The following is a 279,617-nucleotide window of genomic DNA, read 5'->3' on the forward strand; positions in this document are numbered from 1 at the left end:
AAAACTTGCATTTAATTTCAGGACAAAGTAAAGTACGCCTCTATTCTTATTTATGCCTCTTTGAAAATGGTTAGCAATTTTTTTCCTATAGGAAACATCAATTAGCCAGTTACCCCAAACTATACAAACACAATAAACGAGGCAAGGCAAAATACTTTATCCCTCTTCAAAATAAATCCGGCACACGACGGAAGAGGGATTTCAATGGAACTCCTCTGAATAATACTTTACATATTTATCACTAGACCATATATGCAGTGACCTTAAATTTCTCGCGGGAAACAAAACTACACCTATAGCTCCTAACTGCAAAACTAAATAGATAACTTCTCACTTTGTGATTTCGTCCACCTTGGAATTAAAAACAAAGCTTGGGAAGGTGGTTGTTATGTCCCTGCATTGATTTCACAATTACGTGATCTGAGCTAAACCGAAAGTTGTTTCGAATAATTTACCGTATAAACAGTGTTACACATAGACATAGGCTTACCTCAGGTAGGGTAGGGTCATGACTTTTAGTAGCGATGGATTCTTGGCAACCAAGTTTTCCCACTCGGACTTGTCTATTTTCCCATCTTGATTTGTATCAGCATCCAAGAAAGTCTGGCCACAAGAACAGAATATCAGGTTTAAACTTTTACTTTTGTGATGTCTTCTACAGGAAGCTAAATAAGTCTGCAGCAATTTGGCCTTGTATTTCTTATCATGACATCAGTAACCTAGACTTCTCAGAATATTAGTTTAGAAGTCTTTGACTGCTAATATCTGTATTTTATACTCTTTTGGTCCTTAGTATAAGATCTACTTAACTAATTTGATTAGATTAAGAAAGTTAGGTAAGTTAGTTAATTATAAAAACTATGACATGTTTTTTTTAAAACACTATAATCATCTTCCTTAATATCCTCCCTCTCTTTTCTGCTTGATTATGGTTGAGAGAGTATCTATATAGGTAATTTACAAAAAATTAATAAATATGATAAATAGTCTTATATTTAGGACCAAAACCAATTCAACAATTAGGTCCTATATTAAAGACTGGAAGAGTATTATCTAGGATTTGAACAAAGACAGCTCACCTTATCAAGTATTTTTTCTAATGCATCATCGGCCAACTTCATTTCAGATTCTGAAAGAAGAGCAATTAACATTTGCTTGACCTGGCGCAAATCATCAAATTAAAATGAAGATGTTTCGTGAGATTAGTAGGCACATGTATAGAAAAATAGTTACACTCGAATGAACTGGTGACTGTCAATATCAATCTAGAGACTAAGAATGTCATTGCATACAAAAAATATATTTTGATCTTACCTCTTGGCGCTCAATAAAACCAGTATTCTGCATATCATAAAGCCTAAATGAAACTGCAAGAAAATCCCAAACATTGCCTATCAGTACATCCAAATCACAACATTTGATTGAGGATGATCCACAAATCTATATTTAAGGACTTGATCTTCAACTTACAGTCTATCTTGTCTTCTTGTGATGCTTTAGGGTGGAAGACACTGAGTGATCTAACAAAATCGCCAAAATCAATGGCTCCCTTATTCTTAACATCAAACATATCAAAGATCTGCATTCAGAACGAGTATGATATCAATATAGATCCAACTAATAAAAGGCAAATACATGGAGATACAAGAAGCTGCGTGACACTTTATCAAAACAGAATAAGGATCAGCAATTAGCCAGATATATGTAAATGAAGAAATTCATGAGCACCTAATTATAGATTTCACTTCGGAATGAGAAAAGAGGCTATATTTTCCATTCACAAGTGCAAATGAATAATAACCTGCATATCTTAATTCAACACCTAATGGAGCCAGTCAGCCAAATGCTAGTTGGTTCATAATTATTTTACAGGCTTGAGGTAGGATTAAGATATTGTTGGGGTCTACTTCAGAGGCACATCACGAAATCGCATATTTCTCCATTAACTAGTAGAACTATATATCAATGATTCAAAGAGTGCATTTGAATCTGTCCATAGGCATATACATGCCAGCAGGCAACCATAACTATTGCAGCAATGTTTCTAAGCATGCTAAAGGATGTTATCATACTCGACCAGCAAAGAGATTGTCCTTTCTTTTATTGTTGAAAATCGCCAAGAGAAACTCTTCCTGCAGTGGAAGAAGAATGATAATTACAACATGAAAAGACAGCTCAAAACAGAAAGGGAAACATTTTATAGATCGTTCATGGCAATTAGCATCACAAGTACATGATAACCAATCTCATCTTATGACTCAGAAACTATAGTACACTATAGATTAACCAAAGGATTCAAAGAAGTTAACTGCCAGCAAGTTATGACCAAAATTCTTCTAACAAAATTTGCATGCAAAGGGAATTACCACATCCTCATGATGCTACATACAACACAAACCAGAGAAAACAAAAAGGGATAAAAACAGCCAGAACTAGTAACACAAACTTAATGGACAATCGCGGGAAAAATGCATGTTATCCAGTACCTTGCTGATTAGTCCATCATCAACAACCGAACTGCTGATGCTCTTGAAAAGCTCAAACAGTGCTTCAACCTCACTAACACTGACTGAAAAACCATAAATTGGCACACGAGTTCAAGCAACATAGTTAACATGTATTTTTCACACCACCCGCACATACAGACAGACATTTTATCACATATACACTTCACATCGATGTGGAAAAAGTAAACTTTTTCAATAAAAACAAATGACTTTCAGGCATTACTGTAACATCCTTTAGCTGATGGACAGTTTTATGTGCAAGTGCATGGAAAGAAAGCCTTTAGACAGTGTCACTGTAATCCTTATTCTTCTTGCCAAAAACTCCGTAGTGAGTTTTTAAGTCGAATATTGGAGAGCCCTTCAAAAGTGGGACTTATAATCTTAACAGCTATACTCATCTAATAGACTAGTTATTTGGGGTAAGTTCTCCCTTTAAATTTATGCTCAGAACATCAGTACTTTCATTGAGTGAGGCCAAGATGCAGAGGAGGCAACATGCAAGTTAAACTAAAATAACATGTGATAGGTCATGCCATATCCCACGCTGGGAAGCCTTTCCTCGAGGTGGGGGCTTATAAATGTAACGAGTTTTCATATCTCATGAACTACCCTTTTGGGATAACTCTCTCCTTTAGAACTATACTTGTAACATGAGAAAACTTTAAGGATTGTTAGACCTAATTACTATGATTTCTAAGATTCATTCAGCTAGAAAAAGGGTATATTCACAGCATGCAGCAAAGAAGCCTATTAACTTCAGCCGTTGTAACTCAATAAAACAGTATTAGCAAATCCAATTATAGCATTCAATGATTCAACCAAAAAGCTTTATCGACTTACAGGCTGTCTCTGATGCCAGAACTAAAGGGTCCTCCCCCACAGGTGACCTTCTCTTACGTCCTGCCTTAGAGTAGAAACAGCCCATTTTTGGATGAAGGGCAGGCAGCACAGACTAGCGGGCTTTACCAAAAGAAATAATCAAAAGCAGCTTAGTTTTGTAATGCGAAATTCAAATTCAAACACAAGAACGTGAAATAAATAGTAAATAAATCAGGCTCATGACGGCAAAGAGTCTTACCAAATCGCGATACAAAAAAAGACTTTTAAAACGTCAAACGTAGAAAAGGAAGAAAAGGGAAAACAATGCACGTAAAACTCCACAATTGAATGCAAGAATAAAAATTAATGATTGAGAAAGGATTAGCGAATGTATGAAAGATTAAAGAAGGAGCCTAACATCGGAACAACAAGGAGTAAGAGAAGAAGGGAAAAAATAAAGGTTAAAACCAGTTCTGCATTAAACCGAAATAATAAATATATTAATTAATGCAGATAAAAACTTGGCTTTCAAGTCAGATTTTTTTCCCGTTACCTCAAAAGACCGGCATCACGAAAATTCCCAGATCCTCAAATATTCAAGTTTCAACAGATAAATTTAAAACCTATGAAATCATTCTCTTCTCCTTTCCAGGGCAACCAAAGCAACAAGAACAGCTCAAGAACAAGAAAAAACTAATTAACAAATCGATTGTATAGAAAAAAGACCCGGATAAGTAATCCGCAAAACCAAAAAATACATTTTAATTTTTTTTTCCATCTCCTTCCCTCCTAGGAATTCATTCAGAATGAACCTCAACATGACATATAATTAAATCAAATGCAAGAACGTTTCACGAAAAAGAATTGGAAATATCACACAACGAAAGGCAGCACAATGCGTCCATGCCGTGAGGGGAAGAAGAAACTCACCGGATTTCAGCTGACAATTCCCGATTCGGTTATCCTGACAAAGAAGCCATTGGGCATGGAAATGGAAAGAGATGCGGCAAGAGTAACGCAGAGTTCTTGACAAAGGAGGAATCCTGGTCTTTAGAACTCTGGAGAGATTTCCCCGTTGCTCTTGCCCGAAGGCGCCAGAAGCAGAAACGAAGACGCGAATGAAGCAGCTTGATGCCGCGAAGACGGGATATATGGGCACGTCCGTGAGAATCACGTGCCTTCCAAATTCAACCGACAGAAACTCAGAAAGATGAATATTTGCAGCAGCCTTGGGCTATTGAATGAATTGAATCACCGGATTGTCGTTATCATCATTCAGAATTGAAATTTTCTCTGAAGGGAAATACACATACATATAGATACCCACACACACACATGTATATACACAAACTGAAATTCTCTTTTGCAATTATAATTTAATGGCTTGCGCTTTTCCTCCATTTTCTTAATATCGGCACCTTCATCATGGGCAAAAAATTAAGAAATACTTTAGTTGACCCATTATCCATAACCAGTAATTAATCGACAGGTCACCTAACATTAACATCTTTCCATCTTGGCATATAGCATTATATGTTTTTAATCATATAATAATACAATTTTTGCCCTGATTGCTAACAGTGATATCGTCATTCTGCCAAGCCTTATCCATCTAATAAATCGCAGCAGAATTTGACAAATGCTTATATGGCAATCATATATATAAACTTAATGAGTAGAATTTGTTCTATGTCTAGATAATATTCGTTTCACATACAACCGTGTATATTTAATTTTCTAGACATAAGGATATCAAAATTAACACAACAAACAAAGCTCTACATGAAAATACAATTTGTGTTATGAATTTACGTACAGAATTATGCATAAGCAGATATTGTTGTAAAGCTTGGGTTAACTCAGTATACTGGCTTGTTTGGTGCTTGGTGCTGTTCAAGATAAAACTCTTTTTATGTATTTATTTTGTATTTTGGAGATTATAATTGAAAAAAAAAGAGCTGTTTTTAAAGTATCTTATCTCTATTTTAAGCAAGTACTACCCTCAATCCTTTATATAAGACCTTATTTGATTTTTATTTTAGTCTTAAATATAAGACCCCACTTCATTTTTCTCTCATATTTATGTATTTTTCTCAAAAAAATCCTTCTGATAATAATAGTTCTAACCAATACATTTGATTAGCAAAGATATTTTAGGAAAGACAACATTTATTCATCACAAATAATTAACTTAACTTATTTCTTTAGTCCTCTTAAATTAGTCAACTAACTCTTATAATTAGGATTGGTATTACTGTATTGACTCACATGCAAGTTGGGGTGGATTTGGCGATGACTCCCAGAATAGCTGTCATCGTGTTACAATTGCTGCATGCCACGCAAGTCACTTATTCCGCCATATAAAGCACCCCCTGCCATGTTTGAACACGGATCGCCACCATAACTGAGCATAAAAGGGCCAACGACCGGTGGGACCACGCAAATACAGTTATACGACTGCGACTTTGATCAATCATTAAACGTCTCGTGAATGTTTAATAAAGATATTAAAAATATATTTATAATTTTTTTCTAAGTGGGTCCAACACTGTGAAATATTTTTTAATGCACTTAAAAATATATTTTGATAAATCTGACACCGAGGCAAAGAAAATACTTTAGGGTGCTAAACGCACCCAAAACATATTTTGAGGTACTGAATATAACATAAAATACTTTAAAGTGCTGGACGCATATAAAAAAATACCTTGATCTTTTATTTAATTAAACATATTTATGCTTAATGTTATAGATTATGGAGTCCAAGGTGGGAAAAAGAATTATAAATATAGATGAAATTATTTTAAATTAATATAATATATACTTTAATAATTACTTATTAATATAAGCAATCTATTATGAGTACATGACTTAAGTTACTTCCGTGTTACGGGTTCAGCTAAACTCATAATTTTGGTCGGCAAAAAAATCTCATAATTTTGACAATTTATTCTATCTTTTGTCCTTAATATAAGAGTTAGTTGATTAATTTGAGTAATTAAAAAATCAGTTAAATTAGTTACTTGTAATAAATATGTGTTGTCTTTTTTAAAATACTCTTGCTAATAATCTTATTAGTTAGAACTATCATGTGATGAGACTTTTAACATGTACAATTTTCACAAGAATTATTTTACAAAAATAGATAAATATGAAAAAATATATATTGGGGTCTTATATCTATTATCAAATTAAAAATTAAAATAATTTTTATATTAATGATAGAAGGTAGCATTTTATATCACGAAAATTTGAATGAAGTAATGGGATGGAAACAAGTGGCATTATGGAGAGACATATTTAAAACACAAATACTCCTCCGGTCCTAATTATAAGACCCAATTAACTTATTTGAGGAGATTAAGAAAGTAAGTTAAGTTGGTTATTTATAATAAATAAGTGTTGTCATTCCTAAAATATCCTTGCTAATTAAATATATTAGCTAAAACTATCATTATTAGAAGGATTATCTTGGAAAAAAATACATAAATATAAAAGACAAAATGGATTGGGGTCTTATAATTAGGACCAAATAAAAAGTCAAATGGAGTCTTATAATAAGGACCGGAGGAGTAATTAAAATATCGGGGGGTCGGGTCATAAAAGTCAACCCATGTGCTCAATGTCATGTGAGGGCGGAGGTATTGCAACTAAATGAAAGCCAGGCACCTGCCATGCGCCCATGCCCTTGAAATGGGAAAGAGCAAGCAACGGCCATAAGACAGCCTCAAAGAAAAATGGCACAAAATTACGTGGTATTAGTTAATTAATTTATAAATTACTTTTAATATATTTTATTTAAAAATAATCTTAAATCTTATTAATTATTTTTTTTGCATTGAATTAATTATGCCTTAATTTGCAACTTACTTTTATTTAATATATACATTTTTTTTAAAAATAGTAAAATACACTATAATAAATTATAATAAATAAAAAATAAGAATATATTCATGTTAAAAATTTAATCATACGACTTATAAATATGACTAATAAAATTTTTTATATAAATAGGATAAGAGGAGTTTCAATTAAATAAGCTATTTAGTAGTAAAAAAATAAGCGATGATTTTTCAAAATACTTTTCTCAGCATAACTTATACATTGCCTAAAGATTTTATTATATAATAAATGGTTTCAAATAATCATATAAATAAATAAATCAAATTCTCAATTAATTTTTATATTTTAAATAAGAGAGCGTAATTTTTTTAGGAGTGTAAAAAAATGTTTAAACGGTCAATAAAGAATTTTGGCATTTTACTCATATTTGAGGAAAAAAATTCAATCTGAAAGTTCGAGATATTACTAACATTTTGGATAGACTTAAATGTCATTGTCATGGTTTTTTAATTGGGTTTCAAAGTGTGCTTTTCCTAGATCCCAAGTAAGTGAGTGAGGGGAGGCTGTCCCCGGGGAAGGTTTCACCGAAGTCACGTGCTTTAACGCCTGGCCTTGGCTTTTCACTCTGACTTTTGCCTGAGTAGTGAATACCACCCCCCCCCCCGGGTTATTCTTTTTTCTCTTGCACAAGTTTTCTTCAGAAATAATTCTATTTAATACATTATCGTATATTAAATATAAACATATGTAAATTATTTAGCAAAAATTGGTTTATTCTAATAGATCTAATTTTTTATTGATGGCATACTATTTGTTCTAATTGATTTGTCGCAGTTCACATCTTGTGGATGCAGACATCATAATTTTTTTGCATTTTACCAATTGTTTGGGATTAAAAAAAAAGCAATGATTTAATTATATTATATATTACATAATCTTTTTAAAATACTTATATCTGTTATACCAATTATAAATAACACAAATTTGTTTAAAGAAATTGTTTTTTAATCTCTCTAAATTAGCCAGTTGAGTCTAGATAGATGGCTAGTGTTACCTTCAGTCATTAATATAAAAGCCAGTTTGACTTTTAACTTGATATTAAATATAAAATCATAGTCTACTTTGTCTCTTTTTTTAATCTTTTTTTTCAAAATAGTGCTATCATAGTAGTTGCATATATTAGGAGTTTAATCAAATTGTAGTTTTAACTAATATACATGATTGATAAGTGTATTATAGAAAAAATAACACCTATTTATCACAAAAAATAATTAACTTAACAAACTTTCTTAATATAATCATAAATATAATATTCTAATCCACTTTATCTCTTATATTTATCTATTTTTTTTTAAAGTAATATTCTTATATAATTACACATGTTAAGAATTCTATTAAATAGTAGTTCTAACTAATACATTTGATTAGTAAATATATCCTAAGAAATATAATACATATTTAATATAAACAATTAATTTAACAAATTTTTATACTTTAATCAAATTAATCCATTAGTTTTTATGTTAAAGATTAGAGTTGGGATTGATTTTTTGGGAATATTAAACGGTAAGAGTTGGATTTAGCATAACTTGTCCGCGTCATAATTAAATGCATAGACACGCGTGTGGCATTAAACAAGCCTAGGTTGAATCGAGGCAAAACGACCATATGCGTTCAGCTTGAATCTTCAAAATGGGACCAAGAAGGCAAGAAGGAAGAACAAAGTTAATACAATGCCACGCTCGCGTGCCCCATGCATATCCGGTGGCGTGGCCTCCCCCCCCCCCCCCCCAAAAAAAGTGAAGGGGGCTGGATTAAGAGAGTGGGAGTTTTGATATAAATAAATTTAAATTGTTAAAATTTGATACCATTTATGAGACTTTATTTATAATCTACAAACGAAATTTTATAAATAGGGCCGAGATAATGTTATTTACTAAAAAAGGTGAGGTGAGATTATGAGGAAAAAAAAAAGAGAACATCGCTAACATCACGCGTGATAGGTTATATTTAGGGGGTATTTGGAGTAACCCAAAAGTATTTTTGAAAAGCATTTTTTCATAAATTGAGATAAATTTCTCTATATATTTATTTTATATATAGTAAAAGTATTTTTAAAACTATACTTTTGTTCCAATCTAAACGTCCCTTTAGTTTGGTTTCTTGGATTTTCCCCGGTTGATGGATACAGGTGGTTCAATCTGACTCGTTACGTGGGGACTAAGTAATCCTAGACTTTAGGCATGGGATGGCCATTCCAATTTGTTGATCCCTTAGTCGAAGCCACCGACCTTCTAATAACTGCCCATCTTGACGCAATGAATTATGGCCTCTTATCTTTGACTGGGCTCTCTTTAGGTCATCAGCGCCAAACAAGCAATCAAAGCTGACAAAACGGCATGCTTGGTATGGTATATGGTAGGATGAGAAAGCAAAATGATATGGAGTTTGTTTGTATCTGTGCTCGAAGCATACTTATAAATACTTTCATACACGGTGAGATAAAAAGTTTCTCATATATTTATTTTGAATTTAGTAAATTATAATTAAAAAGCTACTTATAAGCCCGTATAATTATGATGATTTTGTGTTAATTAAATGTAACCTTGAAGATGTAAATTAAACCGATTGAATAATTATTATTCCTAGTGTCGGCAAGAAGAATTTTGTCCTATCAAATTAATTTAAGGCTCTAAATATTAGGTTATATTTGTATACTTTTATTTATAAGTAACTTTAATATATTTTGCTGAAAATAAAAATATTGACTTTTATTATCCTTATATTAAAATTTAATAATTTTTAACTTTACTCTTGTTTAATACACATATTTTTTTATAAAAATATGACATATAAATGCTACTATTTTTTTTCCTTCTCCAATTTATAAACATAAAATTGGAGGAGCATATTGACTGGAAGGAGAATATTCCATAGGACGAAGCATCCAAGCCAATCATTGACCTCATCACGCGAGATTAAATGAATCGGATACTTTGGGTAATCCCCACGTTCCGCCCCTCAAGTCCTGTCCCCCATTTAGTCAAAACAAAAGAAAATGTTGTCCGTTCACTTGTGAATTCCGATTCCGCCCCACACGTCACATGGCTTCTGCTCTTCGTTCTTTGGGCAAATTTATCTTTTTATAATAAATTTGTCCGGTTATGATTTTTTTTTTTAGTTTTCATGGTTTTAGTTTTGTTTCAAATCCGGCTTAGTCCCTCTAAGCCCGTAAATATTTATGATTTTTATTATACTAAAATTTCAAAATTTATGATTTTATAAATAGCTTTTTTAGCTACAGACAAGTATCTTCTTATTACTTACATTATCTGATACTAAATATATATATTTATCCTAACAGCAATTTAAATATCGATTCACCAAGTTATTAAGGGCTAGCTTCTTACGTAAATTTAACCTCATTAGCTGCTTTAGAAAGAGTTATCATAAGAAGACAAGTGATGCCCACTGAACATGTCACAGACAAATGAACAATAGCTCATCAAAGCCTATTGCGAACGGTCTTCTTTGGAGGGGTTGGGTTGGGCCGCGCCTGACATGGCTCATCTAAACACCTTCTTACTGTTTCTTCGGCAATCGGCATTAGCCGAACTATACTAATTTATCCATAATAGTTTTAACCACCTCAACATACTAACAGGATAAATGAAAAAAAATATTTTCAACCATTAAATTTAGGCTAAAATATATATATTTAGACCATTAATTTTATATAAGATTTTAGTTTGCTCTATTAACTTAAAAAAGAAGAAGATATTTTTAGTTCTTTAAATCTAAAATATTAGTCTGCAATTATTTTTGTAATAATCATGATTGTTTCGAAAAATGAATTTAAAATATTAGTATTTGAAAATATTTTTTGATCAATCAAGATTTCTACATCATCATTTTTTATTAACTATGTTAGGATTAAAAGACTAAAGATATATTTTTTAAAGTTAAAAGAATTAAATTAAAATTTTATATAAAATTATATAACTAAAAATATACTTTAGTCTTAGATTTATATAGTAGGAAAAAAGGACTCAAATACTTTATTATTTTTCAAAAAATTAGTTCCTAGATAAGGGTGTTTACGGGCTGAGGTCAGGTTGCAAATCCCCATAACTAATTGGTGGTACGTCGCGTGAAATCCCTTCTCGGGTGAATTTTCAACTGTTGGGCCAGAGAAGTTTGGGTTGACTTGGTATCCAAGAGGACTAGGCGATGCTAGTTTTTTTGACGGAAATTTAGCCCAATAAAAAAATTGTAACAATTTAAGACAAACTTTAAAAACAGGTTTAAATTTGTCCAATATATTCCTCATTAACATTAAGTTTCTCTTCGAAGCCAATTTAACTTGCCCCTTTATATTAAATATATATTACTCCTCCGTTTTCAACATAAAATCTTTTTAACTAATTTGATTATATTAAAAAATTTAGATAAATTAGTTAATTATAAAAAAATGATATGTTTTTTTAAAAATATTATAATCATCTTTCTTAATATCCTTCCTTCTTCACTTACTTGATTATAGTTGAGGGAGTATCTATAGGGATAATTTAGGAAAAATTGATAAATATGAGAAATAGGTTTTATATTTAGGATCAAAATTAAATTAATAATTAGGTCCTATATTAAGGACCGGAGGAGTACTTCTGTATTTAATATAAGAATTTATTTGGTTTTTATTTTGATCCTAAATATAAAATCTTAATTGGTAGTTCTGGCTAATACGTTTAATTAGCAAGGATACTTTAGAAAAAATGATACTTATTTATTATAAATAACTAATTCGATTAGTTTTTTTAGTCTACTCAAATTAGTTAACTAGCTTTTATATTAAGAGCCGGAGGTGGTATAATATTATGACAATAAATAAGTTTAATTTTCAATTAAAATTCAAATATTCAAATTATAAAACTAATAATTATAAAATCATTTTCTTGCACGTATAATAATATGAAACCAATCAGCGATCACAAAAAGTAAGGAAAAAAGAGTATGCTTGTTATTATAAATTAAAATTACTATAAAATAAGTCAATTTAATCCCAAGTAAGCACTTGGTGAAGTGTTTAACTATATTTTCAAAAAGAAATGATTAGAAATAAATTTAATAAAATTAGAATTTTGAAGGCCTTATCCCTTTTTCAAAAAATTATTGCCAATAAATAGTTTCTTTAATTAATTTTCAAATAAAAGGCCGCCATTTGGCGGCTATTGAAGAAGGACTGAAGGAGGCAGAAGACTTTGAAGGCGCCAACGTTTAGACGTAAACAGCGCATCGCCATCGGCATATGGAATCTGGATATTTAGATAATATATTTTATGCTTAATCCAATTAAATTAATATATATTGAGATAACATTTCACTTGCTAGTTGGTTTTAATAGCATTTGCTCAACAATTATTTCCAAAATTCAAATTAATATAAATTAATTCACGTCACATATGTTTTTTTTAAAATCAAAAGGAAACCAAACTATCAATCTTTTTTACCATGGTTTAATCGATAGACTTAAATTAAAATTAAATAATCAAAATATGATATCCACCCGTACATTATTTCGTATAAATTTATTTTAAATTAAAACCAAATTGATACCGACGGAAAATGTCATCGATATAATAATCCGAAACTTGTCAAAATCGTATATTCGGACAGCGAAAACGACCGAGCATGCGCCGTGGAGATACCCACGGGCAGACAATACAGCATTGTAATACGTTGTAGGCACGCGCAGCCACACTGAATCATGAATTTATGAATCGTCTTGCGCGTGTCGCGTACGGGGACGATACCAATCCCTATGATGTTCATTAGTCAGTCTGTGTCATTGCAAGCGACTCTTTGAAGTTAACCCCTGTAGCAAACGTGTTCCTCAATCCTCCCATTCCTATTTGTTTGTCATGGAGAGAAAAAGAAAAAGCTCGCTGCGATTCTGATTCTGCTTATGAGATCTTTTCGCAATTAATTCCTTCGTTGCTTGGGAGTTTGCCCCTAATTTTGTGCGATTCATCTGTTTCTTGTGTAACAATTTTTGTTAGTGTGAGCAGATATTAGCTCCCTCTTCTGCAACAACCTGCTACGTATATTGCATATATTATAACAAGTAACAAGACACAGTACAATCGGCTGGAATATATATATATATATATATATATATATATATATTCTAACTTGTTCTTTACGTTCTAAAGGCGTTTGCTGATTTTCTAAAAGGTGAGTTGGTTGGTACCTGTGTTTTCAGACAACTTTACCTGCTTTTGTAGGGTCTCTTATGATTTGTGGATGCTTTTTACTTTGATCTCTTCTGAGGTTTGCGTATGTTTGTTTATTAAATTAGACTTCTTGTCGGTTTTTATTAACTTTTTCTAGTGTTTAAACTTTATTCTTTCGGTACTCACTGTGTCCTCTGTTCTGGTTTGCTGGTTCTGGGTTTGTCGTTCAGTGTGCGATCTTCGGAGAAACTTGTGACGGCCGACATGGAGGAACGGTATGAGCCACTGAAAGAACTTGGTTCTGGGAATTTCGGAGTGGCCAGGTTGGTGAGAGACAAGATCACGAAGGAACTTGTTGCTGTCAAGTACATAGAAAGAGGGAAAAAGGTAAAATCTTTTGCTTAACTATGTGTAGGCATAAGAGTTCTTGCAGGAGATCAATGCTATTTGTTAAATTTGTCCCTTTGTTTTTCCGCTATCAATGGAGATCAAGTTCATCTCTTCCGGTTATCACCTGGCATCTGGATTATCATACTGTAAGAACTGCATATTCATTCTAAGGTTTCTTTGTTGGGGTTGTAATCCTTGAAAGCTGTGAATTCCCAAAGATTCTCAAGAGCGTCGACTTTGCTTTTATTTTACGCATTTTGAGATTTCAACGTACCACAAGCTAGATTGGTAATTATGAATAGATCGTATTGAATATTGAAAGGTCTGTTCTTTCCGTTAATGGTGTTTCTTATTCCATGTACCTTCTTGATGCGTTGATAATATAATTCTTCCTCCATGTCCTGCCTCAACGAAGCCGCGGCTTTGTTTTTCTTGCTTACTGGTTATGGTTATTTCATACTGAAATGTCTCATTCTGCTGGAGCCACTCTGCATTTTTTGCCTGGAGACCGATCTTTTTTTTTTTTTTTTGGGAAAAAAATTGATATCTTTTACTTCTGATGTTGAAAACTTGGTGGTGGCTGCAAATGCTGATGTCTGATGGTTTTCCCTTTTTGGTAAAACGGGGAAAGAAAGTTCATTTTTTGTTGCTTGCTTTCTCATTCGCCTCGCTTATATTACATCATCGCAATTCACCCTCTGTATATGGGTATCAGAAGCAATCTTTTAAATTATTTTCTTAATGTTTCTTCCTATTGCTTTACTTACCCAGCATCTCTTTCTGAATGTCTGCTGTTTGTACTTTCAGATTGACGAGAAAGTTCAGAGGGAGATCATTAACCACCGATCTTTAAGGCACCCAAATATTATCAAGTTTAGAGAGGTGATGGTTTGGTTTTTTTTATTTTTACTTTTTTTCCTTTTGTACTTAGTACTGTTACTTCTTAAGTTTCAACATGTGGAATCGGACACATTGGACTTAGTGAATATTGAAGCATACAAGTCTCAAATTGCACTCATTGGCTGAAACAAATTTGAGCAGTTTATTAGAAGTATGAATGATACTCAGCAGCATTTTATTATTGTCACTATAATATGCAGAAAAGCCTGAATCTGCTTATGCTCCTCTCTCTCGAAAATATGTGGCGAACCCAGAGAATTATCACGTAGATTTTTGTGCGAATAATGAATGAGAGATCTTGTGCAGGTCTTGCTGACCCCAACTCATTTAGCTATTGTCATGGAGTATGCTGCAGGCGGCGAACTCTTTGAGAGGATATGCAGTGCGGGTCGATTCAGTGAAGACGAGGTCTTAGAATTTATTTAACTTAGCTACTGCAATTAAAAGCTTCCTTGTTCAAATATTTGTGAAATGACTGTTTATCTCGCAGGCAAGATTTTTCTTCCAGCAGCTAATATCTGGAGTTAGCTACTGTCACTCAATGGTAGGTCTGCACCATTTTTTCATCACAAACACTTGTGAGTTTCTTGTAATCTTGTCTGCTTTCTTCTGCAGCAAATTTGTCACAGAGATTTGAAATTGGAGAACACTCTCTTGGATGGCAGTCCAACACCTCGACTGAAAATATGTGACTTCGGTTACTCCAAGGTTGGTGCATTGTAATCTGCAGCTGGAATGCACCTTTTTCTTTCGGACTCTGAATTTTTATTACATTCTTAAAGTTATGATATGTAAATGTAGTCTGCTATACTGCACTCTCAACCGAAATCTACTGTTGGAACACCTGCTTACATTGCTCCGGAGGTTCTGTCCCGAAAGGAATACGATGGAAAGGTATTGTGGGTTGTCTTGGGAAATTGTGTTGAGGAGTCTCTGATTAAGGAAGCCATAGCTTGATGTTTTTTGCAATTTGTTTTAGATTGCGGATGTTTGGTCATGTGGTGTAACGCTTTATGTCATGTTAGTGGGAGGATACCCATTTGAAGATCCTGAAGATCCTAGGAATTTCCGGAAGACAATTGGAGTGAGATCCTGTTATCAACGTCAAAATTTATACTATGTTTCATTCACACTTGTGGATATCTATGACAGGAAACTGAAACACTCTGGTTTGCTCTTATTGGCAGAGAATAATGAGTGTTCAGTACTCCATTCCCGACTATGTACGTGTCTCTGCGGATTGCAGACATCTTCTTTCTCGCATCTTTGTCGCCGACCCCGCCAAAGTATGTACATTTTTCGTATTCTTACCCTGTAATAAGGCAACTAATTTATGTGTCATGCAAGCTAACTATCTGTTGTGACCTTTGTTAAAGAGGATAACGATCCCAGAGATAAAACAACACCCTTGGTTTTTGAAGAACCTGCCTAAAGAGATGAATGAAACAGAGAAAAAAGTCAACGAGGAAGCAGAGAAAGATCATCCGAGCCAGAGTGTTGAAGAAATACTGCGAATCGTACAAGAGGCAAGGATACCGGGGAAAGAATCAAAGGGCGGTGGGCAAGTTGGTGGAGGAGGATCATTGGACGGTGAGGATGATGATGAAGAATCGGAACTTGATGTTAGTGGTGACTATGCTACGACAACATAGTCACGAATATCAGATTGTGCAGTATATTATGTTCGAGTACATATCAAGCCTTGTTCGTAGATTGGGGTTCGTGTTTATTATCTGAATAATGTATTAGATTCCTTACTGTAAAAAGGCTTGATTGTCTGTTCTTTTCACAAACAACAAACCACAAAGCTGCAAAGGTTGTAAATTTTTTTTTTTTGGGGGTCCAAGAAAGGGCTTAACCTTGTTAAGATGGCGTCGGATTTATCATTTATTACCTGCTATCTTGTGGTGTTTACTACAATTACAGAAACGAATGAAGAAAACCAGCTTCAATCCTACTTCCTGATTCCCCCCCCCCTTCATGAATGAGTCAAGATGGTGGAGGGCAAGCTGCAAAGGTTGCAAATTGCTTATTTCTTTTAATGTATATATGAAACAGGAGCTTCGTCTTTGATTCATGTTCATATGGTGTTTATTGGATGAAAAATCTTGTATCGGTCGAGGCTAGTTGGCGGAAGGGAAGACGGAAATAATGATATTCGAAGACTTTTTCAGAAGCTTAATGTTTGAGCCCATAGGTAATAAAACTGAGATAAACATTCTTTCAAAAAGAAAAGACACTTGATAGGAAAGAAGCCTTGGAATGCTTTCGGTTTACGTTTTTGATTATCCAAATCCAAGGGAAACTGTCGGCCCCGTGAAGGAAAGAATCTGCGAGCATAAATAAAGGGTTAAAACAAAAAGAATGATCCGTTAGGTAGCTAACGGTTCGGGATTTTGAACCCGACGTGAATCGAACACGCAACCTTCTGATCTGGAGTCAGACGCGCTACCATTGCGCCACGGATCCGCTGGTGCTCCTAGTCGCATATGCAAAGTTTTTGACATTAAACTTGACGCAAAACTCAAATTAAAAACAGCAGTAAAAAACGGGAAATCTATTAAAATAAAATACACAAACATGATTAAATTTGGAGAGTCAAGTATTTGTATTTCTTATGTTTTATTTAGAAGGTTCAATAATAAAGTCATATGTCTGCTGGTCAAAAAAAAAAAAATAAAGTCATATGTAAAATTAGTTCTTTTAAATAATAAATGTTTTCCTTCTTGGTAAAAAAAATAAATGTTTTATTTGCATACACGTGTTTACTAAAATCTGATCACAAAAATAAAAGTCGCACCTACTCTTTTGGTTAGAAATTTGTTTAGAAAAATTGTGGGAAAAAAAACTCCTATTAAAAACAAGGACCTGAATTTTCCCATTTTTTAAATCCCTCCTCTGTATTTTGACCAAAAAAAAAGATCCCTCCTCTGTAATCCTTTCCTTCCCCTACCAAAAAAAGTGAAGTTAAACATGAAATTCAGCGTCTAGGAAAAATGACACAGGACCCTAATTTGTTTCTTTTGTTGTCAGCACTCGGAAGGGAAAGAATCAGCAATTCTAACCGCCCACCCACACGAGTCTGTACCTTGAATCACTATGACCGCGATCTGTCCCATTCATAGTTGGACTGGCATCACGGAAGAGTCACTGCTCTATTGTATCCTTAATTTGCCGCTTTTGGTGGTCAACGGCCACCATTTCCCAGAATCACCAAAACGCTCAAATCGCTAATCCAATCCTCTTTCTGGGTTTTGCTCTTCCTCTAGTTCTCTAATGGGTCGTAAACCTCACGACCCGGAGCCCACTCTTCCTCGTCGCTTGATCCTCTTTTTGGTTTGCTTGGTTTCGTGCGGTTTGGTCTACGCCTTCGCCTCGGCAGTGCTCACAAACATAGGGACCTCTCCCGTTGCGGAGTTGGTTGGAGATGGCGTGGCAATGGAGAATTCTGTGGAAGGTTATGGGGGATGCTGTAGAGGAATTGAAAATCTGGAGCTATGGGGTGCCGCTGTGAAGTGGGGTTCTGAGTTTAAATTTAATAATTCCGAAGATTGCTGCAACGCTTGTAAATCCATGTGTACTGGGAACGATGGACCGTGTCTCTGTGATTCGTGGGTGTTTTGTGGGAATCGTGAGACTTGCGGATCTAAGTTCGGCGAGGTAAGTGATAGTGAATTTGTTTGGCTAGCTGTTGGATTTTCGCTTGGCTTGATTTTGGATGGGCTTGGTGATGAATCATAGTTGCTGAACTAGATGACTATGACAGATTCTTGTTATACTGGAAATTAATTTCCCTTTAGTGGGAATGACTTCGGAGGAGTATGCATGCAGTATGTCAAGTACAGTATATTTGTTGTTGCGTTTGAAGAAACGATCTATCGTATTCATTCAGTTCCCTGTACTGCCCCCAGAAAATTGCACATTCCTCCGTGTGATTGATGCATAGATCAATCTTAGATGTTTTTTGGATTTTATCTCTCTTTAGATTTTGCTTTAGCCCCATCATATAACCTCATTTTTCCAGTGCTGGTTGAAGAAACAAAAGGACAGCTTGGCTCCCGCACGACAAGAAGCTGGGGGAAAAGTTAGTTGGACTTCCGGTCTCATCTTTGGAAAAGGAGAAGTAAGACAAGAATGTTTACTTTTCTATATCTTATTGTGAATGCATTCATTCATAAATGTTATTTTCCCTTCGTGCGACAAAATTGACTCGATAATTATCGGTTTAATATCCATGGAACTGACAGAAGCTCTAATATTTTCCTTCACATCAAATGTACTGTCTTAAAAAAGCACGCTCAACCAGACAGGGAGCTTTCCAAACATTGGGGGACTAGTTTTCTGCTTGATGGATGTATGGCTTTTAATTGTTACTCGGTATTTTTGTAACCTTGTTTACTTTATTGACCCTTGGGTGTCAATTTGGATTGATACAATTGATGCATTCACGATTGGGTAGTTTAGAGAGGCGCAGGAAGTGGACAAGGGTGGGGGAAGTGGACAAGTGGATTGGGAAAAATCATCCGGTTTTTCACGCTGATCGCTGGAAACATATTGAGGATTAAGGTAAAGGGGGTAAAAGAAAGAGAAAAAAGATGTTGACCTTAAAACAGCTTGTTGGGAATGTTGAACAAACTGGGCTATTATCCGTCCTCTTTCGAAGTGGAATTGACGAGACTATGTGGACCTGAATCTTTCTTTCTTTCTTTTTTTTTTTTTAATTGTTCAGCATATAGAGGTCTTTATACTTGAGATGCCAAGACATCCAGGGCATGATTTGATGGGTCCCCTATTTACTGATCTGAGTAAGACACCGTTTTTTTTTTTTTTTTAATTTTTGCAGGGTATCATTGAATTGGAAACAGAACACGGAGCTCTTCGCGTCAAAGTAAGTGCTCAAGCTTGAGGGAGTTCCAAAATGCTGATGCTTCGATTCTATAGATTTTTTAGCCTTCTTTCTTGTTTTCTGATATGAGTCTGTCATTACCTTCTTCCTTGGAGTATATGCAATGAATTTATAGTGTTTGTTGTTGATCTGTTTTTGCTTATCTAGTCTCTAAATTATAATCTTCTTCCTTTTAATAAGCTTACCTTCAACATAGTTCTGGGAATAAACTCTGAAGCGTCAATTTTTCATGTCTTATTTTTTCATGTGACGCAGCTTTTCCCCGACTGTGCTCCACGCTCAGTGACCTACATTCTAGAGTTGCTGGCTTTGCGCCATTGTGCGGGGTGCCAATTTTACCGTGCAGAAGGCCGAGGCCAATCATGGGATGCAGAAGGAAACCACTTAAAAAATGTAAGATCGAGACAAATCATAGATCTTAACATAGATTGATCTATATTACTTCTGCTATTATCTTGTCTGAAATTCTGAAGCAAATCCTCTGTTTTCGACAGGCTCCTTTTGGTCCTCCTTCTGCATTAATTCAAGGAACCTTGGAAGCACAGGGAAACCCATTTAAGAAAATACCAGTGGAAGACTGTCCAACAATAAGAAGGGGTTCTATTGCTTGGGTTGATGGAGGACCAGAATTCTTCATAAGCCTTGCTAACCATGGGGAGTGGAGAAAAGCATACACAGTTTTTGGTTCTGTTCTTCCAGAAGACATGAGTATAGCCGAGAAAATTGCTGCACTCCCCACAGTTTCTGATGTTTGGAACAATATTAATGTCTCTGTCTTGGAAAAACCCGTTCCCTTGTTGCTACGGAGAATCCGGAAAAGCCCTGCAGATATCGACACCAATGCAAATTCAGATTAGAAATCCATTTTTGCAAATATGGATTTGACAATTTTGGCTTGTAAGTGCATACGTGCTCCATTAACTTCATTTGGGAATTGTAGAGCTTATAAGAAAGGAAATTTAGAGTTCTACTTTCTTCTTTGAGCGAATATACTTCATAATCATATAAATCAGCATGCGTGGGGGTGCATTAGCAGCAGCCGACTAATGAGATACGGACTGTTTCTTTACCGGCGGCTAGGCATATTACCAAAATACAAAGCAAATAAACGAACATTTACTTTGTGAATATTTCCAGTCGTTTAAATGTGTCGTTTTTTAGTTCTGCGTAGCGGAATATTTGCATTGTGTGCACTAATTCCTTATCACATAAAGGTTTAGATCAGGTCTTTCAATGAACAAGAGGACGGAGGAAAACAACAGAATCGAAGCAGTAAAAAAGAAAGATGCTATTTTGCTTGTGACATAAACTTGGATCAAAGAAAGAATACAGAGGAAGAGAAGAGATCCATATGAATAACAGTCCATTTTTTCACTACATAACAGAAGCGTACAGCAAATTTTTATAGACAACGGAACAACATTATCTGAAACCATGCGACTCACCAGAAACTTTTACGCAATTCCAACTTCTATGCTTTATCAGTTTGAAAATAGAACTAAGTACAACGGACAATGGATCCAAAAGCTGAAATCCCTCGGGAATTTCTAAACCAAATACAGAGAATAACTAGGACTAATCACTTTTTAGATCTATTAAAAGGCCTATGAGAACAGAAGTTGCTCATATCACAGATTGCTACAAAAGGAGCCGTCAGAATCCTTAATTACATTATATAACAGATAGAACTGCTGCCACGCTAAGACGGTCAGATGTGGGGCGACTTTGCAGCCAATTCAAGCCATGGCATGGATTCGTTTGACTTATTTGGAACCGCCATGGGGTTGCTTGTTTGATACGGTGCTCTGGCGGCAATCCTACAAGGACAAGAAATGGTATTCACTAGAATCAACGACCTCTTGTACAAAGGGACTGAGGGGTTATGTATGTAAACAGATACACCAAGGATCGGGAAATAATTCTTGATTTTGAGTATCCTTGATTTCTTAAGTGGGCTCACCTGTCCTTTCTCTTCTCCAAGAAACGATGAAGCGAAGCTTTTCTAGCAATCGGAAGGTCTGTAAGGAAAGGAAGTTATGATTAAAAAACGCCTAACAGTGACACAAATCATCCATCCATTAAATATTATAGTGATGGAAAGAAAATTACCACCAACCACAGGTCCAGATGGTGACTGAGGACTCCCTTGAACCAAAGTGTTGCAAATATGAGGAATATTATTTACGTTAGGAGAAACTGGCCTTTGGGAATCTGAAGAAAATCCAGTTGAATTATGAGGAAACGATGGCTGGCTCTGAGGAAAAGCATAAGCAGAGCTGTTGTTCTGTATAGGGGATGATGTTCCTTTGCTGGCAAAGGCCAAGATCTCCATGACTTTTTCAGCAGGAAAATCATCCAACACGAAAACTTGCCCACCATAAAAGATTGTCATCTGCGCAGCTCTAGGCTCCTTAGCGACAGACTTAGGTACACTGTACATCATGATAGTTAAAAATCATCAGAGTCATGAACTAGTACAGTCCTCAGGTCTCTGGAGGAATTGTATGGATCCGTAAAAGGCTCCAAATTGACTTAACACACCTGGAATTTGCCATCTTTGGAATCTCTTCTGAGGAGAGATGCGGAAATAAGTTCATTGTAGAGAAGCTTTGCGGTGTTCTATCGTTCTCCTTGGTAGGGAACAAGTTCATGGTTGTTGCGGACTCACAAGATATCTCAGCTAAATCTGTCAGCGATTTTAAGTTCAGGCAATTCAGGAATTTTGACGATACACAAAAGCCAAATTTTCTCTACTGAAAATATCCGAAATCTTATCGTTTTTTATCTTCCAATTTAATCTTATGGAGTTCAAAAAGTTAAAATTGGGATACAAAGTTATGCCCAGCCTAGGAATGACGAAATTTTAGAAAAAGCCCCAAACATCTTCAGTTTACTACAGTTATGGTAATTTTACTTCACAAAGACCATAAAATTTCGTAACTCGTAATCTAAACAAGTTGTTTCCTAGGAATATAAAAAGAAAAGAAGCTGCAAGCGATACTTTCAAAGAAGACCGTAAGCAAAAGGCCAAAAAATTCAGAAATGATAGGGCGAGCGGGAAAAATAAATTTAATCCATACCACTTCCTTCGACGCCCGAAGTCATATCGCGACTCCAGAGGGAAAAGATCCCCGAGTATTCACTACAAAAATTCCAAGAAAACGTCGATCAGCCGGCAACTTCACCAGCCTCTGGTCGGAAAACTCCAAGTACTGTGATGAATACCGAGAAAACAACGTAATTACAGCCAGAAGAGAAACAAACCAAGGAGCAGCTTCAGAGAATTCTTGAAATGGATGGTTTCGAGGGTGGATCTAGGTCGGTTAGGTTACTTCTATCGATGAAAGAGATGATTGGAGGTTGTCGAGAACCTTGTTTTGCACTCAATGAAGCTATTGAGACGGAGAAAGTGTGGATTGGCATTATATAATTGGGATGGAGGGTGGCAAATTAAAGCACGAGGAATATGTGACTGTTGGAATCGGAGCATGTTTTTTTGCTTCGTCTCCTTTTATGGCACAGTAGGTGAATACTTAAATAAAATTTATTATTCACGTGATTCCGCCACGTGATCTTTGCGTCTCTTTAACGGAAACGTGAAAGGCTGTCGTTCACTTTCTCCACGGCTTTTACCTGATTGCCCTTCTATTATTGAATTTGGATCCGATAACATGATATCCATCTCCGACTCGCTGTTTAAATTTTAACTAATTTTAACGGGTAGTAGATACTCCTTCCATTCCTTATTATAAGAGACATTTAGTGCTTATGGCATGTTCTTATATATAAGAGACATTTAAAAGTTGTCTCTACTTTTTTGTGTTGATTTCCTATTTTACCCATATTTATTGTCTCAAACTCACACTCTCTCTCCTTCCCACTTCTCTTTCTTTTAATAAATTACCATTGTTCTCTCTCCTTATTAATGAGGGTATTTTTGGAAAAAAAAATTATACTTTTTACATATTAATTGTTCTTAACTAATTTTAACTGTTTTTTTTATCAACGTAATTCGGTTATTCGTCTCTTATAATAAAGAACGGAGGGAGTAGTTGTAAGTTGAAAATATTACTCCTTCCTAAATTATTAAGTCCTATTCTTATTTAGAACTGGTTTGATTTTTATTTTAATAGTAAATATAAGATTTTAATTTATTTTATCTCTCATATTTATTTATTTTTTCTAAAACAATCCTTATAATAATAATAATTTTAACCAATATAATTGATTAATAAAGATATTTTAGGAAAGACAACACCTGTTTATTACTAATGAATAACTTGACTAATTTTTCTAATCCACTCAAATTAGTCAACTAGCTCTTATATTAAGGATTGGAAGTAGTATAAGATCTAGATAATTAATTTATAATAAATATTAAGAAGGTAGCAAACAATAAATATTAATAATTAATTAAGTTAGTTTTTTTTAGTATACTCTTTCGATCCTTAATATAAGACCCATTTAACTAATTTGATTGGATTAAGAAAATTAGATGAGTTAGTTAATTATAAAAAATATGACACGTTTTTCCTAAAACACCATAATCATCTTTTTTAATACCCCCTCTCCCTTTTTTATTTGATTATGGTTGAGAGAGTATCCATAGGGGTAATTTAGAAAAAATTGATAAATATGAGAGATGGGAATATTTAGAACCAAAACCAACTCAACAATTGGGTCCTATATTAAAGACTGGAGGAGTATATACCTTGATTTCCTTAAATCACTTTTTTTAATCATGTACATTAAACTATTATTTGATTAGGAGCCATTTAATATGTGTAATTAATAGAGATACTTTAGGTAAAAAATTATAAATTTGAAAAAAAAAAGTAAATTAAGATCTTGTATTTAGTATCAAAATAAAGTTCTTATTTAGTTTTTATATTTAAAACCAGAGGTAGTATAATTTTGTTTTAAATAAAGCACAATACAAACTAACATATATTCATCTTATGCGATAACTATTTGTACTAATTTATGGAAATAATATAAGTACTCCTCTAGTCCTTAATATAGGATCCAATTCTTGAGTTAGTTTTGGTCCTAAATATAAGATCCATTTCTCATATTTATCAATTTTCTCTAAATTACTCCTATAGATACTCCCTCAACCATAATCAAATAAAAAAGGGAGAGGGGGTATTAAAAAAGATGATTATGGTGTTTTAGGAAAAATGTGTCACTTTTCTTATAATTAACTAATTTACCTAATTTTTTTAATCTAATCAAATTAGTTAAATGGGTCTTATATATAGGATCAGAGGAGCATTTTAGAATATGAAGACAACTGATATGCCCCATGTACATTGTAACGGGGGCTCGCAAAAAGAAAGAAAGAAAGTACATTGTAATGGGGTATTTGACTACATTACGGTACTACTTCGGTTCTTAATATAAAAATTAGTTAACCAATTTGAATAGATATAAAAATTAGTTAAGTTAAATACTTATACTATATAGGTGTTGTCTTTCATACAATACTCTTATCAATTGAATATATTACTTAAAACTATTATTACTATAAGGACTGCCTTGAAAAAAATAAATAAATATGAGAGACAAAATAGATAAAGATTTTTTATTTAAAATCAAATTAAAATTCAAACTAAATTTTATATTAAGAATAAAGTTATCTTTATTGATAAAATGCGTTTAAAACAAAATGTGATTCGTGGAGGAGGAGGCCAGAAGAGTAACGGCGCAGGTGGGGGCAGAGTCAAGGAGGAAAGTAGAAGCGCGTGCAGGTGGGGGAGTGAGAGCAGTTCAAGAGAGGAACGTGGCAGAGGCAAGTAGATGCCGTGTCGGGGCTAGTGGGCGTCAAGGATGAGGTGAGATGGACCTCTTTCTTATCTGCCAAATGCGCACGTTGTAATTGTGTATGGAGCATGGCAACGGGTAGCTATGGGTCATTGTTTCTGGTTTGGCAGGACAACGATTTCCCAATGAACGAATGAATAGAGTGAGGAGAAAACAAGGATGAGGGAGTCGTGAGATTCCAAGTAAAGATTATTAGTATGTCTAATAATAAATCACCAGTTGTTATTTTTTTTTAGAATTTATCATTACAAATTGTTTTGTTGTCAATGAAATTTTTTTAATAATTATGTTGATTTCTTAAAATTTCAGTGCAAGTCTCCGACAAGACGGCCATGGCCTTTGAGTAGTACGCAATTAAAACTTTTTTAAATTTTAAAACGTCATTTAGTTACATGCAATTAAAACTTTAAGGGAGTCATTGGACTATATGCAATTCATCTAAATTTTAAGAATTTCACAATTTTTTTCTCAAGAAAGACCTGCTGAAATAATGATTGGAAATTATCCATATATCCAATATATATACCAACTTTGCGTTTTATTTAAGAACAATTATAATAAAATTTGAAAAAAAAGAAAATAATTATCAACAAGTTTTAACAACAAATGAGCGGTTACCACTCACTATTTTGAATCTTGTCATTACAAGTTCCTCTGCTATTATCGTAACTTTGTAGTAATTATATTTACTTAAGACTTCATAACAACTTTCTCTTTTATTTAATATTGATAGGCCCCAAAATTTAATGTTTGAAAACAAAATATTATATTTATAAGCCAACCAATTTTTGCATTTATGAGTTGAGTAGCAATATTTATAAATACTAAATTCTTTAAATTTAAAACGTGTTAATATTATATAAAATTAAAAAACCTATTTATATTTAATTTTCTTGCTTTGCCATCTATCTAATATATGATAATTTTTCTCTTATTTGATGTGGGATTAATATAATCTTTGGTCTTTTAATATTCTCATTTTAGTTTTGATCCTTATAGTTTTAAATTATAGGTTTTGTTTTCTTAAGGGCAAAATGGTATAAATTTTTATTCAATTACAAGGCCCAATATTTTAAATAAAAAAACTAAAGATAAAAAATTATTGTTAGAAATTTAAGAGACAAAAATTAAAATAAGAATAAATTTGAGAAATAAAAATTGTACAAAGTATTGACCTTTTGATACGTCCATCCTTTTTTATTTTAGCTAAAATATACATTTATTCTTTTAATTTTGTACAAAATTTTAATTTGGTCTCATAACTTAAAAAAAAAAAAAACTCTTAGTCCTTTAAGTCTAAATTCTTTTTAAAAAAATAATGAGATTAAGATCTTAAATGTTGATAAAATATTCTCAAATACTAACATATTAAATTTAATTTTTAAAATATCTATGGTTGTTACAAAAAATATCATTGAAGTCTAATAATTTTAGGATCAAAGGAATAAATGTATATTTTTTAAAGTTAAAGAACCAAATTAAAATTTTATAAAAAGTTAAAAGATCAAATATCTATTTTAGTTTTTTATTTTTTATTTTTGAATATTCCAGATTTTGTCGCGCTCTCTCATGGTTTTGCCGCGCAGGTCAAAGCATAACCGCTCAAACCCTTGTTCAGCTCGTCACTGTCCCCTGCAGCAACAGCCTCAAATCAAAGTTGCTCTCTTTATCTACGAGTCTTCTGAACTCGATTTAATCTACGATTACAGTCGAAATTGATGGTTCAATTCCACGAGCATATAATCACAGACCTTCTTGATGATTCCAATGGTGGGCTTGTCATCCTTTCCTCTGGTCTCTCTCTACCCAAGCTCATTGCCTCTCTTCTCCTTCTACACTCTTCTTCTCAAGGAACTCTTCTTATCCTCTCTTCCTCTCCATCTTCCCTCAAATCGAAAATCTTTTTCCACCTCAAAGCTCAGAATCCCCAATTCCAACAAATCCCCTCTGAAATCACTGCCGATCTTCCTGCTCACCACCGCCATTCTCTTTACTCTTCCGGATTAACTTTTTTCATCACACCCAGAATTCTAATTGTGGATCTTTTAACGAACAAATTACCCACATCCAGTATTGCTGGGCTTGTCATCCTGAATGCCCATTCACTCTCTGAAACCTCCACTGAAGCATTTATAGTTAGAATCATCCGGTCTTTTAATCGAGATGCATATATTCGGGCTTTCTCTGATAAGCCTCACGCGATGGTATCTGGGTTTGCTAAGGTGGAGCGAACTATGAAGTGTTTGTACATCCGGAAGTTGCACTTGTGGCCAAGGTTTCAGGTGTATGTTTCGCAGGAACTGGAGAAGGCCCCCCCGGATGTGGTGGATATAAGGGTGCCAATGACTAAATACATGATGGGGATTCAGAAAGCCATCATCGAGGTTATGGATGCATGTCTAAAGGAGATGAGGAAGACTAATAAAGTTGACGTTGAGGATTTGACGGTGGAAAATGGATTGTTCAAGTCGTTCGATGAGATTGTGCGGAGGCAGTTGGATCCAATTTGGCATACTTTGGGGAAGAAGACAAAGCAGCTGGTGTCAGACCTCAAGACGTTGAGGAAATTGTTAGATTATCTTGTAAGGTACATGCATTACTTGCTCTTACCGTCTGCATACGTTATTAATAGTTTTTAGAGGTTTGTGCTATATATTATTGTAATTTTTTCATAAGAAAAAAGAGGCTACATGAAGCATTTTGCGATGCCTGTAATGCCTTCGGTAATCAGTCATTAACAAACATGCGTGAACCCCTTGATTTTCTGGGAATATTGTAATTATAGCAACTCTTGACATTCTTATTAGTTTGTTCTTCTGAATAATATTTTATGAATAGGGAATGATTGAGTGACTTTCTCTGGATAGGTATGATGCAATAACTTTCTTGAGGTATTTGGACACATTGAGAGTGTCAGAAAGCTTTCGATCAGTTTGGATATTTGCAGAGGGGAGCTATAAGATATTTGACTATGCAAAGAAACGTGTTTATCGCCTGGAGAGATCAGATGGTGCGAAATTAAATGAGTCAAATAAGATTGCGAAAAGCAAAAAGAGAAAATGCAAGGGGGATGGCAATGACAGTGAAGAAGGTCAGAAAATATATTGTTTTTGCAGATAAATCTGGCATAAATGTTGATTCTGTTGCGTGACTTACTTAATCATCTTGGTCGAAGAAAATTAACATAAAAAAGGGAAAAGACATGTTGTACACTCCTATGCTTTTTGGATGCCATTCTTTGAGCCTATGTTTGTAATTGCATGTGAAGCAGTTTCGTCAAAGAGTTCAAATACTGGGTTAGCTTTGGAGGAAGTTTTGGAAGAAGCGCCAAAGTGGAAAGTCTTACGTGTGAGTCAGTGAATTCCAATTCTACAAGTCTCAGTGTTATGATTTATTCTTTCAGTAAAACAAAAAATTTCATTAGTGTGCAAGAGGGAGAATATAGTGAGGGAGGAGAGTTAGAATAACTTGTCCTTATAGGAAGGGAACTTGAAAATAAATCTAGCAAAGAAGCTTTCTATGCTCTTTCCATGTTAGCTGGGAAACTTTCTTAAAAACCCCATTAAATTTACCAATTAGAGGCCATAAATACAATTATATCCCATAATGCGAGGACAAAAAAATTCTGTTGAAAATGTGTGCTTTCTATGCATGCTAGATAATAGCATGAATGGAACATTGCCTTAATAGTATCCTTATTAGTTCAAATCCTTTCAAACCTATTATAAACATCTGCTTGAAGGTAGAAGGACAAGCTTTGTATTTACCAAAAAAAAAAAGAGTTATTTTATAAGAAAATAGCTGCCCTACAACACAGGAACCTATAGGCACATGTTCATTTGATACTATTTGGTACAGAAGTTAGCTATGAATTGTTGGCATCACTTCAACTTTCTTCTTCCTCTTTCTGGTATATTTTGAGAATTTGGATGGCTTGACTTGATGAAGTTTTTTGTAGACAGCCGTTGATTATGGTAAGCTTCTGATTGTTTGAGCTGAATTTGATCTGCCCATGTCATATCAGGAGGTTCTTGAGGAGATAGAAGAGGAAAGACGAAAGCAAGGTGTGTCAGGGGAAGATGTTTTGAGTGAAGGTGAAGGTAATGATAATGGAATTGTACTAGTGGCATGTAAAGATGAACGTTCATGCTTGCAGCTTGAAGAATGCATCATCAACAGTCCAGAGAAGGTTTTTCTTACTTCTCTGCATTTGATCTTATAAAGTTTATTCCAAGTGACATTTCCCCCCGCGTTTTCATGTCTTCACTTGGTTGAACATTAATTTTTAGGGATGTAATTTGTATTGGTTTTTTGCTTACCAGCTGTATCCCACATTGGCAAACATGGCCGGATTGGTGCTGCTATAGAGCACTGATGTGTGCAGAAAGGGTAGGAAAGGGGGAGAAACTGAGGGAAATAGGGAGAGAGATAGATAGACGAGAGAGAGTAACTCCATTCGTTAATCTCGTAAGCCTCCTTACAATTAGTCCTAAGCCACCTATACTAACAGTAATCTCTCCTAGTTACCCCCAACCAACTCCTAACTAACCCTCTTATTTATTGTATTTACATATCAAACACATACTTCACCTAGGAAGAATATCGCTTGATAGTTTTATATAGAGTTTGAGGGAAAGCTAAGTGATGTAGAATCATTTTGGTTGACATTGTCTATGACTATTTGTTTTGAAAAGCTAAAACCTAAAGCTGTTAAGTGAAGGCTTGTGATAAGTTATATATTTGTCTCTAGTCCTTTTGCAAGAGTCTTTGGCGCAAAGCTGCAAGCAATTAATTAAGATGTTTATTCCTTGGAAGATCATTTGTTAGTTGTGAAGGGCTGTTAGGCTATATGAATCACTATTATATTTTGTTCATCTGCACTGTGATTTCTTATTTGTTCTGATGATGATGCAATATTCGTCGCAGAATAATGTTGAAAATTAATTGGTATTCTATTTGATTGTTGGATATAGCTTGCTACATAATTCTTTGTTATTATGATTGAAGGTGGCATGTTCAGATTGATTTTTGCAATGCTTTTTCCTCTGGTCCTTGTCATTCTTGGTTGGTAGCATATAAGAATGTAAGAAAACTGATTTGCTCACCCTCTCTTGTGTTTGTGCGTGTGAGTGTGTGAAGGTCATGGCTGAAGAATGGAGGAAGTACTTGCTAAGCAAATTACAGCTGCGGGATGTAGTGCGTCAGAAAAAGAAGCCAAAGGATCCCAAAGGTTTTGGGGTTCTTGATGGAGTTACTCCTATGGCACCTGTACAGAATGCTGAAGCCAGCATTAGCAAGCAGGAACATGATGCACTCTTGGCAGCAGCATCTGGAATAAGAGATCTAGCTGAAAAGGATTGTATGGTTGAAGATCCTCTGGGACTTGACTCTGGTGGACGAAAACGTGGAAAAGGAAAGGGTAAAGTAGGCAGTAAAAATGGGTCGGTTACTGCTGATGGCTCTGGAGTCCATAACAGTAAAAAGGCATCAACAAGTGATAATTTAAGGATTTCTGACTCAAAAAATAATGACCGAATGGAGGAAACTAATCCAGTTGGTGCTGGTGGGACAGCTGTAGACAACTTAGTTCTTCGGAGGCATACTAATGCTAATGCTGCAGGATCCATGAATGCAAAACCATTACCACCTGTTCATTTTTATGCCTTAGAAAGTGATCAGCCAATACTTGATGTATTACAGCCTTCAATAGTTATTGTATACCATCCAGATATGACCTTTGTTAGGGAAATTGAAGTCTACAAATCTGAAAACCCTTCAAAACGGTTGAAAGTCTATTTTCTTTTCTATGAAGATTCTACTGAGGTGCAAAAGTTTGAGGCTAGCATACGCCGGGAGAATGGTGCATTTGAATCTTTAATCAGGCAGAAATCTATGATGATGATTCCAGTTGACCAGGTTTTTCTCGCTCTTATTAAAATGTTCTTTTACTTCTTATGTTCATCACGGTGATTTCCCCTTTTTTGGCTTGGTGCACTTTGCTTGCTGTTTATCAGGATGGTCGTTGTTTGGGATTGAATACTATTGCAGAGGGAGACTTAACGACCTCCCAAAACTCAGTAACAAGAAAAGCAGGTGGGAGAAAGGAGGCTGATAAAGAAACGCAGGTCTGTTGTTTTTATAATTATCTTTTTCATCCATGATATCTGATTCATTTGCTTGCCAGCTAACTTGTATTCTGGGAATTTAACTTTTCAGGTCATAGTGGACATGAGGGAGTTCATGAGCAGCCTTCCTAATGTTCTTCATCAAAAGGGAATGCGCATTATTCCAGTGACCCTAGAAGTTGGTGACTATATTCTCTCACCATTTATTTGTGTGGAAAGAAAAAGCATCCAAGATCTCTTTATGAGCTTCACATCAGGACGTCTTTACCACCAGGTGGAAACAATGGTGCGATATTATAGGATACCAGTACTGTTAATTGAGTTCTCACAGGATAAGAGCTTCTCATTCCAGGTTTGCTGATCACAATTCATCTCTATGTAAGCCGCAATCTAGTGTCCTGTTGTCACAATAGAGTTGCTGGCTAGTCCAAATGCGGAATTCGATGCCTGAGAATGCTTGGCCTTTAATTTATAGCCCAACATAACAGGTCTAGATGGAAAATGTTAGGTCATGCTGATTTCTATGCAAGCCTAATTAAGTATTATAATAATGACCTGGTTTGATTGGGTTGATAAGGAATATATTTTGTTTGTTATCCTTCATAATTATAAATGTTTAAACATGCACCTCTACAACATATAGTACAGCATTTTTGTTATGTTTAACTGTGGATGACTTTAGGTGGTGTTTATTTGTTTTCCAGTCTGCAAGTGATATTGGTGATGATGTGACGCCAAATAGTATCATATCAAAGTTGTCATTGCTTGCTTTACACTTTCCTCGGCTACGAATAATTTGGTCTCGAAGTTTGCATGCTACTGCTGAAATATTCGCATCACTGAAGGCAAATCAAGATGAACCAGATGAAGCAAAGGCAATGAGAGTGGGTGTTCCCTCAGAAGAAGGAATTGTGGAAAATGATGTGAGGTAAGTGGTCACTTCCTTTGAGGTTGAGAGATTAAATCGTGCTTCCGGATCAGGTGTGAAAGTAGAAATAATGGAACTGCAGAACCTGCATATTGGCTCTTGTAGTCTTGTGTTAGCACAAAATTTTGTTGCTTCCTGTTTCGGTCCCTTCCCTGTGAGGGACTTTGAAAAAGGCATTGCCCTAGTGTTTAGGCAAGTGTTCCCAAGTATGGTTCGTAGTATTAAATGTAGTCAATGAGTTTGTGTTGATTGGTTCATCTTACGCCTAGAATTCGAAGTTAAAGGTTAATTACTGTGTGACAGGGCTGAAAATTACAACACGTCTGCTGTGGAGTTTCTGAGAAGACTTCCAGGTGTAACAGACTCAAACTACAGGACCATAATGGAAGGATGTAAGAGTTTGGCTGAGCTTGCTATTCTTCCTGTGGAGAAGCTGGCCGAACTCATGGGTGGTCAAAAAGCTGCTCGCACTCTTAGAGACTTTCTTGATGCTAAATATCCAACCTTGTTGTGAGCTATGTAGATACTTCAATTCTTTTATGATGGGATTATTCATTAGGGCTATTCCATTGGTAATTGTCTCTCATGTTGTACATTAGTCGATTGATTTTTCAGATTCATAGTATCATTTTTATTTTAGAAATGTATTCCCATTGTCTCACTTTGCGTGCAGCGCGTAAATTTTCAGATTAAATAATTTGTGGTTTTTATAAAAAGGTTTAATTTGATTTTAGTCCCTTTAAATGACATGTTGCTCTTCAGTTTTAAAAAAATTGAGGATTGGGGGAGGATGTACCTATGGTGGAAAGTACATCAGATCTTTTTAGATTTTTTAATTTGCAAGCCCTTGCGAGAATAAATTCAACTAGAGTAAGCAAACTATAATTAGTTGAGTTCGTATAGGATACTTACACTAAAATATTTTAAAACACCTTGTAATTAAAGATCGAATTCGGTTGGATGGTAAAAAAAAAGGGGACAAAAATGAAGAACTTCCCTTCCATTATGTAGCTCGTGTTTCGATGGATAGAAAAGCAACTGGATGCAGGCAGAGCTTTGAATACTGTATGGTATGACCGTATGAGAAAAAAGGAAAGAAGAGAAGAAGAAAAATTTTAATAAATTTTATTTAAAAAATTGGAGAAATAAAGTTTTGAAATTTTAATAAAAAAATAATATAAAAAAGTAATAAAAATTAATTAAAATTTTTTAACTCTATTTTTTTTTCATTTTTTTAAATTGGACTTGTTAAAATTTTTCCTTCGTTAGTTCGTTCTCCTCCTCTCATTTTTCCCCGTGCCAAACGGATAGTTAAGAACTTGCAGCGCTCCGTTATCGAATTGCGAGAAAAGACAGTTCTTCCGTATCACTGCCTTTCACTACAAGGGGCGCAAGCCGCGCGCACAGGAGCTCCACGAGACCACGACATCCAGCCTGTTTCGTGTGGCGCTTTGGAAGGAAAGAAAAGCAACTTAGTGTGATAAGTCAGTTTTAAAATTTAAAAACTATTTGTTACAGTTTTTAATCAATCTGATTTATAGATTAAAAACTATTTTTTTAAATATGATAGTAAAAGTACTTAAAACTTACTTATGACTTATGTAAAAACAATTTTTTAGAATTAAAAGATATTTTTGTCTTTATGTCTATATTGTTCTTATACCTTTCTCTATATATTTCTTATACTTCCAAATCAGTTTTTAGTTATTTATTTTTAACATTCTCTTCAGTGAAAATAATTTTTAATAGCTTTTATAAAATTTTTAATTTTTAATATTATTTTTCATTTTATATTTATATAAATTATGCAGAATATGTCATCCAATTAATTATGTAATATTATTTGGTTTAAAAATTTTGATATTAATATGATTTTTAATTTAAATATATTTTATTTATTAAATAAAATTTTTCCTATTATAATAATATAAAATTATTATATTCTGTAAATTTACATTTTTAATCATTTTTCATTATCTAATAAAACTCATACTCAATTTGGTAATCAGACAAACTAAACTTATTTTTATTCAATTATAATCTAAACAACTTTTTACCCAATCTAACTTTTACAAACTAAATTTTATAAAATATAATCTAAACACAATTCACATTACTCGATTTAACTTTTACCTAATCTAATTTTTTAAAAAATCAAATTAATAATAAGCTGTTTTTTCAATCGCTAATCTAAACGGAACTTTTATAGATTCGAACAGATGGAGTATGTTTGTTTAAGATGAAGATGATACCTGCTACTATGGACTTCTGCTAAGCCTTTTTATTATATTAGATGTTTTAAAACTTGTTGAAAAGATGAGAGTTCTTACAATTAATATTTTTGCTAAAAAACTTTTTACATGATAGTTCTTACAATTAATATTTTTGTATAAATGACATGCGAGTTTTTTTTCCCCCTATTTAGAGTAAGGGGCCCACTCTCTAATCACAAAATTTTGATTTTTTAAAAATTATAAAAAATTTCAAAACTATACCATGGTATTCTTATGAGATATTAAAATGTTATTAACATTAGTAAAAATAACAAAAAAGATATTAAAAATTGCAAAATCCCAAATCAGATATTCTTATACAAATGTATTGTTATTTACAAATCAATATTGTCAAAATCTATTAAAATGTTGTAATAAATTATGAGTTGAGATTTTACAATTTTTAAAGTCCTTTTTGGCCCGAGATTAGGCACTGTAAGCGGTATTAGATAGTGGGGTATGAGCAACCCCTTGCTCTTTTTTATTATAAAATTTAACATCTTTATTGGTACAAGTTTTTTGTATTAATATCTATGAAAGAGATATGCATAACTTAATGTATATCTCATGACTCTAATTGATCTGTTGCTAGGGAAAGAAAAGGTTCTAATTTATCCGGCGTGCTAACGCTTATCACTTGTAATGTTTTCCATTATTGGAAATATACGAGGTCTGGAACTCCCCTCCTGTCAGTTCCCATCATATTTTTCATCTTGCCTTGCTCATTTCTTCAAGCTATTCCCATCCCCCCCCCCCCCCACACACACACAACACATCCTTAAAGACAACTACAAAACCCACTTTTCCCATTTCATTTTCACATCAGCACTCAAAATTTGTCCCCTTCATTGCCTTCCTTGTTCCAAAATTCGACCTCAATCGTCTTTCCCACTACTTTGAATTAATCCCTGAAGAGTTTTCCTCGTCGTAGGACAGCGATACAACTAAGTAAGATGAAAATCCATTCTTTTACATTCTGCTCTAGTCAACTAGTTTAGATACACTTCTCTTTTATTTACTTCAGCTAAAGCACTTGCAATTCTACCTTTGATTGTAAAATGTTTGTGCCTGGTTCGTTAGCACCCATCTCAGTCTCTTCTGCTTGATAAGTGGAGTGAACCCCATAGAGCACATAGAAGATTGTAATGAGGCAAGACCATATAGCAAACCGTTGGAAGGAGAGGACTTTCAGTGTTGTCATGAGGAAAATGTTGAGAAAGATGGAGATAGCAGCAGGCCACGGCATGAACGGCACAGACCAGTCAGGTTGGGGAAGATAAGGCACTGTGTACTGGAAGAAGCCTGTGATGGTAAACATGAAGCCACCAAACAGAGGAAGACCCCACCATTGCTGCTTGAACTTCCAAGAAATGGAGAAGCCAAGTGAAGTTGCAGAGAGTAGGAAGAGGAACAAGAGAGTCATAAGTGGCGGGGCATGGCTAATAATTGCGTATCTGCGATATATAAGAGCATTGGCCACCAAGTAGAACACTAACAGAGTGCCTATGCTCACCATCTCAACTATTATGTCCAGCTCCGTGAACAGTGCTATAGATGCTGTGCATAGTCCTAGAGACATCATCACATGGCAAAAAAGAGGTTTCAAATTCCAAAGGAATGAACTTCACCACGAAGGGTTTATTTTCCTTTTGGTAGATTCGCTTACCCAGAAAGAGTGTGGCATTCAATGGAGTGCCAGTTGAAGGGTGCACTTTAGCTAACCAGGATGGGACCAGCCTAGCCCTTCCAAGAACACAAAGGTACCTGGCTTGACCTAGCATGGCTACCAGTAGAGAAGCCACTATTCCCAAACTAGCACCTCCTCCTACAAGGTTGCTTGCCCAGTTCCAACCAATCTTAAGGAAAGCCCCAGAAAATGATGCTTTCTCTGAAATCTGTCAAATCATAGAAACAAGATGCTTTGTCAGCTGCTGAATCCACATCATGCTTAAAAGGGAACTTATGAATGATGGCTAGACCTGGTTGTAAGGAACCATGGCGCACAGTGACAAAGCCATTAGGCAATAAATCACTGTTGTTATAAGAACTGAGCCAATAATGCCGATTGGAAGGCTCTTAGAAGGGTTTTTTATCTCTTCGGCCATGGTTGAAGCTGAGTCATAGCCTATGTAGCTGAAGTAGACGATAGCTGCTCCATCAAGAACACCTCGAACACCAAAAGGAGCTAGTCCTTTTGGACTTACCAGGTTCTCTGCACTTCCATTATAGAAACCAGAGACTATGATGAATCCAAAGAAAATCACATGGAAGACTGTCATAATGAGGTTCAATATGGAGCTTTCTTTGGTACTACAGCCATCAAAAAAAGGAAACTATCATTTTCAAAGTCCATAGATAACATTTTAGGGAAAAATTGTCAGTAACATCATTAATGTCTCGGCTTTCCATGATTAGAAATAAAGAAGAAAAATCCAACAAACACAAAAAAGGATAATATATTAAACTTCAATTCTTTATCCAAGACAAGAGGGAAAAAATAGAAAAGAGGGTAAGAAATAGATCAAACCTATGACACAAGCATAGAGTGAGAAGAAGAACAATAGCCACTGCTGGAAAATCCAACATGTTATAGTCCTTCGGCAATTCATGAACTTCCACTCTCCACACATTTGAATCATTTTTCCCAAACGCATAGCTCAAATACTCTGTAAAATTCCTTGCCACTGCAGCGTTGGATAACACATACTCCATCAGTATGTTTGCCCCAGCAAAATAGCCCACAAATTCTCCTGCAACATCCAAGCAAGACTTTATCATGAGAATGAAGTTAAATTCAAAAGTGGTGGAGGAGAGCAAGAAAAGTCCTCAAGAAAGTTTCATACCAAATGTTAATCTTAAATAACTGAAAGCTCCTCCTGCAACTGGGACTTGAACTGAAAATTCAGTATAACAAAAAGAGGAGAGAAGGGCTGATATTCCGGCTATGATATACGATATGAAGACAGAGGAACCAGAGTGATGGAGCGCCACAGGACCAGTTGTAACGAAGACTCCAACACCAAGCATTCCTCCTACACCAAGAGCTACCAGATCATACCACTTGAGCTTCCTCCTCATGTCTGAACCAGACCTGAGCCTCACTTGGTTGAGTTCTTGGTCTGGGGTCCAAGTGGCAAGCATTCTTGTTCTGAGCCTGTGAGGTGTTTGGGAAAGGGAATGGAAATAGCTCGACACGATTCTCATGCCGTTGTTTGCAGTGTGCATATCATCCATTTTTTTTCTTATGTCTAAGCACTGAGTTTCTTGTCTTGAATAAGGAATGCAGTGGAGGTGTTTAAATACGAAATTGAGAGAGGGAATATTGTTCTATTCCTTTCCTAGGAGTTGATTGGTGGGCCTAGCTAATGTCCCAAATCTCCCTAGCCTTTTTGAAAATACCAGCATGTCCTTTTGTGTTTGTATGTTAACAGTCAAGCGCCCCTTCTCCTCTCACTCTGTCACAGCCACAGAGCTTTGAAGAGACTGATAACTTTTCTTGCTTAAAAAAAGAAAAAGAAAAAAGAAAGAGAGAGAGTGAGAGAGAGAATAATTGCACTGACTTATGGCATGACCAAAAACTACATATTTCCTTAGAAATTAGCTTTGTAAAAGGAATCAGGTTTGGAAGACGGACTTTGACATAATCTTTTGGAAATTTCCCTAATGTGAAACTCTGAAAAGATGTCACAGAATCTAGAAAAGCACCAAAATATTACTTCACTAGGACTCAGGATTAGTTGGACTTGATTCTTGGGCAGAACATCATATTGTGATTGTACGGTTGCCCTTAAATAGTTGAAAGTTCCTGCTAATATATGATATTAATTAGAGAAAGGAATCGGCTGTCAGTTCTTTAATGAGATGGAACTATTCTATTTGAACAACTTGGCAGTCCGAGGATTTTATTTCTTATTCAATACGGTTCAAGAATGTTACTGCAGGTGATGGAACCTTATCTTTAGCTTTAATCATTTCTCACCTTGTTCTCTGGGAAGGTAAGTTATAAGATTAGCAAATATCCTTCAGTAAGTTTTCTTTCAACGCAAAATTTCAGAATTCTAACTTTAATTTGATATCACGTACTTGTCAATCACTGTCTAATTCCCATACTTACGGTCACTTAACTTTATGTTAATTGTGATTTGATCTTGAACCATTTTAATGAAGGAAAAAGGATAGGGGGATGAAAAGGACAAAAAGGAGGATAAAAAAGAGAAAAATGATCATCGTTGATTATTTTCACGGGCTCCTAGCTAGCTTCCTTTACCTTCTGTTCCTTTCTCCTTCAATATATATGTGAGCCCCATGAAATTTGCGATCCAATCATACTTCTCATAATCATCAGATATTAATTTACTTAGGCCTTTAATTATGACACATGACACTGACATTGTGCATATACTGATGGTCCATTTTTCGGTATGACAAACCACAGAAGCCCATAATTTTAAAAAGGAATATTTGTTATTGTTCTATATGAAAAAAATTGCTGATATTTTATATTGATAATTCTAGCATCTGGAATCTATCCACTCCCTTCGCCAATATCTGCAACTTTATCTAGATTTGATTTGATTTGCATGAATGTACCCTCTACTGCCTAGTAAATTTACTGATTAATAGGGTATATGCCTAAGTTATTTACCTGTTACGTATGGAATTCTGAGATAACTTTCAGAGCCTACCCATGGAAATCATACCATAAAATATTGATGTTGCTCTTGAAGTTGGGTCGATTCAACGGGGCATCTATCCAATATGGATTGGAAATACTTTATTTGACTTTCGGTTAAAAAACAAATAATTTCAGTGGGGATCCGTTATGGCAGTTATCGGTTTGGCAAAAGTAGAATTTGTTTTTACATACAGGTTAAACCATTTTATCTTGTGACTTTTTCTTTTTTAATTCGAAAGTATGAGTTGAATACGTGGATCAAACTTGGTCATTTCATGTTCCAAAATGAAATTATGAGGGTCACTAGGTGGACTTTGTATGCTGTAATACAAAATAATGGATAAAGCCAACCTCATTGCCGTGGACATTTAATATTACCTCCGATCTTTAATATAAAAATTAGTTGACTAGTTTGAGAAGATTAAGAAAATCAGTTAAATTAGTTATTTGTAATAAATAGGTATTGTTTTTTCTAAAATATCTTTGCCAATCAAGTGTATTAGCTAAAATTATCATTATTGCAAAGACTGTATTGGGAAAAAATGGATAAATATAAGAAATAAAATCGATTGAAGTCTTAAGACTAAAATAAAAATTAAACGAGCTCTTATATTAAGGATCGAAATAATAACTCAAACCATAAATGACTTCATCATCGAAGCTAGTAGACTACAGCTATCATGTTCACTTTGGGTTGGTTGCTTATGGAAGATGACCTCGAAGAAAAAAAGGTTCCACATCCCAAGAAATCATATCTCCGAATATAAAAAAGAAAAACTTTCAACAGTATAGTACTTGATAGTTGAGATAATTACCCAAAAAACTACTCTTTCAGTTCTTAATATAAGATATATTTAACTAATTTGATTATATTAAGGAAGTTAGGTAAGTTAATTAATTATAAAAAAAGTAACACATTTTTTCTAAAACACTATAATCATCTTTTTTAATACCTCTTCTCTCTCTTCTACTTGATTATGGCTGAGAGAGTATCCATAGGGGTAATTTAGAGAAAATTGATAAATATGAGAAATAGGTCTTATATTTAGGACCAAAACCAACTCAACAATTGAGTCCTATATTAAGAACCGAAGGAGTATTATCCAATGCCGACAAACGTCCACTCATAATGTTCACTGGACGAGAATAATGGTTATTAAGTTCACAAAAAATATAATTCCATGTCATGGTTGTGATGCCATGAGCTCAGCTTGTACCGTAAAACAAATGAATCGAGTCGATTTGATTTCATCCATACATATAAACGTCGGCAATAATGAAAGATTAGTAGCATTATGATGAGCATATCAAAATATGTGTGTGTCGCATATGTTTCTGTGTGTATCCGTTGACTTCTTACACTTTGCATTCTGCAACTTGCTGCAATATGTCACAATCATTTGACTCTTGTTCATGCTTGGCCCCATTTATTTTTCCAAAAGTCTACGTAACAGTTAAGCTGTTAGCTTCAAACAGAGGCACTTAGGCTTCAGGCCCATGCACATATTGTGATATGCAAAACGTTCTACATTAGTCAGAGCAAGTGGAGTTTAAAGTACATGAGAGCAAGTGGTAAGCATAATCACATGATTATATTTAAGTGTGTATATATATTCAACGGCACTAAGACAGTGGAATTTCTGTTGTCTTTTGTAATATGACTGGTGGTGAAGTTGCACTGACAAGGGCGGCAAGGAGCAGTGGGAGCCTCTGCTTTTTAAAATGTCCAAAGTGGGTCATCCAAATTTGCCTTGACCTCATTCCTTGCCTCTCCCTCTAGTGGTTGTGCTGGCCACACAGCCACCTTATACATATAATATTATATATATATATACATATATATATTTGTAAAGCTTTCTTTTGTAAAGAGCCTTCATTCGGTCGTATCAAGTGTGAATGAAAGGTGTTTGTTCTTTTATATATATATATATATATATATATATATATGAGTAAACACGGGGGACAAGAGATATACTTAATAATTAAAACAAGAGACAGACAATAGTGAGAGAGAATCACACACCTCGAGAAAAAGGAAAAGAAAACAAGAATTATAAAATACCAGGAATCAATCAGCATGCCAGGAAAAAATCTGCCTTTTGGTTTCTCCATAGAGCAACTTCTCCAAAAATTAATTTCGTGGTAGGCTTGGAATCGTTAAACATATTTGTTTCTTGGACAAAAACAGAAAACATATTTGTTTTCATTAGTCCTACATAAATACATGCAGAATATGGAAACATAGACATTATGCTATCAGTACTTCATTGCCACAACGTTGTCTTCATTTTCTCTGCCTCTACCAATCACGGTAGTACTAGTGCATGCATATCATTCTATCAGGAGCCTTTTGAATACAAGGGAGTACAATAACTATAATGAGCCATCATAAGGTTTCTGATTACGATAACTACAAGAGGAAAGGCTAGCTTGCACGTCTCTGCAGAACGTGCAAATCTGAAACAGTCCTTTAACTCAATGGGATTGATTTGAGGATTTGCACAAGTTTATCAATATATTTCCACTCCTAATCATTAGGCTCACATCACTAACAAAGCATGGAATAGACACGCTCTTTATGGCGTTATCACATATAAAGATTTTGTGAGATTGCTTCAGCAAAACCCATTGGCTGTAATGGTTTCCAGCTCTATGGCTCTCTCTCAATATCTAAGGAATATATATCTGAAGATGCCCTTCGCATGACACTCACAGTCCGATATTATATATGTAGTGAAATAAAAAGCATTTCTTGGGAAATGATTATGATTTCATGGCCACTTAATATATTATAATGAAAAGCCAAAGTTCAAGGATGAGGAATTGATGAAAAGAAGAATGGAGAGAGACCTCAGCAGGCAATTCTGCAGGGCCCTTAATTCTGTTGTTCCTCTTCATTAAAAATCAGTATAATGGTTCCATTATATCAAACACCATGGCTTGATTAATCTTCTGGGACTATAATAATGACATTTTCAAGGTTTTGAGAGGATGGAATTAGATTTGGTTCTCAAACTGGCCCTCCTCTCCATCAAGAAAATGCCATTGTTTGGGAATGTTAGCACCACAATCTCTAATCCGTATAAAGGAATATTTTCGTCATGGAAGAAGCTAACATCTTTTTCAAATTAATTGATGCAGGAGAGTGGTTTGATTTGCAACGTGTAACTCGGAGATTATTGCAGGAGGTATCCTTTTATAATAGTTGTTCATACTTCAAAGATACGCACACAGTTGCGCCTTCCCTTATATTCTTTACCAGACTCCTCTAAGAAGTTAATCTAGCCAAGAACCTTACATTAGTTTTTCTTTTCTCTTCCTTAATGCTTTTAGCCGGAGCTAATAAATCATTACACTTTTTTTTTGCCAAAAATAAATCATTAAACATACAATCAATATTAATATCAAGTACTTCTCCGGTCCTAAATATAAGACTCTTATTTTTAGGACCGGAGGAGTATAATATCTATAGCAAGTTATACCATCAACAAAATGATTTGTTTCTTACACCTTATGTAATCATATTAAAAAATATGTCGACTTCGAATAGAAAACTCTATAGAATTACTCTATAGAATTACCATTTATCAAACTCACTTTTCTTAAAAACTTGAGCTACCCCATCTAGTACTACATTTACATGGGATACTGGCTAGTTCTTGTCCAAAGATAAAACTAAATTTATATATGCCATTGTACAATGAATTGCTGGATTTTTAATGTGTGAGTATGTCAAAAGAAGTTCCATATTACTAAAAATTGAGAAAATCTTAGTGTGCATTAAGATGTGAGTTTGAGGTAGTAAAATGAGTATGCAAAGGAGTCTTTGGAGCTTTTATGTGCCATTGGGTCATTTTTAATAACCATTTTGACTACCCAAGGTTCACATGTTTTCTGCCTATGAGAGGCAGTGCATGGTGCATGGTTAGAATGCACTGAATTCTGTTCCAGAGCTCTCCTTCTCACTTTCTACTTCTGGGTTCTAGATTTTTATTATCCTTTGTCCTTGTTTTTTTGCAATGAGGGTTCATTTAATCTGAAGAGTGTTGTTGTTTATTACTCCTTCGGTCCTTTTAAAGATTTGACTTTTTATTTGGTCCTAATTATAAGACCCCAATCCATTTTGTCTCTTATATTTATGCATTTTTTTCTAAGATAATCCTTCTAATAATGATAGTTTTGCCAATATACTTAATTAGCAAGGATATTTTAGGAATGACAACACTTATTTATTATAAATAACCAACTTAACTTACTTCCTTAATCTTCTCAAATAAGTCAATTGGGTCTTATAATTAGGACCGGAGGAGTATTATCTTGTGCGGCGAAATAATTTTTAAATCACTGTGTTCGGAGAAGACTGAAACCATGTATAGTGTTTTTTAGGCTGATGTTGAATCTATTATTGTTTCAACTAGGGAAAAACAAAGGTAAAAAGTATATCCATCAATAATAATAATGGCATTATCATGATCCACGAGTGCCACTAAACTGGATAATTTCTCACTCTTTAGTCTTACAAATTCTCAATTGATTGCTTTGACTTTGAGGAGAAAAATCCAAGGCTTTCACACTTAGAAAACCCAATTTTGAAAGCTCTCTATATCACGAAAGCTTTTTCCCCCATCATATCCATGTCGCTTTTGTTTCATAAATTTCCACGCAGTTTGGCAGAGAAAGACACGCACATATTTCTTGATGAATGAGAAAGCTAAGATTACTAATAAAAATAAAGCAATGAAGTAAGTGAACTTCGTTCAATTTGCATTAAGGTACAATCAAAATTTTATCATGGATTTGTTCATCAGTGAAGGTGTCCTTCTCCAAGAAGATTTGGTTTCATTCTGTGTTAGTGATAAGCTGCACATAGCTAACCACAAAAGGGGTCCTTTTCCCAAGATTTGAGTGTAATTAGGGCCATTTATAGTGACTTGCGGAGAGGAACCCAGAAAAAGTTCGATCCAATTATTTGTTAGTGCTGGAATCTCTATCGACAATGACAGCTTCTGCAGCACAAAAATTGGTAATACTTATCCATATCTCTTCTTTTTTCCATCAATACAACTCACGCTACTAACCTAAAAGGGCTGGGTGAGCCATTTATGTGCTGCGCAAAGTATGAGGTAAGTTGTATTGTTCATGATTGACTAATTAATTAGTGAAGCACTTATTTCAATAAATTTTAGACTTGATATATACATTGATGGTTTAGCACAAGATATGAGGTTATATTATAAGCTGTTTTAAAAAATTAATTAATAAAATTATTAAGTAAAAATTATGGATAATTTTATTGTCACAAAAAGAATTCTAGATGCAATGAAGCCGCTGCAGTTTATCATAATTAATGGGTTCGATTTTATGGGGGCGGCTAAAGTTTAAGTCTATTATATATAGGCAATATTGTAATTGTTAAATATCTATATTATGGTGATATAGCCAGTTTTAAAACTTACATAATGAACATACTGTTAAAAACAAGCTTAAGAAAATCAGAGATATTAAAGAAAGGAAAGGCATATAACCTGTGAACAATAAAAATAGAAAAAGCAATGGTCACTGGGAAGAGTCAATGAGAAGGAATTCACTAGAACCGAATTTAGTGACAATGATAAAGAACCAAAGTGGAATGAAAATATGACATTAATTAAAACCCACAAAGGATAACTTCAGAACTTAGTGCAAGTCATTCACAGAAGAAGAGAACCAAAAGCTGAACGACTTTCTAGCGCCAAAGTACTAGTAGATAATGTTTATCCCAATATACCCATTTGAGTAGGCTAGGCATCTTCCCAAATAGATTCGCAAATTGGAAGGAGTGAAGGGAATTGGTCACCGGAGTCTTTCTCTATTCTTTCTTTTTCTCTTCAAACTCAAATTATAGGAGGGGCCAACTTAGATTCATTCACTTGAATTTTTTGGGTGAGCCACGCGGAAGTTCTTGAACCAGATGTTCTGTAGTCTATATTCCAGAGTTTTTCTTTGGCTGCCTTTTATGTAGGCCATAGGGAGATAGATTAGCATTCTTCTGAGGATAATTTCAATTATAATTAACCCAGCAGATAGGGTTAAAGGGATTCCAAATTCAGTGTTATTACAGGCCAAGCACAATTGTCTGTAAGATTATTGGGTCTTTGGAGTCTCTAGTCTACAACGTAGGATCCTAAATTATAGTGGGGAATATCCATCAGAGCTTTTGATAAGGAACAACCTCTGCTTTTCCTGACAACCAATGCCTCCCTGACCTCCAACTTGAAACTAAAAAATTTCACCGAATATGCTTCTCTATTTTCTATCACAGAATACCATTTATTTTAAACAACAAAAAAATCTTTTCTTGACAGATTTTAATGTGAAATTAACAGGCATTTGATCAGATTGGCAAGTTGTTGACAAATTTTTCCCGAATAATTTATAATTTATATTAAAAGAGATAACTATGGTGAAAGAGGAAAGGAAAGAAATGCTCATCCGTTTAAAAATATCCATGGTTTATAATAATGCAAACAGATTTAGTAAACTATATTAAGTAGTTTATATTTTATCGACATCTCATCCCACCTACCCTTATTTATTTTGTTTTGTTTTTTAGGCAAACACTGGTTCCACCTACTTCTATTTTCAAATGGCTCAAAAATAGTTAACGCCTCATTAGAATTCTAAAATTGAAAACAGATTGAGTAATCTAGAAGAACATATTTAGGATGAATATCTAGGCATAGGCATAAACTCTTCATGTAAAAGTAACTGTTTTTCAGCAGAGAATCCAACACGTCTGGACCACAAATAGCCAGAATCTTCTATTTGATTTATTCAGGATTATAATATCCTAGTAATCACGAGCGGCACCCGAGAACTCCTAATATACATGGGATGGCATTTTTAAGCAGGTGGCTAGTATGATACAGCTGACATTCATCGCTGACATGCATCAGCATAATTTACAATGGGTTTCGGTTCACGTCCTTGTAAAGAAGGTACCGTGTCCGACTTTTTCCAAGGGCAGCATACCTGAATAAGTGTCAAATGTATCAGTATTCACTTAAATGTTCACATTGAGGGTTGAGATAAAATGTGCATGTACATATCTCATGTAATATACAGTGCAGCATGTTGGTGTACGTTCAGATATAAAAGAAAGTGTAGTCAAGTAATATACAATACCATTGTGGCACAAATGGGGCCATCCAAATGACATCACCCGCTTGAACTGGGTACCTGTTTACAGGAAAGGTGAACCATAAATATGATGGCCGGTGATAATTTCAATAAGAACATAACATGTAATACTCATTTTCAACATATGAAATGATAACTCTTGATAGGCCATGAATAAGATATTCCATTGTAAGGTCCCAAAAAGATGAAAACAGAAGGGTCAATATTTGTAATGCCATCATTACAAGACAACGTAAAGTCCAAGATCCCAAATTCAGCCCCGACCACACAGGAGGTTCAATAAACACAGTCTAGACTTTGCATACCAGTCACGCACTTACCTATGGAATCGAAGCTTTTATATTTCTAGGATTCCATGTACCATATAGGCTAATTCTTGGAATATCAGGTCTATTTTCTTACCAATTATCACCCAAACGATAAATGCCTTGCCCTTCTAATAACAGCAAACCATGCTGGTTATAATGCACCTCCTGCAAAATGCCGACAATATGGTACATAAGAACTTCGATTTGACATCACAAAATACAAACAGAATTTTGATTCAACAACGAAAAAATTGATACTTGAGATGCTAATAAACAAGGAGTTTTGAAATGCACCCTGAGGGAGTCGCAGGCATATGCTATTGCAGTTCAGTTGAGCTAACCTTTCGTCCATTAAGATATGAATTAATATCTAAGCAAAATATCAATCATGCAAAACCAACTACATCTTGGATGCATGTCTGATGCTTGTTGCCTAGATTATCAATACAACAAAAGATTGAAGATTTAACTGCGAGCATATAACACAGATCTATTACTTTATAAAAATATAGAATGCTGCTCATATCTTGGATGCACCATCAAGGGCGTTTAGTGATAACACCACAAACATATAACATTTTCTCAGAAGTTCAATAAGTGAATATGTAAGCGTAATTTAGCAGCATATTACTAACATAAAATGTCCCGCATTGCTAATGCTGTGGCATGACATGACCAGAAATTATCCATATCAGTGCTTCATGGATTGAAAGGAGTAGAATAATCACCTTCACATTGAGAAATTCTCCGGGTTGAAAATCCATAATCTACAGGCATAAATGAATTATTTATGTTAAGATTTGCATGACAAAATGTTTTGATGACAAGAATAAAAATAACGGATTTAAACAAAAGACAATCTAGAATTTGAACCTAAGCTTACAAGAGAGTAAAGAAGAGATGGATTAGAGCTTACATGGATATTGAAGTCATATGCCAAAGATGATGGAAGAAGCTTCCGCAGTTCAAAAACCTGGTAATGGACACCGAAAAGATGGGAGGGCAAGGGATCGATCATAACAGGAAGTAGAGGGAACGAAAGAGGGAAAGAAGGGGGTTATCTCTCCATTATCCAAACGTTCCAACAAATTGGAGATGAAGTCACTAACTTACCTCGCCTGGAGTTTCAAGAAGTGGCTGCAAATCTGTTGCATTAACAATCAGCTCTGGGACATGGTTTTCCAGAGGAGCATACCTAACATGTAGACAGTTTTGGTAATTGCAGTTATTAGAGTGTTGTCATGGCTGTTAGCATTTGAACGTAAGTAATAAAAATAAGCATGGGATTTAAGAAAACTTGAACACTCATATTTGACCATTTAAGGTCACATGCGGAAGAACCTTGAGAGATAAACTGGGTTCTTGAATCCAGCTCCAGTAAAATTAATTGGTCACTCTCTTTCTCATGTTGCCCGCAAGGATATAAACATATGTTAAAGACAAACAACTAGAAATCAATCAGATAAACGGGTGAAGTACAAAGAACAAACCTTCGCTCAAATACCACAATAGTTGCAGAGGCATCACATTCAATGATATGTTTGTAATTTGGTGGTAAATAGGCATATGTATCCACCTGAAATTTAAAACAGGGCATCAAACTGCTTATAGCTTAGAACAGATAAATAATACCATGATTATCAAATTCATCATGATAAATGACAGATTAACTGTTGGGCAGAAAAGGATTATGACACAACAACTATCATGATTGTGATATACTTCGGTGATTTGAGGTTTTTTTTTTTCCCCTGTGAAATTAATCCTTAAGTTATTCGTGGCGCATCATTCACTGCCGCGCAGGGGCTCATGGTGCCATGGGGCATTGTGCAATGCCTTACATCGGGCAATATTAAAGCATGACATACATTCTATTAATATTTAAAATCGTAAATAACGATAAAAGACAAAAGGAACAAGTAATATCTATGAATAATTTAACACATACATAACTCAATCAATAGTCCAAGTTCCAGGATCCAAATGCATCAAACATGGAAAACCTATATTCAAGATGCGTTCATTGCACCCTATCCAGTGGCATGAGACAGCGTATATAGCACAATGTGGAAAAAACCAAGCAGGACAACTAAATAAAACAGGGCATGGGCATGTGGTAGAGCTATTCTGGCAAAAAACTGAAATGTATCTGTACTAGTAAATAAATTTCTCAAAACTGCTTTAGCCGCTATAGTTTCTTAAAAAACATTCAATGGTTACTTTTACCCTAGATTGAAGCCAAATTAAAATATAACTTTAGATTTTACTAGTTTGAAAATGTACTACCTTCAATATTGAGTTCCCGATTGAGGCAAATAATGGGCTAGATCCCAAAACTAGTAAGCCTAAAAGGGCGCGCATGTGTGCTATTGAGACCAATGAAATCAGGTCACTCATTCTTCAATTACAAGTGTACAACAAATAGCCATGCTATATGGCACATTGCATGTAGTTAAATTTACCAACCATAGCTAGAATAAATACAGTAAGTTAGTAACATCAATCATGTCAGTTTTATCAAAATTAGTTAAAAAATGGACAGAATCTACACAACGGTTAAAAATATCTAACCTTCAGTATGTGGTGATTGCAAGTACCAGTGGTGAGCGTGACTGCACCCCGGAGCACAAAAATGAATCTAGTAGGACAAAACGCACAAGAGTCTCAAATAAATTGCACACATGCTTTTAGCAAAAGTAGCAACCGTCAATTGGGTCCACTATGTCATAGGTAGGGTACAGTTTAGAACTAAACTAGGGGGGCAAAAAAAACCTTTCCACATCATGCAGGGGCAATTCTGACTTTGACTTCTCTGGACAAAAGTAAAACATAAATCAGCACAAGAACATGCCCATATCTAAGTTACATATAAAGAGTACAGGGAAATCTGATGTAACCAAACCTTGCAACTTTGCTAGGTACATTACAAAGTGTGAGCCCATTTCTGGTGCAATTAAATATGCCCCAGATGTATTGATCCTGTCAAAGCAATTGTTGGGCATGAAGACCAGGCTTAATATTTTAAGCAAAAACAAGTGGGGAAAGTGATGCGAATACCAATCAGGTAACGGGCCATATACATGACTTTCTGGTGATATTAGAGCATGATCTCTTTTATAAACGCTGCGAGTGAAACCAGGCAAATCTGGCAAATGATGGAACATTTTAAAGTCAGTTCACATTTACTATGTTTTTCTTCTTTATACTTTTTCCTAAGAAACACGTGAGAAATTTGGACATTGTAGAAAGCTAAAGATCTAAACATGTTTTGAAATGGACTGCTTTCCTTTTTTTTTGGGGGGGGGGGGTTGTCAAGTACAGCAATAGACTCAAGCCTGACATAAACAGTTACAAGGAATTATCTAGGATGTAAACAACATATGCCGAAGGAAGTAGGGATAATCGGTAAAGCAAGCCAACTCAAGATGGGTTTTAGAAAGAACATCTAGTGCTTGACCTCATCGGCCTGAAAAACTATATTTTTTAGTATACTTACATATTTGCATTCACATCACTTGCTTGCAACCATATAAACGTTTACAGATTATAAATTAAGTAAGTATAACATTTAAATAGTCAGTGTATATATATAATTAAAACATTTTGGCGCTGTAAATTCAATATTCCTCTTGAGCTGTGAGAACTCTTTGAAAAGTATTGTATATATATGCAAGGGTGGAGGCTAGTATATAATTAAAGGTTGTAGATGAGTACAAGCAAAAAAATGTAAAATATAGTCAATTACAAAGAAATGTTTGCTTTTCAGATTTGTTCACTGGCTAACAAGCCAGGTTCTACGCAACTCAGGACTGTTTGATTAAGATGTAACTTGAGTTTGAATTAAGCCTCACTTGACTTGAAATCATGCTGTTTGAATATATTCGCCGTGGTTATAAAACGAAAATTTTATAGGGGTCAGATTCCAAATTTCTTTCTCTTATATCATTTAACAAATGACAAATAAGCTGGTACGGAAAGATTTAAAGTACGCTAGCGAAAAACTTCTAGCAGCCTAGTTAACTGATGTCACTCAACATAACAGGTATCTCTTCATTTTCTGAAGGAAGTACAATTTGTACGACAAATTTTAGTTTGCTGACCTTTCATATGCATAGGAGAGAGAGTTGGATTATCGACTTTCAAATACAGAGGGTTCAAGTTTGATTCTAGGCCAACAACCGAGGGAGCAGAGCAAAACCCTTCTTCAGCCACGACATATTTAAACAATCCTGAAAAGCAACAAACTAAAACTAAGAAATTCAGAATAAAATTTAACGATAAATAACTTTTCATCAGTCAGGGGGGAAAAAAAAAGAAAAGAAATTTTCCTCCATCTGGCTGCGCTAACAGTAAGAGAGAATCAGAAAATGGAGGAATTCTCAATGCAAGCTGAAGTCTAAAGGAGACATGCCGATCCTTCTAAGTCATTCTAGGCAGCCAAATGGGACATACAGCAAAGTACAGAGAGGCACGAGTAATCACTACCCAGGATAAGGAGATAGACCAATGCACTACGCATCTTCAACAGATGGATTCGAAAATTTAGAACGAGACAGTCAGAGTGGCCACGGTTCTATTGCGACTCGGAAATCGAACTGAGCGGCGAGTACTGGATGCTGCAACAGCAAGAAGGGCTGCTGTCCATTGGAGGCCGGGGAGTGGCCCACCAAAAAGAAGCCTCAAATTTGACGACTATCACGTAAAAGTTAATAGGTGCATATATATATATATATATATGTCTGGCAAAAGAAGTGTAAATACATGCATATTTTTATATGTACAAACTAAACTGTAATATTATGCCGAAGTAGGCAGATAAGCAGTGAATCAGGTAGACAAACAATATGATTAACTGTTGGAAATAATTTTATTGGTCTTTATCTCGGTAGATTTTTTATACATTCCTCTGTGGTTCGCGTCAGTTTTAAGTTTTTCCCTTTTCCTGGAAACTAAGTCGGGATCGGAAGGTAATTGTTATCTTGTTGAGAACTTTGGTGCGGCACTGCAATTTGAGTTATTACGAGTCCTTGGAGGATCACCTTCTTCAACACCCTATGCTGCGGATTGAGTTTCACTTATTTATATGAAATCCAACAGCTTTGTTTCGATTCGTGACATTGTTAGCATGACACGTTCTACTTAAAGTTTTGATTTTTATTTCCACTGCTTTCAATCATGGGCAGAGTTTTGGCCACAAAAAAAAAATCATGGGCAGAGTTATCAACATTAATGTAATCATTTCGCACGGAGGAATGGTTCTATCTACGCGTCCTATCAGATAAATGTGCTACTAATGCTTATAATAAATGCTATCGTGATAATTATAAAATTTGTTTGTAATTTACAGATACAGTTTTATAGTTAGTACTGACAATAATATTTAAAAAACAAGACATGGACATCATCATTTCCCTTCTTTTTTCCCGATAAAACGCCATCATTTCCTATTCTTACCTGGTAAACAAAACTTTATGTTTATTGCTGTTTATTGATGACCTTGGTATATAAATCAACTGTCTCTTCGGGTGCAATTTTCATTTTTTAAATATTATCAGATATGCATACAAATATCTCCAATCGAATATAACAATTTATTAAATTATAACATGTATGTACGAGTAATGATTATATTTAATGTTCAAATTTTCACGCACTTGTTTTATTTTTTAGAAAATTTTTTAAATTTTTTTAAAAATTCCTACTTGCATGTCAAAGAGGGCGCGAGGAGGAGCGGGAACATTGTGGCCGACTTGGGGGGTTCAACAGGCCAATTAGGGTTGTTTCTCTTTTCCTGTTTTTGGTCTGAAGAAAGCTCTGAACTTGAACTAAACAGTTTCTTGGTTCCTGTCATGCTATTGACACTGATAATAACTCTAAAAGACTTATACATCTTGCCCATGTACTCAAAGAGTACAAGAAGTGGTCAGTGAAATTTCTCAAGTGTTAATATCTGCAGTCAGTGATATAATGTCCGCACCTGTAGTAGACTCTATGGCGACTCTATCAAAAAGCCTCATTCAAGTACCCCCGTCGGCCATACCTGCAATGTTGGATTGTATTCTGTTGTCCACTGGGTTGTCCCCACCACTGATCTTTGCTTCACTCTCCGATGATTTCCCTCGCCTGCTCAAGGTATGTGTGGTCTCACATAGCTTACTCTTTAAACTCTATCGTTCTGCATCTGTCCCCAAGTAATTGCATGTTGTACCGTTTCTTGTTTATAGAACATTCACGGGTGCAAGGAACTATTTTTTCTTGTAAATAAGGCTATAAATATAATTCATCTCCGAGGGATCAAGCGATAAATTATTATTTATGCATGTTGATGACCTGATATGAATATTGTTGGTCTTACATTTGGTTACCTTTGGTAAATTGATCAGGATATCATCATGGAGGATGAGAAGTTGGATTCTGATAATTGCCTCCAACTTATGTCATTAATAGGTGCATTTTGTCACCTTATAAAGAAAACAAGTGAGTTACCTTTCCGTGTTTGGCACTATTCTATATTTTTTTGGGACATTCAATAAGGATTATGCAAGCTATGTACCTTTTGATTGTGCATTTTGAAATTTGAATATAAACTATCGTACAATGCTGTGTCGTTGTGAAATTGTCAAAGGAAAACAAAGAAAAAAAATGGAGCCCTGATCATGTACATCATTCATATTATCCCATCTTCTCGTAGTGATGCTGAAATTGCCTTTTCATGAATTGCTTAATTTACGATGATTCCAAAAAAATACTTGTGATACATGTAGGATGTACATCTGCATAACAGGTAATGTGTTTTTGATACTTATCCTCACCATGGCAGCATAGGATGCATGAGTAAGCTTCTAAGTTTGGAGGCATTACCTTCCTCATGGTTGCTCTTTTGGGAGAAGATCTCCACCAGATGAGATTGACCAACATACTGATGTGAAAAATGGGAAAAATTTTCTTTGCAGGGACCCATCATGATTCTGTACAGTCGTTTACGTGGAGATGCTTTCTTCCCCTAGTTAAGGTGCTCCAAGCATTTCAGCGTAATCTGCTTAATCAGGTATAATAAATGTTAAATATGCAGCCTACTATTATTTATAGGTAACTAGTGAATTACTTTTTAGCATTTAATTGTTTCTTTTCATGTCTGTATTGTTGGGATATGCATCATAACTTGATGTCAGATCATGGAACTTTTCATTGACGTGGTGATGGAGACTCACACCTGGGTAGTTCTTGAGAGAACTTTGGTACCTATTGTTTTGAGATCAGTTTATCTTTCCATGGACGTGTGTCATAATGAAGACTCAGTTTTCAATGACTGGAGTGGTGGATCATGCCCTCGGGCTTTGTATGATCTTTTAACTGGTTCTCCAGTGGACAAAGACTCTTATTTCTTCTTCAAGCTGTTTTACATTGGCGACATCATGCCAACTCTTGTCTGTAATCATGGAAGCTGCTATTCAATTTCAACAAACAGCTACAGTCTCTGAACCAGTTGAAGAAAATGGGTTTTTTGCCGATAGCTTTGTTGCTAGATTGATATGGGAACTATGTAACATGACTGAACGAATGCTATTGTATAGCCCAGAGCACAGGTCTTGTGCAGTTGGCTTTCTTCTTCCTATCATAGGTAAAGCACTGTCATCCAATTCCATATTCAGAGTCACCATCTCTGGGCAGGAACAAGCTATTTCATGGTAAATCAATTAACTTTATTATTTTTGACCTGATTTACACAGGCACACACATTTATTTTCTATTCATGAATATTTATAATGTATTTTTGGTTTTCAGGGAGCATTTCTTTATTAAATTATGGAATTGCTGCCGAACACTGTTTTCCATGGGGCCTTTAGAAAGAAGGGAGGCATATAGTGTTCTCTCTTTGTATTTCTCTTCCATCCCTTATTTAGAAGAACATGAAGATGCTGACACAATCAGTAGAATGGAACAATTTGGCATAATAGCAGAAAAGGAATTCTGGGATGAAATTAAGAGGGGCCTGGTACTTGAACTTGTTTATGTTCTTCTGTTATCCTGCTGGGTTGTTGATTTGTTCCTTCATTGCTTACTTCAGAATCGAACTCAACCTTTTCAGGTGAACAAGGAGAGTTTAGTTAGGAAGCAGAGTTTACAAATATTGAAGATGGTGCTAAACATACACAGCAGAACCAATTCTACTTCTAGTGTGTCAAAAGGGAACTCAAGTGGACAGCATTCTATGCCTCCTGGTGTGACAAAGAGGGGATTGTGGGCTTACAAGGAAGCCAGATCACTTGGTGTTGGCAACTTTTTGGCTTTAGAGGACCCGATTTTCAACAGCAAGCAATATTGGGAAGCATTTCTTCTCCTATATGAAATGCTTGAAGAGTATGGCACTCATTTAGTTGAAGCAGCTTGGAATCATCAGGTTTATAATCATGCCTTCACCTTTTCATCTGATCTATCTTTGAGTATCATTATTGTACTTTAATCTTGAGATTTTGGATTGATGAAGAGGTTCATCATCTTTTGGCAACCACTGTTGCCAAGGAAAAAAAAAAAGAAGGTTGAGAAGAACTAAGAGGTAATGATTGTTAATTCATCCTTTTTGGTATGGGAAGGATTTGGAAAAACAAGAGGTGCAATGGTTGTTCTTTTCTTCTCTTCTTCATAGTTTATCATTTTGTTATGTCTAAAAATGAGTTGAAAATGCAAAGGCTTGGTACCATGGAGCCATTCAATCTTTATAGTTGACTAATTTCCACCTTTGCTTTGTCAAACTAGTCTTTTGGGAATATTTTTATCACTTATTCTTATTTTCCCATCTTCAGGGGTAGGCTTGTGCTTGTGCTTGTTCATTCCACCAAAATAGTTCAAACTACTTGTTTATGATTGCCATAAACTTGTATACCCATTTTTTTCTTATCGCTTTTATATATGAGACTTCTTTCATAGCTTATCTACAACATTCCCCCTGTAACATAATTGGACTGGGTTCATCCTTTTCAGTCCTGCTATTATTTGCCTTAACACGGGTTTGGTTCTTCATTGTTAATCCTTTTGTGGATTTGGAAAAATTTGATTGATGAGCCCGTCATTTTTTTTGGGTAGGTCTAGCCTTCATATGTCCAGCTCAATTCTGTGTGTTTGGGTTTGTTTTTGGAGTTTCTGAGGCCCTACCCCTGACAATATTTGTAAGGTCCTGATCTTGTGGGAGCTAGGCCTTTTGCTCTGATACAATGTTAATTTCCTTTTTTTTTTTTTTTTGGGTATGGCATGAAGGAAGTAAAGCTCAGTTTGTCTCCGCCATGAATTCAACTTCCAATGTGGGCTGGTGCTTATGCTTGTTCATTTCAACAAAATAGCTTAAATTACTTGGCTGGGACTTCACGAGCTTCTATACCCTTCATTTTTCTTGTCACTTTTAGGCGTGGGATTTCTTTCTAGTCTTATCTCCAATACTCCTTGTCTAGCATAATATTGGTGAAGGCTATAGAAAATGGGGGGAAAACACTATCTCTACCCCTTATTTCTGTCTCTCCTTTTGGTTTCACTTTTCTTCCTCTGTTGGTTTTACATTTCAACCTTAGGACATAAGTTTCCTTAGTCAGACACTTTATGACGAAAGTTTTGCTTATAGAAACAGTCGATTCCCTGAAATCTTATTGGTTTCTGAATTTTATGCTTTTCATGCCTAATCTTCTAAAGTTATTGTTAATACAGGTGTCCTTGTTGCTTCAGTTCTCTTTGTCATATTTGAAGTTGGAAAGCAATACCGGTGAAGTTCATCAAACTCAAATTGAAAATCGTGGCGAAATCTTTGATTGGTTGTCAATTTTGTGGGAACGAGGCCTTCATCATGATAATCCTCATGGTTAGTGGAGTTTTCATTTTGAACAATTGGGGAGCTCTTTAACTTGGTGGAAAAACTTGAAAGTTGGGGTACTATCAGTTTCCAGCATATTAAATTATTTCTTCCATTGTTACTCATTACTTCTATGTGTCTCCGAAATAATGCAGTGAGGTGCTTGATCATGCAGTCTTTTCTGGATATCAATTGGGAGAATTATGGGAACTATCTAAGATCAGTGCCTGAAGCTTTTATCCTTGGGCCATTCATGCAAGGACTGAACGACCCCATGCAACACAAAGAGTTTGGTTCGTCCATAGTTCTTTTAAACCCTTACTAGTACCAAACATGTTTTCCAATCATATTTGATATATTATGTGTTTACGCTCTGGTCAATTCATGCATTTTAATTATGCTTAACTTACTGCTTAGTCCAAATTGAATTTTGTTTTATTCTTGTGATAAACTGCTTCTATTTCATCTTATACGTGATAGGATTCAAGATATTTAGAGAGAGAAAAAGAAAGGAAGGAAAGCCTTTATTATTAGAGTATGAGTAAGAATTTAAACTTATACAACTAATAAAGCCTATGGAGAATCTCTAAGGATAAAAACAATCACTGATTTAATTTCCAGTCGATTTCTACATGCTATGAGCCTCAATATTTGTAGACAGGAAAATAACCCATGGCTTCCTAAAACTCAGCGCCTCTAACTGAGCAGAGCATGTGCAGGATATAAAATACTTGGCTCAGTAAATAATCATGGCAGACTCCGCATTCTCCTCTCCTATGCAGCACTTAAACTAACTGCTAAAACCACTTTAAATAAATATTAATAAAGCAAAATTAAATGAATTCAATTCCAAGTCACCCCCCCCCGGTTTTTTTTTGTTTTTATTGATTGTCACTCTATCAATATGTACTGGAAGACGAAGCATTGTGGAAACTTTTGTTCTACCTTGATTTCTTTCTTGTTTGGCTTTATATTTTAGGTGTAAAGGGAGTTTACATGTCAAGGACAATTGAAGGTGCAGCTCAGTTTCTGCACCAATACACAAGTTGTCTGGCTCTGAGGTATGCTTTGAAACCTGCTGGGTGGAAATTTTAGGTCTTGATGATAGAAATCCCTATCAAGTCCCCCGCTTGTTGCAGACTTCAGATAAGCTGAACATCCAAATGAGTTTTTTGAGACGCTTCTGTAGCTTCATGTGTTTTCATGTTTGTGAAGTTTAATTATAAAGGTCTATATTCTGGTTTGCAGATTGTTTATTTTAATAGAAGTCATGTGATTAAGTTCCTCTTTATTCTGCATAGGAAGCAAAGTTGTTGGATAACTTGAACTCGTGTTTTTGCTGTTCTTAGCTTAATATCGAAGGATATCATGAAAAATATAGAATATGGAATGGTTTACTAAAGGCAGGAAAGAAATTCTGAGCATGAAATGTGACATGGATTATTTTATATGGTCCAAGAATTCTCAGCAAGCTATAGCCTTGGAGATGTGAAATGTGACTCAGCATTCTTGATCACATATTTACTTGAGCTTAATTTTTCCTGAGTTTTGAGTTGTGTCTCAGTGGTAGCCTATTGGAAGTCAGCTATGTGGAGTGACAGAAACATGGGTCGTTAGTTTTGCATAGGCTGCTGGTTCGTTTTGATTGTTGTGGGCTATGCCTCTGGCAGTGGTGGAATTGGTGTCTTATTGGGGAAGAAGAATGGGTACGAGAAAGGATTACAGTTGCCTGGTGGAAATTTGTTCTTGAATCTTTTGTGTGGCTCTCTATTAACTTCTCTGGGATATTTTAAGTCCCGAAGAGCCTTAATGCTGAAGTTTGCCTTTGCTTTTCACTGACATTGTTTTTGAGAGATTTATTTGGTTCTCTGCTATGATGGGATTGTTACAATACAATCGTTGTACTTGAATTTTAAAACGTAACACTTCACCCCCTTCGCCAAATATTCACAAAACGTGGAAAAATTACACATAATTTAAAATTAGCACATAAGATTATCGTAAGATACTTTGAATGATTCAAAAAGATAATAGAAATATAAGGTATCTACTATCTTGTGTCTTTGAGACTATCTTAAGTGAATTGTAACATTTCTATTTTAACTTGTAACACAATTATAACACTTTGGCTTTACTTTATTTATTGTCTAAAAAGTTAGTTGCAGGAAATGCATTGGATTTTTATGCAATCTAGCATCTTCTGCAAAGCATCAATCTTTTGGACGAGCGGGACTGATGGCCCTTGCTGAATGCATTGCTTTCGCTGCTAATGGAATCAAAACACATCTTTATTCAAGGAACGAGTCAATTAGAGGCACTTCTCTTGTGGAATGGGCTTCTGAAATGGCAAGTGAAAATGATAAAATAGAATTACTGAATGCTTTCCGATATGTTATTGAGAGCAGCAAACAGCATTTCAATCCCAATTACCGTCTCAAAGGTTTTTAATCTAATATGATTAAATTTTGTTATTTTTATTTTACATTTTGATTATTTACACATTATATAGCCATAGCAAAATATGACTTACACCTTTATTATGGTTAACAGTTTGTCAAAAAATCATGGAGGCTGCTGTTTCTGTGGTGTGTGTATTTGATGTTCCCCTTGAGATTCTGTTGATTTTCATATCAGCATTGCCACGAGAATTTACTGAATGTGGTGGTAAGTGAAATATCTTAGATTTACTGCTTCTACCCTTACATGTTACCTCTAGTCTGGGTCTTTTTCCTCTTCTGTCTTTTTTTTTTTGGGGGGGGGGGGTGGGTTGGTTAGGTTGGGTAGGTAAGGAATTGAAGGACTGAATACAGGCATGTAGTGACTAAATGATGATTTGGTCATTCCCCGGCGATCTAGCATTTATATTGAGGAATTTAAATATATTGGGGTTGATTGATTATGATTTGTTTGATGGGAATGAAAGGAACCGCAGATAAGCTGCTAAGACATAATTCTGAATTATGCTACAGTAGAGCTGAAGATATCTTTCTGTCATTGATCTACAGTTTTTCCCCTTATGTTGATGCCACAATCTGCATGTTGGAAGCATTACTGTTAGATTATTTGTTGAGATAACTGCTGGTCATGTCACTATTGATAGGGATTTCTTCACTTTTTGACTCATTGCTGACAAACTTCTTTCATTCTCTTGACATATCTATCTTGGAATATTTCTTTATGATTTTACTCAAAAACTTTTCTATTTGGTTTTCATTTGGTGAGTTTTGACACTGCCATGCTCTCCACAGCAGGCCCATTACGACTTACTGTGCAAGAATGGCTTTTGGGCTGTCGTCACTTGGATTATTGTGCCAATTGCAGCAGTAATATGGGGAAGCTTTGGGAAAGTCTATATGACTTTCCTCAGAGCTTTGTGAGTCACCAACTTGTCGTTGATGCTTCTCTTAATTATGATGATGAAGAATTGAGTGCATGGGAGTTTGAAGCAAATAGATGGGCAAGAGTGCTTTTCCTAGCACTTCAGGAGGAACATCGCTGGGGACCAATTTTAATGGTTCGGTTTTGCCTTCCTATCCTTTAATTATTATAACTGTATGTGTACAGCTTGTGAATTCGTGACGATTGATTTCTGCTGGGGAGAAATAGGAATATCATGATTGAGTTTTTTAAGTAGCAATACTGCTGCACCAGTAACCTATTATTTGTTCTCTGACATGAAGCCTAACACCTGTAACTGTATATTGCAGTTCATTCAAAGCATGGGTGTTACTATTCTGAAACAGAACCATGATTCAAAATACGTACCAGTCAAATTCCTGATTCTTGCCATGAGCTTAGTTTTGGAGCTTCAAAGAACAAAGGAAAGAGCAGCTGAAAATGGCATTAAAGCCATAACAGATAATTTTAGTCTTACAGAAGGCATCTACGAGAAGTTTGTTGACAAATTTCTTTTTATATTGGTATCACCTGTTATGTGAAACTTGTACATTTTTCTGCACTGATGGTAGCTTCTTTGATGTTTTTGTGATCTTTCGATGTTAGTGAAGATTTATTGGCTTGCAGGAGAATATGGTTCGGTTTGCAGACCAATCATGTTCCGTCTTCTGGTCTGGCTTTGTTGTGGAGGACAAAACACTACCTGGTCCAGTGAAAGGAAAGCTTGGGGGCCCTAGTCAACGACGGTTATCCACTTTTACCACAACTGTTGTATTACAGGCAGTAGGTTTTCTGTGCTTTAGTTATAATTGGCCGACTGACTTTTCTACTACAAAAATATCTTCTGTAAAATATCTTGTTGAAGTCGGTATTTAATCCCTAATCAACTAGATTTAAAATGCACATGTGTTCTGGATTTGTGCTGGAAAGTGGTTTAATGTTTATGCTTCCATTTTATTAATCTTGAAAGTCCTCTGATAGCACGTCAAGGTACCTTGTCTTTTGATAGCTCTAACTCTGAAGTTCTGAACTAGATTTTGTCCTCTAACATGTCTCCTCATGTGAATCGTTTGGGTTAAAATGTGGACAAGGCGAAGGCCCACCACTACTATTGTGAAATCCATGTGCATCCATTTCAGCACGAAGGCCACCAGTTTGATTTTAATTCTGTTGATGCCTATTTTCCTTTAGTTGGAAATCTTGGAATTTCCAAAAGTACTTATTTGTTCTTTGTTTTTAGGCATGAATGCTTCTACAAGTTTTATGCTATTTATAGCTAATTAGTTCTTTCTTTTTCCTTTTTATGTTCTATGATATACTTTGATAACGATACTCTTTTCTCTTGATACTTTTTCCATATGACTGAGCAGATAATGTCAGTGAAGGCATTGTCGTTGATCTTGGCATGCTGTACACAAATTAAAACTGATGCTTCTCTTGGCTATCCTTTCACTTTTATGTGGCAATTCTTCTGGAGGACTACCAAATTTCCACCTTCATGTTCAGAGGTATCTGCTCGAAATGCTTTATCAACTATAAATTTAATCCATATTTTGTGATGATTGAAGTTTATGGCAGGGGTGTTTTGATTATTGACATGAATGTTGTAAGCAGATTGAAGCAGAAATTCGTCTGGCAGCATATGAAGCATTAGTTTTTGTTCTGAGAGTACTAGCATCCACATATTTTTCTCAATCTTTGTTTCCCATCATGGGAAATGAGAAATGGTTTTTGGAGACTGAAGGCAGGCCTCAGTTAGATTCTATGCTTTTGTCTTTTATTAAAAATATTAACAATCTCCTTGGAGTAGGGTTTTTGGCAAGAACACGAAGAGCTGTTTTGTTGGATTGGAAGGTACTAAACTCTCTCTTAATCTTTAGTTTCAGTTCTTCTTGGCATCTTGAAGTTGGGTTTCCTTATGACTTAAATGGGACCGTGGCTTGTTGGTTCATTTTCGTTTTTGGTTTCACTGGTTTAATTCTTTTGATCAGTCATTACTTCTGTGATCTATCGTGTTCATTATGATCATTTCCATTTTCCCCCCCTAATTAATGTATCATATGCTTTTGCCTGTCAAGTAATAAGCTGAAAGATTGTAACAAATTTGTTGCTGAAACAGTGGATGTGCATAGAATCTTTGTTATCAATTCCTTCCCGTGCTCTCAATAACGGGATATGTATGAAGGAAAGCAACTCATTTGTCTCGGATGGTACTGTCAGATGCGTTTTTAGTGATCTCATTGAGAGGTAAGGAACAAGGTAACCTATTATGCTCATCTGTGTTCATCTTAGATTTAGATTTAGATAATCCAATTTAAGTTTATATTATCTTTAGGGTTATAGTAAGTAGGATTAGGAATAGGTATCTATAAGTCCTAGGACTGTTTGTATAGACTTTCACTGTTCGACAAAATTGAGAGTATTTGCAGTATCTACATCTCCCCCAATTCCTTTCTATTTTCTCCCTCTTTCCTCTCAAATTCTTCCTCGTTTCTCTTTCTCTTTTCCCCTTCCCTCTGTCACATCAAAATTTAACTGACAACCCATAAGGACATGGATTCAAATTACACTACTGATGTGAGAATTTGACTGATGGGTAATTTCTAAGTACTTTTATTAGTGCTTTGAGTCATGAAGCTTGATCCTTGTAAGTCTTTGGAACCCAACTCATTTAAACTTATAAAAGAAAGATGATATTTTGCTGGCTTTAGTTTAAAATAGTAAGCGTTTGAATGAACCTGCTTCTTTTTTTTACCCCTGGTGTCTTGTAATATCATCATCTTATTCAAGATTGTGTTTTGCAGCCTAGAAAATGCTGGGGAAGGTTCTGTTTTAACAATGCTGAGATCAGTGAGAATGGTGTTAGAGCTAGTTGCCAAAGGGAAGTCAAGAGCTGGTTTTTCCCCTGACATTGATGCCCAGGTTCACTTAATAGCTTTCTGTCAAGATTGTGCCCTTTCTCATGTTTATTTAGTAAGACACTTTATGTTAAATGAATTTTCCATAAGCATGCTGTGTGCGCGCTTTGGCAAACTTGGACATGTGATTTTTAGTGAGCAATCAGCATTATGCCCTGGATGATAGGTTTGGCAGGTTTGCAGGCAGCTGATTGCCCAGGATCTTCGGAAGTTAAATCAAACTTTCTGGTTTTATGGCTTGCGTGATCTTTTGTGTTGCACCTGATTTAAAAACCCTTCTATGTGCCTTTCAGTTAGAAGTTAAAGGCTCGCTACAGGCTGAAATAGAAGTGAATTAGCATATATTGTTATGAGAGAATGACACTTAGCTCTCCAAAGATTAATTTTATAACAGTTAGGTCTCAAATTTTTTTCCACAAGGTAAGTTGCAAATATAGATTCAAATAGTTGTAAGTATGTGCCGGTCTAAAAGTTTTGAATATAGGAATGTTAGTTGTAAATAAGACATTTAAGTCCCATAGGTCACTCCCACTCATTTGCAACTGAGGTTCTCATATTTCCAATTGTCTGAATTGAATTTGCAATTCATATTTCAGTAAAATGTTTAGGATCTGATTGTAATTAAATTGAACTTTTGGGACCTAATTGTCATTCCTCCTATTGTTATTGCTTGTGGGAATATGACATACTCGGAATATTCTTGCCTGGGATGTAGGATGCATATTATAGCTAACTATGCTTTAGAAATTGTGGGATGGTCCCCCTCTTCCCCACAAAAGGGGTATTTTATGGATTTTCCACATCGACTGTTGTGTTTGTCATTGGTACATGAATTTCTTTGTTGGTTGACTTGAGAATCTTCGTAAACTAATGGAATTTTTAAGCAAATTTGGGTGTATTTGGCTTCTTTTATGAGCTTCGCTGATTAAGTTATTTTCTTCCACACGAATGGCTTGGTAGCGTGCTGATCTGATAAATTGCAATTTTTTTTAGATGATGTGGCATTTGGTCCATTCCTCTTGGATATTGCATGTGAACTGCAACAAGCGCAGAGTTGCTTCAATCGCTGCTCTCCTGTCATCTGTTTTGCACCCTTCTGTTTTTAATGATGAGAGCATGCATGAAACAGAAAGCGCACCTGGACCTTTGAAATGGGTATTAACACCCCCCCCCCCCAAAAAAAAAAAGGGCAAAAGGATCCAATCTTTCTGCTTTCTTGTGTATTTTCTCTGCTGATATGTTGCAAATATTTACTGTTGTTTTGAATATCTTGATTCCAGTTTGTTGCAAATCTTCTTGAGGAGGGTACCAAGAGTCCTCGAACAATTCGTCTTGCAGCACTGCATTTAACAGGATTATGGCTCTCAAATCCTAGGATTATAAAATTCTACATAAAGGAACTGAAACTACTAACTCTCTATGGTTCAGGTAGCAAGCATGTTTATCTTTAGTTTGTCTATCGCTCTTTCATGGCCGTCTTTTGCTTTACCATGTAAATATCGTTATGGATCTGGGATTGTTTGTTCCAGTTGCATTTGATGAGGATTTTGAAGCTGAACTGGCTGACAACAATGATGCAAGGGTGGAAGTCTCCTTATTGGCCAGAAGCCCTGATCCTGAGCTGACTGAGGTGAGCCACCTAACATCTTGGATGATGTGGTTATATTCTATTGAAAATATTGTTTTAAGGGACACTTTCAGTGTTTTGAGCTGTAAAAGATTGGGCTTGGGAGAAAAGATTGGACTCATATTCAGACTTTTTCTCCCCTTTGGCAGCATATCCTTTGGCTTATCTCCTTTGCTTAGACTTCCAATTTGGAGGCTTTCCATGCATCTTCTAACAGTTCTCCCTTGTTTGATCAAGTTTTTGATAGGGGTCACACCACCCTTTCTGTTGTTCTTGTTGCCATAGTTGGTTGACATCGTTGGATTATTGCTGTCTCTAGGAGTGCCATGAGTTACCAAAGCAACACCGTCGGTCATTTGTCCAGCACTGTTAGGGGTGTTTCCCTGCTAGGCTTTGCCCCCTACTTTCTTCCCTCCTAACTTCTGAAAAGAAATAGTTTTAGTGTAAGCGAATGATTAATATCTATGATTTTTTCCTGTACATTGTCTAGGTTGATGTGAGGATCTTTTCAGAATTCGTACACGCACCTTTTTTCAACCATCTTCTTGGAACTTTCTGCCTCTTCTGTGCACTCAATTTCAAAGATTTCTACTGCACCTTCTTGTGTGGATAAAGCTTATTGGGCGGCCCCCCAAATCTTGACTGCAGTCTTATAGAACATACTTGTTTCACTAATTCTCATTTTTATAATTCTATTTCCATTGAATTAGTGAGCCAAGCCATTACCTGCTTACTTTCAGCCTTCCAGATCTTGTATCCTGGATCATTTGGGGCTGCCACTCATAAATATTATTACAGATCTAATCCATAAAGGGCAGTTGCTCCTGTTGAGTTTCTGGCCAATGATACATATTGGGACTGATTCATTTGTCTCTTGATTCCGTTGGCTCTCCATCATGGGTTAGGTGTGGGGTTGGTGTTGATGGAGCTTTGCCTGGGAGTGGTTTGGAAGCATATCTTGGCATGGTAGAAATTTGAAATTTACAGCTCTGATGCCATGAAAGGAAATTGAATCAGAGGTGAGAGAGCGCAGAGCTATGAGTTTTATTGATAATTCAACTTGTGTACAAGAGAGACTAGAAGATAGAATAAATAGGGGTGAAGAAGTGCTGGTCAGCAGCTGGGGGTGTAAGACTACATTTTAGACCTTCATATCTCAGGCATTTAGTGCCTAAGGGCAAGGAAATAAATGAGATGACTGTTGCTGAAAAATAGGAACTTAAAGGCAGCCAATCTTGCTTATTCTTCACTAGAATATCACACCGTTCCGATCTGGTTGTTTTTTAATGCTTTATTTTTGACATATCCTTATTTTGATTGTCTACCCAAATTGAAGTTTAGGTTTTATATTGGGAACATGGTATGCTGATTGCTGATTATTGCAAATGTTTTATAATGCAGTTTTGTTTAGTTCGCAGAAATAGCTTACTTCTGTGTCTGTTTGCTGCTTCCTTATCAGGCCTATATTAATACAGAATTGTATGCTCGAGTTTCTGTTGCTGTTCTGTTTCACAAATTGGCTAGCATGGTGGAATCGTCAGCCCTAAATCCAGATAGCATTGCAGCTCTAGTATCTGGCAAATTGTTTCTTCTAGAGCTCCTTGACTCCGCGGTAATAGATTACTGTCATTAGATCATAACAAATATTTTATGCTAAAAGATGAAATGCTTTCTACTACCATGGCATCGAATGGCTAATATCCTTTGGGAGTATTGCATGATATATTTGCACTGCTGTGAGATTCTTTTCTTGCTGGTCTTATATGAGCCAGACTTACTTTGTTGGCATTGCCTCTAGAAGTTTTGTGGTTTGAAATGTTGAAAATTTGCTTTGGCCTCTTTTGAAGAAATGACTAGGTTTACAGATGGTTGTGCATAGGCCTCAGGCTTTGGAAAATATTGATTTTTTTTATAAGAACTGAAAACATGCTCCTCTAATTTCGTGCAAGAAACTGATTTTGGGAAATAAAGTAATGTGTCAAGGATTCGAAAGTAATTGGCACTAGAATGCTTACTGATACAAATTCAGGGAGCATAGTAACTCTAGATTTGGCATCGGAATGCAAGTTTCTATTGGAATACTGGCATCTGGTCACATTGCAGCATTTGGAGTTTGAATTTTAGAATTGTTTTAAGTGACATCCCGTTTCTTTCTGTGCAAATACTTTGTCTCAGCTTGCATATTTCAAGTTATTATGTTGGGATGGTTATGTTGCTTATGATAGATCATGGTTGTAGGTGAATGATAAAGATCTTGCAAAGGAGCTGTACAAAAAATACAGTGCTGTAAGTTTCTTTTATTCCTTGTCCCTCTTTAAATTCTCTGAATGATGGCGAAGTAAACAGAATTTTTTGTGAAAAAATTCTAGTTTTTCTTATCCACTGCTCACTGAATATTTTTTCACACTCCCATCTTCTCGAATAGCTTAATCACACGAGAGGTTTATTTATGACTGTAAAATATGAAGAAAGAATGACTTAATATACACTCTTGACAGCTCTGGCATTTTCAGTCAGAACAGGCTTTTATAGCTTCATTTTGATCATTTTGTTATGTTGATAATACAGATACATAGGCGCAAAATACGTGTTTGGCAAACAATTTGTGTCTTGTCATCATTTGTTGAGCAAGATATAGTCGGGAAAGTTGTCCATTACTTGAACTTATCACTTAATGTAAGTAGATTGTGCTGCATATTACTTTAATTTTTCCTGTTCCAATCAGTTTTTATTTGATGTGCATTTGATGTCAGTGGAGGCATCTTATGTGGTCTTGGATAACTTTATGTCTCTTCTTTCCATTTGTTTTCCTCAAGTGGCTCATTAAATGAGTTTTTCCCCATATCATATCTTTGCATTGAGTTTTTTGGGTGACAACTATCCAGTATCTGGTACTATTTTTTAATTTAATTCAAGTATTGTCTGTCAGGTTTAAATGGTGGTAATTTTCCCAACGTGATTTTTTGCATCTACTTTCATCCTTTTCTAAAGAACATCAAATCCCTTCCAAACTTGACCAAGTTGGTTATTTACCGAGTTTTTTTATAGAGCCATCAATGTCAATCTATGCATTGAGATTTAAGACAATATAGAATGAAAAATATGTAATTTTCTTCTCTCTTCTAGTAAATGTGAGGCCTTTATGTATGTTCTTAATTTTTGTGTTTGACTATTTGCAAGGCTAAATCCATTTTTTCCCCCTTATTGAAGCAAAATTTGTCGAACATATAAGCCATACTTTGCAACCTCTTGAGATTGTTTCTGTTTATCTATTTAGGATGTTTACTTTTCTGCAATAGCTCTCACATGAATCATTTTTGTTATTTCCAACTTAGATTGATTATCTTTCTAGAACTAGGTAAAAGTATTTTTTATTTTTTTGGCAGAGAAATAACTTACCTGCTGTTCGTCAATATTTAGAGACATTTGCAATAAACATTTACTTGAAGTTTCCCTCACTCGTAAGACCTTATCTTACCCTTTTTCTCCTTTAATTTAATTACTGTCGTTGTGGTAAATTGTTTCCTTGAAATATATAACTGACTGGATTACAAATGAAATCATTAATGAAGGCTCAAAATTGGCTTTCCTCCTAAGTAAAAAGCATGCCTTGATATGCTACTTCTGATAAAACCGCAATCATTTTTATTATTGATAACTATTTCTTGTAGCTAGAATTGTATGAACACCATTTTCTTTTAATTTCATAGTATTCTGAGAAAATCTAACTATTCTGCTTCCACGAAAAACTCCCCCATCATACCAAGTAGAGCATTAGTTTGCTTGGACTTGTTAACTAACAGGAAATCTGGCTCAGTTTTTGCTTCTTGTTAGAATTCATACTTCAGTCAGTGATTTAAAAACTACTTTCTAGTTTTCTTGAGATAAATTGTTATCATCAGATGTTAATCAGTTGTTGATAGGCTAAATATATTATAGATGTTGTACATGTGGAAATTCAATGTGCAACTTACAATGCAAAACAAGATCAGTATAAAATATGAAATTTATAGCAAGTCATACAATGATAAGTTATGAATAGTGCAGTTCATTCCTCATGCTTTATGCATTGCTCAGGAATATTTGTCCAGTTTTTCTTTATCTGTTGCCTTGTTGACCTTTTCAAACCACTACTCCTAATGCTTGCACTTTCAGGTTAGAGACCAATTGGTTCCTATATTGCGGAATTATGATACAAGGCCTCAGGTAAATAATGTTTTCTATTGATTATTTGCTTTTCCATTTGTTGTACAAGTTTTCCATGTTTTATTTATGATTAGTTGCTATTCACTGCACAATGCAGGCAAATTTAATTTGTAAACAAAGAAGCTAAGGCTATGAATCATGCATGATATCTTTAACGCAATTTGAATGTGTTGAGAGATGCTGATTTTAGTATATTGAAAAGACCCTAAGCACTAGGTATGGCATGTTGAAACTAACATGGTTAAGTCTTGGCTCATAATCCAATAACCCCAGAGATTGGCCAAACCTTCCTCCTCTTTTCTACTGCTAAAGAAGTGTTGGAAGGAGTCCCAAAAACCTATAATGCTTGTTATAATTGTGCTTTAGTAACTGGTTTTTTGGATTATATGTGATTTATACATGAATGCTCCATTTACTTATGGATCAGTGCCTTTTTGTTTAAATATTTTTCTTTTCAAGGTTATATGTAAATATTTTTTTAATATTTTAGTAAATTATATTATTTTAATCATGATTGGGTTCACGCCCTTTAGCTACAGTTGAACCACTTATCTTTGAACCAATGCCTCAGTTTACTCGGTCCAATTTTCAGTACTTGGGTATTTAGGGGAAGACAATAGTGGAACTCTAACATCTGGAGAAAAAAGAAGGCTGTTAATTCCATCCTAGGTTGGGTATGATATCTGTATAGTTGAACGTTGAGTTTAGCACTGAGCTCCTGTTTATATCTGTCAGCCTTATTTTTGAACTTCTTGTATGATGAACTTGACCTTATAGGCGGAGGCATAGAGATGGAGGAAAATGAAATCATGGAATAGTGATAACTATAATAAAGTAGATCAGTAAAAGTACATGGGTGAACTCAAAAGATGTTATTCTTTTCAATTGGTATTTCGTTCATTGTGTTAATACTATATTTACCATGGACTGGTGATTACTCATTCGTTGTCAGTTTGACATGCAACCAACCAGATACTTGGTATATGGTTTGCTTGTTTAGTTGAATATGTCTGGTGATGTTACCATTTCTTTATAACCAGTCTTTTATTGCATGATATGTGAACTTCACCAAGTGCATCTGAAATATTAGCTGTTAGACCCAGTGCTGAAGTATGCTTAAAAAATACTCTAATTTGTTCGGCTTTACATGCAGGCACTCTCTTCTTATGTATTTATAGCAGCTCATGTAATTCTTCATTCATCTGAAGATGTTCAGTCCAGGCACTTGGATGAATTATTTCCTCCTCTAGTTCCATTATTAACCTCACATCACCACAGCTTACGGGGTTTTACCCAGGTTAGTTTGGGGTATGTTTGTCTTTAAGCCTTTTGAATAATCATATCATGACTTGCTTTACTGTTTTGCAGTTATTGCTGTACCAAATTCTACATAAACTGTTTCCATTGTTAAATGCTGGCTCCTCTGAGGTTTTTCTTTTAGAGAAGAGGTGCTTTGTGGATTTGAAAACATACCTTGCGAAGAACTCTGATTGTGCACGGTAAAATTTGATTTTATCTCTTATATGATGATTGTACATGGATTCCGTTTTCATGTATTATTATAATAGTTTAACCTTCTCTATTCTCTCGAAAGCGAAAGCTCGTTCCTTTTTGTTTCTCTATAATTGGAGCCACCAGACTCTATCCATTTATTAATTCAACCCAACTGTGAGTATTTTTTGTTGCAAGCCAAGAAATCAAATCAAACATGGATTTGGGCCCGATCCAATAACAATGAAATATTCTTAGAATTCTCCATTGATACAACATGCTGCTTTTGCCATTCATTCTTTTCTGGATCAGTCGTGGTCTTACAAACTCTATCGATGGTTGTAAGCTGGCTTTCAGACTTGCTTCTTGCTGCTCTGGGATGCCAATAATTTTCTTTCTTTTTCTTGTTTTATGAGAAATCATTCATTGTAAACTTGCAAGGCGTTGCACTCATATTTAACTGGATGCATGAGCGATCTAGTATATGGTATTGATCTTGTAGGCCTCTGTCTTTGATATTCTCATTCAGAAGTGAGGGAATTGATGCTGCCATAACAACTATATGCAATAATTTTTTTTGCTTTTGTTCTAGTCGAGGTATGAAGATTTTGTCATAGGAGTGCCTATTGAAAGAGTGAATTCTTTCTAACATCACAATACCATCTAGATGGCTATTTTTATTCACGTTCTCTAAATTGCAACTTTAGAGTAACATCACTAATTTTCTTGGCAGTGTCTACATAGTCTATCTTGTAAGCTCGTAGAGTGTAAATCATGTATGTTGTGATGTTCTGTTCTTCTTGTTCTTTTTTTATTTCCGCTATGGAATTTAGGTGACCTGTTTCAATTTAATGACGGAAACTTCTGTTTCTGCTTTTAATAAAAGTTTTGCTTCACTGTGCTTTTCCTTCTTTTGTGTGTTGCCCTCACTAGTGGTGTTCTCTTGGGACTTACAAAAGAAGTTTCAAGAATACAAACACTACAATGTCGCCAATGAGTCTCTGTGTTACCCTAGTGAATCACTAATTTTATGTCTGACACTAACGGATTAAGTTTCCAGATGACGTTTTTTGCCTCAGTGCATGGGATGAAAATCAGCTGATATGTAAAACTTGTTTTACCATATTTGAACAGATTGAACTCGTATAATTATATGCTCTTTCTTGCAGCTTACGGGCATCAATGGAAGGATATCTTGATGCATATAATCCAATTAGCTCTGCCACTCCTGCCGGGATTTTCATCAATCGAGTTGAGGTGAGGGCCTGGGTGGTGTTGATTGGTCACCCTTCTGAGGCAATAAAAATCTATTTATAGTATTCAGTAGCCATATCAAATCATTAAGTACTTCAACTGGTTGTGAACTTGTGACAGTTTTCTTCAAAATTATTATGAATTTCAGAAAAAAAGTATTGCTGATGTATTCTTTTCTTTGAGATTCAAGCTTTGATGTGCCTGCTTGAATCTGCAACTCCATCCTAACATTTGAAAATAATTACGCTTGTAACAGACGGTTTGCTAATTCCTTTTTTCTTCTTTTGTGCATAAAGGAAGTGGAATTTGAATGTGTTCCAACATCTTTAATGGACCAAGTTATCACATTTTTAAATGTAAGTATTGTCATTTTTTCCTAGTCAGACAAGAGGCCGTATTTACTATTTCTATGCTTAAATTTATTATATCATATTTACAGTTTCACCGTGTAACTTTATCTTATTTATTCCCATTAAGGATGTTAGAGAAGATCTACGGTATTCAATGGCAAAGGATGTGGTCACTATCAGAAATGAGAGTTTAAGAATAGATGGAGATATAAATGGCATCGAAAACATGTCTGTAAGTGGTGAAGGAACCCAGATTAAAGACATGTCATCAGATTTCCAGAAAAAGATTACTCTGGCCAAACATGATGTGGGAGAAGTAGGCGTCGGGTCCTTTTATGGGAATGAAAAAGCCTGCAAAAAAATAGCTGGTATGTTCAAATATGTTTGGCATTTAAAAGGAATAAAACATTATAGATGAGTGGGTGCTTATTTAATTGAAGTAGCAGCCTTAGAAGACTGCCATGTCTGCTTTTTATGTCCTACATTATATGTGCTTCTGTTAGAGGCTAAATAATACGAATAGTTACTTTTGAACGTGGGAGGGACTAACTTGAGTTTAAAAATCCTGGCACTATGCTCCACCTGTAACCGGACCCAGCAAAAATACCACTAGGCCATTGCCCTCCTTCCCGCTGTAGACTTGAAAATACTTTATAAAAATGATCCAAGTGATAATGTGAATCATGACATGCATGCTCATGAGGCCGAAAAGCTAATTACCAAAACATAACGAGACTACTTGTCTCTGAAGTTTGATAGTGCAGCTTTAGAGACGTTATCATCTCCACTCTCTTGTCTATTAATTCATGAAGAGACTTCGGTGTGCTATTAGCCTAAACCTTTATTTGTACTGACACTCAAAGTCTCAAACAACTAAGGGATATGATTGAGCTGAAGATTCACAAATCTTTACCTAGGACCTATAATTTTATAGGAAGGGAAATGGCGCGGGAAAGAGTAACGCCCTGGGATCAAGAAACTTGTCCCAAGGCCAAAAAAAAAAACGCAAGGGTAAAAAGGTTATGCTGATAGACAGGCGAGGTAGGTGCAGCCAGAGCTGGGGGCAGTGTTGGTAAGGCTGATGACTACTTTTTGGGTACAAGAGCATCCTTTCTACGTAAGGGAAAGGGCAGTTCATTCATTTTGAAGTGAAGTACGGTTTAGGAGAGGGCTAGCCTCTCAAAAGCCAGTGTTGCTTCTATGTCCTCGTTTGGGTCTGCAATGTGTTGATGTGTATTTTGTTCTTTTTCTTGTATTTCTGTCACTGTTATTTGATTTTAATTTCTGTAATTTGTGTGGCCGAGAGATTTGATTTTGGCTGGAATCATTACTTCCCTTGTAATCCAGACTTCATTATTCAGTAATAGTATTATCAGTTACTCATTTTTGCAGTCTATTTCTGGTTTTTGTTTGTTATGAGCTTATTAGAGTAGGGGTTTCTACCAGGATACTACTGAGATACTCGTGTTTATGAAGAGATCTTGGTGTACTTCTGATATATTCTGATATATCCCTTTTCAACCTGCCGTTTTGTATGCCCATAGCGCTGGATAATTATGTTTACCTGAAGTACAAGAGTTTGTGTCCACTTTAATTTAATCTGATATAAATTGACAGAAATGGAAGAGGATGATCTCCTTCTGGATCAGTTATTGCAGTCTAGAAGATTATCTCTGGAACGGGTAAAAGCAAGTTCTCAAAATTTCATCCTTGTAGCATCACTACTTGACCGCATACCTAATCTTGCGGGTTTAGCACGCACATGCGAGGTTAGTGACTTGTTCTGCCTCATTCTGTGACTTCTCTAAATCTTATCTAGCCATCATTATATATTATGTTCTTGTCCTTTATTTTCTGATTTGCAGATAATTACTTCACTTTATTCACGTTAAATGTTGCTTGGAGCAGGTATTTAGAGCATCAGGGCTGGCCATTGCTGACAGGAGCATCTTAAAGGACAAGCAGTTTCAACTTATCAGGTTTTGATCATAGTTGAATTGTGTTGTTTCTGTGAGAACATGTTACATACTTTCACTTATACTAAGTCACTTGGACTTCACTTAAATCTGTAGATAAATTATTGAATATATCAGTTGAGCGATGTGTCTGCTGGCTATTCCTTTTCTGTACAACTTGAGCATTGTTATTTTTTGGCACATTTTTCTAGCCACGGGAGAAGTAATACCTCACTGTGTAGTTTGTAGATTCGTTCGATTAGATAATGCCTAAATTAGTTTCTTAACTTGTAGGTTAATATCTCTGTCAATGCCCGTTTTAATAATCATGGAGTGTCTGAGCTATTCATAGTAGTATTAATTTTGGTGATTTTTTTTATATAAAGCATTTTTATTGTGTTGTATTGCTATTTGCAGTGTGACAGCTGAAAAGTGGGTTCCTATAGTAGAAGTCCCCGTCAACAGTGTAAAGGCATATCTGGAGAAAAAGAAGAGAGAAGGATTCTCCATCTTAGGATTGGAACAAACTGCAAATAGCGTACCCCTCGATCAGTTTATGTTTCCTAAGAAGACAGTAAGTCATCTTTAGGATTCTGGCCTTCCGGTCTTTTTAATGCTCTTCGCATGATTGAGCAATATCATGAGATACAGCATAAGTAACAATGAAATTCACTATTTTACAGATTAGGGGTGTCAGGCTGTCAGCTGCGCCCCCCCAGCTGTCCCTCGTTTTTGCCCTTTGCAAACGTTTTTTAGTTTCTTGTTATCATTATATGCTACACAAAACGAGTGACATTAGAGTATTGAATCTTTAAAAAATCGTAAAGAAGTGAAAACTGAATCATTTTTTGCTCATAAAATATCAAAATATCACTTACTTTATATAGAATTTAATGATGAAAAGAAACTAAAAAAACATTTGAAAAAGGGGCTAAAATTGAGGGCCAGCTGGGGCGTAGCTCGGGGGGCAGCTGACACCCCCAGTGCCTTTTTTACCCACTTGCTCTTCAATTCATAACACAATTTTCTTTCCTAGTGGGATGCCTTTTTTTTAGGTGGGGGGCCGGGGGCTTGTGTTGGTTTCTTTGCTATTGATTGGATTTATTGGTAGGTTGATACGCAAATCCGTGATATATGAAATCTTATTTGGGTGTTTACTCAGGTACTGGTTCTTGGCCGAGAGAAAGAAGGCATACCGGTTGATATAATTCATATTTTGGATGCATGTATCGAGATTCCCCAATTGGGGGTTGTTAGATCTCTTAATGTTCATGTCAGCGGCGCCATTGCTATTTGGGAGTATACTCGGCAACAGAGATCTCAATAGTTCGTAGTTTCAGACTTGTTAGCTCTACCAATACGACTATATATATATATATATATATGGATAGGTTGAGAATGGCAACAGGTGTTACAGTTAGCAGCAGAATTCCAAGACCTTCATTACGCAGCTTCCAGAGCAGGCCAAAAAAAAAAAACAAAGAAAACCGGAATATAAAATTTTTGGCGGATTCCACAATAGGATATGTAGTGAGGAATGTAATCATAGGCTGATATTTTCTTTTGATCTGGTACTTTCATTTTACCAGTTACTACCAAGTGAATTAGCTTAAGCTGAATCCCCAGCAGTTTTCTTGATAATTCCAAGGAATAGTGGAACACTTCCTTGAGTTTTGCGGATGCTGTGCGAGGCGCCGTTCGTTCGCAAGTTTAACATTATTGAGTCTCTAGTCTGCAGAGTTCGACACTAGACGGCCATGTAGTAACATTGTCATCACCCTCAATGTCATCACTTGTGGTTCTTTAAACCATAGCAGATCGTTAGATTATAGTTTAGTATAGATTTATATATATTAAAAAGACATCATACTATTCGTAAGTGTTCAAATTCTGTACAATACATGGGATTTACTTAACTAATTATTTAAGAAGCTTGTTTGATGGTAATTGAGAATTTTCATTTTTATCTTGACGAGGTTATTTTGCTATGTATGAAGCAAGTTTATTCAAGTTTTAAAGTACTAGCATGTAACCGGAAAAGGCAAGGAAAAAATCGGAATGCAGTTAATAACAGTAAATGACAGTAAAAGGGAGGAAGACTTGAATTTAAGATAATGGGTCTGGTTTATGATGGTGACATATCAACTTGAGAGGAAAACGCCTTCGGAACCAAACCTCAACAATGCTTGCGTGTTGATGAAAACATTTTACGAATGAAACCTTTTCTTGTTTTCACCTGCGACTGAAAGTATCAAACGTAAATTATATTGGGACATGCTAAACATTTTGTCTCGCTGCAATAACATTATATGGCAAAATTTGCCTACCCTCGATATTTTCATGGCGTTTGCTATCTGACTGAGAGACAACCCATTTTGCATTTCTTGTTTCTTCTTTCTGTTCTTAGGTTTAGCGCTCGTCCTTGATCTCAAGAAACCCGGAATCAATAGTTTCCAATTGCCAAAGCAACCGTACGAGTTTCCTTCATGCATTTGCTTTCTTTTGGAAGGGACAACCTTCAAAATGAAGAAGAAAAAAGACCAACTGATCCTAGTAATTCAGAGTCAAAACTGTAAGATCAAAAATCAACTTCAGAATATCTCTATAATGAGTCTCTTATAATTTTGTAAGATCATCAATTAAACCAATAGTGAGACATACCTAGTTATACCTATAGCTTACCTGGGTTGAAGGTTTCTCATTAACATTGTCTGAAATCTGCTTGGAGGGTAATAAGGTGGTGGATTGTTCTTTTCGTACAGAGTTTCGCAAGAACTGCGAGTACCTGAGAAGTTCTGCTCTTCTGTCATATCCTTGACGGACATGGCCATTATGATGAGCTACATGGTAGTGATGGTGAAGATGGTAATAGTGGTGGTGGTGAAGAAGATGATGATTCAACGGCGCCGTCGTCTTCCTTGGCTTCTCCACATAGACCCTCACCAGCACTGCCTTCCCTTTCCTGCATATCACCTACAAACATAACCATGTCAAAACCCAGCACACTTCCCAGTAAAAAAAAGAAACACACACACACACACAGAAAACAAGTAATTAGCTTACCTGTTGGGTTGGCATTTCGGGATAAGCAAGTTAAGGATTTGTGAGAATTCAGTTGTTATATGTTTGATTCTGCACTGGCTTGTGTACTGTGCGTGTGATAGCATCATGCAGGCCAATGAGGAAAGAGTCTAATCGAGACAGAGAAAGGGTCAATTCATACTCTTTGGGTGGAACGAAACAAACCATATTATACTTTGAGTTCAAGAAATATAAAACTGTGATCATATCATTATAATATCTGCAATGTTGTGGGCCCTATCTAGATGGTGCCTCAGCACTATCATCAATCCCTCTATTTCTTTCCTTATTTCCCCTTTCTTAATTCTTAATCTCAAAGGGATTTGTTACCGTGACCCTCTTGCCTTAATGCTGTGCAATTAACTGTATGTACTACCTCCGATTCTAACGATAAGACTCCATTTATAGACTATAAATGGTAGTTACACATATATTGGTTCATTTGTTTTCCAAACTTATCTTCTTCGTAGGGCCAAAGGTAGTAGTTACCCATTTATTGGTTCATTTGTTTCCCAAACTTATCTTCTTCGTTGATAGAATATTAATATCAATCTATACTGCAAATCTGTTGCTCTCATGCTGCGGCTGAAATGGTTTATTTTTCTATTTTACTGTTCACAAGTATTATGTTCGTGACTTGAAAATATACTCCCCCGTCATTAATATAAGACCTATTTAACTAATTTGATTAGATTAAGGAAGTTAGGTAAGTTAGTTAATTATAAGAAATGTGATATGTTTTTCCCAAAATATCATAATCATCTTTTTTAATACCCCTTCTTCTTCTTCTTCTACTTGATTATGGTTGAGAGAGTATCCATAGGGGTAATTTAGATAAAACTAATAAATATGAGAAATGGGTCTTATATTTAGGATCAAAACCAACTCAACAATTAGGTCCTTAACCGGAGGAGTATAAAAATTATTATGGATGCATGTATGTGCATTTGCGCGTGTTTATACGTATAATATGTAATGCATCAAAATTTCCTCCTTGGTAGGGAGGACATATAACAGATGCACACACATTTTTCACACAAAAAAATATATATACACGTGTGTTTGTTTTTACTTTTTATTTATTTTATAACAAAAAATCCGTTGACATTTAAATTTTTCAATTGAATCATCCTATATCCAAAAATTACATATTCAAGTTGAATTGAGTAAGCCAATAAGGATAGAAAAGCTCTGCCATTCACATTTAATTTAAATTGTGTGTGTATTCTCGTATATTATTCATTCTATTTATGATGACGAATTTAATCGGTTGTTTGCTATCCAGAGGGGGGGAAAAACTTGCAATCCATAAAAATAAGAAGGAAATGCTGATATTATTATTCTTATTGGAAAACAAAAAATGTATGCTCATCAAGATTTAGAAATTGTTTACATAAACACGGCAAAAACGAGTGGTTGATGTGAATTAATTGGGCACATGAACGAATTAAATTTTCTTGCGATATTGTTATACTTTTTGCATGCGACGAAGGGTTAATGACTTCTCGTTTTAATTAATCATGGAGAAAACTAACATAAACCAATCATAGCATAAACTAATAACATAATATATATACTCTATCGTATTATACATCAAGTTTATTTCCTGATCACAATACTACATGACTTATTAATCAAATCTTAAGAGTTATTATTGGGCTTCGATTAGATTTTGATGGATCACATATCTCTCTCTCTCTCTCTCTCTCACTGATCCATACTTAATTTGATTAATTGGAAACGTTGATGTACCAAATCATAATAGATATTTGATTTGATTTGATTTGATTCATAGTGTTTGTATACACTTTTTTTTTTAATCACATTTAGTATATACTACCTCCGGTCCTAATTATAAAAGCTAGTTGACTAATTTGAGGAGATTAAGGAAAAAAGTTAAGTTAGTTATTTATAATAAATATGTATTGTCTTTCATAAAATATAATTGCTAATCAAGTATATTGGTTAGAGTTACTATTGTTAAAAGGACTACCTTTAAAAAAAAACATAAATATGAGAGACAAAGTGGATTGGAGTCTTATATTTAAGATCAAAATAAAAATCAAACAAAGTCTTATATTAAGGACCGGAGGTAGTATTTTTCCTAACCCAACAATTTATTGCTTTTATTGAAAGTACTTTTAACTCATTGTCCACAAATAGCCTTGAACTTAAAACCTCATGCAAGGGTGACAGGTGATGCTGTCACAGAGTAACTTGTAGTTAGATTCAAAATTTCAATTTAATAATGATTAGATCTTTTAATTTTATCGAAAGGTGAATAACATATTATTTGTACTTGAAACTTCAATATTTATAATTGTTTAAATCGGTAAGTAACTTATCTTTTTAACATTAATTTTAGGAGTTAATATGTCATTCCCCCCTTTTTAAATTGGTTCGCCTTTTAAAATTAGGCAGCCTCTTCTTCCTTCCTTTCTTTTGTCTCTTCATGTGTGTTACAGATAGTTGCACCAAATTGCTGACCTTTTTTCTCGAGTAAAAATTGCTGACTCTGATCAGTGATAAGATTACCATGGACAAGAAATCCTGGGGGTATTCTCTGGGACGATGAGATAAAGAGTCAAGAATTTTTTTTTTTTTTGGTAATATAAAGGGTCAAGAATTACAAAAGCCCATTTCGTGCTACATCACGTTCCTTGATGCTCGCCCTGCTGTCATTACCGAAGCATGGAAATTTTTTTGGAATAGTCTCATTCATTATCTCATTGGAAAGTAACGACGGAGAGATAGACTGCAAGGACCATCCCAGAAAAATCTAAGGATATACGTGCGGCTATAATTTCATTTCTTAGACACCTCGAGATTTGCTAGTTTCCATCTTATGAGTGTTTCATTACCCCAACTCCAATCAATAGCTCACTGCCTGAATTTACTGAACTTCAAACAATATTGCCATTTGCCCAACAATCCTCATGTGAACCAGTACTATTGTTCATCCAAAGAATTTGGAAGTTGAAAGTGATCCTCAACGTGTGCCCAAATTAAGGGCAACTGCCACAGGACCAGTTAAGAACAACTCAAACAACACACTTTCAGAGATTAACACACACACGTACGTCATATAGAAACTATCTGAATGAGCATTTGGATCATTCATCTGCACTAAAATGACAGAAAGAATTGAGATACAATGTCCGGTTCACATTCTTCTCATTGCTTAGGGCAAACAAGATAAATAGACTACTACTTTAAAAGACAGAAGGGGGAAGGTGGGAACTACAAAACAGAAATCCCACTATTCGGTTTTGGAACTGCTCGAGTTCTCATCCTGCCAGGTTGCTTGCCATTGTTTATCATAAAATGTTGTCTCTTCCAATAGCTTCTTGAGATTATCCAAATCCTCATTCTTTCGGATCAGAAGAACCCCCGCCACCGCTATGAACAGAAGAGTTTTGCAAAAGAAATTGCTCATTTGGTCAACTAGACCTACTCCTGTCAAGCTATCCACCAGATAGGCCATAAAGAATCCTATCATTGCTGCACGACCTGATTGATACACGAGGGGCCAAAAAAAGTACAGCTGAATCACTAAATGAGATTTCTTTTTCTTACTGGCGTAAAAATCCTTTAATTTCTAATTTCATATGAGAATTCAAATTAGAACAAACCATTAAGCAGTTCAGCTTCAGGGAGATGGAATCTTTTCATCCATGCCCACCAAGGTACTATGGAGGTGTCAAAAACTATAGGGCTTTCATTATTGGATGATTCTGGGTTATCCTCAAGCCACTTTCTCCTCCGAGCCTCTGGGGAAAAAAAGAATAAAAAAAATCATTATATGAGTTTGGAAACTACATAGCATCAAGATAGAACTCGAAATAGATTTAATAAAAGAAACTCAATTCTGAATCAAATCTTACTCCAACAGTTCAGGCATTTCTCCCTCTCTCGAAGTTATAAGAAGAAGGAACCAGAAAATGAAAACATGCACAAGACTGTCAAATAGAATATAAAGATGGCACCTTTTAGTGGGTGATCATTCGCAATTTGTTTTATTGGGTTATTGGAAGTTCCAGGAGACAAAATAACACTATATTGTATCTTAACCATATTGATGGTATTAAAGAGCTTAATCTTGCACGACTTCGATAGATCGCTATATTCCTGCAAGATTTTTGGGTCCTTCATAATAAACCAGAAAGATGGTGCTATATCTAACTAAATTAATTGGATTGGTAGTGCTAAGCACCCTTTGGCTATCATGAAAGTTCCGGAGAGGATACAAATTCTTTGCCGGCTAAGGATATGAAATCCTGCTATTGCACTTCATCACAAGACAATGTAAAAAAAAACAGTAGCTGAGAAAACCGAGCAGTAGAGAACGAAAAATTGAAATTTCACCCTTTAAAACTTCAAATTTGAGCAGAAATCCAGGTTCCATTGTGTCAAACTATTTCACAAGGCATATTTAATGACACAGCGCGTTTAGCAACCACAACAAATGTATAAGCTCACCAGCATCAATAACAGCATCCCAATCGGTCCCGCCATTTTTCTGAAATTGCTTTAAGTCCCATGTACCTCCAACCCATCTTGGGTCCTCGAAATTACAGAACACCTTCACTTCCTCGGCCACTGCCGCAACGGACCCGTTATTTCCGGCAGGGCCATCATTCTTCTCCGGCACCGGCGGGGGAGGCTCCGGGGCCAACTGCTCTGTTTGAGGTTCCACTTCCACTACGGTTGCAGCTGACCCTGAAGTTCCAATACCATTTTCAGCTGCAGAAGCCTTCCAAGTAGAGGGAAGAAATAATCGGTTCTTGGGCCTGAGGGAGATGAAGGATTTGTGGCTGAGATAAGTTTTACTGTGCGATGAAGGAGTGGTTGAGAGTCGAGTCGGAGGAGAAAACGATGCCATAGAAATCAACATTGCTTGATTGCCCAACTATGGTTATCAGAACATGGTAGTGTTTTACAGGCTGGGCTTCTGGGGCTATCCTCAGCCTTAGAATAGCCAACAACGGTAGAAGCGAGTTCCCGGCTAATAAATTAGTCATGGCTTATTATAAAGGACCCAAAAGTCTGAAAACGCTGTCGTATTTTCCTCACATGAGGCGCACGTGAGTGTTCTGCCCCGAAGAAGATCGGGTCGCTGCAGGATTCGGCTATTTAGGTGCTCCACAAGAAAATGCCGCGCCGGTGTGAACCAATCCCAGAAATGAGCTTCTGAGATTCCTTTTAACTAGCTTCTTCTGGGGTGGGAATCATTGCTAATCCACGCCCATTGATTTTCTTTTTGGCCTTGAATCCCTCATCTTGACTTAAATCACTGAGCAAGACCCGCGAATTCCCAATCTCTTCGAACCCTAGATTTGGATTTTCAATTTCACGGCTTTTTCTGAACCCTAAATTTTGATTCCCTTTCCATGGCTGACCCGTCTTCCTCATCTCGGTCATCCAATTCCGGGCAATTTGCCTACTCCGACGGCTCTTACTTCCCCATGCCTTTCCATCTGCAGCAATCTGCTTCCGCGACGTCGTCTCACTATGCTGCGCCATATGTAGCAGCGTCACCGGCGGTGCAAATTCCTCCTCAAGCGCCTCCTGCCGCTGTGCCCGGCGTCTACTCTTACCCACAGTATCAGCAGGCGCAGCAATTATTTCAACGGGATGCACAGACAATCACACCCGAGGCTCTTGAGAATGTCAAAGCAGCCATTGCTAACAGCGAGATTGAGCACAAGGCAGAGACCAAAAAGAAAGCTATTCCTCGTAAAGCTGCAGGGCAATCATGGGAGGATCCTTCGCTGGCAGAGTGGCCTGAGAATGATCATCGGCTGTTCTGTGGTGATCTTGGTAACGAGGTAAATGACGATGTCCTTTCGAAAGCCTTTTCGCGATTTCCTTCATTTAACATGGCCAGAGTTGTGAGGGATAAGCGGAGTGGAAAAACAAAAGGCTACGGATTTGTTAGCTTCGCGGATCCTTCTGACCTTGCTGTTGCTCTTAAAGAGATGAACGGTAAATATGTTGGAAATAGGCCAATCAAATTGTGCAAGAGTAAATGGAAGGAGAGAACGGATTTTGATGCTCTAGATAAACACAAGAAGCAATCTCGGAAGAAACCGAAACCTTCAAAAGTGGGTGTATTGCATTACTGAGCGCCCCGCCAGAACTTGGGAAACTGGGACTGCGACGACATTAAACAAGTTGTATTAATCATTTCGATGTTTAGAAGTTCCGTAATTTCTTGTCTTTTGCCTTTCTAGTTTCCTGTTTCAAGTTTATGTGCGATGTTCTTAAGCCGACTGCCCTTTTGTAACATTTCTCAATCACACAGATGAGGTGAATATTTGAGAATAGTATTTGCATTGCTTACTCTAATTTTGTGTCTTGGTTTGGGAGGTTGCTGATTTAGTTTTACCCACTTTTAAGCTGTCCAAATTCAAGTCAGTGTCTCCTTGCTGGTGGGGTATGATTTATGTTTCTTTTCGTCTTTTTTCTCCCTCTTATTTTGATATGTGCTATTATTAGATCAACGAACAGCGTAAGCTTCATCTTGTGCTGTGGTCTTTCCATTTTAATTTTTGGTTCAAGGCAGGAAAGTTTTGGGCATAGTTTCATGCTAGCAGTTTGCTTATGCAGATATATCATCGAATCATACATAAGCTATAATTTTGATTAAGTTGCACTTTTACTGTGAAATACAAAAAGCTACGCATGTCGGCAACTTACATGGTTGATCTCTCATAATTTTAATCTTTGTCTGCAATCATAATTTTAATCTTTGTCTGCAATGTTCGAAGTTCTAACTGAAGAAATGGCAATGTTTTAGTTTGACTATATTCATAAGTAAGGTGCTTGAGACTAATTCCGCAATGATTTTGATTCCGTGTACATGGTGGATTCGATCTCAATTCTGGAGGCGAATTGATTGTCACTGCCTCTCAATTAGCGAAGGGTCAATAAATGGTATCATACCATTGGGTTCAAAAGTTGAGGATCCTGCTGAATCTAAATGTATTCATGTGTACGTCTCTCCGTCTCTGCTTGAGCGGCTGACGCATTCTGTCCTTAGGTCTTAGGTTGGAAACTTGGAATCAAAGGAGTGTGCAGGAGAGGAAGGGTCAGCTGGAAGAGCAACACGACTTGCTTCTCTGGATGAAGGGCAAGGTGCGGAAGCCGACTATTTTATACATGCTTCGCTAAGTATGTCCATAATTTTGAGCTTTGACGTTATGGTTAGAACAACAATTTAAATCTTCCAGGTCTCGAATGTGAAATTTCCCTGTGTTCTACTTGTTTTTGTTTGCACGAGTTTCATGAGAGCCCCTGCGAGAAAGTCCTTGCGGGAGGAGCAATTCAATTTACTAACCTAGAAATTATGAATAATTTTTTCCTTATAATAACATATCTAATATGATAGATTTTTCTTTGAAAAAATTACATATATGGAATTATTAACGTATTTTGCGTTAAAATACCTTTGTTTTTTTTTAAATACATATTTTTACTTTTGTGGTTAAAATTTTATAGTTTTGCTTCCTTTTCAATCAAAGGGAAAGAAAAACTACTATTACTCCCTCTTGATTCCTTCTTAAAATGATTCGGAAGCATCTACCTTGTAACGATTAGGCTGAACAAAACAGCTTACCACCCAAAATGAACAGCCTACTGCCGCCACCATCCTTTGATTTTTGGCCAAAAAAGTGTGGCTATTTTTTCTTTTTTTTTTTCCTTTTTTGGCATCCCCGGTCGGATTACTAGCCATCATAAATAATCCTTTAAAAAATTAGAACAATCTCATTTTGTTTCCGTTAGTTGGTTGATAAATTTTTAAAGCAACTTTTAAGAAATATTTTTAGGACTAATATAATTTTTGGTTCTTCAAATTTATCCTCATTTTGATTTTAGTTCCTCAAATTTCAAATTTTAAGTTTTGGTCTCTCTTGTTTTTATTAAATTAGAGGGATCAATGTTTTAAATGAAAAAAAATTTGAGGGATCAGAACTTATAATTTAAAATTTAAAAGATCAAAACTAAAATAAGAGTAAATTTAAAAAAAAAACTAAAAATTATATCAATCCATTTTTTTTTTTTTTTGCTAAAGCATAGATATCCTCCTATTGGAGGCAATCCTATTTGAGACACTGTCAGGCACTAAATGTGGGCACTTCTCCCAGCAGGGATTCAAACCTTAGTTTGTCATGTTGTGATGTACTAGCCCCTTCCACTAGACCCAACCCCGTTGGTATCAATCCATATTTTTACCATGCATACACATCCCTCTTTGGTGAGGCCCAAACACATCATAAGATGAGCTGGACTGTCATCCTTTGCCCAATAACTGTTTTATGCCCAAACATGATAAAGATCAAAACAACTGGTTAAGCCCAATAACATCGATCTCAATGTAGCGTTCAGTTGCTTGTGTTTCTGACTTCTCCTACATACGCCAGCTACTCGAGAACTACGCAGCTATGGAGGTTGCCACCGCTCCATCAAGCTTTGCTCTGAATAGACCTATGTTAGCATCGCCGAATTCTTCTCGAATTGGAGCCCCTATCCGAGCGGTGTATAACAATTCTTCTTCTGCCTCCCTAAGAACATCTCTCTCCACCAACTTCATTGCTCCTTTCGTCGGCGGCAGCGTCTCTACCCTGTCCTCTGGTCACTTGCTTCGACCTTCTTGTCTGAAACCTGAATCGTCTCGTCATTTTAAGGGCAAAAGGGGCGTCTTTACTATGGTAAACTTATCAACTTTGAAACACATTTTAGTGGACGTTGTTGCTTGCGTGGTTGGATGAGATTTGAATAGCAATTGCATCAATTCTTTTTTATTTCTCATAAAAACGCGATAGTTCATGAAGAATTTTTCTTAATTCTGGGTATGGTTGGTTCGTTGGTACGAATGCTGAAGCTTCTTCGTTGAGTAGAAACAATTGAGCATTTGGTCGTAGCGGCTGGTTTTATTTTGCCAGTTGCCAGATACATAAAAGTGTAATTTTGGTAGACACTGTATGAGTGAAGGTTTCTCTATGCCTAAGAGTATCTACCCTACTTGTTTGAAATGGAGTCGCGCACATTGTTAGTGGAAGTTCTAAACGAAATTGTGGATTTAAAGTTCAGTATCAGCTACGTCGGAAATGATTGGATTGGACTTACTACAGCAAGTAACAGCATTCTTCTATTTGTTTTTACCAAGATGAATCAAGATTGAGGATCATTAGTCGAAAATTCGGGCATAATGCTCTTTTAAAAATATAATCCTATTTACAGCTTAAAACAAAGTAGGAATTCAATCATCTTTTGAATGACAACTAAAATATAGATTCATTTGGTAAATCAAGAGCAGGAATGGACTTTGCAGCTTTTGGACCCTCGAGTTATTTCATATGACTGGTTTTTAGATGTTTCGACGGATGTAAGGAGGTGAAACTGATTGCAATATGTAACATATGTCGCCTGGGGTCCATTGGGGTCTTGAATTTTATCTGAAAGCTTGGATTTTGAGAGGATAATCGTTGTTGTTGCCTTAAAAAGGGGATGATCTTTGTCCTTATACTGTTATGGTATTGGACTGTTCCTATGGCCTTTTTTTGGTTCTAAGCACTTAGTTTCTTTATTGATGTCTTCATTGTTCATGTTTGTTTTTTCTTGTGTTCTTGTTTGGGGAGGATATTTTACTTTGCTTTTTATTTTGTAATCCTTCTCCCCTTCTAGAAAATGTTATTTTGTTGTGGCCACTCATGGTGATGGTTGCAGCATCCCAAATAAAATTGCATTTTTCATATGATTCCTATGAGGTTTAATGTTGTGCACACGTAACTTATGTGATAGGAAAATAACAGATGAAACACATTTTGGCATGTTACAGCACCATGTATGCTACCAGTATAACTCATGTTGCTTCAATGTTCTTGAATGTGTATGGATAGGTTATTCCTTTTTCAAGGGAAGTGCATGGGAGCAACCTCCACCAGACTTAGCTTCTTACCTATACAAAAATCGTATTGTCTATCTGGGCATGTCTCTTGTTCCTTCTGTGACAGAGTTAATACTAGCGGAATTTCTTTACCTTCAATATGAAGATGATCAAAAGCCTATTTACCTGTATATAAACTCCACTGGAACAACCAAGGTAAATGGTGCTTTATATGTTCTGCTTAGCATATGGTGTTTCAAACCCATGCAATATGTCTTTTGTAGTTTGATGAACAAAGTTTCTTTTTGGTAGGGCAAAAAAATAAAGAAATTAAACTTACTGTCTGCTTATGACTTGCCATAGTTTGATTCTAAGCCTTTAATGAGGCATTTTTCTTAAAATGTTTTGCATGACATGAGAAATCCAATGTTTGAATATGAAGAATTGCATTATAATGGAGGGCAAATATTAAATTCAATTATCATCGCATTACCATTTAGATCATGCTGTATTTCATTAGAACTTAGAAGTCAAAGAAAGTGAACGTTTATTTCATTGTTTTACCCCTTTTGAATAAGAGAGTGAACCAGAGCGTAGACTTCTGTTAGTGAGCCTACTTTTCTCTGTTAGCCTTGCTGTGCCGCAAAATTAGTTCTACTTGTAACTAAGACTGACATATGTTAGTGGATTTTATGATCAAAGAAGCTAGAACTAAGGTTGTCAATGCTTTTGAGACCATAAAGTAACAATAAACTTATTCCGTTGTCATGCTGGTTTCTACTTTCCATTGAGGCTGAAGAACACCAGTACACATTAATATAGTGCTGGTGGTGGCAGCCTTCAGGTTTGTAACAAAAGAAACAAGTTATTGGCAGTTTTTAATTACTACCTCTATTCTCAAATATTAAACACTAATAACTAACTCACATGGACCAATAGAATAAGTTAAACTAATTTAATTTGTAGCAAAACATCATTTTTTTGAAATTTTCCTGAATTAATGGTGGACATTTCTCCTTGCTATACCAAATTTCTCTCACATATTTTTAGTTAAGGGCATTTTAGGAAATAAACATTTAATGATCTAAAGAGTACATTATATTTTGGACCACCAAAACATCCTAACAAGTGCCTTATTTGAGAGCGGAGGCAGTATAAGAGAGATGGTGTTTAAGCATATTTATATTATTAATATTTGCCTTCACCATAGCTCCTTTTCCTTGCAAATCACTGCAAAATTTTCCCATGAGATTCTAGAATAATGTTACCTTATTGTCCATGAAATGTGTATCTTTTTAATGTAATCCTTATTCCTTCTTTCAGGGTGGTGAGAAGTTGGGTTATGAGACTGAAGCATTTGCGATTTATGATGTTATGAGGTCATCATCTCCGTATTTTTCTATGATCATGCATTTAATAATTTTTGTTGCATTATGAAATGGTGTTATTGTTTATTTTCTTGAGATCGCCTTGCTTGTATTGGGTTTTGAAGCGACTGTTTAGTTGGGGTATCAATTGGTTCAAGGCAGTATTTTTGTTGATTTTTAGACTATAACTAGCCAATGCCTGAGTTTTATTATGATTCGTTAATCCTATATGTCTACCTGAATCACTCAACATTGGAGGTGGTTGTGAAGTTATTAATTGTAATTTTATCATGAATCTGTTAATAAAGTTGCATAAGTTGTGTCCTTCGGAATTTCAGTACATTGTCCATTACCTTGCCTTTCGCTGACTGACATGCCCCTCCCTTCCTCAAGTATGATTAAACCATGTTTATCACCAAGTTTTGCTTGTCAAGGCCCTGATGTCTCGCTTTTGACTGCTGATTTATCTGGTTTATTATGTCTTAGTGCATAAATTATCATTGTCCTTTCCTATACCCTGGGCCACCCCCTTTAGTGAAAAGAATTGCCTTTTTCTTGTTTTGCTTTGACCCTATCTTGAAGAATTGCCTGGAGAGTTTGCGCTTACGAATTTAGGTGACTTCTGTTACAGGTATGTCAAGCCTCCTATTTTCACTCTTTGTGTTGGTAATGCATGGGGAGAAGCTGCCTTACTTTTGGCTGCTGGTGCTAAGGGAAACCGTTCTGCTTTGCCATCATCAACAATAATGATAAGACAGGTTCACACTTTTCTTGTTCTTCTTACAATTTAAACTATTGTATGTCTTTATCTTTCATCCAAATAGCATAACCATGTTTTCCTTGTTAATTTTCAGCCTATAGCGAGGTTTCAAGGTCAGGCAACCGATGTTGACCTTGCAAGAAAAGAAGTAAAGAATGTGAAGACAGAACTGGTTAGAACAATAATCATTTTGTTTTGTGAAGACTAGAGTGGGCCCTTTTTATTTGGAAAGATGAGCTCCATTGTTCATCGTTATTGAATAGTGTGGCTTCGTGTAACTTTTGTGTTATATTGGTATGTTGATGATGGTTACTGCTCTACATATCCGTCTGCATGCATGTTGCTGTGTGCATGTGTGATGAGTGGGTGCATGGGGCCATGGTATGCGTGGGTAGTTGTAGGGCTGAGTGCGTGATGCTGGCACGTGTCCATGCACGTATGCGCGTATCATATACACATCTACTACCTCCGGTAGAGATAGAACTAGATAAGTGATTTGTGAATATTAAAAAAAATAAGTTAAGTTAGTTATTTATAATAAAAGGATGTTGTCTTCCCTAAAATATCCTTGTTAATTATGTGCATTTAAACTAACTATTGATGTAAACTCCTTAACATGTGCATTCATCATAGAGATTACTTGGGAGCAAAATAGACTAATATTGAAGACAAAGTGAATTAAAACCTTCTATCTGGGACTCAAATGAATATCCAACTAGTTCTTATATTAAGGACCCGAGGTAATATTATCTATTAATTATTCAAACAACTTGTATTCACATGTCTTGATTCCGTTTTGAAGGTTAATTTATATGCAAAGCATATTGGAAAATCAACTGAGCAGATTGAAGCTGACATTCAGCGTCCCAAGTATTTTAGTCCCAGTGAAGCCGTTGAGTATGGAATCATTGATAAGGTTCTTCTTATTTACAAGTTAGATTTTTTTTTTTAATTTCATTTATTTTCTGTGAAAAATGAAGATATACCGTCTTCTACAGGTGCTGTACAATGAGAGGAGCACTAAGGACCGTGGTGTTGTTTCTGACCTTAAAAAGGCACAACTTATATGACTCTCTGGAGAATTTCAATTGTTTTTTCTTGGAGTTGTTAGGTAAAGCACGGATGTTATCATTATCATATTAATTATTTTAACTTCCAATACTGGGTCGCTTTTGTAAATAAGAACTGTATTGTAGGAAAAAGAGTAACTGTTTCCTTATAACAGACAACTCTTTGGTACTTTGGGTGATCTCCATTATTCCATTGCCATTTTACAATTTTGTATTCAGAAAGATAACATTCTGAGGCTAAGATTGGTCAACTGGGTGATCCCATAATTTCACATTTACACTTGGCTACAACCTTTTGGCATTGATAACTATGGAATAGTTATTTGGCTATTGCTGGCCTATGACTACAGCAACTATGAGTTGTTGTTATGCTATCATACTAAAGAAGGAATCCCAACGTATTATTATTACCATCATCATTTTGGCTTTTTAATGAGTTTTTCACAATTTATTATCTAAATATTAAGATTCTGACAATGACATTCACAATCTCTCTGGTTTCCATTCTTTTCTACTCCACTACTAGGTGCAAGCGTCGGTAGGTTCTCAAATAGGTGAGCAATTGCTAGTTCTTTTCACGACCACACAATTTATGCAATTATTTCCCCCAACCAGCTAGAATGGACACGTAGAAAAGGGTATGGCTAAAGTTGCTGCTGGGTCTGTTTTGGTGTTCTGACTTGCACCTTGTATTTGCTTTCCAGATAGTTCAGCTATGGGCACTAGAGTTCAGGTCAAGTATGATTGTATTTTGTAGGTAGGATTTGTTGTTGTTATTGTTGGCTTGATTTAATTTTGTCTAGCAACTTCACTGATCCTTTCTAACGCGTGTTGAAGACAGATGTGAGGACGTGAGACGTTGCAATTGTGAACCTTGCACATATGCTGGCACCTCAGCCTGTTTAGTGCCCTTTTGCATTATGTAATATTAGTGCATGACCCATGGATGGAGAGTGATATCATTATTCTTTCCCATCGAATCATTGTCTCTCTTCTCTTTTCTCTTCCTATATTTCTTTTTTCCTTTGGTTGGGAATGGAGGGTTAAAATGTAAAGAAGAGTTATTTCTCAATTGCATTAGTCCATATAAGAATATAGGAACAAGTTTTAAAAAAAAAAAAAAAAAGCATGGATTGTTCCAATCAGCTATGGGAGTTGGCGCTCAGTGTGATTGTCTGTTGGAAACAGGACATGAAATAAGCTATGTTTGTAAACATGTCGGCGTCCACTGAAACCGCATCTTGGTGGCCTAAAACCGAGTTTCGGTAGTGGACGTGATTTCAAACCTCTCAGTTGAAAGTGCAAATTCAGTATCCAGCACTCTTGAGATGGCATTGGAATTGCTCATTGGCTTCTTCTGGAGAAGCACGACACGTCGTTTGACGCAGTATGTATATAGTGCGCCAAATAAAAGAATAACATGAAAACAGAGCAAAGTGTTTAAGTAAAGCCACATACACGCTTAGAGTTTGTATTATCAAAGCGATGGAATGTGGCAAAAGAAAGCTATATTTCCCAATCAAGTATATATTTTTATAATTACCAACCACTTAAAAGTAACGAATATGGTAAAATTTCCATTTGATGAGCACTGAATATCTTTAGTTAGTGGGAAATTCTCAAGAATATTAAACACGCAACAAATAACATGTGTCCTTAACACCTTATTTACAATGCTTAAATGACCCTACTTTTTATAACTTAATCCAGCAGATGTTGACATTCCCCTTGCCTGTGTTGTGCATGTAAATAGATGGTGGAAGAACTGTACCATTTTTTTAAGGGGAAAAAATTCATATTTTAAATTAGAGTTCATTCAAAATGAACAAAATCATATCAGAAACCATGTGATCATTGTGTATAATATTATAAGTGTGTCATTCAGGAGAATGTAAATAATCTGTTCAAGAATATATTTGGGTAAGAAATTGGATTAGATTTTAATGTATTTGTACTTCTATTGGTGAATGCATTAAAAAAATTCATATTTAAAATATTTATCTTTTGAAAAATGAGAATGTACAGTCTTTTGATAGCACCAAGCTTTGAGTGTGCTCGACCTGTTTGAATCAACAAGTGCAATCCTTTGGTAACGAGGCTCCAAGTGGGCGGCCTCCATTAACAATCACCTACCACCTCCTTTCCAATGGCTGCTTTACGCTTGCTCGTGTTATCCCCGCAAAACTCCTTTATTGTTCACTCAACAGAAACAAATAATTTATAACTCATATTTTCAGATAAATATCATTAAGTAATAGGAATATAATAAATACTATATATGCTTATATATAATTGAAAGGGAATGTCTTTTTAAGATGTTATTATTTTCCTATGAATACTGAATAGGAAAGACACTTTAATGGACTAAATTTTTTAAAATTTTCTCGTTCTGTTTAAATACCATTATTACAATTAGCTTGAAGTAAGGATATTGGAGCCATAGAGTAATATTCCCTCCATTTCAAAATATTTTTCTTTTAAGGCTATGGATAAACATTAATGCAGTTTTAACTAGGCTAAATTATTGTTGCAAAATCGACAGATATTTAACTAAAATGTTCTTATTTATTTTGTTTTATTTTCTGAGCAAATACTTGAGTCTCAACAAAGGTATTTAGCTTTCAACATAGGACAAAACTTAAGTCAGAATCGTACGACCTCTTCTCCAATTAAATGTTAACACTTTGATTTTGCCATGAATATAAATATAATTTTATTATATTTAAGCAAAATGATCAAGTGAGGGGAAAAATAGTTCAAGTACCTGTCGAGATTTGATTGAAGAATTAGTTGTTGTAATGAGAATAAATAAATGGACCCAAGTCTTCTTATTTTTATTATTGAAGGACAAAAAAATTACAAAATAATTAATGCTTCATTAAAATTCTAAGTGAAAGATATTTTGAAGCAAAATATATAGAAAAAAGGACGAAATAAGGGGAAAATGACACGTCAGAAGTTATGCCTTATGAAAGTTAATATGTGTTAGCCCACATGGTTTTGGGCTGGCAAACACACCCATATTTATATTTTCTAACTATTAATTAAAACAATTTGGAGTTTTCTTCCGACAAAAAATCAGTGGGTGCTGAGGACACAATTGCACAAATTTATTAATTAGGAACTGACACGAGGAAGTCCCATAAAAATCCTTTTTAGGTAGTGCGTTACAGCCAAACGGGGCTGCTAGCTAGGATATTTATCATAGGGGCTGTCAATAATCTACTTGTTTATTTATATGCCTGAAGCAAGGTCTTTGCTTTTGACTTTACCTTCTTCCCACTCAGTTTACCAGTACAAACACATGTCCTAGCTTCGCATTTGTTAACAATTTGAGCTCAGCATGATGATTCGTTCTTGTGGTTTTGACGCAACAAATCCTGATAATGACTAGGATACGTTCAAAAGGTATCATCAAAACTATTTACGTTAATGGGTTGGTTCAAAAGTTATCCATTTCTCTTTTTGGGGAATCTGATGAGAATGAATTTTGAACGCTTCGGCTACTATGTTGTGGCTTAAGATTTGAAATCCTTTTCGGTATTGTTTCTTCTTGTTCACATTTTCTATTCTGCGTATCATCCAGTTGATTATAATTATATAATACCCACAAAAAATGGGGATATGACAGATGTATGATAAGTAAATGTATTAATATATACATAGAGAGAGAGAATAGTATAGTTCAAAGAAAAACTGATTATAAGGAATGTAATTATAAATAGCTATGCGGGTTTAAGGTTTCTAAGGTGCTTCTTCTAATACTATTTCCGGTCCTAATTATAAGCTTTAAAATTGGGAAGGACATGGTCCATTTTATAAGTTCCAATTTAAGTTTATCTTAACATTTAATTCATATTTTTCATATTGCCCTTAATTATTTTTCTCCTGTCACATTTTTTCACACATTTTCTTTCATCTATTTTCTCATTTATTATATGGGCATAATTAAAAATAAAAATATATTTCTAACCTATCTATTGTTTTTAACTAATTTTAACTAATAGTTTATTATCCATAAATTAATTATTTAAAACTTATAATAAGGACTAGTGGGAGTAATAAATAAAAGCTTTGACAAGAGAGCGAGAGTAACGTTTGTAGTTTCTGCCGAAGTGTACCAGGATTAAAGGTAATATTTGACTTTTTTTCTTACCACGCATATATTTCGCTTTTGGCTTATAGATTTCACAGAATAAAGAACCGAACAAGTACACTTTAAATTATGTAAAGGTATTAAGCTTTAGGGTTTGCCTAATTTTGAATAACTAATTAATACTGAGCATCCTTAATAAGTGTCTTCCACCCTGAACAGTTCCAACCATCTGTGAGAACCAGAGTATATACCAGTGCGTTTTATTTTCTGTGATGAAAATATATATCCCCATCAGGTTTTTAGACATCCTCTATAAGTTTGTAGGTTCATGAATATTCCCAGAAAAAAGCTGCAATAATACAATAGTTAGCTGATTTAGCATTATATTAAAATCTCTCATCCACATCTAGGAATCAAACACCAAATCTTGAGCATTAAAAATATGTAGTAGGATGGCGTAACTGAGCAAGTTCTCTTCTTGTAATAATAACAAAGCGATCACTGAGAATGTATATTAATGGCTGAGAGAGCTCAACATGTGTTAATTTAGGGTCTATTTGAATTGCAAAGAGAGGTCAGTATGTTAATTAGGCCTTCAATTCCAAAATATATTATAATGATTAAGAGGGTTAACCATTTTAATTAGTGTGTACATGCATGTACCCCTCACTATTATTCCAACCCAATCAAGAGCTTCGAGTCGAAGTGGAAGAAAAAGTTGAATATGCCACTTCAGTGGCCTCTGCACAAGGCCTCTGCTATAAATACCACACCACATGTCTTTGCTTTCTAACCCAAAAACTCATTTCTCTTGTTCTCGTGCTTACTTTATATAGTTTCCTTCTTGCATTGAAGTCTTGGTTGCTCTTGTTAATTTGAGGCTTTGAATTTGGCATTTAGCAATGGAACTTCATTCTAAGTACCAATTAGGCCTTGTCTGTGTGATGTTGCTCTTACCTGCACTATGTACCTCCCAAGACTTTACGTCCTCCAGAGCTACCTATTACGGTAGCCCTGATTGCTATGGAACTCCAAGTACGTGACCCTCCTCTTCTACCCCTTGTATGGGATTCCTTTCCTCCCACGAGTACTTAGCCTAATGGCTTCTGTACGTAGCCAGCTATATAGCTTGCATGGGTTTGGGGTTTGAACCCATAATCCTAACCGCTCCGTGTATGTGAAGGGGGAAAGCAAATAGGAACTTTTAGTTAGCCAGGCACATGGCCTCTAGAATGATTTTACTATTGTTTCGTGTAAAGTTAGGAGAAAAGCTCACTTTTCTGATCAAATGCCACTTGTAAAAATAATGGGGTCCACTAAGTCACTAATTAGAGCCGCGCTTATAGTGCTTTCGTAAGAACATTACACGAATAACGGTTTTCTAGCGTCACATACACGAACTCATATGATTTTAATGATTATATGTGATCAGGAGGAGCTTGTGGATATGGCGAATATGGAAGGACAGTGAACGATGGGAGCGTTGCAGGCGTGGCTGGGCTTTGGAGGAACGGCTCTGGATGTGGTGGTTGCTACCAAGTATGTGTGTGTGTGTGTGTGTGTATATATCAACGCACTTCCATATAAAGATATTATACGATTGAATAATATTACACGGAAGCTATCTCTACAAGGTAGGAAAAAAGGAGAATAACTTTTATGGAATGATGGGGTACAGGTGAGGTGTAAGAACCCACAATTATGCGACGACTACGGGACATACGTGGTGGTGACAGACTACGGGGAAGGGGACAGGACAGACTTCATAATGAGTCCACGTGCGTATGCCAGAATGGGACGCCATCCAGACGCATCAGAGGAGCTCTTCAAATACGGCGTCGTGGAGGTGGAATACAGAAGGATCCCCTGTAGGTATGGCGGCTACAACATCGTGCTCAGGGTGCAGGAGCAAAGCAGATACCCCGACTACTTCGCCGTTCTAATCCTCTACGTCGCCGGCCAAAACGACATCACCGCGGTTCAGGTGTGGCAGGAGGACTGCAAAGAATGGAGGCCCATGAGGAGATCGTACGGAGTGGTGTTTGATGCGGAGAACCCGCCACGTGGAGAACTGATGTTGAGGTTCCAGGTGAGAGGGCGTGCGGGTCTGTACTGGGTTCAGGCCAGGAATGCTATTCCTGGTAATTGGGAGGCCGGAGCCGCTTATGACTCTCAAGTTCAGCTAGATTAGATCCTGATGCAGAACCAACAAGGATCTATCTATATGTAGTGTTTGATTACTAGTGCTGAAGTTGGGGTTTATTAACTAGCGTACGCGAATTTATTGTTTGCGAGTGTGTTGTGGCTGCTGGAATATGATTACTGGGGTTATAGTTCCTGACTTCCTGTGTGGTACTTTCGCATTTGAGTTGGAGTTACTGTCATTATATATATGAATAAAGAAACCTCTTTGTTCTCCTATTTGTCTGCTTCCATCCTTCCTTCCACTCAGATATTGGTTGTGCGAACGGCCAGGCATCATATTGTACTTCTAAATTAAGCTAGCTTTAATTAATGAATGAGCCAGGAAAAAGGGGTTCACCAGTCCTTACCTAACGGCTCTGACGTTGACATTTCAAACAAGCATAAAACAATCCATAACGTTCATTATTATTGACATTGGTTTTTGTCCATGCATGTAAAGAAGTGGTCTCATGGTCATTGTAAAGGGACCAAAGAGAGGATGAGTTTGAGTTTTGCAGGGGTTAAAGTTAAACTATTCGTATTCTCCGAGTTACCCAACAAACAGTACAGAGCGTAAATTTGAAAAAAGCTGTGTGAGGTAGGGAGGGGAAGCGCCCCTGCTTGCAGCTTTAGACCCAGACACGTCCCAGATTATCAGCAAGCTTTTGACATGGAACAGGGTTAACATGTAGACCTGGATCATCTGGGTTTAATTTAACAGACTAAATACACAATATTTTTAAAAAAAATTCTAAATTTATGCCACTGACGATGGGAACTCTCAATTTCTATCCATAACCGCAGCCTCTGTAATTTGTTCATTCTATGAAATAAATCACAAAGAGGACTTGGGCCAGAACCATGTGGAAGTAATTTTATAAATGGTACAAATAAAGTAAACTGGGCGGGTGTCAGCCAGTTTCGCTTTTCATTAGGCTCTTATTCCATTCTCTTCTTCATTCTTATACCTTATCTCTCTCTCTGTATAATATTTTCAGTTTTTAATATAAGAATTTGTTTAATTTTTAATTTAGTCTTAAATATAAGACTCAATTCACTTTTTTTTTATATATATTTTTTAAAAAGTATTCCTTGTAGTGGTTACATATGTTAAATATTTGATTAAATGATAATTCTAGTTAATATATATGATTAACAATGATATTTTAAAAAAGATAACACATATTTATAGCAAATAATTAAATTAATTAATTTTTTTAGATTAATCTATTAAGTCTTATATTAAGAATAAAAAATATTATATATATATATATAAATAAATCCAGGTGCAACAAATAGGAGTTAGGGAAAGGAGGAGCGTCCATGGAAATTGGAATTGGACCTACGCTGGTAAGATGGGCTTTAAGATTTAAATAGTTGTTGGGCCGATTCGTTCAAAGAAAATGGGCCGATGGGATGGTAAAAGAGGGCGTTTATTTCGCGCGTGATTACTTGGAGGGCTATTGCTATACTTTCTAACATTAAATTTCGAATAAAATTATTTCTAATAAGAACACACATATATACACACACTTAGTGAAAAAGTGGGGGGTTTCATTTGATTTTTTTTTTGGTAAGATAAAAAAAGAACTCAATTTATTTGACTCACAAGTTAATAAACAAGTCAGATGAATTAGTTGGAGTAATTATAGTATTGGAAAAAAGTAACCCCAAGACTAAAATCTTTCAAAAATATCATCTCTATATATATATATATATTCCATTCATAAGTTATCTTATGCATTTCATAAGATACATAATGAAAGTGGATATATTGTGTTGATGATGACACTATTACTACATAACAAGATCTGAATATTATTTAAGAATTTTGTTTCCATGTTTATGCTGTGTTCTCGGAGTTTGAAGTCTACTAAAAAATATAAGACTATGGAATAGTTAATTTTATACAATATATTGAAATGAAATGATGTGTGTGTATTGAATGATATGTTTTCCTAATTCTTTTTAGATTTTATACTTTCTCCGTTTCTTTTTATAAGCAACAATTACCATCTCTTTCTTATTTCTAACTATAAGCAATATTTACAAGTTATCTTAAATTTTTATAACAAATTTCTTATTTCGTTCTCATTAATTACTTAGTCTAATATCTAATATATTTATTATTTTATTTTTTAAACCATCATCTCTCTCCATCTATATTTTCTTTCTTTCATAATTCTTTTTATTATAATGATTTTCTTATTATCTTTTTTATACTCTTTATCTTCCCCATAAATAAAGGTATTTTGAAGAAATAAATTTTAATTTCTATCTATTTATTGTCTTTAGCTAATTTTTTAATTTACTGATAAAATTCAAGGTTGCTTATTGAAAAAACAAAAAAAACAAAAAATGAGGGGAGTGATTTTTAGAGGCGGCCCGCAAAATTAAGGATTAGAGTGGTGACTTTGATATTGTCATTGACATCTATCTCCTCATTTAATTTCATATTTGCTTTTTCGTACTCATCTACGACCAACGTGGCCGCCTCCAAATATTGATATGACTCAAACAATAAGCTAAAAACGAACGGATTAACTAGATAATCAAGAAACCAATATAATATATAGTCATAAACTAAGCGTGCGTTTAGGTGATAGGTAACGTAGAAGAAAAAGAAAAGTCGCAGCCAAAGTCCAAATATGTCATCGATCAATATTTGCATGAATATATATATATATACACTATTTTCAACCCTCAATATAAAAACCAAATACTATCTTCCGTCTTTAATATAAAAACTCATTTAACTTTTTATTTTGATCATAAATATAATATCTCAATCTACTTTGTCTTTCATGTTTATCTATTTTTTACCAAAATCATCTTTAGAATAATTATAGTTTTAACTAATACACTTAATTAGTAACGATATTTTAGGAAAAACAACACATATTTATTACAAATAACTAACTTAATTAACTTTCTTAATCTATTCAAATTAGTCAACTAGTTCTTATATTAAGAACCTAAAGTAATAATTAATTTGGAGATATTAATTAAAAATTAAATTAAGTTAATTATTTGTAATAAACATATATTGACTTTCCTAAATTATGGTATTCAATCATATGCACGGGACTATCACTTGACATGAATCCTTTAGGATCAATAGGTATATTTTTAAAAAAGTCATAGATTTTGGAGGTGAAGTAGATTAAATATTTATATTTATAATCAAATTTAACCCCATTTAAATCTCAATAAATTTCGAAAGTCTTTTTCTTACCTTAACTTTCTCACCTGATCACGACGACCTAGCGGATCGATTATTAATTAGGCTTATATTTTTTGGTCCACCCTCCTTTTTCTTTTGCCTGAATGGCGAAAGAAATTAGAATTCCACATAAAGACAGAGGTAGAATACGAAGAATGTGAACATAAATTAGCGTCCTTTGGAACTCCATCGGACCACATTAATTAATTAGTGCAGTGGCAACACGTACGGCTTAATTAAGATTTCAAATTTCGAGAATTGCTTTTCCGTTTTTTTTTATCCTTTCTATCCTCGTATGTATCATCAGCAGGTGGAGCCACACAGAATTTGGGAAAGAAGGAGGAGGAGGAGGAGGAGGATAAGAGAGATTAGATAAATAATGTCAGAAAAAGAAAATAGTTTCCATTGGATAAGATAAAGCAGATTAATTAGATCATTACATAAGTTAAAATTTATGTATGTTTTGCGAAAACACTTTGTAGGAGAAACTCAAGTTTCGATCTTGAATGAAATTAAGAACAATCACAGCTTGATAAACATTCTTGATCTTTTATAATTAAAACCCTTACCATGCCAAGTGTATAAATGTGTCGTTATCCTAGTAAAAAGTTTGGGGATGACATCATAATTAACGCGTTCCTAAAGGTACATCCCATTTATATTAAGCGACTAGGAGAAGTGAAAGTCAATCTACTAGCTACCTTAGAATTCATTGGAAAAAATAATAATAAACGTATCTTCTCATCATATATACGATATAATTTTTCAAAACAAAATTATATAAGTTATCTTTTCAGATTTGCAGCTTGTTAAAGAGTAATCTACACTTTATCTTCACAAAGATAATCCATGCATCAGAACCCTTGAAAATACGTTGTGAAAATCTCTTTGGCCAGTAAATTCGAGAGCCAAGTGTTGAATCATTATTGGAACTACAAAATGATACGAGTTTCAATTAAAGATCCATCTTAAAATAAGCTAAGAAATGTCATAAAGTAGCAAAGTATATATTCTTTTACAAGTTGCAAATCTAAAAGAGTAAATTGTAGGCTTTAATTCACGGCTAATTATTAATTTTTATTTTAACTATTGATCGATTAAGAACATTAAGTTCTGTATTAATATTGGCATTTGTGAATATGTTTATGTATTCGTTCAATTTCCAGAATATGCTTGCTATTTTAGGCCTCTAATATCATCCCATAAATTTGCTATGGGCTTCGATGAGACACAAATAATAATATTGATGAACCAATAAATCACATTAATATAAAACTTATAAAAAATTCTATATATTATATATAACAGTCTAGTTCATTTTTTAAGCCGTACTCTTGGTATGCGTTTAATTCACTGAACTTCTGTTGGCATTGCATTCATAAATTAACTAACTTGCGATAACATATAATAATATTATTTATAAACACACGCAAAAGATTGACATGATTTTTTCTTTTTTCCAATTTGACTGCATCAAAGATCTAGATGGTAGGTCCTAGTCCTACATTCCAATCCAATCCCTATCCGAAGGGAAGTTTGAACAATCTCGGTTTCAGTGAATGCACAAGGCCTCCACTGTAACCTATAAATAGCACCCACGTCTTTGCATGCCTACCAACCAGAAAACCCAATACTTTCTATTCTTTCTTGAATTATTGGCATTAAGCAATGGAACTTCATCCTAAATACCAAATCGTCCTTGTCTGTGTTCTGCTCTTGCCTGCACTATGCTTCTCCCAAGGCTACACATACTCCAGAGCCACCTATTATAGTACCCCCGATGGCTATGGAACCTCAAGTGCGTCAAACTCCTCTTTTTATCCCTCACCATTTATATATCAAGTTCTTTATATTCAAAATCAAAGCCATATACGCGTCCAGCTTGCAATGAGTTTGAGTTATAAGTTTAGAACTATAGTTTACTTTTATATGTTCTTAAAGATATAGGGTTCCCTGCTAAATATTATTGACGAAATGATATTTTGCTACTATCTATACATAGCTGGAGCTTGTGGATATGGCGATTACGGCCGAACTGTAAACTATGGGATGGTTGCCGGCGTGTCTGGCTTATGGAGAGGCGGCGCCGGATGCGGTGCTTGCTACCAAGTAAGTGTGTTGTCATAACGGACTAACTAATGACTCACAACAATTAAACACAATTCTTCCACGTAGATTGCCATGCTATAATTGAATAGATTGCATGTCTGCATAGTTGAATCTCACTATGAAATAATATTTATACGTGTTTAATTTCATATAACGATATGTTGTTCGTTCAGGTGAGGTGCAAGGATTCGAAATTATGCGATTACAGCGGCCCAATGATAGTGACGACGGACTTCGGCGCCGGAGACAGAACAGACTTCATTATGAGTCTTAATGGCTTCTTAAAACTGGGACGCGACGGAAAAGCATCGCAAGAGCTCAAGAACCAGGGCGTCGTCGACGTCGAATACAAAAGGGTGCCATGCACATTCGATGGCTCCAACGTCAAGATCAAAATCCACGAGTCCAGCAAATATCCAAACTACCTCGCCATCGCCATTATCTACGTTCCTGGAATGAACGACGTCGTCGCCGTCGAGATATCCGATGTATGAATCTTCTTTCAACTTAATCACTTCTTTTTAGTTTCCTATTCTTTTAATATGATTTATGCTCATCAACTAAAGAGGGTGTTGAAATTGAAATGATGATGATATAACAGAATGATGGCAAGGATTGGAAGGCGATGAGGAGAACATTTGGGGCAGTGTTTGATCTCCAGAACACGCCAAAAGGACCATTCAAGCTGAGGGTGAAATTCAGTGGGAGCTACGACTGGGTAGAGTCACCCAAGAATGTTATTCCTAGTTACTGGAAGAATGGAGCTATTTATGACACTGGAATCCATGCCTAAGTCATCAGATCCTGCTTCGATAATAATTAAGCGACAACGAACGTACATCGTACGTAATATATGTTTGGTCTTGTGATGTCTTCTCAACAAATAAATGTACCGGAATCAATGAATAAAACAATATACGTTTGCGTTTGAATGTTAATAATTAATTACTCATATGTGTCTGCGCTGGAATGAATATATTAAGGGTCCGAGGTGGTATATGAATAAAGAAACCTCTTTGTTCTCCTATTTAACTTGACTGCTTGCCCACGGGGACGCCTATGAGTGGCCAAGTATTGTACTTCTAAAGCTAGCTTTAACTAATGAATGAACCTGAAAATAATGCGTTCATTAGTTCTTACCTAACCATTCTGGCATTGACATTTGAAACAAGCATAAAGGAACCCATAATGTTCTTTATTAACGTTAGTTTTTGTCGCATGCATGTAAAGAGGGGCCTCTTCATAATTGTCTTTTTTGCCACCAAGGGGTCTCATGGTCGTTGTAAAAGGGCCAACAGAGCAAGTTTGAGTTTTGCAGAGGGTTGAACCATTCGTATCCTTAGAGTTACAAAACAAACAATGCAAAAAGAGTGTAAATTTAAAGAAAGCTGTGTGAGGTGGGGAAGGGAAGCGCCCCTGCTTGAAGCTTTAGACACAGACGAGTCCCTCATCATAAGCAAGCTTTTGACGTACAGAACAGACACTTAAATGGACTATGATTTTTTAAATTTTCTCATTCTGTTTAGATATCATTCTTACAATTAGCTTGAAGTGAAGGTATTGGAGCCATAGAGTAATATTCCCTCCATTTCAAAATGTTTTTCATTTAAGGTTATGGATAAACATTAATGTAGTTTTAACTCGGCTAAATTATTGTGCCAAAATCTACAGATATTTAACTAAAATGTTCTTATTATTTTGTTCTATTTTCTGAGCAAAATACTTGAGGCTCAACAAGGATATTTAGCTTTCAACATAGGACAAAACTTAAGTCAGAATCGTACGACCTCTTCTCCAATTAAATGTTAACACTTTGATTTTGCCATGAATATAAATATAATTTCATTATATTTAAGCAAAATGATCAAGTGAGGGGAAAAATAGTTCAAGTACCTGTCGAGATTTGATTGAAGAATTAGTTGTTGTAATGAGAATAAATAAATGGACCCAAGTCTTCTTATTTTTATTATTGAAGGACAAAAAAATTACAAAATAATTAATGCTTCATTAAAATTCTAAGTGAAAGATATTTTGAAGCAAAATATATAGAAAAAAGGACGAAATAAGGGGAAAATGACACGTCAGAAGTTATGCCTTATGAAAGTTAATATGTGTTAGCCCACATGGTTTTGGGCTGGCAAACACACCTATATTTATATTTTCCAACTATTAATTAAAACAATTAGGAGTTTTCTTCCGACAAAAAATCAGTGGGTGCTGACTGCTGAGGACCCAATTGCACAAATTTATTAATTAGGAATTGACACGAGGAAGACCCATACATATCCTTTTTAGGTAGTGCGTTACAGCCAAACGTGGCTGCTAGCTAGGATATTTATCATAGGGACGGTCAATAATCTACTACTCCGTCTCTTATTATAATATTTTTTAATTTTTTAATTAATTACACAGTTTAAAAAAATAATTAATATGTAGCAAATACAATTTTTTTCTAAATATACCTTTATATATAAATAGGTAGATGTGAGAGAGTAATAGTGAGATAAATGAAGAAAGATAATATAATAAATGCATTAAACTTGGAATAAAATAGGTAATAATACATTAAATGTTTAGACAAACTCAAAAAAAATCTTATAAAAAGAGATAAACCTATTTAAAAAATTAAATCTTGTAATAAGAGAAAAAAGACGTACCTGTATATATGCCTAAAGCAAGGTCTTTGCTTTTGACTTTAACTTCTTCCAAATCAGTTCAACAGTACAAACACATGTCCTAGCTTCGCACTTAATAATAATTTGAGCTGAGAAAGATGATTTCGTTTTTGTGGTTTCGACGCAACAAATTCTGATAATGACTAGGATATATACAAAAGGTATAATCAAACCTATTTACGTTAATGGGTTGGTTCAAAAGTTATCCATTTCTCTTTTTGGGAATCTGATGAGGAAGTAGAGGGCACTGAAGATTAATGAATTTTGAACGCATCAACTACTAGTGGTTTAAGAGTTGAAATACTTTTCGGGATTTTTTCTTCTTGTTCACATTTTCTGTATCATCCAGTTGATTATAATTATATTACACCTACAAAAAATGGGGATATGACAGATGTATAATAGGAAATGTATTAATATATATATATAGAGAGAGAATAATATGGTTCAAAGGAAAACTGATATAAGGAATGTAATTATTAACAGTTATGCGTGTTTAGGGTTTCTAATTAACTAGCTTCCTCTAACTACTTTGGGTCCTATTTATAATTAAGTTTTAAAACTAGAAAAAGGTATGATCCATTTTATAAGTTTTAATTTAAATTTTTCTTAATATTTAACACATATTTTTAAATACTGCCCTTAATTATTTCTCTCCTGTCATATTTTTTCACATTCTTTGTCATCTATTTTCTTATTTTTTTTATATGGGTATATTTAAAAATAAAAATATATTTCTAACCTATTTATTGTTTTCAACTAATTTTAAATAATAGTTTATTATCCATAAATTAATTATTTAAAACTTTAAATTAATTATTTAAAACTTATAATAAGGATCCGAGAGAGTAATAAATAAAATCTTTGACAATAGAGTGAGAGTAACGTTTGTAATTTCCGCCGAAGTGTACCAGGATTAGAGGTAATATTTGACTTTTTTCCTTACTGTGCATATATTTCGCTTTTGGCTTATAAATTTCACAGAATAAAGAACCGAACAAGTACACTTTAAATTATGTAAAGGTATTAAACTTTAGAGTTTGCCTAATTTTGAATAACTAATGAAATACTGAGCATCTCTTAGTAAGTGTCTTCCACCCTGAACAGTTCCAACCATCTATGAGAACCAGAGTATATACCAGTACGTTTTATTTTCTTTGATGAAAATATATATCCCCATCAGGGTTTTAGACATCCTCTATAAGTTTGTAGGTTCATGAATATTCCCAGAAGAAAGCGGCAATAATACAAATAGTTAGGCGATTTAGCATTATATTAAAATGTCTCATCCACATCTAGGAATCAAAGACCAAATCTTGAGCATTAAAAATATATAGTAGGATGGCGTAACTGAGCAAGTTCTCTTCTGATCTTGTAATAATAACAAAGCGATCATCACTGAGAATGTATATTATAATGGCTAAGAGATCTCAACATGTGTTAATTTAGGCTATATTCGAATTGCAAAGGGAGGTCAATATGATAATTAGGCCTTCAATTCCAAAATATATTATAATGATTAAGAGAGTTAACTATTTTAATTAGTGTGTACATTCATGTACCCCTCATTATTATTCCAATCCAATCAAGAGCTTCGAGTCGAAGTGGAAGAAAAAGTTGAATATGCCACTTCAGTGGCCTCTGCACAAGGCCTCTGCTATAAATACCACGCCACATGTCTTTGCTCTATAACCCAAAAACTCATTTCTCTTGTTCTCATTCTTACTTTATATTCATCATCTATAGTTTCCTTATTGCATTGAATTCTTGGTTGCTCTTGTTAATTTGAGGCTTTGAACTTGGCATTTAGCAATGGAACTTCATTCTAAATACCAAGTAGGCCTTGTCTGTGTGATGTTGCTCTTACCTGCACTATGTACCTCCCAAGACTTTACGTCCTCCAGAGCTACCTATTATGGCAGCCCCGATTGCTATGGAACCCCAAGTACGTGACCCTCCTCTTCCACCCCTTATATCGGAATCCTTTCCCCCCACGAGTACCTGGCCTAATGGCTGGTTTCTCTACGTAGCTAGCTGTATAGCTTGCATGGGTTTGTGGTTTGAACCCATAACGCTAACCCCATCCGTGTATGTACAGGGGGAAAGAAAATAGGAACCTTTAGTTAGCCAGGCACATGGCCTTTAGGATGATTTTACTGTTGTTTCGTGTAAAGTTTGGAGAAAAGCTCACTTTTCTGATCAAATGCCACTTGTAAAAATAATAAGGTCCACTAAGTCACTAATTAGAGCCGCGTTTATAGTGCTTTCGTAAGAACATTACACTAATAACTGTTTTCTAGGGTCACATACACACACTCATATGATTTTAATGATTATATGTGATCAGGAGGAGCTTGTGGATACGGCGAATACGGAAGAACAGTGAACGATGGGAGCGTTGCAGGCGTGTCTGGGCTTTGGAGGAACGGCTCTGGATGTGGTGGTTGCTACCAAGTATGTGTGTGTGTGTGTGTGTGTGTATCAACGCACTTCCATATAAAGATATTATATGATTGAATAATATTACACGGAAGCTATCTCTACACAAGGTAGGAAAAAGGAGAATAACTTTTATGGAATGATGGGATACAGGTAAGGTGTAAGAACCCACAATTATGCGACGACTACGGGACATACGTGGTGGTGACAGACTACGGGGAAGGGGACAGAACAGACTTCGTAATGAATCCACGTGCGTACGCTAGAATGGGACGCAATCCAGACGCATCAGAGGAGCTCTTCAAATACGGCGTCGTGGAGGTGGAATACAGAAGGATCCCCTGTAGGTATGGCGGCTACAACATCGTGCTCAAGGTGCACGAGCACAGCAAATACCCCAACTACTTCGCTGTTCTCATCCTCTACGTCGCCGGCCAAAACGACATCACCGCGGTTCAGGTGTGGCAGGAGGACTGCAAAGAATGGAGGCCCATGAGGAGAGCGTACGGAGCGGTATTTGATGCGGAGAGAACCCGCCACGTGGAGACCTGATGTTGAGGTTCCAGGTGAGAGGGCGTGCGGGTCTGTACTGGGTTCAGGCCAGAAATGCTATTCCTAGTAATTGGGAGGCCGGAGCCGCTTATGACTCTCAAGTTCAGCTAGATTAGATCCTGACGCACAACCAACAAGGATCTATCTATATATAGTGTTTGATTATTAGTGTTGAAGTTGGGGTTTATTAACTAGCGTATGCCAAGTTATTGTTTGTGTGTTTGTGGCTGCCGGAATATGATTACTGGGGTTATAGTTCCTGTGTAGTACTTTCGCATTTGAGTTGGAGTTACTGTCATTATATATATGAATAAAGAAACCTCTTTGTTCTCGTATTTGTCTGCTTCCATCCTTCCTTCCACTCAGATAATGGTTGTGCGTTGATGGCGACGCCTATGAATGGCCAAGTATTATATTGTACTTCTAAATTAAGCTAGCTTTAATTAATGAATGAGCCAGGAAAGAGGGGTTCATTTTACCCAACGATTCTGACATTGACATTTCAAACAAGCGTAAAACAATCCATAATGTTCTTTATTAACACTAGTTTTTGTCCCGTACATGTAAAGAAGGGGTCTCATCATGATCGTTGTAAAAGGACCAAACTGAGGAGTCTGAGTTTTGGGGGGGCTAAACTACTCGTATTCTTAGAGTTACAAAAACACAATAGAGTGTAAATTTGAAGAAAGTTATGCGAGATAGAAAAGGGAAACGCCCCAGATTATCAGCAAGGTTTTGACATAACAGGATTAAAATGTAGACCTAGATCATCTAGGTTTAATTTAACAGACTAATTAAATACACAATATTTAAAAAAAATCTAAAATTATGCCACTAATGATGGGAACTCTCAATTTCTGTCCATAACTACAGCCTCTGTAATCTATTCATTCTATTAAATAAATCAAAAGGGAAGGAATTGGGCCAGAACAATGTGGAAGTAGTTTTGTGAGTGGTACAGATAATTCCACTGGGCAGGTGCCAGGCAGTGTCACTTTTCTTTTGGGTCTTTTTCCATTCTCTTCTTCTTCTTTTTTTGATAGAAAAGAGGGTTAACACCCTAAGAAGAAGAAACACTAGTCTAGGGGATTAAACCTCATGCAGTCTTTCTGCATCAAGGTCCGCAGGTGAGGCGGACATATATCAAATAAGGAAGAAGTAGAAAACCCTTCCTTAGCAAGAGCATCTGCCAGCTGATTATGCTTTCTATCAACAAATTGAAACTTTGGGTTCCAAGTGTAGTTGGTGAAATTCTGAACCTCAATTAAAAAAAGTAGCATGTGCCGTATTACCACATATCAGCATTTCAATCAAATTCTTGGCATCAGATTCAAAGATTACTCTCCTGGAACCCATGTCGCAGGCTAGCTGAAGACCTTTAAGTACTGCCTATTCTTCTGCCTCACTTGCACTGCAGTCACCTATGCTGTGAGAAAACCCAGCAATCCAACAAGCATAATGATCCCTTATAAGACCTCCACAAGCTGCTCTATTTCCTTTTTTGGTCATAGCTCCATCCACATTCAATTCAACTTAACCCTATGAGCGGGAGGAGCTTGGTAAGTTACATTAACAATTTGAGACCTTCCAAATCCCAACAAAGATTCATTGGAAATTATAAAAGACTTCCAACAATTTAAAATAGCAGCTGCTGGATTTTCAGATTTGTGAGAATCATTGCTGAAGATGAAATTATTTCTCCAACACCAAAGTTTCCAGGTAGTAACACCCCATAAAGACTCCAATTATATAAAACAATCTTGGGGTTTCAAATAGGGCTTAGGAAAAGAGGGAGCGTCCATGGAAAATGGGATTGGACATAAGTTGGTATGTAAGATTTAAATGGTTGTTGAGCTGTTTGGTTCAGAGAAAATGGGCCAATGAGGGAGTAAAAGATGGTGGTTTTTCGCATGTGATCATTTGGAGGGAAGTTTTGCTTCACTATACTTTCCGGCATCAAATCAAATAGGGGTTTGGTTTGAAAAAACCTTCTAGTGAGATTAAAAAAAAAAAACTCAATTTATTGGACTCACAAGTTGATAGAAGAGTCAGTTGAATTATTTGGAGTAATTAAGTATTGGCAACAGTAACCCCAGGTCTAAAATCTTTCAAAAATGTGATATATCTATATATATATACACATCGCCCGCACACGCATACATATATATTCTATTCAAGTTATACTACCTTCGATCCTTAATATAAGACTTTGTTTTATTTTTAATTTGATTCTAAATATAAGACCCCAATCCACTGTGTCTCTCGTATTTATATATTTTTTTCAAGATAGTCTTTCTAATAATAATAGTTCTAGCAAATACACTTGATTAGTGAAAATATTTTATAAAAGATAACACATATTTAATACAAATAACTAACTTAACTTCTTTTCTAAATCTCTTCAAATTAGTCAACTAACTCTTATAAATAGTATCGGAGGTAGTATTATACAATTCATAAGATACATGATGAAATGGGATATAATGTGTTGATGATGACACTATTGCTACATAACAAGATGTGAATAGCTATTTAAGAATTTTTGTTTCCATGCTTATGTTGTGATCCTGGACTTTGAAGGTCTATTAAATAAACTTAACCATGGAATAGCCATTTTATACAGTATATTGAAATGAAATTATGTATCTATTGATGAATCAATGTTTCCCTAATTTTTTTTAATTTAGCATTTTTAAGGGCGGCCCACGAAATTAAGGATAAGAGTGATGACTTTGACCTTGTCATTGGCATCTATATCCTCATTTCATATTTCTTTCTTTCGTAATCATGAAATTTGCGACCCACCTACATCGGGCTTTTAAGTTTCAACTCTTGAGAAAACACCCCTCTCAGGCCGCCACCAAATATTGATATGACCCACACAATAAACCAAACAACGAACGGATCAACCAGATAATCGAATGATCAATATAATATATATTATATATATAGTCACAAACTAAGCGTACGTTCTGGTGATAGGTAACGGAGAAATAGAGATTTAGCAGCCAAAGTCCAAATATGTTATTAATATTTGCATAAATACGTATACAAAACTTCTTTCCCATTCTTAATAAAAGTTAGATAATTAATTTAAAAATATTAAAAATAAATTGAGTTAATTAGTTTATGATAAATATGTGTTGGCTTTTTTAAATTACTACTTTGCACTTGAAATTACTCCTTAGTATGAATCTTTTAAAATCAACAGAGATATTTCGAGAGAAAAAAAATTTGATAAGCAAAATAAATTAAGTTCTCATATTTCAAAGTAAATTTAATTCACAGCTAGTTCATAAATGCAGGAGGTGGTATGTATTCAAAAATGCCAGCTTCGATTTGCTTCCAGACCTATTGAATTTTTCTGCGATACCAATCTATTCTCAATAAAATTTAGAAGTCCTTTTCTTACTTTAACTTTTCTCACCTGCTCTCGACGACCCAGTGGATCGAATATTTATTATGCTTTTTTTTTGGTCTACCCACTTTTTTTTTTTTAATGCTGCCTAAATGGCGAAAGATATTAAGTTTAGAATTCCACAAGACAGAGGTAGTGGGAATATAAGTAGAATATCAACCTTAATGTCCTTTGGAACTTCATCGGGCTACATTAATTAATTAGCTGCTAACACCCGTGCGGCTTAATTAAGATTTCAATTACTTTTCAAGATTGCTTTTCTGTTGTTTCTTTTATTTTTTTAATATCCCCGTATATATCATCAGCTGGTGGAGGCATACAGAATAGGGGGGGGGGGGAGGGGACAAGAGAGATTAGAGAAAACAATGTCAGAAAAAAGAAAAGGTTTCCATTCGATAAAATGATGCAGATTAGATCATTATATAAGATCAAATGGATGTATATATGTTTTGCAAAAAGATTTTTAGAAACTCACGTTTTGATCTTGAACGAAATTAAGAACAATCATAGCTTGATAAACATTGTTGATCTTTATCGTAATTAACACCTTATCATATACCAAGGGTATAAATGTGTCATTATCCCATTTATATTAAGTGATTAGGAGGAGTGGAAGTGAATCTACTGGCTATACCTACCTCCGATCTTAATTATAAGATCTTGTTTATAGTCTACAAAGATGTTTTTTAATTAGAACCAGAGATGGGGTACCTTAGAATTCAGTGAAAAAAATAAATAAACTTACCTTCTCATCTATACAATATAATTTTGGAAAAAAAAAAAATATAAGTTATCTTTTCATATTTGCAGCTTTTTAAGAGTACAATCAACACTTAATCTTCACAAAGATATTCCGTGCATCGGAACCTTGAAAGCACGTTATAAAATCTATTTGGCCGTTAAATTCGAAAGTCAGGTGTTTAAATCATTATTGGAACTACAAAATGAAACAAGTTTCAATTAAAGATCCATCTTAAAATAAGCTAAGAAATATTCTGTAGTTGCAAAGTATATATTCTTTGACAAGTTGCAAATCTGAAAAAGTAAATAGTAGGCTTTAATTCACGGCTGAATTATTAATGTTTATTTAACTACTGATCAATTAATAACATTAAGTTCTGTATTGGCATTTGTGAATATTTATGTATTCATCCAATATCCAGAATATGTTAGATATTTTAGCCCTCTAGTATCATCCCAAAATTGCAACGGGCTTCGGTGAGACACAAATAATTAATAATATTGAATCAATAGATCACATCAATATAAAATTTATAAAAAAGTTTGATTATATATAATAGTTTAATACGTTTACTGAACTTCTGTTGGTATTGCATTCGTAAATAGATAATTAATTGACTTAGCATAATATACAATAATATTATATAAACACACGCAAAAGATATTGAGATTAAGTATGCTTCTTTTTTTCTTTTTCTTTTTTCTTTTTTTAAATTTGACTGCATCAAGATCTAGATGGTAGGTCCTAGTCTTTCATCGCAATCCAATCCAACCCGAAGGGTAGTTTGAACAATCTCGGTTTCAATTAATGCATGCATAAGGCCCCCCCCATTGTAACCTATAAATATCACCCACGTCTTTGCATGCCAAATATTATATAAACACACGCAAAAGATATTGAGATTAAGTATGCTTCTTTTTTTCTTTTTCTTTTTTCTTTTTTTTAAATTTGACTGCATCAAAGATCTAGATGGTAGGTCCTAGTCTTTCATCGCAATCCAATCCAACCCGAAGGGTAGTTTGAACAATCTCGGTTTCAATTAATGCATGCATAAGGCCCCCATTGTAACCTATAAATATCACCCACGTCTTTGCATGCCAAACCACTAAACCCAATATTTTCCTTTTCTTTTAGAATTATTGGCATTTTAGCAATGGAACTTCATCCTAAATACCAAGTTGTCCTTGCCTGTGTTCTGCTGTTGCCTGCACTATGCTTCTCCCAAGGCTACACATACTCCAGAGCCACCTATTATAGCACCCCCGATGGCTATGGAACCCCAAGTACGCAAAACTCCTCTCTTTTTATCCACTTATATATCTCACTTTCTTTATATTCAAAATCAAAGACATATATTCTGCAGTGAGTTCTAATTTTATGGTTGTATTTTACTTTTATATGTTCTTAAGATATAGGCTGCCCTTCTAACCATTATTGACGAATTGATATATTCATATTGTTACTATATGTAGCTGGAGCTTGTGGATATGGCGATTACGGCCGGACTGTAAACTATGGGATGGTTGCTGCCGTGTCTGGCTTATGGAGAGACGGCGCCGGATGCGGTGCTTGCTACCAAGTAAGCGTGTTGTCATAACGGACTAACTAATGACTCACAACGTACAATTGAACACATTTCTTACACGTAAATTACCATATTATAATTGAATCAATAGTATTTGTGCATAGAGTTGGAATGAAGAACAAGTTCGAATTTGAATCTCACTATGAAATAATATTTATACGTGTTAAATGTCATGTGACGGTGGTGTTCGTTCAGGTGAAGTGCAAGGATTTCATTATCTACGTTCCTGGAATGAACGACGTCGTCGCCGTCGAGATATCCGATGTATGAATCTTCTTTCAACTTAATCACTTCTTTTTAGTTTCCTATTCTTTTAATATGATTGTACTGTGCTCATCAACTAAAGAGGGTGTTGAAATTGAAATGATGATGATATAAACAGAATGATGGCAAGGATTGGAAGGCATGAGGAGAACATTTGGGGCAGTGTTTGATCTCCAAAACACGCCAAAAGGACCATTCAAGCTGAGGGTGAAATTCGCGGGAGCTAGCAGCTACGACTGGGAAGAGTCACCCAAGAATGTTATTCCTAGTTACTGGAAGAATGGAGCTATTTATGACACTGGAATCCATGCCTAAGTCATCAGATCCTGCTTCAATAACAATTAAGCGACAGCGAACGTACATCGTACATAGTATATGTTTGGTCTTGTTTGTGATGCCTTCTCAACAAATAAATGTACCGGAATCAATGAATGGAACAATATATGTTTGTGTTTAAATGTTAATAATTAATTACTCATATGTGTCTGCGCTGGAATGAATATATTAAGGATCGAGGAGGAAGTATATGAATAAAGAAACCTCTTTGTTCTCCTATTTAATTTGACTGCTTCCCTATGGGGACGCCTATGAATGGCCAAGTATTGTACTTCTAAAGCTAGCTTTAACTAATGAATGAGCCAGAAAATAAGGGGTTTATTAGTTCTTACCTAACCATTCTGGCGTTGACTTTTGAAACAAGCATCAAAGAATCCATAATGTTCTTTATTAACATTAGTTTTTGTCGCGTACATGTAAAGAGGGGCCTCTTAATAATTGTCTTTTTTGCCACCAAGGGGTCTCATGGTCGTTGTAAAAGGGCCAAACAGAGCAAGCTTGAGTTTTGCAGAGGGTTAAACCATTCGTATCCTTAGAATTACAAGACAAACAATACGATAACAGTATAAATTTAAAGAAAGCTGTGTGAGGTAGGAGAAGGCACTAGTACAAAAGTCGCCGCCAAAAGTTTTTGCGGCGACAAGTCGCGGCTGAAAAGTCGTTGCCGTAGCACCGTGGCTGAAAACTTTCAGTGGCGACTAAAAAGGTCGCCGTTAAAAGATACTTTCAGCGGCGACTTTTTAAAAGTTTCAGCAGCGACAAATGTCGCCGCCGAAAACACTTTCGGCGGCGACATTTGTCGCCGCTCAAAAGCCTTTCAGCGGCGACAAAAAAGTCGCCGCAAAAACCCTTTCTGTGTCTAAAGCTTCAAGCGGGGGTCGTCCCTCACTACAAAAATAGACTTTAGGCGACGACTTTCGGCGGCGACAAAAAAAGTCGCGCGCTGAAAGTCCACTTTCGCGGCGACACCAAAAAGTCGCCGCTGAAACCAAAACTTTCAGCGGCGACACTTTTGTCGCCGCTGAAAGTCTTGGTTTCAATGGCGAACTTTCAGCGGCGACTAGAAAGTCGCCGCTGAAAGTCCACTTTCGGCGGCGACACTTTGTCGCCGCTGAAAGTTTTGGTTTCAGCGGCGACTTTTTGGTGTCGCCGCCGAAGTGGACTTTCAGCGCGACTTTTTTTGTCGGCCGCCGAAGTCGTCGCCTATTTTTGTGTAGCTCGAAGTACTCTAACTTTTTTGTAGGAGGTGAGGGACGACCCCCGCTTGAAGCTTTAGACACAGACGAGTCCTCATCATAAGCAAGCTTTTGACGTACAGAACAGGGTTAAAATTTAACCCCAACATGTGGCTTGAGATATATTTATTTTTGAAAAAAAATATTATACCACCAACCATGGGAACTCTCAATTTCTGTTCATAACTCTCAATTTATTCATTCTATAAAGTAAAGAAATCACTGAAGGAGGAAGTGGAAGGGAAGGGCCAGAACCGATTGGAAATAATATCGAAAATGTACTCAGGCCCAAAAAAAACCTTATAAATGGTTCCAATAGCCAAACTGGGATTAAGATTTGAAGTGTTTGTTGGGCCGTTTGGTTCAAAGAAAATGGGCCAATGGAGAGCGAAAGTCTTGGTCCACTATTTTATTTCCAGCCTCAAATCAAATTCCACAGTAATGGTTGGAACTTGGGGTTTCGTTTGAAATTTTTTTGTTAGCAAGATAAAAAAGACAAGTCAAATTTTTGACTCACAAGACTTAAACAACTTAGGAGATGTTTGAATAAAAACCAACCCATAATTTTAAAAGTGATTTTACGGTATACAAAGTAAATATGTGAAGGAATTGTCTTGATTTGCAAAAAAGTATTTTTAGAAAGTACTTTTAGAGGATGTTTGGGAACACCCAGGAGTTCTTTTAAAAAGCTTTTTTTTTTCCGCAAATTATGACGAACTCATTCACATATTTACTTCGTTATAATAAAAAGTATTTTTAAAATCATAGTTTAGTTTTTATCCAAATAACCCCTTAGTGATATCCAAACACCCCTTAAGTTAAAACGAATTAGATGGATTATTTAGTGACTTGGTGTAATCTATACTATAATATTGAAAAAGTAATCCCGAGTCTAAAATACTATTTTCTGATCCTAATTATAAGACATTGTTTATAGTCTATAAATAAAATCTTATAATTAGTACCGGATATAGTATTTCAAAATATCATCTATATTCCATTCATAAGTTTCTTGTTTATACAATGCATTTTATTTTATTTTTTTATTATTCATGTTGGATAATGCACAAAATTTTTATTTACATGGTGAAAAAGGGAAATGTTGTGTTGATGATGACATCATCACTACATAACAAAATTTGGATACTATAAAAATTATAGTAATAATTTTATTTCCATGTTTGTATATATGTTGTATTCTTAGACTGTGAAGATCTATTAAATAATTTATGGATTAAAAGGGTTGGCCGCAAAATTAAGGATAAGAGAAGTGATGACATTGATCTTCTCATCTACGACCTGCGCATGAAAATGGACCCACCTCTATCGTGTTTTTAAGTTTAAGCTTTAAAAAACCACTCCTCTCAGGCCGCCACGTCAAATATTGATAAAGAACAACAACAAACCAAACAAAAACGGATTAACCAAATAATCAAGCAACCAATAAAATATAGTCATAAACTCCGTGTAAGTTTGGATGAAAGGTAACGTAGCAATAGAAAATTCGCAACCAAAGTCAAAATGTAATTAATATTTGCACGAATATATACATATATATATATTCAAAAATGCCAGCTTCGAGTTTGCTTACCCGTTGAATTTTTAGGCAATACCAATCCGTTCTCAATAAATTTTGAAAGTCTATAATATTCTTGCTTTTAACATTGTCACCTATGCTCACGACCCACGGATCAATTATATATAATGCTTATACTTGTTAGTCTACCCTCTTTTCTTTTTCTCTCACTGCCTAAATGTTAAGTTTAGAGGGAATATACGAAGAATGTGAACATTGACGTCCTTTGGAACTCCATCGGGCTGCATTATTAATTAGTTGCTAACTCGGCTTAATTAAGATTTCAATTACTTTTCAGGATTGCTTTTCCATTGTTTTTAATTCATTCTATCCGCGTTTATAACATAAGCAGGTGGAGGTATGCCGAATTAAAAAAGGATCAGATAATAGATGCATAATCATGTCAGAAAAAGAAAATAGTATTTTCGATTTGATTGAATAAAGTAGATTAGATCATTACACAAGATGCATTTTTAGGGGAAGCGCAAGCTTTGATCTTGAATGTGATTAGGAACAACCATAACTTGACATAAAGAATAAAAAAGTTGACCAACAAGGCCCGACACAAATAACAAAAGCAAAACAATGTTTGGAATGGTAATTGGAACTTTTAAAAACAGTTGTTCAACTATAATGTACGAAATACGAGATAAATAAACATGTGAGAAAAATTTTGTCTTAATTTATGCAGAATACTTATAAATATTTCCATTAAGCAACTCCGAACATGCACATATATACCTTTTAAACATGTTGTCAAGAGATCAATCTTGATCTGTGTGTATGGGAAAAGATCATGCAGAAAGAGGCAAATATCTATAGTATGCCTTAAAAAAGAGATTAATTCTTAATTATCTGCTCACATTCTTTAACGCACAAGGTGAATAGAAAAGTTAATAATGTATGATGAGTTTCATCAATAATGAGCTTGTTTGCATATAAAGGATCAATTTGATCCTTCGTTGTAGGTAGTGATATCTGTTTTACCAAAAATAAAAGAGAGAATAACAAACAAAAAAAAGACATTAAAAATTGCAAAATCCTAAATCAGATATTTTTGTGAAAATATGTTGTTATTTGCAATTTAATTATTTTCAAAACCTATTAAAATATTTTTACAAATTCTTATTTGGAGTTTTGCAATTTCTAAGGTCTTTTTTTTGTCATTCTCTCAAAATAAAAACATTAATGATCAATATATAATATATATATATACTATGTGAAATTCAAATAATATTAAACTCACCCTTCGCCATCGTTTCTTATTCCAGAAGCATTTGAATGTATTATGATTTAGTAGTGTTTTAAAGGACAGAGTTCAGGATCATTCCTCTAACTTCTTGATTCAAATTCTAATGATTAATCGTCACGCGTCACGGGAGAGAGAGTGAGGGAGGGAAGGGAATCCTGCATTGCACGCCTCGCGGGCGGCGCTCAAGAGAGAAAAATGGAAAATAATTTTTATTCCATTTATTATTCTTTTTTAAAAATTAAACATGATATTAAGAATGTTTTATTAATATTTAAATTTTCATATCAACATTTTTTATTAAATAAATTCAAATTTTAAGATTAGAGAATTAAAAAAATTTATAAAATTAAGAAACTAGAATCACATATTATATAAAATCAATGCATCAAAGTTACACTGTTCAATACAAAATGGAATTTACATACCTTGTAAGCTCATTAATTACAATAAAATACCATAAATTTTAAAAATTTCTAAAAAAATATGAAGGCTTTATATATATATATATATTTTTTTTAAAAAATCATGTACACAAAATTGTCCTTGCTAAATGCCAACCAGTGACGGGATCAATTTTTTCGCCATCCATCAACTTTATTTTTCAAAAGGAAAATTTTTTAAGCAATTTATATCAAACTTGGGAAAGATAAATTATACTCCTGAGTGAAGTTTTAATACCTCTCCGTAACGGGTTACAAATACCCATCTTTTGTAATTTTATCTGAGAGCCTTGATCTTTCTCTAAAATTTCTATCGTCCTTCATCTCTTATTGTAATTAACACCCTTACTAATTAAGTATATAAATATCACTATCCCCATTAAAAAATTCCGGGAAAACATGCATCATAACAAGTTCTTAAACGCACAGCTCATTTACAGGGACCGGACCATTATAAAATACCCTAAAGGACTAAAGTTATTTAAGTGATTAAGAATTAGAGGTGAAACTAATTGCTTCTAATTCATACAAAATTTTTCAAATTATCTTCTCATATTTACAACTTTGTAACCGAAAAAATATTTAAAAATTATCATTTTATATATGCACCATGTTAAAGAGTGATATCTACATTTTATCTTCACAAAGATAATCCACATGCATCTCAACCCTTGATGGTAGAGCTCCAAAATCTCTCTGGCCAGTAATTAGAAAGTCAGGCGTTAAATCATTGAAACTGCGAAATTTTAATTACAAGGTAAGTTTTCAATTAATCCATCTTGAAATAAGAAATGTTGGTTGCAAAGTACTATTGTTTAACAAGTTGCAAGTGTGCAGAAGTAAACTGTATAGGGTTTAATCAGTTCGAGAGTAATTTACTAATTTTTCTTTTTATCTCTTATATTCAATCCAATCACTGTTGGTAATTATATATAAGCTGTATTATTTACGTCTCTGAAATTCTGCAGAATGTTCTAGTCACATACAAAGAGATTTTCCCATATATTCGAGGCCGTACGTGCGTGTCATTTATAATTTAATTTGTCAAGTCTCACCGTTCATCTTCCTATATTAAAAAAAAAAAGTTGCAATAATGCATAATAGGCAATTTGGCACTGTATTCATAAATAGATAATTTATCATAAATTTGGATAGCACATATATTAATATTATATAAACACACGCAAAAGATTGAGAGATGATGTTGTTCTCTTTTTTTTTCCTTTGACACCAAAGATATCTAGATGGTAGGTCCTACATTATTCTAATCCAATTCGAAGCAAAGTTTGAATAATCTCTCGATTTCAATTGATACAGGAATAAGGCCTCCATTATATTCTATAAATAGCACCCACGTCCTTGCATGCCCACCAGCAAACCCAATCTTTCCATCTAAAGTACGTAGTTGTTCCTTTTAGAATTATTGTCATTATGGCACTTCATCCTAAATTCCAAGTCGTCCTTGTCTGTTTCTGCTCCTGCCCGCACTGTGCTTCTCCCAATTCACAGACTCCAGAGCCACCTATTATAGCACCCCCAATGGCGATGGAACCCCAAGTACGTCAAACTCCTCTCTATTTCCCCCTCCATCTATCCCCCCCCCCCACAAACACAACACACCACTTTCTGCAGCCATGGCTCAGCCTAGAGGCGTCGGGCCTTATATTCTGCAGCCAGCTTGCAATTATGAGTTCTAAGTTTATAGCTGGCCGGTTTAGTTTTATATTCTTAAGATGTGTGTGTGTGTATAATTTTGACCAAATGACAAATATATTCATTTTGTTACTATATATAGCCGGAGCTTGTGGATATGGCGATTACGGCCGAACTGTAAACTCCGGGATGGTTGCCGGTGTGTCTGGCCTATGGAGAGATGGTGCTGGATGCGGTGCTTGCTACGAAGTAAGTCTGTCTTAAGCGATAAATATATATATATACTATTTCAGACCTTGTTTATAGTCATACATATATATATATGCATATATATATAAAAAATAAGTTCAATTTGAATCTGAACATGGAGGAATAATGCGCGCGCGCGCACAAGTGTTTAATTTCATATCTAACTATGATGGATGGTATTGGGTTCAGGTAAGGTGCAAGGATTCAAGTCTGTGCAATCCGAACGGGCCAACGATAGTGACAACTGACTTCGGTGCAGGAGACAGAACAGACTTCGTGATGAGTCTGAATGGTTTCTTAAAAATGGGAATTAATTCAAGTGCGTCGCAAGAGCTCAAGAATCGGGGAACCGTGGACGTCCAGTACAGAAGAGTTTCATGCGCATTTGACGGCTCCACCGTGAAGATCAAAATCCACGAGTCCAGCAGATTCCCAGACTACCTTTCCATTGCCGTTATCTACATCCCTGGCACCAACGACGTCGACAGGCCGTTGAGATATCCAATGTATGAATCTTAATTTTAACCTTCTTCTTTAATGTTCCTTCTTCTTTTTGGAGGGACTAGTATATATTAATTGTGTTGGAACAGAACGATGGCGAAGATTGATGGCAATGAGGAGAACATTTGGGGCAGTGTTTGATCTCCAAAACACGCCAAGTGGACCATTCAAGCTAGGGGTGAGATTCAGTGGTAGCCAGGATTGGGTAGAGTCACCAACAATGTTATTCCCCGCGATTGGAAGAATGGAGCTATTTATGACACTGGAATTCGTGCCTAAATCAGATCCCTGCTTCAAACAATTTAAGCGACCACGTACATAATAATACGCGACCTGTGTGGCTGTTTGGGCTTGTGATCGATGTCTTCTCAACAATAAATATACGCACTCATTTATAATTGATTTTTTTTTGGCCGACCGTTCATAATTGATTATAACATATATAGTAGAGTTGTGATCCAGCGATTTATAATTAATTATACATAAGGATAATTTTAATTGTATTATTATTTAAATTTTGGTATGAAATAAAGATAGTAAAGTTAAAATAATACAGAACTTAGTATTCAAATACAAAATGTTAATACGTATACAAATATATAATCACAAAAACAGACACAATCCAATGAAATAAAAATGTATTTTTTTCACAAAAAAAATGTATATTTGGATATTCAATACTAAATCTCACTATATTGATTTCTTAAATAATATTCTTATCATTGCTGAGAACAATTGCAATATTTTATTAACATCAAAATAATAAATAATTTAAAATAGAATTTAGAATATATTGTGGCGTGTTTGACTAATAAATGGAACGTAGGTGATGATTTAAGACTCGGAGCGGGTTAAAAACACCATGCCTAAATTTGGATCGTGGTGCTAAAAATTTGAACACCGTACTCGAAGTGCGAGATGCAACCATTTATGATTAAATTGTGAGTGACAAATTGTCCCAACAATAATTTCGTCCCGTTTGGATGAGATTCTAAGCTTGAAAATATGAGACTAATGTTTGTGTGAATATATGCTTAAACACATATTCGATATAAATCAATATTATTTGCAACGTGTTTTGACTAATGATATTATTTTCAGTCTAATTATAAAACCTCATTTATAAATATATAAATAAGTTTTATAATTAAGATAGTATTCAACATGAGAACGAACAGATGACTTGTTGCTAAATGGGCCCTTTCGTGTTACCCTGGTTCCACCTGTTTTTCAGTAGCGTCACGGAATTATAGTTCCGACTCCCTTTCTGAATAAAGACTCAGCGTCTGTTACTGGACCCCGTAGTAGTTATACATAGGCTGAGTATCCCCTTCTTGTATCAAACAACAAAAGAAACAAGAACAGTACAACAAAAGAAACCGAACAATCTTCTCACCGTTCTCCTAGCAAAAGTGCACCGGAAAAGCTATGTAAATGGTTAAACAATAATTTCGTCCCGTTTGGATGAGATTCTAAGCTTTGAAAATATGAGACTAATGTTTGTGTGAATATATGCTTAAACCATTTCGATATAAATCAAATATTATATTTAACTGTTTGACTAATGATATTATTTTCAGTTCTAATTATAAGACCTTATTTATAAATATATAAATAAATTTTATAATTAAACAAAGGTAGTATAAAAGAGAGTATTCAACATGAGAACGAAACAGATGACTTGTGGCCTAAATGGGCCCTTTCGTGTTACCCTGGTTCCACCTGTTTTTCAGTAGCGTCACGGAATTATAGTTCCGACTCCCTTTCTGAATAAAGACTCAGCGTCTGTTACTGGACCCCGTAGTAGTTATACATAGGCTGAGTATCCCCTTCTTGTATCAAACAACAAAAGAAGACAAGAACAGTACATAACAAAAGAAACCGAACAATCTTCTCACCGTTCTCCTAGCAAAAGTGCACCGGAAAAGCTTATGTAAATGGTTAAAAGCTCAACATATGCTCGATGCTTGCACATGACGTTACACGAATCACAATAAACAGCTTCTTCCCACGTTGCACGGATCACAATACATCAATTCTCATATATCACAGTTCAGAACAGAAAAAGAATGTCGCAGATATATATAACATATTCATTTGCCCATCAACAACAGGAACGCTCCCCATACCCACGCCACAAAGCGCATAAATGCGCATGCGTTGGTCATATAGCGTCATGCCTCACACTGTCCTAAGTCCTAACCCACATGATGTCTCCAACAATCAACATCACTGCCAATTCATTAATCTCATCATACCCTTAATCCACAATCTCTTCAATAATACTCGTTACCTTTTAACATTCCTCCCCATTCATATTGTATACACATACATGAGAGTGCGTGGTTTCAACGTGTGTTATATTTGAAACTTCAACAACTAGTTTCAATAGCAACATTACCTGTCATGCTTAAATGAAGTCCTGAGTTCAAGCCTGTTATTGATATGTTTGTGTATATCTGTGTTTAGTTATATTAAATAAAAGAATATGTATTCGAAACTTGTTGATAACAGGTTTGATCACAATGCATGGCAATCAAAAAGTTCTTTTATCTTGAAAGTTGTAAAAGCATGTTTTCAAACATATAATATCACTATGCAACCAATTCAGTACATTTTTTTATTCATCATACAAAATTTAAGGTCAGCTCTTCATAACTTAATTAATTAGTTATGAATAACATAACTTACTAATAATTTTTATATATTGATATTGATAATTATGAGTTAATAATCAAAGGATCAAGTAGATATACATATAGTCATACATAAACTGCAAGTTAGCTAATAATTAGAACCATGAAAACTAGAATAGAAATGTACATATATAATTGAAAAAGCAAAAATCCAAATATGTTACTCTACCTCCAGTCCTATATATAAGATTTAGTTTATAATTCAATCGGAATTATAAATTACTTATATTTTGGACCAGATGTAGTATTAATCATTATTTGCACCCATTCATAGATTCAAGCTTTATCGAATTTGCTGGTAGACCCATGGAATTTGAGTTTGCCTCCGCATTACCAACTTCCAATCTTGTCCACGGAAAACTAGCGTCTGGTGTTATTAAACAATAAAAAAAATGTACTATGAATTTTAATTGTCACCTAACTCCCGCCCGATCAAACGGGTCAAATATAACGCTTCCCTTCCTTCTCTCTTCCAGATGAGTGAAAAGTAGAGGGGCGAACTCGTCAAACTGTGGCGTCCATTGAAATGCAGAGCGCACAGAAGTTAATTGCTAACAACAATACAACATGGCTCAAGATTTGACATATTTTTAATTAATCATTAATCAATTAGATATATAACGAAAATTAAAAAAATAGGAAAAAATCCGGCCGCATGATTTTAGTCAACCTATATATAACTTTGAAAAAAAAATTAAGGAAATTAAAATGCAATTTTTGATCTTCAACTCAATCAAGAACAACATGTTTGATAAAGAGTAAAAAGGTTGATACGAGGAAAAGTGAAAAAGATGTGGCACCTTTCTTGAAAAGACACTTGCGTAAAAATAAAAATTGAACGTACATATTAATAACTTTATATATAAATAAAATAATTTTATACTATCATATTTTATCAAGTTTCTTGTTTCGATTAGAAGCATTTGAATGTGCACAGCCCATGTCCGCCCCGTATTCCTTTTGCTTCGTCTCCTCTAATTGTTCCATCCGGCCCCTAATCTTTGAATCAAATTCGCTGGTTCGTGGTTCTTGCTATATAGAAAAGTGTTTCACTAGAACACAGATGCAATTTGGCATTATACTCATATATAGCTATAGTTTCGGCGACACACGCGCACACAGATTTAGATACCAGGGTCCTTGTGTGCACTTAATTATTCCAATCCAATCCTGTGTTCCAGAGAGAAGAAAAATTGGATCCTTTCTAGCTCCCTTTCTATGCACAAGGCCCCCACTATTATCTATAAATACCCTCCTCATCCTCGCTCGCTTAATTAACCAGTAAACCCAAGTACTTACATTCATCTTAGTTCTTTCTTCTTATTAGCGCGTTTGGATATTTGGGATTTAACAATGGGTCTTCATTCTAAATACCAAGTGGCCCTCGTTTGTGTGATGATGCTCTTACCTGCTGCACTATGCTACTCCCAAGGCTTCACTCCCTCCAGAGCTACCTATTATGGTACCCCTGATGGCTATGGAACCCCGAGTACGTGAAACTCCCCTCTCATTATACTACCCCTCTATGCACATCGCGTCCTTTATATTCAAGCCCATGGCTCGGCCTAGAGGCTCTCCCAGCCTTATTCTGCAATAATTTTTGCATTCTTTTGAGAATTGTTTAATTACTTTTGGTGATGCTTATGCTACTTTTAACTTATAGGTGGAGCTTGTGGATATGGCTACTATGGCAGAACTGTAAACTATGGGAAGGTTGCAGCTGTGGCCGGGCTCTGGAGGGATGGCGCTGGATGCGGTGCTTGCTACCAAGTGAGTCTCTTAAGGAACTACATTATAAACACATTTCTTCCACATTAACTGAATCGATTTTGTTTGTATAGATGGGATAGATTAACTTTGATTTTGAATTATTTCACTGTCGAATAATAATATATATATATATATTATTGTTTCACGGGACGATGGTATATATGTTCAGGTAAGGTGTAAGAACTCAAGATTATGCAACAGCTACGGCACGATGGTAGTGGCCACAGACTACGGTGCAGGAGACAGAACAGACTTTATTATGAGTCCAAATGGTTTCAAAGATCTGGGACGAAGCGCAAGTGCTTCAGAAGAGCTCAAGAAATACGGCGTCGTCGACATCGAATACAGGAGGGTGCCCTGCACATATGCTGGGTACAACGTTCGTGTCAAGATCCACGAGTCCAGCAGATACCCCGACTACCTTGCTTTCGTCATTCTCTACGTGCCTGGAATGAACGACGTCACTGCCCTTGAGATATATGACGTATGAATCTTTCAACGCTTACTTCTGATTAGTTTCCTTCTAGTTTTCTGAGGAACTTAATAATTGTGCTTATCAACTTGAAATGATGATGAAACAGAATGATCGCCATGAATGGAAGCCAATGAGAAGAGTGTACGGGGCAGTGTTTGATATAGTTGGTGCACCCAGCGGACCATTGATGCTGAGGCTGCAATTCAGTGGAAGAACAGGTTGGGTTCAGTCCTCCAAGAGTGCCATTCCCGGAGACTGGAAGATCGGAGCTTCTTATGATTCTCAAGTTCATGTCTAAATAAGATCATGGATATATGAAGAGTATGCCACGTCACCTGTTTGGCTCTGAAGAATGCAAGCTGTTTGGTGTTGTTGTTGTTTATTTCTTCTGAAAAATTAATCTATTGAAATAAATAAATGTCTTCTGGAATGAATAAATAGTAGGGGTTTGTGTATTTTCCATCTGTGATGGAGTTTATATATGAATAAAGAAACCTCTTTGTTTGCGCAACCGATTTCAACCATTGGTGCATAATAGGAAGAGACACACACACACACACATGCTAGTTCCTTTGCATAAGATACATAGACCCAAACTCAATGACGTGATTTAAGAAACACGTTTACAATTAGCTAATAGTTCTGATTTTTTTTAAAAATAAATTATCACAATATTTTTTCAAAACTAGTTATATTTGATTTTTTTCCCAACTAGTTATATTTAACTAGAGTAACTAACTTTTTTCTTTGGCCAACGAGTTACTAACTTCTGTTATATATATAGTTAAACAAGATAGTACTTCTAGATAAATTGACAGTTAACTACATTAATGACATTTTTCAGCATACATTATTAATGCTTCTGTGAATTCTACAAGTGTCTTATGTTATTTATTACTTTAAAAATTTTTATACTCCTAAAAATATTTACAAAAGATCTGAGTGTGTATATATATATTTTGCCAGAATCTTATAGTATATATGAAAACATTCCTCTTTTCAAAAAATTACTCTCACCTTATTTTTAATTTTTTATAAAAGTCAAGATGATATTAAGAAAATAAGGAGTTACATAGTTCCAAAGGTAATTACTCCTACGTTATAGCTTTTCTGTAGGAGGGAGATGGTGCCAACTTTGGTTTCTCTCTGGGTTCTATGTCTTTTTTCGGAATTGAGAGGATGGATGTCGCGTTCTTAGGTTAGGGTTTGTTTGGATGTTGCTTAATGCTCAATCATGTATGTGGGCCTATTTCTGTTTAATTTGTATTTGAGTGAGAAATCAGTGGCATACTTAAACTGGATTTTGTCGTTGAAGATCGAGGCACTCATTTAATTGATTCTTCAAGGATTAATTAGACTGCAGTCAATCTATGGTTCGATCTTGAAACGATTATACTGAATTAACATATTTTTACTTTTATGACATATTAAAATTTGACATGCACACAAACAAATCGTAAAATATTTTACCGCTCTCAATTTGAATAAAAAAAAAAATTAATATACACGCATAGTACAAAAAGTAAACATAATGTAGTGATATACAATTATTTGAATATTCATTATCAAACTTTTGATATTATTGATTTAAAAATTATTTGAATTGTGCAGCCCACTCTAATCCTTAGAATAAAAAAAAAAACTATATTTCAAACTTAATTAGAATATACTGTCTCTAGTCCTAATTATAAGACCTTATTTGTAGTCTATAAATAAGATTTATAATTAGGACTGGAGACAGTATATTCTAATTAAGTTTGAAAGCATAAGACAAGCCAATGATTAGGTTATGAATTTAATTGCTCCCGCTTCGTACTGTTTGTGTTTGTGTTTTTAATTAAAAAAAATGCATAATACAGTGTCACATGAACCAAGGCCTGCGTAAACGGCCATAGAATATTTATAACGAAGCATATGCAGGACAATCGCGCCAATGCACCAGACTGATTAATGCATTTTTGGATACTACTCGTATATCATATAAAGTTTAAGGCGAGTTATATTTTTTATGGCTGATTGGGATAAATAGTACTTTCCCGATTTTAAATATAAAACCTTTATATACACTAATATAATGATTTTATATTTAAGATCAAAGGAGTATATCATATTAGAATGTAAATTATCGTATAAAAAATTCAAAAGCAAAAATCGAAACATGTTATTTATTAATATTTTCACCGATTCAATATATATTCATAGATTCAAGCATATTGAATTTGAATTAGCTTACAGATATCACCCATTGAATTTAAGTTTGTTTATGCAATACCAACTCCCATTCTTCTCCATATATATTCTCTCGGGTTCCAGGATAAGCTTGCATACCAGAACTAGACTATTATTGAATTAAATACCAACACTAGACCATAATTAAATTAAAGTGGAAAAAATTGTACTCTTATTTTAGTTGTCACCTACTCTCTGACCAAAGGCAAAAGGATCAAAATTAAAATTCCACAAGAGAAGGCAGAGAGGGGAGAAACCGTCAACAGTGGCGTCCATTGAAATGCCAGCCTGTACTTTCTATTAGTTGCTAACATGGCTTAAGATTTAGTTACTTATACTCTTGGAAGGGTTTCAAAAAAGAGAATATAATTTTTCTGGCCAAAAAGAGGATATAATTAACTGTCCCATAATTTTTTCTGAAAGCATCATCATAAATAATTATTTCCATAACTGCAAATTCATGAGTTAATTATAAACAATTAAATTTACAACTCATTTTTTTTAAAAAAATATTTTCGGAGACTTAATTTTAATTAATTTTCTCTTTTAGTTAACCAGGATCGTCATTGGGCCCCACGTTGCTTTTTCGGCTTGGTTTTTCCCTTTGCTTTGTGCTTTGCGTACTCTCAAGTTGATAATTATTAAACCTACCTACCTAGGAGAAAAGAGTCTGGCCAGACGAGCTGATAAGGTACGTAATTAGATATATAATATAAGGAAAATAAAAGAAAAACTAATTTTATTCAACCCATATATAATTATATATAGCTTTGCACAAGCATTTTCGACCAGAAGAAAATGCAAGTTTTAATCTCAAACGTGTTTAAGACAAACTATGTTTTACAGACCATGAAGTATGAAAAAGAAAGTGAAAGTGAAAGAGGTGTCACTTTTCTCTAAAACGACATTTGCTTAAAAGCAAGAATTGATGATAAAGATTGCCGGTCTTAATTATAATCAATACATTATACATAATTAAAATGATTTTAGATTATCGTTTTCCTAATGATTCTTATTTCAGAAGCATTTGAATTTGTTCTTGTGTGCACGCCCTGTATTCCTTTTCCTCTGGCTACCTCGATCTATTATATTTCCATCAGGCTCCTAATCTCCGTATAAATTTCCCATTCTTCTGTATACCTTCCTAATATAAATATTATTGCAATAGCACACAGCTATTGGCATTCTAATCATAAATAAATTAGCTTCAGACACACATATAAATATATAGGCACACACAGATTTAGATGCTAGGTTCTACGTGTGCGCTTAATTCCAATCCAATCCAATAATCCACTGTTCCAAGGGGAAGAAAATTACAGAGGATCTCCCTTTGAGTGCACAAGGCCTGCGCTATAGTCTATAAATACCCTCCTCGTCTTTGCCTGCTTAATCAGTAAAACACAAATACTTACATATAACGTATAGTTTCTCTTGTTAATATTTGCGCGCTAGAACATTTGGATTTAGCAATGGAACATCATTCTAAATACCAAATGGCTATTGTTTGGGTGATGCTGTTCTTACCTGCCGCACTAAGCTACTCTTACGGCTTCACTCCCTCCAGAGCTACCTATTATGGTGGCTACGGAAATCCAAGTACGTGAAATTTTCCTCTTCTTATAAGCGAAGCCATGGCTCAGCCTGGGCTCACCGAGTCTTATTCTGCAGCCACCAGCTTGCATGATGAGTTTTAAGTTTAGAGTTAGAACCCATAACCTTCATGTGCATGCATTAGAATTATGATATAAACTTGCTACAGGGAAAGAGATTTTTTATATTCTTGCGAGGTATTATTACTTTTGCTGTCTTTATGATAGAGTGTTGTTCTAGTAACTTGTTATTATATATAGGGGGAGCTTGTGGATATGGTGATTACGGCAGAACTGCAAACCAAGGGAGGGTTGCAGCCGTGTCTGGGCTATGGAGAGGAGGCGCCGGATGTGGTGCTTGCTACCAAGTAAGTGTCTTAACGGACTAAATGACTCAACAAACACATCTCTTCCATACAATAATTAAAGATACTGCAATCGAATCATTTGTATTAATTAGTATAGAGTCAGAATAAAGGATAATTAACTCTGGTTTTGAATTTCACGACGGTGTTCATCAGGTGAGGTGCAAGAATCCAAGACTATGCGATAACGACGGCACGACGGTAGTGGCCACAGACTACGGTGCAGGGGACAGAACAGACTTCATTATGAGCCCAAATGCTTTCAAAGATCTGGGACGAAATCCGAGAGCATCAGAAGAGCTCAAGAAATACGGCGTCGTTGACATCGAATACAGGAGGGTACCCTGCAGATTTGCTGGCTATAACGTGCGTATCAAGATCCACGAATCAAGCAAATACCCATATTACCTTGCTATTGTGATTCAATACGTGCCTGGAATGAGCGACGTCACTGCCGTTGAGATATATCAGGTTTGAAATAAATGCTTCGTTCTTCATATTATTAATCATGCACACTCACAGATCACCAAGGGCATGTTTTTGATAACTGAAACGATAATGATATATATATATGTGCAGAATGATCGCCATGAATGGAGGCCAATGAGAAGAGCGTACGGGGCAGTGTTTGATATAGTTGGCGCACCACGTGGACCATTGATGCTGAGGCTGCGATTCAGTGGAAGAACAGGCTGGGCGCAGTCGACCAAGAGTGCAATTCCTGGTGATTGGAAGGTTGGAGCTTCCTATGATTCTCAAGTTCAAGTCTAAGTAAGATCCAAGACGAGGATTGGGCTACGTAAGCTGTGTGGCTCTAAAGAATGCAAGTTGTTGGTATCATGTCTGCTAAAAATTAAGAATAAATAATATGTCTACGAGAGTAATAAATAAATAAATAAATAAATAATACGTCTCTTGGAATGAATGAATAATAGGGGTTTGTGTATTTTCCATTTATGATGGAATTTATATATGAATAAAGAAACCTCTTCGTTTATATACGCATGATCGTTTGGTTCTCCACAATTATTTCATACATATGTGCGTGTCTTTATATGGGATCACAAGCAATGAGTTAATCATGAGCTATAGTAATCACACTACTCAATATTTAATGAAAAGTCACAGAAGAAACTTAAAATTATATATAAACTGGCTATAAAACATAGATTGAGAAAAAATCAGAAAAAGAATAGAATTAGCAGAGGAAAGGAGAATAGAAAGTCAAAAGACTGAGGGAAATTAAAATTTTCACATACGCAATTCTTCACTGCCGTCAGCCACCTTGTTCCTCCATTTATAGGATTTGGATCCTTTGAGATGATTAAATCCTCACATATGGTGCGTGGCTTAACGTGGAAGGAATCAAAGGCCCGAAACTCTTCGTCATCTGTCCTTCTCTGTCATGAAAGATGAAAACCCCTTTCTCGTCGGATCACTGAAAGCCATGTTTTTGGTCTCTCGTCTTCGGCACTGAAACTTGTTGTTGTTGTTGTTATCACCCGTGTCGGATTATGAAACTCCTCTGATCACCGGTACGAGCGCTCCGACCTCGTTGTTCGGGACTGAACGGAGAAGGAAGAAAATCAGAAAAGAATAGAAGTCGAAATCCTTGAAAGACAAAAGAGGAGGATTTGGATAGCCGTTGATTTACTTGACAACTCCGATGATGACACGTGTCCACATGCATTGGGTTAATCCTCGCCCCGAGGCCCGAACCCGGATCCCCATCTATATTCCCTGGTCCATCTCTCCCAAACCCAAACCTACTTTTGACCCATTAGTGTCAGCCTCATAATCCAAAGTTCATATTATCAGCAAGCCCATCCATTCCAAAACTCACGTCCCTCGATTTGGACATGGGATTGTTAAGATAGCAGAAAGAATTAATTTCTGTTAGGAAAAATATTCATATTTAATACTTGACAGTAACTTAAATACAATTGTTTTTAATATGAGAATATGTGTTTCAGGAAAAAAAAAAACTAGTTATTGTCTATCTTTTTTCCTTTAAAATAAGATCTTTACTTCTATTTTCATTGCAACCAGCTCACCAGACATGGAAGATATGATGCAAAATGTAAATCGCCAGGGTCGTTGAAATTCAAGCTACCAGGTCCATATATAACATGTCAGATTTTTTTAAAAAAATTTAGTTAATAGTACAACATAACTTCATTTTTCATGATAATTTTTTTCTTCCCATACCCTAATATCATATAGGCATTATTTTTTCATATAACTATCGATAATTATATAATTGTTTAATGAATATATTTTGAGTTTAATTTGTGATCTTGGAAGAGTACTGTCATCAGGATTATATTTAAATGCAGGTACACACACGGAGGAAGATTTGATTAGGACCAAGTCAGGAAACGAATTTAGGCGATTCATAATTGACATTTTATATTTTAGTCTAATTACTCTTGACCCAGTCTTGTTCATCATTAAGATCAGTACTTTGGGTGCATAGAAAATTATTTTTTTAATCTCGATCGTGTCCCCTCATCAATTCAAGCTTTGAATTTGCTTACAAACCCATTGTATTTAAGTTCGTGTCCGCAATGCCAACTACTATTCTTCTCTCTCTAGTCTCTCCTACTTCAGGATAAGCTTGCATACCGGACAACTCGAATGTTATTAATCTTTTTTTTTTTAACAAAAAATTGTTTTTGTAATTGTCGCTTACTCACGACCAAACGGATCAAGTACGATGGTTATCTTTGTCAGTGTACCCTACGTTTTCCTGTCCGCAGAAAATTTAGCATTTGGTACAAGAAAGTAGAGGGGGTATATTCTGTCAACAGTAGAGGCGTACATTGTAATGTGAGCCGTCATTAGTTGCTAATGTGGCTTCAGATTTGGGATACTTCTCAAGAATATTGCTTTTTCCATCAACTTGGAATGATAAAACCAACCGGGGAAGGTGAAAAAAAAAACTAGCCGTATAAGGTAAATTAGATATGTAATATAAGAAAAAGAAAAAAAGAAGAGTTTTTGTCAACCTTTATGTGACTTTGCAGAATCAATAATTTTTAAAGAAAATGCAAGTTTTGATCTGAGAATGTATTAAAGACAATTAGATTTTTGATGAAGAACAAAATCGTTGATACTAGCCAAAGAGAGAGGGATGGGTCAACTGTTGATACTTGCCTTGGAAGTATGAATTGAGATTGTGGGTACTCTACATAATCATTATCAATATATTATAAATAAATATATAAAATAATTTTATAGTATCTTTTTACTAATGTTCCTTACTTCAAGGCATTTGAATGTGTCCTAGCTATCTGTGTGAGTCCTGTTTTCTTTTTCCATTGGCTGTAGCCGCCCCTTTTATTACCACCCGCCCCTAATATTTGAAGTCAAATCTTCCTATTCCTCTATCTTCATAGCTGAAAATAGTAGCATGTTGCAGCACTACACAGATTGGCAATTTGGCATCATTAATTATAAATTTAAATATGGATAGCTTCGAATATATAGACACACACAGATTTCGACGCCAGGTCTATGAATGTGGGCTTAATTATTCCGATATATCCAATCGCGTGTTCCAATGGGAAGAAAAGTTGGACCCTATCTATCTCATTTTGAATGCACAGAGCATCCCCTGTAATCTATAAATACTCGCCTCATCTTTGCCTCATGAACCAGTAAACCCAAACAATTCACATCATTTAACGTCGTTGCTCTTCTTTGTGCGTTTGAATTTGGCATTTAGCAATGGAGCTTCATTCAAAATACCAGGTTGGCCTTGCTTGCGTGCTGCTGCTCCTGCCTGCACTATGTTTATCACAAGGCTTCACAGACTCCAGAGCCACCTATTATAGTACCCCAGATGGTTATGGAACTCCAAGTACGTGAACTTGTCAAATAATTAACCCCCCCCACGTCTATACATATTATTATATATCTTAATTTGTTTTCAAACAAATCCATGGCTTAGCCTAGAGGCTTGCCAGGCCTTATTGCAGCCAGCCTGCACTACGAGCGTTTCAGTCTGTAGTTTGCACCAAAACCTCCTTGTGGATGCACTACATATATATAGAGGCCGCGTGTTCTCTCTTTAAAGCTCCTACATTATTCTTTATATTAGTTTACCTTAAATGATACATATGCACGTACCCTTATAAATACTATATATAATGATTTACATATATATATATGTTATCAGGTGGAGCTTGTGGATATGGAGATTACGGCAGAACTGTGAACTATGGGATGGTTGCAGGCGTGTCTGGCTTATGGAGAGGCGGCGCTGGATGCGGCGCTTGCTACCAAGTAATTAACCGTCTTAACAGACTAATTAAAGATTCAACTAACACATTTCTTCCATATAAACATATTATAATTGAATCAATTGTGTTTATATAGAGTTAATTAGGATAAAGGGATTTATTACTTTGATTCTGCACTTCAATATCCAATATTAATACAGTATTGTTTCATGAACGATGGTGTTCAGGTAAGGTGTAAGAACTCGAGATTATGCGATAGCTACGGCACGATGGTAGTGGCCACAGACTACGGTGCCGGAGACAGAACAGACTTCATTATGAGTCCAAATGGTTTCTCAAAACTGGGACGAAACCCTAGCGCATCGGCGGAGCTCAAGAAATACGGCGTCGTTGACATTGAATACAGGAGGGTGCCCTGCACATATGCTGGCTACAACGTGAAGATCAAGATCCACGAGTCCAGCAGATACCCAGACTATCTTGCTCTTGTCATTCTGTACGTGCCCGGAATGAAAGACGTCACCGCCGTTGAGATTTATGACGTATGAATCTTTCAACTTAATTACTGCTAATTAATTTTCTTCTATTTTTCTGAGGAATTTAAGTATGATTAAGATCAACTCGAAACGATAATGATGATCCAGAGTTATCGCCATGAGTGGAAGCCAATGAGAAGAGCGTACGGGGCAGTGTTTGATATAGTTGGCGCACCACGCGGACCATTGATGCTGAGGTTGCAATTCAGTGGAAGAACAGGTTGGGTACAATCTACCAAGAGTGCCATTCCTGCAGATTGGAAGATTGGAACTTCTTATGATTCTCAAGTTCGTGTCTAAAATGGATATATGAGGAGGATGCCACCTAAACTGTGTGGCTCCACGCATGCATGCAAGCTGTTTGTCGTCGTGTTTCGTAAAAGAAATAAATAAATATGTCTGCTGGAATGAATAAATAATAGGGGATTTATGTATTATATTTTCCATTATTTGTGATGGACTTAATATATGAATAAAACCTCTTCGTTGGCCCAAAAAAAAAGCACCATGGATTCATCGGTTGAGGTGTGAGAAATAATTGTTACCCACTTTCATACTAATTATAAGATATTATTGACCAACTAACACGTATTAGAAAAAAGTTAAGTAAATTGGTTTTTTATATTTTAATTTGCGAAAAATTGGTCAAAAACAATCATCTTTAATGCGAGAGAGTAAGCAAATTTAATTCAGACAATTTATTATTTCTCAATATATAAGGATAGTTTGGAAAAGGATTAATAAATTATGAAGATAAAAAATTAAAAATTTTATAAATAGAACCAAAACAAATTCTGCTCTCGGAAAATTAAATATGGTGTGCCATGTGTGACTAATATTGTGTAGGACCCCGTACAATGCCAAAATTTATCAAGTGCTTTGGTGCAGAGCATCTGAAATGAAAAAAATCGATTGAGTAAATTAAAAAGATAAAATTAATACAAATTTTTTTTACTTTATAACATACAGTATGTATGAGCACTACACACGCACACACAACATATATATAAATTTAGAAATTCAGATTTATCTCTATAAATTAAAGTAACACACAAAGTAATGAACAAAATACTATGGGCCCCAATTTAGTTCCTTTCGCAGAAAGGATGCTAATGAAATGATGGGGTGATCCAGATCTACGATGAAGAAGGTGAAATTAAATAAGGCCTAGACTGCCATCATCAAGTATTAATAAAACATGCAAGACAGTCTTTTAATAATTAAGATGAATTTGAATCATGTTGTTGATGGCTTGATTATGCTTTACAAAATCTATATTTAATATTGACAATGATGAATTAACATCAAGTAGCTGATAGAAAGTCATATGAAAATCAACGTTTGTAGAGATATAGACAATTAAAAGCAAAACTCCAAATATATGATTAATAATTCTTTGCACCCATTCATAGAAATCAAACTCTGGATTTGCTTACACTTCCAATCGAATTTTAGTTTGTTTCTGCAGTGCCAATTTCCATTCTTCTTTGTACCAAAGAAACAAACTTCCATTCTCATCCATATAATCCCTCGAACTCTAGGCTCTAGGATAAGCTTGCACACCGGGCAACCCGAATATTATTAATGAAATTAAAAAAGGCATTCTTATTTTAATTGTCATCAACTCAGGACGAAACGGATCAAATACGATGCTTACCTTTGTCAATCTCCTCTACCTTCTATTTTCCCCCCTCCTTTTTTCCGTTTACGACAAAAGAAAGTTCAGAATTCCATAAGAGAATGTAGAGTGGGAAAGCAATCAACAGTGACGTCCATTATAATGCCAGCCGTACATTAGCTGCTAGCTAGCATGGATTAAGATTTTAAACATACTACTCAGGATTGCTTTCTCAAGTTCCCTTTATGTTCTGCGTATTATCAAGTTCGAATCATAAAACGAGCCGGGGAAAAAACTGGCTGTCTAAGGGAGATTAGATATATAGCATTCATTTGCAAAAAATAATAAGTTTTTAAGGGGAATGCAAGTTTTTATCTCTCGAACTTATGAAGGACAATTAGAGATGTTTGATAAATATGATAAAAATAATAAAATGTAGATGCTTTCGCAGACCGAAAGCGAAAATTAAAGGTGTCACCGACCCGACACTCTGTATACTTGCTTGCTTAAAAGTAAGTATTGAATTGAGATTGTAGGTGTTATCATTGTTAATAAATATCAAAATACTTTCATCCTATCATTTCACTAACGTTTCTTACTTCAGAAGCATTTGAACGTGTCCTAACCGTGTACGCCTTCCTTTTCTCTTGACCGCATCTATTTCCATCAGGCACCTAATCTTTGAATCAAGTTTTCCTGTTCCTCTATATTCATGTACGAAAAAGAAAACGTTGCAACAATAGTGCACAGATAGACAATTTGGCATCATAATCATGAATAGCTAGCTTTTGTGTGTGTATATATATAACGTATACCTCATCATCTTTGCCTCCTAAACCAGAAAACCCATACAATTTACATTTAACGCAGTTTTCTTCTTTGCGCTTTTGAATTTTTCATTTAGATGGAGCTTCATTCTAAAAACCAGGCGGTCGTTGTTTGTGTACTGCTCTTACCTGCACTATGCATATCCCAAAGCTTCACAGACTCCAGAGCCACCTATTATAGCACCCCCGATGGCTATGGAACTTCAAGTAAGTAAAACTCGTTTAAAATCTCTCCACATATATCACTTTCTTTGTACTCGAACCCATTTAAGCAAATCCATAGGTCAGCTTATTGGCTCGCCACAGGCCTTATTCCGCAGCCTGCACGTATTATGAGTTTCGGGGTTATAGTCAGCATCCATAACCTCCATGTGAATGTACTCTACAAGCTAGGAATTAGGATACTCTTAGCTTGTTATTGGGGAAGCAAAATGTAAACTTTATGGCCCATGGCGTGTTCTCACTTTGAAAACTTAATATTCTTTTGATTAGTTTTGTTTTGATGAAACCTAGGCACCCTTCTAAATATTTGTTACAAATATGATTATTGACGAAATGATGACATACATTTGTTATCAGCTGGAGCTTGTGGATACGGCGATTACGGCAGAACTATCAACCATGGGAGGGTTGCAGGCGTGTCTGGCTTATGGAGAGATGGCGCCGGATGTGGTGCTTGCTACCAAGTAAGTGTCTTAACGGGCCAAAATGACTCAACAAATTCCATATAAACATATTATAATCGAACCAATTCTATTGTTTCCTGAAAATGGCGTTCAGGTAAGGTGCAAGAATTCAAGATTATGCCATAGCTCCGGCACCATGGTAGTGGCAACAGACTACGGCGCAGGAGACAGAACAGATTTCATTATGAGTCCAAATGGTTTCTCAAAACTGGGACGAAACCCAAGCGCATCGGCGGAGCTCAATAAATACGGCGTCGTAGACATCGAATACAGGAGGGTTCCCTGCACATATGCAGGTTCCAAAGTACGTATCAAGATCCACGAGGCCAGCAATTACCCATACTACCTTGCTATTGTCATTCTTTATGTGCCCGGAATGGACGACGTCACCGCCGTTGAGATTTATGACGTATGAAACTTTCAACTTACTGCCAATTAATTTCCTTCTTTGTTTTTTGGATGAACTTGCTTGTGCTAATTTATAACGAAACAGAATGATGGGCATGAATGGAAGCCGATGAGAAGAGTGTACGGGACAGTGTTTGATATAGTTGGCGCACCAAGTGGACCAATGAACCTGAGGCTGCAACTCGGTGGTAAAACAGGTTGGGTTCAGTCGTTCAAGAGCGCTATTCCTGCTGACTGGAAGATTGGAGTTTCTTACGACTCTCAAGTAGTTCATGTCTAAATTAATTACATGCTGGATAAAGAGGGGGCCATATAACCTGTGTGGCTCCAAGCATGCAAGCTGTTTGTTGCCGTGTCCGCTAAAAGGAATAAATATGAATAATAGGGGTTTGTGTATTTTGCATTTGTGGAGGAATTATTAATTTAATTATTTATATATGAATAAGGAAACCTCTCCTTTTTATGCACTAATATAGTGCAATACTGAGTCTTTCTGTGCTGTACTGTCAGAAGAAGATGATCATTACATATTATCTGTGTTAACCAATAATTAAGTTGGCTTCTGTGAGAAGACGCGCTTTAATTGATAAGGACACTTGATCGAGTGGCAAAACACTTTACTTCGGAGGGTATCCTTCATGAAAGGCCTTAAATTAAACAACCGAGAACAAGTTTTCATCATTGGTTCCTACATAATGATTCGGACATATCGACGCTCTTGGTCGCTGAAACACCGAGGATTACAAAAGTAGGATACATTATGCCAGCTTACAGAATAATTATTATCTGGACAGCCTGGTAGGATTAAAGCTACGTTGAAAATTCACTTGAAAGTTCAAATATATTAATATTTGCATCTCTATACTCAATAATTCTTGTTTTGAACTTGTTTGCAGGCCCGCCCATTGAACCCGAGTTTGTTTTTGTGATGCCAGTTCCCATTCTTCTCTATCGATCATATTCGTCTCCTCTGATACATATCGATCAGACAACTAGTCTATTATTATGTATATCTATCATTTTAAAAAATATTACTTTTATTTGATTAATAATTAATAGCTCAGGACTAAACGGAATACGATGCAATCATTGACATCCACTGCAAAATTAAGCTGTGCATTAGTTATTTTAATTAGCATGGGTTACAATTTCAAATTCTACTTTAATTTTAAGAATTGCTTTTTCCCTTCTTATATATTCTATCTGCGTACCGGCCATCAAGTTGGAATTATATTTTTTAAAAAAGTAATAAGAAAGATATACAAAAGTTTTTTTAATTTGAAAGGGTCCTACCAGCAGGATTGAATGAATCCATGCAGGGAGATGACTTTGCTATTTGGGCAATATATTGAAGTTCTGGTCATGAATATGCAGGTAATTACTAAGAAAATTAAAAAAATATAAATACGGAAAATAGTATGAGAAGCAAATAATTTTAGCCATCCTACATATATTGCAAAAACCATTTTCAAGGAAAAAAGCAAGAAAGTCTTCGATCTCGAATATTAGTATATTTGTGTTTGATAAAGAATAAAAGCTGTTTGACCTAATAAAAAGAATGAAAAGGTGGAAACAAGCGAGAGAAAATCAGTGTTTCCGTCTCAAGCATACTAGGCTTATGAGTGAGAATTTATCAAATCAATACATTAATCATTACAAAATTATAAATAATTCAATTGAATTTATATAACTCCTTTGCTAATGTCATCAGAAGCATATATTTGAATGCTGGTGTACATGGGATTTTACCAGTTCATCGTATATTTTCCTTTAGCTCCTTCTGAGAATTCCAAGTTTAAACATTACAATGGGCTCCGGCGGCGCAAAACTAATTCATGCCCGCCTTCATTAAGAGACGAGGAGGAAGATTTTTTTAGGACCAAGTCCGTAAAGGAATTCCGGCGATTTATATCTGGCATTTTAGGTTTCGGTCCAACTCTTGACGAAGTCTTGTTCATCATCAGGATTAGATTACGGGTACAAAGGTACGAAAATTATAAAAATTAATTAACTAATTTAAGAAGATTAAATAAATTAGTTTATTAGTTATTTGAAATAAACACTGCCTCTGGTCCTTAATATAATATTTTGTTTAACTTTTATTTTTATTTAAAATATAAGATCTCAATCCATTTTGTCTTTTATATTTATGTATTTTTTTCCAAATGTAGTCCTTTTAACAATAGTAGTTTTAGCTAGTGCACTTAATTAGCAAGGTATTTTAGGAAAGATAACATCTATTTATTACAAATAACTAACTTAATTTCTTTCCGTAATCTCTTCAAATTAGTTAACTAGCTCTTATAATTAGGACCGGAGGTAGTATGTGATATCTTCTCTAAAATACCTTGCTAATCATATGTATTAGCTAGAACTACCATTTAATAAAACATTTAACATGTACAATTACTACAAAGATTATCTTGAAAAAAATGAATAAATATGAAAGACAAAATAAATTGTGGTCTCATATGTAAGATCAAATTGAATGTCAAATTAGTTCTTATATTAAGGATTGAAAATAGTAATTTTTAATCTCTTGCGTCCCTCGTAAATTAAAGAAATTATTATCTGGTAATCTTGAAATTAATATAGCACTAATATATAAAATGTAATGAGCGTTTAATCAACAGCACGATATAAGCTCACAGCACACTCCTCGTCTCTGCAACTCAGCTTCTGCCCATGGCTTACGGCCTTCCAGGAAAGAAAAGAGCTTGTCCTTCTCCGACATGTCTCGGACGTCATTTTCATTGGGCATTTTGGCAGTACGAGAAGGCCAATTTTTGGCCTATGTAGTTCGCTTCAAAAGTCAGTGTAAAGAGGAAATTAATACTAGATCTATTTAATTAGTTTGATTAGATTAAAAAAGTTAAGTAAGTTAGTTAATTATAAAAAATATGACATGTTTTTCCTAAAACATCATAATCATCTTCCTTAATATCCCTTTTCCCTCTTCTACTTGATTATGGTTGAGGGAGTATCCATAGGAGTAATTTAGAAAAAATTGATAAATATGATAAATAGGTTTTATATTTAGAATCAAAATCAATTTAACAATTAGGTCCTAGAAGAGTAATGTTTTTACTACCACCGTCCAACAAATATTTTAGGACAACCTGCTGTCATGTGTCCCTTTTCCTTTGGCTACCTCTATTTTGCATCAGCAGGCCCCTAATTTTTGAATCAAGTTTGTCTGCTAGTATATAAAAAAATGTTGCAATAACGAGCATAAGACCGTTTGGCATTGTGATCATAAATACATAAATTTGGGATGTATACATAGACAAATACGTACACAGAGTCGGAGATGCTAGGGTCTACACGCCCACTTAATGTATATATTATTCCAATGAAATCCTGTGTTCTAATTAAGGGAAAGGAAAGTTGAAGATTGTCTCGCTTCCAACAACACAAGGGCACCATTATAATCTACAAATACCACTCCCCATCTTTGCTTCCAAACCAGTAAATACATTTATAACCTGGTTTCTCTTTTGTGAATTTTGGCATTTAGCAATGGAACTTAATTCTAAATACCAAGTGGGCTTTGTTTGTGTGATGCTGCTCTTGCCTGCTCTATGTTTCTCGCAAGGCTACACACCCTCCAGAGCTACCCTTTATGTTACCCCTGATGGCTACGGAACTCCAAGTACGTGAAAAATCCTCTATTTAATACACGATTAGCAATAGATCATTAGGAATACACAGAGACACACACGCTCTTTCATATGGGGAAAGCAAAAATCTAAACATTTTGGCCATGGGCGTGTTGTGTTGGTTTGATTTTTGCACTCTCGAGAAGTCTCACTTTAAGGTAAGGTAAATGGTTTTACATATAGTAAAATCCACCTTTTGTTTATTAATTGTAAATATATGATTATTGACAAAATGATATAAATACGTTATTAGCCGGAGCGTGTGGATTTGGTGATTATGGAAAAACCGTGAACGACGGGATGGTTGCTGGCGTGTCTGGGCTATGGAGAGGTGGTGCTGGATGCGGTGCCTGCTACCAAGTTACTTTCCTTCTTCTTCTTTATTATTATTATTCAACAATTAACTGCCTTAAATGTGAACGAATAGGATAAAGTTGGATAGAATTGAGCTTAATAAATAATACTCCTTCGGTCCTAGATATAACTCTTTTTGTAGTGTAAATTACACTATAAAAATAGTCTTATATTTAGAACTGGAGTAGTATATAACAATTTGAAGTTTGAAGTTTTCAAGACATGGCGCGTCTTCCATTCTTGACTCTGCCCATTTGTTTTCAATCATGTTTCTAGACTTATGGTCCCCTTCCTAACAGATTTGGTAATAGAATCGATTTTACTTGTAATAAAGCACATAACTGGGGTTTGTTTTGACGGGGACGTGGGGTTCATTCAGGTGATATGTAAGGAGGGAAAATTACGCAGTAACTACGGTTCAGTGGTAGTGGCAACAGACTATGGTGCAGGAGACAGAACAGACTTCGTAATGAGTGTACGGGGTTTCTCCAAAATGGGACGAAACGACATTGCAGCCAAAGAGCTCATTAAACAAGGCGTCGTTGACGTCAATTACCGGAGGGTACCCTGCACACATGCTGGCTCTAACGTCCTCATCAAAATCCACGAATCCAGCACTTACCCATATTACCTTGCTATTGTCATTCTCTACGTCCCCGGAATGAAAGACGTCACTGCCGTTGAGATTTATGACGTAGGGAACTTCCAACTTAGTGACTGCTCATTAATTAATTAATTAATTTCCTTTCTTCTTTTAGAGATGCTTACTTGAAATGATATAACCAAACAGAATGATCGCCATGAATGGAAGGCAATGAGAAGAGCGTAGGCAGTGTTTGATATGGTTGGCGCACCAAGTGGGCCATTGATGCTGAGGCTGCAACTCGGTGGTAAAACAAGTTGGGTTCAGTCGTCCAAGAGCGCTATTCCTGCAGATTGGAAGATCGGAGCTTCTTATGACTCTCAAGTTCATCTCTAAATTACATCCGCATGAGCGAGATTTGGAGATGCTGGTGTTGGGTGTTGTGTCTTTCTTAATGAATAATATGTGTACAGACAGGAGGAATAGATAAGTAATATGCATGTCTATAGGAATAATAAATAAAGCTATCATATAGTAGTATCTGCACAATTTCCATTTGTGATGGAATTAATATCTGAATAAACAGACCTCTTTGTTTGGGTCATTATATAATACATATATTGGTGCATTGATGAGAGCTCTACTTTGCAATCACGTGACAACCCGACATTAATTATATATCAAGATCATTGTAATCAATTTTGACTCTCATTTCTCGAGTTAATCTGCGCAGACTGCCAACAAATATATATAACCACCATGGTACACCAAGTCATAGATACCCTAAATAACTCTTCATAGTATATTGCAATCATCAATATCGGTGCCATTGAAATTTCATCACAATAAGTCAATTAGAAGGAAGCATAACCTATTAATCTCCCATTCATCAATACAAACCATACTATGTTAAAATGACAAGTCCCAATAAGATTCACTCAAGAATTGTCTGACCGAATTCAAAGTAGTACACCCCACATCAGCACAAGATCAGAGACACCCTCAAAATCAATACTTTCGCTAATACACCAAATGGAATCAAGCCGCCAATATGATACAGATCAATGATACACTAACCAGTTAGAATACGAAAGCTAAAGCAGAAATAGAGAATTCACAACAGAAGTTCATGTGTATGTGGGAGTGTTTATTCGTCCAGCAAAATGGCCAAAATCAGAAGAAGGGTCGTTGAATGACCGAGGAGGGAAAAAAATAAAAAAGGATGCATGATGCTAGCTTACAAAATTATTATTATCTGGACTACCAGTTAGGATTAAAACTAACGTACGTTGAAACAGAGAATACACCGTAGAAGTTCAAATATATATGTCATTAATATTTGCATCTATATATTCAGTAGATTCCCAAGGTATTTGATTCGTCTAGCAAAATGGCTAAAATCTTACGCCACCTTTGCGGTCAAGGAATCAAACTGATTTCATGCAAAATCTTGTAAGTTCTGGGCATTTTATCCCTCTGGTGATGAAAAGCCCTTTTTGGGCTTCCTAATTCACTAGCCTCATAGCCGTGTTCGTCTGAGCTACCCTTCTCCGTCCGAACGCCATCATCTGACCCATCCACCCCCATTTGCACCGTCGTCCTCTCCTCCATCCATTATTTGCAGATCTCAGCTTCGAGGATTGGGACTTTGCCCAACGATGCTGCGGCGCACCTGTTTGCAAGTGTCTATATTTTAATTTTAGGATTGACTATATTTATTTTTTCCCTTTGCGTACGAATCAGGCCAATCTTTGAATCGAGTCTGCCGGTTTGTGGATCTTCCTGAGGGAAAAATTAATGTCATACAGAAGCACCAAGTTATGCAACTTGGAATTGTAATTACTGATAAATGGATAACTTGGGATATATAGATTACCTACACACAGAGTTGGAGATGCTAGGGGTGTGCATTTAAGTATTCAAATCGAATCCAGAGATCCAAGGGAAAGAAAATTGGGAAACTATTTCACTTTACCGAAGGCCAGCATTATGATCTATAAATACCTTTTCATCACATCGTTGATTGCTGAACTAGTAAACTGAATTTTGGGTCTTGTTAATTTGGCATTGTTTAGCAATGGAACTTGATTCCAAGCACCAGGTAGGCCTTGTTTTCGTGATGGTGCTCTTGCCTGCACTATGTACCTCCCAGGGCTTTGCATTCTCCGGAGCTAACCTTCATAGGATTAGGATCCCACCAATTCCAGGACCTGGATATTGCGATATAAACCCAAGTACGTGACCCTATCTCTTCAACTCCCTATCGATGAATATCCCCTTTATATACCTTTCCGCATGCATATCACATTCTTTGATTCCATTAATCCAAATCCATAACTTAGCTGAGCCTTATTCTGGAGCTAGCTTGCATTATATGTGTTTCAAGATACTCATATATATATATATATATATATATATATATAAGGGCATTCAACTCTCAACATTTGCCGCATGGACGCTTGATATATCGTAATTTTTACATTTCTTTCTCTCTGTTTTTTTTTTTGGGATATGCGAAATTTCTATATTCTTTTCCTGTTCAGCTGGGAGAAAAATTTGCTTTTGGCGACGCATATTTCACTTTCAAGTTAAAGGGTACCCTCCTAAATGGTGAAATGTAATACCCATTTGCTTTTAGAAATAATGTAAAATGATACACACACACACACACCCACACACGAATAGCTGTGTATAATTGTTGACGAAATGTGCATACATGTTATTAGATGGAGCTTGCGGATTGGCAATTATACTAGGACTATGAATTACGGGAGGGTTGTGTCCGTGGGTGGTGGATTATGGAGGAATGGCGCCGGATGTGGTGCTTGCTACCAGGTAACTGTCATAACGAACGGATGACTCCATACAAACACCTTTTTCTTCATATAAGGACATTACAGTTGAATCAATTTTATTTGTACAGAGTTAAAATAAAAGATAACTTAGCTTTGATCTTGTACATTATTGTTTCATGGAACGATCAGGTAAGGTGTAAGGATCCTAAATACTGCGATGAACGTGGCATAGTGGTAGTGGCAACGGACTACGCTGCAAAAACAGACTCCGAAATCGATCCATGTCTCTTAGAAAAACTGCTACCTCACATCAAATACGGCGTCGTAGACATCGAATACAGGAGGGTACCCTGCACATATGCTGGGTATAACGTGAAGATCAAAATCCACGAGGCTAGCAGATACCCAGATTATCTTGCTATTGTCCTTCTCTACATTCCTGGAATGAACGACGTAGCCGCCGTTGAGATATATGACGTATGAAACTTTCAATTAAATGCCCTTTTCTGTTTCTTCTCTTGAGATGCTTAATTGTGGTTATCAACTTAGTAAGGACGCGTGTTTGAATTGAAATGATAATGATACAGAATGATAGTAAAGAATGGAAGCCAATGAGAAGAGCGTATGGGGCAGTGTTTGATATAATTGGCGCACCAAGCGGACCATTGATGCTGAGGCGGCAATTCAGTGGAAGAACAGTTTGGGTTCAGTCGACCAAGAGTGCGATTCCCGGGAACTGGAAGATTGGAGCTTCTTACGACTCTCAAGTTCATGTCTAAAAATAATAAATGAATAATATGTCCAGAGAAATAAATGATATAGTTACTGGAATAAATAAATAAATAACAGGGACTCCTTACTTTCCATTTGTGAAGAGTACGCTCCCCGGTTGTCTCGGTCGCGTAAGAAGTTAGTTGGTGGAAAACAGAGCAAGCTGATAATGGCTCTCTTTTAGAGTGTTATTCGAAAGGAATATCAACCCAAATATAAGGAAGTGGCAACAAGATCAGAGACGACAAAATCCAACTGAACGTAGGCTTTGTGATCTTAAAAGTAAAGATAAAGCAAAATATATAACGCGGCTTATCGAATACCGGGGTGGATAAGGTGGATTAGATAAATAAGAGTATTAACTTTGGTATTTAATATAAGAGTTAGTTGACTAATTTAAGTAAATTGAAAAAGTTTGTTAAGATAGTTATTTATAATAATTAGATGTTGTTTTTCTTAAAATACTCTTGCTAATCAAATGTATTAGCTAAAACTATTATTTGATAGAATTTTTAATATATATATAACTATTACAAGAACTCTGAAAAAAATGGATACAAGTGAGAGATAAAATGAATTGGAGTTTTATATTTAGTATCAAATTAAAAATCAAACTAACTCTTATATTAAAAACTAGAGGTAGTATAAGAAAAGGCCAACACTCCTAAAAATAGGTACGTTAAGATATTTTTAAGGAAAAAAAAAACAATGAAATTTTATGTCGAATATAATCATCAATATATTATTATATAAAAGTAAAATGGATGTAATATATAATATATTGTTATATATATTAAAAATAGGCCTTTCCGTATTATTTATTTGAACTTTGCTCAAATTAATCATATGTGATGGGCCGACCTTTTATATATAATTTTTTTTACTTAGTTTAAATAAAATTATCTTTTTATTAAGATGATATAAAAGTAAAAATTGAAAATGTAGATAATGATTTGGCCCCTTAATTTGACTTTAATTAGAACTCAATCTCTTGATTTAAATTTAATGCAACTCAATACCTATAATTTAATTATTTAAAACATTAATTTCCAAGTATAGAAAAACAACTGTAGTCCTTATAATTTTATTTTCTAAATGAAGGAATCAACATTTCAAATAGTTAAAACTATGGATATTGAGTTGGATTAAGTCAAAATTTAATGATTGATTTTAAATCAAATCAAAATTATGAGAATTAAATTGCGCTATGCTTTTTGAATTTAGAGAAGAAGATACTAACAACTTAAATAATAAGACAACCCAATTAGCAACTCCTTTGCATAAGAGCCTTTCACGTCCCTAAGTTATAAGACCATAAGTAAGTTACGCTGTGTTAAAATTTTACTAAAATTTAGAAAGGGAATTGCAACCATAGGGAGGAAATTATTAATTATTAATCTTCAAAATAAAAGGACAGTGGTCGCACTGTTTCACCGAATAGCGATGCTGCTGATGCTGAGTTCATTGCTTATGTATGCAAGAATTAAAAAAAAAATGTGACGATAAGGCAAATACTAATGGCGCTGATATTAAACAACTTTCGAATCCGAGGCTGCGCATCGATCTGCTGGCAAGTGTGCGCCGACATTGATTCCAACTGACACCTTAGGATCTACCCCCTTTCCTTGTCCTTTTGCTGCGGCCTCCGCATTCTCATCATTTCTCTATTCTCAGTCAAGTTTGCCGCTTCGTGGATGTTCCTCCCACAACATTATATTGTTCAGTGGCGCCAAGTTCGGTATTCTGGCATTGTTTTCATAAATACATATGACCTGACCTCCGAGATATGCATATAAAGTTGTACGGAGATGTCAACCCCTCGACATGCTAGGGTCTACAAGTGCTCTTCATTATTCCTCTCCAAGGGCACTTCATTATTCGATCCAATCCGGAGCTCCAAATGTGGAGAAAAGTTAGATACATCTCACTGTCTAAAGCACACGAGGCCTCCGGTGTCATCTATAAATGCCGTCCCAATCTGTGCTGTCTAGTCATTGAACCCATTTTAGGGCCCAAGTCTAATCACTTCCTTTCTAGCATCCAATTTAGTTGCTCTTCTTCGAGTCTCTGAACTTGGCCGTTTAGCAATGGAACTTCATTCTAAATACCAAGTTGGCCTTCTTTGCGTGATGCTGCTCTTCCCTGTGTTCTGCATCTCCCAGGACTTCATATCCTCCAGAGCTACCTATTATGGTAGCCCTGATAGCTATGGGAATCCAAGTACGAGAAGCTCCTCTTCTACCCTCGTCGTATTTTTTGTATTCAAACCATGGCTTAGCGCCCCCCCCCCCCAAAAAAACAATTATATATGTGTGTGTGTGTGATATTGACGAAATGATAAATATGTGATTAGGGGGAGCTTGTGGTATGGCGATTATGGAAGGACCGTGAATGATGGGAGTGTTGCAGGCGTATCTGGACTTTGCGCCACGCCAACCCATTATCGTGAGGCTGCAACTAACTGGGAGTTCAGGACTTTATTCAGTACAGTCTAAGAGTGCCATTCCAAGTGACTGGAAAATTGGAGCTTCTTATGACACCCAACTTCACATAGATTAAATCCTGAAAATAGAAGAGTGGCGAGGGGGAGGCTACAGCATTCAATATTCATCATGTTCTAGTTAATCAGTGTTGCTCTCAGAAGGCAAGCTTAGTGCTTGGTCTGCTGGAATCCGATTGCAGGGCTTCCTGAGAAGGGAATTAATATTAATATTATCATAATGAATAAAGAAACCTGTTAGTTTACGCAACGCGTACTATGAAGGGTCCTTGATAGAATGCCTTGAAACATCCAAGATCAAATTTCCAACGATTGTGACATCGATGCTTGGACAGACAGGAAAATTAAAAATACAAGACATAATGTTAGATGGCACTAGTTTGCTAGCAAGCAATGGTGCGTAGACTTTTCCTGGGTGGTCTTGGTCACTTGAGAAATTAGGTGATAAAAGAATTGGCTTTGCAATCTAGTAACATGAGAACTCCCCTACAAGAGGGAGGTTAGCTATTGTATCTGCCCTTTTAATTAAAAAAAAAAAAAAAGGATGAAAGACGCAGCAAACTAATGATGACTCTGTCATAATTTTAAGAACGCTGGCCACGGATGAGAGACAGCCAATGCAACCCCTTAATCTAGCATAACAAATTCCGAATTCACGCAATATTCAAGTATAAAGTAATATCAAATGAAAATATGACAAACGTCTTGTGTTCCAACATAAAAAAATCATCAGAAATGTTAATTGTTAAATAATAATAAAAAAAACAATAACAACGACATGATAAATATTCCAAATAAACACTATGTCTACTTTTCTTTCTCCCTCATGCAGCAAAATGTACTCTAATAGGTATCACAAGACCCAACTAGAAATAAAATGAAACAACTAACAGGCTTGAAGCGAAGAAATAACAGTTGAAGAATAGGTAGAGGCCAAATAGATAACCACGTGACAATCAGCATTTATCATACCATGGTCATTTTAAGCAGCTAAGTGTAATTTCTCTTGTATGCTATCAGAAATGAACAAGGCAATGAAGAGCATCCAGAATCTTCAGACAGCCTAGCCTATATCCACCACTTCTCTTTAAATTTCGAACACTTTCTTGAAAGAACTCACCACAGCAGCAAGCCAACTTGTAACAATGGTTTGAGCCATTCTGTTCGACACAAGAAAAGACACAATAAGTGGGTGAAGAATTTCGGCCAAAAAAAAAAAGTGGGTGAAGAAGGTCTGTGCAGACTACCATCAAATAAAAACCCGTAATGGCCAAATTATGGTTGAAACATGATCAAACCGGTGAATTAATATACTTTAAGTATATACTATTTTATATAAGAAAGATATCAAAGAAGAAACAATAATAAAATTAATTAAAAAAATAAAGTTAGTAAAGATAAGAAGTAAAAATTATGAATAAAACTAAAATAAAAGATAAAGTTCAAGTAGCGGTAAGATTGAAAATAAATCTAAAGAGTTAAATGATAAAAATTAAAGTATAATTTGAAAGAGAAAAGAGATGTGATGAATAAATTTATAACTTAAAAAAAATCAACAAATAATAATATAATGTCAGTCTAACCAAAAAATAGAATTAATACTCCCTCTGTTTGAACTTTTAAGACGTTTTAGGAGTAAATTGCAAAGACCAATGAACCTCACTAATATAGTTTTAAGTCTCAATTTTATTTTATTTTTTTTCCAAAAAAGAAGTATAAACTTCTAAAGATGCCCTTCGTTTAACACTGAACCCTAATTAACTCACAATTAATGAATGAAGGGCATTATATACGTGGAGTAAATCCTAGTTAAATTTCAGTACTCCGATGGATGTCACGCTGCCACCTATCTAAAGAAGCATCAAGAGTCATCAATGAAAAGGCAACAACTAAACAAGATATATACACCTTCAGAACGAAAATAATCATTATCATTGTTCATAACTAAGTTTCAATAGAAGAAACAAATTACCTCTTTGCAAGCCTCAGTACATCCTACCAGTGCACTCTGCAGAACCACAAAAGCAGTCCTTCCTCTTTATATTGCCATCAGAATCATAAACTTGATCTATCATATAATTGTAATCATAACACAGCTCTTGCAGAGGAGGAATATTTTCAGCAGCAGCAAAAAACATAATATGAGGTATTCTCCTGTCATCATGATCATAAAGAACATTTTGAGCATAAAGATTAGGGGAGCAACTATGGTTGATAAATCTCCCAACATTGCCATACTGGGCAGCATCAATGGTGAAACCACTATTTTCCACAATTTCACAAGAACTTGACTGTGCCTCAGGCATTAGGCTTGAAAGTCCATCCCAAAGAGTACTGTTGGTGCTATTCCCGATATCAAATAGATATTCATCATTACCAGTTCTTTGTTCTGCTTCCTTCTCTTCAAGAAGCTCTCCTATATATTCACAGATAAAACTTCCTGAAGAAATGGAATTTAAGGATCTCACACCCCATCCTCTTGTCTTGGTTTTAAAAATTTCAAGTTGAAATTTTATCCCATGTTGGCTGACTCTGTTATGACATGTTGAAGGACACTTGCAAGAAGCACCACACTCATACACAAGAGGCTTTGCTTCTACAATGGCTCCATTATGATTGTAAGGGATCTCTCCCCCATTTTTGACCGCACAAGAACATTTGTCAGAGTCAGAGCATCCATTTGTACAATTACATCCCTCTGGAGGAATGGGATTGCACCAGTTAGGATATATCATTCTAGTTGTGTATTCAAATGGCGGGGGTTTTTCATCATCTATGGTGTTCACAGCACATATTGGAATTGGCTCTTTCCCATTAGAAATGTCATCAACACAAACACCCTCTCTTTTTTTGAATTTTTTGCATTCTTTCACTTCTTTCCAAGCAAGTTCTGGTTGACCTGGGATTCTTCGCAGTCGAAACCTAAAAACCAACTTACCATGTGGTCCCATTTCCTGCCAATAAGCCTCCACTTCATAGAGACCGTCATAAACATATCTCCTACTTTTTCCATCTGTTGATTCACAGCCACGTATTACCCTGACAGGATTCTTTTCAGCAACACTATTCTTCAAAGCAAGATTGCCCCTCTCGAGCTTCTGATCTTCAGGTTCTTTGCCATTCTTCAACATACCTCCTCCCTGTCCTGTATAAGTCAACACATCTGAACTGCCCAACTCATCAGCATAGCCCTTAGATGAAACCACACTAGTTGCAAGGATCTTACCGTTATACATTACATAATCTATGCCAGCCTGAGATTGACGATGAAGGCCAATCATGTTAAGCTCCACCCAGTACTGAAATTCATCACCAACTTCAACCCCAGGGACAAGTCCCACGATCGGCTTCCCTGTGTTAACATATTTCCCTTTATTCTTAAGGATCTTGGCTGCTATTGTATCGATCCTCATCTTCTTATTATTGTTCGCTTTGTTCTTTGACTTTGCTTCTTCCTCCTGCAATAGTTTGGCTCTTTCCCATTAGAAATGTCATCAACACAAACACCCTCTCTTTTTTGAATTTTTTGCATTCTTTCACTTCTTTCCAAGCAAGCTCTGGTTGACCTGGGATTCTCCGCAGTCGAAACCTAAAAACCAACTTACCATGTGGCCCCATTTCCTGCCAATAAGCCTCCACTTCATAGAGACCGTCATAAACATATCTCCTACTTTTTCCATCTGTTGATTCACAGCCACGTATTACCCTGACAGGATTCTTTTCAGCAACACTATTCTTCAAAGCAAGATTGCCCCTCTCGAGCTTCTGATCTTCAGGTTCTTTACCATTCTTCAACATACCTCCTCCCTGTCCTGTATAAGTCAACACATCTGAACTGCCCAACTCATCAGCATAGCCCTTAGATGAAACCACACTAGTTGCAAGGATCTTACCGTTATACATTACATAATCTATGCCAGCCTGAGATTGACGATGAAGGCCAATCATGTTAAGCTCCACCCAGTACTGAAATTCATCACCAACTTCAACCCCAGGGACAAGTCCCACGATCGGCTTCCCTGTGTTAACATATTTCCCTTTATTCTTAAGGATCTTGGCTGCTATTGTATCGATCCTCATCTTCTTATTATTGTTCGCTTTGTTCTTTGACTTTGCTTCTTCCTCCTGCAATAGTTTTCTAGTAACAACTTGAAAAAGGCGCAATGTCTCCCTCACTTTATTTCGAGTCACATTTGAGTCCTCATCATTACCATTTAGATTTCCATGACTAAAAGGAGGAACATAAACATCAAAACCTTGGGATCTTGGGATAATACTTTTCTCTTCCATATTTTTATCAGAGTCAAGCGTACCTTTATCCTCCCAAACTACTAGTTGACCCATACCTTCAGCAGCACAGCTTCCTTTTTTCTTTACTACAGCCTTCTTTCTAGAACAACTTGGCGAGTCGCTAGACTTGGTAGCAACTTTAGACCTGTCAAACCGTTCAAAAAAATCAATTTTCTTTCCCTTTCCCTTTCTTTCATTTTTATCACCAACCATACTGAATTTGGAAGAACCTATAGTGTTCCTCCAAGGACATGTCGATTGAGACATCAGACCTAGCACAACCATCCTGCTAGATCGAGCCTGCAATTCACTGAAATCTCCTTTTGACTTATGATGGCAGGCAGATGTACCCAGAGGCTCTGTCACAAGGCTTTGGGCTCCTGAATAAACTACTATCTCCTTTCCTAGTGTTCCCTCAACCAGCACAGCATCTCTGCTTTCTTCTTCAGCTGCTGTTGGGGAACTTGTTAATACCTGATTGTGATTGCTTCCATGAAGAAGCGCAATGCCCTTATCTCCTGGATTTTTTGGTAGCAAGTCCATCTCAGAAGATGCTTCCAATCCATCCAACTTATTCACTTCCCGCATAACATTCCCTTCAAAATCACCTTGAACTATATTCACTGGATTGCAAGCATCTCCATATTCAACGTTCTTTTCCACTTCATTCACATCAGAGGCCGTGACTTTTTTCAATTCCTTGTCATCCACAGCCAAGTCCCGTTCACCCATGATGTTGTTATTCAGAAAAGATCTCCTTTGAACACTTATCCTTACAAAGGCGTGGAGCATTCCGTCCACATAAAGGAGGAAAGTCTCTAGTGGCTGAAACTCGCCTTTGGGGAAAACGCCTTCTTGTTACAGTCTTATCCAAACGGTCAATAGAATCAGCCATATTTACATTTGGCGACAAGAATTTACTCCCTGACAAAGCCACCTTACCTACTGGAGAAGAAGGGTCATTTTTATGCAAGTCTTTTGACATGTTAGAAGAATCACATTTTATGGTTCCTGCAGTTCCTCTGGATTCCAAATTTTCCACGCTCGCCAGCCCCATTTTTACAGTTTCATCATTTGTCGAGGGGGGCTCATCAACAATTTTAGCTGAGACCACAGGTATTTCCTTCTTCAGACTATAGCCACTGGATTGCCCAACAGTCTGAGTAGGAAACACAGCATGTTGGGACTCATCTTCAAGTTTGGAAGTTCTAACAAATTCATCCTTTAAATCTCCCCCACTCTTACCCTCAACTATTTTACCTTCATCAATACCAGCGTTAATAATATTTACATTTGGTGTTAAATCAACTCTGGGCACAAACCTCCCACAGCCTTCAGGATAATCACGAATGGCAGATACTTTTCGGCGCTTAAAACGGCGCTGGGTAAGAACAGTGCAATGCCCATTTTCCATCCATGATTTCCCAGATCTTTCATCGTTGTCGCTGCTATTGATTGATGCAAACCTGGTTGATGACTTTGAATGCATCATATTCTCCATAACCCCCATCACCAATTCAAAAGCATCAGAACCGATGCACGCTCCTGAAGCTTTGAAAACCAATATTCTTATCTGTGTGAAAATCTAACCTTTTAACAAGGAAAAAAAAGACCGACTTGATATATTATCAAAAATAAGAACCAGAAAGACTTCGACATACGATATATATCTAGCGCGTCACAATTCTACATTGCAAAAACGCAGGGCATAGAATCTCATTTGCAAAAAGCAGAAGCAAAATAAAAATATTAGAAGCCCCATAACAAAACATTCATCATTTACGCACGAAAAGGAAACATCATACCGCAAAAGGGGGCAAGGAAATATGCACCGCCACTTCTGGAAACCGAACTAGGCAGAGCAATGGAGCGACACATAAAAAAATAATATAAACATCCAGATAATTAAAAGCTTAATCCAATAGAAGGGTCACCTGATAACCATGAATTCACCCCCTAAACCTGATGGCCGGCACAAATTGGCGAGTCCGAAGGAAAACAGTTACACAGAGGCACGGTTGTTAATCGCCAAGCCACCCCGAATTTTAATTAAGTGAACTGTCAATATCGGTTCTCAGTTCGTACTTCGGAATACAGAGGAAAGACGGGTTACCAGGAGAGAAACACAGAGTACTTCGACGACAACAAAATACTCGTTTTTGCCTAAAAGAGAAATATAATTGTTATGAAATATAATATCTACGTGGATATCCATATATCTCCTATTATCTCTTATGTCTCTTATAATTTTTAGTATCTCTCATTATCTCTATATACCATAATTATCTCATATTATTATGTAATTTGTAGATTCTATCAAAAGTGTAAAGTTGTGCCTATAAATATAGGCCATATATAATGTATTGAGCACTCTTGAATAGAATGAGAACTTGAGAAGTACTCTCTCTTGTTGATCCTTTCTTCCTCTGTGTGATTCTTCTCTGTTTCTTCTTTATTCATAACACGTTATCAGCACGATGCTCTAATTAAGGTGCGTATGATATACTTTACTACCCCATCATAATTTTAAAGCATCATCTTTATTATTTTTCTAGAGTATCATTTGTTCTGTTTAAATAAAAATAACTCGAGCATCATATATATAGTGTTTTAGAGTATCCGTATTCCTATTCAATTTATCTAAGATAATCTAAGCCATTATATGGAATTAAAAGGATTATCTACCATTGTTTTAAACATCAGGTTTTATGGTTATGATTGGAGATTTTGTTTTACTTTTAGTGTTACAATTTAATTTTGATATAGATATTTTACCTAAGGAACTAATTATAATGAGAGATTTTTTTCCCCTCTATTTCTTATTGACCTGACGTTACTATTTCGATGGAATCCAAAGTTCTAATAGATACTACAGTATCCTTAAAGAGTTATAATCTAAATTAAATGTCAGAAGCATATAATTCTAAGTTTTCATCTCATTGTAATTAAATGACCAAAAGCCAATTATATATTTAATTTATCTTTATTTATATATATCATGTTGAATTTCCTATTTTATGGCTAGAAGCTATATATATAATTTTTCTATATCTTTTTAAATTGCTCACATTATATAATTTTGATGTTCTATCTTATGGCTAGAAGTGACAAATATTTAATTTTTTTTGTTATTTTATTAATTGGCTAGAAGCCATATAACATCAAATTTTTATCTTATGGTCAAAAACCATATATCTTTAATTTTTTTATTTTGAAATTAAATAGCTAGATGCCATGTATCTTTATTTTCTTTATTAAATAGCCTGAAGTTATATAGTTTTGATTATGAGAAAGATCATTATATGGTTTGTTTAAAAAGAAAAATTATGACAATTGGAATTATAAATAATATAGCCCAGAAAACTAATGACTATATAGTGAAAAATGTGTTGGTAAAAGAGTTTACCTTTTCTCTTTATTTCATATTACATTTAATTAATTTAAAATTTAAGTTTTACTCTTATCATATTCTCATATATTCTTGACATTCAATTTGATATTTATTAATATTATAATTTCCTATTACTAAATGGCCAGCAGTCATTACACTCATGTTATTGAACGACGTGAAAATAATAACTTATGATGTTTGTAAAGTCCTGAAGGCTTATGGTTCAAATATTAAGGGACACAAATGATTTTTAAAAAATATATATTTATTATATAGAGTCTTAAAGACTAATGACTTATAAATAGCCCTAAAGGCTTATGATTTAAATCTTCGTAACTATATAGTTTGATTTTAGTCCTTATAGATCTTTTCAAATTCTTGTTGGATTTATAAATTTATGAATAAGTTTTGAAGCATTACACAATACATATAAAGAAGTGAAGTTTTTGAATAACAAAATATCCAGAAAATTTTATGTTTTGAACACACACATGCTTCATACTTTGATATAGTTCTAAAGGGGGAGATTTATATGACTCATACTTGAGGGGGAGATTGTTGAAATACAAGTGTGAATTATGTTGAATGAAAATTGTTATTATTAATATTAATGTCATTCCTTATATCTCATATTCCTTTTGAAAAAGGCTCCAAAAGAGTGCTCAACCTTCTATGAGTGCACAAGTTTTTACTATTGGGTAAAAAGATGAAAAATAATGCTCTAAAAGAGTTATATCATGATTTATTATCCTGAAGATAAAATCCATAATTGATAACATATTCCTTATGAAATATTAAGATGAAAAATTAATAATATGACATGATAACAAGAAATTTACTAATAATTGAGAATAATTTTACAATAAACCAAAAGTTTATGCATTTATAGTTTGACATGACTGGTCAGATCATCCCGGATCATAGCGATGCAAAATATCATGAAAAATGCGTACTGTCATTTGTTAAAGAACGAGAAGATTCTTAAAAAATGATATATGATTTAAGAATTTTTTATGTGTTATTTGTTCTCAAAGAGAACATCACTAGTTATACTCAAAATCGGATCCGTACAGATTTATAATGTATCAACTTTATATATGGACACATTTAGACACCATGTGGACTAAAGTAATACTCTGTAAGTGAAAGATGCATCTATAAAATGGTCATAGGTATTTATGATCAACTTGCAACATGAAGTTTGCAAATATATTCAGATAATTACATTGAGTACATAAGTTCTTGATTATGAAATCAATATTATTCTCGTTGAGATTACTAGTGATTATTCCTCATGTTGCTGATGATTATATGTTTTGTAAAAGCCTCTATAAGTAGCTAGATCAGAGTTTATGAGAACAAAATTCCCATTTGAGTGTTGGGATGATTGATTTTATATATTTTTGCACATAAATGCATCAAGCCAACAATGTATTGTGAATTCTCCTATTATAATTGGCTTTTGGTCAAGAGCCAAACATTTTTCATCTTAAAATGTGTGATGTCTATTATTCCACTGCAACAACGCACATAAATGGATATTAAAAGTAAGTTAGGATCACTGTTAGATAGAATCTCTTTATTATTGTTTGTTTCTAAATGAAACAAAATAATGTTTTTAAAGGAGATTTATGAATTTAGGAGATCTACATTATATGTTCTCAATATGAGGGGGGAAAATGTGTAGCTGGAAAAGAAAATACATAAAATGTATTTTTACTATCAAATGTAGATCCTCAAATATAGTAGTATGAACTAGAAGTTCATAAATATTGCATTCATAAAATATTATTAATATCTTCCAGATGTAATTATTGATCAAAATGAGAATTTTTAATTCTTATATTCTAGCTAAAAATGCTCTTATTCTTGAAGATATGCTAAAAGCATGAGATTATGATCAGTTTCAAAAGAAAAGAAAAAGGAGCAATTGATCATGATGATCATACTAAGGAGGCATGAATTGCAAAAGAGGTTAAGACATAATTATTTGACCCTTGAAGAGGTTTAAGTGTCTGAAAGCAATAAAAAGATCTCGATATGTTATATCATAAAAGAAAATAGGACCGATAAAGAAATAAAATTATCGACAATAATTTTATTGATGATATCACATGATCAAATGAGGATCTTAAATATAAATCTATCGTGAGATACAGACAGAAAAATGATTGGCCAACAGAAAAGAAAAGACGCAATGTAACAAGGATTTGTGTATCCTTAGCCTATGCACTTGAAGTGTAATACTAGTATTATGTAAATAGACATTTGTATAATATAAAAATAAATAAAGTCTTGTAGTGGATTAAATTACATGTCTGATCAATCTGATAGTTTGGTAATAAATGAGGTTTTTTCATATGCATCTTAGAAATATATATATATAACTATAACGTCTGACTCACTTTATAGTGAAATTATATGTGAATCCCAAAAGGATTTGAATCCTTGTATAAATTCAAACAATCCAATACATGATTAGATCTAGATCATAATGTATGAAAATCCTTGAAGGATTTGAGTTTCTATAAGCATACAATTATATTCTCAAGAACATTATTCAATTAAATCTCTACATGAGGCATATGTGATTAATATCGACTGAGGGAATGATGTAAACATATTCCAACTTGTCTGTTTGTAAAAAGATTCAAAATGAGTTTGTTATCAGTATTACTTATGGTGATAACATCGAAACTCTTAATGAGTTTTCAAAAGCTACGAATTATTTAAAGGAAAAGCTTGAAATGAAAGCTTTCGGAAGGATACATATGAATAAATCACATCCATTATGTGGATAAACAACATCCATTATATGTTTCAGTAGTTGCAAAATCTTTAGATATGGACTAAAGATCAATTTAGACCTTCAGAAGATAATGAATAAACACTTGGTCCAAAAGTATCGTATCTTAGTGTCACTAAAGTATTTATATATCTATCTAGTCATATAGAATCTGAGCTATCATTTGCTGATTAGCATGATATAGTTCTTTATCAATATGAAGATGTTGGAATGAAGTTAAAAATATTCTTGTTACTCTAAAAACGAAATATTCTTGTTTGATCATTATGTCAAGAGATCATAGTATGATCCATGTGTGGGTAAACCATAAAAGGACTATTCGTCTCATAATTTTTTGAAGATCATAGAATTCATATTTGATGTTTTTATCTCATTACAATATTTGGAAGGGTTGTTCGTTATATTAGATTTTGCGGGCTTGATGATGTCAACTAATGTTATTAAAAGGAGGAGTTGATACACGCTGTACTCTTTTTTCCTTGTATATGGTTTTGTTCCACTGGGTTTTCCTAGCAAGGTTTTTAATGAGGCAGCATTGCATAGTATATCAATAAATGATGTACTCTTTTTCTTTCGCTAGGTTTTTATCTCATAAGGTTTTTCCTAGTTGAAGATTTTTAACAAGGCATATTCATATATATTGGACATCCAAAGGGGAGTGTTATGAATATAATAATATCTTTATGGATGTCCATATATCTCCCATTATCTCCTATATCTCTTATAATATCTAATATATCTCATTATCTCTATATCCCACAATTATCTTATATTATTATGTAATCTGTAGATTCTATTGAAGGTATAAAGCTGTGCCTATAAATAGAAACCATGTATAATGTATTGAGCACACTTGAATGGAATGAGAAGTACTGTCTCTTGTTGATCCTCTCTTTTTATGTATGATTCTTCTCTATTTCTTCTTTATTCATAACAATAATTAATTTTTTTGCCTCGTACTCCGTGTAAATACATAAAAGCTTTCAGCATTTTCAAAATTAAAGATTTCAGTGATAGAAATTCCCTATAAGCGCGTTTTATATAAATTGAGATAAAATTCCTCCTACATATTTATCTTGTATTTCATAAATCACTATTAAAAAGCTCTTCCAAACAGGCTCTTAATTCTTGACTTCAAAAATATTTTTTTAATTATTAAACCCTCTATTTTTTAAAGTTAAAAATATATATTTAAATAAGGAACCAAAATCATATACGGCCTCCTTATTTAGTGGGGTCTTCTATTTTTATAATTTATTTTGCTGAAACACGAATTGCGTTTACATTGGTGAGAATTTTGAGCAAATTTTATGCTCATTATAATTGTATTGCCTTGCAACTTGTACATTTTTCCGCCTATCAATCTAGTCCAAGTGACGCCACTTTTCTTCCGTAGCCTGTAGGTGAAGGGCCACAAATTCAGTAGTTTGGAATGGCTGCAGCTTAAGCAACTAAGCGCTGAGCATAATATAACCAAGTCATAAATAGATAGATCGGACCTCAAATGGGCAGTCATGGATCAGGATCACCAATCACCCCACTTCCTCGTAATAAGGACCAGTCCTGTTGAGAGGTATCGAAATTATTCACAAAAGAAAACTTCATACAAAACTCTGCGAATGGTGACTCCGCATTTCATGTTATATGTTACAATCTGTAGTTACCAACCTATACAAAAAGGCCCTCCCATATTTCATCCCTTCTTTGCCGTTCCAAGCTCAACATGGCAACAAATGGGCAACCACCATATCTCTTGTCCAAAACATGCAGACCTTAATCACTACAGAAGACTCAGGCCATAGCCATCAAAGCAGCCTGGTAATGTTTATCAGGGACGAACAATATGAGGGTATATTGAACTACTACCGGTGCTGGCTTGAGCACCAAAGCTTAAAGTTGGGTGCAAAAGCTCTGCCTCTGGAAAAGAACCATTGGATGGTACCTCTAGCAGCAGATCCTGATCACCACTCTCCTCAACAAAAGTGAAAGAGTCCAGCATAAGGGCCTCACCATCAGAAGGTAAAGCAAATAGGCTTTTTGGACTGAAACAAGAACCATAGTCTTCAGCTTCCTTGGCCTCACAGCCAACCTTCATCATCACCCTTTTAGGACTCCTCATTGTGGTCTTCAATTCTAAGATTTGCGAGATCAAAGTTGAAAACGGTAAATATTGACATAAATTAAGAACATTAGTTGCTGAGGGCATTTATTAATGCTTTGTTATTAACTTGTATTAGTACTTTCAGTTTTTGCAAGGTCTTAGTATTTCTTAAATTTGAAAGCAGGCGAACAAATATTGAAGCTAACCTGATAAAGTTTTACTTTGGCTGTCATGATATCTCTTGACATTTGCAGCATTACTAAATGAAGTGCCGGAATAACCCGAAGCAACAGATTTTCCAGCTCTGTTCCTATTTTTCTGCATCATAGAAGGATGCAATGGCCAATAAGCATCGACAATAACAATTCATCAACAAAATTAATGGTTCCAAATAAAATAAAAAACTTGTCAGAACCTTAAGTAAGTTATAATGTTCCACCCATTTAGATTTTGACAGATTGGATAATGCAAGCCTTTTCAAAGTCTTGCAGTCTTCAGGTTTAGTCCCTGATAAGGAGATATCAAAGACACCTTCTGCGAGAAGCTGCTGAAAATAATTCAAGTTCTCCTTGAATTGGGAGCTGCTAAACATGCTTTCCAGGCTGTGCAAACAAAAATACAGATATCAATTTGGATTCAATTTCAACCTAATATATCCCAAAGAAGTCACATTTGACACATCGTAAAAAGCTTGTAAAAATCAAATTTTTGAAATATTGAATCTTTACATGACATGACATCTAATATAAATACGGATCCTTCCGTAAAGTCCGGTGCACTGACGTATTGAATGAAAGAGCTTTCTCTGAGAAGTCAGAAGGGCGTTTACAATGATCTTGAATTCTGACTAGCTATTTACACCAAAAAGAAATATTTGAAGCTGTTGTCTAAGGAGTTTGACTTACAAACATAATCATGACAGTTTGACCAAAACATATAAAACTTATGCCAAATATAGATGAAGTAGATTCTAACCTATCAGGAAGTTTAGTAGTATCAACTGCAGTGAGACACTGGAGTAACTGTTGCTGCTCTTCGTTTGTCAAGGTCCCCATAAATTCATCATAGTTAATGACATCCTGTATCAAATGTGAATAGTAATTGCATTATTTCATTTGACCATCTATGAACAATGCATATAATTGGAAAATTTAAAGCATCTATGGATACATAGAAAAAGACAAGAGTAAAGACTTATCAACATGACTAGATGAGTGAATTATACATGGAAAAGGGAGCAATGCCCATTCTCCAATGGAATTTGGCATCACAAATGCAAGTACTATCCTGAAAGTTGTTGCAGCAATCATATAACTGAAGAAACTAACAAAAGTTCATAAAATACTTATACATCAAGTGTGTGTGCGCGCGCGTGTGTGTCAAAACACCTAGTAAACTTTCACGGAACAAGAAATTCAGTTGAACTGAAATGGTTGATTGCTTAAACATTTTCTGTCTAAATACATGCCTATTGGCAAACTTTCTCCCTAGCAGGCTTTTCATAGTGCAATGAAGAGATACAAAGGAATGTGACTCACATTTAAATCTACCGAGCACAGTGGTGACTTATTTCCAAGGATTTGAACCTTATCATGTTGAGTCTTGTCCCTGAAATTCCATAATAAATGAATAATAAGATAAAACGCTTAATATTCTTAGTCCCTAAAATAGATTACCATAGCACTGTACAATTTGGGGGGGGGGATTTTTAACAAAATGAATCGACTGTTAAGGGGAGTAACAGATTAAACTAAATTTTCTATCAAGATAAATAATTATACTCATGCATAGCTGACTGCAAATTATGCACGGATATAAACTAGAGTCCCCAAAGAACTTGCCTCTTAAGTTGCTCTTGCAGCATTCCTTGGCCAGCAGAGCTCCTGATCTTCTGAACCCCCAGAGATGGAAAATTCACACCACTATAACCATTATGCACATGAACGGTACCAGAACATGAAAATCCCTCACTGGTTGGGCACTGTTTGTGATCAACTGAAAGAGAGCTGGCCTCAGACTCCTCTTCACGAGCTATAGAGCTTGGGTGCCTAATAAGAACGCTTCCATGCCCTATCTCAACAGAGACCATTGGTGTTTCACTTTCAAAAAGAAGATCCTCCTCAGAGGATGCAGAAAAATAAGACTGTTGTTCATGAAGAATAGTGTACAGATCTTTTGTAAGCTTCTCAACAGAAGATTGCTTTGGACGACCAACACATGTCCTCTTCTTTGAAGGCACCATAGCATCCCAAACAACTGACTGAGCAGGACCTAAAATAACACCATATATACTATGCATATCAGAATTACATGCTTTTATTCAAAGAAGAAGGATATGATACGGAAGCCACTGACGCTAATGAAAATCTAGATTAATCTTATACCATTCGAGTTTTTAAATTTGTGCAGGATGAGTCTCTCATAAACCCAGTGTTGGAAAAAAAGCTTAAATCATGAACATCATGCTCACAAATTTACATTGATACATTGTTTTCCACGCCATCAATATCTTATAACTATCGTGAATTATGCTATTTAAACACACCTGATTACATATTTGTCATTGTCTAAATTTTATAAAATTCAGTCAAAAAGCTCAATATTATGAATTCTTCCTACGACAGAAATTACACCCTATAACAATATATTGAAAAGAGCAAGTGCATCAAGTATCACACTAGTGTCAAATAATTCTTCCTCTACAATCTACAGATAATATAAAATCCATATCAAAGTCAATTTGAACTGTCTTGAGATAATTAGAGCTTAATGCTAGAAATATACTGAATCACCTCTTGGAACCTTATCATCAACAGAAAAAACACTCAATAATTTAGAAGCAAATTTCGCTCATCATCTTACATCTTCACCATGGCATTTTAAGTACAGAAAATCTGCAATTTTTCCATTTTTCCTCCTCCCCTCTTTTGTTGTCATTATCCACACTTCTCGATGATGCTCATAATATATCTGGACCGGGAATTTTTATTATTTATTACCCTCTTCAATCGAATGCCTAGTGCTGCTACAATCAATGGTGAAGAAATCATCTTCCAATAAAATTATTGCATGATAAACATCCAACCTGTCAAATCACTAGCATCAGTGCTACCAAATTGAGCACAACTCTCTGAGTTAGAGATGGCTGATCCTGAACTTGATCTATTGCTTGTATCTTCATCTGTCGCCTTTCGGAATCCTTGGTTGTAATCAAGACCAGCCACTCCAGTTAATAAATTGTCTTCATTCTGCTTTCGTTTAGACAATTTCACTTCTTTGTTCTTATTTAGTGATATGCTCTTTACTCTTGAAAACCTTTGATCCTCACAGTCATCAGTTTCTGTCCGAGCATGTAATGGAGTATAATTTGCAAGTGTTCCCTTTGTCCTCCATCGAGAACCACACGCATTGCACAATACTGGTTTCTCTGGCGGGCCATTGCGCCAAAGTGGTGTGCCTGTTATAATTCTCAATTGTCAGAAATATACACAACTCTACAAACAGTACAAGACGTGCAGCTTGGATTGATTAGGTAATTTACAAGGAGCAATAAATTCATTTATACTTGATGATCTCGTTTATGATGCGTAGAATAAAATAAAGGGATTTTTCTCATAGGCAAGCCAAAGCTTAAACCGTTCAGAGTAAAACAGTCGAGAGTTACTGGCCAGCGTCATGAAAAATAACTGTTAAGTGGAAGCTTCTTCAATTAAAACTTGATCTCTTAATGGTCAAAGCTTTAATACAGCAGCAATAACAGCAACAAGCTACTTATTAGTTAGAGCTTGACAATGTTGATCCTTATATGACTCTCAAAACATGGTATCCAATCCCCCCCCCCCCAAAAAAAAAAAGCTTTTCAGGATCAATTGTTTGTCCAGAATCAAAGTTCCTTCAGCAACCCCCTTAACTAAGCTGACGACGAGGTGGTGACAGTAGGATAATCCACTTTATGAAGACATTGTCAGAAGAATAGAAAGATAGATTATAGATTATGTAAGTTCCTAAAACCAGCAAGGACTATCCAGGGAAATGATGTCACTCCCAACAAACAAGGACTAATCATCTTTGACATACTAGAAAGCTGAACTCAACAAACATTTTAAGGTTGAGTTAGCTAGCATCATCTTTAAGCGTTCATTAGACAAGGAACTCGCAATGCCTAGTTGAAGTGCCCAATATGTTATTGCTATTGAATGATGGGCTCAAATAATTAAAATAATCAAAGGCAGCATCCGTTTTGTGAGGAAAACAAGGCAAACAGTCCGTAAACCACAAGCTGACACAATGCTTGCAATTTAACTGAAATCAAATAATGAATAACAAGTAAGCCTCCCTTGAGGCATGGAAACTAAGGGAATCTAAATGAAATGATCACTCTGCCTTTCAGGGGGTTACAGAACCATACTCGATGTGATTACAATGTTGCTACATTTTTAGGCAATACTCGTTAGCAATTACTTCAGCAGTTGAAAATGTTTCAGATTTCTGGAAGACAAATATTCATAACAGGAAAAAGAATGAACGTCTAGAAGGCTAAGTCCCATGATTATTTTATTGTGAGCAAAAACAACAGTTTTGGGTTGAGAGTTTTGATGATATAATAATGAAGCGGCATATGAAGGTTTTCTCTTCAATCAATCAAGAAGAGAACTTTGACAAGTATCAAGGATATATACACAATGCTTGGAAAGAGACCCTCTGATACAATGAGAAAGCGCTCGTACAGGAAGCAACAAGAAATTTCTGAATGTGAATTCCTTTCAGAATACAGATTAGGATTTAACAATGAGCATATTCAAAGATGTCTTCCTGTCTTTTTTTAATCTCTCCTTTCAATTTCACATAATCCAGATGGGAACAACAGAACAATGGCTTGACTAGTTTTGGTGAACACCTTAAAAGCAATGTTTTGTCTATCAAATAGTATGTCCCATCTGGCATTTGACAGAATCTGAGCTCAAATTTGCATTAGTTACGTTTGTTCATACTTCAAACAGAGTTCAGGAAAAATTAAAACCGGAAAAAAAGGCAAGTTCAGATTGCGGAAAGCCATACAAGGAGGAAATGAATAATAATCCCCAGAAATTCCAGCTCCAAGAATTCTAAGCAACAAGAAGACTTGAATCACTGAAAGATTACATCCAGAATACAACGAAAAGCACGCCTTTTTTTTTATTCAATTATATTGGCCAGCATAAAATTCCTTTTCAGACAAAACTCCCTTTTAGCAAAATTACTGAGTGAGGAAATATTTGCAGAATAGTCCGCGTTTGAATAGAGGGAAAACAATTAAGGTCAAAGCTCAAAGGGAAAATTAGAAAAAAGAAAATATGCATATTGGAGAAACAAGAACTCACTTGTAACTCCACAGTGATAGCAAGGACCTTGCTTTCCCATGTCTCAATGTTTTCCTCAAGTGAAGAAAAAGAAATAGGAAGAAAATTTACAGAAAGGGGCAAATAATTTATTGGGAAAAAAAAAAAGGAAACCGAAAATTTTCTGAAAATATCTACAGTTTTTCTCTTCAAGACTTTTGCGGCGAATAGTATTGGGTATTGAAGGCTTTTTCTGCAGCAAACCCAGAATGATAGTTTGCAAAAGAGAGCAGAAGCCTAGAGACCCAGAAGAGTTTTGTTCTATGGTCTTTAAAAGAATTCACATAGATAGCCACAAATCAACTGGAATTGAAGATATTGATGAGCGTATTTTAACTCGGAATCTATACAATCCAATGGAAGAGAAAAGGCCATTGGAGGAATCTCATAAATGGCTGTGAAAAGAGGAAAGGAAGGTGGAATGGAATGGAGAGAGAGGGAGAGAAGGTCTGTGTATGTGACCTCTTTGTTGTATTGTATGTGAAGTAAATGTTCAGCTTTTCCTTTTCCTTTGTTTTTTCCCATCCTTCTCTCTCTCTCTGTTGTAATTAGTAGGTGTTAATCCGAAAGATTTCAATTTTACTTTCCCTCAAGATTAAAATTTTCAAACTCTTCCTCCCAAAAGAAAAACCAAAAAGAAAGAAAATTAAGAACTTTCATTTGTGTTTACCCAATGAGGTGAATGAGGGGCAGGGGAATATTATTGCACATATCGTGTTGACAATGGACTTTTCTGCCGGGCTCACAAATCCTCATCAAATAAAATCCAAAAGCATTCATCTTCACCATCCATTTTTGGTCCAAAACCATTTTCTTCCTTTTAAATAATTTATAAAAACAACAGGTCATTAATAGTGAAAACTTCAATGGAGGAAGGAAAACGGAAGCCCACATTTCAAGCACAACAAAGAGAAAAGGGGGAGAAAGAAACAATGCGAGTCGTTTGGACTTTCCCATATGTTGTGATTTCTCTCATTTTCTTATTTGATAGGGATACCAAATTCCACAATATTATATTCCCATCTACCAGTGCTGATATGAATAATAAATACTTTAGGGCTGCCATGGCGTCACAGACTCAGCAATCACCGTTGGATTAGGTCAGGAAGGTTGATGATAAGGGACCCACCAATACGGACAAGCTTTAGGCATCAATTTTAACTCTCGCCTTAATTCAATTTTCAATGGTGAGACCAAAGGAGGTTGTGACTCAGCCACATGAATCTCGCAGGCAATCACTCAAAGCAATCCCATGACACGCCTGCCCAGTTTCTTTTTAATATCTCATCAGAACAGAAGCTTACTGGTATTTATGATTATGGTGTATGGTAAAGTATTTATTCTGCAGATGAAGAATAAGATAAAATAAGAAACGGGTGATAAGAGTAAGGAGTGAGAAAACAAAGGAGATAACACAGTGTGGTCATGATATATAGTGATAGTGGGTATCTGATGAATTTGACTAATTTGGTGCCTAGTGGTTTTGGTTTGCTCTTTAATTTTCTCTTTACCTTTGTTTTGTTTTTTTCTTTTCTGTTGAAAACACAAAAAGAAGGAGAGATTAGGATTGGAGAATGGGAGGGAAGGTAAGTGGGTGATGAGGAGAGAAGAGTGGTAAGGTGCTTTGTGTAAAGAAAGAGGGAAATCGGTCCAACCCAACCCACAATCATGATCATGTAATGTTTTGTTAACGTTGTGGAAGGATACGCAATAACGCAACATGAGGTCGGCAACGTAGGATTGGGTCGTGAGTTTTGAGCCGTTGGATTGGTCTCCACCTGCTTTCATCAAAAGATGGTGATTTGTGACCCCCTCAAAGAGGCCGACCTCCTCCTCCATCATCCTTCCCATAAGTTGTTCCAATCCTTCCCATAAGTTGTTCCAAGGGACATGTCCCAAATTATTAATATCATTTTGCTCATTTTATTGGAAAAAAAAAATTATGAAAAACCCTTATTTTAAAATCTTATTAGTAAGAAGACCTGAAATTTATAAAAGCAAATGTAAAACATCTACAGCTAATAAAATTTTTAAACAGGAATTTTCCGCCATTTTTTTTTGTTGTTTTGGAAATATTATTAAATTGCATTCCTTGAGGTGTACTGTGACTTTTAGGATTAGGAACCCATTTATTTAAAAATAAAAAATAAAAAACCCACTAATCAGATCTCGCATCAACGCCATTCCTTTCCCCCACACCCAATTGCCAACCCAACTTTCTCTTGATTTCCTCTTCAAACCGTCATTTCATCCCCCACGTTCTATTCCTTTTTTTTTTAATTAATATTTAATATATTAATGTTGATACATTATAACATTCTTCACAATTTTAACGGCGCCTGGTTATTTCAAAATTATAATGCAGAGAAAATTAGCTTCTTTTTCACAGCCATGCCACGCTTGTTGTTTTTCCTGGGCATCGTGGTCCGTTAATTAAATAACTCTTATCACGTCTTTTTTTTTTTCAGAGAGGAAAAAAGAAAAATACAAATCTTGAGCTGGATGCCTTTTTTCCTCAAATATAATCAACATGTTATATTGATACATAATTAATGATTATGTATTTTTAAATAAAATAAAAATTAGGGTGTTAGCCTTAAGGATTAAGACATAATCAGGCTCCGTGTTGAGTCATTGTCAAAAATGAATTAATGTTTCGAGCTGGAGTGCTTATTGTGTCAAAGAAAAAGGTAATAACAATAATATAAAACCACCGGCCTGTTGGCCCAGTGGTGTGGGTGTGTGCGTGGGTGTGTGAGTGACGCGGGTTTGATCCCGCTCCTATGTAACTCAAAAAAAAAAAAAAAAACAATAATATAAAAAATGGGAAATTAAGAAGCGCACAGTCGGGTTTAAAGGTGGGCCCCCTTAGAACTCATAGCTGCTTGTTCTAGATCTCCCTCATTCATTGTCTTGTCTCTGCCTTTTGTAAAAGCAATGATCTCACGGTAAGATCTTTATGCATCATTCCAATTATTTATTATTTACGTGAGATATTTATTAGTTGCCGGGAAAAAAACTTTAATAAATTTGATTTAAAAATCTGAAAATGTGAAGATATCAAATTATAATAAGAAGAAGATATGAGATAAAAAAGTGAAAAATTAATTAAAAACTATCAACCACATTTTTAAAAAAATTTAATTAAATTTATTATAATTTTTCCTCTATTTTTTGTTCTCCCCCTTGTTCCATCAAACCAAACAGATTTTAGGAAAAAAATTAAATTACTTGGAACTAGAATTTTGGGAGAATCCTGGTAAAAAGCACCTCTAAAATTTTAAAATCTCAAATTAGAAATGACTATAAAAATGTGTTTTCATTTACTTTTTAAATATTGTCAGTTGTTATTAAAGTGTAATAAATAAGACTGATTTAGATTTATAAAATCTAATGGTATTTTTTTTATTCTTCCTAGAATTTTTAGTAAAAACAGTATAATAAAATTTTGTCATTCAGAGAGGGCATAAACATGACACAAAAATTTGTAGAACTGGTACATATATTTCTTCTAAATTCTTAATTATATAAAATATAAACAAATGTTATTTAAAATTAAATCTAATTTTTATTTTAAAAAAAGGATGTCAGTAAAGATCAAGAGGTTAAATTAAGGGGGGGACATAATATTAATATTGTATGCCACGTGTACATCCAGTGGACCGAAGTGCAGATAGATAGGAATCATGTGCTGAGACGTAGCAAGTTGTGTCGTTTTATTCAGGGGAATTTCAAAAGGGAGGCCGCATATATCGGGATAATTATATTTTGTTTTTGTTTTTTGGTCAAAAATTATATTTTGTTTTTGTTACATGTCACATGATTACTATTATTTTTTAATCAACAAATTAAAATTCATAAAATCATTTTTTTGTAAAGAAATTGATAAATCATTTTAGCTATAGCTAACATTCCAGTTCTATCCATACAATAAAGTGATTAAAGAAGCAATAAAATAGAATGAGGCTAATTATATAATTCAATATATTTATAAAAAAATTATCTGTAAATTCCTGTAACTTCCCCTTGTTTTTTATTAGTTCCCTATAGTTTTTTAATTATATCTTTATAGTTACAGCTATTTTTAATTAGGTTTTTGTAGTCTTTTTTCTTTTTATCAGGTATTTATAAGTTCACTTAATTTTTAGCTAGGTTTCTGTAGTTTCATATGATGGGTAAAAAGGAAAAAAATTATAGATAAAAAATAAATCTAAATCAAAAGGATTTGATAAAAAAAAATTTGATTAAAGATGAGTGAAATTATAAGAAGTTAATAGAAAAGAAGATGAAAACTATAAAAAGCTGATTAAAAAACAAATAAAACTGAAAATTTACAGATCAATTATTTTCATATATCTATAAAAAGTTATGCTATTCAGAAATTAATAAAACATGACATTCATGTATTATGTAATGGATAAAGATACCGCAATAATGTGACGCTTTTAAAAAACTGGACAAGTGTTGAATTAGGGAGGGGCATGCGTGAGCGTGAATGGGTGAGATTGGTCTTTTGTTTCTGGCGGTGAGAGGGATTAGGATGTAATTAACGATAAGGATTAATTAAAAATTAAGAAGGAATCTGAGGGTTTTGGTTGAGATTTCTTTGGCACAATCGAATGCTTTGTGGTTAAGAAGCATTGGTTAAAGCTTCAAATCGCGTTACTGCTCCGAAGTTGAGAAGTGGGAACATTAGAAGGAAAGAAACAGCCAAATCATTATTCTTTTTTTTTTTGGAACCACAAAATCATTATTCTTATGTACTAGTACTAGTGTACTACCTCTAATTCTTAATATAAGATCTTATTTGATTTTTATTTTGATCCTAAATATAAGAGCTCGATCCACTTTGTCTCTCATATTTATATATTTTTTTCCAAGATAGTCCTTCTAACAATAGTAATTCTGGTTAATATACTTGATTAGTAAGGATATTTTAGTAAAGACAACACCTATTTGTCAAACATAATTAACTTAACTTATTTTCTTAATCTCCTCAAATTAGTCAATTAGTTCTTATAATTAGGATCGAAAATAGTATTTGCATTGACTCTAATCACATCTAAGACATTTAAATCCTTGCTTCACGCGCTTTATTTATATATCTGCATTTAGTTCTCTTGATTTTGGCCTCACTCTCAATCATTTTGTTACTCCATTCGAACCTTAATGTAAAAATTAATAAATTAACCTGATTAGATTAAAAATTAATTAATTAATTAATGATAATAAATATTACATGATTTCTTTAAAATATTTATGCGTATTACACTAGTTTATAAGTTAAATGAATTAATTTTTAAAAAGTAACAATTTTTGGGGAGTGTAATTGTAGTGTATGAGAAGCATATGTCATGTTTGGGATGGGAATAATATTAATTAGACGGAGACAATGCTTGGAGGATGATATTGCAGTGTTTCAGACATGTTTAGAGCGCACGTGATTAGTGAAATTATGTTTCTTAATTATATAACAACACATTAAATCACGGGTCACAGGATCCTTTGCTCATTAAACTCTGTCCTTCCCAACACATTAAATATCTTATTGTTTTCACGGATAAGGAAGAACAGATTTTAATAAGTAAAGGGTATATATATATATATATATATACACAACAGAATAAAATGAAATAAGGCGGATTACTAAATAAATTTGTTTTCTGGAAATCAATTATCAATTACTTATTAATTTTACGATAAGCAGTGGGAGTGGGCTCGTGACTCACTGATCACGAAGCACGTGGCTCGTAGGTCAGAAGTCCAAACAAACAGGTTCATGAACAAGGACTGATCCAACAGGAGTGTGACACGTGGTGGGAATTGATTGGCTGCGAGGGCTTGGGTGCAGCCCAAATCGGCCCAATTACAAGGCTTCTCCTGCCACGCAGCATCATCCCGTTCACCACACTGATTCTGACTACAAATCCAACCCTCATACTATAACACTTTCCCAACCAAAACGTACTACTCCATTCTTATTATAAGATTATTTTAATTAAATTATACAGTTTAAAAAATATTTTTTTTCAAATATATCCCTATAAATAAATGTATAAAGGTGAGAGAGTAATAGTAAGATAAATGAAAAAAAGAATGCATTAAATATATTCAATTAAGGGCAAAATACTATATTAAATACTCAGATAAAATTAAAGAAAATTTTATAAAAAGAAACAAACCCATTCAAAAAATTGGATATCATAATAAGAGACGAAGGAAGTATATATTTGGCAAATTACCCAAAAAAAAAAACGTATTTCTCTGGCAAACCCGCAATCACTTAATATATATATATATATATATATTTTATGATTCAAAACTCATTCACTATAATGTAGAGTTATTTAAAATAAGTTAATTCAAACACTTGGTAAAGCTAATAATGGAAATCAACTAGTGCTCACAGAAAATAGACATGTCATTATCAATTTATGCCCGGGAAAGTGAAAGTTTGTAGTGATTGGATGTTTGGATTGTTTGGTTTTGAAATTCTTGCTAGCTCAAGTTTGAAATTTAATTATTTTGTTGGACACACACACATATATAGGAGTCATAAACGATTAACAGTGAAATGAAACGCTAATCACAGTGCACAAGAAGATTAGAAAAGCGGGGCGGGGCGGGGTGTTGAAAAATGAAAAGAGTTCCTTGCCTTCTCATCCATCAATTTAATTTAATTGCAATTTGCGAAGGAAAAAATAAAGTGAAGTAGTAGGGTTCAAAAGTCTATGAGATATGCAGATTTTGTGAGTGGTTGGCTGTGACTTTCTTCCTTTTTTTTTCATTTGTTTCTGCTTTTAATATACTTTGCTTAACCATCTCCTTTTCATGCGAGCACCCTCAACATAATTATTTTAATTTAATATTACATTTTTTTAATTTTAATCAATATTCACACTGAGTAGTCCACACTCCAAGAATGAAATAAGTGTTAGAGATTATTTGTAAATATTAATGGATATTCTCTCTCTCTCTACTCAATATCCGGTGTCTTTTTTAAACCAAATCTTTTAATAAAGGTTAAGTGCACGAACAACTGACTAGTCCAAATTTAAGAAAAGAAAATGTATCATTTGACGGATCATTTCATCTAATGAAAAGTATATTTTTCGAAATTTAAATTTTTTTTAAATGGGATAAGGTCACTTATCACTTCGATTAATACTTATTGTTTTTTTATTAAAGTAATTTTGCTTTTCTTTTCTCTTTTTTTTAATTGTACATGCTTCGGTTTTGTTTAGAGCACCATTTTTTTGGGGGTTATTTTGTTGTGTTTAGGTGAATCGAACGTCTCAAAATTACTATTATTTTTTAACGAACAACGCATCCAAAAGTGAATTGTTTGGGTTAAGAGAGAGGTAAGCTATATATTTATAATATTGAAGAGATGAAAAGTCAACAGATGCTCCCAAATTAACGTCGTAGAGATAAGTTAGCACATTAGAATATTTATGGTATACAATTCTTCAACCTGCCAGCTGACGTTGCTTTTCCTAATTTCCTTGCTATGCGATCACATGGCCACAAAATATATATATATATATATATATATAATAAAAATATGCTACTGTATTACAATTTGCGTCTCACTCCAATAATTTTTTTCCCCAATTAATTAAGCACAAAAATGATGTGAAAATAAAATACAATATCATCAATAGAAATGACGATGAACAATGACACGCTCTATTTACACTTAACTGAGTGAAAAAATATATATATAAAATTAAAAGGATCATTCTTAACTAATACCGTCAAACACAAGGTTAACATGTAATTTTTGTTGGGTTGCAAGAAATTGCTACTTTTTATTGTTGTTTCTATTTTATATCTTATTTATTTGCAATGATTGTACGAGTGATAAATACATTTTAAGCATAAAATAAAAGAATCATAGTGGCTCTGCACTGTATCATAGGTGGATTTGCACTCTATCATACAAAACTACAATAAATCAGGTCACTTCACCAAATTAAAAAGAAAGGGTATTAGGTTTGGGTGAAGCTATGAACTATGTGATATGTATCCAATAAGGTAAAGCCATTTTGATGTCTGAAAATAATATCTGTTAATTGCAAAGGACAAAAGGAAATGGAACCACTCCCCTTAACTTAATGCGATCGACTTTGATTTGGGGCCTGTTTGGGTATCCCAAAACTGTGGTTTCAGAAGCATTTTTCCGCAAAACGAGATAATCTCCTCCATATATTTATTTCGTAATCCGTAAAAGTATTTCTGAAACCATAGTTTGGTTTCTATCCAAACACACCCTTGGTCATAATGGGAATGGCCTTTCCTGCCCAAAATTAATATGCCAAGACATGTTTGGTGCTTTAATTACATGATTTTTTTTTTTAGAACCTATCGGATCCTATGTATAAGAGATTTTTCATGAGGATTTATTAGTCATATTTACTAGAAAAACTAATAGTTTGTCTGAACTTTTTGATATTATTTTTTATTTTTAAACCCATATTAATTGACCAACCTCATTCCGTGATTTCTTGCTCTTCCACTCTTGCTCCCCATAAGTAGAAATGTTTTTGAAAAATTATTTTTTTACATATTTATTATGTTTAACTAATTTATTAATATTCATAATTTGATTATTTGAAATTTATAAAAAGCATCCTGAATAATAATAAAGAAGGATGATTTTTTTTATTTTTGTTTATGTAAATAATAACGGAATTCGTGTAATTGTAAAATAATAATTTGATGTTACCCTTTTTTGTGGGTCATCAGATATAATCTAAATTTGTGGGAATTATGGAATCATATAAAGATTTAGCCGGGGATCTAAATTTGCAAGTGATGAAAAGCATGTCCCTTAAAAATGGAGCCATAAGCATTTATATTAGGACTAATATAACATAAATTTCCTATTTTTAACGAGAACACCATTTATATAGCATTTATATAACACCAAAATTAATATAACATAAGCATTTATATAGCATCCTTTCTGTGTTTCTTTTGAACGAGAACAAATAACTAAAGTCGCCGAAAGTTAAATTACCAGAAAATAAATGTTGTAACTTGTTTATTCGGTGTAGCACACCATTTCCTCTCGGTATAAGTTTTTTTAAAAAAACTAATTTCGCCAATTTTTTAAGTTTGTGATTCTCTCGCGCTTTTTTTTTTTGAGACATTTGCTAGATAATACATAATTTACATTGATGATTTCAAAAGAACTGATACTTTTATTTTAATAAAATTGTGATAGTTTATTCATAAATAAAATTCACTCTATTGGCATTTTTATAGTTGATCTCATTTACCGAAAGATGCTTTAAAAAGCATGGGCAAAAAATGGTTTTAAAAAGCGAACCATCTCAAACTGGACAGATCTGGTAACTGGTCTTTCATTTTAAATGGATCGGCAAACTTCAGAAAAAGTCAATAACCTAACCCCATGCCAAGAACTTTGGTGTAATTAGAGATAAGATACTTTCAAGACAAAGGAGTGGAATTCCAATCACAAAAACGACAGGCAATATTAAAGCAGAGTAAACCCACCTCATGCTTTTTCTATCTCTCCAAATCTCTTCTTTTGATATTAGAGTGAGATTTGAGACTTTTTCTGCCTCCTCTTAGTGTCTCAAGATTAAAACCGAGGGGAAAAACCCTTGTAGGCGTCACGTCCTTGGAGGCTAGGCCAAGAACTCCTAAACTTCCACCTTTTCAATATGGTGTCCATTTTTCTAACAAATTCCATGAATTAAAGGTAGAAACACGGGAAGTCTTAAAAAATTGTGTTAAATTGAAATAGAAAATTATATTGAAGGTGGGGAACTTTGATTCTCCGGTACAGCAGCATGATTCTGTTTATCTCTTTCTTTACAGCTGATTCACCTCATGCGTCCACTTCTGTTCGTGTTGCAATGTGCCATAGCAGCACATTAATATAACCACAGAGAGAGCATGCTAGTAAAAATATCTCATTCAACGAAACATGGAACTCTACAGTGAAAGAGGGCAAGTTGTGCAGGCAAAGGTCCCAACAAAATCAGTCCGCAGAGGTTAAGACAAGGAAAGTTTCAAAAGCAAGCCAAGCAAAGTTCCAATAAGACCCACAAAAATGGCAAAGCGGAAGGAAAAGCCCTGATCACTTCCGCGAATTTTTCGCCTTTTCATCATGTCCTGCACATCAGCAAAACTGATGCATTAGTTAAATTGGCACCAGACAATCATCCATTGTAATACGCATCTTGGGTGTCAAACTACAGATGTAATCCGTAAACTAAACATGAATCACAATAAATTCTAGAACAGAAAAGATATCCAACATTCCAACTAGAACTGAACATTTCTCATTCAATCAGCTTCTCCTTAAAGTATAAATCATAAACTTGACTGTTTCCCAGCAGACTTTCCTATTCCGGCTTTATATCTCCGTAAATGTCAACACGCTTTCATTAAATCAGGATACAGGAAATGAGGACATAATTTTTATGACGAGAAATGATTAAACTCTCCACAAGGATCAAATGAGACCTGGGTGCTCCTGCTGTTGTTATAATAACAGATCGAAAACGTGATCATAAAGGAGTATTATGAGATAAAACATTGCATAATTACCAATTCCTGTCGCAGTTGCATTGTTTGTCTATTAGCAGCATCTCTTTCTTCTTTCAGGCGCTGTAAAGCCTGACTCTTCATTCGGAAAAAACCAAAAAAATTGTAAGAAATAGTTTAACAAAATAATTGGCTGACATAAAACAACAATGATAAGTTACCCGAGAATTTGGACAAAGGGGTATTGTGTATCATAATGCAGGCAAGAGCTCACAATAATTCCCACTCTTTTATGACGAGTGATTACAAACTTAAATTGCATAATTTCCTAGATGATTCATAGCGATTAACAACTGGGGAAAAATCGAAAGTGAACAAGAGATAGATGAATCATTGATAGCCCGATTCTAGTTCTACTCTGATATGAGTAGAAATATGATAGAGGCAGAAGTAGTTTTGCTGTAATAAAATTTTGCGGTGGGAAGCTTCTCGTATATTTTATTCCCCCCACTCTTTGCCTTTTCTTATTCCTTCCAATTCAATATGTGTAGTCAAATCCTATAATGCACCATCTGCATAAGTGGTCTATGCATTCATATGATGGAAAAAAGTCCTCACATAACCCGAAAATTGAATGTGATGTGCAAACTGATCTAATTCTTTTCTGCTCTTTGGCGGTCAAGCCATCAATGGAAATCGGCATATTCTCATTTCTCTGGCTTGAGTCATTGGAATTTGAGTGTGTTTTTCTTTTCTAAAGGGCGACAAGCCCAAGTGCAATCCAGTTTGAACTCAACACGAGATCAAGATGCAACATCTGGGTAAATGCATGGAATGGCCAAATAAATGAAGCATAAAAAAGGAACGGCAAAGAAGGTACCCCAAAGGAGTGAAGAACAAAGATAATACTCACAGAATCGGGATCAAGATCTTGTATGGACCTCTTCAATGCTTCATCTTCTGAATTTCCTTGAGCTGAGTTGGGGCAGAGAAATACAACTCTTAGTTTGCATTCCTCTATTGTTGATTTTCCAGCATCCTTATTGAACTGCATGCCAAACTAAAGCGTTGTTGATAGAGTTCTCCTTTAGAAAACTAATCTTTTAAGACAAAGACAGTGTTGACTTTCTTACGGTATCTGATGAAAGTTCATCAACCTTGGCATTAGGATTCACTACTGTACTCTGTAAGAGAAACTTGTCTTTCCGTTGCTCGTCAGTAGGATATTCATTTTGGGCTTGAAGAGTGACTGCAAAATCCAAAATAAAACAATAGATGCTAACGCCGCAGCATGTTATGAATTCATAAGCAAAATTGTACACATGATATGTTTTAAGCCAAATTGAAACAAAAAAGAGAAAATTATAAGAAAACGGTACGCTAAAGGCCAACTCAGGAGGGGAAAATATCAAAGGTTTGATCTTTGAAGCCCACAAGTATTTAACCATAAAACAGGTCGCTCGGAACCACCAAAACTACAAATAGAGTATTGCATTCTCCAAAATATGCTTCTATTTACAGATTTCTCTCAGCGATGTGGAAGATAAACGTTCACTTCCCATGTCTTGTATGGAACAGTTTATGTCTAAAGGCATGTCTACTAGATAACCAAATAGCACTTTGTTCAGATGTATATCTGGATTCACCTCTGATGATACATGAGTCCTGCGGTCGTACAATACCAGTGTTTGGTCGTACAAAGTACTTCTTAGGTGAAGTGGTTTTGACCTAGAAAGTGATCAGAATACCCTAAGAATCAGCTAAAGAGCAGCGTATCAAGCAGAGAGAAGTTTGTTCATACTTATTGAGTTAAGGAGTACCTTAAAAGCAACGTGGTGTTCCGTGCTGTTTGAAACTTTAATATCACAAAATGCTTGCTTCCCCAGCTCAACTGATTACATGAATTCCACAGGAATAACTGAATAACTCAGACATTTATATCAAGAAAATGACAAAGGAAGAAGATTCGGATTTTAGGACACCCATAATAACATTTTGCATGCAAAACCTTCTATGCATTCCATCATGGTTCAAGACATCTTTGTCAAATTAAAATATTCTGCTTTCCACAACCTCAATTCTTTTGATCCAAAAGAGAGAACTAACATGCAATCTTGAAAACAGAAATATCAATGAGACATTTTCTGCTTGAATTTCCAACCGCAATAACATCCAACGGATTTTCAAGCTGTTAATAATCGCAGGGGAGAGACAGAGATTTACAACCCCAGCCGGTCTGTCATTCGAAAACCATGCGTCCTTACTTCATTCACTTCAAAGTCCTTGTTTTGGTTCCCAGGAAGCGAAGGAAACCAATTGCATGTAATTTTTGAGTGATTTAACAACGTTGGTAACATTGCATTGGAGAAAAATATATAAGCTCCACAAGTTATATTCTTTCACCCAAAGGTTTCTTGGGTACATATATGTTATAACGCAAAAATTCTAGTTGATTTTTTAACTCCCGGTCACTTAATTTCTCATTATCATCACTATGACCCAGAAAATAAACATCTTATTGTCATCACCATCCATGAACAAAGAAGTATGACGCGCAGACACGAAGAAAAGTTTGTTTGCAATTTGCCGCATGAATCTCCCCGCAGGGAAACGTGATAGATGCAGAAATATCCATCGGGAAGCGATCAATATAACATACGAAAATAAGAAAGAAAACAATGGACTGGAAAGAGGAGGGGGTCGGGAGAGGAATGCGAAGGGTACGGCACAATACATACCCTGAAATCTGAGCTCATCAGGAGTAACAGAAATGAGTGAATTTCCAGCAGCAGCACTCATGACGAAGCCTATACACAAAATCGGAGCTTTCAAAATATCCAATCAATTAAAGGCAGCAACACAGCGAAGCATCAGAGGGCGACATGCAAAACAATTCCACAAGGGAGAAGAAGGAGGACGGTGACAAACTTCGGTTCCGAAATAAGCGGGAGAGAATATGAAGAGAAGAGATAAATGAACAACGGTTGCGAGATGGGGTGGAACGAGGAGCATGGAGCACCGATGGCTCGCAGGTGGCTCCAATTATGAGCGGGTTCTTTGGTATTAGCAGGGCACGAGTCAGGATGCGGCGCGTTTGCGTCAGCCCACCATCCGATGTGTGCGGCAAAACTAACCGTCAATGATTCATGGGAGAGAAGGGCAGAATCGTCACCCTCTCCCTGTCCCAGTGATCCTCTCGGCTCGTCCGCTTCAGCAACTCGATGCCTTACTTATTCTTCTACCTGATACTAAACAATATACTTAACATTAGATGCCACGTCTGTTTCTTCAACTACCTATCTTTCTTCGTCTAATTGTTTAATTTATTCATAAGCTAAGAACTTATTCTAAATTAATTTATGCAAGAACTTGTTCGCTGTTCAAAATTTTACTGTCCTGCTACGTACATATAATTGTACATGCACACTGATACTGATTGTTCTTACTCATTTATGCATGCCCACTGTATATATTTGATTTCTTTATGCCCTCTGATGCTTCCTGTCCTGTTTCGTTCCCGGGAAGAAGTAATGGAACTTGAGATTGAACCTTCAAAATCTTCCAAAGATGGAAACTGCGCACAGAAACCTAACGCCGCGCTAAGCATGATGTTTATCCACCGAGTCGCTCTATTATTACTATTACTACTCTTGTTACTATTCAGATTCAGATTAGAAGCTGCAAAAGAAACAAAACCTAATACTCCCGGCCCTAATTATAAATATAAAATTCATTTAAAATTTTGATTTGATTCTTTAAATATTTTTTTTAATTTTATCTCATTAATCTTTTATATCATATCTAACATTCCTATATCAGTACATTAAATTAAATTTTAATTATTAAATAATGAAATTATTTCTAAATCATAACCGACTTATTTTTTTTATTATACAAATTTCATCACTTGGCTGGGGTGAGGGGGAAAAAAAAGGAATGGGGTCGACGACGTAGCATTACGATGCAGGCATTTTCATCAACTTATCAGATTCACTACTGAGTTTGTGATGATGGGGTTTGGCCAAATATGTGTATTATAAGTTTATAACCTTTAAAAAGGGAACAAAAATGATTACATCGTACCTCGTTTGACGCAAATTTTATAGCGTGCCAACAATCTGCAAAAGGAATAACGCATCCAGCATGGCAGAGACACATGGAATTTCAGGAGAAGCATACTTGCCATGATTGCTCGGAAAATTAATGATGGAGAGGAAATATGATAGAAAGAGTGCATTTAAAAAAGAAAAAAAGAAACATAAATATGATCGGACTTTCTACCAAAGAAAAAATGGCATAATTTACTTTACAGCAAACGAATGGAAGTAATCGAAATACGGCCCCTGAAATACACAACTTCTCCCAATTCAGCACGCCATTTTGAGGATGAAACAAGAGGGGAAGTGGGGCAGCCACACCAGATCACTTGAAAGTGGACAGTCTGGGAAGCTTCTCTCTCAGATAGTACAACCTGGCTCTCCTGACCTTTCGGTGGCTCACTACTTTGATTTCTTTGATATTTGGTGAGTACCTGCGACAAGAAACATAAACAATGATATCAGACAGAATACCGCAACAACAATCTGGAAGGAGCTTCAGAACAAATGCTACCGAGACGAAAAGTTACTTCATGCATGAGCTTTATATAGCGACCTCAAATTGGAAGATTTGGCTACATTGTATGGATGAATTATCTAAGATTGTAAAGTGGGGGTTTAACAAAGCTGCCTGAACCTAACTTTTCAATTTTCATTAGTCATACGAGGAATGCTCAGTATACTCAAGTCCAACGAAAATGCCACAGGCAAAGCATACAAATTAAATAACTCATAGCATATCTTATCAATTAATGATAAACAAGAATCTAGCAGTTTTTTTTTTCTGCCTGAACAAGAAGCTAGCAGTTAAAAGGCCAACTTTTTCTCCTTGGGATAAAAAAGTTCAACCATACCTCATCTCCCATCATTCTTCCTAGAGGCCAGAGATATTGGGCTGTGTTTCCAGGCCGTCTATTGCAAGCAACATTTTCAAAAGAAATGCCAGCTATCATGATTATGATTTTCTAGGTTTCGTGTGTAGTATGTATGTATATCTATGCTGATAGAGAAAGAGAAAAATCTGGATGGATACATAGATACAAAAGTTGAGAAATAACAGAGAACAAGATGCCCAGCTCCGATTCAATTAGCAAATCCAAACTGTCATAAAGTTCACAAGGTCAACTTCAGGTGTACAAGTTAGTGCTTCTAAGTCAATTTCCTGACAGCCCGCATATTGACAACCCACAAAATTACCCAAAGAACAAGTGTAGTAGACAGATTTAATGTACATATCACTTTGAAGTGATATACGTTCTGGAGTACATGCGGTTAAGTAAGTTATTATAATTTAATATTCTCCAGTCTTTTAATGCATTCAGAGGGATTTTCTTTTTCCTTTTTTTGAATGGGATTAAGAGGGATTTTCTCTTTCAGCATGAAGACTATAGATCCTAATGAAAACAACAATTAATACACGGTGTTCTCTCACAATAAGCAAAAAGATCTATCCACCAATGCTAATGATGATAATAGTCTAATAATGCAAGGGCACTTACACTGGGAAGACTATCTCAACCCCCACACCGGCAATAATTCTTCGGATTCGAATTGTTGTGTGAATACCAGCATTTTGTTTTGATATAACAATACCTTTATAAACAGACAACCTACGCCTGTTTTCAGGAACCTCCTGAAAGGAGGATACAAGAACACCACAATAAATTTCTTCTCAACTCAGGAATCTTGAAAATTAAAAGATAAAAAATAAATTACCAATTTAATTTCCACAACATCACCAGTCCTTAGGTCCGGAGTTGGCCTCTCCTTATCAGATGCCTCAATTGCTCTCTGATTCAATATCTGCAAGAACAGAAGCAACGAATCTCTAGACTTTGTTTTACAGTTTCCTATATCCTCAGTTGCTCGAATCACAGACACACGCAACCAAATGCCATATCAACGACAATGGCATCCAAAAATTTAAAATTGGAAGTTATCTTGTTAGAGATTATACTTAAAATCTTTCGTTATGCAAATAAATTACATAATGCATTTCAACAGCACAGCGAACAAGATTTTTGCATTGAATGATTATTTAAAAACACAGCTAACTTTATCTCACAAATGCTTTCTGCTGGGCTTTGAAATAATTCAGTAAAGTACGTGGGAACAAGCTCAAAATCAAGTTGCCTGAAGCAACCCGTTATCAAGGAAGAATTATACTTGTCAAAGTCCTCATCCACCAAGCCTGCAAAGAATTCAAGGTTGGAGAGTAGCTCAAACACTACCGGCTCATTTTCACCATACTAAGTAACGATGTGCCTCTACAAATGGCGATGGACCCATCAATCATAAGTTACACTAAGATTTACATGATCTCCTTACCTATTTCCCCCAGTTCCTGATAAGTAATGTACTCCTCTAAAGACAAAAAAAATTACAAAAGGGAATTGGTTGATTACCCCCATAATGTCTCCGAGCCTAACTCGTGGTTTTCTGGGAGGCTTGGGTTCATCTAATTTAGGATCAGAGTCCGACACTTCCTCCGCTTCAGCTTCCTGAACTTCTTCAGGACCAGTCGACTCAGTCTCTTCAACATTATCGCTAGCTTCACCTCCGGCTTCGGAATTCGACTCAGCTCTCATAACAAACGTAGACTTAATTGGTTGAGCAACGAGAGAACTGCAAGTCCGAAAAATTGAGCTCGAAGCAACTTTCGAAGACAAAGGGAGAATACGAGAACCAAGCGCAGAGGGGCAGCATAACACCATAGGAGAAATACCCAACTTGTGGGAAAAACATTGATTGGGGTTTTGCGGCAGAGCAAACAGCGCCTGCAATCTCCAAATGATTAGCAGAATAGAAAGCAAGCACCAAAACGTTCGCAGAATGGAACCAAAAGGAACGAAAATAGATAACCTGATTGAGAATTTGGGACGCCATGTTCAAAATGAACACCAGGGTTTAACAGGAATGGAGAAAATGGTCACTGCGTGGAGGGCATGAGAGCCCCAGTTGTTCTCAGAGGGAGGTGAGGAGGGAGGAAAAGCCTTATCTAATTTTATCCGCCCCACAGTCCTCGTGTGTAAACGGATTTCGCTCCCTTTCCTTTGGGAAAAAAATTACCACAAAATATCATGTAAATTTAAAAAAGATAAAAGAAAAACATCTAAATAAGTAAAATAATAAAGAAGACATCAGTCACCAATATAAAATTTTGATTTTTAGCTTAAAAACCGAAATACTCTTATTATGTTTTTTACAAAAAAGTTACTCAACCCCTCAAAACAGGTTGCAAAACCCATTAACAAAGTAGTAACTCTTATTATGAAAATTATAAATCCCATTATATATTTTGTAAAATTCAATGTGGAATTGTATTGTTTTTTACAAAAAGTTACCCAGCCCTCAAAACAGATTGTAAAACCTATTGACGAAGTAATAAATCTCACTATGAAAGTTGTAAATCCTACCATGTATTTTGTAAAATTCGACATGGAATTATATTGTTTTTTACAGAAAAGTTGTCCAACTCCTCAAAATAGATTGTAAAACTCATTGACAAAATAGTAACTCTCACAATGAAAGTTGTAAATCTCACAGCATGTTTTTGTAATAATAAGAGCATTTTGGTCTTTAGGCTAAAAATCAAAATTCCATATTAATACTTGATGCCTTCTTTGTCATTTTGTTTATTTGGATGTCTTCTTTATCTTTTTAAAATTCATATGGTATTTTGTGGTCATTTTTTCTTTCCTTTATGCGAAAAAAATAAAATTAAATAAACTTCCTATAAAACCTCATTTATAATATATAAATAAGGTCTTATAATTAGAATTGGAGGTAATATCTATTTAATGTAATTTTCTCTTCTCATCTATTTAACTAAAAAAAGACTCAAATAATAGTTAACCTTTATATTTTTGTCTAACTAAACCAAAAACAAATAAATACATATAAAAATTCATAAATTTAACACTTTTTTAAGCGCAAGTATCTTCTTATTAGAAGCAATCAAATGTCAAACACTAATTTTAGAAGAGATTTGAACCTTAATTCATCACATTATAAGGAATTAACATTTTTTGCTAGACTTCTGCTTGTATAAATTTAACACTTATGGAAAAAAAAAGTGTCATTGACTCAAAAATATCAAAAGAAAAGAAAGAAGGTTTGCCAATTTTATCCCAAAAAAAGAGGAGAATGTGCGCTTGCTTGAAAAATTTTTCAATTAACAATTTTACGTCTGGATCCTTTGATTATGTCTCGCTAAAATCTGATTATTGTGAATAATATATTAAAATTAATTCATCCTTTTCATCACAATTAACAATATCTTGATATTACATAAACATTAGCATTTTTTGAGTTATTAGTAAAAATTACGACACATTTGACTTTTCTGAGTCTCTTCAACGCCCATCACCACCCAACATGCATGTTCACAAAGAACCTCAGCCTGCTTAAACAAATGTCCGGTGACACGGCTTTGATAATTGATGGGAGGATTGCTTTTAGCAGCGTTACTTTCATATATAAACATACATGTACACAACATTCTTACATATTAAATATAATTCAATAGCATATGCTTGTTACCACAACATTCTTTCGGATCACCACAACATTCTTGTGTATTTTCATCTAGAAATGATAAATATAATTCAACCGAATATTAGTAGAAATTTCATATATTTATCACAGTATAATAACTTCATAAAGATTTAGTTTTTAGAATATTAAATGAAAATTAAATTCGAAGAATCACATCCGACCCGCAAGAAAAATGCCAGGTGCAGCCGCCAGAATCAGTGTTCTGCGGCACTCAACCGTCACGAACAACCGAGCCGACTCTGGCACGCACTATATCCCCGCCCTTACACGTGTCGCCCAACTACGTCCCCTATGCGATTCAAATTTCATAGCGATTGCCACGTACTCCTCCTCATTTCTCTTGCTCATCACCCCTGCACTTTCTCCACAGCACATCAATCATCCTCCAATGCGCCCGTCTTTTTCTCCTTTGCAGTTTCTGCTACTCATCTCTCATCCTGATACTTTCCCGACCCCTCTGCGTATCGTACAGGCTTCCTGAAAATTCAACCTTCGCAAATTATATTACGCCACAGATGATTCCGGGCTTCATCTGAAGTTCTTTCGCGTGATCTTAAGCATGTGTCAGCGTTCTGAAACAGCCAGGAGAACCCCACCTGGGATTCTTCTCATGAGAAGCGTCAGAGGCAAGGATTGGCGCCTCAAAACCTACAGATATATGGTCCTGATGATCACATTCATAGCATATGCTTGTTACCATGCTTCTAGAAAACCCATTGGCATAGTCAAGAGCGTATTGCATCCTCACCCCAATCCTAAGCTCACTCACGATCCTAAGTTGATTGGAGACGGATGGGCGCCCTTTGAGGGCCCCGATGGCACTTCGAAATTGGGGGAGATTGATGTCGCGTTTCTGGCTTGTTACTCTTTGGGAATGTACGTTGCTGGCCACTTGGGGGATACTCTAGACCTTCGATTATTCTTAACCACGGGGATGATTGGGAGTGGAATTTTTGTTGGGATTTTCGGGATGGGTTACTTCTGGACTGTTCACTCTTTCTGGTTCTATCTCGTAATGCAAATGATCGCAGGGTTGTTCCAGGCAACAGGCTGGCCTTGCGTTGTTGCTGTGGTCGGAAACTGGTTTGGGAAAAGGAAGAGGGGATTGATAATGGGTGTTTGGAATGCTCACACGTCTGTTGGTAACATAAGTGGCTCACTTCTCGCTGCTAGTGTTTTGGAGGTTGGGTGGGGTTGGTCTTTCATTGTTCCAGCAGCTTTGATGGTATTTGGGGGCTTAATTGTTTACTTTTTCTTGCCTGCTTATCCAGAGGACGTACATTATGATGAAGAGGCTCAGCCTCAGACTACCAAAGGTATTACGTCAGAAGGGGCGGCAGAATTGGCTTCTGTAGAAGGCTCAGGGAGCAGAAAGAGTGTTGGGATTTTTGAAGCATGTATGATCCCGGGAGTAATAACCTTTGCACTCTGCCTTTTCTTCGCCAAGCTTGTTGCCTACACGTTTCTGTACTGGTTGCCATATTACTTAAGTCGGACAGGTGAACATGAATCTACTTTCGTTTTAGCTGTAGCGAAATGTTAAAATTATAAGTTCTTCTATGCTTTTTCACTTAGTTTTTTTTCTATCTGTATTAGACAGCAAGGTTATTGATCGAGGACAGAAGAGCAATTATTGATCAACGAGTTTATGATTATAGTGCTTGCTTGTTGACGCGGATCCAGAATTTAACCGTGCCATGACTGTATTACTATTAATAGTGGAGACACGTCGGTCCCCTCAAGAAAATGCACTTGAAATCACTTTTAGGAGACTTATTCAGTTCTTCATCTATGATTGCTTCTATAATTGTTCCCTGCTAGAAATCAGCAATTTCATTGTCATGTTAGGGTGTGTATTTAAAGTTGACCAAAATCTCCTGCTTACAATTTTTTAACCCGGCAAATCAATCAATTTTGGGATTTAATAGGCAGTGCATTCTATTCCCCTTGAAAGTGGCGTGCTAAATAATTAGATTTTCATCCCTTTTGACTTACTAGCAGCGGAGTTACAGCTCCTTCCGGTTTCTTTTTGAATCCTCTTTTACATTTTTGTTTGGTCTACCCAAAATTATAAACTACACAATCAATATTCATCTAACAATACAAAACCCCCTGCAATTGGAGTATGTAATACTGAAATTAGCATCTACTGCCGTAGTTAATCGTGTTGTTCTTTTTTATGATGGTGCAGAAATTGGTGGAGAGTATGTCTCTGTAAAATCTGCTGGCAACCTTTCAGCTTTATTCGATGTTGGGGGGATTTTTGGAGGCATTCTTGCTGGCTACATATCTGATAGACTGCATGCACGCGCTATAACAGCAGCTAGCTTCATGTATGCTGCGATTTTATCTATGCTTTTGTACCGATTATATGGGAATCTTTCTATGAACCTCAACGTCGCACTTATGGTGGTGACTGGACTATTTGTAAATGGCCCCTATGCACTGATCACCACTGCGGTTTCTGCCGACTTGGGCACACACAGTTCTCTTAGAGGTAATTCTCGTGCTCTAGCTACTGTGACTGCCATAATAGATGGCACTGGATCAGTTGGTGCGGCTATTGGCCCTCTTCTTACTGGCTTCATTTCAAGAAAAGGATGGGATGGAGTTTTCATTATGCTCATGTTGAGTGCTTTTGCTGCTGGCCTTCTTTTATCGCGTTTGGTCATAGCTGAAATTGCTGAGAAAGCTGGCAAATCAATACCTTTCTCCAGTGAAAGGCACAACCCTGGAGGTAATATGTCCCAAAATCTTCTCATCTAATGGATTTGTGGTTTGGAGATATTTTGATCACTGACTCAGTTCTGAGCACATGATGTGAAAATCGTCCAGAAACATCTGTTGAAGTGAACGTTGCCAAATTGAAAATTGAGCGGCCATTGAACTTATTTCAGTGTTTAACTGAAGTAAATTTTGTTTTAAGAAATCGTGACATGAGTCCTGATTCCCGAACCCTTTGCACTTCCCAAAATAGTACACCCAAAATCCATACCCCGTTGAATTAGTCATGGTGTGAGACCAAAACTTGGTCGACGCAAATGTACTTTGTTGAAATTCTAAATAAAGGAACCAAACATAGTATGCTTGGTTAGGCACGACCCTTCTCCTTTGAAGTCGCGTGGTAGCATTGCTCGTGTTTATCATTATTCCTTTGTCCCCCTCCCCTCCCCCGCATGCACACGCACACCCACTATTAACAAAGACGCAGCACTTTCAATTTCTCACGGATTATACAGTTGTTGCAGCATATGTCAAAAGCAATGCTTGAATATTTATCCATCTGTTTGATCATCGCTACAATGATTCTGACTTGCTGATGATGTTTTTGCAGCCCCTGCATGTCGGCCCCTTCTAAATGAGGAACGCTGACACACAAGTTTGACCTCATGAACCTTCAGCATCTAAATTCTCGAGTTTAATAAGAAAAATAAATTGCCAGACTTGGATAGTGGTTCTGGCAGTAGCTAATAATATGCTTCCTCTCTTTTTGTGATGTAACTTTATGTATAAAAGTGATAAAAGTTGAGACATCGATAATGGCGTGTTCGTCTGACAAGTGAAGTATATAGTGTACAGATACAATAGGGGAGTTACTTTGGTGGTGATTATAAAGATGGAGTCAGAAGCCAGGAGGCGGAATTGAAGTTAAATTTTGTGTGTGGTGTCCCTGATGGAGGGGTCAAAAGCAAAGGCCATCCCAGGATCTTGTGAATAGGATGAAGACAAGAAGAAATAACATAAATTATAGGTCCCGTATGCTACGAAATATTAAAAATAAAGGATAGGGATTGGGAGCCATTGACAAAAATCATTAAAAAAGTTTAGTATGAGTAATTGCTTGTTGTATGAGATTGGACAAACTCATGTATGTGGGAATGGGGAGTACTCTGTGGGGTCATGGTATTTCATGTTCTCACATGCATAGATTTGTTTAATTCCATGTAATAAGTAATTTCTCACATATACTCTTTTAGTAGGTTTTTTCAATCCCACTCTTAATTTATATCTTTTATTTTTAATACTTCATACCAAACGGGATAATAGTGTACTCTTTTCCTTATATTCTAAAAGGGATAGTGTAAGACTTGAAAGTAGATGGCGTAGTCGCGTTTGGTTTGGGTCAATGGGCGTGCTAATGAAGCAATGCTCACAAGTCCACTAATAATGTAGAGAATGTGGAGTTTTGTGAGAAGCTTCCAAGAAGACAAAGGGAAAGAAGGATAGGGGCACATCCTGTGAGTGTTTGACAGGCTGGTATGATATGATATTTCATGCTGACGTTGAATGGGAAACATGGAATAAGTAAATGGCGTTGTACCGGGTTGTGCCAAGGACGCGGCTGTTTACTATTAGTATCGTGAGAAACATGTAGGGATGGACCCGTCTATTTGGAAAGCTCCACTTTATCACTGCACAGACTCTCATTTCTTCTTATAAGCCTTTACATTCAGCAAGAGAGCTTGGTTTTCCTTCTTTGTTAAATTAGCTTGCAACTCATAACTTCGTCAAAGTTACTATCACGAGATCACAAATTGTGGCATATATTGCTTTTTCCCCTGTAACATTCATATATAAAGAATTTAACGTTATGAATGAATGTGATGATAAGAGTTTTTAGTTGTTTTTTTTTTTTACGCTATGAATTTGCGTAGGCTGCTCTAACCCCTCCCACCCGCCGGGAGGCGGGGAAGGTGCGTTGGTCTGGTGAAAAGCTCCACTCCTTATATTACACCGTCCCTTCTGCAACCCCACCTCAGCTCACCTTATGAGACCTAGGCCACACAGTCATTCACCTCTATTAATTGCATTTTGTTCGTTTCTAAACTTTCTGCTCAAGTGTTTTTGACCAAGAAAAAATGAGGAACTTTCAACCTGGAGGGGGTTAATTCTGTCATTTCGAACATGAAATTGGACAAAGCTGAAGAATTGACTTAGTTGACTGACTTGTAACCCCAGGACTTCTGGTTGTGGTCCATGCCGCGTTTAACAAACCACAGAATCAGCATCAAGCACTAGCTAAACCCAATATACAAGTAACGAAATTAGCACTTCAAAAAACTAGTCAGAAACCTTAGCTTGAGCGTTCTCTAAATGAGCAGTTTCGATTCTCATTCCCACATTGCTCTCTGCTGCTTTGCGCATTCCTTTTCATCAATATCACTTTTTCATTTATTGAGAAGCCATTCTTGGCGTAACTATAATTTCTTTCCATTAATATTTATGTGTTTTTCTTCTTATTATATCTTTTAATTTTACTATTGTAACACCATAAATCTCTATAACTTTGCTCCATTAGTATTAGTAGATCATGTACAAAAACTAATTGTGCTAATAAAATAAAACTAAATAATTTAATAAAAAAATACGTAGATACTAAATTAAAAATTGAAAGAAACTATCTTAAGAATGATTTCTCCTTTTTTATCTAAAGAAGATTGTGAAAAGTAAACTGCAATACTTTCTTCTTCTTTTTTTCAGTTTTATACAATTTAATCACAATGATAAATGTGACGTTATTAGGACAACTTGTATACTCTTACTTACTTAACAGCATTGTAATCCCCTGTGATGGTGGCTAACAGCCTGCCCTTCCCACCTTTGCAACACTCACTTTTTATGTTGCTCTGTTTTTTTTTTTTTTTTGCCTTCCATCACTCTCTTTATTTTCTCACACAATCTTCTTTGATGTTGCAGAATGAATGATCCTTTTCTTCTCTGTGGATCTGATAATGTATATTGTTATCATATGAATGAAAACAAGTCCCAAAACATAAAATCACACAATTGCCTACCACATCCTTCCTTTTTGTCTATGGTCTTTGGCTTTTGGCAAAGTGCCTTTTCTCCACTGGGGACACACGCATCCTTCCTGCTTTTTCTCTCTTTCTTTACAAACAACTCAGGAAAATGGAACCGGCCCTCCCTTTTTTTAAGTTGTTTCTTCATCTTTATTCATTTCTCTGGCAAAACCACTACTATTCTTCCACAGCTTGTACCCATCAAAACGCAACCATTTCACAAAGAAACGACTTTTCATTGCAGCATACCAGAATGCCTCCTTATCTTTCCTCCGCTGTACTTTCAATCAAAATAAGAACCACTAGTTCCATAATCCACAAGATAACATTCTTTTTCAATCAGAAGTAAACCAATCACTTCAAGTTTTGATTTTGCTTAGCGACTTTAAAACTATCAATTTCTAAGCAAATTTTATTTATGTTTTTTTTAAAAAATTCTATAATCATATATTTGAAGAGAAAAATAAAAGTGATTGTAACTTTTTTATGATTGCCTAGCATCTAATGGTATCGTATCGGATTGGAGCATTTTTATACGTGTCAACTTTGATTGATAGGATGTAAGATTAGTGCATCCAGGTGTGACATAAGCAGAGGCTGATCTCTTGCTATATATGAATCTCACAGCCGAGTTCCTCTGTTCTTCACACTGACCCCCTTCCTTGGCCTCTTACTACCCCCGCTTTCTCTGCAACTCTCAAGCTTTATCTTTTTCCCCAGCCATGGCGCTTACACGTGCCATGTTCGTGATAGCCATGTCCTTGGCTCTCGTCTCATTGTCCGTTGCCCAGGCTCCCTCACCTGCGCCGCGAGGATCTGCTAAGCCGCCAACAACCACTGCAACGCCTTCTCCGAGCAGGTCAGGCCCTGCCACCGCCCCATCCCGGCCTCCAGCCTCTTCTCCCACGGCTGCTCCGCCGTCTTCTTCCCCAACTCCTTCACCGTCACCGAGTCCCGGAAGCCCTGGCCCCTCAGCAAGCTCACCACCTGCACCCCCTCCTTCTACACCTCAGTCGTCACCGTCGCCCTCACCCTCACCCTCGTCACCACCTAGTCCACCATCTCCCCCAAAAAACGCTCCTGGACCTTCGCCGAAGACGCCGCCAACGCCGTCGCCAACAGGTCAAGTGCCGCCATCGAATCCCAACAACACCGCCGTTCTTCATGGAAGCAGTTTGGCCTTGACGGCCTTGTGCGGAGGAGCTGCTCTGTTTCTTGCTTAAATTCAGTGTCTTTGCCTGAAATACGTGTAGATTCATATATGCATCTGGGTAGTTTTTTTGTTTTTTTTAACTCCTTTTGTTTTTGAGTCCCACCCCTGTTTCTGTTCTGTTCAGTTCTCTTAGATTTTGTGGATGATTCTTGAGGTGATCCTCTAGTGATTTGTTCGGCAGGGTGAGATTATCTTAGTGATATATATCATTTGTCACATTGTACTGTTTTGCTGCTAAAATAACAGAGATTTGCTGATTTCTTCTCTGGTTCTATTCCTGGTGGCACAGACTACAGAACACCTACTTGCTTCACAATTTTTTTCCTGCAAAAACAAAGCTCAATTGTAGCTCCAAGTCTTCACAAGAATTTTATGGTTAGCTTATAACCAATGCAAGATCAAGTAAACGTCTTAGACTCCTGCTAGTAATGAAGGTACACGTCCCTGATAATATGATTCTGGGTTTGTGAAATCCGTGGATACAGAGATAGTTTGGGGGGTTGGGTAAGAAAGAAAGTGGGTGGTGTCGGAAAGAGGAAAAAGGAAAGGTGTTGATTCATTGAGAGTGGAAAATGTGGGAGCTAGCGTTGAAGAAGGGAGTCGCCACTTTGGGATTTTGTTTTTATTTTTTTTACAATCGTTCACTCACAAAAATGAACTTGCCAACTCATTATGATTAGAGAGAGATCAAACTCATTTTCTCAATAATTATTATTTTACATTGTATGAATAAATATTTTATGATGGCTAATGCGTCAGAAAATTAAAGTAGTCATCTTTTCTTGAAAAAAGAAAAAAAAGAAGAAAAATATGTCTTGGGTAAAAAAAAATAAAGGAAACTAAATATTTAAAAAGAAAAATTGCCACCAAATCCCAAAAAAAATTATTACTAAAAGATTTTACTAACAACGGCAAATTCTATTGTAGAAGATGACAACCTCTAACATATCATTAAGATTTTATGGTATTTATATTTTTTTTTCCTTTAAAAGCTCGTTATAATTCTCTTAATTACAAAACCAGCACAACATGGAAATAGTAAAGCTTATAGGTGTATCAATTGGATAGATTTAGCAAGATTTAAATTCGTGATGTTCATATTTAGTATTGGATAGCGAACAATTTTTTTGGGGGGGGGGGTTTTGGAGAAGGGGAAAGTAAAGTAGACTTGCTGGAGTCAAGTTCCGAGTGAGTATGATGGCAAGAGAAAAGTAAAAAGGAGTTACAAGTCAGTGTTGTGTGGCTGTGGTTTATTGTTTATGAAATTGGAGGGTAGTGGAGAGAAGAGTCTAGAAAGAGGAAGCAACCATACAGAGAGCACAAAATCACAGACAAGCATTTCCAAAATTCCGTGAATTTATTCCAACACGTATTCATTCATCCTGAGATTATAGCCATATACAGAATTTACAACAACATGGGGAGGGGAAAAAAAAAAGATTAAAGCGGCATTAGATTCCACTTGAAAGGTGTTGTAACGTGAAACTTGTCATGCACTAATTTTTGTGGCTCGTGACCTGTCCTGTACTGAACCCAGCCTATTTCAACAACACATAATCACTCATGAATTATCAGCCTATTAAATACCATAAGCATAATTAAGCTATCATATTTAAAAGCAACTCCACGTTATCCCAAAATGATACTTTTCTCAATCACATATCCACACGTTAGCCACATGTTTACGCCGTCTCGTTTTGACATCCGGAAGCTTGAGTTTTATCTATTAATATAAAATAAGAAATATTAATCTGTCTTCATAATTTTGACTCGATCATAACTCAGTTCCTGAAGCTTAATTCAATGTGACTTGGTTTTTACAATTTTAATTCAGTTGTAACCGAGTTTCTGAATTTTGAACCATGACAACTCACTCCCTTTAAACATTCGTCAAAATCATGGGGACTGAATTTCAATAATGACTTAAAAGTTTTGGCCAAAAAAAAAATGAGTTAAAGTTCAGAAACTGAGTTAAAACAACTCAATAGAGACTAAATTACACAGAACTAAAATTTCGATTAGGGACTAGACCAATATATGCTGTTACACATCTCTTCTAACATAACGTTCTCTCTTCATTCTACAAGCTACAATGATTTATACGTCTCCTGGAATTTATAACGAACAAACAAATAAACAATGATCAGAAACCCTTGCGGAATACAAAGTACACACCAAGACAAAAACATGAAAGGCTATCCATCACCAGGAATGGTTGGTAAGGTAAGCACTTCATAAGAAGGTCATTATTTCTTCTTAAGAGTTAACCTACTTTTTTCTCTGTTTTCTTCGGCATTCAATACAATCAATACAGGGCAACTTAGTTCTAACTGAAGAGCTTGCACTGAGCTTGTCAGATGGTACTTTCAGCTCTTCCAATAGTATCTGACGAAGCTTCTCATTTTCCTCCACCAGTTCTTCAATAATTTTCTGGTGCCTCAAAACCTGAATCCCCCACAGCTTTAATAAATTTAATCTTTGAGAGCTTAACAATAAAGCAAATAGCACAATTAACATAGTAAGAATGAAAAATTACCATCTTAAGTATGTCATTCTCCGATTGTAATCGCGTGGCCTAAAATATAACCATCAATTAGAACATATAATATTGGATCGAATCGGGACAATAATGAAGGGAAAAGAACACTCCAGCAGACAAATGCGCATATCAAAAGGTAACTGACACCAACTTTGTCTGCTTCAGATTTCATGTTTGACACAAGGATTTCAGGTATAAATACGAGACTCGCCCGATAACCACCACAAATCACCAAATAGAATAAAAATCAACAAACTTATATTCAAAAGCATAAAATTTCAGAAACTCCATCACCTTATCCTCATTAATTGCTCTAAATTCTTTTAGACTGTCATGTAATACTACAGGCACTCGTTTTAAAATGCTAATAAACTCATGGCGCACACAAGCTCAAGGGCTGACAACCAATGATTTCTAGCCTCAATAACAAGTTTGACCACTGACTTGCTATTAGCAAATTACTGAAGTCCAATCAAACACGAGAATAGTTCTGATCAGGAGAAAAAATCTAATCATCAATGCCACTATTTTGTAAGTATGCTCTTGAAGGAGTCTGTACACATCACAAAAGCAAACTCTTTCATTTCATCCACTCCCGAAGCATAAATGGCATGTTAAAAATCCAGTATAAAAGAAACTGTGAGATGTTTAGCCCTCTTAAAAAAAAAGTCGATGGACTTTAATAGATGGAAGTAAAAGCATACATCCAGTTATAATATTTAGTGAATTATTCCTATAGTTCTCTTTTGTTATATCATCAAGAAAACTGGCAAACAAGTTATGATCAAGCATTGGTTGCATTATGTGTACCGCTTCTTCATTTGCGTCTCCCTCACCCTTCACTAATGGATTTTGTAGAAACTCATTGAGAACCTTCTCAGTTCGACTTCCATATGTAGCGTCAACTGCTTTGCCTTTGAATGGAACATTTTCAGAAACTGAGCCGATTTGCATCGGTTGAGACCCTGTTGGACCTTGAGATGTTTGGTCCAGTGCTTTTCTTGCCAGATTCATCATGTTTCCCTTAGATGATAGGTTTGATACTGCATTGATCATGCCAACGCTACTTTGCAGGGATGATGGCAACGCACCCTGACCAAAGGGCAGTTTGGGGCCAATTCCAAGCTTTATCATCATCTTTGTCATTGCTATCTGACAAATTGAATATTTAAATATGTCATGCATAGAAAATACCAGATAATAAAAGGAAACCCTTGAAATTAGAGAAAAATTTACATACTATGATATTAGTTTGAATTTGTTGCAACACCCCGGGCTTCACACCAAGTCCTATCATAGAAAGGGGGGAAAAAGCTTCCTATTAATTGAAAATTGAAAATTTTTAATGAAAAATGAAGTATCATCTTCAAGTAACATGACCAGACAAAATTTTAGCCCAGTCAAGAAGCAAAGAGAAATAAACCAGGAAAATATGATTTATTCCTTGACAAACCCAAGGTTTCAGTTTAATGTGCAATCGGCTTAGAAAAATAGCGGCAAATCAGACCAAAAAGAATATGTAGGGGCAGTTCCTGGCAGTGTAATACGTTTCCTAATTTTTATGCCTTGATGTACAATGCACACAGAATCACAAAGTTCATGGTTTAGGTTCAAATTATAATTTATCTTCTGTGACTACAGTGATAAATTATAGTTCATGGTCAACTAATGCATATTTATTTATATGATAAAACACAGTTATATAAACATTAGAAACTTGCAAGCTGCTTCCTAGGAGCGTTTTCAAGAATCAGTCATATCACACTGAAACTGAAATGATTTTGTGAATACCAAGCCCACGGCAATTATAACATCAAAACAAGTTGGCTTATGGAAGTAGTGATATGAATATCCATTTTATAGGATCAACCTACACCACGCATAGCAAGATCAACAAAGAAAAGAATAATGTAGTTTTACTACTTCAATACAAAAAAATTTTATAATAAACGTTAGTCTATTCTCCAAAGAACAGAGAAACAGAGACCCTCCAGAAGCACTGCACAAGAATCTTCAAAGCTTCAAAGAGATATAAGAAAGTGAACGCTCCTGACATACCAACTCCAAAGCCATGACCAAAACCAAAACCACATCCAATGCCCACTTCAACTTTTTTAGCTCCAAACTTCCTCAACTGAATAAAACATGAGAAATCGAAATTTGATTAAAATCTTTAAATTATTTATCCAGAAACTATAGAAGCAAAAAAGGAATTGAAGTTATCCTGCACCGTAACAGCACCATAATTTTAAATATAAGAAGACGAATTATGACTTACAGAATTGTTTACATGTCTGCTAACACCAGAAAATGCATCAGTTGCTCCTCTGGTGGCACTCATTACTTCATTCAGCATGGGTATAGCACCTACATGGAATTGATTTATCCTAGTAAAATTTCAAATTAATAATAAAGAAGCGTATGGATATTGTGTGTTAGCGTTCAAAGAGAGAACACAAATAAAGTATGTACACACAAGGAAAACAATGACGAAGCTAATCAATAACAAATCAATGGATATTTAGTTAAAAATTAAAACGAATAAGATATAAAATGCCTAGAGACAAACATAAGATGATAAGAATACAAAATGCATGATAATCATCTAATATAATCCTCATTTGAGCTGCGGCTTATGCTTAAAAGTAATTCCCGCGCTTCGCTTTCAACATCAGCACATTTGCTAGTATATAATAAACAAAGTTAAATCCGAATTTCAAAGGATTAGCCTATGAAACAAAATAGATACATGGTTTCTTAGTAGAAGTTTGTGAACGACTGTCCCCATTTTTGGGTTTGGAAGGGCCACCGAAGTCCATCTCTTCCTACACGAATTCCGAGAAACAGAGTAGGAGAGAAATTACAGAGGAGAAGAAAGTACCTAAATTTAAAGGGCGGCCAACACCGATTCCTACACCACAGCCGATGCCAAAACCCGTAAATACTTGACCCACTTTGAAAGTAAATGGATTCCCTATCCGCATTGCCTGAAAATACTTTCCCTCATTGCTATCTATGTTATTAATACCGCTAACACTACTCCCACTCTCCATTCCTCCACAAGCCTCCTTGCCTTTCTCCCCAGCTCTATATTCCAACTAAAGTATGAAGATTCTACCTCTTGATTGCTGCGATTTTACCCTTCGAATTCCAAAAGCAAAAACATTTCTTTCTTCCTCAAGGTTTCCCGCATAGCTACCCTCGATCTTACCTCTTAACCGAAACATAAAATTACAAAGGCAATGAACAAGTCGGGCACCGGCGCGAAAGCAAAATGGGAAGGTCAAGCTTGGATTTTAAAAACATAAGACAAACATATCTTAAGCTTGCTTCTGTAAACATGGTTCTCATGAAATTTCACCACCGAGCCAATAGAACAATATTACTTCCGAATCCTTATATCTCCACGAAGTGTCAAAATTGCGTTAGCCACCGATCCGCCGTTGAGCTCAGAAGCTGTGCCCAAGTACTGATATCCGATCCTCGAACTTGCAGAGTTGCCGTACATCACTACCGTGGTTGATATAAAGGCCGAAAAATGAAATAATGGATGGGCTCAGTAGTTTAGGCCCAGATAAGAATAAGGGTCCAGGCTGGCCCAAATAATTGGTCCAGAGCAGGCCTTTTCTTTTTTAATTTTATTTTAATAAGTCACGCACTTATCATATTCAAACTCGCAAGTCACCACCTGTCGTTTAATTACATAGCGTTACCTCCTATCCTTACTATAAAACCTAACTGATTAATTTAAATAGATTAAAAAAAAAATTTAAATTATTCATTTGTAATAATTAGGTGTTATTTTTTCTAAAATATCCTTGCTGATAATGTGTATTAGCTATAACTAGCATTTGATGAAATATTTAACATGTATAACTATTATAAAGACTACTTTGAAAAAATAGATAAATATAAAAGATAAAGCAGATTGAGATCTTATATTTAGGACTAAATTAAAAGTCAAACTAACTCTTGTATTAAGGACTAAAGATAACATGAAGCAATGAGAATTGACTTTAATAAAATGGGCTAGCTTCTCGGGAACTGGCGAAACAAGATTCCAAATTTCAAATCCATGCTGAGAATAGTGCGGCATTTGGTGTCCAATAATATTTTGAATTGGATTATTTCCAACAAAAATATTAATATTCTTGGACCTAAGAAAAAAATTTTCATAACTTGAAACGAAAGATAACAGTAAGGCTGCAGATAACAACGAGGTTGCACGGACATCCTTAAACAGCCACTATTTTTTTCGTTTGGGCCATCCAAAGCCGTGCCATGATGTACCCACAAATTTAAAAGCTGACACAAAACCTGGCCTTGCCAAGCTTTGGAAATTTTCCATCAGCATGGCGCAGATTCAGATATGATTTACACACAAACAACACGAACTTTTAAGTTTTATGCTAAGTGACTTTCGGACGTATCACAAACTAACAAATTATCACTTTAAAGAGTTTAGAGCAGATGCAACATATGGAAATGATTGCTATATATGGATCATTTGGAGAGTCCCGTTTTCAGCAGCAAGGTGAAATGACCACAACCGCGACATAGACGCCTTTTTTTGGGTATGTGACTGCTGCGAAGATCCTATCAGAAGCCGATCCAATCCTACGAAACACATGGACAGGCCTGTTCCCTTCCTCAAACTCTACGTGGTAATCTCCAAACTCGTCCCATGTCGTACTACTCATTTGATTCTTGAGCCCCCTTGCCTGCCCGCTTTTTTCACCCTCTGAACAGGTCTCCACCATGACAACCTCATGGGCTTCCTTCACAAACAAACAAAACTCCGAACCAATCTCTCTGCGGAGCTTTTTCTCAGCCTCGCGAACACAAAGACGAGCTAATTCCCTCTCAAACTCTGAATCTTCTGAAGCAGCGATCTTGAATAATAAGTTTTGGCCTCCATTTCTGTATGGCGTACGTCTAGTTATAGCGGCGGGAAGAGATTCTGGATGTCTTAGACGAGGATGATAAAATATGGGTGTTTCTGTTTCTGCACTACGTGCTACTTGGTTCTTGTGTATGTCCGCCCATTTCTTGAGGAAGTTATCGACCACCAGGAAATCTGCCAGGAGCAGACTGCAGCTAATGCCGATCGAATACCCTCCACATTTGAAGCTCGTCACCTGAAAAACACAGTCATCTCATCTCAGACTTGCAAGTTCAAGCGTTTAAATGGAAGTATATTGATTATGAAGGGAGTGTATCTTGCCTGAACATAGAACAGGGGTGAGAACTCAGGGCTCTGCTCGTCGATATCCTTCCAAAAGACAAGCTCGTGCTCAAGATTATGTCTTTCACTGGATTCAACAAAGTCTGAGAGAGCAATGGAGATTCTTGCTTCCACCATTCGAATGCCACTATCATTAGACACAATCTCCATTTCCTCGGCGTAGCCACCGTCACCCTCCTCCTTTCTCTGAAGTCGGCCCGCAAGTAATGGGTACTCCGATAGAGCTCTGGTCAGTGAATCCACAGTCCACCCTGCCAGAACCCATGCATCCCCGAGCTCCTCGTTCAAGTTTTCATAATACAAGACCACTTGGTAACACCCATGGAAAGTTTCCGAGTTGATGGTAGGGTCACTCACCAAAACTCGGCGAACTCGCCGTGGTTCTGTTATCTTCGGCGGCCGCACGCTCGTCACAGCTACAAAATGCAGGTCGGGCACATCCATTTTTGCTTCTCCGAACTGCTTTTTGTGTCTGGTTCGTGACTCAGCGAGGTGAAGGTAGGATGCATTTATATAAGGAAACAGCTTCGGTGTTCGGTCACAGTAATGAGCAGTTGAATGAGATGCTCCGCATTAATTACTGATTGGATTATTGCGTTAAGACGGCATTTGGAATGCGGTTGGGAGAAGTAAAAGTGCATGAGAAAATGCGAAGTTTGAGTTAGTATCTTATTTAAGGAATTTAGATTCAAGTCAGAGGAAATAGGTTTTTGAAGGAAAAAACCATGATGAAATAAAAGCCAAAATTTATAACTTTTCGGGCTAAACTCAAAAGGGAACGTGGAGAGAAAAATGGGGAGAAAGAGAGAGAGAAATAATGAATAATGTGATGAAAGAGAAGAATTTTGAAGTGACTCCTACTTTACTTTAATGAAAAATAAAAGAATTAATATATATTAAGTATATTGAAGCATTTTTTTAGATAATTTAATATTCTCAAATATTTTTGAAGCGTACTTAATACCTTAAATATTTTTTAGTGCAAATTTATACTAACATTTTTGGGTGTTGGACACATCAAAAAGTAAAAGTGTTCACGTGACGGAACGAGACCGGGACAGGACAGGGATTTTGTTTGAACCAAGACATCCCGCTTCCCCTTCTTTAAAAAATATATATAATTTTTATATGAATTTTTTATGTTATAATGCTTATTTTTCATTGGGCTTCTGAAGATGAAAACATTATAAAAAAATTATGTAGAAAGCTCAATCATATAGTATAAAAAAAGATGTAAAAACAATACTATAAAAAAATACCGCAAGAAAAACACTATATAATGAATTTATAAATTATTTTATTGAGGAATGAGATTTTGTTGAGATAATACTACAACCTAAGAGTTAAAAATCACTATAAAAGTAAGAATTATTATTGTTAATAAGTAAATTCAATAATCTAATAATAATTATTAATAAATAATTAAAAAAAACCTTGGACGGGGTCGTTTGTCTCGTCTCGAAATTTTTTTGGTCTCATCTTGTCCTGTTCCAAACTCATTGAGACTAGGATGGACAATCGGGACGAGACAAACTGAATACTCCTAGACAAAAAGTAACTCAGGGTATTTGACGCACCTGAAAAAATTTTAAAATATTGGATGCACAAAAAAAATATTTCGGTACCCTAAAATTTCTTTAGTGTAATTTTACACTTAGCAATTTCATGTATTAGATGCAAAAAAAGTATCTAGAAAAAAATTAAATAATAAAATTTAGAGAAAATGGAAAAAAGTTTCATTAAAAATTTAATTGATGAGAAAGAATTGATAAAAAAAATTTGCACGCAAAGTAACGGCACTTTGCAAATTTTATACACACATGGTACAAATTTTTCTAAAATTTAAATATTTTAATTTTTTGAAAATTTCACAATAATGTATTGATTATTTTTATTTTTATAATTTTAACCTTAATAATATAAATGCGGATGGGATTATTGCGTTGGGATGAAGAATATCGCAACCCTTTCTGGTATGCCTATCCAATTTAAGTAAGCCGGCATTTGGAATGCGGTTGGGAGAAGTAAGAGTGTATTTGGATTAGCGGTGGAGAAGTAATTTTTTTTCAATCTGACTTTTACAGAAGTCAGATTGAATAAAAGCAACTTCTTTGAGCTTATTGTATAAGTTCGTTTCAATGACAGAAGTCAGATTGTAAAAATTTGATTCCAAACACATGCCAAATAAAAAAGGTTCCTTTTTCCGGTAGAGAAGTCAGTTTGAAGGTCCATATGTGATTCCAAACGCACCCTAAAAGGGGGTGAGAAAATGCGAAATTTGAGTTGGTGGCTTATTTAATGCATTTAGACTCAAACCAGAGGAAATAGATTTTTGGAGAAAAAATTATGGTGAAATACTACCTCCGATCTTTAATATAAAATTTTGTTTGGCCTTTATTTTGATTTTAAATATAAGACCTCAATCCACTGTATCTCTCATATTTATATTTTTTTTTTCCAAAGTAGTCCTTTTACCAATGATAATTCTAGCCAATAGACTTGATTAGCAAGGATATTTTAAGATAGACAACACTTATTTAGGACAAATAGCTAACTCAATTTACTTCTTTAATCTCCTCAAATTAGTCAACTAGTTTTTCTAATTAGGATCAAAAGTGATAAAAGGCAAAGTTTATAGCTTTTGGGGCCAAACTCAAAAGCGAACGTGAATAGAAAAATGTGGAGAGAGATAAACAATGAATAACGTGATGAAAGAGAAGAATTTTGAATCATACCTGCTTTACTTTAATGGGAAAAAAAATAAAAGAATTAAGATACATCAATAGCAAGAAGTATTTTTTCAAATATTTTCAATATTCTCAGATATTTTTAAAGTGTATCTAACACTTTAAAATATTTTTTAGTACAAATTTATGCATAACAATTTTAAATGTTGGACACACTAAAAAATAACTTGAGGTATTAGACGTACCTGAAAAAATTTTAAAATATTAAATGCATCAAAATATAATTTAGGATGTTAAATGTATATAAAAAAATATTTCAGTACCCTAAAATATTTTTTAGTAATTTTGTGTGTTAGATGCAAAGAGAGTATCTAGAGAACAAAGTTAAATAATAAAATTTAGAGAAAAGTGGAAAAAAATTTTCATTAAAATTTAATTGATGAGAAAGAATTGGCAAATTTGTATATGCGCAGAGTAGCGGCACTTTGCAAATTTTATACACACATAGTACAAATTTTTCTAAAATTTAAGTATTTTAATTTTTTAAATTTGCACAATAATGCATTAATTATTTTTATTTTTATAATTTTAACCTTAATAATATAAATAAGTATTAACTCTTTTTATTTTTATAATTTTTATTTTTATTTATTATTTTTTAAATTTATCGGATTATATAAATCATTTATATGTTATAAAACTCATGGCTTTTTCAATTATTTTATATCTAAATTTACTTTTCATTACTCATCCAAACATGTTTTAATTTAGCAAACTAACCTTTATAAAATAATTAATCCAAACATAAATTATATTACACTAACTTTTATTCTAACGGAATTTTACAAAAATCAGATAGAATAAAAATCAATTTTATCACCATTAATTCAAATATTAACTCCAGTCCTAATTATAAGAGCCAGTTAACTAATTTGAAGAAATTAAGAAAATAAGTTGAGTTTGTTATTTATCCTAAATAGGTGTTGTTTTTCCTAAAATATCCTTACTAATCAAATATATTGACTAGAACTATTATTATTATAAAGGCTACTTTCAAAAAAAATATATAAATATGAAAGAAAAAGTATATTGATGTCTTATATTTAGGATCAAAATAAAAATCAAATATAATCTTATATTAAAGATAAGAAGTAGTACATGCTAATAAGGTTGGCCCACAAGAGTGGTTAAGAAGATAATGGGTAGGCGCTGTTTGTTTATTTGGAATCTTAATGTCTATCATTGATTAATCATTCATGATGGATCCGGTGATCCGGTCGCATCAGAGGCAGAAGTTGTCATGTTTCGGGAAAACAATTGAGATTTTAAGATCCAGAAAAATTAATTAGTGAAATGTCAAATTTTAAAATTATATAAATTATGGTGAGTCACTTTTTATATTATTATTCTTGTTATCTTTAACTTATCTTATGTGGCAAAAATTTATTTAATTTCCAAATCAACTCCACGTGGCTACTATTCTCTGTCTGCTTCACCATGGACGCAGCTCCCACCTTAGCTTCTTCCCATGGGAAGAGGATACTCTCAGCGTCCCTCAGTGTCCAATTATGACCGTTGAGATTAATTTGAGAGTTCATGATGTGCCACATTATTGTGCTATTAAAAATTAAAAATAAGTTTTAATTATAGGGTAAAATTTTTTACCAGTTTTATTTTTTCATGGAATATCCAATTTTTTTGCACCTACCCAACAAGAGAATTCATGAGATTCCTAGACAAATTCAGTTATTTAAATAATCATGTGAAAGACCAAAAAAAAAAAACTCAATCATCAAGTATTTATATACAATTTCTAGACCTATCTAATTTTAATTAGAACATTCATCTCACTCCAGTATGATGTAGTTCGAGTCAAATAGAACCATATAAAGAATAACAAAACTATACTAATTATTTTAATTTTTAATTAAAATACTTGATAGTAAAACTTCTTTTCTTTATGGTCTCATCTGACTTAATTTATATAACTTAATTTATATAGTTCGGACGTCAGTAAATTTTATAATTAAAATAAGTAGGTCCAAAAAATTAGGTGTTTTCCTCCAAAACAAATTTTAAAAATGGTTTAAAGGTACAAAAAAATTTTATAGGATTTGTCAGGTTTATGTGACACGTTATGAGCTCTTAGATCAATCTGGATGCATCATATTGAGACGCTGAGAGGATCGGACCCCTTTCCCATGACGAAGATCATCTCCGCCACAATAATGAAGCTTAATTAAGGCGTAGTAATTACCAGGAAAACACCCTCTCACGTTATCTCTCGCAGCCCACTTGCTTCGGCTTGCTCTTAGTTACGCAATGCAAAACCTTGTGGAAGCAGCATGCATCTTTGACACTTGATCTACCTCACTCTCTCTCTCTCTCTCTCTCTCTATATATATATATATATATATTTGCTCTTCTTGAATCCTTTATCCTTATACTCACTCCAGTCTTCATCTCCTCTCTTCTTATTCTCAGATTGAAGCTCTTGGCTATGGCTCCCCCTACCTGTTTCTTGGTTATTGCACTATATCTGTGCTTTCTCTCTTAATTTAGCTGCTTCTTCCAACCCTCGCGGCGCCTCCATTATCCGCTTCTTCTTCCCCGACTGCTTCGTCAATGTAATTCGTCAATTAAACTTCTTTTTTTAACATCTTGTCTACACACACATTTCAGCACCCTTCATTTTATGTTGATATATAGTAACCCTTACCCTTAATACAATAACCAGATAATTAATTTGAGGATATTAAAAAAATTAGTTAAGTTGATTATTTGTCATAAATATATGTTAATCTTTCCAAACTATTCTCTTCAGTCATGTGTATTGGATAGTTAGAATTATTTCTCAATAGCAACTCTAATAACCAATAAAAATATCTTCCAAAAAGAGAAGACATAAAGTGAATTAACATATTTTATTTAGTACTAAATCCAATCACTTAACTTCATATTGATATTTACTTTTTCAGGGTCGCGACGAGGGAATCCTCCTAGACGACACCGAAAGCTTCACCAGAGAGGAAAAAAAGCAGCCCCAACCAGTCAGCAAGAGGCTATGAAGTGATTGATGCTATCCAAACGAATGGGGAAGCTGCCTGCAATAATGGCACTCTGTCTTGTGCCGATATCTTGGCACCCGCAGTGGAAGAGGGTAGAGATAGAAGAAGACAGGGAGAGTTCTGCATCAGCGGAGATGGAGAAGAGTAGCCACGTGGGGCTGACTTGGAAACAGATTTTGCCACATAGGACAAGTTGAACATAACAAGAATAATAATATAAAAGGTGTAAAAAAAATTAAGCCACTAAATTATAAGCAAATCAAATTAAGATTTAAAGGGGTAACTCACAACGAGTCGTAGTCAAAAAATTGAAAAGAGCACGTTTCGTGCTCATCGTAATGATAAGCATAGAATTCTTATCACAGTTTGAACTATTCAGATCGATTTTGAATGGTTGAGATTGAATTTAAATTATATATATTTTAATTAATTTTTATTTTAATATATACATGACTTAAAATATATATATAATCTTACAACTAACATATCTTTAAAAAATAGATTTATCAATAAAAAATTGTATATTAAGAATTTTAAATCTTAACCATTCATATTCAGATTTTGAATAGTTTATATTACATTATAGTGACGAGCACTGAATGAATGAGGATCCAAAATAGAATGATAAGTGAGGAAAATTTTAAAAATTAAAAATTAATTTTTTCCCTCTTAAACGTGGGTGACATTTCTTGTCACGTTGAATGAGGCTGGTTTCCTAATCGCACTCGCTCACGCCACCCACTGCCCCTCATAAACGCCGCTCTCGCAGTTTTATCAGTTTTAGGTGTTCTTTGTATAATGTGGTGTTTATGCATTTCTTGTGTATTACGTTCAGTCCTTAATATAAGATTCTATTTGATTTTTATTTTGGTTCTAAATATAAGACCCCAATTCACTTTGTCTCTCATATTTTTTTTTTTTAAAATAATCATTCTAATAATTATAGTTCTAGCTAATCCAATTGATTAATAAGGATATTTTAGAAAAGATAATACCTATTTAGGATAAATAACTTTTATAATTAGGACCAGAGGCAGTATTATTGTTGTATGTGCGCATTTGTATTCCAGTCGATTATAAGTCACTTTTACAAAATAAAAAATGGTTTATAATATGGTTAGTTGGAGAGTAATTAATGTTTATTTGTTAATTTTGCCTCTGCAATTAATATTTAAATGTTTTATCTCTCTTTCACAACCCAATTGAACGAGTAAAGTTAAGAAAAATTCAATTTGAGACAGATTTAATGAGTCAATTATCATTTCCAATTTTCATGACTAGTTAAAATAACTTATATTATGAGAAGGGTATTCTTTCTCTTAGCTGGTTATTTAAAATAAATAATGTTTGTTTGTTTAATTTTCGGCCAAAAAAAGGACGGTCCCTTTTTTTGCATTTCGCATTAAGGTGACGATCAAAGTGAGACTGCTGCCATCAAAGTGCACTATAATTTCATTGAGTGAGACTGCCGCCATCAAAGTGCCATCAGCCAACTACTATCTCACCAATAAGGTGACGATGAAAGTGAGACTGCCGCCATCAAAGTGCCATCAGCCAGCTACTATCCTCCCACCAATAGCTGAACATTATTGACATGACTTCTATAAATTCTTCAACTTGTATATTATCAGTTTGCTCAAAAGTCTAAGATGTAGATCTAATACTAAGGAGGTGTTTGGCTAATCTCAAAATCACTTCTCAAAAATACTTTTTCATAAATTGAGGTAAATTTCTTTACATATTGATTTTGTATACCGTAAAAATATTTTTAAAATCATAGTTTTGTTTCTACCCAAATATTTTCTAAGTCTGGTGTAGCAAACGACACATATTATGCCACTAGATTAAAAATCTTTGACCAGTGATGTCCTATATTGTAACACCATGACCTCCTTTCAATTTGCTTTCCCTCTCGTATCCCTTTTCCTTGATTATCCGTGATTTCCTTTTCCTTTTCCTTTAAATTGCCTTCCATCGCTTTCCTGGTTTCAGCTGCCAAACAAAAACATACAACTGCATCTTATATACTATGAGTCTCATATTAAGAAATTTTATGAGTGTTATGAAATTTATAAGTCTGAGAGGCTCTTTCTCATGATAGGTTAGTCTTTGGGTATTAGGCTTCTCCTTAGACTTATATTCATTACATTAATGCTTTCACTGAAAGTCGATCAGCATTGGCAAATCTCACAGATGTTATAGGATTTATAGGTTTAAGAGACTCTCCCGCCTAATAGGCTAATTTTTTTGGATCAGACTCTCTCATTGGGCTTATGTTCATCACACAGTCTTTAATATAAGAGCTAATCAACTAATTTGAATATATTAAAAAAATTAATTTAGTTATTTGTAATAAATAGGTAATCTTTCATAAAATACTCTTACTAATCAAGTGTATTAGCCAGTACTACTATTATTACAAGGACTATCTTTAAAATAAATAAATAAATATGAGAACAAAGTAAATTGAAATCTCATATTTAAAACCAAATTAAAAGTTAAACTAGCTTTTATTAAAGACCGGAGAAAATATATGTATATATGTTGCCCGACGTTCAAAATGAATGCTTATTAATCATTTGAACAATTAAAACAAAGGCGGAAAAATAAAATTATGTACATCAATACACTTAACTCTAGGAATTTCAGAAGCAAAAGCCCCTACTGTCCTCTCGTAATATCAGTTTTTTCTTTGGTTTGGCTACGTCGTTAGCTCGCTTGAAGGGTGAGGAAAGTGTACAAGTGTTGGCCCGAGCCCTAACATTGGTGTAGTGTTTGGAAGATAACATGTCAAATTATTTCACAGCTTCATTTTTAATGTTCCGTCTTTAGAAGATGATCTGAGTTGTAAATTATGAAAAATAGTTGTTGAATTTATGACATTCACAAAGAACTGTGCGAGTTAATTTACAATGTTCTCTTTAAAAATAAAAAATCGAAGGAAATAGCACATTAGCACTTACTAATACGTTTTGAAAAGAAAAGCGTTGAATTCCTGAAAATTACAAATAGTCATAACTAGACAATTGAGGTATTTAAGTAATTTCCTCTTTAAATTATCTGATGTTTTGAGGATTGATAACGTTCCGAGGCGTCTTGAAATTTGTCAGTTTTGTTTTGGACATTGTTGTCATTCACCCAAGTGAACAAAAAGACTGAAAGCGGACAATCCATGCTACGCGAACATGACGTCACCTCATCTTTAACAGCAAAAACTCAGACGAACAGGTTTTAAATAGTTGAATGAGATGCTCCGCATTAATTACGGATTGGATTGTTGCGTTAGGATGATTAAGCTAATAAGCTTGGCCCACAAGAGTAATATAATTAAGAAAATTATGGATAGGCACTGTTTTTTTTTTCCCGAAACACAAGTATATTCATATTGAAGATAATCCTATTCGAGACACTGTCAGTCAGTGATAGACACCTCTCCTAATAGAAATTTGAATATTAGTTTGTCAAGTGAGGGACTAATTTTTCTGTTAGACCCAACCCCATTAGTATAGGCTCTGTTTGTTGATTTAGAATCTCATCTGTCGTCCATTAATCATTAATCATTTATGATTGATCCGTCGATCCGGTCATATCAGAGGCAGAAGTAGTTATGTTTCGTAGAAAAAATCTTGCCTTATATGGCAAAAATTTATTTCCAAGCTATCGGCGCAACTTCCACCTTAGCTTCTTCCCCTGATGTAGAAATCGTCTTATTTTCTTCGATCTCTACCTTCATCTCTGGCACATTAATGAAGCTTAATTAAGGAGCAGCAACTACCAGGAAAACACCCTCTCACATTCTCTCTCGCAGCCTACTTGCTTCGGCTTGCTCTTAGTTGCACAATGCAAAACCGTGTGGAAGCAGCATGCATCTTTCACACTTGATCTCCCTCTCAATATGTATATTTGCTCTTCCTGAATCCTTATAGTCACCCTCCAGTCTTCATCTTCTCTCTCCTTATTCTCAGATTCAAGCTTTTGGCTATAGCTTCCCTTACCCATTATTTCTTGGTTATTGCACTATATATGTGCTTTCTCTCTTAATTTAGCTGCTTCTTCCAACCCTCGGCGCCTCCATCCTCCGCTTCTTCTTCCATGGCTGCTTCGTCAATCCAATTCATTAAATTAAACTTCTTCTTTAACATCTGGTACACACACACATATCAACACTTTTCATTTTATGTTAATATAACCCTTACATTTAATCTAATAACTAGATAATTAATTTAATGATATTAAAAAAATTAGTTAAGTTGATTATCTGTCACAATTGTATATTAATCTCCCCAAAGTATTATCTTTATTTGTATTACCTATTGAGCATGTTTCCTATCTCTTCTTGAGAAACGAGCGGACTATTTCTTTGTAAAATTGTGCTCAATTTCATATGTGGCAATTCTGCCAAGATCTTTTTGTTATTTGGGAGAAGAATCTACATGAATTGGACTTTTTGAGGAATATCTCGAGAGAGAATTGGATTCAAAAAAGACGAGAGACGCAGTAAGTTAAGATATTCTCATAATATTTGCTTTTTCAGGGTTGCTACGCCAGAATTCTCCTGGACTACACCGAAAGCTCCACCGGAGGGAAAAAAGCCAGCCCCAGCCAATCAGCAAGAAGCTGTGAAGTGATTGGTGCTATCAAAACGATCGAAGCTGCCTGCAATAATGGCACTGTTTCTTGTGCCGATGTCTGGGCACTTGCAGCAGAAGAGGGTAGAGCCAGAAGACAAGGTGAGTTCTATATCAGCCAGGAGATGGAGAAGAGTAGTCACGTAGAGCTGACTTGGGAACAGATTTTGCCACACAGGACAAGTTGAAGATAACAAGAATAATACCACACCCACTGCTAATTATAAGATCTTGTTTATAGACTAGAGATAGTAATATAAAAAGTGAACAAATTAAGTCACCAAGCAACTAAATTATAAGCAAGTTAAAATTTTAAAAAGTTGTCAAGTCAAAAAATGTTATAAGTGAGTTAAAATTTAAATGACTAGAAGATATTTTCCTCCTTAAACGTGGATGGCATTTCTCATCACGTTGAATGGGGCTGGTTTCCTAATCGCGTTCGCTTACGCCAACCAGTGCCCCTCATAAACGCCGCTCTTACAGTTTCAATCAGTTATAGGAGTTGTTCTTTACTCTGTAAAATGCGTTGTTTATGCATTTCTAACTTGTGTATTATTGTTGTGTGCCATTTGTATTCCCTCTGATTTATAATGTATGTATTTTTACAAAAAAAAATGTAGGTTTATAATATAGTTACTTGAAGAATAATTAATATTTATTTCTCAATTTTGCTTTTGTGATTAAATGTTTAAACTGTAAATGTGACTACTTGAATTCTTCTTTCTTTTTTACGACCTAATTTAATATGAGTATAGTTTAAAAAAAAATCGAGACAGATGTAATGAATCAACTATCATTTTTAATTCTTATAATTAGTTAAAATGACTTATATTATAAATAAAAAAGATTGGAAGAGTATTTTTTTTTGAACTAGTTATTTAAAATAAATAATGCGTGTTTGTTTAATTTTCAGCCAAAAAAAAAATATAAGACGGGCCCTTTTTTCATTTCGTCTTAAGGTGGCGATCAAGGTATACTAGAATTTCATCAAGTGAGAACAATGATCCTAATCATAGAGACTGCCGCGCAATTAAAGTGCCAACTACTATCGCACCAATATACTACCTTCTCTTCTAATTATAAGAGTTAGTTGACTAATTTAAAGAGATTAAGAAAGTAAGTTGAGTTAGTTATTTGTCCTAAATAAGTATTATCTTTCCTAAAATATTCTTACTAATCAAGTGTATTGACTAGAACTATAATTACTAGAAGGACTAGTTTGAAAAAAATTGAGTAAATATGAGAGATAAAGTGAATTAAGATCTTATATTTAGAACCAAAATAAAAAGTAAATAATATTTTATATTAAGGACCAGGGGTAGTATATCTGAACATTATTATTAATGACGCGACTTCTATAAATTCTTGAACTTGTATATTACCATAATTATCAGTTTACTCAAAAGTCTAAGATGCAAATCTTACACTAAGGTTGTGTTTGGTAAAAAATATTGAAAATGAGGGATTAAGATTAGGATTATAATTGAGAAAATCTATTAAAAGAGTATTTAGTATAAAAGATTACTTGTCATTCCTCTGATTCTTAATATAAGACCCATTTAACTAATTTGATTAGATTAAGGAAGTTAGATAAGTTAGTTAATTATAAGAAATGCGATACATTTTTTCTAAAACACTATAATCATCTTCCTTGATACTCCCTTTCCTTCTTCTAGTTGATTATGGTTGAAAGAGTATCCATATGGGTAATTTAAATAAAACTGATAAATATGACAAATAGGTTTTATATTTAGAACTAAGGGTGTGTTTGGATAGAAACCAAACCATGGTTTCATAAGTGCTTTTACGGATTACGAAGTAAATATGTGGAGGAGATTATCTCGTTTTGCGGAAAAGTGCTTCTGAAACCACGGTTTTGGGATACCCAAACAGGCCCTAAAATCAACTCAATAATTGAATCTTATATCAAGGCCTGGAGGAGTATATAGGTTTAGCCCAACCTATATATGCAGTGTAACAAATGACACATGTCGTACCACTAGATTAAAAAGTCTTCGACCAATAATGTCCTACATTGCAACACCACGAATCTCCTTTCAATTTGCTTTCCTTCTCGTATCCCCCCTCCTTGCTTCTACATAATTTCCATTTCGTATAAACATGTTTCTTTTTTGCCTTCTACCGCTTTCCCATTTTCCATTGCTAAAGAGAAACATGCAAGTGCATCTCATATACTACTTTCAGTCTTTAATATAATAACTAGTTGACTAATTTGATTAGATTAAGAAAATTAGTTAGGTTAGTTATTTGTAACAAATAGGTGTTGTCTTTTTTAAAATGTCTTTGCTAATTAAGTGTATTAGTTAGAACTATCATTACTCAAAGACTATTTTAGAAAAATAAATAAATAAATACGAGAGACAAAGTGAATTAGAGTCTTATATTTAATACTAAATTAAGAGTCAAACTATCTTTTATACTACCTCCGGTCTCTAATATAAGACCCTGTTTGACTTTTATTTTGGTTCTAAATATAAGACCCCAATCCTCTTTGTCTCTCATATTTATACATTTTTTTCTCAAAGTAGCTCTTCTAACAATGATAGTTCTAGTCAATACACTTGATTAGCAATGATATTTTAGGAAAGACAACAACTATTTAGGACAAATAACTAACTCAACTTACTTTTTTAATCTCCTCAAATTAGTCAACTGACTCTTATAATTTAGGACTGGAGGTAGTATTAAGGATTAGAGATAATATGCATATATATATATATATATAATTGCCGGACGTTCAAAACGCATGCTTATTAATTATTTGAACAATTAAAACTAAGGAGGGAAAATAAAATTCTGTTCATCAATACACTTGCCTTCAGGAATTTCAGAAGCAAAAGCCTCTACTGTCCTCTCGTTACATCAATACGCCTTTGTTTTTTTCGCGTGGCTACCCCGTTAGCTCGGTTGAAGAGTGAGGAATATGTACGTGTTGGCCCGAAAAGAAATGGAGATGGTTAGCCTACCAAAGTGTAAAAGTCCAGCCCAGCTCAAATAGGCTTGAGCCCTAACATTGGGGGTAATGTTTTTGCCCAAAAAGATGTCAGGCTTTTGGCACGGTATGTAAGATGGGGTGTTTAGATGGAATTAAACCATAATTTTAAAAATAATTTTGCGGTATATAAAATAAATATTTAAAGAAAATTGTCTTAATTTATGTAAAAGTACTTTTTAAAAGTGTTTTTTAGAGTTTCCAAATGCCTCTAAATATGCAACTCCATGTACCAATTAAAGTTGAGTGTAGCAGAATACGCTAATTTCTTGTAACATGGTGAACTAATACTCGAATTCCTGCTGTAAGAGGTGTCCACGCATTTGAGAGTGCCTCCTGTAAAGAATACACATATTGTTAAATGATTGTTCCAAAAAACGGGAGACAGTTGAAGCAAGACCCAAAAAAAAAAAAAGGCAATAAAGAGCTTGGGGAAAACAGTTGGAAGCAGCCGTGGCGTGGGTATAATAAATATTGACACCTATAAAATTTGTTCAGTTAATGTTGCTTGAGTCGGGAGAACCAACTTTTTATTTCTTCCATAGAAAGCACAGTACTGAAATAGGGCAATAATTTGGCCTCCGGATAAAGAATTACAAGCAGCACGTCATTTCTGTTGATCGACAGGGTATATGTTTGCTTCCTGGCTTAGACTTGGGATGGCTTGGAAGAAAAAAGAAACAGAAGTGAACAGAAAATAGAAATCCTGCATTGGTGAGAATCCAGGGGTGGGTGGTGTGAGGACAATGTATCTATGTTTGACGTGCATCCCAACATCTGCATATTGGCATGTGATTATTGGAGGAGCACGGCGTAATTACGTTAATACTATAAGCAAACGCAAGATTGTGAATGTGGGTAAACACTTTCTTGTACGCATCATCATATTATATTATATTAACAATGTTCACCTAATTCCATCCATTCACTCACTTACTCACTCGTGAAAAGAGCAACATTACAGCGAAGCTGTAGGCACCGCATTATTACCATATTTAAAAGGGGGTGTTTGGTTTGAGGGGTTTTTGGGGAAGGAAAGGGAAGCCAAGCTTTCCCCCCTCAATTTAGGTTTCTTCCTGAAAGGAAGCTGAAATTTATGATTAATTTGCCCTTCATTTATTATTTATGCAACAAGATGCTTATTTTTACTAAAGAAAAAGCAAAGCCACTCAGTGCGTAGATTTTACTGTAACGAAAAAAACGGTTCCGTCTCTCTGCGTTGTGCCCTCTTCTTCCGGATAAAATTATAGTACGGGTTAGTTTTAAAATTCTATCATCAAAAGTCATTTGCTAATATTATTCTTTATTAATATAACAATTTGGAGGATAAAATGTCAAATTATCTTAACTCATAAATTATTTCACAGGTTGATTTCCAATGTTCCGTCTTTAGAGGACGATCTGAGGTGTAAATTTTGAAAAATAGTTGTCGAACCTATGACATTCACAGAGAATTGTGCGAGTTAATTTACCATGCTCCATTTAAAAATAAAAAAAAGAGAAGGAAATAGCACATTAGCACTTACTAATACGTTTTGAGAAGAAAAGCGTTGAATTCCTGAAAATTACATATAATCATAACTAGACAATTGATGTATTCAAGTAATTTTACTTTTAAATTACATGATGTTTTGAGGATTCATGGTGTTCCGAGGCATCTTGAAATTTGTCAGTTTTGTTCTGGACATTATTGTCATTCTCACAAATGAACAAAAAGACTGAAAAAGGACAATCCATGCGCGAACATGACGTCGCGTCATCGTTAACAGCAAAAACTCAGATGAACAGGTTTTAAACAGTGAACGACCGCTATTAGGGCTGTTCACGGGACGGATCGGGACCGGGACAGGCCCGTCCCGGTTCCGTCCCAATGAACAGTAACGGGACAGATTTTCTGTCCCGTATCCCGGTCCGTCCCGGAGTTGTCCCGGTCCCGGTCGGGACGGGACGGATCCGGGACGTCCCGAACCCTTTTTTTTTTTTAATTTTTAAAATTTTTTTAAATAAAATCTGATTTTTTTTAATTATGTTTTTTTGGGCTTAAACCTTATAAAAACATCTTTTTATTTTTTATTTATTTGTTTGGATACTCTTAAATAAAAACTTAAAATATTACATATAATAATCATTAAAAACTCTAAACAAAAGCTTTTAACACAATAAAAACTTGCTAAAAATTCTAATCATCAATAATCTCAAATCATTAACAAATATAAAAACTCTAAATAAATATATCTATAGTTTCATACAATAGTCTCAAATCTTTAAAAAAATATGAAAAAAATAATATTATATAAATGGGATAAAAAATTAAAAAAAATAAAAAAAGGACCGGGACGGGACGACCCTGTCCCGTGTCCCGTCCCGTCCCGGTCCATTTTTTGTCCCGTCCTGGTTTGTCCCGTCCCGAAAAATTTCGGGATGGATCCGTCCCGTTCCAATAAGACCGGGACCGGAACGGGCCGACCGGGACGGGTCATTCTTGAACACCCCTAACCGCTATAATGCGGTAATAGGCACTGTGCACAGCCCAGCTCACCATCGGAGCTGGTCCCGTCCTAATAAATTGAACTGCTCACCCATTTCTAGCACTTGCCTTCTCGACCTAGTCCATTCACATCATCACATAACTTTGAATCGCTCACAGGTAACACATAAACTCGTAAAGTTTTACGCCAAGCAAATTTCTACAGATCACAATTTGACGAGTAAGATATAAGTTTACAAGACGCCCACAAATTAAATCCGTTTTCTGCAGCAAGTTTAGTTCACAGGTAAATGTTCTTGCTTACATTTCATATGCATCAATTCAGAATTCCGTTTTCTGCAGCAAGTGTAACTACAATCACAGCAGAAACACCTTCCTTTGGATATTTGACTGCCACAACATTCCCTTCAGAAGCCGATCCAATCCAACGAGACACATGCACAGGCTTCTTTTCTTCATGGAACGATATGTCGTACGCTCCGAACTCATCCCATGTTGTACTGGTCATTTGATTCTTGAGGCCTCGGCCTAGCGCCTGCCTATTATATGCACAAGTCTCCGCCTTCATTGCCTCAGATCGTTCTTTCACAAACAAAGAAAACTTGGACCCCATTTTTCTTTGCAGCCTTTTCTCAGCCTCCTGAACACAAAGCCGAGCTGATTCTCTCTCGAACTCGGAGTCTTCAGAAGTGATTTTGAACAATAAGCTTTGACCACCGTTTTTGTATGGTGTACGTCGAATTATGTTTGGTGGAGGAACCTCGGGATTTTTCAGACGAGGATGGTAAAATAACGGGGTTTTTGTCTCTCCATTACGTAGAGCCTCGTTCTTGTGTATGTCTGCCCATTTCTTCAGGAAATTATCAACCACCAGAAAATCTGCCAGCAGCAGACTGCAGCTGATGCCGATGGAATACCCTCCACACTTGAAGTTGGTCACCTGAGAAACACAGTCATCTCATCTCAGATTTACAGCGTTTAAATAAAAATATATTGATGACGAAGGGAGTGTATCTTGCCTGAACATAAAACAGGGGTGAGAACTCAGGGCTCTGCTCGTCGATATCCTTCCAGAAGACAAGGTCGTGCTCAAGATTATGCCTGTCGCTGGATTCAAGAAAGTCAGAGAGAGCAATGGAGATTCGAGCCTCCGCCATTCGAATGCCACAATCATTAGAGACAATTTCCATTTCCGTGTCACCACCCTCTCCTTGATCAGCCTTCTTCTGGAGCCGGCCGGCGAGCATTGGGTTCTCCGAGAGAGCTATGCCCAGCGACTCCACGATCCACCCAGCAAGAACCCATCCAAAGCCCTCTTCTTCGTTCACATTCTCATAGTACATAACCACTTGGTAACACCCGCGGAGCTTTCCTGCGTCGATGTTGGGATCACTCACCAAAACTCGGCGAACTCGCCGCGGTACTGTTATCTTCAACGGAGGCACGGTGATCACGGCTTCATATTGTAGTTTGGGCATATCCATTTTTTGCTTCTCTCAACAAGCTTGGTCTGCGGTTCGTGGTGTCCTCTGCTCTGAAACAGGGGCGGGCACCGGGCAGTGCATTTATAAGGAAAAAGCTTCAACCAGTTGAACCATGAGTAGTTGAATTACCAATACACCCCTGACTGATCTGGCAAAGTAATCTATGCTCGGTCATTTGAGAACCAGTTGTTATATACTCTTCCTCGTTCTATTTATCAGACATTTTTAATATATTCATATATATTAAAAAAAATTTTAAACTATATTAATTTTTTATTAAAATATAATAATTTTTTAACTTTATTTCTATTTAATATGTACACCCTTCAAAAAAAATAACTATCTATAATATAATAAATAAAGGACAATATAATATATTTATGATAAAAATTTAATAAAATCATTTATAAATAAAATATTTTTTATGTTTTATAAATAGGATAAGAAAAATAATTTAGTAGAGTAGTTGAATTTGGCGTCAAGGTTTGTTTTTGCAAAGTGAATTTAGGTAGCTGTGCTCCATTAATATTGTGAATCGTTTAAAGCCAGCGGGGTGCTTTCTTAGTTAATGCTTGGTATGCGAACAACTTGCAGTGGATCAAGTTCCCTCAACGGCTACCCGCCGGGTCATAAATGCAGCTCTTTTATAGTCATTTTTTGGCGTTTGTTTCACAATTCACACTTCTTCCTTCCACAGTCATACTACCTCCGGTCCTAATTATAAGACTCAGTTGACTTATTTGAGAGATTAAGGAAGTAAATTAAGTTAGTTATTTGTAATAAATAAGTGTTGTTATTCCTAAAATATCCTTGCTAATTAAGTATATTGGCTAGAACTATCATTATTAGAAGGATTATCTTGGAAAAATGCATAAATATGAGAGACAAATGGATTGGGGTCTTATAATTAGGACCAAACAAAAAATCAAACGGGGTCTTATAATAAGGACCGGAGGTAGTATTAATTAAGCTCCCGGAGCCACGCTCAAAGTGTCCTTTTAACAAAAATTCAAACAAGTTAATAGAGGCTATGACTAAAATTTAGATCACCGTGTTAAGGTGGATTAAATTTTTTTATCCTATTTATAAATTACTCTTCCGATCTTAATTATAAGACCCAATTGACTTATTTGAGGAAATTAAGGAAGTAAGTTAAGTTGGTTATTTATAATAAATAAGTGTTGTCATTCCTAAAATATCCTTGCTAATTAAGTATATTGGCTAAAACTATCATTATTAGAAGAATTATCTTAGAAAAAAATACATAAATATAAGAGACAAAATGGATTGGGGTCTTATAATTAGGACCAAATAAAAAGTCAAATGGGGTCTTATAATAAAGATCGGAGGAGTACCTTATTAAATTTTTAATATTATATTAAAAATGATAAGTTTAAAATGTTAGTTAAAAATAATAAATATATAAGATATATATTTTGTTGGCAAAATTTTTTTTTTAATTATATTATTCTGGTTCTAAATATAAATCACTTGTAGGTAGAAATTTTGATTCTAAATATAACTCACAAGTGACATGTTTAATATTTATTTTTTTAATGTTTAATTTATTTAATTTTCATTAAAAAAAAAGAAAAGAAAGAAGGGATATGAAAATAAGTTATAAATGTAGACAGGGAAGACTTTAATAGAAATAAAATTAAAAATTTTGGTGAATACTACTTTCAATATTAATTATAAGATCTTATTTATAATATTTATAGTTTATAAATAAAATTTTATAATTAAAACTGGAAGTAATATATCACAAGTGATTTTTTGAGCAAAAGTGGCACCAAGCTTCCAGTCCCTGCCGCCGGCACCATTATGGCACCCCCACGACAGAACATTAATTAGCGGTTGGAGAGACTAATATGTTCTCACCTAATTTCCGATCCAGTTAGGATACTCGTCATTTTGATAAGCACTTTAAATTTATTATATTTGAATCATCAGGACTTAATTTTTTTTAGTTTTTATTTCTTTAAAATAATTATTTTAATATGTATGAAATCTAAAATAGAGATAATCTCTTAACTATTATTCTTTTAAAAAAATAGTTTTTTCTATTTAAAAATACTTAGTTAAGATTTTAAATAGAAACTATTCAAATCAAATATATACAGTCGAAATCTGATGAGCCAAGAGTGCTTGAGCATTGTTTCCCTAATCTCTTTCCCCTTCAATGCAATCCCGCGGACAAATAGAATCAGTTTCAATGCTTATCGCTCTGATAAGCACCTTAAACTTATCAAATCAGAACTGTTATATCTGAATTGAACAATTCAGATTTAAAATCACTAATTAAATATTTTTAAATAAAAAAACTATTTTTTTGAAAAAAATGATAGTTAAGAGATTATCTTTATTTTAGATTTTATACATATTAAAATAATTATTTTGAACAAATAAAAAAAATCAAATCTGAATTAGTCAAATTAAATCTAATAAGTTCAGTGTGATTACCAATACTAGTTCCACGGACAAACAATTCCAAGACATAAAAGTGGTTTCTCTTTATCAAGGGAAATAAATACTGTCGCGTTATCCCTACAACCAATCAGACCCCAAAATATTAATTGCATTTAATGTTGTGTATCGTGCCTATTACTTTCAAATATATTACCACCAAACGTACGTAATAATCTGAATTACGAGTATATTATAAATGAATAAGCCAGATCAAATACACTTGTTTGACAGAGACCTTAGAGGAACAAGCTTTCGTCCATCGCATTTCAGGCTTTCAGCATCATCCAGGCACAAGTTTGAATAACAACTCATTGGCAATGAAATACAAGCAGGCAGCTGTGTAAACTATGGATTCAAAATGATTCTTTAGGCCAGTGGCCTTGTTAGCCCAGAGATATGTAAACTATACCTCACAGATGAGAGATTGCAAGTTCAAAATTTCATGGCTGTTATAAAGTTGACTTAAAGAAATAAGAACCACTCTATTTCTTCAACGCCATGTCCAGAACAAAATATGCTCAACTCAGATTTTAAAGTATTTAATGGTTTATAAGCATTTTTTTAACTGTAATTTATAAAATACAAGATAAATACGTGATAAAAAATTTCATCTTGATTTAAGTAAAACGGGTAGTACACGCTATGTTGTTGCATGTTTTGCGTTTAACACCAGCATTTTCCCCCAGCTATTATTCATTATCGTTCTTCATGCGTACAATCATGTGAATATCGCACTGCTCCTCCAAACAGAAAGGTCACTAACATGAGCTCTGGGAGGAGGCAGGCTGAATTGGGTCCACTTGAACTTCATTCACTTCGGGTACCTAACCAATAAATGATTTCAGATCTCAAGTTCCAGACATACAGAGATACGTATATTCCAACCATCCCAAAAAAACAAAAAATTCATAAAATCATTTGTCTCATTGGGCATCAATATTTTATAGGTGGGAAGAGACCGTGAAGTCGTGAACAAGCCCCTCGTGTTTTACTCTGGCGTTAAAGGGGAACAACAAAAGTTCAGCTCAGCATTGAAAAACTATCTTTGCCCATACCATACGACAAATTTGAGCTATGAATGGCTCTTTCTGATTGCAGAAAAGGCTCCTTCTGCTGTCATCAAGCAATAACTAGCATACATGCAAACAATCAAAATGTAAGCTTTTTCCTCCTAATCCCAGAGCGATAGATCTGCTAGTCCTTGGATGACAACCATCAAAGAGCAAATATTTGTCATTTACGATGCAGGGAACATTGGAACTCGTGCAAAAAGCCCGATAAGAGTTGTACTGGATTTTCATTCTAGTGTAATGATGTAATCATCATTTTTCTTTGTGCCTCAAGGACACAGCTAATACTACTCATCCTGGCTAATATTAAATACAACTAAAATTGAAACACCAGTAATTTGACGAAATGAATTCTCCTACATGCTCTATCTCATCCTTTTCCTCCCGTCCAATTTTGTGGATTTCCGATGCTATAAAGATAAAGCCAATCTTGTCTGTGTTCCAGTTCTATAGCAGGGTATAGTTCATGTGATGTTGCCAAGGGCTGCAATCAAACGTCAAATTCTGTCGGCTGTTAAAAAAAGAACAAAGAAAGAGTGGGGCAATTTCAAAGCAACAGAAACACGCTGAATCGATAGAAAGGTACCAAGTATGAGAATCACTAATAAATATGGGAGGAGTCAAAACCTCGGGGATCGGAGTAACGAGAGAGACCTGGGGTGGAGAAAAACCAGAGGATGAGAGCACAGAGAAGGAGGAGAAGGGGGATGACGTGGATTGCATTCTGGGCAGATCTGAGACGGGAGAGCTCCTTCTGAGCAAGGTGGGAGCGAGGATCGTACGTGGGGAGGTCTTGGTCATCGTCGACGGTGGGTCTGAAATTCGAATACCCCGATGAGGATGATGTGACTGAGACTCCGTTGGCACGCCTCAATCTGTTCATCTTTTTCGGCGACGGCGATCCCAGCTATGCCAGGACCCTCAATATTGAGTTGAATGCTTTTCAGTCCAACCACTTTTTTGAGTCCAACTTAGTTGGCTCCTCCGTTTTCAATCATTTTCAAACTTAAACGCAAAAACTGAATTATATAAAAAATCAATACAAATTTTGGTTAGGTTGATTTTGTATATCAAGTTTCAAATAACACATCACTCAAATTTTTTTATTTAAAATATTAATCTTTATAATCTAATAATAAAAGCTGAGATTATTTTGTTATTTAAGAGAGTAAAATTTATATTTTGAAATTTGAAGGATTAAAATAAATTTAAGGATTGAAGATTATATTAATTTTGATATAAAAATTAATTGGGATAATTAGAAGATTAACTGCGCGCGTGGAGATCCAAAATGCGGGATCCGGAGGAGGTCCCAAACTCCCAATCATCGTGACTGTACGGGGCCCTAATGAAAGCCACCAGTTCTGGTTGTTGACCTTCCACGAAGGCCTACGACCGCTTGTTCCACGCGCTTATGACGTACGAGCCCCTCCTCACTTTTTTTTTGTGACAACCCTTCCTCATCCTCTGATGCTCCGTGTCGTGGCTTCTCTCTTCTTCCTAGCCAGCGGGTGTTTTATATTTTAACCCACCATTTTAAATTTATTAGCAAAAACCTTTTTACAAATAATATACTTATGAGAAAATGGGAAAAAGTCCCAGAAAGAACTTAAATCAAAGTATTAGTATTTTATATGTACAAATTTTGCAGAGTGTTATGTATAAAAATTTATCAGGTTTTTTCACTAGCAAAATTTTATGAGACTTTTTTCCACCATGTGATTTTAATAAAAATACCAATAGTAGCTAAGATTTATATTAGGAAAAATTATAATAAGATCCCAAACAAGAAAAATAATTAAAAAACAAGTCTCAAAGTTGTCATTCTCACTGTAGAACTTATCATTATAGGCCATTGAGGTTGTTATTGAAATATTTTGATAATTATTTTTTTTCTACGAGACTTGATTGTAATTCTCCTTTATATTATGCCGTTCTTCACAACGCGTCTGTGCTGTACACTAGTGGAAGCAGCCTGGAAAAACAGCCGCTCTTCTACTTCTTCTTTTAATTTTCCCCCGAAATCGCAATGACGCTTAGCGCCCAAGTAATTCCCTCCCTGATTCGTTCCTCTCACCTGCCTGAATTTTTTAAAACGACCTTTCCTTATACTTATGTGTGAAAAAATTAAAACTTTAGGTCAGTCCGCCACCTCATTTTCCAACGTTGGAGGGAATCATAATTAATAGCTAGTTAGGTTCTAATTCTGTTAATAAATATTAATAATCATCGTCATCAATGGTACTTACAAGTATATTATGAGAACAGTGACCACTTGCCAACAATATGAAATACGCAATCATATTTTATTGTTTTGCCTATAAAAATATTCCCATATATGTGAGGTGTAATTTCATATCTCCACATGCATCGCAAGATTTGTCTTCGACAGATACGATGATTAAATTACATATATTGGGTTGTAAAATGGGAATCTATACATTTGTCCACACAAAATGGTAGAATGGCAATATGACTCAGCATTTCACTGGCCATAATAATATATGTAAGTGTTTGGCCAAAAAAAAAAAATGCAAGTATATAGTACTCTTCCGATCCTTAATATAAGATCCATTTAACTAATTTGATTAGATTAAGGAAGTTAGGTAAGTTAGTTAATTATAAGAAATGTGACACATTTTTCCTAAAACACCATAATCATCTTTCTTAATACTCACTCTTCCTCTTCTGCTTGATTATGGTTGAAGGAGTATTCATAGGGGTAATTTAGAGAAAATTGATAAATATGAGAAATAGGTCTTATATTTAGAACCAAAACCAACTCTATAATTGGGTTTTATATTACGGACCGGAGGAGTACTATATATTTGTCCCTCCCTAGCCGAAATGTATTAATGATGCATCCCGTAAGCATGATTATTGATTAGTGTCAAGAGTTTATAATCTTGGTCGGTCCTAATCCATCCTTTCCTTTTCCCTGCCAAACTTGCTCCCACTGGTTTATTATAAAAAATTAACTTGAAATTCTTTTTAGCGATTATTACAAAAAGTGTAAGAGTGACGATGATGTGTTAAGAACTCAATTGTATTGCACACTGCACAATGCACCGGGGAGCAAATAGAGCAGCTAAATAAGTAACGACCAATTCGGGAAATGGAAATGGATGCTGACGCGGTACACGTGGCAAGAGTAGGCTTGTTGACACGTTACCCCACTGGTTCCGTTGATTCGTTGAGCTCCGACGTCCAAGGCTCGTTTTAAATCGAGCGCTCTCACACGTTTCCTCGATTTCTCCTTCCGTGGTTGGTTAATATTGTTTCTTCCTCTCCGGCGACGATCTCAGATTCCGCTCATTTTTCCCGCCACCTGACACTTCTCTCTCACTGTTCGTTCCGTATTATCGTCATTTCTTTCCTTTTCAGCGCCAAACCACCATGAATCCTGAGTAGTATGTTCAAATTCCTTCACTCTCCCTGTTCCGGTTTATTTTTATGCGCAGCGTACCTGAATTACATTTAGTCTTTCTTATTTTTCGAGCTTTTCTCTTTTGTCTAGCTCTTATAGATCTGTAATTATTTCTTAGCAAGGGAATTGGAATTTTTACATTTTATGAATTGCTTGTTCTATTTTTTTTAATCTCTCTCTATCCCTGTAATTTAAAGACGCGGATAATCAATTATGTTCCGGACGTTTTGGTGGATCCTGTTCTGAAACTTTCTTTCTGCTTTAGATCTGTTTGTTTGGATGATAGATCCGCTCTGTGCTCTATTGTTTTTGGGCTACTCTGGAAATAGATGTTTTCTCTGATCCGGTTGACATGTTAATGCTACAATCATAGATTGTGGGCGTCTGAGGTTATCGCATCGCAGAAGGTTGCTTGTCTTTCAAGATAGGCCAAATGTAGAAATAGGTTACAATTATTTTGGGGGGGAAAAGGCAGAAGTGAAGATTTTCCTACCGGCAAAAGCATAATAGATTACTGTTATTCAGTAAAAGATGCCAAGTTTTGTATCAGCAAAACATGCGAGTTCTGACATCTGAAGTATTATTGTAAATTTCACAAAACGCAAGAACACTAGCATAAATGGCTCTATTGGGAAAACTTACTACAGGACTAACCGGACATTTTCTTTTTGATTCCTTGGCAAGGATTGATAATTTCATATTGTAACTAGAAACTATAACAAGGTGATCCGTCTGAACTGCCTTCGGATCTACGCTTATGTTTTTCCTAGTTTTTCCCAAACAGCAATCAAGGTAATTTTCCTTAGTGTTTACCATACTCTCCGTTTCAATTTATAAGACACTGTTTGGAGGGATTTCTAAGGATTGGGTTGTTGACAGAGCACGATGGCGTCGTGTGATTCATGTAGCCGACCCCACTTAGTGGGATAAGGCTTGTTGTTGTTGTTGTTTGGAGGGATTTCATGTTTCATAATATAAGATGTTTTGGAGGAAACAATGGCTTATTAATAATCTTATTCCGAAAATATTCTTTATTAATTAAGTGTGAGTTAATTAGGAGTTACGTGTTAAATGAATGTCACTCTTGGAAGTTTTTATTTCTTTGAAAAAATTAAGGTTTCAAAATGTATTTGATGTGGTTGATCAGTATCTGCAATTTGCCCCAAAAACGTCTTACAAATTGAAACAGAGGGAGTACTGATTTCTCATTCTATCTTCTCTTCTGATTGATGTCCTATATGGATAGCGGCCTATATGGTACCCTTACCCAGCCATTGGTTATGTTCTGTTGCACGTATGTTCCAGTGTTGCGTTGATGTTTTGCTAAACATCTGCTTAGTGCAGGAATTGGTAGTTTATAAGACCCCATTGCCACCAAAACTCATGGAAGTAGATATGAAAGAGTGGCAAAAGGGAAGAAAAGGTCAAACTACTGGTCAAGAAAATACAAGGGGTAAGAACCTGACGAGACAGAAAAGTAGCAGTTGTAAAGCTAGGTAGTCATGATGAAAAATGTAAGGGAAGCAGCCAGAAAGTTAGGAGTGGATGTACAAAAAGAGAGGAGTTTGGAAGGACGAAAAGGGGTAGAAGAACTTTAAGTGAGGCTTGGGCATTGGCGTGGAAAGAGCCAAACCTCTTGAATGATTGGCAAACCTGTTATGTTCCATGTTCTAGAGTTTTGTTCTGTTGAGATTGTAGTGCCACTGTTTATTGTTTGTATCCTTCCTCTTTGTGTGTTAGAATCTGAAAGCGTAATCATTTTCCTTCCTTTACAGTTCATTTGTAATTGTAGTAGAGTGGGTTCTGTGTAATGTTCTTTTTAATCTTTGACTGGAGGCATATTCTGTTTTTATGCAGTGATTATTTGTTTAAGCTTTTGCTTATCGGAGATTCTGGTGTCGGCAAATCATGTCTCCTTCTGAGGTTTGCTGTAAGTTCTGAGCTTCTATCTCTTTCTTCTTTCCCTGGGTGATGTGCTTCATGTTAAGCACTCTCTGTGTGAAGTTTTAGTGTGTTTGGAAGTTGGAACAACATTTTCCCCTAAATAAACATGGTTTGGGGTAGGGATGTGCCAAATCAAACACACCTTTAGTCTTCAGAAAGGTTGAACTCTGTAAATAGCACGAGTGACAACCATTTTTAAGCCCAACTGTTGTGCTATTATGGGTATTGGAATCTTTAGCAGGTCATTTATAATGGTGGCTTGTGCAGTGCGTAACAATATTCTTGGTGTTCTGAACTTTTCAATGGAAAATCAATGAAGCTTGCTGATTTTTTCTTTCATTGTAACCAGGATGATTCATACCTTGACAGCTATATCAGTACAATTGGAGTTGACTTTGTAAGAATAATATTTCCCTTTTAAGGTCAAATTCCAGTTATTGAAATACAGCTATGTGACTAATTATTTGCTGTACTCTCTTCTGCAGAAAATTCGAACAGTGGAACAAGATGGAAAGACCATCAAACTTCAAATAGTAAGTACATGATAGCTTTAAAGTTAATTAGATGATAAAATTTGTTTTAGTAGAACTTTCTTTCTTCTCTCAGCACTAATCACTGCTGTCTTGGAATTGTCTGAACTTCATTTATAAAACTTAATTTCAACCAAAACTTCATATTTGAAAACTAGGCAACCAACCTCCAGTAATGTTTCTTGCGTTTCTTGTGCTTATTAAGTGCTACGAACTTATGAAAACTAGGATAAGTACATCACTGTTATTAATCATGTATGCATGGCTATACTGACAACTTCCATTGCTTTGAATATATAGTGGGACACAGCTGGTCAAGAACGTTTCCGTACTATCACTAGCAGCTACTATCGTGGTGCTCATGGCATTATTGTGAGTATTAAACTGGTTGTTCTCCTGCAATTTTCTTACTGGATTGTGTGAGACAGTGGTCTGATCCTGTTGCTTTTTTCCCACCACAGGTTGTTTATGATGTCACTGACCAAGAGAGCTTTAACAATGTCAAGCAGTGGTTGAATGAGATTGACCGTTATGCTAGTGAAAATGTCAACAAGCTTCTAGTTGGTAACAAGAATGATCTCACAGCAAATAAAGTGGTGTCCTACGAGACAGCAAAGGTAAATTTTTCATTGATGGGTTTACATCACACAACGTCATGACAACATCTGGTCAATCCTTCTTTACTTTAAAGGTATGATCCTTGAGCTGCTTTTATTTTTTCAGGCCTTTGCAGATGAAATTGGGATCCCCTTCATGGAAACTAGTGCTAAAAATGCCACCAACGTTGAGCAGGCTTTCATGGCCATGGCTGCAGAAATTAAGAACAGGTACTGTAATATCATCATGTAATGCCATTTAGCTTGCAAGGAAACTATTATCAACTTGTTTATTATTTCTGTTCACAAGTAAAAAAAAAAAAAAAATTGTCCACAAGTCACAAAAAAGAAAAAACTATTTTTTTCTGTTGGTCTAATTTTTTTATTAGTGGCATTTTGGATCGTTTCTTTAGTAGCTATTGATCTGTGGATCTTCTTTGATGTTGACCTTTTTGGCTGTCTCTGTTTCTTTTGCACAGAATGGCTAGCCAACCAATGAACAATGCCAGGCCCCCAACAGTTCAGATTAGAGGACAACCAGTGAACCAGAAGTCCGGTTGCTGCTCAACCTAGAGTCTAAGTATTAGTGGTTTGGACGTTTATATGTGTCTACCTGGCATGTAAAACTAGTTTTTTCCCCTTCTTTCTTCACATAATGCTTAAGATTGTTAATCTTGATTTGCTTCTTGTCGTTATCATATTGTTGAAACTTCCATTCTTTTTAAATGTATTTCATTTCAAAGGAAAAACATTTGTACAAAATTAGGAATATTGGTGAATAGCAGTATTTGCCTTTGCTCTTAGTCGCATTTACACTGGCCAATACAAATGATACCCTCCATTACATGTGTACGTACACAATGTCTTGTGTTGAGTCCATAGGCCGGACAACAGTATGTTAAATTCCCAAAAAAGGAGATATGCAGACTAGGCAGTGTACCCATTGTTGTCTGTTATCGGTTTCTCAATAGGGACTGACTTGTACACATGCCAGTCCTCCTGACAAAGGAAGAAAACCATTTAGCTTTAGAAAGAAAATATAGAAGTCAGGCATTCATTATTTGTTTCTCTGGGCTGGTGTCCTGCAGCATTAATGAAGATGGCAGCTATAGCTTATTTCACAACCATGTGTTGTCTTTGAGGTTTGATTGGACTGACGCCCCGTTTGGTTAGATGAATCCTAATGAAAGAACTTGAATCATGAAGGGTTCCGTCACTTTGGTTGTAAGAAAACCTTCTTCGATGGAACTTCTATCATTTTTATGGGAATGAGAATTCCTGCGTTTTGTTTCATCCTCTACCCCTCAATTCATGGTTTATATCTCATTGAGATTGGCAAAGTAGGAATCTGTAGTTGTAGCACTGTTTTTCTTTTCTGTGTTGACAGCATGGGCAAAAATATATCCTGCAGAGGTAAATTGTTTTGCTTACTGTGTCCATGGTTTCCTTCCTCTGTCCTAACTGCATCAATGTTACCCTCAGTATGAGGCATTGATCTCGAAGTGCTGATTTAAACTCACATGAATATCTGCACGTATGGTATTTGGAAGCATGAATAGTTTGCAAGCATAAATAATCTGAAGGTTAACCCCAGTGTTTTGGTATTTAATAATCTGAATTGAATAAAGTGTGGATTATTTTTTTTCTTCTATGGGCGGGCTGCATAAATAGTACTATATGCTACTGAGATTTTGGTGAGCAAATAGTTCTTTCCAGCCTTCATGCACACGCACATGCTAGAAATAAGCTCGAAGCATGGTCCAAATGACAGATAACTTACATAGTGTGGTTTTCTACCAATTTTTATCATAATAAGATTTTTTTTATTATCATTAGTTTTTATTAATTTTCACATCAGCTAAGCATAATAATTCTCTTAGTATTATTTCAATGATCATGTGTTCAGCCGGCAAGTGTCACAAAAAGTCAAATAACCAAGAAAAACAATAAACATTGCTTGGGATCTATTTTGGGTGGGGGGGGGGGGGCTAACGTCGTTATAGATTGGTAAAAAACTAAAAATCATAATATCTGCTATGTTCTTAATTTATTTAATTTGTTCAAGAATTAGACCTTAATATTGTTTGAACATATCACTGCGCTTAATAGTTATTCTTCTTCTTCTTTAAATAAATGATCTGAAGAATGTGAATAGGACACCATGATATAGGCACAGGGAATACTTCTTTTTTTTGGGCTATTGCCCAGTGTCAAATATAAACACCCTTACATTTTGAATTATTCCTTTAGTCCCTAATATAAGACCTATTTAACTAATTTAATTAGATTAAGAAAGTTAGATAAGTTAGTTAATTATAAGAAATATGATATGTCTCTCCTAAAACATCATAATCATCTTTCTTAATAACCTTCCTCTTTTTTCTACTTGATTATAGTTGACAGAGTATCTACAGGGATAATTTAAAGAAAAATGATAAATATGATAAATAAGTCTTATATTTAGAATCAAAATCAACTAATACTTAGTTCTTATATTAAGGATTGAAGGAGTATATTCTAATAATGGACACAGCTAGGTGAAGACAGCAGCATCTTCATTTCATCTAGACGCAGGTGTGTAAAGAATGGATAACGAATGATGTTAGGTGGGATTTTATATATACTACTTTTCTTGTTCATTAAAGTTAAAATAGAAAATGATTGGAAAAACTTGGTATTTTTACTTGCTTGTAAGTTTCAATCTAATGGCTTCAATATACTCATGTCTGCTACATATTGTTACCTCTGATTTTTAATATGAGTTTGTAGTTCAATTATTTAAACCACAAGCTAAATCTTATACTACCTCTAATCCTTAATATAAGAGTTAATCTATTAATTTGAGTAGATTAAGAAAATTGATTAAGTTAGTTATAAATAGATATTGTCTTTCTTAAAATATTATTACTAATCAATTATATTGGTTAGAATTACCATTATTACAAGAACTATTTTGAGAAAAAATAGATAAATATGAGAGACAAAATAGATTAGAGTCTTATATTTAATATCAAAATAAAAATCAAACAAACTGTTATATTAGACACCAGAGGTAGTATTAAGAATCAAGAGTGGTATCATTTATTAGGTGGCTTTATACTTTTGGAGGTTGATACGCTATTATAGTTGCCTGGAAACGTTCAACTGCAAAGCGGAGACAGGTGGAGAGCTTCAAAGGAATCAAATCAGACTCGAATTTGATAATCTAAATTAAACTTCTTTCATAAGAAATGATTTGGAAGGATTTGACTAGTTTTGAATTGTCTAACTAATATGCGCGGAAGCGGTACAAATAAAAATCTGTTTTTTTTTTTCAGAATCGCCTTTTTTTTTTCCGGTCGATATGGATGTGATCACCACATTGGCTGCATATATAGCTCATAAACTTTGTATAAATAAAATATTTTTATGGCAGGGCATCCACTACTATATATATGCACGTAGCTTCGAATCGTTTGTTATTTTAACAGTTTGCATTAATTTATTAGTTCTTATGATTTAAAAGTTCAATAACGGTTTAAAAATATTAAATACAATTAAATCATTTAAATTTAATCAAATGATTAATATGAGATCTGGAGATGAGGTGAACGGGAAAGAAAGTAGAAAGAATAATCTTACTCCAAGTGCAATAAAAACATAAAAAGAAAAATTATGATTTGGGACCTTTTAGGAAGACATAGCTTTTTTTTCCGAATATGAAAATATCATTTAAAGTCGAGGATGGTTTTCTAATCTGAACGAAATACCATGGCCTAAAATGACTTTGAAACATCAATTGCACAGACTAATTTTCATTTGTTAATCTAGATACTTATGTGCGAGTGTGTGTGCATTTTATTGAGAAAAAGGTCGCAATCATCAGATTACTAATAATCAAAACCAGCTAATACCAATCCTTCCCACACGTGAGGATTAGAAACTTCATAGAAATTAACCAAGACCCTCCATAATCTTCAATTTCAGCTACGTCGGGAAATTCAACTCAATGCCCAAAAACGTCCCAAAACCAAATTCAAATACTCCTCCGGTCCTTAATATAAGACCCATTGAACTAATTTGATTAGATTAAGGAAGTTAGGTAAGTTAGTTAATTATAAGAAAAGTGACACATTTTTCCTAAAATACCATAATCATCTTTTTTAATACCCCATCTCCCTCTTCTATTTGATTATGGTTGAGGGAGTATCTATAAGGGTAATTTAGAGAAAATTGATAAATATGAGGAATGGGTCTTATATTTAGGACCAAAACCAACTCAAAAATTGGGTCCTATATTAAGGACCAGAGGAGTATAAAATATCAAAGCCCCCGCAAGTTCCATTCGACTGACCCTCAGAGTTATTCATATGTGTAAAATTTGTGCCCTCATCTTTGTCCCTGCAATGTTCCAATTTCAATCCTTCCAACCCGACCAAGAATTTCCATCTCCCAACCCCTTTTTAAAGTTATGATTTTAAATTTATATAAATGCTTAACCAATTTGTTGAACGTCCCATCTAAAACCTGGCAAGAAAAAAAAAGAAGAACGTTTCATCTAAAATTGATTTTGAATATTATTTAGTTTTTCTTTTTTAAAATAAACATCTGGACTCACTGTGGAGATAGGGAGAGTTAAGAAGTTTTTTTTTTCTTGGAATGAAAAAGCATGCAAGAATACAATGAATCATAACTTGGAGCATGCCAAAGTCAAGAGTGAAACAAGAAAACTTCCATAAAAGCAAAACTTAATAGTCTAGCGAGTCATAAAAACAGCCAAGATTGAAAGTACACAACATGAATGAATCGTAAAACGACAGGATGGCCATGCATAACCAAATTGAAACAGAACCTCTATCAGTGAACTTCACTAGGAATTCTATATATGCAACAAAATAGAAGACAGGACCTTCGATATGCGTTAAATTCTCGAGTACTCTTTGCCGCAGTTTGGACATCGAGGCTTTTGGTTCAGACGCTGTCTGAGACAGATCCGATGGAAAAAAATCACCACAATTGACGCGAACTACACCCATACACTTATTAGAATGCCTCTTAGGATCTTCACTACAAATTTTGGAAGCGTCCTCTCCTTTAGGAATAAGTTTATACTTTAGTTCCTTCATCGATAACCTCGCAGCTTTCTTGTCACGATTGATTTTCCCAGCGAATAGCATGACCTATTATGTAAGCAAAACAATACATGTACATATGTTATTCAAATAAATTTAAAACATATACATGTATAGGGTGCTCAAAAGAGTTACAGCGGAAGACTTAAATATACCTCTTGCCGTTAGCTCGATTGATTTGATGAAAAAGTTGATCTGAATGATAAAGAGTTGTGCCCTATAAATAAGAGGTGCCTCCACCCATTCTCTTCTGAGCTTTCCGGTGTTCTCTTCTCCTCTCTCCGGTGTATCTGTGCCATTCTATTAAGACTTTAGTAGCTAGGATATTGCATAACCGACCCGGTACGTTTCCTTTCTCTATCTATATTATTTCCTTCATTGGTATCAGCTATATTATTTTCTTCATTGGTATCAGAGCTTGCTTGATCCTGTGGCTATGCTTCTTTTGCATGTGTTATTTCTTTTTTTTTTTTTGCTGTTGTTTTTTTTCCTTCATGTATCTGTTATACACATGAGAAAAAAAATCACTCCTTTTACAAAACACATGCTTACTAAAATTATTTTTAAATGCGTTATTGCCTTCTTGGTTGTTGCTTTCATGTTGACAAAGTTCTTGTTTTTGGGAAGTTTTTGAGTTTCATAAAGCTTTTTTTCAAATGTTCGAATGTAATGAAAGATTGAAACTTTCATAGAGCTTTTGGGAAAATGGGTATAGCTTTATCCCAAATCCAACAAAACAACCTTTTTCAATGTTTTTTCTTTCACCCGAAATGCTTCTGTATCATGGCCGCAATGTTCATGGAGGAGCATTTTTGGGTCTTCGAAATCGAATCTTTTTGTGTGAACAAAAGGCATGATCGTGTAGTTTGTGAAGAGATACCATTTGCATCCTTGACTTTGATCCCAAAACCCTTCGTATGTGTCTAGAAATTGGCAAACTTTGTAGCTGGCTCTGAAAATTGTGATAAAATGGAGACCTTTTGAATTCATTTATACATTTTTTTTTTCATTTTGCACCTCAAAGCTTTTACACTAGCACGATTAACTTGTTCATCTTCTAGATGCCATGGTATGCAGGTTATCGTTGATGTTGTCATTTATCCTTGATTCAATTTGCCTAAAGTTGTTTGTAGCCTAAAGAATTAACAAAGTGCAAGTGATGAAACATATATATGACATATCACAAGAAACAAGCAATTACACGCATGACTTATCTTCATGTTCATGAAAATCTCTCATTCCTCATAATAACTAAAAAATACACTCTAATTTTACAAGTTGTGTGCAGTTATGACCATTATTGTGATCAAGAAATCTAAATGCACGTATTTTAGTTTTTTTTCTTTTTTTAAGAACGTCTTTAATGTTTTTAGAAATTTTAGTTGTTTGCTTTTTCATTAAAATTAAAATATCATTGGAAGTAGAATAACAGCAGAGACATATATGATAATAGATAAATGAATTACCTTACTTTTATTTGAAAAGATCAGTCACACTGAAAACACAATCGGACCGGGTTACTCCAGATGAGAATATCAAATATGAAACAATGCAGATTAAAACAAGATGAAGCAAGAGAGGGAGAAATAAAGCTCAACACTTATGGTTACACTGTTACAGACGATGATTTATAATTTATGGAGGGAGCCTCCATATATAGAGATGGATGGAGATATTTTGGGAAGACAAAATATTCATATTTATCCATTTAAGATATATTCATTTATCATAATTTCTCAATTAATTAGATAATTTATATGGTTTGAATTTCAATACATTTAAATCTTTATCGTATATTTACGATATTGGATAATATATTAAATTCTAATTTAATTTATAAATTTGATTTGAAAATTCAAACATGTATTGATGGGTAGATTATCCAGATATATAATTGAAATCTATTATATTTCACTTATAGTATTTAATTAGATAAATAACATTATTAAATATCATAGGACGCGGATCCAAAATCTAACAGTTAGTTTAGAAGAAATTAACATGGGGTTAAAGATGAAGAATTTGAAAACATATGGGATGATCAAACGAGGCAACAAGCGTTAAATAGATCTTCAATAGATGTCAAGTGGTATGTGGATCAATAAACAATACATTTTTATATTTTTTTAGAGTGGAGGTTGGAGCAGCTTTTTAAAATAAATTTCGGTTGTTATTCATACGTGAAAAATGCGACACGTCACTCCTTATCCTATTTTCATGGGTGGTAAACTTTTCCTGCAACATGGTTTGCAGATTTGCTGTATTTCCAGTCAATTTTATGAGGATAGAGCCGTTTGATTATTTTTTATATTGATTTCTAAAATAAATATTATTCAAACCCTTATTTTACGTATATGCATGTGTCAGATAATTGCAGAAGATTTTCTGCAGGAGAGGCCTAAATGTTGGTTGAGGATTCGGTTACATTTAAGTACCAATCCAATGGTTGCGCTGTTGTGGTTCCTAAACTCATGGCGTTCTATCATTTTCTATCGATTATTAAGGTGAGGCATGGGCTGTGTTTGAAATATACAAATAAAAAACAGCTTATTTGCAGGGTACGATATTCTCATTGTTTTTGGCTGGGAATTAGAGTTAGCTTTTTTTTTTATTACTATTTGGGCCGGATTGTGTAATAACTATATTGACTTGAATGAGTATCATTATTTTACTTGACGCCTACTGATTTGAATGGGTATCATCAATCTCATATCCAAGTTTCATGAGACAAATAATAGGCTAAGCAAAAGATACATATTGTAAACCGCTCGGCGCCCCACCCAAAACAAAAAAGGAAAGAAAAAAAAAAAGACAAAAGACAGATATTTAGTTGGGCTCATATATTTCAAAAAGCCCAGTGTCCCTGATCTTTTCGTTGACATGGCTGGTAGCTGAATTCTCTCTGTTCTCCGATAATACAAGTCGTCCGCATTCACTCAATTTTACATTCCGTCTCATAGACGGAACAATACCTCCCTCACATACCATCTCATCAATCCCATCACTGTTTCTGTGAGAGGGCTGAAAACATGCCAAGCTAAGCCGTAAAAGGAATGCTCACAGTCTTCTTGGAAATCACTTGTATCTTTGCCAGTTCTCTTTTTGTTTTTCGAATGAGAGACTTTACCAGTTCTATGAGAGCCACCATAAGTAATTGCTCTCATTTTGAACTCATTTGTAAATGTTTCTGCAGCCAAAACATGCCCCAAAACAGGCCAGATAAATTTTCTTTTCGTGTTATCCTCCCATCCATAGAAAAGCGTCTCTAAGTGTCCATCAAGACTGTTACCAAATATGAAAACATTACTTAATAGGTTTGGTTTCCAATTTGCTTCTAAGAGGTTATTGAATAACCCTATATCACAATGTGGCATGAAGAACATCGTTGGTTCCAGAGCTTGCCTCCTTCCTTCTTCGTTGACGTATAAGACTAAACAATCAAGAGATTCTAAAACTTTGATTTCAGTTTTCGAAAGGATGGGATCAAATACTTCTATCTCGCCAACCCAAATGAAATCTTTTTTCATTAATATTGCCAGGCTAAGCTGCAACTGAGACGATTTGCATTCTGAAATACTACCAATACCATAAATTACCATCTGCATCTTTGACTTTGATCCCAAAAGTCTTTGTATACGTCTAGAAATTGGTGAACTTTGAAACTGGATCTGAAAATCACGATAAAATGGAGACTTTTTAAGCTCATTTATACATTTTTTCATTTCGCGCCTCAAAGCTTTTACACTAGCACAATCAACTTGTTCGTCTTCCGGATGCCATGGTGTGCCTGTTATCGTTGATGTTGTCATTTATCCTTGATTCAATTTGTCTGAGTTATCTCTAGCCTGAAGGATTAACAAAGTGCAAGTGATGAAACATGTATATGACATATCACAAAAAACAAGCAACTACACACGACTTGTCTTCATGTTCATGAAGATCCTTACAAGTTGTGTGCAGTTACGACCATTCTTGTGATCAAGAAATCTAAATGCACATATGTTAGTTTTTTTTTTTTTTATATAGAAAAGACTTCTTTAATGTTTTTAGAAATTTTAGCTATTTGCTTTTTCGTTAAAATTAAAATAAAATATAATTGGAGGCAGAATAAAAACAACACACATATATGATGAATAGATAAATGAATTACCTTATTTTTATTTGGAGAGATCAGTCACCTGAAAAGACAGTCGGACCAGGCTAACACACATAAGAATATCAAATATGGAACGATCAGATCAGAACAAGGTGAAGCGAGGGAGGAAGAAATAAAGCTCAACAGTTACACACGATGGTTTATAATTTGTGGAGGGAGCCTCTATATATAGAGATGGATATGGAGATATCTTGGGAAGACAAAATATTCATATCTATCCATTAAAATATATTCATTTATCATAATTTCTCAATTAATCGGATAATATACGTGATTTGAATTTGAATACATTTGAATCTTTATCATATATTTACGATATTGAATAATATATTAAATTCTAATTTAATTTATAAATTTGATTTGAAAATTCAAACATATCTTGATGTGTAGATTATTCAGATATATAAATTAAAGCTACTATATTTCACTCATAGTATTTAATTAGATAAATAACATTATTAAATATCTTAGCAGGCGGATCCAAAATCTAACAGTTAATTTACAAGAAATTAACATGGGGTTAAAGATGAAGAATTTGAAAACATATGGGATGATCAAACGAGGCAACAAGCGTTAAATAGATCTTCAATAGATGACAAGTGGTATATATGTGGATCAATAAACAATGATAGAGACAAGTCAAATTAAAAATTATCTTCTAAAAATAACAAAATAATGTCAAAAATATATACTAAACATTTTTCCTCGTATCTGAATTACATTTAATCTTTCTTATTTTTCGAACTTTTCTCTTTCGTTTAGCTCTTATAGATCTATAATTATTGCTTAGCATAAAATTGGAATTTTTACATTCTATGAATTGCTTGTTCTATTTTTGAATAACTTAATACAGCACTAACCGGACATTTTCCTCGTGATTCCTTGGCAAGGACTGATCATTTCATGTTGTAACTAGAAACTATAACAGGTTGATCCATCTGAACTGCCTTCGGATCTACGCTCATGTTTTTCCTAGTTTGCTTCTCACTGACGGCAATCAAGCTAATTTTACTCGGTGGTTAAATTTTGTTAGTTTGTATACATAATGATATATTTTGTATATAGGCAAAGGCACTGGCGCGCACGGTGCATTACGCCGGTGCCTGAGCCTGGCAAACGAAATGGAAGAAAATAGCCGGTGCTGGCAGAAGAAGTGTGAGCAACAGTCGATGAACCTAAGCTTCCATGTTTCCTCTCTTTCGACTGGCTGACTATTCAGCAACTCCAGCTTCATAAACGACACCGTTGCATCCCAACAAGAAGGTCCTGCTGATAAACAGTATCAACCAATGCTCTTTCCTTCCTACGTGGAATCATCTCAATCTGATAAAAGTGGCAGAGCGTGGTAAGGAGAGAAAGGATAAGAAAGAAGAAGAAACGTAGGCGTGATAGGTCCTCAGAGAAGGGATTCAAAAGGTTTCTCTCTTGGAAAGAGATGATGATGTTGATGAATTGGAAGCTAGACTGAAAACCTCTGGTTGCTGCTGCTCTGCAAAGCATATGGCTTTAGAACTGCAAATATTAAGAGTGGAAGAGAAGTTGCAGTTTCGGTTTCAGGTATGATTTTTTCCTGTACATCTTGTAGGTGTGTGAATTGGTTAATTAGTATGCAGGAATTCGTGTCATCATTATATAACACCTTTACATCCCCTTTTGTCGTCGGAGTTTCTGCAATGGGGTTTAAAAGGAAAATCAATTTTGATTTTGCATTTTTCATTTTCATCAAGCTGCTTATCCTTCCTCACTGGATCCTGGAATGTTCGGCTAGAACTTGGTCTTGCTGATATATTTGTCAGTGTATGCAGATTTGAGTGGCAGGCTGGTTATGGAGAACTGGCATATCCTGGATCATATGGTCAGAAGAAGGGTCTTCGAGAGATTGTGACCAATGGATGCCAGTTCATAGGAAATCCGGTAGAGCCTGTCTTGAATATTTACAGTTATACTTCTCATTTATAATTTATTTTGTTTTTGGGTGTGGCATATCCACTTTTTTGTTTGCTTAGTTCTTTCTCATTGCAATGTGACGGGTATAATGAGAACAAACCTGTGCACACTTCTTGTAGAAGAGAGAAAGCTAGTAAGGTGTCTTCGCAGGTGCAAAACAGAGAATAGAGGCTGAGTGGCATATCTAAATGCCATGACTTCGGTGGAAGCAGCTTACCAAGCTTCCATCAAAACCACAATCAGGGGATGAAGCTGGGTAGTGATGAAAAGGGGCAATCACCCCACCCTGAAAATCCGTCGGTGCCTAGATATATAGGCATTTATTCTACTTTTGTCCCCCTAACTTCGATGTTAACCACAGATTTAATTTGGAAGAGTGAGAATAAGAGACTTAACTCGATGACTGTGGGGGAAAGAAGGAAGATTTTAGATTGTCTGAGGGTAGATTAGCCTCCCGGACGCTAAAACCCATCATTTTATTCTTCTTTTCTTCTTGCTTATTTCTTTTACGTGACGCCCCTGCTGCCATGTCTAGAGGTGAATTTCTGCTTTTATCCCTAAATAATGCATAAAAACATAGCTAACTTCACCTCATTGTCTAGAGATGAACTCTTGCGGATCATGTTGTATGAAGATGTGAATGATCAATGCCTGTTTTCCTTGAGCTCATCAGAGGCACGACTGTCATTGGTCTTCCAATTCCATTGACTTCTTAATTTCACGGGACGATATCTCAACTGCGAGTTTTCTTGAGTAAATAGCCACTTCACTGGTCTTGTTATAAGTGGTCATAGGGAACATTCAAATTACCATTTTAAAAGTTATGATTAGGATGTCCTCACTGCAGCTCTTTGGGTTTGGCTAGCTAGGCGTCCCTTCTGCCAATATAATGCAAGTAGATTAAGGTTTCATATGGGTAAAATGACGCACAAAAACCACAAGGGCGTCCCTTTCTTAGACATTTAGATTCACTGTTGTACGTGGTTCTTGAACATTGTCTTAGTGCTTGCTAGACCCTGTTTAGTTTGGCCCTTTTGCTTCCAGTCTTGTCATTGTAGTTGTCAATAAGTGCCTACTTTTAGCATAATATAGTGTTGGCGAGGTTGTTTGATCTTCAAGATGAGCTTCCACAGTTAATATAATCTCCCAACGATAGACGCTTGTCCTCAAGGATGAGTAGAGAAGTAGACAGTAGAACATATACGAGTGCTAAAAATAAGACTGACATATCAATATATTATTATTCTTAAATAATCATTGAATCACAATCTCCAAAACATAACAATTATTTTATTAATTATATTAATTTTAGAATAAAATAAACTTAGCATCCCTTCCCTAATTAATCCCGTCGTGATTCTCTCTGTGAATATAAAATGTATATATGCTCTTTGCCTGATTACTTTTTAGTCATTATTAGAAAAAATAAAAAGTCATATCGTAAATCTTCAAAATTTAATTATACCAACTCCTTATGAGAGCTCACATAAAAATGAAATGAAAATATTGTTAACTAAGCTTGGGGTCTCGGTTTTCTTCACCCACCTTCCCTGGAACTCGAGAATCAACTTCTCAACATAAAATATTGTACTACCTCATATTCTAAATATAAGAGTTAGTTAACTAATTTGAATATATTAAGAAAGTTTATTAAATTAGTTATTTGTAATAAATCGGTATTATTTTTCCTAAAATATCATTGCTAATTATGTATATTAGCTAGAACTATTATTTGATGAAACATTTAACATGTGCAACTATTACAAGGACTACTTTGAAAATAAATAAATAAATATGAGAGACAAAGTGAATTGAGATCTTATATTTAGGCTCAAATTAAAAGTCAAACTGGCTATGATTCTAAGGACCGGAAATAGTATTAATAAAAAAAGTGTTTGAATAGAAACCAAATCATAGTTTTAAAAATGATTTTACAGTATATGAAATAAGTATATGAGAAAAATTTTATTTTTTTCAAAAAGCACTTTTAGGGAAAACCAAACACTCTCTAAGTTGCAGTTTAAAAATTGAATCGCTCTCCGAGTGGTTTCCTCCCACATTATTACTAAAAACAAGGATGAAAATTTTAGTCAGTATCCCCTTGATTGTGCATCCCTACTCAGGCAGATTCTTGACAGAAAACCTACTAGGCCCATGCTTCAATGAATGCCGCATGTATTGATATTGATTAATGATAACTCATTTATGCAGATTCTTGTTTTATTATCAAAAGTACGTACGTACATATGATGAGCATTAGTCTGATTTATTATTCTTAAACACCAAATTAATAATGCATCATTGTCTGTGAATCAAAATATTTGACACTGCGTCTGCTTAACTTTAGGAAGTTGCAATAGTCAATTCATGCAGAATTTCATCAATGTAACTCTGTTTTTATTATAACGATGTATTACATTGATAACTTCGCATAGATTAAAGATTGAATTTATTTAAAATTAGTTAATGCTTTTAAAATTTTAAAATTATCCTCAATGAACTTCATTACTTAACTGAGGTTGTTTAGTTATTTAGAGAATATCAAAGCGAAGGATATTTAGAGGGGGGAAATTAATACATTACACAAAAGATGGTATATTAGTGACCATGAGAATGAGGACATGAGGGAGCATATAATTAACTTCGTACCGCCTTACCTCCGAAGGAATTACATCTATCTCTGATGATATGAGCATGTGAGAAAGCAAAGATTTGACCAGATTAACTGAGATTTGTTTGGCGGAAATCATAAGTGTTTCATCATGCTTTATGCATAGTACTTTAGCAGTATACTTCAGTGTCACTTATGCATGTATAATATCACTAGCACCAGCACATCGTATAAATCAACAAAATGAACTACGCATCTTTTCTTTAAAATACCTTTGTGTATGTAGAGAGAGAGAGAGAGAGAGGATGAGGGAGAGAGGAGATGGGACTTCAAAGAAGGACGAGGTACAAAATTGAATGGCATTCATCATAAAGACCGGTTAGTGTCGACTTTTCCATGTTCAAACACAACCGCTCTTTCCAGGTTTTTACACTTCAAAATTCTGGCTATAGCTAGTGGAAACCTTAGTTTCTGGTCTTCTCCGCCGAAGCAGACATGCACACACTCACCAGGAAGAGTGCCATATCAATTGAAGCCTCTCCATCTCCAATAAATAAACCCCCCAGGGGATGTGTCGGCTGGCTAAGTTAATGTTCTCAGGATTTATGTATATGTGATGTCAGCATTTTAAAGCAGTGAACAAGTCCCCAGCCAATGTGAATAAAATTAAACCGACCCGATCGATTTTTTTTTTTGGTAAAGGACCCGATCGATTTTATTGGACTGTTACGTGTGAACCAGGTTGTTAACTGAGCATACATAGTATATGCATTAAATATATTGCTGTTGACAAACTCACCTCCTAACGCTCTTTCGGAGAAATAACTCCGACTATTTTTTGGGATTTGAGCAGTACGTACTCGGTTTCGTTATATATAATATATATACATATATATATTGTTCGAATCCATTTATGGTATGGAGTAGCCCAGTGTTCATGTTTTTGCAGTAAAAATCTTTAAATATTAGAGACAAGCATGAGGCAAGTGTGTGTATATATATATGCAAAAAGTTTTGATGATATTCACATTTAAGAAGGACTGGGTAAACAATTAGACATAGAGAATGATGTCTGTCTTTCAATATTGACAGTCATGGCTTTTGCTTTGCTAATATACAACTTTTTAATATTGGAGCCTTGATCTTTTAATAACCTCACCAGGCTCCTCTTGGCATTACTCCTAAATGGACAGTTAGATGCCATGAAGCCATCCACCAGATGCAGGTAAGCTTCCAGGTCATGACAACACGCCATGTCAGCATCTGGTCTCAGATAAGGTGACATCTTCGTGTCCACACGTAGCTCCGATCCTACGTGTGTATATCCCAATGGTGTGTTCTTCTCCAACATATCCAGTACCCCACCTACCTTGGAGCTTCTCAGTTTCTGCTCCGTCTCTTCACTCACAAACATCCCCGGAATCCTCGTTATCACATCCTGCGAATTCACTATTCTCAGAACTTTCACGTTTTTTCCTGTAATCTGATTCCCAAACTCCTTGTTCCCCACCCTGGGCCCTCCAAATGAGAATACAGCCACTGGTGGCACCTCGTCGTCAATGGTGCTTATGTCATCGGCAACCAACAAGGCTAAGGCAGCCCCTAGGCTGTGTCCCGTCACTGTAATGCTTAGTTCCTCTCCTTCGTATGTTTCCATGAGTCTCTTTATTTCTGCCTTCACCGACTCTGCTAAGCTGGGTACGTGGGTCCCTCTGGTTTTGTACAGGCTCTGGAACCCGCACTCTACCTTGGCCTTATCTTCGTCTTGTGATGGCGAGTCGTCCATGTCGCTCAACTGGGCCCTCATGTTCTCCGCCCATTCAAGACACGTTGCTGTGCCTCTTAGAGAGATTACGATGTCTCTCCGTCCCATCCTCGCGATCTCTCTACGGTCATCGCAAACGGCAACGTACCCGATCCAGCTTGATCTCTGGGTCATCCACCCGAGATCCGGAGCGACATCGTCTATCCATTTGGGCAACCCGACTGAGGATGTGGCGTAGAGGCTCTTCGTCACTCGATACGACCTATCGGGAAGGATTACGTGACGGGGCGCCGGTGGCTCCTCCGCTGACATGGCCGGATTGGAGTGAAAGGAATGATAAGCAGCTTGAACGAACTCACCGTACCTGACCACCTCTCGCCGGAGATTCTCATCAAGCGGATCCAACATACCCTTCCAATCGTCGCAGCCATGATATTCCCTCCACCTTCTGCCCAGAACGTTCCTCGGGGAACGTTCCTGGGTCATGGACAGCAAGCGCTGCAAGCGGTTGAGATGTCGGGGCGACATTTCCTCGGTGGCTTTCATTTCCGGCCACATCTTCGCCAAGTTCAGTCCTTCCAGTACGGTCTTTGCCTTCTTTTCATTGTTGGGTTGTTTCTTATCCTCAGTAGGTTGCTGCGGTAATGGTTGCGGTGGGGATGGTAGTTGCTTCGTCTGGAGGAGCTTGTCGAGGTTGGCGAGGTGGAGCCTAGTTGACTCAGATGTCACCACTTTCAGAGAGTCAGTGGAGGAGGGCGCGGCCATCACAGCGGGGTTGAGCGGAGAGGCATGGCACTTGAAGCTGGCGCGTCTGGCCTGAAACATGTGAAGGTTTTGGGCTGGCACCGTTGAGTTGATCTGCATCATCATCGTGCTTGAATCGTAGAAAGAAGGGTTGGTAGCCGAGGAAGACGAAGCTCTGTTAAATTCTGTGCAAGGCGCTTGAGTTTCAATCCTAACCGACGCACAGGATAGATGGTGGGGGCTATATATATATACGGTGAGCGCCTCTCGCCTGGGTGGAATTTACCAATATAGCCGCACATTAGTATAGAATCCTGGCTAATATTGTAATTACGAGTCACGATTGCGAGGGTTGAATTGTAAAAGAAGCTATGAGGTGGACCGTTTCTGCGTGTAAAATATATAATTTCAGAGACAGAGAGAAAAGTAAGAGAACGGGGAAACGCGATTACTCGTTTTTTGAAGCTAGATTGACCGAATTAGCCTTCAATATTTTATGAGGATTAGGAATTAGGAATTATGGGGTTTGACTCTGCGTTTGTTGATTGTCAACTTTTTTATATTGTCAACATATATAGCTGTAATTCTCGTATTGAGTCCTTAACTTTTTTCATTTTTTAATGCTGTTGTTAATCACAAGGCAGCTTCTTAGCGTTTTTATATTCATGCGAGATTGTCACACTGATCGCAACATGCTACGTATAATAAGTTGGTTGTGTTTGGATAAATTAGATGTGGACACAGACTTGTGCGTATGGACAAATTTCAAATTGTTTTCGAAGCTAAGTCAGACAACGTTGCTGCTTTCCAAACTCCTGGGATCGATAAAATTAAAGACAAATGTGAAAGTTGTTGCGTTATTTTTCACTCACTGGCATTTTGATTTTTGAATTGGGATCGCTTCGACATATATGCATGATGTTGTTATGAACTCCGTCTTTTGAAGAGCTCAAGCCTGCCATATTGTGCGTGAAAAGTCCAAAGCAATGAGAGAATTTTGGTTTGAGAACTTTGAAAATTTGAATGAATTAAGGTTGGAGCGATTCAAGTCAAATACTTGAGCCTCAGGCCATATCTCCAAAATTCTCAAGGATAAACACTTTTAATGTTAGTTTGGTCTTGCGCTTGGAATACGCCCTCTTTCCGCTGAGCTCAGGGATTACAATAGCACACAACTCTATATTTGCGTGATGCTGTGCGTATATATGCTTGGATTACAAGTCGTGCTCCCTTATAAACTTATTCAACAAGCAAGTACTTATATATTAAAGTTGAATTGTCCCTTTCCGAAAGAACTCGAAAGTCCTCGTCTTTTGTACACACCTCGCCAGCTTAATTAGCTTACTACTAAACATGAAAAATTCAAATTTCCCATATTGTGCCGGGAAAATTGCAGCGTTGACTGTTTTCTGGCAGCAGAAATAAAATTATAATAAACAATATTAATTTTTTCTCTTGAATTATATTAGGTGCGCGATTTTCTGGGATCTTAATTGAAGATTTTTCACATGACAAGATGATTATATTCGATGGATGATAAGGATATTCATACGCGTACTGTTAGTATAATATAATGGAACGCACGCGTAACGCGAGAATATAGTGAGAGTGCCATCTCATTAATTATTAGTATACGTATATCACGCCGTGTCTTTAAGTGTGGAAGTACGAGTTTTATTATAAAAGAATTTATTTATTTAAGGATACGGATATGATAAGGAAGGGGGGTAAAAAAGGGATAGAGAATAACAGTGGGTGGGGATAAAAAACAAGTATTTGAATAATGAGGGTGAAAATTAAACAAAGGGGGAAGCAGAGATCTCTGATTGGAGGCACGAGGCATTGGGTGGGACATATATAGTGAGCAATATGAAATTACAAACTAAAAAAAGGAGCACTAAAAAAGGGGGGGCCAATGAGGAAGAGCAGCATGATAGATGAGCCACTTCAAAGTTGAAACTGAAGAAGCGAGTGAATAATAGTTGAGATGCATGTGAGGGAATGAAGCTTTAGTGAATTAAAAAAAGGAGGACAGGCATACGTGTTCAGCCACAGAAAAAGAAGAAGCATGTGATGGATTTGGAATCTCTCCCATCTCATATCTCAATCCACCCACCAAAAAAAGGGTAATATAATGCCCCAGGTAGGACATCCATCTCCAATTATTTTTCTCTCCTGTATGCACACTTCACCACCCACACACTCTCTATCTTCTGTTTTATTCCCTTTCCCACCCCTTACATTATACTCTCCTTAGCAATTAGCTGAGAGTTAATTTTTGTTTTTTTTAATACATTTGTTTTATAATAACCCACCTTATCTAACTTATAAATTGATATATAATTTAATTTTATAAATATATGTTACACTTATTATGGTTAACAAATTTATTCAGTTTTTTTGTCTACCTAAACTAGTTTTATATTTCTTATATTAAGAACAGAAAAAATATCAATTAGATTGTTTTGTTCAAGTCAGTTTCATTTTGCCCTGTTCCTTTATAACTCTCCACCCTGCCTGATGCCCTCCAAACCACGATAAATATATATATATATATATATATTATATAATCCCAGAAAGAAAACTGGTTCTTTCATCAACATCAACTTCATTTCTCTGCATTTGCTCGTCTCTTATTTCTCTTAGTCTTCTAATATTTATTATTTTTTATACAATTATTTTATATCTTGTGTTATGAAGTCTGATTCAATTCTGATCAGAGTTTGATCAGACGTACTTAGCTCCTCTAATATAAACTTTTTTATTTATCATGCTACTTAACTTTTGGCCTAATTCCTATCACTTTTATTATTTAATTTGCCTTATGTCCTTTGTAAGTTACACTGTTTTTCAAATTAATTTGGTAGAAATTAGAAAACCAACACATATATACGCTGCTTGTAAATTAGAAAATTGTGGTTCACGTGCTCTCAAAATCATTGGTGCTCGAGATCTTCATCGATCACGTCTCTGAATATTATAATATTTAATACTTCTTCATGCCTAAAGTGTGCAGCCGAAAACCTAGAAAAATTATCCTAATTATAATGGGAAAAAAAAGAGTTACTCCATACAAAGCATCACATGATAATAAATTTAAAATATTATTATTGCTAATCACGGTTGCAATATATAATCCTAAAGTTAAATTAATTATTTAGAACTAATGTGTTAAAAATCTGCGATGCCTTTTTAAAATATCTCCATCATTTAATGAATGACTTCAATGTTGTTTCCAGTTTGGTCGGAATTTATGTGAATGGCAAAGAGTGAGCCCCGATTTAAGTAACCTTGACAGTGCCCATTCACAGTTCTCCACTACGAGTCTACGACCACCGTGCTTCGGCATGGATCACTATCCTGCATTATTCCCATTATTCCCATTCATAATGTCCTCAGTGGTTGACCGCCAAATTAATTAAGATAAACAATATCAAGGGAAGAAGATGAGCTCGCTATTACTACCTACGGTCCTCAATATAAGAACTAATTGACTAATTTGAGCAGATTAAAAAATTAGTTAAGTTAATTATTTGTAACAGATAGGTGTTGTCTTTCTAAAATATTCTTACTAATAAAGTATACAAGTATTACCTTAAAAAAAATAAATAAATATGATAGACAAAGTGGATTAGGGTCTTATATTTAGGACCACAATAAAAATCAAACAATGTCTTATATTAAGGACCGGAGGTAGTATTATTTTGACTTGGAGGGGAGAAGATATACCTATCATCTGATATTATAAGTGAGATAAGATGCGTGATTGGGTATTAATGACCGGATATTACAAGCTGAGTGAAATCGGATATGCAACTTCTCATTTGCATTTATGTCACTGTGCTGCCAATTCAATGGTTTTAATTAAGAAAAAAATTTAGGTTAAGTTATTTATATCCACTATGTCAAGTTCTCCAATCACATGTAGTCATATGTCCTTTTTTGTTTTATGTGAATTTATAATTAAATGTTATTAAATGATGATATTTTAAAGATAGAACATGTAGTTATGCGTGATTGAAGAACCTGACACAATAAATATAAGAAACTTGATGTAAATATTGTCTTTTAATTAACTCGCTTGTTAAAATTACCTTTTGGACGACACGAGACAGAACTAGAACAAACAGAATGGAAAGCACCAAAATCGTGGAATTAATTAGATGACTATTCAAACGAATATCGCAATCACCAATTAAGTGATTGTGATGATGTAGTACTTCTTTAATATAATTTAAAAAAAATGTGTCACTGACTCACTGCCACTACCTTCAATATGCTTTCCTCCATGAATTCTCCATGAGACATAGTAATTAACTAGTGCTACAAATTATGAGATCCTCCTTGATGAGTATTCTAAAAATATCATAATTAAGAGATTTACTTCATCGGCGTCACTAAAATCAACTCTAGAAAAACCAAGGCCAACTAACTAATTTCAAAATCAACATGCAGCATGTAATTATTAATAATCTATGATGCATTGATACCAATGGTACTATCTGTCATGCAAGTTAGCTCTTTTAAGCCGTCTGTAGAAATAGAAATATCAAACACGTATAAAAAATTTTAAGAATTAAAATTTTTGAAGTAATATTTAATATTTTTTTCTGTTCTAAATATAAAAGCCATTTTATAGTGTAATTTATATTACAAAATGAGTCTTATATTTAGAATTGGAGGAGTACATTTTACATACGTACACATGGAAGAAGTATCGATGCACGTTAATATCATATTGATAGGGATATGTCAAAATTCAAACCGTTTGAAAAGTCGGTTCTCTATATAGACGGTGCGTGTTGAACTTAGTGTGTATCTTGCTTCTTGTTGTATTCGCTCGGCCATTGTCACGCGAAACCCTCGTGGCTTTCACCCACCACTGACCACACATTACCCAATTCACTGGGCTCCCTTCTCATTTCAACCCAACACAATCCACATGCACCTTTCCGACCACCAATATGTATCATACTTTCCGTAATTCACCCGTATAGAACAGCGCTTTCTTTCCTCTTTTTTCCCTCCCTCCTTTTGTTAGATTATTTTTAGCTAAAAAATTATGAGCGATTATATGTGTATATATGTGCGCGCGCTTAGTTTAATAATTTCCTGCATCTGTTTTTAGAGGAAAAACACTTAACCTTTTTTAATTAGACAAATTCTTACCTTAAAAAGGGTTTGACCAGGCAGTCTTTTTTTTAAAAAAAAAAAACTACAACATAGGTCGATTGAAAAAAAAATCCCCTGGGAGGCGTGGGGATGACTATTTTGATTAATTTGATTGATTCTTCTTCTTTTTTTTTTTTTTTACTCAGTCTACGTCGCAGCAATTCTGGTCGTGGGTTCACAATGACGAACTCCGGCCCCAGACCAAAGGACACCAAGCGGCAACAACAAAGAAACACATCATTATTGTTTAATGAACACGTCATGTATAAGCACGTAAGCCTGAAATTCTCCCATCTTCCCACAAACGCCCTGAGGCTTGGAAATACCATTACAATTACAAATAATACGAGTAACCACTAGTTCGTGTAAACTACTACCTCCGGTTCTAATTATAAGAGCTAATTAACTAATTTGAGAAGATTAAGAAAAGAAGTTAAGTTAATTATTTGTAATAAATATGTATTGTTTTTCCTAAAATATTCTTGCTAATCAAGTGTATTGGCTAAAACTACTATTATTAGAACGACGACCTTGAAAAAATACATAAATATGAGAGACAAAATGGATTTGGATCTTATATTTATGATCAAAACAAAAGTCAAATAAGGTCTTATATTAAGGATCGGAGGTAGTATTACTGATCGAATTTGGAGAGATTGATTAAAAATGTTACTAAGCTCTAAAATACTTATTTAAATTATTAGATTGTATATTAATTTACAAGTGAGACAACTTAGCTTAGGAAAAAATAATAGATATAAATATTTAAAGTGATTTAATAATTCTATTAATGTTTTTCAAAATAGTTAACTGTCAACACGGAAGGAGGACGTAGTATGGTATAGGATATCTCACAGGAAGATGAAATGGAATATTAGCTTAAGAAATGCTTTGGACAATAGCGACAAGAAAACAGTACATGTCCCCTGTGTTAGAATTTAATATTGAATCTGGGCGTGACAAGCGGAGACCACCGGCCTGACGTGGCCGTGGAAAACGCGAAAGTGTTCAGCGCAGACGCGCGTGCACTCCATTTTCAGCTTTAGACTACTCCACTATTCATTCATATTTATTATTATTATAATATTATATAATTAATACACCCACACATTACACATACACATATTAATTTCATGATCTAAGCAAGAGCGGCGCCTAATTTAATTATCTATATCAAGTTCTTATGCGCGCGCACACAAACACGCACAAATATATGGAACCTTTTGTCCATCCTAGACAACAACCGAGGGAAGAAAGAAGCGTTGAATAAAAACATATGTATCACATGAAAGGGAAATTAGGAGGGGAAAGTTGGGTGGGCGAGGGATTGACCCATTTATGAAGTGCGTGTGAGTACGACGCCGACCACTAAATGTGACTGCTTGGATTTTGATCAGTGTGTGTGAAAGATTTTTGCTTTGAAATGATGCCAACTACTCTTCTCTACTCTTTCTGGCCTCTTAACATGTTCCACAGCCTTAATGAAGGTCGTTGACACCCAACAAATTAAATCGGTCACTGTGTACTGGCCCTTTTATTTTGAGCTCTAACAACTTCCACACAATTACACTGTAATTTCGAGTTATATATATGGGGAGCCAGTAACGAGTGTCTATATGTGTGAGAACATATTAAAATTAAATGATACTCCATTCCTTATCCTTTGCATATATACAGCTTTTCACCTTTTATTGTTACCGAATATTTAACTGTATTGATCATGCATGAAACACAAACACACGAATATACTACCTCCGATCTTTAATATGAGACTTAATTGACTAATTTGAAAAGATTAAAAAAAATTAGTTAAGTTAGTTATTTGTTATGAATAGGTTTTGTCTTTCCTAAAACAACCTTACCAATCATGTATATTAACTAAAATTAACATTTGATGAAACATTTTACATGTGCAAGTATAATTACTACAATTAAGGACTGTTTTGAAAAAAAAAAGAATAAATATGAAACATAAAGTGGATTGGAATCTTATATTTAGGACCAAATTAAAAGTCAAATAAGTTCTTATAATAGTAACAGAGATAGTATATAATGAGGGCGAGTCTATCCCTAAAAAGCGAATTGCGTGCGGTCAGTTATCTCCATCAAAACCAAAATCCATCACACTTATCACATTTTTCTTAAACTGCACTTGTTTTAGGAGCAGCCAAGGAACATCACAGCTCAGTGCAGAATCCAAAGCTCAAATTCATGAATTCTTTCAATTTATGATATATTGCGTATTATGTTAAATTATTCATGATATGGAATTTTTAACATTAACTCCAGTTCGCTCACATTTAGATATTATAATATTAACTTTTTTTTTCTTATTTCTGCATTTCTCAATCTGTTTTAAGTCTGGACCCTAATAAAGGGGCATCTTGATAAATGTTTCGAATCCATGTATGTGAATATGAATGACAATTATATTATTTTAAGGGGGGCTGGGGATGGTATATTTTTATGTTTATAAGCCAAACCCAGACACACACTCACAGACACGGAGAGTTTGATATTTAAAACGTTGAGTCAAACAAATTAGTAGGAGGATAGTGAGAGTTAAGAATTCCTATTAAAGTAATATTTAGTTATTTAGGAACATGTTAATTAAGAAAATGATTTTGTTTGTTTTGGTGGCTGGAGAAAAGAAAAGGGCATGATAATGGAAGGTGCAGTCCCATGGCATGTGAATTTGATGGCAAGCCCCACACGCACAACTTCATGGCCCCCCCTCTCTGTTTCGTTTCTTTTGACTCTTCTCTCTTCTTAGTTCCTTTTCTTTCCCCTCTCTCAGTAAACTCCCGGATCCAAACACACACAGAGGAATAGGAATTGATATACTCTTTCGGTTTTAAATATAAAATCCTTATACTAATATATATAGGGGTTTTATATTTAGGACCGGAGGAGTATATATGTGAATTAGAAAGCAGGAGATATGAGAGTGAGACAAATATGAATACATATGTGTGCGTGCGTGGGAAGTTAGACTTTTCTTATACGGAAATTTAACGAAACATGGCATATAACCATAATATACTCTTCCAGTTCTTAATATAGGACCTAATTGTTGAGTTGATTCTGATCCTAAATATAAGACCTATTTCTCATGCTTATCAATTTTTCCTAAATTATCTCTATGGATACTCATCCAACTATAATTAAGTAGAAGAAGGAGAAAGATGTCAAAAGATGATTATGGTATTTTAGAAAAAACATGTCATATTTCTTATAATTAACTAACTTATCTAACTTTTAAATTTAATCAAATTAGTTAAATAATACTTTCGGTCCTTAATATAAGATCTTGTTTGACTTTTATTTTGGTCCTCAATATAAGACCTCAATCTATTTTTTTCTCATATTTATGTATTTTATTCCAAGATAATCTTTTTAATAATGATAGTTTTAGCCAATACACTTGATTAGCAAGGATATTTTAGGAAAGAGAACACCCATTTATTATAAATAACTAACTTAATATTTTTTCTTAATCTCTTCAAATTAGTCAACTAACTCTTATAATTAGGACATGAGGTACTAAGTCTTACCGGACGAGTATATATATGTGTCACCTTGATGTTAACGTTGAACCTTCTTCCCAGCTAATTCCCACAAATATGCTGTCTCTGAGGCACTATGCCTTGTGCATCAAGCATTCAGCTTGTCCCTTACTCCTCATTTGCCGGTGCTGACCTTCTTCATCCGCCAACAACCCACCCCAACCTCACACACACACACACACAGGGGTCAACCCCCCCCCCCAAAAAAACAATTTCCACTGCAATATATAAATATTGTTCTTTTTTATGGGGCCAAACTGAAAGAATATATAAATTGTTCAACAGAAATCGACTTAATTAACTAATCAATCTGAAAAATTAAAGCCACCAGCTTTATGGATGCCCACGGCACGCACTTGATATGCCGTAAATAGCATTCAGCTTGTCCCTTACTCCTCATTTGCCGGTGCTGACCTTCTTCATCCGCCAACCCCACCACCCCACACACACACACACACACACACACACACACAGGTCAACAACCCCCCCCCCCCAAAAAAAACAATTTCCACTGCAATATATAAATATTGTTCTTTTTTATGGGGCCAAACTGAAAGAATATATAAATTGTTCAACAGAAACTCGACTTAATTAACTAATTAATCTGAAAAATTAAAGCCACCAGCTTTATGGATGCCCACGGCACGCACTTGATATGCCGTACAATGTGAATGGATAAATTCTGCACTAATAAATCTTCAGCAACAACCTGGCTAGGGGGGAATTAAAATCAATGCTGTTTATTAATGTAGTGGCTTTGTGTGGTTTCTTTGTGAGAACACCAATAGTTCGCACTGACTTTTTGTTTTTTTAATGCGTCTTGGTCTTTTGAGTTTTAAAATTCAATATCAAAACCAGATAATGTGTCGGTCAAGGGATTTCTTGTCACAATGTGTAACCTAATTTTCCTGCTTCTCAACCCCCGCAATAAGAATTAGGCAAAACTAAACTTGTTTGTTATTATCCCAAGTCAAAATGGGTACTTTTTGCCAACAAACACTTCCATTTTATTCGCACTAATAACCTACTCTCAAAATTTGAATTAGTTTGATCCTTTTCATAAATCCTATATACTTAGGAATGTCCAAACAATAATATGTTTTAGCCAATTTTTCCTCTAATTAATTTTTTTCATTATCTCTTATCTTTTTTTCTCACTTCATTCTCTTTCATCGTTCATTTTATTATTAGTATTTCTCTCTTTTATTTGCTCCCATGTTAGGATATGCTCAAAAAATGTTGAATTCTTACATATTTATTGCTTTTAATTAATTTTGACGTAATTTAATTACAAGGATCTTATCAAAGCTGGAAGGGAGTATATCCGTGTTAATCACGTCCTTGGACGTTTAGTTTAGTGGGAGTAGTATATTAATTATAAATTCAGTTCCTTACCGAACTTGTTTTCTTGCTCTCATTAATTACACATATTAATGGTTTGGGCAACACACAGCTGATAACTAAGAATATCTACTGATGTTTCACATTTGTCACTTTCCTTGGTCCAGGAAACCGAGTAAAGCAGATGAAATTATTAATTTCTCTACCTTTTTCTTGCTTGCTTGCGTGCGATCCATGTTGACCATCGTTTATAATAACCAGCATTAGTATTTTTTTTAATTACCTTGAACTGTAGTATAATTCTAATTAAGGACGAGTTTCTGACCACAGAGCAACTTTTAAAATTGAGTGGACGGACAAGGGGACAAAAATTAATATTCATAGTTTTCCTATTTGGAGTAATATTCATTTTTATTTTAGAACAATCACATTTTTTTATGTGTAAAAAATGACCGGCGGTGATGATTTCCTTGTTTTTACATTGCGTTCCATGTTTAATATTTTTTTTTGGCCAAAAGAAAACCGTTCCATGTTTAATATTAAGTGGGAATCTGGGAAAAAAATATTTAGTTTGACAATTGAAGCTGGCGTGATGGTTAAGATTCAATCCTCCCGTTTCTCGTGGCCATGCATGAAGTCGTGATTTTAATTGAGAGAGATCAAGATTGAAAACCATGTAAAATAAAAATTTTAATCGGATAAAACTTAGAAATTAGAATTGTATATCATATTTAAAATCTCAGAAAGCCATAATACGTGAGTTTGAGATTATCACAACAGTATGATTTTTATTGAGTTTAATGCAATTTATATTCCAATTTTTATTCTCGTATCTCGTTGAATTCTGTTTTCATGCATGACCCCAGTATAAATTTGACAGTTCTTTGTTTCAAACTTTCCTTGTAGGTATTTCCATGCTTAACTCTAATAAGTTAACGATTTGACAAGACCGCGATCTTAATTCCAAACCATTGGATTTGTCTGGCATGCATTATATGTGGTTGGTATATTTTCCAGTTTTTGTCCATCAACAACTACGTGACTTTTTTTCCCCCTAAACAAAAGAAACTTGCTATTATTATACATAATTGCTGGATCACATTATCATGATTTAATTTGACTTGAAAAATTTAATATCTTATGTGTTGTTTAGCTGGATAAAAGGTTTAGCTGTAAGGAAATGGTCAGGTCTGATTTTTCGTTTATATATAAACGTCAAGATTTTCTCACTCGAATTGGGTTATATAAACTTATTAGTCCAGCGATTGAAGTAGTCTTTAGATTTGAACTTGTTCTGAAATTTGTGAACTTGTATGTACTTCAGGAGGAAAATAATGTTCTTGTTGATTAAAAAAATATACACGAAACTTTCCCATATCAGAGACAAAGACCAAGAGCTTCCGGAATTGATATATTCAAAATAATCCTTTTTTCCAGATTAACTGTATGAGTGCTGATTCATCCATTTCCATGTCACCGATTTAATTTTAGAAAATTCGTATTGAGTTGAATTGACTAATTTTTTTCTTCAAAATATAAGACCCATTTTTTCTAAGTCTCTGTTACTAAAATTTTTGCCCATACTTTATAATTTTTTATTAGCATAATAAGATACTCACCAGCTGAACATTTTGAATGTACATTATTCTCCCTCTTTTTGGCTCAAGCCAACTCTGGTAATTTTTTATGGACCGCATTTGCGCGAGTTAATTTTACTATCTTTTGCTTATCGGTGGACTTGCAAAATATTCTATTTACATTAAAATAGGACATATATTAATTAAATTTTAGGAATAAAAATAAATATATTAATTAAATTTAATATACAGAAAGTATAATGAAAATTCTAAAAATATGAAAATTTGATTCGCAAACTTTCGGCCAATAGAAAACTGAGCATGGACACAAATCAAAACTGGTGTGAATTATAGAAGAGTTGGGCTTCCAGAATAAAAAGGCCCATTGTGAGGTGCTACATGGGCTGACTTAGTTCTTGCTCATGTGCTTTGGGCCCCTTGAAGTCTAAAATTTGTTTTATCTGAAAACGAAAGATTCGTTGACGACAAACGCGCCTCAAGATAAATGGCGCCAATATTTGTCCGCGAAGTTCAAAAAATTTGACGCACAGCGTCACATGCCACGCTTCAATTCATAAGGCAATGACAAACGTTTTGCGCTGCGCCTCTCCTCTGAGCTGAGCCTGTTGAACGGCGGAAGTATTTTGATGGATTCATTCCTGAGTCTTCCACATCGTAATTCCCAGGTACCAACCCTCCGGTACTACACCTTGTTTCTTTCTCAAATGAAACAGATTTTCCCTTTCCGAGAAAGTGTCAAGAGAGAAATCCGTTAAGTTCTTCTCACTTCTGAGCACAACTTGTCTTATCCCCATCATTTCTCAGCTGCCCAACACAGTATTGCTATGTCCCTTTTTCTCACTGTATTTTATTTTTATTGTTCTAGGATCCCGCTACGTCGTTCTCGCTTTCGCTCCCTTCTGGTTTGTATCGACTTCTCCAATATAAATTCCCGAATGTTGTTCGCTTTATTACTTCTTGATTGAACATATTTATTTAGGAATGAAATGAGAATGGAAGTTGGGATTCTTGAAGCTTTTGTATTCGAGTTCATATTGCACCCTGAGATATGAAAATGAATTTCATCTGCATATGTTGTAACTCTATTGTTCCTTTTTTTTTTTTTTTGGGTGTCTCAGAGCCTCCTGACGTTGGGAATTGGTTCTCAAGCTATGAATACAAATCTCCCGATCCGGATTCAAATGTTAATTTTGAAGACTCTGCTTTCCAAGGGTGCGAATCCGAAAAGGATGAAGAGAGGGAGAAAGAAGAAGTAAATTACCCAAAAATCAGGTCGGACGACGAGGTGGTTGCCGAGGAGAAGCTATCAAGAACAAGTACTTATTTTGGAGATGATAAGCATAACGAAGACCAGTCTTTGGCGAAGGTGGGTTTTCTTCTCTCTTTCTGAATTGGAAGAAGAATTATCTCTCTGTGCTACAATTAATCTAAAAACAATGGAATTTTCATTTCCCCCCTTTTAGCCGAAGGATCTGGATACTTTCAGCTGCCTCTCAGCACTCCTTTCAGGTTCGTAATTTTCCATCAGTTTTTCCTTATATCCAAGCAGAGGATGCAAAGTGACCGAATTCCAATTGTTAACTGTAATTTTTTTTTTTGGGGGGGGGGGTCTATTTAGAGCCTCCTGATATCAGAAACTGGTTCTCGAGCTATGTTTACGAGTCTCCTAGGTCTGGTACGAGCAGCTATTTTGAGGATTCTGTTTCATCAAAAGAGAATGGACGTGAGGAATTGAATCTTGTTATTCGAGAAAAAGATGAGCATAAAGTCAGTAGTGATAACGTTGACACAGAAGAAGACACAGGCACGGGGGCAAATCAGTTGTCAAGCAGGGTACCTACTCTAAATCTCTCTTTAAATCTGTCATACAATTACTTGGGCAATAATAGTCACTCATGAACGGCTATGCAGCCATGATTTAAGTGCCAACAAGGATTTCCTTATGAAAACAATAATTTTGACCATGATTGGCACATAATCTTTATGTGCAATTTGTGTTTACTTAGTTCTTTGAGGATTTAGGAAGTTGGTTGGCCGGACAAAAAAGAAAAGAGGATTTATTAAGTTGATAGAGTCTGATAAACAAAGCATATATATTTTTGTTTTTTGAGTTTTCCACAGCCTTTCGTTGAAAAAGAAGTGTATTTACAACTTATGTAAACTTCAGGTAACCTCTTTCTGGCCCAAAACAAATCTTCAGTTTACTGAATCTAAGGAGGTTGAAATAGGAGAAAAAGTATAGTACTCATTTTCTCCTCCATTGAACAATTAACAAGGAGCTGATCATACGAGGAGAGGGTATGCCCCCTTAGCTTCCTCCGTCATTTCAATCTGTTTATACATAGTTTGTAAAATAGAAAGGTTTAATTAACATACGAATCCAAGTAAACTAAATGTCTCTAAGCCATATTTACATTACTAATTTTCTTGTTTTAATGAAGGAAAAGGCATGTTTTGCCAAAACTTCCCATCTGGAAAAGGCTGTGGAGCCATGTAAACAGCAAGATAGACCGTCTCAACATAATGTGAATCCAATCAGGTACGAGGAGTCGATGAGCTTGAGTCATGGAAGTGATGGGTGTAAAAAAGAACACACTCTAACGTTGGACATGGGCAAGAATTGTACGAGGACTCCAGATTCGGTACACAACACTGATATGAAAGAAGCTACGTCAAAAAAAATGATCAAACATGAAAATCGTGGCTCGAGTGCAACAACTCCACCAAAGGTATTCTCAGAATGGAAGTCAACTCGCTCAAGAGAGAAAGAGAACATAGATATGACGTCAATGAATGGTTTTGTGACCGCAAGGAAGAACAGGGACGGTGGAACAAAAGACGAAAATTGTGGGAAGGAGACACAAAAGAAGTCATCATCCGGTTTAACAAAAGGGGGAGGAGATTTTACGGCATGCAAGAAGGAAGGCGACATGAAGAGAAAGGCATTTGCAGAAGTAACAAATATTGAAGTATGTAATGACATGGAGGTTACAGGGAAATGGAAGTGCCCTCGGAAAGGTAAACCAAACGTTGGGCCTCCTCTGAAGCAGCTTCGCCTTGAGCAATGGGTTCATAGAAATTGAAACGTTTTCATAGTTTGTCTGGAAATGTTTCATAAACACCTGTCCATTTTCAGCTGCTGTATGCCGTAGTTTACAAGCAACGCAGCAGCAATAGAGTTCGATGTTTGTGCTCCATGTTGCTCTTCAATACTGAGACTTGAAGACAAACAACAATCCTCAGTTTTAGGTAACTAATGCCATTATCGTTATCTGGTTAACATAATACCAAGCACTATCAAACTAATTCTGAAGTGTCATATTTAAATAAAGGTAATATTCGGTGAAATAATCAGGCTCGACTGCACTTTATGTATTGTCGTGATAAGAAGGAATTTCGTGATCATCCCAATACGGGCGATCCCTTATGAACCTGCTGGTTCTATCGTATTCGGTGCCATTGTGAACTCACCCTCGATCCTTTCCCCAAAACTCCGACCCCATGAGATGTACATTGAGCAGATCTGTTGGTCGGGAACACCCCAAAATTTCTACTCCCATTCACAAGCTTTCGTGGGTGAGCTTTAAAAAGAAAGTCACGTCCTACAAAGACTACAAACACTGTTCTCAAAAGCCATTTTGTAATTATGAACATTTATAAATGTCAAATCAGTACCCAGTTTAATATGAGATATTGCTTTTCACAAACACTTATTTGAGTTTTTACATATTTGAAGGTATTTTTCTATCTTTTTTTAATATTTTTTTATATAAAAAGAAAGGAGGAGATATTATTCTTTTTTTTTTTTTTTGGACTCGGAGATATTATTCTTTTAGGCTCCATACCAAACCCTTCCTTGAAATTGGGACCGCCCGTGAATAAATAAAGGGGGACGAAAGAAAACTCTGACAAAAGGTCTTACCCAAAATGGAAAACTAACGATTTCTCAAAAAGGAAAAAATGGAAAAATTCAGATGAAATGAAGAACTTGAACAGCTTCATCCAATAATGTCGGATTTTTTAATGCCATTGTCGTTATCGTGGGAACAATAATAATGAATTCGTTGTCATTTTTAAATAAAGGTCATATTCGGTGAAATAATCCGGCTCCACTGCCCTTTCTCCATTATCATGATAAGAGGGAATTTCGTAATCATCTCGATATGGGTGATCCATTTTTTAAATTATTATTAGTAGCAGCAGTAGATGAACCTGCTGGGTTCTATCCTGTTCGGTGTCATTGTGAACTTGCTCCCAATTCTTACCCGAAAACTCCGACCCCAAGAGATGTACACTTTCAGGGCATTAAGCAGATCTATTGGTCGAGAACACTCCAAAATTTCCACTTCCATTCACAAGCTTTCATGGGTGAGCTTCGTAGCCGCATCTCAGCAAACTGATGCCTGCACTCCCAATCGATGGCACCCTCATTACCAGAGTCGAAGGACCCTCATTTTGGAGCCTTTGGGTTCTGAGTATGTCAAGCTTCAAAAACTTGACGGCTCCGATTCTGGTATCCTTCTCTACCAAACATTTTTGTAACTTGCTACTTCTGTTTATAAATTTTTGCTTTCCCTCCTGATCTATTTCAGCTTGTGGGTGAACTTCTCATTTACAGGGATTGTTGAGGTTACATTGGATAGGCCTAAAAATAAGAACGCCATAGACACTAAATTGATGAGAGGCTTAAAGTATGTATTGGAATTGATTCATCAGGACTCATCCGCTAATGTTGCTATTTTCACTAGTTCGGTTCCAAGGGTTTACTGTGCCGGGGCTGATCTTAAGGTAACTGGTCAACTTTTCTTTCTCATCTCAATAAGATAAAATTGCGATGTTTTAATTTCTTCTGTGATTTAACTTCTCTTCACTGCACTCAGAAATTGTCGCAGTGAAAGATACCTAAAAAATATTTCTTTTCTTTCGTATATGTAAATATAGTAGAACCGTGTGCTTGTCTTATAACTGTATGTCTATGGGATTCCAGGAACGCAAGACCTTTAGTGCATCTGAGGTTCGGGAATATTCGAAAGCTCTTCGTGCTACATTCTCTTATCTAGAGGTTTGTCTAGATGAGTCAACTATATGAATTCTAATAATCAGTTTGATACATGAATATAAATGGCAGATGTAACATCCCTTTCATTTCTATGTTTATAAGTGAATTCTATCATGTATTTTCTGTGGTTTTACTCTATATCTGTCTTTGCATCTTGGTAAACTCGCAAAAGTAGCATAAAAATCGCAATTCTTTATGCAGGCACTTCCTATACCAACTATTGCTGCAGTTGAAGGTGCAGCATTGGGTGGTGGACTTGAGCTCGCCCTTGCATGTGATTTTCGTATCTGTGGTACTTCAATATCTAACAGATAATTTCTTAGGCATTAATTTGTTGTTAATTGGTTTGAGTGCTTGGAATGGAATGCATCTAATTGGCACTCATAATTCTTTTCCTTTCATGACCCAGGAGAAGATGCACTCTTGGGTTTGCCTGAAACTGGACATGCTATAATCCCTGGGTATGCTATCTCTGTATCGCTGTAGTCATTGGTCAATTGTAACATTTTATCTGATTTATTATGCTCTCTTGTACTAATGGTTTAAAAAGAGAACTGCAAGATATCTAGTGGGGATTGGAAAACATACCGTGTTACTAGGCTGACAAATGAACAAGTACGTAAAGAATTTGAGATGCTTATAAATTTTGGGTTGAAGGTTAATTGGTCTGTTTAACTCTGTATTATAGCCTCTTGTTATACTCACTGCTGGAGCCTACTTGAATTTAATTCAATAATAGCCCGTCTATAAGCAAATGTGATGAGTCTTGGCATTTAACTGCAGCGTCCGGTTTCATGGTCACCTTTAAGCCTCAGTTTTCAAGCTGTGGAATGGTTTTGAAACCCGAAAAGCCACTAGTATAGTGGGTAAAGCCTGGTTGAACAAAAATGTTAATTTGTCTGTACGGTAAATAATTAGGAAAAGGGGCAAGTGATATTGAAGAGAAAGTAGGTTAGAGCGATTGGAACAGATAAATTTATAATGGAATTGTGGGGTAAATGACAGGGCTGGAGCCACAAGAAGATTACCCAGGCTAATAAATAAGGCAATAGCAAAGGATCTGGTTTTGACTGGAAGAAGAGTTGGAGGCAGAGAAGCAGAATCTCTGGGTAAGCTTATTTCTAGAACCTAACTCTAAATTTTTGCTCTGATCGTTTGAAGGATAAGCCATTAACAAATGCACCATTCCATGACTTTGTAGGGCTGGCAAATTACTGTGTTCCTGCGGGGGAAGCTTATTCAAAAGCACTGGAGGTTGCCCGGGTCATCAATGAAAAGGTACAAGGATGAGAATGAGAGAGTGGAATGAAAGTAATGGAAAACAAGGAGAAAAAAAAGGTGATGATTGATGAATATTAATTGTGATTGTGGTGTTGGTGGTGGTGGTGCAGGGTCCAATAGCCATAAAGGCTGGAAAAAGAGCAATAGAGGAGGGACTGTTGGTGAGTGATCCAGAAGAAGCGGCGGATTTGGAAGAAGAATGCTACGAGATGACGTTGAATACCAAAGACAGGCTCGAAGGCTTGGCTGCTTTTGTTGAGAAGCGCAAGCCTATCTACAAAGGCCATTGACACACGGAATGAATGATCCCATCGTATCCTCAATTTAATAAAATTGCCCCACTTTGCAAACTATATACATTCATAAAGGGAACACTTTCTTTCACCGCAAAAAAAAAAAAAAGGGGGAACACTTTCAACCGGAAAATTATCAACCTCAGATTCCAGTAACCGTCTTGAGGTTATAAAATTAGTTTCTTCTTTACCACCCCCCGCCCCCCAAAAAAAAAGTTTGGATCTTACAAAGCATGAGTGTATATGCATTACCAGCGAAGCATAAAATGTTAACTGCATTTTTAGTTTCATTCTCTAATATATGCCTAACGACGTTGCCTGTTTGACTGCTCCAAGCCGTCTGCTTTCAAAGTTAATACTTTCTCTAATTCTAATTATAAGACCTCGATTGTAGTCTACAAATGAAGTCTTATAATTAGAACCGTAGGTAGTAATTTCTTTTGGTAACCAAATGTTTGGAGTTGGGTTAATTCAGATTTTTTACCTAGACCATTGCTTGTTGGTGAAAACTAATGCAAGAACTGGTCACAAATGGGTCCGCTAAGATCAATAGTTACCGGTAAAACTAAAAGTTTCTTTGTCAACTATTTATTGAATTCTCAAACACATTAAGCCGGTATTGTTTAAAAACAAAAAATTAGAATTCTTATATTAAATTAAAATTTTCATGATCAGATTATCCAATAAAAATATGATATCATGACTTGGAATCATAAAAACCCTCCCCAAATACGTACAATTTTATTGATCCGTGCTATTTTTAATTTCTAATGGCTGGCTCATAACGTCATTACTTGGGCTGAGCATGTCAGCCCTCCACTTGCTAAAAAATGTGGGGAAAACAGAAATGGGTTTTTATCGGTTTTGGTTTCTCGGCCCCATATCTTTAAGGCCCACGCGTAACAACAGACAATGGCCTATAAATTCAAGGCGAAACGGTGAAACACTGAGACGAGCAAACGAAGTGAAGTTCCAGTCTGCGTGTAAAATTTGCTTTTGGTTCTGCATACGAAAGAGCACTTGAGATGGCTGCAATAGACGAAAAAGCCTCTGCTAAAAGATGGCTTCCTCTCGAAGCAAACCCTGATGTGATGAACCAGGTGCTCTTATCGTTCTATTTTATCCTTTTCAATGCTTCAATTCAAGCTTCTTTTTTATTTTTCTTTTAAGATGATATTGTCCGAGTGCAGTTTTAGCTCGTTTCTTGTTATCGCGAAATTTGAAACTTGTATTATGTTTTTGTTTCGTTGTGAGATTTTTGGTTCGCCAGTAAATTCTGAGATTGATGTTCAATAAATTCTTGCGAAAGATTGAGCGTATTTCTTGTTTCGAGTTTCGACTTGGATCGCTGTCTCATAGCTGATAGGCCAGTAGAAGAATCTATGACTATTTGGACTTGAAAGCATGATCTAAGCTTTAAAAAAGAAAAAAAAAATGAGGCTAAGAAAATTTAACTTCATTATTATTCACCTTCATCGTTATTCCTCATGGATGTTGTGTAGCAACTTAATGACATACTCGGATTGGAATGTAAGAGAATTATTCGCTTTGAATCTGCGACCCTGTTACGTTTTCTTTGTCATTGATTCCCCTGATTTTACTAAAATACAATTTCTTGCATTACGTTCTCTTGATATCAAAAAAATATTATGATTAAAGTGAATTAAGTGGGAGGGTTTAAGGCACTTTGCTGGAGTTCTTAGACTCACTCCTTGTGCCTTTCTGTTTTACCAAAAAATGGGTAGATTGATTGTGTATTTGATTTCAATGATTTGCAGTTCCTATGGGGACTGGGCCTTCCAGGAAGCGAGGCAGAGTGCTGTGATGTGTATGGTCTGGATGAAGAACTACTGGAAATGGTTCCCAAGCCTGTACTAGCTGTGCTTTTTCTTTACCCCTTAACCTCAAAGGTGATTTTGATACAGATCAGCCCTAAGCAAATAGTTTCAGTTAACGTTGATTATATTTGTACTGCATTGGACACATTTTAATGAATTATTTCGCCTGCTGATTCGAGGTTAATTTCATTTCTGATCAGACTGAGGAAGAGAGGTTGCAACAGGAAAATGAAAAAAAGGTGAGTGAATAGATCTATGTATATATGCTTTCTCTAAAAACATACGTTCTGTGACATTGGACCTGTCGTTTCATCTAACTTCATAGTATTTATTGTCCGTACTTGGAAGAGTCGCATTTATTGTTTCTCTGCCGTGCATGTACACCGGTTTACATGTTCCATTACCTATTAAAATAACTTGAGAAGCCGTACTTTTGGGTGGCATGTATTGTGCTGTTGGTTTTGATTTCATTTGAACTCTATATGCTTTAATTGAAACCCTTTTGTTCTATTCATGTAGGAACACAGCACTAAAGTATATTTTATAAAGCAAACTGTGGGAAATGCTTGTGGTACTATAGGACTTCTTCATGCTCTTGGGAACATAACATCTGAGATCAAACTTAGTAAGTTTGCAATAACTAGGCTGCCTCCGTTTAAATTTTTAGTTCACCAACCTTTACTTCTCACCAACTGATATTTCTTATTGGTGTTGCTTATTTCAGCTGAGGGATCGTTCTTTGATAGATTCTTTAAAGCTACTACAAGCATGGATCCATTACAGGTTAGACGGTCCCCCTTACCCCTTCTCTGTTTTCCACACAGCCACTTATGTAGGCGTAGACAGTTGATAAGATAATATTATGATTATTTAGCATTCACTGACTTTTATATCATATAGCGTGCAGCATTTCTTGAGAATGACAAAGAAATGGAAGCTGCTCATTCAGTAGCTGCCACTGCTGGTGATACAGAGGTAATTAATTGACAATGCAGTTATTTATGATTGATGTTCATGTCCTCAAGCTAATTTGTTTTTCTCCTGTATTGTTGCAACTTGTTTGCCACTCTTGTTATATTAATCTTCGGATGTGATAAGGTAATTATTAACATCTGAAAACAATGCAAGTTGCTTTGAGTTTTCTTCTGTGATTAGAGATCTTGGAAGTTTGGATCTGGCAATTTAGGGCAGGATATTCTTAGTTGTGTGGCAGAGTGCTACTGGAATAATGGATTTTCAAACAGGTTGAAATAGTCTAGAAAATATTAGATGGTTCACCCCGGGAAGGTTGATATATCCTTTTAGTTTTCGTCATACTAAGGAAGGAAGAATTCAAATGAGTTTAAACAAATAGCAGTTAGTCAAGGTTGTGACAATATGGTTTTAATTTGAAGTGAGTAATAGAACTTGTTTGATTAATAACCATTTAATGTTTTTCACTCTGCCATAGTATGATAGTTTGCTTTATGAATAGTGTAGGAGAAGCCTGTGTGTGTGGAAACAATATAGGTTCTTGTTTCAAACTTACAGGGATTGAGAAAACTCTTTTACGTAAATAATTGTCTTTCTCTAATGAATGAAATGAATGCAAGTTGGTTAAGACACCTATCGTTTATTATACTCCTACGGTTGCCTCTCCATGAAAACACACTCTATTCTTTATCTCAAGCAAGACATTATGCTCCTCATTTTTCCACCAGAGAGTATGGATAACCAGGGAAGGTGAAATGTTAATTGAATATACTGATGCTAGGCTCTCAAGTAAATTTTTTTGTCTGATCTTAACTTTTTGCTTTTAATTTTTTTATGCAGGCATCAGTTAATGTGGATACTCATTTCATCTGCTTTGCTTGTGTTGATGGTACTTTCTAGAAGTTTATTTTATTTGTATTATTAGGAAGTGAAACAGAATGCAATTCCTAACTTATTGACTAATTGATGGAGACTTGGTACTATGGAATACCAAGTCTTACATTTAGTAGTATGGAATACTCAATGAGTATTCAAGTTTGTTGGTTCTCCCACCTCAATAGCTAGCTTGGGGGTAGGGTTCTCCATCAACAAGATACATATTAGTAAAGACACAACTGGAATAGAAGAATCATAAGCAACTATAATAAGATCTCTTGGATTCATTTGTATCTATATGATATAAAATGTACAAATTACTTGGGATCCTCTGTACGTCTTAAGATTATTTTGGATCTTTTTCATCATGCCTTTCTTCTTGATGAGTATTTTGTGTTAATTTATGAGCAAATCGTGTCATATGCAGGTGAACTTTATGAGCTTGATGGAAGAAAGTCAGGACCTATATCTCATGGTCAGTCGTCACCAAATACTTTATTGGAGGTAAATATCATGGCGTCTAAAAACCAATCTATCTTTGTTCTGTTCTTCCCCTGCCGAAAGTTTCGTATTCAGGAAAGGATGTAGTTTACTTGCCAAATATTTTTAAATCATACTACTCTGGTCCTAAATATAAGACTTCTTTTGTAGTGGAATTTACACTATAAAAGAGGTCTTATATTTAAGACCGGAGAGTATTATATAAAAACTCGTGCAAATATACAAACACACGAGACAAATTTATTTTTGTCTAGTGAGAGGGCTCTGGATTCTCACATGACATGAACTCACACACACACACACTCTAGCCACTTGGGTATAAGCCCACAACCTCCTCTATGAGAAGAGATGTGAAATGCCATTTGAGGTTTTAAGCTCTTGGCTCATCTTGGTTAAGTCTTCATCACTGGTAGAACACGGTGTTATGGAGGATGTGTTCAATTTCTATAACTGGGTGAAAAATGACTCAATTTTTAATTCCTAATCTGTTGCTTGTGCCACAACAGGATGCAGCTAAAGTCATACAAGGCATGATCCAGAAAAATCCTGACTCTCTTAACTTCAATGTCATTGCCATTTCAAAGAAAGCTGGAGATGGAAAGTAAGGATGTAGGTGCAGGTATCATGGGTAGGGTTGAACCTATTTATAAGTAGTCTTTGATGTTATCCTCGGCATTTCAAGGAACTCTTTACTCGCTTTGGTTTTGCATGTACTCAGATTGTGTGTTTTCATTTATGATGATCAAGCATGATCACCACCTTCCTAACGATTAGTGCAGTGCCTAGTGATTGGACGAGAGGAACCTATGAATGGTATTTTAAAAGGCAACTTACCAAGCGGGAAGAGTTTTTTTTTGTTTTTTTTTTGTTTTAAAAAGTGAACTGGTCCACAGTCGTTTGGAACAAAAATTGGCCGAATTATTATTATTATTCTTCCGGGAGAGGCAAGAAAAAAACGTAGGCTCAAGCTACAAGCCAATACGCCCAAACTGTAAATCACAACTCCGAAAAGGTTTCTACAAATTAAAGGAGGATTTGCTAAAGTCACAAACTCGTGATTATATCATGTGCAGATTAAGCAGGTCATTGCACGGATTGGCCGAATTATTATTTTCTGACAAGTATAAAAACTCACTCTCAAATAACTTACTTTTCTGGAGGCTAGGGGAAAAAGCTATTTTTATTTTTCTGTATTAGTTATTTTAAAAATATGTTACAATTTGTTTGCTTGCTGGCCAATACGATCGCAAAAAAGGGGAGAAGTCAGAACGCTCAACAAAAATTGGAGAAACGGATTCTACGGCTTTTTTGGTTGGGGCTTTTGGACAAAAACAAAAAGAGGGACTCCCCTCCCCTTAATTCTGTCTCCTAAAAAGACTTCGCTCAAAAGCGAAGAGCATAGCTAACGGAGCAAAGATAAGAAAATGCAAAGAGAATAACAAACCAAAAAAAAAAAGGGGGGGGGGGGACGACAATGACAACCATGATGAGTGGCAGAATAAAAACCCAGTGAATGAACAAGGAAACTGCCATGGACCATCACTCCATTTGCTCTTCTCAAATACTTGATGTGAAATTTAGCCAATTTATTCCCCGGAAAAAAATAATTTAGACATTTTTGTTACTCATCATCACCTGTCTCATATTTGGGTCTTTAGGAAATCACAATTGATAAAAAATTTTAAAGAGAATTGTTATATTCTTTGAATCTTTTGACTCATTCTTTCTAAAACAGTTTTACTAGATATAATCGTTGTCCAGTTAACGAAAAGCATTAGGAATTTAGGATAGAACTAAGGAAAATGGTCGTATTGAGAGAGAGAGAGAGAGAGAGAGAGAGAGAGAGAACTGGGGAAACTGGTGAGGCCGTGAAAGCTTAAACGCATGGTTTGGGGAAACATAGATACTCATTGTGCGTGTGTGTCACTAAAACAAATAATATTATTAAATTAACACCAGCTCTTACCAGATCAGAGAAGTTTATTGCCAAGCAGACCTTGCTGAACAACAAAAAATATAACCACGTACAGCGAAAAAGCCGTGCACGTCAATAAAACAAACGGTCAACTGTAATGATAACCATTATTAACATCATGAATAGAAAAATCCTCCGATGAATAATGTTCGTTGACGATAACAAGCAACTCCTTTACCGCAAGAATGTCTGCCACCGGACTCCTATTTCCATGGCTGCGACCCGCGAACTGTCGAGTAAAAGGACGAAGGTAATGGAGGACTTGGAACTTGAATGAGGCCTTCCAACATTTGCATCACAGTCTTCATGGTAGGCCTTATTTCTGGATTCTCTTGAATGCACCATATTGCTATCATCACCCATTTCTTCAACCTCCCTATATCAGCAATGGCCTCCTCGTCACTCTGTACCAGAATGTCAATTCTTCCCTCCATATAGCAATCATAAGCCCAATCTGTCAGTATCGCCTTGTCTTCCCCCACTTTATCCAGATCCATCTCCAAGCTTCTTCTGCAACAAATTATCTCTAGCAGCATCACGCCATAGCTATAAACATCCACCTTAGCCGTCACCGGAATACTCTTGAACCATTCCGGTGCTACATATCCTCTGGTTCCTCTTATCATTGTGTGGGTTCTGCTCTTATTAGAGTACAACAACTTGGCCAACCCAAAATCTGAGATTTTTGGCATGAAATTCTCATCTATGAGAATATTTTGGGGTTTTATATCACAGTGAATGATGGGAGTCTCGCACTCTTCGTGTAAGTAAAGTAGCCCTCTTGCAATTCCCAAAGCAAGGCTAACCCTTAAATTCCATTTAGGTTTGGGCTGCCTGAAAAGGATGTCTGCAAGTGTACCATTGCTCATGAACTCGTATACCAGAAGTCTATGAACTCCCTCATCACAGAACCCAATCAGCCTAACCAAATTTCTGTGGCATGTTTTTCCAATAGCACTCAACTCAGTCCTAAATTCCTTCTCACGTTCTTGAGCTATTCTATCCAATCTCTTCACCGCAACAGCAGCATTAGTTCTTGAGTTGAGGGTGCCTTTGTACACAGTGCCAAATGAACCCCTTCCTACTTCTTCATTAAACCCACTCGTTGCCTCCTTCAGTGCTTCAAATGTGAAAGAGTGCATGTTTGTTTCTACAGGACTTGAAACCTGAGCATTATCCTTTTTTGACTTTAAGAGAACAATCGAAACCATTTTGGCTACAAAGAAAGTATTTATGACAAGGAAGCCAATAAACAATCCTAAAAGAGCGTGATAGACCCGATCTTCCTTTTTCATACCCAATGGTCGAATTCTTATTTTCATCAAGACTGTAGTTCCATCAGCACTAGTAAGATATCTTCCGTTAGAAAGTGGTAGTCTTTTCTTCCAACAATCACCATGATTGTTAAAAATAGCAACTGCACAGTTACAATCATACAAGCAAGATCTGCTACATTCGTCCTCTGTGTAATTGAGCAGCCTTTCATAATCTCCGAGAGGCCAATTCACATTTTTTTGCAAGATCTTCATCTCATACACCTTTTCCGGATTGGCTTTTGATTCTTCATCATCAGCGGCACAACCAAAGGGGAGATTAGGTTCGCATCCTCCAAATTCATCGTTCGGATCCACTAGGGAATACCAATCAGGGCACTCACAAGTTGGCCTACCGTCATTCGAATTCCAAACACAGTAGCTATTGTAGCCACAACAACCACTACCCAGATCACCAAAGAGTACAGTGCAAACGTTCCCATCATCAGGAACATACTTCACGAATGACCAAACTTGGTTCTCATAGCTGGGATTCCTTGGATAGGAATACAACGTGAAGACTCCATAATAATCAAGTGTAGCCCTGTAATAATATCTATTTACATCATTATCTAAGCCGTCCCATAGAGGTCTTTGACCTACAGAGACATTTCCAGCAGAATTAAAGACTAGTCCTGACACAGAGTCATTTAAATTTGCATCAAATTCGTAATATTTTTTGTAACGAAATTCAGTTGGCCATCCAATCTGACTTAACGCGAGATTGACACCTTCGAAATAAAGCTCAAACCTTCCCTTTGTATAATTTGATTGTGCCAAGCGAGAAGACAACTTGCCATCAAGACCGAGAGTTTGGTTTGGCAACAGTGTATCGGTGGGATTTTTGAAACTTTCCCACAAATGAGAAGAATTGGAGGATGCCACCAGAACAAAATTTCCATCATCACGCATTTCTGCATGGGACACATCTTCTTGTGGTGTAGAATTCCATATAGCTTGACCTTGGGGGTTAGTGAGACTAAGACCAGTTCGTGTGAGCTGAACTCGCGATCCTGATGGTACTGCTGGATTGGACATGTTTGCATTCCAGACAACGGTTTTGTCAGGTATTTTGTCGTACCAGATGGCAAGTAAAAAGAGATTTGTGTTGTTGATTCGGCGAAATCCGAAAGCGAATTCCTGAGAAGAGGAGAGCCATCGATCATTTTGATCGTTGGCGGAGAGAGTGGTGTTCACATCAACGATTCCAAAAGCCAAATGAAGTCGAAGCAAGAAGAAGGCGAAGAAGTAGATACTAGGAATAGACATGAAAGCGAGTGAACTTTAGAATGAGACGTTGAGAAAGGAGAGGGAGGAAGGGTGGCTTTATGGGGAAGAGAAATGTGAGACAAGGGGTGAAGACGAAGATGCAAGGAATATGTGCATGTCCAAGACCACACTAGGATCGGTTTTCTGGTCTTCAGGTGAATCAGAGAAAGCGTACTTGTTTGGCATTGAGGCCCTATTTTCAACATTGAAAAGTCATCACTAGAATAGATCAGAAGAATAATATCAAGGAGAGAAATAAGCATGTTGTACATTCATCAGTGCTGCAGAATGATCTCAGTCCAAGTATTCTATTCTATACGGTATCTATAATAGCCAAGTGAGATGAGCCTAAAATTATGATTTAATATTCTAATAATCTAGAGTCACCATAGGGTATATTCCAGCATTTTTTTTCCCCAGTATGTGATCTTCCTAGCTAGAAAAATTGAAATTACGCAAGTGATGCCGAGATGTAAAATTTATCTATCTATATATGCGTAGAAAAATAATGGCAATGTTTTCATGTTGTGCGTATATATTAATTTAATAGATGTCGTACTTAAAATAATAAGTTATTGTTTATTGTTATTTAATTAATATTTACATATATTAAGTAATTCAATATCATTTTATAAATATTAGGAGTATTAATAAAAAATTTCGAAGAAATTAAGAATCTAAAAAAATTCAGAAGACTAAAAGTTATGATAATATATAAATATTTGAAAGTTAAAACAACTGTATATTTTCTCGCTTATTATATTCTTTTTTTATTGATTTAATTTATTTTTATATTCTCCCTCTTTCGTGAGATATTAATTCATTCTTTTTTCTTCATTGGAATTGTTATTCGATCGTCTCTATCCATCTAATTTTTCGTGAACCAGGAATTCAAAGCTGGAAAAATGGGTTTCGAAAACAACATCATCAGAAAGGGTAATTCAAATTTATTACTCCATTGACTGGAAAAGCCCGTGCACTGCACAGTGCTAACGGAAAATTCTCAAATACGGGCAAAAAAAAAAAAAAAAAAGAGAGTCACATTTTGAGATTTTAGGTTTTATAATGTATATATACGACCTCATGTCTTTAATATAAAAGCTTGTTTGATTTTTATTTTAGTTTTCAATATAAGACCTTAATCCATTTTATCTTTTATATTCATTCATTTTTTTTTCTAAGATAGTTCTTGTAATAATATTAGTTCTAGTAAATACACTTGATTAGCAATGATATTTTAAGAAAGATGACATCTACTTATTATAAATAATGAACATAACTAATTTTTTTTAATTTACTCAAATTAGTTAATTAACTTTTATATTTTATATTAAAGATAGAAGGTAATTTTGATTATGATAGTGATGATTTAACCGCCAACTTATCCCCCGTTTGACTAAGTCTTGCATTGACTTCTGTTGGCACACAGCACAGTTGAGCAATTGGGAAATTAGGCTGTTTTCCTATGGTTAATTCTTTACATAAGAGAAAAAAAGTTGCTCATTCATTTCATGCATTAGAATACCATTGTGTGCCAAAAAACCCTAATTGAAAAGTCTGTTTTCTTTTCTTTTTCTTTTTTTGAATGAAGAAAAAAAGAGGAAGCAGACTTTTCAAAATGTTCCTAGCACGGGGAGCATAACATTGATTTGTATTTATAATCTCCTTATAAAAGTATATATAATAAATGTCTGACTTAATTTCTACGCAAACCTGGATAAAATTTTTTTTATTCAGTATTATCACCTAAGCTTTCTTAGTTTGTTTTTTGGCCAACCACGTAAGCTGTGTGTGTGTGTGTGTGTGTGTGTGTGTGTGTGTGTGTGTGTGTGTGTGTGTGTGTGTGTGTGTGTGTGTGGAATTATGTTGAAGGGAGAGTCACAGAACTTAATTATGCAAACTAGTGAAATATCCATTTAAATTGTATGTTCACCACATCTAGCAAACCATAAAAGTTTGAATAATATATAGACATCAAATAGGCATCTAGCTTTGCTTTCCTGTATTGAATAGACATCACAATCGATCAAGAAATTACACGCTCACCTCATTCATTTTTTGCTTTTTGGTTGGACTTGTGCATAGGCAGAAAAATAGGTAGAAGGCGCGCAGTTGATTTGGTATCAGGCATCTACAATAATTTCGATAGAAATAATTTATTGACACAGTCAACGCTAATTAACAATGTCATGTATGGCCGGGGTGATCTTAAAAACATATGCATGCTTCATATCTGAGAGCGAGACTGGTAATTTTCTTTTGTTTTTTTTTTCCCAGTAAGTTGAGACTGGTAATTTTCTAAGATCCAGTGCATTGTTGTTAAGGTGGAAAAAAAAAGTACTCCTCTAGTTCTAATATAAGACTTTTTTTGTAATACAAATTTAGGACTAGAGGAGTATTATCGTTGAAGTAATTGCACATATTAACCAAGCTGGGCTTAACTCGTCAATCAATGCATGTGGACCATGGTAGCATCATTATACACACACAACACACACTAGCTTCGGTCCTTATTTTAAGTGCACAATTGCAGTCATTTAAGCAAGATCTTCTACATCAGCCTGTGTGTAGTTGAAAAACATTTCATACTAATGTCTTGGAGGCCAATTCACATTTTGCGCAGGCTTCATCTCACACACCTCTTCTGGATTGGTTTTTTATTTTGCATCATTATCAGCCCCACAGCCAAGTGATGTGATTCAGGTGGCCATCCAATCTGGCTTAACAAGAGCCAGCTTTTATCAAAATAAAGCTCGAACCTACCCTTTGCGTAATTGACTTCTGTCAATTAATCGACAAGTTATTGTTCAGATCCAAGGCTTGTGTGGGTCGAATTGTGTTGCAGATGATATGGGCTCGATTGGGAGATGATGGCCCAATATATGATGGTAGTTCCAATAAGCTACGGTGGAGCCGAAGGGCCCGAAATAAGACTCGGAAGTCGTTAGGGGCCAGGGGCGTGAAATGATTCGGCTATCATTCCTGCTGCAAGATTCTCTATGACCTCTCTCTCTATATTCTGTGCCATCTTCTTTCTGCTCTCTCTGTTCATTATATTCCCAAAGCTGTGGCCTTTTATCTGCTAGTAGATTCGAATAAGCTCTGTATCTGTTGATATTTGCATCTATATTCAGAGCTGACCATTTATTGTTACCGTGTTGCATTTTGCGTTCTCTAACATGACAGATTGTCGACACTTTTTGCCACAAATAAGAAGAATTTGAGAATGCCGGAACGAAATTTCCATCGTTACGCATTTCTGCAAATATACAGGACACATCTTCTTGTAGTTCAGTTGTCCGTATATATAGCGCCTAACCTTGGGGGTTAGGGAGTCTGAGAGTCGATCGGGTGAGCTGAACACGCGATCCTCAGGTACTGCTGGATTTGACATGTTTGCATTACAGGCAATGGTTTAGTGATCTTGATTGGGCGAAATCCGGAGGTGAATTCGCCAGAAGGGGAGAGCCATGCGGCGTTTCGATCGTTGGTGGAGAAATTTATGTTCAAAACCACGTTTCCAAAAGCCAACTGAAGTTGAAGCAAGAAAAGGGCGAAGAAGAATAAAGATACTGGGAATAGACATGAAAGCAAAGTGAACTTTAGAGACACAGGTTGAGAAAGGAGAGGGAGTGGTAACTCTCTATTTTCAATATATTTAAAAAATATTTTAAGCGATTTTTAGAGAGTTATCAATATATTTTAAAAAATTTCTACAAATTAAATTAAAAGATTTGATTTTGGGCATTATTTAGAGAATTTTATTATAAATACCTTAGTTTTAAATGAATAAAAACAATTAGTATTAAATTTAAAACTTAGTTGATTTTATTTTAGGGATAATTAATATATAAGTCCTTATAGTTTCAACTAGTTTTTAATCAGGTCCTTATATTTTTTTTTTATCAGATCCTTATACTTTCATATATTTTTAATCAAGTCCTTATAATTTTTTTTCTTTTTATCAGGTTCTTATTGTTTTACTTTGTTTTTATTAGGTCCTTCTAGTTTTTATTCTTTATTTTACAAATAATTACATTTTAAAAATAATAAATTATTGTAACAATCTTATGTTAATATTCTTTTAAATTTTTGGTTAAACAAATATATTATTTATTTTCAATTCAAATTTTTATAATTATAAAATTCAAAATAGAATAATAAATTTATCTAGAATTAAAGTATGATTATAAATAATTTATATTTAAGTATAATTATTATTCTGATTATTTATTAATTACTAAATGATTATATTAATTATTTTGTCCAATTATATAATTATTAATTTAAAAATGAAATTAATTTTAAAGAATAAAGTTAATAAATAATTTTTCAAAAACTACAAAGCACCTAATTAAAAAATAAGTGAAACTATAAGGACCTGATAAAAGAAAAAAAAAAAAGGACCTAATTAAAAACACACGAAAGTAAAAGGATCTGATAAAAAGAAAAAATTTTATAAAGACCTAATTAAAAATCAGATGAAACTATAAGGACCTGGAGATTAATTATCCCTTTATTTTATCTTGTTTCAATTTCTTAAAAGATGTTATTACAAGGCTACACTTGACCCTTATGGAGTTTTCTCACTATATTCCCATCCCAGGGAATCCAATGAAGATCAGATTTGGTTAATTGAGGGGTATGATCCTGCTAACGTTTGTACTGCAATATAATACTCAGTGATATGGCCGTAGTGGTTGTGGCTATAATAGCTACTGCTTTTGGTATGACAACAGCAAGAGGCCAAATTTTACGTGTCCAAAAGGATATTTCCTGGTAGATCCAAATGACAAATTCGGAGGATGCATGCCAACCTGGTTTCTCCCTTGGTTGTGGAGCTGATAATGCGCGATCACGAGAAAATTCAGAAGAGGTATACCATATGGAGCCTTTGCAAGGTGTGAATTGGCCTCTTGGAGATTATGGAAGGTTGATCAATTTTACCCATGTTGAATGTATAAAATCTTGCTTGCATGATTGTAATTGTGCACTTAATATGGAATACCAAGTCTTCTATTTAGTAGTATGGGACCGGCCACCTTGAGGTAGGGTTCTCCACCTCAATAACATACTCATCAACGAGATACATATTAGTAAAGACACAACTGGAATAGAAAAATTACAAGCAACTATACTAAGATATCTTGGATTCAGCTGTATCTATTTGATATAAAATGTGTAAATTACTTGGGATCCTCTGTAGGTCGTAAGATGATTTTAGATCTTTTCCCTCATGCCTTTCTTCTTGGTGAGCATTTTGTGTTAATTTATGAGCAAATCGTGTTATATGCAGGTGAACTTTATGAGCTTGATGAAAGAAAGTCAGGACCTATATCCCACGGTCAATCCTCACCAAATACTCTATTGAAGGTAAATATCACTGCGTCTAAAAACCAATCAATCTTTATTCTGTTCTTACTCCGCCGAAAGTTTTGTATTCAGGAAAGGATGTAGTTTGTTTACCAGATATTTTTAAATCATATTTATAAACAATCATGTAAATATACAAAACATGAGACAAATTTATTTTGTCTAGTGAGAGGGCTCTGGATTCTCACATGACATGAGAAGAAAATCTTGGTGGAATAGAATTCCCGGTGCTTTAAAGTGGGTATTTGGAGACTCTGTCGCTTTACCTTTTAACAGGTCCTTGCTTCTAACCGCACCTCTACCTTAATTGTTTAGTGCTCACGCTACATTGGTGCATTTGTCGTATGCCTTGCATACGCCACTCCAGTGCAGTCTGATCAAAATTTGCTGAATTTTCAACCTATTTTATTAGAGCTTGCTTTGAACATTTTCAGCCCTTTGTGTCTCGTTACTCATCTCCATCATGTGACAACTTGCTAGTGCTAGATTTTCTGCACTTCATCTTGCTTATTACTTTTATTTGGACAATTTAACCCTTCCTCTTGGGCGAATGGGGGAGGGGAAACCCATACGCCTCTCTCTCTCTCTCACACACACATGCACGCACATTTTGCCACCTAGTATAAACCCAAAGTGAACGTGTCCACAGTCGTTTGTAACAAAGATTGGCCGAATTATCATCATCATCATCATAATACAAGAAAAGGCAAGGAAAAAACCTAGGCTCAAGCCAATATGCCCAGATTGTAAGTCGCTACTCCGAAAAAGGTTTCTACAAATTAGAGGAGCATTTGCTAAAGTCACAACGTCGTCAATGTATCATGTGCACGCCGAGCAAAGTCGCTGCACAGATTGGCCGAATTATTATTTTCTGATAAGTATAAAAACTCACTCTCAAATAACTGTTCAGGCGAGGGGAAATAACTATTTTATTTTTCTGTATTAATTATTTTTAAATATGTTACAATTTGTTTGCTTGCTAGCCAGTACGATCACAAAAAAAAGGTCAGAAGTTGTAACGGCCAACAAAAAATAGAGAAACAGGTTGACGGTTTTGGGTGTATTTGAATTAGCAATAACAAAGCTAACTTGTACATCAACTAAATTTTACAAATTTAAATTTAAATTTAAATTAATTAATATAATATGATTATATTTAGATTGATGTTTATAAAAAATCAGTTAAAAAAATTGATTATGGTTAAAAAAGGTGAAGAGAATAACAAACAAAGAAATGGGCCGCGATGACAGCTATGGTGAGCGATGGAATAGAAGCCCAGTGAATTAACAAGCAAACTGCCATGGACCGTCACTATATTCCCCCCCCCCCCAAAAAAAATTTTTGATGTGAAATCTAGCTAATTTTTTACCCGGAAAAAAAAAATTTAGACATTTTTGTTACTCATCACCGGTCTCAATGTCACATTCTTTGAATCTTCTGACTCATTTTTTTTTCCTAAAAAATGTTTACTAGACATAATCATTCTGCAGTTAACGAAAGGCGTTAGGATGGAACTAAGGAGAATGGTCGTGTTAAGAAAAAGGGAAAATCAATTTGGAGATCCTTGTAGTTTGTTCTTGATTCTGAATCAAGTCCCTAAGTTTTTTTTTTCCCTTTTTATTAGATCCTTTAACTTTATTCAGTTAGATCCGTTAGTCCGCATCGTTAAATAAGCACTAACAGTGTTAAAAACTTCTGTTAATCTGGACCTATCATCTCCTTCCACCATAGCCCAAGAAAAAGGGGAAAAGGAAAGAGAGAGAACTGGGGAAAGTGGTGGGGCCGTGAAAAGCTTAAACCCATAGTTTGGGCATAGATATTCATTTTGTGTGTGTAGGTCACTAAAACAAATAATATTACTATTAAATTAACATCAGCTCTTAACAAATGAGACAAGTTTATTTCTTAGGAGACCTTGATGATCAACAACGAAAAATATGACTGCGTACAAACAAGAAGCCACATGCATGTGAATAAAATAAACAATCAACCGTAATGACTAACATCATGGAGAGAAAAATCCTATGATGAATAACGTTCGTTGGCGATAAGAAGCAACTCCTTTACCTCGATGTCTGCCATAGGACTCCGACTATGTCCATGGCTGCGACCCGTGAACTTTCGAGGAGAAGGACGAAGGAAACGGAGGACTTGGAACCTCGATAAGGCCTTCCAACATTTGCATCACATTCTTCATGCTAGGCCTTGTTTCTGGATTCTCCTGAATGCACCATATTGCTATCATCACCCATTTCTTTAATCTCCCCATGTCCGCAATGGCCTCCTTATCATTCTCTACCAGGACGTCAATTCTTCCCTCCATATAGCAATCGTAAACCCAATCTATTAGTATTGCCTGGCCTTCCTCCATTTCATCCCGATCCATCTCCAAGCTTCTTCTGCAACAAATTATCTCTAGCAGCATCACGCCATAGCTATAAACATCCACCTTAGCCGTCACTGGAACACTCTTGAACCATTCTGGTGCTACATATCCTCTGGTTCCTCTTATCATTGTGTGGGTTCTGCTCTTATTAGAATACAACAACTTGGCCAACCCGAAATCTGAGATTTTTGGCATGAAATGCTCATCTATGAGAATATTTTGGGGTTTTATATCACAGTGAATGGTGGGGGTCTCACACTCTTCGTGTAAGTAAAGCAGCCCTCTTGCAATTCCTAAAGCAAATCTAACCCTCAAATTCCATACAGGTTTGGGTTGCCGGAAAAGGATGTCTGCAAGTGCACCGTTGCTCATAAACTCGTA

At 35.3% G+C, this 279,617-nt stretch overlaps 37 protein-coding genes, 1 long non-coding RNA gene, 1 other non-coding gene and 2 pseudogenes across 59 annotated transcripts in view; 22 read left to right on the plus strand and 19 right to left on the minus strand.

The window, feature by feature from the left end:
- Nucleotides 1–311: 311 nt before the first annotated feature.
- LOC114721065 (calcineurin B-like protein 1) lies at nt 312–4,662 on the minus strand. Its single transcript, XM_028906871.1, has 9 exons — nt 4,257–4,662; nt 3,348–3,467; nt 2,487–2,569; nt 2,073–2,132; nt 1,471–1,579; nt 1,315–1,367; nt 1,080–1,160; nt 491–603; nt 312–394 (listed from the first exon to the last, which is right to left on the minus strand). The coding sequence occupies exons 2-9, from the start codon at nt 3,430–3,432 to the stop codon at nt 331–333; spliced, it is 648 nt and encodes a 215-aa protein (XP_028762704.1). The 5' UTR covers nt 3,433–3,467; nt 4,257–4,662; the 3' UTR covers nt 312–330.
- An 8,345-nt stretch (nt 4,663–13,007) lies between these two features.
- LOC114721077 (serine/threonine-protein kinase SAPK3-like) lies at nt 13,008–16,644 on the plus strand. The gene is made up of 10 exons (XM_028906892.1): nt 13,008–13,400; nt 13,630–13,786; nt 14,597–14,671; nt 14,996–15,097; nt 15,180–15,233; nt 15,305–15,397; nt 15,491–15,583; nt 15,669–15,773; nt 15,877–15,975; nt 16,066–16,644. Exons 2-10 carry the CDS (start codon nt 13,664–13,666, stop codon nt 16,339–16,341), a joined length of 1,020 nt encoding a protein of 339 aa, XP_028762725.1. The 5' UTR covers nt 13,008–13,400; nt 13,630–13,663; the 3' UTR covers nt 16,342–16,644.
- A 442-nt stretch (nt 16,645–17,086) lies between these two features.
- Nucleotides 17,087–17,158, minus strand: TRNAW-CCA (transfer RNA tryptophan (anticodon CCA)). Its single transcript has one exon. It is a non-coding gene; the product is annotated as a tRNA-Trp (tRNA).
- Nucleotides 17,159–17,731: 573 nt separating this feature from the next.
- On the plus strand, nt 17,732–20,725 carry LOC114720984 (uncharacterized). Its single transcript, XM_028906744.1, has 5 exons — nt 17,732–18,349; nt 18,714–18,812; nt 19,533–19,577; nt 19,851–19,988; nt 20,090–20,725. Exons 1-5 carry the CDS (start codon nt 17,966–17,968, stop codon nt 20,450–20,452), a joined length of 1,029 nt encoding a protein of 342 aa, XP_028762577.1. The 5' UTR covers nt 17,732–17,965; the 3' UTR covers nt 20,453–20,725.
- Nucleotides 20,726–20,922: 197 nt separating this feature from the next.
- LOC114720985 (protein TIFY 10A) lies at nt 20,923–22,994 on the minus strand. Its single transcript, XM_028906745.1, has 5 exons — nt 22,676–22,994; nt 22,137–22,281; nt 21,705–22,027; nt 21,556–21,613; nt 20,923–21,412 (listed from the first exon to the last, which is right to left on the minus strand). The coding sequence occupies exons 1-5, from the start codon at nt 22,698–22,700 to the stop codon at nt 21,304–21,306; spliced, it is 660 nt and encodes a 219-aa protein (XP_028762578.1). The 5' UTR covers nt 22,701–22,994; the 3' UTR covers nt 20,923–21,303.
- Nucleotides 22,995–27,051: 4,057 nt separating this feature from the next.
- On the plus strand, nt 27,052–33,204 carry LOC114720981 (DNA repair endonuclease UVH1). 4 transcript variants are annotated; one of them, XM_028906739.1, is made up of 10 exons: nt 27,052–28,005; nt 28,286–28,509; nt 28,690–28,766; nt 29,443–29,607; nt 30,558–31,334; nt 31,433–31,543; nt 31,635–31,721; nt 31,818–31,895; nt 32,248–32,471; nt 32,775–33,204. In XM_028906739.1, exons 1-10 carry the CDS (start codon nt 27,137–27,139, stop codon nt 32,983–32,985), a joined length of 2,823 nt encoding a protein of 940 aa, XP_028762572.1. In that variant the 5' UTR covers nt 27,052–27,136; the 3' UTR covers nt 32,986–33,204. The 4 variants fall into 4 exon arrangements, with proteins under 4 accessions (XP_028762572.1, XP_028762571.1, XP_028762573.1 ...); XM_028906738.1 differs by having other exon boundaries at nt 31,635–31,895; XM_028906740.1 differs by lacking the exon at nt 32,775–33,204 and adding an exon at nt 32,554–32,635 and having other exon boundaries at nt 31,635–31,895.
- Nucleotides 33,205–35,521: 2,317 nt separating this feature from the next.
- LOC114720983 (cationic amino acid transporter 6, chloroplastic-like) lies at nt 35,522–37,941 on the minus strand. The gene is made up of 5 exons (XM_028906742.1): nt 37,588–37,941; nt 37,272–37,494; nt 36,724–37,054; nt 36,411–36,639; nt 35,522–36,313 (listed from the first exon to the last, which is right to left on the minus strand). The coding sequence occupies exons 1-5, from the start codon at nt 37,883–37,885 to the stop codon at nt 35,769–35,771; spliced, it is 1,626 nt and encodes a 541-aa protein (XP_028762575.1). The 5' UTR covers nt 37,886–37,941; the 3' UTR covers nt 35,522–35,768.
- Nucleotides 37,942–46,045: 8,104 nt separating this feature from the next.
- On the minus strand, nt 46,046–51,567 carry LOC114721081 ((S)-ureidoglycine aminohydrolase). 3 transcript variants are annotated; one of them, XM_028906897.1, is made up of 13 exons: nt 51,392–51,567; nt 51,007–51,135; nt 49,964–50,051; nt 49,809–49,885; nt 49,679–49,718; nt 49,478–49,544; nt 48,397–48,482; nt 48,020–48,101; nt 47,823–47,879; nt 47,635–47,673; nt 47,001–47,071; nt 46,584–46,637; nt 46,046–46,430 (listed from the first exon to the last, which is right to left on the minus strand). In XM_028906897.1, exons 1-13 carry the CDS (start codon nt 51,423–51,425, stop codon nt 46,361–46,363), a joined length of 894 nt encoding a protein of 297 aa, XP_028762730.1. In that variant the 5' UTR covers nt 51,426–51,567; the 3' UTR covers nt 46,046–46,360. The 3 variants fall into 3 exon arrangements, with proteins under 3 accessions (XP_028762730.1, XP_028762728.1, XP_028762731.1); XM_028906895.1 differs by lacking the exon at nt 51,392–51,567 and having other exon boundaries at nt 51,007–51,344; XM_028906898.1 differs by lacking the exons at nt 46,046–46,430; nt 46,584–46,637; nt 51,392–51,567 and having other exon boundaries at nt 46,995–47,071; nt 47,542–47,673; nt 51,007–51,347.
- Nucleotides 51,568–52,675: 1,108 nt separating this feature from the next.
- Nucleotides 52,676–75,888, plus strand: LOC114721008 (uncharacterized). Its single transcript, XM_028906783.1, is given in 36 exon segments — nt 52,676–53,038; nt 53,290–53,383; nt 53,860–53,954; nt 54,079–54,281; nt 54,283–54,594; nt 54,692–54,902; nt 54,996–55,307; nt 56,603–56,753; nt 56,900–57,037; nt 57,724–57,805; nt 58,904–59,184; nt 59,295–59,408; nt 59,993–60,258; nt 60,452–60,664; nt 60,768–60,923; nt 61,511–61,648; nt 61,755–61,994; nt 62,260–62,387; nt 62,945–63,062; nt 64,052–64,213; nt 64,339–64,486; nt 64,588–64,688; nt 66,145–66,297; nt 66,924–66,971; nt 67,254–67,361; nt 68,072–68,146; nt 68,841–68,891; nt 70,045–70,188; nt 70,260–70,390; nt 71,552–71,639; nt 71,933–71,992; nt 72,114–72,354; nt 73,604–73,755; nt 73,895–73,965; nt 74,359–74,515; nt 75,104–75,888. Coding segments are annotated over 36 exon segments (5,472 nt in total). The 5' UTR covers nt 52,676–52,873; the 3' UTR covers nt 75,269–75,888.
- A 99-nt stretch (nt 75,889–75,987) lies between these two features.
- On the minus strand, nt 75,988–77,116 carry LOC114721023 (uncharacterized). Of its 3 annotated transcripts, none has more exons than XR_003738016.1 (4): nt 77,005–77,116; nt 76,624–76,914; nt 76,269–76,491; nt 75,988–76,177 (listed from the first exon to the last, which is right to left on the minus strand). XR_003738016.1 is itself a non-coding variant. In XM_028906799.1 (4 exons), the coding sequence occupies exons 1-4, from the start codon at nt 77,017–77,019 to the stop codon at nt 76,118–76,120; spliced, it is 555 nt and encodes a 184-aa protein (XP_028762632.1). In that variant the 5' UTR covers nt 77,020–77,116; the 3' UTR covers nt 75,988–76,117. The 3 variants fall into 3 exon arrangements, 1 of the variants encoding a protein (XP_028762632.1); XR_003738017.1 differs by having other exon boundaries at nt 76,269–76,511; XM_028906799.1 differs by having other exon boundaries at nt 76,269–76,457.
- A 2,976-nt stretch (nt 77,117–80,092) lies between these two features.
- On the minus strand, nt 80,093–82,017 carry LOC114721013 (light-harvesting complex-like protein 3 isotype 1, chloroplastic). The gene is made up of 3 exons (XM_028906787.1): nt 81,502–82,017; nt 80,655–80,792; nt 80,093–80,532 (listed from the first exon to the last, which is right to left on the minus strand). Exons 1-3 carry the CDS (start codon nt 81,914–81,916, stop codon nt 80,282–80,284), a joined length of 804 nt encoding a protein of 267 aa, XP_028762620.1. The 5' UTR covers nt 81,917–82,017; the 3' UTR covers nt 80,093–80,281.
- Nucleotides 82,018–82,166: 149 nt separating this feature from the next.
- LOC114721021 (RNA-binding protein 42-like) lies at nt 82,167–83,413 on the plus strand. Its single transcript, XM_028906798.1, has one exon. It carries the CDS (start codon nt 82,413–82,415, stop codon nt 83,145–83,147), a length of 735 nt encoding a protein of 244 aa, XP_028762631.1. The 5' UTR covers nt 82,167–82,412; the 3' UTR covers nt 83,148–83,413.
- A 1,998-nt stretch (nt 83,414–85,411) lies between these two features.
- LOC114721011 (ATP-dependent Clp protease proteolytic subunit-related protein 4, chloroplastic) lies at nt 85,412–90,399 on the plus strand. Its single transcript, XM_028906786.1, is given in 8 exon segments — nt 85,412–85,733; nt 86,925–86,934; nt 86,937–87,127; nt 88,235–88,290; nt 88,910–89,036; nt 89,133–89,210; nt 89,841–89,954; nt 90,037–90,399. Coding segments are annotated over 8 exon segments (915 nt in total). The 5' UTR covers nt 85,412–85,466; the 3' UTR covers nt 90,109–90,399.
- Nucleotides 90,400–95,012: 4,613 nt separating this feature from the next.
- Nucleotides 95,013–96,625, plus strand: LOC114721015 (expansin-like B1). Its single transcript, XM_028906789.1, has 3 exons — nt 95,013–95,239; nt 95,637–95,743; nt 95,883–96,625. Exons 1-3 carry the CDS (start codon nt 95,107–95,109, stop codon nt 96,393–96,395), a joined length of 753 nt encoding a protein of 250 aa, XP_028762622.1. The 5' UTR covers nt 95,013–95,106; the 3' UTR covers nt 96,396–96,625.
- A 4,622-nt stretch (nt 96,626–101,247) lies between these two features.
- Nucleotides 101,248–102,752, plus strand: LOC114721019 (expansin-like B1). Its single transcript, XM_028906795.1, has 4 exons — nt 101,248–101,409; nt 101,614–101,720; nt 101,894–102,208; nt 102,322–102,752. The coding sequence occupies exons 1-4, from the start codon at nt 101,280–101,282 to the stop codon at nt 102,511–102,513; spliced, it is 744 nt and encodes a 247-aa protein (XP_028762628.1). The 5' UTR covers nt 101,248–101,279; the 3' UTR covers nt 102,514–102,752.
- Nucleotides 102,753–106,088: 3,336 nt separating this feature from the next.
- Nucleotides 106,089–107,721, plus strand: LOC114721014 (expansin-like B1). Its single transcript, XM_028906788.1, is given in 4 exon segments — nt 106,089–106,340; nt 106,743–106,849; nt 106,988–107,359; nt 107,362–107,721. Coding segments are annotated over 4 exon segments (753 nt in total). The 5' UTR covers nt 106,089–106,207; the 3' UTR covers nt 107,503–107,721.
- Nucleotides 107,722–108,597: 876 nt separating this feature from the next.
- On the plus strand, nt 108,598–130,765 carry LOC114721020 (expansin-like B1). Of its 2 annotated transcripts, XM_028906796.1 has the most exons (5): nt 108,598–108,618; nt 112,678–112,829; nt 113,019–113,125; nt 129,921–130,235; nt 130,344–130,765. In XM_028906796.1, the coding sequence occupies exons 2-5, from the start codon at nt 112,700–112,702 to the stop codon at nt 130,533–130,535; spliced, it is 744 nt and encodes a 247-aa protein (XP_028762629.1). In that variant the 5' UTR covers nt 108,598–108,618; nt 112,678–112,699; the 3' UTR covers nt 130,536–130,765. The 2 variants fall into 2 exon arrangements, with proteins under 2 accessions (XP_028762629.1, XP_028762630.1); XM_028906797.1 differs by lacking the exons at nt 108,598–108,618; nt 112,678–112,829; nt 113,019–113,125 and adding exons at nt 129,215–129,406; nt 129,661–129,767.
- Nucleotides 119,696–138,486, plus strand: LOC114721018 (expansin-like B1). Of its 2 annotated transcripts, none has more exons than XM_028906794.1 (4): nt 119,696–119,791; nt 137,569–137,675; nt 137,770–138,084; nt 138,169–138,486. In XM_028906794.1, the coding sequence occupies exons 3-4, from the start codon at nt 137,812–137,814 to the stop codon at nt 138,361–138,363; spliced, it is 468 nt and encodes a 155-aa protein (XP_028762627.1). In that variant the 5' UTR covers nt 119,696–119,791; nt 137,569–137,675; nt 137,770–137,811; the 3' UTR covers nt 138,364–138,486. The 2 variants fall into 2 exon arrangements, with proteins under 2 accessions (XP_028762627.1, XP_028762626.1); XM_028906793.1 differs by lacking the exon at nt 119,696–119,791 and adding an exon at nt 137,003–137,196.
- LOC114721016 (expansin-like B1) lies at nt 124,620–126,089 on the plus strand. Its single transcript, XM_028906791.1, has 4 exons — nt 124,620–124,822; nt 124,997–125,103; nt 125,273–125,587; nt 125,685–126,089. The coding sequence occupies exons 1-4, from the start codon at nt 124,687–124,689 to the stop codon at nt 125,874–125,876; spliced, it is 750 nt and encodes a 249-aa protein (XP_028762624.1). The 5' UTR covers nt 124,620–124,686; the 3' UTR covers nt 125,877–126,089.
- LOC114721017 (expansin-like B1) lies at nt 133,473–135,060 on the plus strand. The gene is made up of 4 exons (XM_028906792.1): nt 133,473–133,626; nt 133,945–134,051; nt 134,236–134,550; nt 134,653–135,060. Exons 1-4 carry the CDS (start codon nt 133,494–133,496, stop codon nt 134,842–134,844), a joined length of 747 nt encoding a protein of 248 aa, XP_028762625.1. The 5' UTR covers nt 133,473–133,493; the 3' UTR covers nt 134,845–135,060.
- Nucleotides 138,487–141,602: 3,116 nt separating the features above from the next.
- Nucleotides 141,603–143,075, plus strand: LOC114720986 (expansin-like B1; annotated as a pseudogene).
- A 1,681-nt stretch (nt 143,076–144,756) lies between these two features.
- On the plus strand, nt 144,757–146,253 carry LOC114721035 (expansin-like B1; annotated as a pseudogene).
- A 1,582-nt stretch (nt 146,254–147,835) lies between these two features.
- Nucleotides 147,836–149,272, plus strand: LOC114721024 (uncharacterized). The gene is made up of 2 exons (XR_003738018.1): nt 147,836–148,465; nt 148,599–149,272. It is a non-coding gene; the product is annotated as an uncharacterized LOC114721024 (long non-coding RNA).
- A 128-nt stretch (nt 149,273–149,400) lies between these two features.
- LOC114721009 (histone-lysine N-methyltransferase, H3 lysine-9 specific SUVH6-like) lies at nt 149,401–155,124 on the minus strand. The gene is made up of 4 exons (XM_028906784.1): nt 154,970–155,124; nt 152,880–154,625; nt 150,718–152,212; nt 149,401–149,905 (listed from the first exon to the last, which is right to left on the minus strand). Exons 2-3 carry the CDS (start codon nt 153,825–153,827, stop codon nt 150,731–150,733), a joined length of 2,430 nt encoding a protein of 809 aa, XP_028762617.1. The 5' UTR covers nt 153,828–154,625; nt 154,970–155,124; the 3' UTR covers nt 149,401–149,905; nt 150,718–150,730.
- A 5,608-nt stretch (nt 155,125–160,732) lies between these two features.
- LOC114721010 (GATA transcription factor 26) lies at nt 160,733–167,173 on the minus strand. Its single transcript, XM_028906785.1, has 8 exons — nt 166,694–167,173; nt 164,419–164,790; nt 163,175–163,604; nt 162,872–162,941; nt 162,309–162,412; nt 161,749–161,935; nt 161,540–161,651; nt 160,733–161,365 (listed from the first exon to the last, which is right to left on the minus strand). The coding sequence occupies exons 1-8, from the start codon at nt 166,731–166,733 to the stop codon at nt 161,061–161,063; spliced, it is 1,620 nt and encodes a 539-aa protein (XP_028762618.1). The 5' UTR covers nt 166,734–167,173; the 3' UTR covers nt 160,733–161,060.
- Nucleotides 167,174–176,240: 9,067 nt separating this feature from the next.
- Nucleotides 176,241–180,389, minus strand: LOC114721030 (vesicle-associated protein 2-1). Its single transcript, XM_028906818.1, has 7 exons — nt 179,971–180,389; nt 179,053–179,123; nt 178,879–178,960; nt 178,366–178,481; nt 178,146–178,280; nt 177,296–177,370; nt 176,241–176,857 (listed from the first exon to the last, which is right to left on the minus strand). The coding sequence occupies exons 1-7, from the start codon at nt 180,029–180,031 to the stop codon at nt 176,738–176,740; spliced, it is 660 nt and encodes a 219-aa protein (XP_028762651.1). The 5' UTR covers nt 180,032–180,389; the 3' UTR covers nt 176,241–176,737.
- A 1,005-nt stretch (nt 180,390–181,394) lies between these two features.
- Nucleotides 181,395–184,313, minus strand: LOC114721029 (50S ribosomal protein L19-1, chloroplastic). The gene is made up of 5 exons (XM_028906817.1): nt 184,192–184,313; nt 183,735–184,106; nt 183,046–183,132; nt 182,829–182,962; nt 181,395–181,763 (listed from the first exon to the last, which is right to left on the minus strand). The coding sequence occupies exons 1-5, from the start codon at nt 184,213–184,215 to the stop codon at nt 181,655–181,657; spliced, it is 726 nt and encodes a 241-aa protein (XP_028762650.1). The 5' UTR covers nt 184,216–184,313; the 3' UTR covers nt 181,395–181,654.
- A 1,955-nt stretch (nt 184,314–186,268) lies between these two features.
- On the plus strand, nt 186,269–189,674 carry LOC114721068 (putative glycerol-3-phosphate transporter 4). Of its 3 annotated transcripts, XM_028906876.1 has the most exons (4): nt 186,269–187,385; nt 188,078–188,623; nt 189,221–189,265; nt 189,466–189,674. In XM_028906876.1, the coding sequence occupies exons 1-3, from the start codon at nt 186,446–186,448 to the stop codon at nt 189,256–189,258; spliced, it is 1,524 nt and encodes a 507-aa protein (XP_028762709.1). In that variant the 5' UTR covers nt 186,269–186,445; the 3' UTR covers nt 189,259–189,265; nt 189,466–189,674. The 3 variants fall into 3 exon arrangements, with proteins under 3 accessions (XP_028762709.1, XP_028762708.1, XP_028762710.1); XM_028906875.1 differs by having other exon boundaries at nt 189,221–189,674; XM_028906877.1 differs by lacking the exon at nt 189,221–189,265.
- A 2,645-nt stretch (nt 189,675–192,319) lies between these two features.
- Nucleotides 192,320–193,174, plus strand: LOC114721063 (vegetative cell wall protein gp1-like). The gene has a single exon (XM_028906870.1). It carries the CDS (start codon nt 192,410–192,412, stop codon nt 192,908–192,910), a length of 501 nt encoding a protein of 166 aa, XP_028762703.1. The 5' UTR covers nt 192,320–192,409; the 3' UTR covers nt 192,911–193,174.
- A 1,697-nt stretch (nt 193,175–194,871) lies between these two features.
- On the minus strand, nt 194,872–198,913 carry LOC114720975 (uncharacterized). Of its 2 annotated transcripts, none has more exons than XM_028906724.1 (7): nt 198,321–198,913; nt 197,718–197,806; nt 197,498–197,573; nt 196,680–196,729; nt 196,250–196,591; nt 195,437–195,475; nt 194,872–195,345 (listed from the first exon to the last, which is right to left on the minus strand). In XM_028906724.1, the coding sequence occupies exons 1-7, from the start codon at nt 198,490–198,492 to the stop codon at nt 195,169–195,171; spliced, it is 945 nt and encodes a 314-aa protein (XP_028762557.1). In that variant the 5' UTR covers nt 198,493–198,913; the 3' UTR covers nt 194,872–195,168. The 2 variants fall into 2 exon arrangements, with proteins under 2 accessions (XP_028762557.1, XP_028762558.1); XM_028906725.1 differs by lacking the exon at nt 198,321–198,913 and adding an exon at nt 198,189–198,262.
- A 1,049-nt stretch (nt 198,914–199,962) lies between these two features.
- Nucleotides 199,963–201,128, minus strand: LOC114721036 (uncharacterized). Its single transcript, XM_028906829.1, has 2 exons — nt 200,664–201,128; nt 199,963–200,577 (listed from the first exon to the last, which is right to left on the minus strand). The coding sequence occupies exons 1-2, from the start codon at nt 201,126–201,128 to the stop codon at nt 199,963–199,965; spliced, it is 1,080 nt and encodes a 359-aa protein (XP_028762662.1).
- Nucleotides 201,129–216,728: 15,600 nt separating this feature from the next.
- LOC114720961 (tryptamine hydroxycinnamoyltransferase 2) lies at nt 216,729–238,744 on the minus strand. 2 transcript variants are annotated; one of them, XM_028906705.1, is made up of 4 exons: nt 238,735–238,744; nt 224,371–224,375; nt 217,588–218,072; nt 216,729–217,508 (listed from the first exon to the last, which is right to left on the minus strand). In XM_028906705.1, exons 3-4 carry the CDS (start codon nt 218,050–218,052, stop codon nt 216,885–216,887), a joined length of 1,089 nt encoding a protein of 362 aa, XP_028762538.1. In that variant the 5' UTR covers nt 218,053–218,072; nt 224,371–224,375; nt 238,735–238,744; the 3' UTR covers nt 216,729–216,884. The 2 variants fall into 2 exon arrangements, with proteins under 2 accessions (XP_028762538.1, XP_028762539.1); XM_028906706.1 differs by lacking the exons at nt 224,371–224,375; nt 238,735–238,744 and adding exons at nt 220,751–220,756; nt 222,604–222,608 and having other exon boundaries at nt 217,588–218,058.
- Nucleotides 221,588–222,554, minus strand: LOC114720966 (uncharacterized). Of its 4 annotated transcripts, none has more exons than XM_028906715.1 (2): nt 222,246–222,554; nt 221,588–222,075 (listed from the first exon to the last, which is right to left on the minus strand). In XM_028906715.1, exons 1-2 carry the CDS (start codon nt 222,472–222,474, stop codon nt 222,056–222,058), a joined length of 249 nt encoding a protein of 82 aa, XP_028762548.1. In that variant the 5' UTR covers nt 222,475–222,554; the 3' UTR covers nt 221,588–222,055. The 4 variants fall into 4 exon arrangements, with proteins under 4 accessions (XP_028762548.1, XP_028762549.1, XP_028762546.1 ...); XM_028906716.1 differs by having other exon boundaries at nt 221,588–222,102; XM_028906713.1 differs by having other exon boundaries at nt 222,219–222,554.
- On the plus strand, nt 224,810–229,775 carry LOC114720965 (ras-related protein RABD2b). 2 transcript variants are annotated; one of them, XM_028906712.1, is made up of 9 exons: nt 224,810–225,001; nt 226,876–226,948; nt 227,312–227,359; nt 227,448–227,495; nt 227,793–227,864; nt 227,954–228,109; nt 228,216–228,319; nt 228,568–228,662; nt 229,476–229,775. In XM_028906712.1, the coding sequence occupies exons 1-8, from the start codon at nt 224,988–224,990 to the stop codon at nt 228,659–228,661; spliced, it is 609 nt and encodes a 202-aa protein (XP_028762545.1). In that variant the 5' UTR covers nt 224,810–224,987; the 3' UTR covers nt 228,662; nt 229,476–229,775. The 2 variants fall into 2 exon arrangements, with proteins under 2 accessions (XP_028762545.1, XP_028762544.1); XM_028906711.1 differs by lacking the exon at nt 229,476–229,775 and having other exon boundaries at nt 224,811–225,001; nt 228,568–228,891.
- Nucleotides 236,154–237,008, minus strand: LOC114721037 (protein SENSITIVITY TO RED LIGHT REDUCED 1-like). The gene has a single exon (XM_028906830.1). The coding sequence runs from the start codon at nt 237,006–237,008 to the stop codon at nt 236,154–236,156; it is 855 nt and encodes a 284-aa protein (XP_028762663.1).
- A 4,172-nt stretch (nt 238,745–242,916) lies between the features above and the next one.
- LOC114720959 (phospholipase A1-Ibeta2, chloroplastic-like) lies at nt 242,917–244,625 on the minus strand. The gene has a single exon (XM_028906702.1). It carries the CDS (start codon nt 244,546–244,548, stop codon nt 242,944–242,946), a length of 1,605 nt encoding a protein of 534 aa, XP_028762535.1. The 5' UTR covers nt 244,549–244,625; the 3' UTR covers nt 242,917–242,943.
- Nucleotides 244,626–256,698: 12,073 nt separating this feature from the next.
- On the plus strand, nt 256,699–259,361 carry LOC114720960 (uncharacterized). 2 transcript variants are annotated; one of them, XM_028906703.1, is made up of 6 exons: nt 256,699–256,764; nt 256,965–257,001; nt 257,218–257,465; nt 257,563–257,608; nt 257,718–257,932; nt 258,541–259,361. In XM_028906703.1, the coding sequence occupies exons 1-6, from the start codon at nt 256,726–256,728 to the stop codon at nt 259,180–259,182; spliced, it is 1,227 nt and encodes a 408-aa protein (XP_028762536.1). In that variant the 5' UTR covers nt 256,699–256,725; the 3' UTR covers nt 259,183–259,361. The 2 variants fall into 2 exon arrangements, with proteins under 2 accessions (XP_028762536.1, XP_028762537.1); XM_028906704.1 differs by having other exon boundaries at nt 258,547–259,361.
- Nucleotides 259,362–260,288: 927 nt separating this feature from the next.
- Nucleotides 260,289–263,041, plus strand: LOC114720963 (probable enoyl-CoA hydratase 2, mitochondrial). Of its 2 annotated transcripts, none has more exons than XM_028906707.1 (8): nt 260,289–260,612; nt 260,718–260,887; nt 261,087–261,161; nt 261,360–261,450; nt 261,568–261,619; nt 262,164–262,267; nt 262,360–262,436; nt 262,550–263,041. In XM_028906707.1, the coding sequence occupies exons 1-8, from the start codon at nt 260,306–260,308 to the stop codon at nt 262,727–262,729; spliced, it is 1,056 nt and encodes a 351-aa protein (XP_028762540.1). In that variant the 5' UTR covers nt 260,289–260,305; the 3' UTR covers nt 262,730–263,041. The 2 variants fall into 2 exon arrangements, with proteins under 2 accessions (XP_028762540.1, XP_028762541.1); XM_028906708.1 differs by having other exon boundaries at nt 261,571–261,619.
- Nucleotides 263,042–263,679: 638 nt separating this feature from the next.
- Nucleotides 263,680–267,692, plus strand: LOC114720964 (ubiquitin carboxyl-terminal hydrolase 3). 2 transcript variants are annotated; one of them, XM_028906709.1, is made up of 9 exons: nt 263,680–263,832; nt 264,511–264,642; nt 264,750–264,809; nt 265,090–265,195; nt 265,295–265,353; nt 265,471–265,545; nt 266,383–266,431; nt 266,846–266,922; nt 267,426–267,692. In XM_028906709.1, exons 1-9 carry the CDS (start codon nt 263,758–263,760, stop codon nt 267,522–267,524), a joined length of 732 nt encoding a protein of 243 aa, XP_028762542.1. In that variant the 5' UTR covers nt 263,680–263,757; the 3' UTR covers nt 267,525–267,692. The 2 variants fall into 2 exon arrangements, with proteins under 2 accessions (XP_028762542.1, XP_028762543.1); XM_028906710.1 differs by having other exon boundaries at nt 263,683–263,832; nt 264,771–264,809.
- Nucleotides 267,693–269,097: 1,405 nt separating this feature from the next.
- Nucleotides 269,098–271,476, minus strand: LOC114721038 (G-type lectin S-receptor-like serine/threonine-protein kinase LECRK4). The gene has a single exon (XM_028906831.1). It carries the CDS (start codon nt 271,474–271,476, stop codon nt 269,098–269,100), a length of 2,379 nt encoding a protein of 792 aa, XP_028762664.1.
- A 7,466-nt stretch (nt 271,477–278,942) lies between these two features.
- Nucleotides 278,943–279,617, minus strand: part of LOC114721039 (G-type lectin S-receptor-like serine/threonine-protein kinase LECRK1) — a 2,358-nt gene continuing 1,683 nt past the window's right edge. The window contains exon 1 of the mRNA XM_028906832.1: nt 278,943–279,617. This exon is cut by the window's right edge and continues 1,683 nt beyond it. Coding sequence (XP_028762665.1) covers nt 278,943–279,617 — 675 coding nt within the window.

The sequence above is a fragment of the Neltuma alba genome, unplaced genomic scaffold (genome assembly GCF_004799145.2).
Source record: "Neltuma alba isolate B1F8T4 unplaced genomic scaffold, ASM479914v2 tig00012009_pilon, whole genome shotgun sequence".
Taxonomy (NCBI): Eukaryota; Viridiplantae; Streptophyta; class Magnoliopsida; order Fabales; family Fabaceae; genus Neltuma; species Neltuma alba.

Coding starts and splice junctions, on each gene's coding strand:
- LOC114721019 (XM_028906795.1), top strand. CDS start 101,280: ATGGAACTTCATCCTAAATACCAAATCGTCCTTGTCTGTGTTCTGCTC. Junction 101,410..101,613: donor CGATGGCTATGGAACCTCAA/GTGCGTCAAACT, acceptor ATCTATACATAG/CTGGAGCTTGTGGATATGGC. Junction 102,209..102,321: donor TCGCCGTCGAGATATCCGAT/GTATGAATCTTC, acceptor ATGATATAACAG/AATGATGGCAAGGATTGGAA.
- LOC114721065 (XM_028906871.1), bottom strand. CDS start 3,432: ATGGGCTGTTTCTACTCTAAGGCAGGACGTAAGAGAAGGTCACCTGTG. Junction 1,580..2,072: donor ACAATCTCTTTGCTGGTCGA/GTATGATAACAT, acceptor TTCTGAATGCAG/ATCTTTGATATGTTTGATGT. Junction 1,368..1,470: donor ACAAGAAGACAAGATAGACT/GTAAGTTGAAGA, acceptor ATTTTCTTGCAG/TTTCATTTAGGCTTTATGAT.
- LOC114720966 (XM_028906713.1), bottom strand. CDS start 222,474: ATGAACAGATTGAGGCGTGCCAACGGAGTCTCAGTCACATCATCCTCA. Junction 222,076..222,218: donor TCGTTACTCCGATCCCCGAG/GTTTTGACTCCT, acceptor GTTTGATTGCAG/CCCTTGGCAACATCACATGA.
- LOC114721023 (XM_028906799.1), bottom strand. Junction 76,458..76,623: donor ATGAGAAACCTTCAACCCAG/GTAAGCTATAGG, acceptor TTCATTTTGAAG/GTTGTCCCTTCCAAAAGAAA. Junction 76,178..76,268: donor ACGCCATGAAAATATCGAGG/GTAGGCAAATTT, acceptor TTTCAGTCGCAG/GTGAAAACAAGAAAAGGTTT.
- LOC114720981 (XM_028906738.1), top strand. CDS start 27,137: ATGGTTCAATTCCACGAGCATATAATCACAGACCTTCTTGATGATTCC. Junction 28,767..29,442: donor CAAAGTGGAAAGTCTTACGT/GTGAGTCAGTGA, acceptor ATGTCATATCAG/GAGGTTCTTGAGGAGATAGA. Junction 29,608..30,557: donor TCATCAACAGTCCAGAGAAG/GTTTTTCTTACT, acceptor GAGTGTGTGAAG/GTCATGGCTGAAGAATGGAG.
- LOC114720959 (XM_028906702.1), bottom strand. CDS start 244,548: ATGATGATGCAGATCAACTCAACGGTGCCAGCCCAAAACCTTCACATG.
- LOC114720964 (XM_028906709.1), top strand. CDS start 263,758: ATGGCTGCAATAGACGAAAAAGCCTCTGCTAAAAGATGGCTTCCTCTC. Junction 263,833..264,510: donor ACCCTGATGTGATGAACCAG/GTGCTCTTATCG, acceptor AATGATTTGCAG/TTCCTATGGGGACTGGGCCT. Junction 266,432..266,845: donor CTGCTTTGCTTGTGTTGATG/GTACTTTCTAGA, acceptor TGTCATATGCAG/GTGAACTTTATGAGCTTGAT.
- LOC114720984 (XM_028906744.1), top strand. CDS start 17,966: ATGGGTCGTAAACCTCACGACCCGGAGCCCACTCTTCCTCGTCGCTTG. Junction 18,350..18,713: donor GCGGATCTAAGTTCGGCGAG/GTAAGTGATAGT, acceptor TCATTTTTCCAG/TGCTGGTTGAAGAAACAAAA. Junction 19,989..20,089: donor AAGGAAACCACTTAAAAAAT/GTAAGATCGAGA, acceptor TGTTTTCGACAG/GCTCCTTTTGGTCCTCCTTC.
- LOC114720963 (XM_028906707.1), top strand. CDS start 260,306: ATGAACCTGCTGGGTTCTATCCTGTTCGGTGTCATTGTGAACTTGCTC. Junction 260,613..260,717: donor ACTTGACGGCTCCGATTCTG/GTATCCTTCTCT, acceptor TCTCATTTACAG/GGATTGTTGAGGTTACATTG. Junction 261,620..262,163: donor GGACATGCTATAATCCCTGG/GTATGCTATCTC, acceptor GGTAAATGACAG/GGCTGGAGCCACAAGAAGAT.
- LOC114721010 (XM_028906785.1), bottom strand. CDS start 166,733: ATGGGAAAGCAAGGTCCTTGCTATCACTGTGGAGTTACAA. Junction 162,942..163,174: donor CTGCAAGAGCAACTTAAGAG/GCAAGTTCTTTG, acceptor ATGGAATTTCAG/GGACAAGACTCAACATGATA. Junction 162,413..162,871: donor TGTGCTCGGTAGATTTAAAT/GTGAGTCACATT, acceptor CATTTGATACAG/GATGTCATTAACTATGATGA.
- LOC114721017 (XM_028906792.1), top strand. CDS start 133,494: ATGGAGCTTCATTCAAAATACCAGGTTGGCCTTGCTTGCGTGCTGCTG. Junction 133,627..133,944: donor AGATGGTTATGGAACTCCAA/GTACGTGAACTT, acceptor ATATGTTATCAG/GTGGAGCTTGTGGATATGGA. Junction 134,052..134,235: donor GATGCGGCGCTTGCTACCAA/GTAATTAACCGT, acceptor GATGGTGTTCAG/GTAAGGTGTAAGAACTCGAG.
- LOC114721016 (XM_028906791.1), top strand. CDS start 124,687: ATGGGTCTTCATTCTAAATACCAAGTGGCCCTCGTTTGTGTGATGATG. Junction 124,823..124,996: donor TGATGGCTATGGAACCCCGA/GTACGTGAAACT, acceptor TTTAACTTATAG/GTGGAGCTTGTGGATATGGC. Junction 125,588..125,684: donor CTGCCCTTGAGATATATGAC/GTATGAATCTTT, acceptor ATGATGAAACAG/AATGATCGCCATGAATGGAA.
- LOC114721013 (XM_028906787.1), bottom strand. CDS start 81,916: ATGTTGATTTCTATGGCATCGTTTTCTCCTCCGACTCGACTCTCAACC. Junction 80,793..81,501: donor GGATGCTGTTATTGATGCTG/GTGAGCTTATAC, acceptor TTTTTTCCCCAG/AGGCTCGGAGGAGAAAGTGG. Junction 80,533..80,654: donor TGAAGCTGAACTGCTTAATG/GTTTGTTCTAAT, acceptor TGTATCAATCAG/GTCGTGCAGCAATGATAGGA.
- LOC114720960 (XM_028906703.1), top strand. CDS start 256,726: ATGGATTCATTCCTGAGTCTTCCACATCGTAATTCCCAG. Junction 257,002..257,217: donor CTCGCTTTCGCTCCCTTCTG/GTTTGTATCGAC, acceptor TGGGTGTCTCAG/AGCCTCCTGACGTTGGGAAT. Junction 257,609..257,717: donor CCTCTCAGCACTCCTTTCAG/GTTCGTAATTTT, acceptor GGGTCTATTTAG/AGCCTCCTGATATCAGAAAC.
- LOC114720975 (XM_028906724.1), bottom strand. CDS start 198,492: ATGGAGAGTGGGAGTAGTGTTAGCGGTATTAATAACATAGATAGCAAT. Junction 197,574..197,717: donor GCAGACATGTAAACAATTCT/GTAAGTCATAAT, acceptor TGTTTTATTCAG/TTGAGGAAGTTTGGAGCTAA. Junction 196,730..197,497: donor TGGTCATGGCTTTGGAGTTG/GTATGTCAGGAG, acceptor TTTCTATGATAG/GACTTGGTGTGAAGCCCGGG.
- LOC114721015 (XM_028906789.1), top strand. CDS start 95,107: ATGGAACTTCATTCTAAGTACCAATTAGGCCTTGTCTGTGTGATGTTG. Junction 95,240..95,636: donor TGATTGCTATGGAACTCCAA/GTACGTGACCCT, acceptor ATATGTGATCAG/GAGGAGCTTGTGGATATGGC. Junction 95,744..95,882: donor GATGTGGTGGTTGCTACCAA/GTATGTGTGTGT, acceptor GATGGGGTACAG/GTGAGGTGTAAGAACCCACA.
- LOC114721068 (XM_028906875.1), top strand. CDS start 186,446: ATGTGTCAGCGTTCTGAAACAGCCAGGAGAACCCCACCTGGGATTCTT. Junction 187,386..188,077: donor ATATTACTTAAGTCGGACAG/GTGAACATGAAT, acceptor ATGATGGTGCAG/AAATTGGTGGAGAGTATGTC. Junction 188,624..189,220: donor TGAAAGGCACAACCCTGGAG/GTAATATGTCCC, acceptor ATGTTTTTGCAG/CCCCTGCATGTCGGCCCCTT.
- LOC114721030 (XM_028906818.1), bottom strand. CDS start 180,031: ATGAGTGCTGCTGCTGGAAATTCACTCATTTCTGTTACTCCTGATGAG. Junction 178,961..179,052: donor AACACCACGTTGCTTTTAAG/GTACTCCTTAAC, acceptor ATCACTTTCTAG/GTCAAAACCACTTCACCTAA. Junction 178,482..178,878: donor GGACTCATGTATCATCAGAG/GTGAATCCAGAT, acceptor TGGATTTTGCAG/TCACTCTTCAAGCCCAAAAT.
- LOC114720983 (XM_028906742.1), bottom strand. CDS start 37,885: ATGCTTGCCACTTGGACCCCAGACCAAGAACTCAACCAAGTGAGGCTC. Junction 37,495..37,587: donor TTATTTAAGATTAACATTTG/GTATGAAACTTT, acceptor TGGATGTTGCAG/GAGAATTTGTGGGCTATTTT. Junction 36,640..36,723: donor CCATGGTTCCTTACAACCAG/GTCTAGCCATCA, acceptor ATGATTTGACAG/ATTTCAGAGAAAGCATCATT.
- LOC114721009 (XM_028906784.1), bottom strand. CDS start 153,827: ATGCTCCACGCCTTTGTAAGGATAAGTGTTCAAAGGAGATCTTTTCTG. Junction 152,213..152,879: donor TTCAAGTTGTTACTAGAAAA/CTATTGCAGGAG, acceptor GAAAGAGCCAAA/CTATTGCAGGAGGAAGAAGC.
- LOC114721077 (XM_028906892.1), top strand. CDS start 13,664: ATGGAGGAACGGTATGAGCCACTGAAAGAACTTGGTTCTGGGAATTTC. Junction 14,672..14,995: donor ATATTATCAAGTTTAGAGAG/GTGATGGTTTGG, acceptor GATCTTGTGCAG/GTCTTGCTGACCCCAACTCA. Junction 15,098..15,179: donor GTCGATTCAGTGAAGACGAG/GTCTTAGAATTT, acceptor TTTATCTCGCAG/GCAAGATTTTTCTTCCAGCA.
- LOC114721081 (XM_028906895.1), bottom strand. CDS start 51,199: ATGAAAAGTTATTTATCGTTAAATTTTATTCTGAATTTCTTAGTTTTA. Junction 49,719..49,808: donor GTACCTAGCAAAGTTGCAAG/GTTTGGTTACAT, acceptor ACTTTTGTCCAG/AGAAGTCAAAGTCAGAATTG. Junction 46,431..46,583: donor GCCCCATTTGTGCCACAATG/GTATTGTATATT, acceptor ACACTTATTCAG/GTATGCTGCCCTTGGAAAAA.
- LOC114720985 (XM_028906745.1), bottom strand. CDS start 22,700: ATGACTTCGGGCGTCGAAGGAAGTG. Junction 22,282..22,675: donor TTCGGGCGTCGAAGGAAGTG/GTATGGATTAAA, acceptor AATCGCTGACAG/ATTTAGCTGAGATATCTTGT. Junction 22,028..22,136: donor CCAAAGATGGCAAATTCCAG/GTGTGTTAAGTC, acceptor CATGATGTACAG/TGTACCTAAGTCTGTCGCTA.
- LOC114720965 (XM_028906712.1), top strand. Junction 227,360..227,447: donor GTACAATTGGAGTTGACTTT/GTAAGAATAATA, acceptor TCTCTTCTGCAG/AAAATTCGAACAGTGGAACA. Junction 228,110..228,215: donor TGTCCTACGAGACAGCAAAG/GTAAATTTTTCA, acceptor TTATTTTTTCAG/GCCTTTGCAGATGAAATTGG.
- LOC114721036 (XM_028906829.1), bottom strand. CDS start 201,128: ATGGATGTGCCCGACCTGCATTTTGTAGCTGTGACGAGCGTGCGGCCG. Junction 200,578..200,663: donor CACCCCTGTTCTATGTTCAG/GCAAGATACACT, acceptor TGTGTTTTTCAG/GTGACGAGCTTCAAATGTGG.
- LOC114721021 (XM_028906798.1), top strand. CDS start 82,413: ATGGCTGACCCGTCTTCCTCATCTCGGTCATCCAATTCCGGGCAATTT.
- LOC114721037 (XM_028906830.1), bottom strand. CDS start 237,008: ATGACAACATCAACGATAACAGGCACACCATGGCATCCGGAAGACGAA.
- LOC114721029 (XM_028906817.1), bottom strand. CDS start 184,215: ATGGCGTCCCAAATTCTCAATCAG. Junction 183,133..183,734: donor GGCTCGGAGACATTATGGGG/GTAATCAACCAA, acceptor CTGTTCTTGCAG/ATATTGAATCAGAGAGCAAT. Junction 182,963..183,045: donor ATGTTGTGGAAATTAAATTG/GTAATTTATTTT, acceptor TCCTCCTTTCAG/GAGGTTCCTGAAAACAGGCG.
- LOC114721018 (XM_028906793.1), top strand. CDS start 137,067: ATGGAGCTTCATTCTAAAAACCAGGCGGTCGTTGTTTGTGTACTGCTC. Junction 137,197..137,568: donor CGATGGCTATGGAACTTCAA/GTAAGTAAAACT, acceptor ATTTGTTATCAG/CTGGAGCTTGTGGATACGGC. Junction 137,676..137,769: donor GATGTGGTGCTTGCTACCAA/GTAAGTGTCTTA, acceptor AATGGCGTTCAG/GTAAGGTGCAAGAATTCAAG.
- LOC114720961 (XM_028906705.1), bottom strand. CDS start 218,052: ATGGATATGCCCAAACTACAATATGAAGCCGTGATCACCGTGCCTCCG. Junction 217,509..217,587: donor CACCCCTGTTTTATGTTCAG/GCAAGATACACT, acceptor TGTGTTTCTCAG/GTGACCAACTTCAAGTGTGG.
- LOC114721038 (XM_028906831.1), bottom strand. CDS start 271,476: ATGTCTATTCCTAGTATCTACTTCTTCGCCTTCTTCTTGCTTCGACTT.
- LOC114721063 (XM_028906870.1), top strand. CDS start 192,410: ATGGCGCTTACACGTGCCATGTTCGTGATAGCCATGTCCTTGGCTCTC.
- LOC114721020 (XM_028906796.1), top strand. CDS start 112,700: ATGGAACTTCATCCTAAATACCAAGTTGTCCTTGCCTGTGTTCTGCTG. Junction 112,830..113,018: donor CGATGGCTATGGAACCCCAA/GTACGCAAAACT, acceptor TACTATATGTAG/CTGGAGCTTGTGGATATGGC. Junction 130,236..130,343: donor CTGCCGTTGAGATATATCAG/GTTTGAAATAAA, acceptor ATATATGTGCAG/AATGATCGCCATGAATGGAG.